General features: G+C 46.1%; 4 protein-coding genes across 12 annotated transcripts in view; 2 read left to right on the top strand and 2 right to left on the bottom strand.

Moving 5' to 3' along the window:
- The first annotated feature begins 3,205 nt into the window (after nt 1-3,205).
- On the top strand, nt 3,206-22,822 carry XKR9 (XK related 9). 4 transcript variants are annotated; one of them, XM_069731440.1, is made up of 5 exons: nt 3,206-3,339; nt 7,767-8,290; nt 16,897-17,420; nt 19,946-20,145; nt 21,974-22,822. In XM_069731440.1, exons 3-5 carry the CDS (start codon nt 17,149-17,151, stop codon nt 22,603-22,605), a joined length of 1,104 nt encoding a protein of 367 aa, XP_069587541.1. In that variant the 5' UTR covers nt 3,206-3,339; nt 7,767-8,290; nt 16,897-17,148; the 3' UTR covers nt 22,606-22,822. The 4 variants fall into 4 exon arrangements, with proteins under 4 accessions (XP_069587541.1, XP_069587543.1, XP_069587542.1 ...); XM_069731442.1 differs by having other exon boundaries at nt 3,235-3,415; XM_069731441.1 differs by lacking the exons at nt 3,206-3,339; nt 7,767-8,290 and adding an exon at nt 12,356-12,489.
- Nucleotides 22,823-47,730: 24,908 nt separating this feature from the next.
- CSPP1 (centrosome and spindle pole associated protein 1) lies at nt 47,731-195,658 on the bottom strand. 5 transcript variants are annotated; one of them, XM_069731434.1, is made up of 32 exons: nt 195,563-195,640; nt 189,743-189,855; nt 165,142-165,253; nt 164,824-164,927; nt 157,398-157,421; nt 156,554-156,634; nt 148,621-148,731; nt 142,535-142,917; nt 128,985-129,074; nt 126,776-126,877; nt 114,700-114,788; nt 112,048-112,144; nt 109,851-109,908; nt 107,274-107,551; nt 106,079-106,197; nt 102,747-102,840; nt 101,749-101,866; nt 99,573-99,720; nt 93,582-93,719; nt 89,306-89,418; nt 81,159-81,308; nt 69,773-69,928; nt 68,684-68,788; nt 68,408-68,474; nt 67,602-67,728; nt 67,156-67,298; nt 64,982-65,125; nt 64,461-64,504; nt 63,431-63,494; nt 52,194-52,303; nt 51,227-51,380; nt 47,731-50,047 (listed from the first exon to the last, which is right to left on the bottom strand). In XM_069731434.1, the coding sequence occupies exons 2-32, from the start codon at nt 189,839-189,841 to the stop codon at nt 49,818-49,820; spliced, it is 3,852 nt and encodes a 1,283-aa protein (XP_069587535.1). In that variant the 5' UTR covers nt 189,842-189,855; nt 195,563-195,640; the 3' UTR covers nt 47,731-49,817. The 5 variants fall into 5 exon arrangements, with proteins under 5 accessions (XP_069587535.1, XP_069587537.1, XP_069587540.1 ...); XM_069731436.1 differs by having other exon boundaries at nt 102,747-102,837; XM_069731437.1 differs by having other exon boundaries at nt 49,677-50,047; nt 52,209-52,303.
- Nucleotides 195,659-196,177: 519 nt separating this feature from the next.
- Nucleotides 196,178-198,078, bottom strand: LOC138643419 (DNA-directed RNA polymerase II subunit RPB1-like). The gene is made up of 2 exons (XM_069732332.1): nt 198,069-198,078; nt 196,178-197,784 (listed from the first exon to the last, which is right to left on the bottom strand). The coding sequence occupies exons 1-2, from the start codon at nt 198,076-198,078 to the stop codon at nt 196,178-196,180; spliced, it is 1,617 nt and encodes a 538-aa protein (XP_069588433.1).
- A 20,524-nt stretch (nt 198,079-218,602) lies between these two features.
- The window catches only part of COPS5 (COP9 signalosome subunit 5), a 50,564-nt gene continuing 28,344 nt past the window's right edge, over nt 218,603-240,822 (top strand). Inside the window, exon 1 of one of the 2 annotated variants that reach the window (XM_069731433.1) lies at nt 218,603-218,772. Coding sequence is in view for 1 of the 2 variants with exons in the window: in XM_069731432.1 (XP_069587533.1) it covers nt 229,973-230,112 (140 nt within the window). In the remaining variant the exon portion in view is untranslated. Of the gene's footprint in view, nt 218,773-229,940; nt 230,113-240,822 lie in introns of those variants that run through there. The other variant, XM_069731432.1, reaches the window with a different exon arrangement.

Here is a 240,822-nt window from a genome sequence, read left to right as displayed (position 1 = left end):
ACCAGTGACCTTATAACCTATGTGCCTACTACCAGTGCCCCTATAACAAGTGACCTTATAACCTGTGTACCTACTACCAGTGCCCGTATGACCAGTGCCCCTATAACCAGTGACCTTATAACCTGTGTACCTATTACCAGTGCCTCTATGACCAGTGACCTTATAACCTATGTGCCTACTACCGGTGCCCCTATAACCAAATACCTATAACCAATGCCCCTATTACTAGTGCCCATTTAACCTGTGCCCCACAAACTTTGCCCTGTCTGTTGATGTGCCCTTTTTGGAAGACCACCTCCTCTTGCACCCCATGCTGTCCTGCTTGGCGATGCCATGATTAGATAAATAGGTCCTGTTTTTCCCCAGACACAGCGCCACTCATGTCAGTGGGATGTGTCTGGTATGACCCTGTAATAATAATCAGGAGGCAGCATCCAGAAAATACACTCACAGTCTGCAGCAGTCATGCTCACCCGCAGGGACGAATGGATGCATGGGTTTGCACCTCAGCGTTACCGCAGACGCATGCACTCACTGGTGGCCGCAGCTGGGTGGGGTCTCAGCCGCATGCGATAGCTGGAGCTTCAGATGTCGCCTTTTTCCTGGAGAATCAGTGTGAAGATACTCAGTGGTGATATTTATCCAGAATGCAGTAGCCAGCACTGGATCTTCTGTGCACTCACTTTTACTCCACTGCTCCATATATATTACATCTCCACTGCACGGAACCAAACTGTTTCCTGGCAGTCATGTGACATGATTATATCATGTGCCATCTGCAGCCAATCAAAGCAGACTTTTACTCTGGTGAAAAGATGCAGACACTGATTGGCTGCAGCTGTCACATGACACAATGTCATGTGACCAGTGGGAGACAAATCTCTGACATAGGATTGACACCGATCTAGGAGCTAAGTATGAAGTGTTATGATCTTCTGTGCCGTAAATCTATTAAGAAGGGTGTGTCCAGTAGGTTAATCATGAATTTGGCGCAAATTACGCTAGAACAACGTTTAAAGGGACACTGTCACCTGAATTTGGAGGGAACAATCTTCAGCCATGGAGGCGGGGTTTTCGGGTGTTTGATTCACCCTTTCCTTACCCGCTGACTGCATGCTGGCTGCAATATTGGATTGAAGTTCATTCTCTGTCCTCCATAGTACACGCCTGCACAAGGCAAGATTGCACCTTGTGCAGGCGTGTACTACGTAGGACAGAGAATGAACTTCAATCCAATATTGCAGCCAGCATGCAGCCAGCGGGTAAGGAAAGGGTGAATCAAACACCCGAAAACCCTGCCTCCATGGCTGAAGATTGTTCCCTCCAAATTCAGGTGACAGTGTCCCTTTAAGCATCTTAGTGCAGTTTCCAGTGTTACATTAGAGCCTGAGACCATTGTTGCTGGTTTCATTAATTGCTGGTTTCATCAATACTGACATTTTAAGCAAAGTGTGGATTTTTACATTTTAAAGGGGTTATTCAGGACTTTGATAATTTTCCCCATGGGGTTAGGAACATCGCTAACTACCTGCCTGTTGTGCCCCGCGCCGATGTCTGCCAGCACAGAGCAGTCACGGACCGCCCCTGCCGGTGATTCTCTGGCTTTTGCTTTTTTATTCAGCCATCATCTGCTTCTAATAGTTGCGGGTGGAGCGGGGCCTGTTAACATGTTAATGTTGAGTGTGCTGAAGACCTCCGTGCTCGTCATGGCGTTTCTAGGAGATACTGCTATGTGTAGTACAAGCGATCGGATGACTGCACATTTACGTCCCCTCAGGGGACTATTGAATACAGTAAAAAAATGTTAAAAAATTAAAAAACACAAAAGTTCAAATCCTCCACCCTTTTGCCCCATGAAAAATAAAGGAATAAAATACACTTATTTAGTATCGCTGAGTTCATAATAGTCCGATTTATCAAAATATAAAATAAGTTAATCCGATCGGTAAACGGCATAACGAGAGAAAAAATAGTAACCCAAGAATTACCTTTTTTTGGCCGCCACAACATTGCAATAAAATACAATAATGGGCGATCAAAAGATTGTAACCACCCCAAAATGGAATCACTAAAAACAGCTCAAGGCGTCACCTAGATCCCGAAAACTGAAAGTGTTACTGGTCTCTAAAAATGGCGACTCTCTGGAAATGACACGAGCAAACATTTTTTTTTACTAATTTCTGAGCTTTTTTCACCACTTCATCAGATTCATCAGTAATCATACTGACCTGGAGAATTATATTATTAGGACTGTTTTACTTTTTAGTGAACATGGCAAATTTAAAAAAAATTATTGTAGAATTGCACTTTTTTTTTCTTCCAATTTTTGGAATTTTTTCCCTCTTTCCACTGCATCACAGGATAAAATGAATGGTGTCTTTCAAAAGTAGCCGATCATGAATGAGTTAATTAGTACAATTCCCAATTCTAGAAAAGAGCTGAATACCAATGTGTCAGATATATAAAAGTCACAAAAAAGTAACAAAATGCAACCTCACAATAAAAATAGTTCCAACATAAATCTATTTGTTCCAGACTTTCATTTAGATCAGTTGTGGTCTGTCCAGCAGGGAGGAGGGACACTGAGGAGCGGGCAGTCAGGTAGGTGGGCTAACATTGATTTTAGAAGGGATTATACAGTCCTGGAATTTGGAAATAAATACACCCTCCCCATCAGGTCTGACCTCTGTTTAATAATGTATGCAGTTTGGATTGGGAGATCTGGTGACACTGGTTCCGATCTCTGTAATCGGGTCTTTTCCCCTCACATCTGCCCGCTCTTTGGTGGGATCTCCACACTTTTATTATTAGTGTTCCCCAGGGGAAGAGAAGGAACAAATAATATGTATGATCCCTTTCTACATGACAAAACTAAAATTCCTCACATTTTCTTTTAAAGCAGCAGTCACTCCTAACTTTTCAGTAAAAAAAAACCTAAACGAGCTCCGCACATACAGAGATATTAAAGGGGGGGTTTCCAAGAATGAAACTTACCCTCTAATAATAGGGGATAATTTTAATTCTTGGCGAAAACCCCTTTAATTTCCATATCAAACACCTCTGACTACAGTCATCACCAGAAACAAAACTTGTGACCCAAGCTCTGAATCCATGGCTGTGGAGCGTGCAGTCACCGGAGCTGCTGCTGTTTCCTGGAGGTGCAGCCTTGACATTGCTGTCACCACAGTAACTGAGCACACCATGACAGGGCCAGCCCCGGCCAGGCCCTCGCCGCACTTCCTTCATTCTTACAGTGTGTGCTCTCTGCTTCCTCCTTCATGTCACTGCTCTCTTCTCACACTATCATCCTACACTTCTTCAAAGTATACCATCTGCGAGGTAAGAGCCTGTCTTCACACTTTTATTTCTACGATCAATGCTGAGAAACCAGTAGGCTTCACGTATGGTACATGAGGTCAGTACCTTCCGGTACAGAGATAATAATAATGTTATTTCTATAGCGCCAACATATTCCGCAGCACTTTACATTTTAGAGGGGACTTGTACAGACAATAAGACATTACACAATAATAATCACATAAATCAACAGATACCAAGGAATGAGGGCCCTGCTCGTAAGCTTACAATCTATGAGGAAATAGGGCAGACACAAGAGGTGGATGGTAACAATTGCTATCATAGTTCTGACCAGCTATATTGTAATAAATCGGGTGTTCATGTAATGCTGCATGAATCCGTTACCAACCAGAATGTTTAAAAGTACAGACACAGAGGGCTATGAATGCATAAAGCATGAGAGAACATGATAGGAACCTGGTTATGAAGAAAATTTTGAATGGGCCACACAGGGATCATTAGGGTAATGCGATGAGGCGGTAGGCCAGTCTGAAGAAATGCGTAATGTATTCTAAAGAATTAGCGCAGCATGTGAAAAGTCTTGGAGATGGGACTGGGAGGTTATGATTATTGAGGTTGCTAACCTCAGGTAATTAGAACGGAGGGCACGGGTAGGGTGGTAGACAGACCAGGGAGGGGATGTAGGGTGGTGCTGAGCCGTGGACTGCTTTGTAGGTGAGGATAATAAGTTTATACTGCAATCTGGAGTGGATGGGTAACCACTGCAATGACTGGCACAAGGTAGAGGCATCGGTGTACCGATTGGTGAGGAATATGATCCTGGCTGCATCATTCAAGACAGATTGGAGAGGGGAGAGTTTGGTAAGAGGGAGACCGATTAGTAGAGAGTTACAATAGTCCATACGAGAATGAATAAGAGAAACCGTAAGAGTTTTTGCAGAGTCGAAAGTAAGAAAAGGGCAAATTCTAGAAATGTTTTCTGGTTCAGATAACAAGAGCGAGCCAGTGATCAGATGTGGGGGATGAATGAAAGCTCGGAATCAAGTATGACCCCCAGACAGTGGGCATGTTGCTGGGGAGTTATGGTGGAACCACACACAGAAATGGCAATGTCAGGCAAAGGTAGGTTAGTGGAGGGAGGAAACACAAGGAGATCAGTTTTTGAGAGGTTCAGTTTCAGATAGAGGGAGGACATGATGTTGGAGACCACAGTAAGGCAATCACTGGTGTTCTGTAATAATGCAGGCGTGATGTCAAGAGTAGAGGTGTATAATAGGGTGTCATCAGCATAGAGATGGTACTGTAAACCAAATCTACTGATTGTTTAATGGTGGAGGTTCTGGGTATATGACCCAGATATTACATGTAACCAGTGTACCGTACTTTAATAAGGGGCCATGACTGCGTTTTGTCCGCTGCGATTCTACCTCGGAAAACTTCCAATTAGAGGATGTAATAGCGAGATGAAAATCCATACTTTCTGTTATTAAAATTAGTGTACAATTGAGTATGTGTCATTCAGGTCTTGTCACTATGCGGGCAATAAAGGGTGGTCCAGTCTTGTTATATGACTGCAGACAGCCAAACCATGACACTGCATGATATGCACACTGTCACAATTCCCCTGTATTTCCAGTGCAGGTGGGAGATTACGTCTTCACATGTATATGGTTTGTATACTTCAGGTCAGGTGCCAACTAGACTTCTATGCTTCTCTCAAGTCAGATGAGACTAGTCTGCACGTGACTGCACATACACAAATCACATGTGGTCACGGGAAGTACATGTGTGTATCACATTGTTATTGTCCAACAGCCTGCACTCACTTTCCTTCTGAGACTGGACAACCCCTTTAACGACTGGAATTTTTTTAGTTTTGCCTCTCCTCATTTTAGCAGCCATAGCTTTTGTTATTTTTTCCATTGACGTGGCTGTTTAAAGCTTTTTTTTACGTGGGACAAATTATATTGTTTTTAGCACTGTTCTTGGGTACATATAAATTACAAAGTAGTTTCAATAATTTTTGTGTGTGTTGTAAATGCAGAAAAAATGCTCATGGGATTCTGGTGCACAGGGGCGGACTGTACACTATGTCTTCTCCTCACTGGCTGTGGTTCCCCGGCCCCTCCACCTGCCTCCGGTCTGTGAATTACCTGCCTCCTCTGAAGTCTCAGCAGTGACCGGTCATTCAAACACCGGAGGCAGCAGAGGGTTCGGGGAATCACAGATTCCCCTGCGTTGTAAATTTACAATGGTGCGTGGTCCACTACTAGGACAACCCCTTCATGATCAATATGTTTGGCCCCGATGAAATAATAAATCCTATATTCGCTTCCCATGCAGGCGCCATTCCCGCAGTGTCGGCAGTCGCTCTCTCTGGGGCTATTGTGTGGTGTATGACACCCTGACGGGGCACCGGCGTCACTGTCTCCGCCTTCGGACAAATCGATCATGAAGAGGAAGCCAGGGCTGCCGCTGATCCCGGACTTCCTCTTCATGTTCGATTTGTCCGAAGGCGGAGACAGTGACGCCGGCGCCCTGTCAGGGTGTCATACACCACACAAGAGCCCAGGGGAGAGCGAGTGCTGACACTGCGGGAACTGCGCCGGCACGGGAGAGGAGTATAGGCTTTATTATTTCATGAGGGGTACGACAACAAGTAGTTGACAACTTCTTTAAGGCCCTGGGGGGGTTTGTTTTTATTGGGATACTGGTGCCTCTAGTGTCTGCACCATCATTTTTTATAGAGTTTGATTATTATAATTAGCATTACAGAATGCTGTGATTACAGAGGTGGGTATTAGGTACACAAAATATAACTGAAAGCCACACGTAGTGATAGTACACTATACATTAAAAGCACAAAGAGGAAATATCAGTTGCAATTTTCATGGCAGTGTCTTCTGACCTTCCCCCAGCACCTCTCCTATGGGGAACATGCCCCAGTACCCTCCCAGCTAAACCCTTCACCAGAAAGGGGTTTGATTTGGAAATTTCTTTCTGAATATAAACCCTAGTGACCCTCCTTATCTGTGGGAAAATCTGTAGGGAGTTTTTTTCTGTCATGCACAGATTGGTGATATTAATGGGTCACGGTGTAACATTTTATAAACATGCCAGGTCCTCTGGATCGAGAAACATTCTTTGCAGCCCATATGTTATACAGTAGATGAGGGTCCAAAGCATAAGAACTTCTTTATTTGCATTTTAGAATAACTGATGATCCCAAGCGGAAGGCCCCCATAACCACCAGCCAATATGTGAATCTAATGTGTATGGAGGCATATTTATTAAAAAGGGTGTTCCGATCTCGTACATCCATCTTGAGAATGGAGTCCTGACGGTGGACAGAATTCCCATGCAAATGAATGGAGAGAGCCATACTTGTCTATGGGGATTTCAACACCACTTCCCTGACTTTGGTGCTCGTCACCCAACTTAAGGAACCTTCACACTGACCAACTTCACAACGATATCGCTAGCGATCCGTGACGTTGCAGCGTCCTGGATAGCGATATCATTGTGTTTGACACGCAGCAGCGATCTGGATCCTGCTGTGACATCGTTGGTCGGAGCAGAAAGTACAGAACTTTATTTCGTCGCTGGATCGCCCGCAGACATCGCTGAATCGGCGTGTGTGACGCCGATTCAGCGATGTCTTCACTGGTAACCAGGGTAAACATCGGGTTACTAAGTGCAGGGCCGCGCTTAGTAACCCGATGTTTAGCCTGGTTACCAGTGTAAATGTAAAAAAAAAAACACTTCATACTTACATTCCGGTGTCTGTCGCGTCCCCCGGCGCTGTGCTTTCCTGCACTGTCAGTGCCGATCAGCCGTAAAGCAGATTACAGCGGTGACGTCACCGCTGTGCTTTACGGCCAGCCGGCGCTCACAGTCAGTGCAGGAAAGCACAGCGCCGGAGGACAGACACCGGAAGGTAAGTATGTAGTGTTTGTTTTTTTTTTACATTAGCACTGGTAACCAGGGTAAACATCGGGTTACTAAGCGCGGCCCTGCGCTTAGTAACCCGATGTTTACCCTGGTTACCAGGGGACTTTGCATAGTTGGTCGCTGGAGAGCTGTCTGTGTGACAGCTCTCCAGCGACCACACAGCGACGCTGCAGCGATCGGGATCGTTGTCTAGATCGCTGCAGCGTCGCTAAATGTGACGGTACCTTTAGAAGAATTTGTAAATGGAAATTTAGGACAAAATACTTATGGTTGAGACTGTTCAGCCTGCAATAGTACAAAGTTATCAAAGTTGTCCAATAGAAGACCTGTCCTTATTCGCTTTACACAACCAGTCAGAACTGAGCTTTTATTTTCTCGGAGCACTTTTAAGAAATACAAAATGTGTCCTAATTGGTTATTAAGGGCATCAAGATCATTTTTGCCAGACTTGATAAATGAGGTTTATTTAGTTCTTACTTTATCTCTTTGTATTTCAGGTTCATCAGTTTATCAATGGAATTAAAAATTAATTAAGCCAGAATCATGAATTATCAGACTTCAGAAAACTGTAGAACTTTTCATAACAAAACAAGAGTATATGTATATATGTCTTAAGGAAAATACGTATTAAATGGAACACAATGACTGTGAGATGATGAACAATCTCAGGCATATCTGCTGTTGTGATGTGAAGAAGTCACTGTGACGCTAAGACGATGTAACACACAATCCCACCAGGGCTTAGGAGGATGAGCTTCACAAAATGGAATTTTATTATGACCATAATCGGGATCGTCTCCTTCCTGTTTGATATTGGAGTAGATTTATGGATTTCATTTAAATACTTTCAACAAGAACTTTATCTTTTTGGACTTTTAACCATATTTTTTGCTTTTTTGTCCACACTAATTGTTCAGGCTTTTAGTTACACGTGGTTTAAAGATGACTTTGTTGAGGGCAGTGATGAGAGTATGAAATGCATCCTTGTTATTCATCTCTTTCTGGCTGGGACCTTGCTCAGGTAAGTGAACTTCTGCACCTCATGAACTGTTTTTTCACAAACAGTCCCTACACGCACATTCATACGTATGTACAGGCATACATACATAAAGGTACATGTACTGCTCAAAAAATTAGGGAACGGCTAACTTGCATATCGGATGTTGATGAACGAAAAATTCAAGTTGGAGATCTTTACTGATATAAAATGTGTAATTCATTGAGAAGAAAATGAAAACCAAATTAATTAGCCAATTAAGGCCTGGATTCCATATCACTCCAAAAATCAAAGGAAAACATTGAAATCACATGTGGGTAAAATTTGCATGAATTTCATCTTGACAATTCATATTGTGGCTGAGTGGTGCCCTTGGGTACCTTCCAAATCTGAAGCAGGACATCATTGGGCTTCTGAGCAACCTATGGCCCCACTTAGCAGTGAGTACTCGGATAAGATGTGATGTCACAGAAGGTCTCAATTGGACTTGAGCTTACAGGCCAGGCATTGTCTGCACCAGTGTAAGGTCTGATAAAGGCTCTGAGAATCGCATCCTGACACCTTACCATGGTCTCTTGGGGGTTCGTGCAACTCTCCTCTGAGGATACGACTTCCCAGACAATTAGTGACCTAAAGCCAAATCAATCATGCTGGATAATGTTGATGGCAGCATTATTTTCACCATGACATGTCCAAACTCTTTATCACATATTGAATGTGAACCAGCTCTTATCTGTGAAGAGAATGAAGCACCAATGGTGGGCCTACCACTTGAAGTTATGTTCCATAACCATGGCTAATTGAGCTTCATAATGCTAGTCTGTGAGCACAGGTCCCACTACAGGACGTCAGGCTGAATGCCATCCTCGTGGAGTATTTTTCAGCCTATCCCGCTGGGAGGTCATTTTGGAGGGGTCTGGCATTGCTCCTTCTGTTCCTCGTTTTACAAAGGTTGATGCATTTCTATGGTCCTGTTTGTTATTTATTTGTTTTGGCATCATTCATTGCCTGCCAGGGTAACCCTGGTCTGTCCAGAAAACCCCTTTATATGGTCTTGTGGGGTGTTCCCAACATGTGGTTAATATGCTGAATGATCCAAGGAAGGGGAACTTGTGAACTGGCAAAAGAGTTATAAGTGGTGAGGACATCTGCATGTGGTTGGGAGTGAAAGATAGCCACCTCCTCTTGCACCCCATGCTGTCCTGCTTGGCGATGCCATGATTAGATAAATAGGTCCTGTTTTTCCCCAGACACAGCGCCACTCATGTCAGTGGGATGTGTCTGGTATGACCCTGTAATAATAATCAGGAGGCAGCATCCAGAAAATACACTCACAGTCTGCAGCAGCCATGCTCACCCGCAGGGACGAATGGATGCATGGGTTTGCACCTCAGCGTTACCGCAGACGCATGCACTCACTGGTGGCCGCAGCTGGGTGGGGTCTCAGCCGCATGCGATAGCTGGAGCTTCAGATGTCGCCTTTTTCCTGGAGAATCAGTGTGAAGATACTCAGTGGTGATATTTATCCAGAATGCAGTAGCCAGCACTGGATCTTCTGTGCACTCACTTTTACTCCACTGCTCCATATATATTACATCTCCACTGCACGGAACCAAACTGTTTCCCGGCAGTCATGTGACATGATTATATCATGTGCCATCTGCAGCCAATCAAAGCAGACTTTTACTCTGGTGAAAAGATGCAGACACTGATTGGCTGCAGCTGTCACATGACACAATGTCATGTGACCAGTGGGAGACAAATCTCTGACATAGGATTGACACCGATCTAGGAGCTAAGTATGAAGTGTTATGATCTTCTGTGCCGTAAATCTATTAAGAAGGGTGTGTCCAGTAGGTTAATCATGAATTTGGCGCAAATTACGCTAGAACAACGTTTAAAGGGACACTGTCACCTGAATTTGGAGGGAACAATCTTCAGCCATGGAGGCGGGGTTTTCGGGTGTTTCATTCACCCTTTCCTTACCCGCTGGCTGCATGCTGGCTGCAATATTGGATTGAAGTTCATTCTCTGTCCTCCATAGTACACGCCTGCACAAGGCAAGATTGCACCTTGTGCAGGCGTGTACTACGTAGGACAGAGAATGAACTTCAATCCAATATTGCAGCCAGCATGCAGCCAGCGGGTAAGGAAAGGGTGAATCAAACACCCGAAAACCCCGCCTCCATGGCTGAAGATTGTTCCCTCCAAATTCAGGTGACAGTGTCCCTTTAAGCATCTTAGTGCAGTTTCCAGTGTTACATTAGAGCAGGAGACCATTGTTGCTGGTTTCATTAATTGCTGGTTTCATCAATACTGACATTTTAAGCAAAGTGTGGATTTTTACATTTTAAAGGGCTTATTCAGGACTTTGATAATTTTCCCCATGGGGTTAGGAACATCGCTAACTACCTGCCTGTTGTGCCCCGCGCCGATGTCTGCCAGCACAGAGCAGTCACGGACCGCCCCTGCCGGTGATTCTCTGGCTTTTGCTTTTTTATTCAGCCATCATCTGCTTCTAATAGTTGCGGGTGGAGCGGGGCCTGTTAACATGTTAATGTTGAGTGTGCTGAAGACCTCCGTGCTCGTCATGGCGTTTCTAGGAGATACTGCTATGTGTAGTACAAGTGATCGGATGACTGCACATTTACGTCCCCTCAGGGGACTATTGAATACAGTAAAAAAATGTTAAAAAATTAAAAAACACAAAAGTTCAAATCCTCCACCCTTTTGCCCCATGAAAAATAAAGGAATAAAATACACTTATTTAGTATCGCTGAGTTCATAATAGTCCGATTTATCAAAATATAAAATAAGTTAATCCGATCGGTAAACGGCATAACGAGAGAAAAAATAGTAACCCAAGAATTACCTTTTTTTGGCCGCCACAACATTGCAATAAAATACAATAATGGGCGATCAAAAGATTGTAACCACCCCAAAATGGAATCACTAAAAACAGCTCAAGGCGTCACCTAGATCCCGAAAACTGAAAGTGTTACTGGTCTCTAAAAATGGCGACTCTCTGGAAATGACACAAGCAAACATTTTTTTTTACTAATTTCTGAGCTTTTTTCACCACTTCATCAGATTCATCAGTAATCATACTGACCTGGAGAATTATATTATTAGGACTGTTTTACTTTTTAGTGAACATGGCAAATTTAAAAAAAATTATTGTAGAATTGCACTTTTTTTTTCTTCCAATTTTTGGAATTTTTTCCCTCTTTCCACTGCATCACAGGATAAAATGAATGGTGTCTTTCAAAAGTAGCCGATCATGAATGAGTTAATTAGTACAATTCCCAATTCTAGAAAAGAGCTGAATACCAATGTGTCAGATATATAAAAGTCACAAAAAAGTAACAAAATGCAACCTCACAATAAAAATAGTTCCAACATAAATCTATTTGTTCCAGACTTTCATTTAGATCAGTTGTGGTCTGTCCAGCAGGGAGGAGGGACACTGAGGAGCGGGCAGTCAGGTAGGTGGGCTAACATTGATTTTAGAAGGGATTATACAGTCCTGGAATTTGGAAATAAATACACCCTCCCCATCAGGTCTGACCTCTGTTTAATAATGTATGCAGTTTGGATTGGGAGATCTGGTGACACTGGTTCCGATCTCTGTAATCGGGTCTTTTCCCCTCACATCTGCCCGCTCTTTGGTGGGATCTCCACACTTTTATTATTAGTGTTCCCCAGGGGAAGAGAAGGAACAAATAATATGTATGATCCCTTTCTACATGACAAAACTAAAATTCCTCACATTTTCTTTTAAAGCAGCAGTCACTCCTAACTTTTCAGTAAAAAAAAACCTAAACGAGCTCCGCACATACAGAGATATTAAAGGGGGGGTTTCCAAGAATGAAACTTACCCTCTAATAATAGGGGATAATTTTAATTCTTGGCGAAAACCCCTTTAATTTCCATATCAAACACCTCTGACTACAGTCATCACCAGAAACAGAACTTGTGACCCAAGCTCTGAATCCATGGCTGTGGAGCGTGCAGTCACCGGAGCTGCTGCTGTTTCCTGGAGGTGCAGCCTTGACATTGCTGTCACCACAGTAACTGAGCACACCATGACAGGGCCAGCCCCGGCCAGGCCCTCGCCGCACTTCCTTCATTCTTACAGTGTGTGCTCTCTGCTTCCTCCTTCATGTCACTGCTCTCTTCTCACACTATCATCCTACACTTCTTCAAAGTATACCATCTGCGAGGTAAGAGCCTGTCTTCACACTTTTATTTCTACGATCAATGCTGAGAAACCAGTAGGCTTCACGTATGGTACATGAGGTCAGTACCTTCCGGTACAGAGATAATAATAATGTTATTTCTATAGCGCCAACATATTCCGCAGCACTTTACATTTTAGAGGGGACTTGTACAGACAATAAGACATTACACAATAATAATCACATAAATCAACAGATACCAAGGAATGAGGGCCCTGCTCGTAAGCTTACAATCTATGAGGAAATAGGGCAGACACAAGAGGTGGATGGTAACAATTGCTATCATAGTTCTGACCAGCTATATTGTAATAAATCGGGTGTTCATGTAATGCTGCATGAATCCGTTACCAACCAGAATGTTTAAAAGTACAGACACAGAGGGCTATGAATGCATAAAGCATGAGAGAACATGATAGGAACCTGGTTATGAAGAAAATTTTGAATGGGCCACACAGGGATCATTAGGGTAATGCGATGAGGCGGTAGGCCAGTCTGAAGAAATGCGTAATGTATTCTAAAGAATTAGCGCAGCATGTGAAAAGTCTTGGAGATGGGACTGGGAGGTTATGATTATTGAGGTTGCTAACCTCAGGTCATTAGAACGGAGGGCACGGGTAGGGTGGTAGACTGAGACCAGGGAGGGGATGTAGGGTGGTGCTGAGCCGTGGACTGCTTTGTAGGTGAGGATAATAAGTTTATACTGGAATCTGGAGTGGATGGGTAACCACTGCAATGACTGGCACAAGGTAGAGGCATCGGTGTACCGATTGGTGAGGAATATGATCCTGGCTGCATCATTCAAGACAGATTGGAGAGGGGAGAGTTTGGTAAGAGGGAGACCGATTAGTAGAGAGTTACAATAGTCCATACGAGAATGAATAAGAGAAACAGTAAGAGTTTTTGCAGAGTCGAAAGTAAGAAAAGGGCAAATTCTAGAAATGTTTTCTGGTTCAGATAACAAGAGCGAGCCAGTGATCAGATGTGGGGGATGAATGAAAGCTCGGAATCAAGTATGACCCCCAGACAGTGGGCATGTTGCTGGGGAGTTATGGTGGAACCACACACAGAAATGGCAATGTCAGGCAAAGGTAGGTTAGTGGAGGGAGGAAACACAAGGAGATCAGTTTTTGAGAGGTTCAGTTTCAGATAGAAGGAGGACATGATGTTGGAGACCACAGTAAGGCAATCACTGGTGTTCTGTAATAATGCAGGCGTGATGTCAAGAGTAGAGGTGTATAATAGGGTGTCATCAGCATAGAGATGGTACTGGAAACCAAATCTACTGATTGTTTAATGGTGGAGGTTCTGGGTATATGACCCAGATATTACATGTAACCAGTGTACCGTACTTTAATAAGGGGCCATGACTGCGTTTTGTCCGCTGCGATTCTACCTGGGAATACTTCCAATTAGAGGATGTAATAGCGAGATGAAAATCCATACTTTCTGTTATTAAAATTAGTGTACAATTGAGTATGTGTCATTCAGGTCTTGTCACTATGCGGGCAATAAAGGGTGGTCCAGTCTTGTTATATGACTGCAGACAGCCAAACCATGACACTGCATGATATGCACACTGTCACAATTCCCCTGTATTTCCAGTGCAGGTGGGAGATTACGTCTTCACATGTATATGGTTTGTATACTTCAGGTCAGGTGCCAACTAGACTTCTATGCTTCTCTCAAGTCAGATGAGACTAGTCTGCACGTGACTGCACATACACAAATCACATGTGGTCACGGGAAGTACATGTGTGTATCACATTGTTATTGTCCAACAGCCTGCACTCACTTTCCTTCTGAGACTGGACAACCCCTTTAACGACTGGAATTTTTTTAGTTTTGCCTCTCCTCATTTTAGCAGCCATAGCTTTTGTTATTTTTTCCATTGACGTGGCTGTTTAAAGCTTTTTTTTACGTGGGACAAATTATATTGTTTTAAGCACTGTTCTTGGGTACATATAAATTACAAAGTAGTTTCAATAATTTTTGTGTGTGTTGTAAATGCAGAAAAAATGCTCATGGGATTCTGGTGCACAGGGGCGGACTGTACACTATGTCTTCTCCTCACTGGCTGTGGTTCCCCGGCCCCTCCACCTGCCTCCTCTGAAGTCTCAGCAGTGACCGGTCATTCAAACACCGGAGGCAGCAGAGGGTTCGGGGAATCACAGATTCCCCTGCGTTGTAAATTTACAATGGTGCGTGGTCCACTACTAGGACAACCCCTTCATGATCAATATGTTTGGCCCCGATGAAATAATAAATCCTATATTCGCTTCCCATGCAGGCGCCATTCCCGCAGTGTCGGCAGTCGCTCTCTCCGGGACTATTGTGTGGTGTATGACACCCTGACGGGGCACCGGCGTCACTGTCTCCGCCTTCGGACAAATCGATCATGAAGAGGAAGCCAGGGCTGCCGCTGATCCCGGACTTCCTCTTCATGTTCGATTTGTCCGAAGGCGGAGACAGTGACGCCGGCGCCCTGTCAGGGTGTCATACACCACACAAGAGCCCAGGGGAGAGCGAGTGCTGACACTGCGGGAACTGCGCCGGCACGGGAGAGGAGTATAGGCTTTATTATTTCATGAGGGGTACGACAACAAGTAGTTGACAACTTCTTTAAGGCCCTGGGGGGGTTTGTTTTTATTGGGATACTGGTGCCTCTAGTGTCTGCACCATCATTTTTTATAGAGTTTGATTATTATAATTAGCATTACAGAATGCTGTGATTACAGAGGTGGGTATTAGGTACACAAAATATAACTGAGAGCCACACGTAGTGATAGTACACTATACATTAAAAGCACAAAGAGGAATTATCAGTTGCAATTTTCATGGCAGTGTCTTCTGACCTTCCCCCAGCACCTCTCCTATGGGGAACATGCCCCAGTACCCTCCCAGCTAAACCCTTCACCAGAAAGGGGTTTGATTTGGAAATTTCTTTCTGAATATAAACCCTAGTGACCCTCCTTATCTGTGGGAAAATCTGTAGGGAGTTTTTTTCTGTCATGCACAGATTGGTGATATTAATGGGTCACGGTGTAACATTTTGTAAACATGCCAGGTCCTCTGGATCGAGAAACATTCTTTGCAGCCCATATGTTATACAGTAGATGAGGGTCCAAAGCATAAGAACTTCTTTATTTGCATTTTAGAATAACTGATGATCCCAAGCGGAAGGCCCCCATAACCACCAGCCAATATGTGAATCTAATGTGTATGGAGGCATATTTATTAAAAAGGGTGTTCCGATCTCGTACATCCATCTTGAGAATGGAGTCCTGACGGTGGACAGAATTCCCATGCAAATGAATGGAGAGAGCCATACTTGTCTATGGGGATTTCAACACCACTTCCCTGACTTTGGTGCTCGTCACCCAACTTAAGGAACCTTCACACTGACCAACTTCACAACGATATCGCTAGCGATCCGTGACGTTGCAGCGTCCTGGATAGCGATATCATTGTGTTTGACACGCAGCAGCGATCTGGATCCTGCTGTGACATCGTTGGTCGGAGCAGAAAGTACAGAACTTTATTTCGTCGCTGGATCGCCCGCAGACATCGCTGAATCGGCGTGTGTGACGCCGATTCAGCGATGTCTTCACTGGTAACCAGGGTAAACATCGGGTTACTAAGTGCAGGGCCGCGCTTAGTAACCCGATGTTTAGCCTGGTTACCAGTGTAAATGTAAAAAAAAAAACACTTCATACTTACATTCCGGTGTCTGTCGCGTCCCCCGGCGCTGTGCTTTCCTGCACTGTCAGTGCCGATCAGCCGTAAAGCAGATTACAGCGGTGACGTCACCGCTGTGCTTTACGGCCAGCCGGCGCTCACAGTCAGTGCAGGAAAGCACAGCGCCGGAGGACAGACACCGGAAGGTAAGTATGTAGTGTTTGTTTTTTTTCTACATTAGCACTGGTAACCAGGGTAAACATCGGGTTACTAAGCGCGGCCCTGCGCTTAGTAACCCGATGTTTACCCTGGTTACCAGGGGACTTTGCATAGTTGGTCGCTGGAGAGCTGTCTGTGTGACAGCTCTCCAGCGACCACACAGCGACGCTGCAGCGATCGGGATCGTTGTCTAGATCGCTGCAGCGTCGCTAAATGTGACGGTACCTTTAGAAGAATTTGTAAATGGAAATTTAGGACAAAATACTTATGGTTGAGACTGTTCAGCCTGCAATAGTACAAAGTTATCAAAGTTGTCCAATAGAAGACCTGTCCTTATTCGCTTTACACAACCAGTCAGAACTGAGCTTTTATTTTCTCGGAGCACTTTTAAGAAATACAAAATGTGTCCTAATTGGTTATTAAGGGCATCAAGATCATTTTTGCCAGACTTGATAAATGAGGTTTATTTAGTTCTTACTTTATCTCTTTGTATTTCAGGTTCATCAGTTTATCAATGGAATTAAAAATTAATTAAGCCAGAATCATGAATTATCAGACTTCAGAAAACTGTAGAACTTTTCATAACAAAACAAGAGTATATGTATATATGTCTTAAGGAAAATACGTATTAAATGGAACACAATGACTGTGAGATGATGAACAATCTCAGGCATATCTGCTGTTGTGATGTGAAGAAGTCACTGTGACGCTAAGACGATGTAACACACAATCCCACCAGGGCTTAGGAGGATGAGCTTCACAAAATGGAATTTTATTATGACCATAATCGGGATCGTCTCCTTCCTGTTTGATATTGGAGTAGATTTATGGATTTCATTTAAATACTTTCAACAAGAACTTTATCTTTTTGGACTTTTAACCATATTTTTTGCTTTTTTGTCCACACTAATTGTTCAGGCTTTTAGTTACACGTGGTTTAAAGATGACTTTGTTGAGGGCAGTGATGAGAGTATGAAATGCATCCTTGTTATTCATCTCTTTCTGGCTGGGACCTTGCTCAGGTAAGTGAACTTCTGCACCTCATGAACTGTTTTTTCACAAACAGTCCCTACACGCACATTCATACGTATGTACAGGCATACATACATAAAGGTACATGTACTGCTCAAAAAATTAGGGAACGGCTAACTTGCATATCGGATGTTGATGAACGAAAAATTCAAGTTGGAGATCTTTACTGATATAAAATGTGTAATTCATTGAGAAGAAAATGAAAACCAAATTAATTAGCCAATTAAGGCCTGGATTCCATATCACTCCAAAAATCAAAGGAAAACATTGAAATCACATGTGGGTAAAATTTGCATGAATTTCATCTTGACAATTCATATTGTGGCTGAGTGGTGCCCTTGGGTACCTTCCAAATCTGAAGCAGGACATCATTGGGCTTCTGAGCAACCTATGGCCCCACTTAGCAGTGAGTACTCGGATAAGATGTGATGTCACAGAAGGTCTCAATTGGACTTGAGCTTACAGGCCAGGCATTGTCTGCACCAGTGTAAGGTCTGATAAAGGCTCTGAGAATCGCATCCTGACACCTTACCATGGTCTCTTGGGGGTTCGTGCAACTCTCCTCTGAGGATACGACTTCCCAGACAATTAGTGACCTAAAGCCAAATCAATCATGCTGGATAATGTTGATGGCAGCATTATTTTCACCATGACATGTCCAAACTCTTTATCACATATTGAATGTGAACCAGCTCTTATCTGTGAAGAGAATGAAGCACCAATGGTGGGCCTACCACTTGAAGTTATGTTCCATAACCATGGCTAATTGAGCTTCATAATGCTAGTCTGTGAGCACAGGTCCCACTACAGGACGTCAGGCTGAATGCCATCCTCGTGGAGTATTTTTCAGCCTATCCCGCTGGGAGGTCATTTTGGAGGGGTCTGGCATTGCTCCTTCTGTTCCTCGTTTTACAAAGGTTGATGCATTTCTATGGTCCTGTTTGTTATTTATTTGTTTTGGCATCATTCATTGCCTGCCAGGGTAACCCTGGTCTGTCCAGAAAACCCCTTTATATGGTCTTGTGGGGTGTTCCCAACATGTGGTTAATATGCTGAATGATCCAAGGAAGGGGAACTTGTGAACTGGCAAAAGAGTTATAAGTGGTGAGGACATCTGCATGTGGTTGGGAGTGAAAGATAGCCAATGTGGTTCAATTCCACATAAGAGCTACTGTAGCATAAATTGCTGAAAAATTAATGTTGGTTAAGATATCAGAACACTTAACTTTCTGTATGTGCGGCTGTTCAGCCATAGACCAGTCAGGGTGTCTACTCTGACCTCTGTCCATTGCTGAAAACCCTTCCATAAATATGTGAGAATCAGCACTGGGCCATGGAGCGATGATAGGTGGCCTGGTCTGACACATTTCTTCGACTTTATGTGGATAACTGAGTACTTGAGCATTGCTTACCTGAGGAAAAATGGCTACGCCACATACTATAGAAAAAGAACAAGTCAACAAAAGCAGATTAATGTTCTGGGCGATGCTGGAAAAGCTTAGGTCTTGGCAGGTGGATGTACATGCGCTGTACATGTATGGTACAAGCTGGAAGTGGATGCTGGGGTCATCTGAAGGCAATTGTCTATGCTGTGAAGATACGAGATGTGCAGCATCTGAAACAACGGATTCTGGAAGCCTGTGCTAGCATTTCTTCTGCGGTGTTGCTATCAGTCTGTCAAGAGTGGGAGAAGAGGGTTGCATTGACAATCCAACACGATGGGCAGCACTTTGAACATTTTATAAGTGGTCATAAACTTGCATATAACTCATGAAAGAATAAAGTTGCGTTAAAACCAAGCACACCATTGTTTTTCTTGTGAAATTCTCAATAAGTTTGATGTGTCACATGACCTTCCCATTGGAATAAATAAAGTTGGATCCAAAATGGCTGACTTCAAAATGGCCGCCATGCTCACCAAAAGTTTTCCCCCAGCCATATAATAATGTGCCACAAACAGGAAGTTGATATCACCATCCATTCACATTTTATTTAGGTGTATCCATATAAATGGCCCACCGTGTAGTATAGTACATAAAGTAAAGGTAGACCACAGTGCAGTACAGGTAGTTGGCAGTCTAGTACACGTTGTGAAGGAATAGAGCAGTACAATACATATAGTACAGGTAGAGAGTAGGACTGTACATTCAGTATAGGTGAAGCATAGTACAGAACATGTAGTAAAGGAATAGATCCTGTACATATAGTACAGGTAGGTGGTGTATAATACATGGTGCACTGTACAGTGGAGAGATCAATTAGCCAGCCATTTGATTAATGCCTTCTTTTGATGCTCACTTCATTGCCTGTGAATCGTGGCTTGACTTTATTTCCAGGGTCATTGTACAAAGTAGAAATGAAAATATTGCATCCTGAGGGCCGATCACATGAACAGATCCCATATTGTCTTCCTCTGTGTTTCTTTGATTATAACCCTGTGTTCATTATCTAGGATTTATAAGATGTTTTATTATTTTCTGCTGCTGCATCATGTATACCCTGTGTTCACCTCTAGATACTGGTATGCAGTAAAACATGGCTATCGAGCGACATATGACCAAGCACGGGATCGTGAGAATGCCAAGAAGAAGGCAGTCTTCGACATGACGGACTTGAGCATGCTGAGGTGCTTTAAAACATATTTGGAAAGTACGCCGCAGTTCATTCTGCAGCTCTACATACTCATGGAGCACGGGCACATTACTGTATTTCAGTGTAAGTTAATGCAGTTTTTTTTACTCTGCGGTGAATTCTCTGGTGTCATAGATTATCTAAAGACTATGGACACTTATCACATAAAGGCTATTGCACTGTATTTTGTATTGTCTTATTAAATGGAAAAATAAAAAAATTCCAGGTCTCAGAAAATGGGCACACAATCAAATTTTTCTTTTTCTTACAGTTTTCCAAGTTTTTACTCACCACTTAAATAAAAAAAAAAATTAGTTTGCTATCATTGTAATCAGATTGACCTGAAAAATCACGTGGCAACAAAAAAAAAAAACAATGGTGGAATTGAGTTTTATTTCACTGCACTTGAATTTTTTCTTGTGATACATTATATGGTAAAGTAAAGGGTGAAATTCTAAACTGCAATTCAAACAACAAGTCCTGAGATGGCTATGTAGATATAAAATAATAAAAGTCACGGCTGTTGGAAGAAATTGAAAGTGAAAAAAACGTACCCGGCCATGTAAAGATATTGCTGGACTGGAAGAGCTACATGTGCATATAAATAGTTTGGGGGGTAAAATCTCGATGACAGATTATTCTCCTCTAAATTGATTTGGCACATCTTTTCAGCTGCTGTGCACCACCATAAGGGTATGTGCACACGCTGCGGAATGGTGTGTGTGGATTTTTCTGCACTTTGGTAAATTGTAGGTAAACCGCATTGCGGATGTACCCCGGTTTTTCCGTGTTTTTTCTGCGGATTCCACCTGCGGTTTTACACCTGCAGATTCCTATTGAGGAGCAGGTGTACACCGCTTCAGAATCCGCACAAAGAATTGACATGCTGCGGAATATAAACCGCTGCGTTTCTGCATGTTTTTTTCCGCAGCATGTGCACTGCGGATTTTGTTTTCCATAGGTTTAGGCTATGTGCACACGCTGCGGATTTTGCTGCGGATCTGCAGCGGATTTGATGCTGCGAATCTGCAGCAGTTTTCCATGCGGTGCACAGCACCTTTTAAACCTAGGGAAAACAAAATCCGCAGTGCACATGCTGCGGAAAAAAACGTGCGGAAACGCAGCAGTTTATATTCCACAGCGGTTTACACCTATTCCATTATAGGAATCCGCAGGTGTAAAACCACCGGTGGAATCCGCACACAAACCGCGGTAATTCTGCCGTAAATCCGCAGTGCGGTTTACCTGCAGATTTACCAAAATCAGTGCGGAAAAATCCGCACACCATTTCGCAGCGTGTGCACATACCCTTACATGGTACTGTAATCTCATGGAAAATTGCTGCAGATCCGCAGCATGTGCACATAGCCTGAAAAGTACACTCCAGTTAGGGACCGGATTACTGATCAGTGGTAATTGTCCCCACTTTTGTGGTATAAATTCTGAATTTGCTAGCAGCACTTGACCACATCCCCTTCCAGCTAAGTTCCTCTAACTTTTAAAAAAAAGTCTCATGAACATGCCAGGGTTGGTATAAAAATGCCAAAAGTTGCCATCTTTTGCGCAAATATGACTTGTGAAAAGAATTGTAAAATTTGAAACCATTTTACAACGGAATAGTTCGATAAATCAGCCCCCCGATATGTCCAACATATACGTTACATATAGATTACAATCATATTAATGGCTGATACATAGTGCAACTTTTTTATTCGGAGAAATCAGCAGATTGCTGCCGTGACCGCATGTTGAAGGGCGTTGTGTCTGATGAGATGACCCTTATACATTTAAGAAAGGTGGGTTTTTTATGAGAGCGCTCAGTTTATTGTTCTCATTGCAAATCATAGGAAAACAAAAGAAAATATTGTTCTCTGTGGTTGTTCACGTTCTCATATTTCTCTCTAATTTTTAGATATCTCCATCGTGGCATCTATTGTCAGTATTTCATGGTCTACTGTGGATTACCAGACGTCTTTACGAAAATCTCTACCAGGACAGAAGGGAATAAGTGTGGGGCTTCCTTTGCTCTCCTACACGTTCTACAAGTTTTTTACTTTGACCTCCTGGATCGTCAGCATCGTTTTCCTTCTAACTTGCAATATTTATATTTTTGCTGGTCTCGTGACATTGTTAGCTGTCGCTGGCTTTTGTTGGGCTTGGAAGCAAGACACAGATTTCTGCAAAACCAAAAGAATGGAAATTCTGTATAGGGCTGTTGTTGGAATCATTCTTGTTTTTACTTTTTTTAATGTAAAAGGATCTAAAACAAGAATCCCCATATCTGTTTATTATTCTGTACGATGCTTCTTCACGTCAGGGATCCTCACCTTGTGCTTCTTCCTCAGACCGGCCTTTGCTCGTACCTTTATATTTGCAGTGCTCAGTATTGCTACAGTTGTGACTTTGGGACTTGGTATTTTATCCCTGATCCTATATTATGCTTGTTTCCATCCCACTTTGCACTGTCTTATTCATCCTAAGGAGGATACAGTGGATGGTATTTGGGAGGACCAGAGCCGATTAACAAATTTCATAATGCCGTAGATGATCTGTTTGTTTGTTTTTTTACTTGTATTCTAAATCAGCACAAGTGAAAAGCTTCTGCACCTCAACCAGTAGTAAAGTGGCCTGCAACTCCATAAAACATTTGAGGAATTTTGCAAGTTCTTCCCCACACAGAATCATTGCACTGTAGATACAGCGGGTGAAATAAGTATTGAACATGTCACCTATTTTGTAAGTAAATATATTTCTAAACGTTTGTATTAGGCTTATGTGGCACTCTTTTAGAGTGCTCAAGGAGGGTTCCAGTCCATATACAAGAAGAAAAATAGAACTTGGTACTCTTTTTCAATGGTGAAATAATATATTTATTGCACAAATAGAAAAAAACCCCAGAAAGATCCACATTAAAAAAAAAAGCGTTGACGTTTCGGCCTAATCGGCCTTCCTCAGAACATGAGGTGGATCAATGATGAATAATAATTGCTGTATGCTGTACAAGCAGTAAAGCCTTCAGTAGAAATGAGACAGCCTGTGCTGGGGTTCTATTTTTCTTCTTAAATTTCTAAAGGTGCTATTGACATGAAATTCTCACCAGATGTCAGTAAGAACCCATCCAATCCACACAGGCAAAGAAATCACACCATAGATGTCCATAAATTAAGTTATGTGTAACAATGAGAAATGACACAGGATAAAATTATTGAACACAAAGAAAGATAGGTGCAAAAAGCCACGGAAAGCCATTACACCAGCTGAAATATACTAGTAATTAGACAGCAATCTTGCCACTTAGTGAAAAATAATAATATGAGCTGGTTCAACTGATGGACTGTAAAAGTGTTTCTCATTACCATGGTACCACACAAGAAATATCTCTTGATGAGTAAAACTAGTAAGCTGTCTAAAAACCTTTGCAACCTTATTGCTGTAAAACATATTGATGGCATTGCTTACAGAATAATTTCTAAAATACTGAAGGTTCCAGTGAGCACTGTTGTGGCCATAATCCGGAAGTAAATTTCACCATAAACTGGCCACAACCAGGTGCTCCCCACTAGATTTCAGACAGAGGAGTGAAAAGAATTATCAGAAGAGAAGTCCAAGAGCCAAGGACCACCTGAGGAGAGCTACAGAAAGACCTGGAATCAGCAGGTACCACTGCTTCAAAGAAAACAATACGTAATGCAATCAACTTCTATGGCTTATATGCACGCTCACCACAAAAGAATTCATTGCTAAACAAAAAGCATGCTCAAGCACGTTTAAAGTTTGCTCAACAACATTTAGACAAGCAGGGGAAAGACCTGGTCAGACAAGATCTAAATTGAACTCTTTGGATGCCATAATACACCCCATGTTTGGAGGCCAAAATAACTGCATATCAGCCCCAAAACACTATAACAACAGTAAAATTTGGAGGTAGAAACACCATGGTGTGGGTCTGGTTTTCAGCATGTGGCATTGGCAAACTTCATATAATTTAGGGATGAATGGACAAATATACAGAGACATTTTTGATAAAAATTTGCTGCCATCTACCAGGATGATGAAGTTGAAACAAGGGTGACAATTTCACCAAGACAATGAACCCAAATACACAACCAAGGAAACTCTCCATTTTCTTTCTCTGAATCCAATTAAGCTGCTAGAATGGCTCAGCCAATCACCTGACCTGAATCCAATAGAAAATATATGGAAAGAACTAAGAGTTCATAGAAGGGGCTCACGGGACCTTCAGGATGTGAAGAGTGTTTGTGTGGAAGAATGGGTGTAAATCACACCTGAGCAGTGCATGCAATTAGTTTCTCCACACAGGCCTCTTGAAGCTGTCATCTACAACAAAGGCTTTTGTACGAATTATAAATTAAAATTTCAGTAAGTGTGATTAATACTTTTCCCTGGTGTCATTTTGTTATTATTATACATAACTTATTTTATGGACATTTATGGTGTGATTTCTTTGCCTGTGTGGATTGGATGGGTTGTTACTGACTCCTGGTATTTCATGTCAATAGCACCTTTAGAAACAGGGATTTTTGTGTACTCACCATAAAATCCTTTTCCCCGAGCCACTCATTGGGGGCAGGGACGCTGCTTCCATTAGGCGATTTGAGCCCTTTGGCTCAGGCGGCAGAAGAGAGGGGGCGGCAGATTCCGTAGTAACTGGACTTGCGCTGCTAGTTTTTTAAATTTTTTAAATAAAACTCCGGGGTCAAGTGCCCGCCCCCCCTCCTCCCTCCCTCCTATCCCGCCCCCCCTCCTCCCTCCCTCCTTCCCGCCCCCCCTCCCTGAAGACGTAATACTCACTTTCTTCCAGCGGTGGCTGCAACTGTGTCTCAGCGCCGGCAGCACGTCCTGTCTTCAGCGGTCACATGGTACCGCTCATTTAAGGTCATGAATATGCGCATATTCATTGCCTTAATTAGCGCTATCATGTGACTGCTGAAGACAGGAAGGAAGACGCTGCAGAAGAGATGCCAGGAAGTTCTGTTCTGTGCCGCGCGGTGAGAGGTGAGTATGACAGGGAAAAAGGATGGGGAGCCATGCACGCAGGGTGGGAGGATAGGGGAGGCATGCACGCAGGGAAGGATAGGGGAGCCAAGCACGCAGGGGAGAAGGATGGGGGAGCCGTGAACGCAGGGGAGGATAGGGGAGCCATGAACGCAGGGGAGAAGGATGGGGGAGCCGTGAACGCAGGGGAGAAGGATGGGGGAGCTGTGAACGCAGGGGAGGATAGGGGAGCCGTGAACGCAGGGGAGAAGGATAGGGGAGCCATGAATGCAGGGGAGAAGGATGGGGGAGCCATGAACGCAGGGGAGAAGGATGGGGGAGCCTTGAACGCAGGGGAGAAGGATGGGGGAGCCGTGAACGCAGGGGAGAAGGATGGGGGAGCCGTGAACGCAGGGGAGAAGGATGGGGGAGCCGTGAACGCAGGGGAGAAGGATGGGGGAGCTGTGAACGCAGGGGAGGATAGGGGAGCTGTGAACGCAGGGGAGAAGGATAGGGGAGCCATGAACGCAGGGGAGAAGGATGGGGGAGCCATGAACGCGGGGGAGCCATGCACCCAGGGGAGAAGGATGGGGGAGCCATGCACGCAGGGGAGAAGGATGGGGGAGCCATGAACGCAGGGGAGAAGGATGGGGGAGCCATGAACGCAGGGGAGAAGGATGGGGGAGTCGTGAATGCAGGGGAGAAGGATGGGGGAGCTGTGAACGCAGGGGAGGATAGGGGAGCCGTGAACGCAAGGGAGAAGGATGGGGGGAGCCATGAACGCAGGGGAGAAGGATGGGGGAGCCATGAACGCAGGGGAGAAGGATGGGGGAGCCATGAACGCAGGGGAGAAGGATGGGGGAGCCATGATGCAGGGGAGAAGGATGGGGGAGCCATGCACGCAGGGGAGAAGGATGGGGGAGCCATGCACGCAGGGTGGGAGGATAGAGGAGCCATGCACGCAGGGGAGAAGGATGGGGGAGCCATGCACACAGGGTGGGAGGATGGAGTATAAATATGAAGTATAAATACTAGGCCCTATAGGGGGGATACAGTGTGAGAGGACAGTGTAAAGAGGGGGCCGGTATAGAAAGGAGAGGTCAGCGTGAAGAGCATGTACCATAAGAGGGACAGTGTGTGGGTCATATTTTGTGCAGACAATATAGTGAGGGGCAATTTTTTATTCCGGAGCATTATAATGACACTTGTATCTTTAAGGGCGTCTTGTGGAGATTTTCTGCAAAAGAGCGGAAAAGATGGAAGTCTGCAGAGACGGCTGTGGCTGAGAAAACTCATCATGGGGTCTGGACAAGATGAAGAAAAGAAGAACGGCTCCAGAGTCAACGCCATCTATAAGGTACCTGGATGTAAATGTCATTTGTGATACTGACTAATTCTCATGTTTTTATTTATGTTAGGAGCTTTAAAGGGGTTGTCCAGGTTTGTAATGAGTCTGCAGTCATTCTTTGTGACTGCAGACTTCTGACTTCTCACAGTGCGAACTGCACGCTGTCAGGATTCTCTCGTGCTGGTGATTTACATACACGCGGTCACGTGCTGACTAGACATGTGTAGCCTCCGTCATTGAAAATGAACTAAGCGAGGCCGGGCACGTCTAGGCGGAATGTGGTCAGAAGTATACAAATCGCATGCTTGTGCTGACATGACCGTCCACCGGCAAGGGAGAATCCTAGTAGTGTGCAGTGCATGCGTTGTGAGAATTCAGAAGCCTGCAATGTCAGGATTCAGCTCTGCAGGTTCCAGTAGTCGTCACATGGACTCATATGGACTCACTCATATGCGATTTTCATACTTCTGGTCCTGTGACAACGAGCTTCTCTCCTGCTTCTCTCAGTTTTTCACTGAACATTGAGAGCACTGGGGAGAGGAGCTCGTGGGTACATGACTAAGTGTGCAAATCGCATATGTCCTTGGTGGAGGGGGGGCACCAAAATGAATTCTTGTCCCTGGTGCCAGAAACCCTAGATTCACCTCTGCCGGTATGCCACTGCGAGCGGCGATTACCGGGTCCGGTGGAGGGATGTGTGTGCACAGGCAGTGAGGCAGGGACTGTGGGGGGGCGCCATTTTTCCGTTCGCCTCAGGCAGCAGAGAGGCTAGGTTCACCCCTGATTTGGGGACACAGGACCATGGGTGTTATGCGGCTGCCATTAGCAGGCAGCCACTAAGTAGACACAAAAAAGATTAGCTTCTCCTCTGCAGTATACACCACACACACTGGCGCCAGCCGAACCAGTTCCTTGACAAAGCAGTAGAAAACAAGAACAATATATAAGAGTATACTAATGTCATACCAAAGAACATACTCGAGCCGATAGGCCAACAGGGTGGGTGCTTTGTCCCCCTATGAGTGGCTCGGAGAAAAGGATTTTACGATGAGTACACAAAAATCCCTGTTTTTCAGAACCATGGGACATCCTAAAGCTGTCCCTGGGTGGGGGAACTGACAGGACAGACCTAACCTCATACACCAGCCGCCTAGAGATGCGTTACCGCCGCCTGCAAGGGTCGCATCTGCTGAGGTCTGAGTGTGAATGTTGTAGTGCTTCGAGAAGGTGTGCAGACTGGACCAAGTCGCAGACTTGCAAACATGTTCCGCCGACGCCTGGTACCGAATGGCCCAGGAGGCCCCCACTGCATGAGTGGAGTGTGCCTTAATCCCCGCTGGGATAGGCGTGTTCTTGACACGTAAAACTCTTGAATAGCCAACCGGATCCACCTGTCTATTGTGGACTTAGAAGCGGTGAGTCCCTTTCTGTGACACTCAGGAAGAACGAATAAGGCGTTCGTCTTACAGAAAGACGCCGTTCAAGAGACATACCTTCTGAGAGCCCTCACCAGATCCAGCGTGTGAAGAGCTCGCTCAAATCGGTGCACTGGAGTTGGGCAAAATTAAGGCAGAACAATGTCCTCGTTAAGATGAAAGGAAGAGACCACCTTGGGAAAGAAAAATGGAGACGTCAGAGAACTACCTTGTCCTAGTGAAAAATTAGAAAAGGAGCTCGACAGGACAGGGCAGCTGTGATACCCGTCTGATTGACGTCACCGCGACAAGAAAAGCCACCTTCCATGAAGGAGGGTGAGAGAGAGATGTCCTGCAGAGGATCAAAATGGGACCCTTGTAGAACATTCATGACCAGGTTAAGGTCCCAGGGGTCCAAAGGCATTCTATAGGGGGGTACTGTTATGATCCGGTGACCTTGGAGCAGCATGAAAACTTTCACTGGAGTCGGTGGTAACTATACTGACCGCAAATCCTGATCTTAACACCGCAACTAGAAGTAGCCGTGGGGTGAACCTAACAAACCCTAGACACCTCGACACAGCTGGAGGACTAGATAACCCCGATAGATAGAAATAGGAATACTACCTTGCCTCAGAGCAGAACCCCAAAGGATAGGCAGCCCCCAACAAATATTGGCTGTGAGTAGGAGAGGAAAGACAAACACAGGCAGAAAACAGGATTTAGCATAAGAGGCCACTCTAGCTAAAATAGGAAAGGATAGGACAGCGTGCTGTGCGGTCAGTATTAAAACCCTTTCAAAAATATCCACAGCAGATTATACAAAAAATTCCTCCATCTAACTAAAGACGTGGAACATATATCTGCAACTCCAGAGACTCCTACACTCAGAGCAGGAATACAAACAAAAAAACAAGCACACAGCTTGTGTGTTAAAGAAAAAGAAACAAACACTTATCTTTGCTGAATTGGCAGCTAAGCAGGAGAAGCCAGACAAAGATCCAACACTTCCCAAGAAACATTGACAACTGGCAAGGACTAATGAGTCCTGCACACCTAAATACCCCAGTCAGAACTGCAATTAGCAGAAACACCTGTCCAGGACTGCAGCCCAGAGACAACTGCATTACCACCTACAACCACTGGAGGGAGCCCAAAAGCAGAATTCACAACAGGGTACCAAATGGGAGACTCCCTGAATGAAAGTCTTCACCTGCAGTTTGGAAACGATCCTGTGCTGGAACAAGACAGATTAGGCTGAAATCTGACCTTTGAGAGAATTGAGTGCTAGGCCCGAGTCCAGACCAGCCTGAAGAAACTCTAGCATAGAGAAACCGAGAGGAGAACGACCGCGGTCCCTGTAACGTGTGAAAAAAGATTTCCAAGTATGGTGATAAATGCACACGGATGCAGGTTTCCGGGTGCTAATCATTGTGGAAACCACTTCTTGAGAGAACTCGGCTTGGGTTAAAACCCAGGATTCAACAGCCATGCCATTAAACACAGGTCCCCTGAGTTCTGGTGGTAAATCGGTCGCTGTGAGAGCAAATCTGGTCAAACCGGAAGTTGTCAGGGAATGTCAGTGAAGAGCTGCACCAACTCCGCATATCACATCTGGCGTGGCCAGTCCGGACCGACTAGGATCACTGGAATTCCTTCCGATTTGATCTTCCTGATGACCTTCGGAAGCAACGGAAGTGGGGATAACACATACAGAAGACGGAACTGACGCTACGGAAGGACCAGTGCATCCGCCCCAATGGCCTGTGGATCCTGGGACCGAGCTATGAATGATGCCATCAGATCAACGTCCGGCGTCCCCCAGTGATGACAAATCTGGTGGAAGATCTTTGGATGAGGAGACCACTCTCCCCCAAAGCGAGACCCTGGCGGCTGAGGAAGTTGCCGCTCAGTTTTCCACCCCTGCTGCGGGTGCCCCCATGATGGTTGATATATGCCACAGCTGTGGCATTGGCCGATTGTATTCAGATGGGGTGATCAGCTAAGAGGTGATGGAACCACCATAGGGTCAATCAAATCGCTCTGATCTCCAGAATGTTGATTGGGAGAAGTGTCTCCTGACGAGACCAAAATCCCTGGACAGTGTGATGTCGAAAGACAGCCCCCCAGCCCATGAGCCCCCCAGCTATTGGATCGGAAGGAAAGATTTTCACTGAGTGAGGGACGACCGCAACTTCCACCACCTGAGCGCCTGCCTGACCCGCGGGGACAAGTGGCACAGCCGGTCGAAAGAACAGGTCCCTGTCCCAGGCTGCCAGAAGCGCATGCTGTAATGGCTGAAGATATAACTGGGCAAAAGGAACAGCTACCATCCTACCCAGGTCCCTCATACAGAATTGGATGGAGAGAGAGCCTGGGTGACAAAGTGCCCAGGCTCCCTGTTGAAGGGCGAAAACCTTGTCTCGAGGGAGACACACCAACCCTCAGGAGGTGTCCAGGGTAATTCCTAAAAAGGAAATCTGAGCTGGGACCGGGGAAGATTTGTCTAAGTTTATCAGCCAGCCCAGGATTGAAAGTGTGTCCAAAGTGATATGGACGCACTCCACACATGCTTGGAAAGACGGACCCTTGACAAGGAGGTAGTCAAGGTAAGGTAAAATGACCACATCCCGAGAGTACAGAATGGACATGACGACCACCATTACCTTCGTCAACACTCTGGGAGCGGTGGCGAGGCCGAAGAGCAAGGCTGTAAACTAACAGTTCCTCGTGGACAGTGATGCGCAGGAACCGTTGGTGAGGGGAAAGATCGGGATATGCAGGTAAGCATCCCGGATGTCGATGGATGCCAGTAACTCCTCCTTTTCCATCGAAGAGATGACAGAACAGAGGGGACTCCATTCTGAATTGCCGGACCTTAACAAACTTGTTTAGGAGTTTCAGGTCCGTCCCGTCTTTCTTCGGAACCACAAATAAGTTTGAGAAGAGCCCCTCGAACTCGTTTTCTCGGACCGGAACAATTACTCAGTTTTGGCACAAAAAAATTGATGGCTCGGAAGAAGAGCCGTGCCTGTGCTTCTTATTTTGTGGGAAAGAGAGGGGAAGAACCGGACTGGAGGGTGGGAAAAAAAATTCCATCTTGTATCCGGAAGACCCATTCGTTGTGAATGATCGAGAGCCAGGCATGGCGAAATAGGAGTAGACTGCCGCCTACCCTGTTGGTGTCGACCGGGTAATGCCACGTGGCATTGAGCTGAAAATCTATGGGACCTGGCTCTCTTGGACCTGGATTGATTGGGACATTTCTTCCAGGACTGGTTGGACTTAAACGCAACCTGGGGGCCCATGTCTCCACGGGATGAGTGCCCCGAGCCGGAAGAGGTAACTGTATTGGACCAGACGGGTAGTGTTGCGAAGGAATCCGAACCGCGTCTGTTGTTGCAGATGAAATGGTCACCTAGTTGTCTGTGGGGGAAGGAATTTACTTTTCCCTCCTGTGGCGTTCGAGATGAGCTGATCCAGCTTCTCTCCAAATAAACGACCACTCTGGTAAGGCAGAGATGTTAAGGATTTTTTAGAGGCAAAGTTTGCCCGCCATTCCATGAGCCACAATGCTCATCTAATGGACATGGTGTTTGCAGCTGCAAGAGCGCCACAGTTAGCTGAGTCCAGAGAAGCGTGCACCAAATAGTCCCTAGCTAAAAAGATCTTGCTTGCCAGAAATGCTGCCTCCGGGGGAAGGTCACTATCCTGAATGGTTCTGGTCAAAGTATCTGTCCAAGAGACCATAGCCTTAGCTACCCACGTTGTGGCGAAAGAGGGAGAGCCGAGCCTGATGCTTCAAAAACTGAACGCTGAACAATGTCTTGAAATTCGGGATGGTTAGAGAAAACCTTATGAGAGCATTTGGTCCTCTTGAAGGGCATTGCATGATCCGGTAAGGAATTAGAGTCCTCGTCAATCTTCAAAGACAGCCTCAATGAGGCTATCTACTGTCGCCTGATACTCCGGGGAATCTAAGTCAAGCGGTATATCGGAATCAGAGTCCTGGTTACTACGAACCCCAGGTGAGGGAGAGCGGGAACCTAAATTCACAGATGCCGAGGTGCGAGGGAGACGAACTATGGAGCTGTTTCCTAGATGCCTGTGGAGTTTTTGATTGAGAATGGCCTCTGGTGGCCAGCGGCTCCTGTGAGGTCGAGGAACCGTCTAAGACAGGCGGACAAATGCCCCGACCCGTGGACAGATCTTGGAGGGACTCAATTGCTTTAGTCAGAGAAGCCATTGACTGTGACAGTTACAAAGCCCACTCGGGGGCTAGGTACACTGGGTTCAGTGGTGGCGGAGGGCTCCTGAGCGCAATTGGGATCACAGGCCTTGCAGAGTGGCGTACTCTGTCCCCGTGGTAACGCAGACTGGCAGGAGGTACAAGAGGAGAAAAGCACTGTATTTTTTGTTAGCTTTTTTGGATGTTTTAGGGAGAGACATGGTGTACCCCAGAATATTGCTGCTGCTGATATGCTCCAATAAGGAGGATAGTGAAACAGAGCCCAGTGACAATTGCAGAGAAGGGCTAATGTATATGGCGCCGTCCAGATCTTACCCTGGTCCTGTGGCCCTGAATGAGCGGTCCTCCTGCAGAGGAATAGGCAGGCTGTAGCAGGGACCCGGCCTGTTAGAAGGGTCCGATGCAACCGGATTTGTAGATGAACCATGGGGAATGCCACCATGTGCGACTAGGCTGCAGGTGCAGAGTGCTGCCGGTGGGAAACAATGGCCGCTGTCAGGAAGTCTCGCCATGTGTGACGCGGTAAAAAAAAAGGCACTGATAGCGCTGCTACCCGATGGATGCAACCGGTGATGAAAGATGGCCACCGAGACCTGCAGGGGAAAATGATTTGCGCCAAGAGGAGGGCGGAACTGGCACCACTACCTCATGGAACGGGCGGAGAACCCCTGCGACTTCAGGAAAAGGGGCCAGAGCTTCTTTAGAGAAGGCTCAAGCTGGGGCCTAAATTTTTCAAGGCGGTCGGCACATGCCCAGTGGAGGCCATGGAGCTAGCGCTTCACCTGCTGGTGCCGGAGCCCGTTGCCAGTGCCGCTGCACTCTCCACACCACGTCCCGGGTCCATTCTTACTGCTGGTGTGCGTCTGAGTCTGGAGACCGCCGCAGCACAAGACCCGGACTGAGAGATGCTCCTGCCTTCAGGTCAGCTGCATTGTGGACGGTTCAGGAAACCCTCAATCCACCTTTGACAGAGAGGTGGAGAGGGACCGTCTGGCCTCCATTCATCGCCGCAGTTCAGTCAGTGGTGATGCAGTGCGGGCCGCACGGACACATAAGAGCCTCTGTACATCCATGGGGTTAAATCCCCTAGGATGGTACAAGGCTGTTGTTCCAACTATGAAAGCCTGGATGCAGAGGGGGGGGTACATGGAGGCGACACTCGATGTTCCTGCCTGTTGGAGGTTTGGGGAGAGCGGAGCCCTTAAGGGATCTATCGCCCCTGTAATCCTTGAAGATGTTGAAGTTAAAAAATAAGAAAAGCTATAGATGTGGTCTGAAGATCAGACCACATATGTCTCCTACTAACATTAAGCTTAAACTGGTTAGGCTGGAGTCTGTGTGTGTGGGGTATACTGCAGAGGGGGAGCTAATCCTTTTTGTGTCTACTTATTGTCAGCCTCCTAGTGGCAGCAGTATAACACCCATGGTCCTGTTTCCCCCAATGAGGCGAAGGAGAAATTTATTTAGTAAATCCGTTACGTGTTCAATACTTATTTCACCCGCTGTATATGTCAGCTACTGTAACCTGAGATTTTATCATGACTGCCCCATAGCCAGAGCCATGGACTTCATTTTTAACATAATAATAATAATCTTTATTTTTATATAGCGCTAACATATTCCGCAGCGCTTTACAGTTTGCACACATTATCATCACTGTCCCCGTTGGGGCTCACAATCAAGAATCCCTATCAGTATGTCTTTGGGATGTGGGAGGAAACCGGAGTGCCCGGAGGAAACCCACGCAAACACGGAGAGAACATACAAACTCTTTGCAGATGTTGTCCTGGGTGGGATTAGAACCCAGGACTCCAGCGCTGCAAGGCTGCAGTGCTAACCACTGCGCCACCGTGCTGCCCCTAACATCTACCACATTAAGAAAAAATTCTTATCTGAGTGTCACAAAAGACATACACTGGTGGCTATGTAGCTGAAGGAAGCAGACATACTCCCGGAGAGCTCCCACTATCCTGCTATTATCCTGCCACCTAAACCCTTTTAAAGAGTGGGCTGAGTGCGACCTGTGGCCCTTCTTGGACTCTGGAAGACGCGGGACTGAGATGTGAGGGATACCGAGACTTGGAAGAGAGCCAAAAGCCGACGGGGCCTGCGGAGGTGGTGAGAACAGAGAGACCAAAGTCGCCGTTTTCGCCTGTCAATCAGGCTGGTCAGGTCGGGAGGGAGATGCAAACTCGGCTTTGGGAAAATGGCCGCCGCGATCTCTAATGCGCACGCGCGGCATCCCGCGGCCATTTTCCTGAAGCCCCGTGCAGCAGAGCACTCGATCTGCGCACGCACGGCCCCAGGAAGATGGCCGCCCCCACCGACGAAAGGGATGACAGCGCAGATCGCGCGCTGCTTGTTCACCACTACGCCACCAACGTAAAGCTGAGGAACAACCAGCGATGTCACCACGCCCTCCCGACCTGACCAGCCTGATTGACAGGCGAAAACGGCGACTTTGGTAAGTTATTTCTCAGCATAGGTGGGGAATCGGGGTACACTACATACACTATAGGAACACACAGCGCAGGCCCTATTTAACAGTATTTATAGCTCAATCTCAAAAAACGGGGTGACAGGTTCCCTTTAAAAGGCACCTACCCCACCAGCGTTTGTGATTTGGAGGGTTTGGCTCCCCTCCCTGCCTGTGCCTCTGCTACGGACTCTTCCCCCATTCCCCTCCTGGGACATAAAACTCTCCTGGGAGCTGGATGCTGTTGCCTCCATTATTACAAGCAGCCCATATACCGCATGTAGCCTCATAAGTCTATACATATAATCTTTGTCGGCTCTGCTATTTTCCTGTGGCTGGAATTTGGCAGTCTATATCTCCAATCACTTTGCTGTCTCTCACTCCTGACAGTCATGCAGCACGCAAAAGTATCGGGAACGGCCGATAAACTTAGAAAATATGCTAGAGAGGAGCCCTCGGATGGTGGGCGAAATCTCAGAAATAACCCATCGCAAAGTCAACGTAAAGGTCGTCCTTCTGATAGTAATGAAGAGGGGGAACTAGAGGAATTAACTCTCAAACAGGCCTCTGAGCAGCTAATGCAAGCTATCTCCTTAACTAGATCCTCTCTTACCGAAAAGATAGAAGACGTGCACACTGAGGTGGGCCGCCTGAGACTGGATATGCAGAATATGGGAGGATGTATCGCGGAGGTGGAAACGAGAGTATCGCAAATTGAAGATACCATCACGCCCGTGGAGGCTAAATTAACAAGAGTGGCTGGTTCCATAAACGCCTGGAAACAAAAAGCGGATGATCTGGAGAACAGACTGCGTCGAAATAATATCCGTATTATTGGTCTACCAGAGCGCTCGGAGGGTCAACGACCCGACGAATTCCTTGAGGACTGGCTTAAGACTACTCTGGAAGGTGAATTCTCATCAACTTTCTCAGTGGAAAGGGCCCATCGGGTCCCCACGAAGCCTCTCCCACCTGGAGCCCCCCCGAGACCTTTCTTGGCCCGCATCCTCAATTGTAAAGATAGAGACGCCATTTTACGTTTGGCACGACAAAAGAGTCCTATCAAGTTCCACAATGCCACGATTTCAATTTTTCCGGATTTCTCCATGGAACTTCAGAAACAACGAGCGCGGTTTCTGGAAATTAAAAAGCAACTCAGAGATCGGAATGTTATATACTCCATGATATATCCCGCTCGCCTGCGAATTGTTCACGAAGGTTCCTCTGTCTTCTTCACTGATCCGGAGGAAGCGGTTGAATGGCTACGGGTCCACAAGACGTCCAATGCAAAGAACTCCTAGAATACTTGGGTGGATAACCATGAATGGAGCTCTGTATGTGGGTACTTAACCTACCAACAATACCGAACGCTTAATTTAATTTAGCGAGGGTATCCCCGTTTTTTTTCCACCGGATAATAGGAGCATGGGACTACGCTCTTATAATGTTTGGTTCTTGTTATGTTTTTTTTCTCTATGTTCATTTTATTTGTTCCGTAGATAGAAATCGCCGCCAATGGACCTCTAAACCCTTGTGTACTATCCCTAAGATTTGCTCGGATGACGCTATGTATCATATTTTGATGAGTGAGTATGGGCTCTGAAATAATATACATGACTTGGAATGTGCGAGGTATTAAATCTCCCCGGAAGAAAATTAAGGTGTTCTCACAAATCAAGCGCTATCATCCACATATTGTAGCGTTGGTGGAGACACACCTAACTAGAGACACGGCCCGATGTGTGCAGAAGCCATGGGTGCAATGGTCCATACATGCATTTCACACCAGTTACTCGAGAGGAGTCTCATTGTTAATTCACAGAGAGGTCAGATGGGAGCTGAGGGAGGCGAGGAGGGATTCTGAGGGCCGGTTTGTCTTTGTACACGCATTTATTAACTCTCGTGAATACGTCTTACTATGTATATATAACCCTCCCCCGGCTAATCTATCAATACTTCGGATGGCAATGAACTTTGCCTTGAGCTTTCCAGACGCAAGCGTCATCTGTATGGGCGACTTTAATCTGGTTATGGACACCCGCCTCGATAGATTGAGATTGGGTGATGATGTGACGGGGAAGACCTTGTCTCAAGTCCCGTCCCAACTAGCTTTATTCATGGAGGGTAGTGGCTGGTTAGACTTGTGGAGGATGTGCCATCCCGGAGTAAAAAGCTATACCTGTCACTCATCTACCAGACGATCTCTTTCACGTCTAGACTATATATTCGGTTCTGAAGGGCTGGCAGCATGGGTAGACAGTATTGAACATGGTAATAGGGGAATATCTGATCATAGTCCGGTCATTCTTACACTTAAATTTAGCCAATCGAATAGAGGTATAGCTTGGAAATTAAATCCATTTTGGTTTAAGTTGATAGACTCCAGTGACAAGACTGTCGACCAGCTGAAATGCTTTATTTCGTCCCACCCAGAACCCCAAGACATTAACCTATTCTGGGATACCCTTAAGGCATATCTAAGGGGATGCCTATCTTCTACGATATCTTATATAAAGAGGGTGACATCGAGGGAGGATGACGAGATGGAGCAACGATTAAAAGAGTCAGAGTCTGCTTATATAGCTGACCCGACTAATGGTAATAGACTAGAGTGGCTAACTTCCCAGAGGCTATATACTCAACACGTAGATACTAAATCTAAACGTAAATTATTTTTTACCCGTCAATCGTATTTTGAACTGGGAAATCAGGCTAGCAAATTTCTGGCCTTTTTGGTACGCCAACATAATATATCCAACACTATATTGCAAATTCGAACATCAGACGGATCACTAGTGTCCTCAACCGAGGAGATACTTCGCTGTTTCCATGATTACTATAAATCATTATATACATCTGAGTGCGACTTTGATACTCGGGAAAACCTAGATTATTTATCCGACATAACATTTCCTGTACTGACCTCAGTTCAACGAGCCTTTATGGATGCGGAGATTACATTGGAGGAAGTTGAACAAGCTTTGATGGATATGGCCTCTGGGAAAGCCCCTGGCCCAGATGGGTTTCCCACTGAATTGTATAGGAAATATCGTGACACACTGGCGCCAATCTTGTTGAGAGTGTTCCAGGGGATGCAGGAGAGGGGTTCTATGCCTGACACATTTTATGAGGCAAACATTATTGTGCTCAGAAAGGAGGGGAAGGACCCATTAGAATGTGGATCTTATAGGCCCATATCATTGGTAAATGTAGATTATAAAGTTTTTACTAAAATCCTAGCTACAAGACTGAACTCGATCATATTAGACCTAATACACCCAGACCAAACGGGTTTTATGCCAGGAAAAAATACCTCCATCAATATCAGGCGGGTCCAGTCAGTAGTCCAATATAGCTCATTGGTACCAGATAACACCTGGGCACTGGCATCGCTAGATGCGGCTAAAGCTTTTGACTCTCTGGAATGGCCCTTTCTGTCAGCATGTTTAAAAAAATATGGTTTTGGTGACGGCTTTTTGAAATGGGTGGGTCTTTTATATATGAAACCCAGGGCCTGCATCATTGTTAATGGCTCTGTCTCTAAATCGTTTTCACTACATAGAGGGACCTGCCAAGGGTGCCCTCTCTCCCCGGCCCTCTTTGCCCTAGCAATAGAGGCTTTGGCGATACGTATAAGGTCCTCCGCTGACATTAAGGGTATAAATATAGCTGACCGGGTGGATACCGTCGGACTCTACGCGGATGATATGGTGATATTTATGGATAGGGCAGAGGAAACGTTACCACGGGTAATAGCTACTATAGATAAATTTAGTAGACACTCAGGCCTATACATAAACTGGGATAAACCCGCGTTGATGCCTCTTTCTCACACCTCGATGCCCGGCCTTGGGACTCATTCTTTCTTCTCTATTGTACATAGCTTTAAATATTTGGGTATACATATTTCTCAGAATAGTAGGTCTGACCTGCAACTTAATATATTCCCATTGCTAGAAATAGTTAAATGTAAATTTGCAGCGTGGAGTAAACTTCCGTTGTCTGTGGCCGGCCGGATCAATTTAATTAAAATGATATTGCTGCCCAAACTTAGCTACTGTCTCCAACACAGTGCTAAGCTAATCCCTAAATCCTTCTTTGCAAGTTTGAACTCTCAAATTACAGTTTTTATTTGGGGGAAATCTAGGCCCAAACTTAAGCTAGCTACGCTGCAGAGACCAAAACAGGGAGCTGGGGCGGCGCTACCAGACTTCTATCTATATTATTTGGCAGGTCAGACTGGAGCCCTTAATAAATGGATGCCCAATAATTGCCTTCCTAACTCTGAAAGTCATTTGCTTCATGCGGCACAAATTGAATGTCCATTGAATTTTTTAGAATTGGAGAAAGTTGGTATCCCTCGTATGATACCATTACTACGCCTAGCGCGGTCGGTCTGGAGGCAAGTTAAAAAAACGGTTGGATTCATAGATATTATTGCGGAGATGCCCCTGTGGAGCAATGGCTATTTCCCAACTTTATTGGACCACCCGTCCGCTGGTGTTTGGATTGGGAATGGTGTCTCATCAATAGGTTATCTGTATGATGGGGGAACTTTTGTGTCATTTGAGCAATTGCAAACCAAGTACGATATACCGAGATCCCTATTTTTTCGATATTTACAGCTCAGGTCAGCCATTCAGTCATATATGAGACAGGCGGGCGCAGGTCGAGTTATATCCTCCCTACCCTTGATAGGAATTCTTAAGTCACAGGGTCCACAGGGTCTCATCTCCTCTCTATACACCTACATGTTATCCGCGGGAGCAACACTTACCATTGAATCTGTTAAAGGGAAGTGGGGGGGACTTCTTGCTGATATACAAGAAGAGGAATGGGATGACATCCTGGAATCCTCAATTAAAGTATCCCCTTCGGTTAACAACAGGATGACTCAGCTTTATATAATACACCAGTCGTATCTAACCCCGAAACGGCTTTTTAAAATGGGTCGGCTTCAAACGTCAGAATGTATGCGTTGCTATTCACCTGATGCAGATTTTATTCACATGATATGGAGTTGTCCCGTCACTTTTCAATTCTGGAAGGGGGTGACATCGCTATTTGACAACTTTGTTGTTAATTCCAGTCCCCCATGAACCACTAGTTTGTTTATTTGGAATATGGGAGGAGGAGACTTGGGATCATTATACTGGCATTTTCTTACGTGAGACACTCTTTATGGCGCGGAAGGTATTGGCACTGCGGTGGATGGGGAGTTCAGAACCATCTATAAGAACTTGGATTGACCTGATTAACTCGATAATTCCATATGAACGCACGCTATATCAAAATAGAGGCTGCCCGGGCAAATTTGAAAAAATTTGGGGTAGATGGAATGCTTCCCATCTTACTCTATAGACTTGTTGGGGACGGGAGATGTCACACAGGGGGACAGGCACGAGGTAATGCGGCGTATTAGAGGTTAGAATAGATACAGTTGTAACTCAAGAGTTATGGTTTTCTTTATGTTCTATTTACCTAAATGACCCATCTGTTACTATTGGAAAACAAGCATAATAATAATAATCACAAGATAACATTGGCTATAAATGAAGATTGCATTTTATTACATGTTTAATCATACGCAGTTTATATGTATTGCATACTATGCTTGATAACCTTGGATGCAAATATGTTTGTAACAATTTATTTTACTGTCAATAAACGAATTAAAAAACAAACAAAAGACATACACTGGATGAGCAGTTTACTAGGCATCGAAATACAGATATTAGGAGTCTGGTATTCTGCTAAGATGAATTTTCGTAAACTGGATACTGCCTGTCATGTATGCTCTAAATAGTAATATGACTCAAAGTAAGGACATTTTTCAAATGGTTGATACTATCTCATTTACCTTCTCCACAAAGATATAAAAACATTGACCTACAATGGGTGGATTGCCTGTTTGTTAGGCAATCCCTGCATGTGTTGCTGTTGTTCAACAGCGGCCAGAAATAAAGCTGCAGGGATTCGAATATAGTATTCGAGCATGCCGAAGTCATTCACCTAGCACCCGAACAGGCTCAGATAACGCCTTACCTGAGCACATTCCCTCATCACTAGTTGTAAGGTGTCATATTCCAGGTACAAATGTCTACCTTAAATGCGACTAAGAGTTCACAGTGTAATGCCCTTGCTAATATATACAAACTGACATCTATAGAGAAGACCTTCACTGAAAATAGTGTGCTCCAGACGATTTTTCATTTAATGGCTTTGAGTGGTGTTAAATGTCCGCTCTACTCTCTTCAATGGTTGTAATGCTCCTGCTGGTGTCTTTCAGCTCTCGTGCCGTCACACTAGAAATTGTTAAGAAACATGCCAATGACGTGCGTTACTCAGTTCATCCGATTCCTGTCCCCAGATTGGAAATGGAAGTGGCTCCATCACAACTGAGGATCTGGTCCGATTGGTGTCGCAGGTCCAGGTCCGGTGCCTCCCATCTTCTTGCGTCACCGCCCTCGTGCTTCTTCATCACTCCCTGGCATCGCGCACCTGCGCAGGCGTACTGATTTGCCCTGTTGAATACAGAGAAAAGTACTGCAGTGCGCAGGCGCCGGGAAAGGTCAGAGAGGTGCACTGCAGTACTTTGGTTTGCCCTCAACAGGGCAGAGAAGTACGCCTGCGCAGGAGCGCAATGCTGGAGAGCGATGAAGCAACAGGAGGGCAGCATCACAAGAAGATGGGAGGCGCCGGACCCAGACCTGCGACACCCATCGGACCGGACCACCCCTCGGGTGAGTATAATTAACTAGGAGTTAGTCACACCGGTAACGGTATTTCCAGGAGTCCATCATGACAGCACCACAGGAGGTTGCTCTTCATATCCTTGATAGGGACAGGAACACAGAAGAGGTTAAATAGCCCCTCCCCACCTCCACCCCTCAGTGATTTTACAAAGTACCACATCAGGATGGATACAACACAATTTTATTGAACTTCCTCTCTATACATGTTCATATCACACCTTAGACAGTAGTTCAAGGGAGGGCAAATAATGGGTGCTGTCATGATGGACTCCTGGAAATACCGTTACCGGTATGACTAACTCCTAGTGTCCAGGTCGCCCCTCATGACAGCACCACAGGAGAAATACCAAATAACTCCTATTAGGGCGGGATTACAGCTTGGAGGACTTTTCTCCCAAAGCTAGTCTGTTGCTTTGAAAGAACGTCCAGCTTGTAGTGCTTGCAAAAGGTATTTGAGCTAGACCAAGTTGCCGCCCGGCAAATTTGGTCCATGGATGCCCCCGCACTCTCTGCCCATGAAGCAGATACTGCTCTCAGTGAGTGGGCTTTTAGGTGATCTGGAGGAGATTCACCGGCTGAAGTATACGCAGCGCAAATGGTAGATTTGATCCATCTGGCCAGAGTCGCTTTTGAGGCTTTTTTGCCTCTATTTTTCCCAGACATCTGGATAAAGAGGTAAGAGTCAATTCTCCAGCTGTCTGTAAGCTTTAGATACTGCAATACTGTTCTCTTAACATCCAGGGAATGAAGAGAACGCTCTTTTTCATTATTGTAATTCTGACAGAACGTAGGTAAAACTATTTCCTGATTTCTGTGAAAGTCCGTCACAACTTTTGGAAGGAATGAGGGATCCAACTTTAAAATGATGCAATCTTCCTGTATCTTTAAGTATGGGTCTGTTATGGATAGGGCTTGAATTTCGCCTATTCGTCTTGCTGACGTTATTGCGACAAGGAAAACAGTCTTGAATGTCACAGACTTTAGGTCTGCCTGATCAAGTGGCTCGTATGGAGCTTTTCGTAGCTCATTTAGTACCAAAGTGAGGTTCCATGAGGGTACCGAGCTTCGTATTGTTGTTCTAAGACGTTGTGTAGCTTTGATATATCTTATTATCCAGGGATGATTCGCTAGTGGATAATCATAAAAGGCAGTTAAAGCTGAGATTTGTACCTTTAGCGTACTAGGTCTCAAGCCCATATCAAAACCTGTTTGAAGAAAATTTAGTATTTGAGGAACATCTTGTTGTTGGAGAACAGATATCGGAGTATTGGTCTGCGCACAAAATTTCTTCCAAATCTTCTGGTATATAGCCGAGGTCACCGGCTTTCTACTTTTTTTCATGGTTGAGATAACTGACTCAGACAGTCCCTTTGATCTCAAGATCTCCCTTTCAAGATCCACGCTGAGAGTTGTAGCATCTTTAGATTTTGATGGACCAAAGGTCCCTGTATTAGAAGATCCCGTCTCAGTGGTAGTAACACTGGGTCTTCCACCGCCATCCACTTCAGCAGAGGAAACCAGCTCCTCTTGGGCCAATATGGCACTATTAGGATTACTGCGGCTAGACTTTCCTGAATTTTCCTCAAAACTCTGGGAATTAGGGCTAGTGGAGGGAACGCGTATGCAAGTTCCATGTCCCAATGTTGAGCCAAGGCATCTATGCCAGTTGGATTGTCTCTTGGATTTAACGAAAAGAATTCTTTCATTTTTGTATTGCCCCTTGAGGCGAATAAATCTATTTGTGGGGTGCCCCACTGTTGAATTAACTGAGTAAAGATTTCTTCGTTTAGAGACCATTCTGACGGCTGTACCTTCTCTCTGCTGAGAAAGTCCGCTATTTGGTTCTGTGAACCTTTTAGATGTACTGCTGTGATGGACTTCACGGTATCTTCCGCCCAGGAGAATATTTTTTCTGCTAGTGTTTGAAGTGGACGGTGCCTTGGTCCTCCCTGATGTAGGAGGAAAGCTACCGTGGTCGAGTTGTCTGAGAAGATTCGGATGTGGTGTCCCTGAATCTCGTGTTGGCACCTCTTTAGTGCTTCCCAGACCGCCCTGAGCTCCCTGTAATTGGAGGAACTGTCGCGTACCGATGGTGGCCAAGTTCCCTGAAGGTATCGACTTTTTATGTGGGCTCCCCAGCCCCTTGAGCTTGCATCGGTGGTTATGTTTATGCATGGGGATATTTTCCATGGTTTTCCTCTTTTGAGGTTTTTTATGTCGATCCACCATGAGAGGGACTGCTTTACCTCGCTGGGTAACCACATCCTGTTGTCTAATGAATCTTTTCTTCCGTTCCATACTGAAAGAACTTCCCTTTGAAGCGTTCTGGAGTGAAACTGGCTCCACTGTACACTGGGAATGCATGAGGTCATCAGACCTAGAATCCTCATAGCTTTCCTGATGGAAATGTATTTCCGTTTTTTTATTGATTGAAGTTCTTTTTTTATTGACCGTTGTTTTTGGTCTGGTAGGAAGGAGTATTCTAGTTCGGAATTTAGTAGTACCCCTAGAAATATCTTCTGCGTCTCTGGTTCGAGACTCGATTTTTTTGCATTTATTACCCACCCCAGACGTTTCAGGAGTGACGTGGTAATTTCTATGGATTCTTCCATCTGTTGGGATGAATCTGCGATCAGCAACAGATCGTCCAGATATGGTGCGATGAGAACTTCCTTTTCTCTTAAGTAGGCCATGACCTCCGTCATGAGCTTCGTAAATATCCTTGGGGCAAAGGAGAGACCAAATGGTAGCCACTGAAACTGGAAATGAAGTATTTTCTTGTGGTTTCTTATTGCGAATCTGAGGAATTTTTGATCTGAGGGATGGATGGGAACATGATAGTAAGCATGTTTGAGATCTAGCGTGCACATTACAGAGTTCTTTTTTATTAGCGGTGTAATTGATTTGAGAGATTCCATCTTGAAGCGTTTGTACGCCACCCATTTGTTTAATGGTTTTAAGTTTATTATTGTCCGGTAATCTCCGTTTGGTTTTTTTATGGAGAACAGACTGGAGTAATGCCCCTGAAAATGTTGATTATGGGGTACCGGTATTATGACGTTTAATTTTAAGAGTTCCTGTATGTCTGTTATCAGCCTTTGATGTACTGCTGATGACTCCGTCTGTGTTAAGCAGAATCTCTTGGGGGGTAGATGAGTAAACTATCTTGTAACCCTGTGCAACTGTCTGTAGAATCCACTGATTCTGAGTTATGTTCTGCCATCCTTCTTGGAAGTATTGTAGTCTCCCTCCTATATTGTTGGCGTCATTGTTTGCTGGGTCCTGTTGATTGGTCTCGAAAGGAACCTCTTCCTCTGCCTCCTTTAGGGCAGCTCCACCTACCGGACTTCCCTTTGCCTCTGTAGTCCTGTCTTGGGTGGGAGCGAGTTTTTCGGAAGAATTGTGGTTTCTTTGGCTTCTCCTCAGGGAAGCCTTTTTTCTTATCGGACGCTTTTTCAAGTAGCTCGTCAAGGACTGGACCAAAGACGTGAGAACCTGAGAATGGAATCGAACACAGCTTGTTCTTGGATTGGGTATCTCCTGTCCACGATCTCAGCCATAAGGCCCTTCTTGCTGCGTTTGACAGCGCATTATTCCGGGCAGCAAAACGTACGGATTCCGCTGAAGCATCTGCCATGAAATCAGTCGCCATCTTTAAAACTGAAACGGATTTAAGGATTTCTTCTCTTGGAGTTCTGTTTTTAATATGACTCTCCAGCTCGTCCACCCAAAGACTCATGGACCTTGCTACAGAGGTAGCCGCTATATTCGTCTTCATAATGGCGGCTGACGATTCCCAGGCTTTCTTAAGAAGATCTTCTGACCTCTTATCCATTGGGTCTTTTAACCCTGACGAGTCCTCAAAGGGAATAGCCGTTTTCCTTGTGATTTTGGCCACGGGAATGTCGATCTTTGGAACCGATTCCCAGACTTTAGTTTCTTCTGGGTCAAAGGGAAGACGGTATTTGAAGTCTCTCGGGACTACTAATTTTTTTCCCACGTCTTCCCACTCTTCCATTATCATTGCAGTTATGTGATTGTTGACCGGAAAAACTCTATTCCTGCGAGTTCTCAGGCCCCCAAACATCTCGTCTTGAACTGATAAAGGCTCAGACGAGTCTTCTATTTTCATAGTGCTTCTTACTGCTTTTAGCAGTATATCCGTATTTTCGGATGAGAACAAGTATTTCTTCCGTTCTTCTGGAAGCACAGTTAATGTATTGTCCTCTTCATCCGAGCCCGGATCGGAATAACCTGAGACCTCTCCTTCCTCGGAACTTACATCCATATCCCATCTAGGCCTTTTAGGCCGCGGAGATTGGGGTGGCACCATTGTAGACACCGTAGCTTGGACTTCGTCTCTAATCATAGATTTGATATTATCTAACAGCGAAGCCTGTTCGTCTTTAAGAAGTTTAGCGATGCATTTTTCGCATAATTTCTTTTTATAGCCCTCTGGGAGTTTGGTGGTGCACAATGGGCATCTAATAGTCCTTTTTTTAGTAGTTGACCTCTCGGGAATGTCCTTATCCTGAAAATGTAAAGGAGATCCCTGTAGGTACAGAACTAACGTTTTGTAATGCATCCCGTACCACGTACTACTCACATGGTCCGTGTGCGGCTCTAAGGATTGGACGTCTGGGCGAGTAGCACCTTCCATGTTACTGGGTCAAGTGTGCTGTCAGATGTCAGTCATTAAGTAGTCAATCTTACCCAGCTTCAAGACATCTGATTCGTCCTCCTTCCGAGCTCAGCTGCTGGCCTCCACGGTGATTTCAGGTTCCCCGCTGTACTGCGCATGCGTCATCTGGAACGCACGCTGACCAGCCTGGGACCTGGATTCCAGCGCATAATCTTCAGACATTGCGCTCTGATCTCCCCCTGCAGCTCCCAGGCGCCCCGGAAACGATCGGCGCCGCCGACACCCGGAATCCGGCCACGCCCCCCGGAAGTCGTCACCTCCGACTGGAGCGCCGGACCGGAAGTCAGGGGAGCGATGCCAGCACCGGCCGCACGTGGAGCCTGAGGGAGCGCCAGACACCGCCGCCGCAGCTGCTGCCTCAGCACCCCCTTTTGTGAGGGGATGAGGCAGCGCATGGGAGCAGACAGCTCGACCTAGTCGCGGAGGGATCTCCATCGGTATCCTGCGACTTGGAGAGTCGCCAGACTCTCGCGGCCAGAGCCCCCTCCAGGAGGATGGGACCGCCCTCAGGAGCTCCTGCTCTACGGAGACCTGACCTCGGATCAGGTAAAAAGAAAAATCCAATCTTCTGGAGATCTCTCTCCTGCGTCTGTCCCTGATAGGGACAGGAAAAACACTGAGGGGTGGAGGTGGGGAGGGGCTATTTAACCTCTTCTGTGTTCCTGTCCCTATCAAGGATATGAAGAGCAACCTCCTGTGGTGCTGTCATAAGGGACGACCTGGAAAACTTGTTTTTCTTATCTTTCAGGTTGGACCGGGGGCTTATCTACCGCATTATAGAATGCTGTAGATAAGCCCTGAAAGGTAGTGGCCATATCTTACTGTATATCAGCCAAAAGAGGTGACAGGTTCCCTTTAAGGGTACCGTCTCACAGTGGCACTTTTGTCGCTACGACGGTACGATTCGTGACGTTCCAGCGATATCCATACGATATCGCTGTGTCTGACACGCAGCAGCGATCAGGGACCCTGCTAAGAATCGTACGTCGTAGCAGATCGTTTGGAACTGTCTTTCGTCGCTGGATCTCCCGCTGTCATCGCTGGATCGGTGTGTGTGGCACCGATCCAGCGATGCGTTCGCTTGTAACCAAGGTAAACATCGGGTTACTAAGCGCAGGGCCACGCTTAGTAACCCGATGTTTATCCTGGTTACCATCGTAAATGTAAAAAAAAAACAAACACTACATACTTACATTCCGGTGTCCGTCAGGTCCCTTGCCGTCTGCTTCCCGCACTGACTGACTGCCGGCCATAAAATGAAAGCAGAGCACAGCGCGCTGTGCTCTGCTTTCACTTTACGGCCGGCAGTCAGTCAGTGCGGGAAGCAGACGGCAAGGGACCGACACCGGAATGTAAGTATGTAGTGTTTGTTTTTTTTTACGCTGGTAACCAGGGTAAACATCGGGTTACTAAGCGCGGCCCTGCGCTTAGTAACCGGATTTTTACCCTGGTTACCCGGGGACCTCGGCATCGTTGGTCGCTGGAGAGCTGTCTGTGTGACAGCTCCCCAGCGACCACACAACGACTTACCAACGATCACGGCCAGGTCGTATCGCTGGTTGTGATCGTTGGTAAATCGTATAGTGTAACGGTACCCTAAGGTTTTGTGCATAATGCCATGATGGCGTCACACATCTGTGCACTTATCTTAAAGTCTGCGATCAGCTGCTTAGGATCGTTGCTATGTTATAGAGTTTTCAGAAACAATAAAGAAGACAAACTGATCTGATTGAAGGTAATAAAATATAAATTTTATTAAGTTAGAAAACATACCTTCTTAGAACAGCCTTAGTTTAATAATAAAATAGTTTCAGTGCAAACAAGAGCAAACAACAAACACGTATGTACAATAACAAAAGTCCTTTATGTAATGCCAATACTAGCTTATGATTCACATGGTGTTGTTTCTAGGATTAGAAACCCGTAAACTATCATCAGAACACCCGATGGGTTTAGACCACTGTCTCACATTAGCGGTCACGTTTTGTTGCTTTGTTTTTTTTTTCTCATTTTACACTGTGTCAAAACCAAGTTATAGCCTTTTTCCCTGTTGAATCTGATTGTGGTTGTGCATGACAGCAGCCTTATGCAGGTACCCGTAAAGCTTTGTTCCTCGCCAAAAATCTCACTCAAATTCAAGTATGTAATATCTGGAATTACAAGCATTAATACTGCGCAGATGTAGGGAATGGTTCAAGTTTTATTAAGCAATTGGTTTGATGGGCTATTCTCATCTCGTACATTTATGACCTATCCCCATCACATGCCATAAATGTAGGGTGGAATTCCCATACAAAGGAATAGGAATTCTGACCACAGCTCCACTCACAGAGTCATGCAATCGAGATAAACACAGGTTTTATTTGTGGGACCTGCATCAATTATCCATTTAAGGCATGGATGTTATAAAGGTATTAGATGGAATACCCCTTTAAGCACTGCCCATGCATCTACTAGGAGCCACCATCTGACCCAAATGATACAGATGCTCACCATGGAGTCAATGCGTGGCCGAGCTGGTCAACTTGTGAAAGGACACAGCCGGAGTTTAAGACTGGACTGGTTCAATAAATTTAGAGGAAGTAATCCAACTAAGGGGAAGCGGTGAGTGCAGAATAAACGATCAGACCAAGTACATGCGCTTGATGTGGCCAAAGACTTTAGTGCCCCTCCCAACTACTTTTTTCCCACCTAGCTTTATCTTTCTCTGGCTCTATAAAATCAAAGCTGTCAATCAAGGAGAAGGAGGAGAGAGATAGAGGGAAACCAAGTTGGTGACAAGGTGCACTAAAATCTTTGCCCCCGCCCAGGGTGCACTGAGTGTCTGCACTTGGTTTGAACAGTTGTCAGGGTTTTAGTATCTCATCTGAGAGCAGCATAATGTAGGAAAAGAGTCCCTGATTCCAGAGATGTATCACTTAGTTTACTGGGTGCAGCAAGAGTTTTTAGATGTAGCAGAGCTCAGAGAGCTGCCCCCGCTCACACCCCTTATTAGCATCTTTTTATGTACTTTGTATATTGACAGTAAGCTGCTAATCAGTGCTGGGGGTGGAGTTGGACAAGGATGCACTGGAGTTGTAGTCCTGTAGTGTTCATCTCCAGCTGATACAACTCTGATTGTATTGGAACAACAGCACACAGCCTAATAAGTGACACATCACTGAAATCAGTGTCTCAGCCCCTACCTCATGCTGTCCTCAGATTAAATATGCAAAATCTGCTGACAGATTACTTTAAAGATATCGGACAGGGGCTGGACCAAGCAGATGTCAGTAATTTAGCATAAACTATCCAAGCTGAAGAGAGGAAGCTGCTGGAGTTACACATGGCTTGTGCTTCATGCTCCTATGTTCTCAGCTTTTAGCAAATCTACAATCATTATCACACAAAGGATGGTTATGTGAACGATGTACAGTACATGTTACGATTAAGTCTTCTTCATTACATCATTGTCTAGAGGAAGGATATCAACGTTTAAAAAGAAATCCTGATGTACCAAAAAATGTCATGCTCTAAGTATAGTACATGTGCTGTATAGCAGCCTGAGGAACTAAACTGGAATCATGTCTGCGTTACAGGTCATCCTGTAAAAGCAGCAAATACGCCAGACTAGTTATCAATCATCTGTATGTATAGGGTCATCTACGCTTTATTATAAGGAAAGTGCATTAGTGATCGACATTCAGTCTGTATGAAAAGGCACAAGGGGCTGTGCGGAGAGGTCAGATCTGGGACAGGTAAACGTGTGCGTTTCCTCTAATCCAACCACAATAAAGGGTGAGAAATCACATGGGAAAAGAAATCATCGACTGCGTACTACCCATGAGCCGTGGACAGCCCCTGCCAGTTGAAGGGTAGGGCATTGTCATTGGTAGATTTATCTTGGCTCATTTGCCCCGCCATGAATCTTTGCAGAGTCTCTGATGTGCCAGGACGCATCCATGGATCTGTTGCGACCGTGTCCACAGACTGGGGTCTGTCATTAGGTTTCGTAGGAAACTGTTTCAGAAAATCCTCTGCGTTTTCAAAGCCATCAGAAGCATCATCTTAAGGTTAGAAAAAAACAATGGATTAGGAACCAAACAGACAAATGTAGACAAAATCTTTTTAGAGCTAGACATTCTTTGTTGCAAATTAAGCAATATAAGCACAATGGCCACTATTAATAGAGGAGTTTTCTGGAGGAAAACTACTTTGAGAGTTACAACAATTTTTCTGCAAATCAAAGCTGGCCCCAAAAATTTTTTTATGCCAAGCCTGCCCAATAAATTCATTTTAATTTACACCAGAAAATTACTCGGGACATTGGCTGGGGAACGTTTATGGCCGTAGCGCAACTCAGTGAAAAAAATGCAAACAATTCATTAAAGAGATGCACGCTTTTAGTTAGTTCAGCACATCGTTCTCCAGTGATTCTTTCATTAAAGGGAATCTCTCAGCAGGTTTCTCCTATTTAATGTGACTGCAGCTTTAAGTAGGGACAGAGACTCTGATTCCAGTAATATGTCACTTAGTTTATTGGGTGCAGCTGTTGGAGTGACAGTTTTCTCAGCTGCAGATCAGTTGTGGAGCTGTCTATAACTCACCCACACCACAGCTTTATGTGTACATTGTATAGTGACAGCATCTAATCAGTGCTGGGGGCGTGGTGGGACTAGGAGGCACAAGGACAGTTGTCCTGTAGTGATAATCTCCTGCAGATAAAACACTGATTGTATTGATAGAGCAAAGTAAGTAAGTCACACATCACTGGAATCAGGATCTCTTCCTCTACATCATGATATTTGAATACATATCAAAAACCTGGTGACAGATACTCTTTAAGGCTACGTTCACATTAGCGTTACGCTAATGTGCGTCGCTGTTGCGTCGGCGACGCAGCGGCGACGCGCCCCTATGTTTAACATAGGGGACGCGTGCGTTGTTTTGGTGCCGTTTTTCGCCACGTGCGTCGTTTCCGACGCTAGCGTCGGACGCAAGAAAACGCTACATGTAGCATTTTCTGTGCGTCCGATTTTCGTCAAAAACGACGCACGCGTCGCAAAACGCGCGCGTTTTTGCGCGCGTTTTTCCGTGCGTCGCCGCTGCGTCGCCGACGCAACGGCGACGCGACGCTAATGTGAACGTAGCCTAAGATTGACATACAAAATGGCAGTATTAATGAATTGAACCAAGAGTCTACAATGAGTAAAGCGTGTGTACCTCTTGTTCTTACTGTATCTTACCTATGCTGACTGTGCTTTTCTGGAGATTACTTAACCTTCTAAGACGCTCATCATTCCTGCTCCTCAGTTCGTCGACATTTAAGCTAGCAGCAGAGTTTAGTGAGTAGCGGTCTGGTTGATTTAGGGGGATGGGAGGCACATGAGGAAAGTCATTCTGCAGATACATATTTGGTCAAAGTTAAAAACAGATATTAGATAACCTGGATCAATAAATCAGTAAATGACTATGGATTTTTACCATGTTATATCTAGCTAACTAACAACTCTTAAATGATTCTAGATTTGTACCAGCACATGGTTTCTCTCCAGGACATATGTTGGGGAGAAATGGCCAAGCAGCACTCTACTGAACTGATGGAAGTTATGGGAACAATCTGCAGTTCTGATGTTCCAAACCGAAATCAGGCACTCTGCTTATGGTGGGGGCTCCAGGGCATATGCCAGAAATGACCCTGACCCTTGGGGGCAGCTTTACTTTGCCATTTAGGGAAGGCTGTCACTTTATTCCTCTAATACATTTAATTCACTATAATTATTTACATGCTATTAAAATATTATTGTATTGTTCTAGTTGGGTTATTTGATCAATTACTATTTTTAAAGGAAAAAAAAAATCTACAGGTTGTAAACTTTTTACATCTGCATTCAAGCCCAATACCCCTCTATATCCCCAATGTCATTATACTCATGTATAGCTTGGACCATACAATTTTCTTGACAGGATAAGAAAATCAATGATGACAAAGATGTCCTTTCTACAATACTCTTCACAGGGAAGGAAAGACATACTACTCCTCATATCTCAGCTTCTTGGACCACCATAAGTTTAGCATAATGGGGGAGGGGGGCTGCTTTTAATTGGAGTCATCCTCTGTTTTCAGGGTTTGAGGTCGGCTTTGTAACGTATTTTCTGTTTGTTTTCAGCCCCATATTGTACAAGTGACGTGTACAAGTAACAGTATCATACATCGTAGTCCAAAACCTTATTCTTGTGTCTTCTGCGCTCCCGGGCTGAGGGTAATGCTTGTGGATCAGGGAATGCATCAAATAATGCAGGATAAGGTTCTCCATTTTCACCTTAAAAAGAAATACACATAATGGTAATAGCAATGTTTATGACATGCGCTGATATCAGGTCACACCATTAATATAGTGCCAAAAGAACATGGCCGAACCTTCAACAGATCTCATTTACCCAAACTGTCTGACTTTTTGCCAATAGCATCCGATCAGCTTACAGGGGAAGAAATAAAAGCCGTGTCCTGATGAGATTTTCTGTTATGGAGCTTTTTATGTCGTAGGTGGCGGAAGGAGAGATCCTCACAATATGTCACTATCATCATTACACTAGCCATAAAAAAGGTAAAGGGATTCACAAACCTCTCTTTACAAATATCTTTTACTCTAGAACTCTGTGTTGTGTCAGAGAACACGAGGAGTAGGAATGAGGTGACGAAGATGACTTGTCCGAAAAGCGGACACCCGCCGGCATCTCCAAGCCCCTTATGTGTACAGGAAGAGACCCGTCAATCAGGCAGAGCCGCGTTTCTATTAATCTGTGAGAATCTGTAATCCCCCTGTAGAGTCACCGGCCCCACGTTTCCTGGACGTGGCACATATGTGGGCAGTGCAGCACTGCGATCAGTAATACTGCACACCATGCCGCTATATATCAGCACAAGCAGCGCTGGGGGCAGAATACACTGTGCGCTCTATGAGAACGGATGCCGCAATCCCCCTCATTCCTCCCAACAAAGTCACTGAATGCATTCCCTGCTTCCCGGATTATACCCTGTAGTGGTCGATGTGATAGCTCATGCTACAATGACTGTGGTATACATCGAGACTATAGTATATATGCTGTGCTAATTTTTTTTATATGAAAATGGCTGAACATTTTTTCACAATGATAATAAAATATCCATTTATACTTGTTACAAATATACCATAAAGTATTTCTGTTTACATGGCAATTCAGGAAAACACCAACACTATTTTTTTTTTTTTTAAATAAGCCTTGCCACAGACACTGATCCACAATGTGCTAGTCCCAAAGTGTTCACTATTACCTGCAAATATACATATAGAGATGTGTACGTGTAGAACTGGAGCTGGCACTGTAGAGAGCCCTGATAAGGGCACAGCCTCTATGTGCCACGTACAGCTGGATGAGTGACTCCATAGTCACTGCGCACAGCCAAGAGAACGTCCCTTAGAATGAGTTAGTCTACAATTGCAGAAATACAGTAGTAGCCTGTTTAATGTATTTATGTTATAAGTAAATGCAATTTGACATGAAGCCTATAGACTTCAGTTTGATTATTATTTTCCTGCAATTCCTAATAACCATCATTTTTGTAATTTAAAGGGGCTGTCCAGCCTTAGAGTACAAGTCTGATGTCACTCTATGTGACTGCAGACTTGTGAATCCTAACAGCGTGATTTCCGACTAGACGTGCGCAGCATCGCTCAATGCAAGTGTATTGAGTGCAGCCAAACACATCAGTCGCAAAGTGACAAATCACATACTTGCAGCCATAAGACCGCACGCCCCCGGAGCCGGAGAATCCTGATGGTGCACTGTGAGGACTCACAAGTCTGCAGTCACAAAGAGACTGCAGACATGTACTCTAAGGCCGGACAACCCCTTTAATAGGATTATTCGGCAGGTTACTTGATTTCTACGTATCCTCAGAGCATTTTGTACTATTAAGCCCAAGACTGAGATTGTCTTTTCCTTCCCAGGGATAATAATTGATTTTCAGATCGCCTAAGTTCACATATGTATATACAGTGCCTACAAGTAGTATTCAACCCCCTGCAGATTTAGCAGGTTTAATAAGATGCAAATAAGTTAGAGCCTTCAAACTTCAAACAAGAGCAGGATTTATTAACAGATGCATAAATCTTACAAACCAAAAAGTTTTGTTGCTCAGTTAAATTTTTATAAATTTTAAACATAAAAGTGTGGGTCAATTATTATTCAACCCCTAGGTTTAATATTTTGTGGAATAACCTTTGTTTGCAATTACAGCTAATAATTGTCTTTTATAAGACCTGATCAGGCCGGCACAGGTCTCTGGAGTTATCTTGGCCCACTCCTCCATGCAGATCTTCTCCAAGTTATCTAGATTCTTTGGGTGTCTCATGTGGACTTTAATCTTGAGCTCCTTCCACAAGTTTTCAATTGGGTTAAGGTCAGGAGACTGACTAGGCCACTGCAACACCTTGATTTTTTGCCTCTTGAACCAGGCCTTGGTTTTCTTGGCTGTGTGCTTTGGGTCGTTGTCTTGTTGGAAGATGAAATGACGACCCATCTTAAGATCCTTGATGGAGGAGCGGAGGTTCTTGGCCAAAATCTCCAGGTAGGCCGTGCTATCCATCTTCCCATGGATGCGGACCAGATGGCCAGGCCCCTTGGCTGAGAAACAGCCCCACAGCATGATGCTGCCACCACCATGCTTGACTGTAGGGATGGTATTCTTGGGGTCGTATGCAGTGCCATCCAGTCTCCAAACGTCACGTGTGTGGGTGGCACCAAAGATCTCGATCTTGGTCTCATCAGACCAGAGAACCTTGAACCAGTCAGTCTCAGAGTCCTCCAAGTGATCATGAGCAAACTGTAGACGAGCCCTGACATGACGCTTTGAAAGTAAAGGTACCTTACGGGCTCGTCTGGAACGGAGACCATTGCGGTGGAGTACATTACTTATGGTATTGACTGAAACCAATGTCCCCACTGCCATGAGATCTTCCCGGAGCTCCTTCCTTGTTGTCCTTGGGTTAGCCTTGACTCTTCGGACAAGCCTGGCCTCGGCACGGGAGGAAACTTTCAAAGGCTGTCCAGGCCGTGGAAGGCTAACAGTAGTTCCATAAGCCTTCCACTTCCGGATGATGCTCCCAACAGTGGAGACAGGTAGGCCCAACTCCTTGGAAAGGGTTTTGTACCCCTTGCCAGCCTTGTGACCCTCCACGATCTTGTCTCTGATGGCCTTGGAATGCTCCTTTGTCTTTCCCATGTTGACCATGTATGAGTGCTGTTCACAAGTTTGGGGAGGGTCTTAAATAGTCAGAAAAGGCTGGAAAAAGAGATAATTAATCCAAACATGTGAAGCTCATTGTTCTTTGTGCCTGAACCACTTCTTAATACTTTAGGGGAACCAAACAGAATTCTGGTGGGTTGAGGGGTTGAATAATAAATGACCCTCTAAAAAGACTTTTCACAATTTAAAAAAAAAAAATAAACAAAGAAATAACATTCTTTTTTGCTGCAGTGCATTTCACACTTCCATGCTGATCTACAGTCCAAATGTCACAATGCCAAGTTAATTCCAAATGTGTAAACTTGCTAAATCTGCAGGGGGTTGAATACTACTTGTAGGCACTGTATATGGGCAGCACGGTGGCTCAGTGCTTAGCACTGCAGCCTTGCAGCGCTGGAGTCCTGGGTTCAAACCCCACCAAGGACAACACCTGTAAAGAGTTTGTATGTTCTCTCCGTGTTTGCGTGGGTTTCCTCCGGGTTCTCCGGTTTCCTCCCACATTCCAAAGACATACTGATAGGGAATTTAGATTGTGAGCCTCGTCAGGGACAGCGATGATAATGTGTGCAAACTGTAAAGCGCTGCGGAATATGTTAGCGCTATATAAAAATAAAGATTATTATTATAGATATAGATATAGAAATATAAAACAGGATTTTTGGTTGCTTACCGTAAAATCTGTTTCTCTGAGCCTCCATTGGGGGACACAGGAACCATGGGTGTATGCTGCTGCCACTAGGAGGCTGACACTATGCACAAAAAAAGTTAGCTCCTCCTCTGCAGTGTACACCCCACCGACTGGCATTATACACTTCAGTTAGTGAGAAAGCAGTAGGAGATAAACAACAAGGTTGAAAACCATAACCAAAAACATGAGAACTGTAAACGTGAGAACAGTCATAGAGCATAGCACAAGAGAAACTGAATAACATGGGAGGGTGCTGTATCCCCAAATGGAGGCTCTGAGAAACAGATTTTACGGTAAGCATCCAAAAATCCTGTTTTCTCTATCGCCTCTCATTGGGGGACACAGGAACCATGGGATGTCCAAAAGCAGTCCCTGGGGTGGGAAAAACAGACTTCCATCAGGTCAGAGGACTCACCACTGCCGCCTGCAAAATCCTTCTGCCTAGGCTGGCGTCCGCCGAAGCGTAGGTATGGACCTTGTAAAATTTGGCGAACGTGTGGATGGAAGACCAGGTTGCCGCTTTGCAAAGCTGTAGGGTGGAAGCCCTGTGGTGTACCGCCAAGGAGGCGCCGACTGCCCGGGTAGAGTGAGCCTTTATCCCAGGAGGGGGCACTCTGTTCTTGACCCGGTAAGCCTCCAAAATTGCCGATCTGATCCAGTGAGCAATAGTCGCCTTGGAAGCCGGCAAAGCCTCTGCGCGTGCCATCAGGAATGACGAAAAGAGAATCCGTCTTCCGGAAAGCGGACGTTCTATCCAGGTAGATCCTCACTGCCCTGACGAGGTCCAGCTTGTTCAACGATCGCTCCAGATGATGAGACGGTGCTGGACATAAGGAAGGTAGAATAATGTCCTCATTGAGGTGGAATGTGGAAACCACCTTAGGAAGAAAGGAAGGCGGAGACCTAACGACCACCTTGTCCTGGTGGATGACCAAGAAAGGAGGTCGACAAGAGAGAGCCGCCAACTCGGAAACGCGGCGGATAGAAGTGATGGCCACAAGAAAGGCCACCTTCCAAGACAGAACTGATAGGGAAACCTCACTGAGAGGCTCAAAGGGGGAAACCCTCAGAACGTCCAGTACCAGATTTAAATCCCATGAATCCACAGGGGCCCTGTACGGAGGAACAGCATGGGCCACTCCTTGAAGGAAGGTCTTAACCTGTGGCCGAGAAGATAAAGTCTTCTGAAAAAGGATGGAGAGCGCAGAAACCTGGCCCTTCAAGGAGCTAAGAGCAAGACCCGAATCCAATCCTGCCTGTAGGAAGGCCAAAACGGAAGGCAGGGAAAAGGACATAGGTGAAACGCAGTTGGACTCGCACCAACGGAAATAAGCCTTCCAGGTACGACAGTAAATCCTGGAAGATGAAGTCTTTCTAGCTTGGTCATGGTGTGAATCACCAGGTCCTAGAGGCCAGATGCTCTTAGAACTGCGGTTTCAACAGCCACGCCATTGAACTGAGCGACCGAGAATTCGGGTGGCAGATCGGACCCTGAGACAGCAGATCGGGCCTGTCTGGAAGGCGCCAAGGGGCGTCCGCGAGAAGATTGACGATGTCCGCAAACCAAGCTCTCCTGGGCCAATCCGGGGCAATCAGATTGACCGGCACCCCTTTCTGCTTTGATTTTTTTCAATAGCTTAGGAAGTAAGGGCAGGGGTGGGAACAGATAGGGCAGCACGAACTGCGACCAAGGAATGGCCAGAGCGTCGACGCCCACCGCGAGGGGGTCGCGAGACCTGGAGACGAACCGAGGAACCTTCCTGTTCATTCGGGATGCTGTGAGGTCCACGTCCGGAGTCCCCCATCGAAGACAAATCTGATGGAAAACCTCCGGATGCAAGGACCATTCCCCTGCCGCGAGACCCTCGCGGCTGAGGAAGTCGGCAGCCCAATTGTCCACACCGGGGATATGCACCGCGGATATCACCGGAACCGTTGCCTCTGCCCAGAGGAGGATCTTGGATACCTCGGCCAAGGAGCTCTGAGTCCCCCCCTGATGGTTGACATATGCCACCGCCGTGGCATTGTCCATCTGGATTCGGATTGGTAGACCCCTGAGAATCCTTTCCCAGTGACGAAGGGACAGAAAGATGGCCCGAATCTCGAGGACATTGATCGGCAGAGTTGACTCCTGCACAGACCAACGACCATTAACAGTCAGGTGGCGAAACACCGCACCCCAGCTGAGCAGGCTGGCGTCCATCGTCACCAATTGCCAGTGAACTGGAAGGAAGGACCTGCCCTGGGAGATGAGAGGGGACGTCAGCCACCAGTTGAGAGACCGTTTGACCCGGGGAGAGAGTCGAATCGGACGATCCAGGGAAAAGACAGACCTGTCCCACTGAGACAAGATGGCTTGCTGAAGAGGCCGCGAGTGAAATTGGGCGAAGGGAACCGCTTCCAATGTTGCTACCATCATCCCCAGAACCTTCATGGCCGATCGGAAGGAAGGAAACCGAGGACCCTGGAGCAAGCGTACGTCCCGACGAAGGATGGATCTCTTGTCTTCGGGAAGGAAGACTTTGGTCTGACGAGTGTCGAAGAGCATGCCCAGAAAAACAATGCGTTGAGAAGGAAAAAGGCAGGACATTTTCCGGTTGACCAGCCACCCGAAGTGGGCTAGGGTGTCGAGGACAATGGACAGACTTCCGTGAGCTTGAGAAAAGGACGGGGCCTTGATGAGGATGTAGTCAAGGTACGGAAACAGAACCAGGCCTCTGACCCTCAAGATGGCTATCAGCACTGCCATAATCTTCGTGAAAACCCTGGGAGTGGTTGCAAGACCGAACGGCAGGGCGACAAACTGAAAATGGTCCTGGAGCACCGCAAAGCGCAGGAATCGGTAATGTCCTGGGAATATCGGGACATGGAGGTAGGCGTCCTGAATATCTATGGAACACAGAAATTCCTGAGCCTCCATGGAAGCAATTACAGAACGAAGAAATTCCATCCTGAAGTGTCTCAGACGAACTCTCCTGTTCAGCAATTTCAGATCCAGAATGGGACGAACCTTGCCGTCTTTTTTCGGTACCACAAAAAGATTTGAATAGAAAACTGTGAACCGTTCTTTTCCTGGGACGGGAACAATCACCCCGGCATTGAGGAGAGAAGCGATGGCTGCGAAGAAACCCGGGACTAGAGCGGGGTCTCTTGGAAGTCGGGATTCGAAGAAACGATCCCGTGGTCGTGAAACAAACTATTTTGTATCCTGCAGATACAACTTCCCTGACCCATGCGTCCTCTACTGAGGAGATCCAGATGTCCCTGAAGAAGAGGATACGGCCGCCCAGCCTGGGAAGTTGGCTGGGGTTTTGCTGAGAGTCATGCCGAGGTGGATATTCCAGTCCTGGACCTGGAGGATCTTCTCTGGGAATAGCGAAGACGCCAGGAAGGATTGGGTCTAAAGGATACCGTCTTCTTCTCTTGACGTGCCTGTGGCCTCTGTTGCTGCTGGGAAAAGGAGTTTAACGTCGCGAAGCGACGAAAGGGCCGAAAAGACTGAAATTGCTGTCTAGGAGGAGGGCGACGAGGTTTGGACTGGGGAAGAAGAGAACTTGTGCCCCAAGTGGCATCCTTAATGATTTGGTCCAGCTTAGAACCAAAGAGACGTGAACCTTGAAAAGGCAGGCTGGTAAGGGACGTTTTAGAAGACAAATCCGCCTGCCAGGCCTTGAGCCAAACGGTCCGGCGGATGGCAACAGCATTGCTGCACGCCTGTGCCGCACAAGATGCGGCATCCAGGGAGGCGGAGACCAGGTATTCACTCACGTGAGAAATCTGGTTGGCAAGCTCCGCCAGCTGTCCGGGTGGAGCTCCGTCCAGGATGCCCCAACAGAGTTGTTTGGCCCATTTGGATATGGATTTTGAAACCCAAGTGGAAGCAAAAGCCGGGCATAGAGTAGCTGCAGCCGCTTCAAAGGCTGACTTAGCGAAGGATTCTATGACCCTATCGTTAGAATCCTTCAGAGATGCTCCGCCGGACAGTGGAAGGACCGTGTTGGTGGACAGCCTGGAAACTGGAGGATCCACCGAAGGAGAAGCAGTCCAATTAGCGGTGAGCTCCGGAGAAAAGGGATATAAAACGGCAAGTCGCTTTCCTCTCTGAAACGTCTGGTCGGATTCTCTCTTTCTCTGGTCATGATCTGCTCGAATTCAGGGTGAGCAGTGAACAACTTGGAAGGTGGTTTAGCCTGTCTAAACGAAACCGCCTGATCTGCGGGTTCCGTAGAGGTATCCTTGATGCCACAGGTCTGATTTACCGCTCCAATTAGATTCTGAACCATATCCCTCATGGTAGCGATTTGGTTAGAATCCAGCTCCGAAATATCCTCAGAGGGCGCATGAGAGAACGCCTCGCCTGACTCAGGGGAGGAGGATCGGGGGGGAAGTCGACCACAGAGAAGGACCGTGTGGCGAGATGGAGCGAGAAGAGGACTCAGACTGGCGTTCCTGTCTGGACCTTTTGCGGCTTATAATAGAGGGCTCCGACGGAGGTTCCTGTGACCCGCTGGCTACTGCGGGGGTCTGCAGGGGTAATCGATCCAGCACGGACACCAGAGTTTGGGACACCCGAGTTAGATCCGCTACCGATTGTGACAGAGAGGAGGCTCAGCTAGGGGTGGGGGTAACACTCAAGCGGAGAAGCCGGGGGATCCTGGGCGGTGGGAACAATCGGGTTGCTGCAGGTCTGACAGAGTGGGGAGGACTGACCTGAGGGAAGTTTGCAGTTACAGGGCGAACATGCAAAGTATTTGACTAAGGCAAAAGAAGCGGAGGAAGAAGTATGAGGACGAGAGCGGCCTCCCTTAGAGGTAGACATTTTGAAGGATCCCTGAAGAAAATGCCAGAGGGTTAGGGGACGGGGCAGAGAAGAGTGTCAGTCTTCAGTGCAGAGCTACTCACGGCAGACGAAAAAAGGGAATCCAGGTGGAGGAAGCTGTCCGGCTTGCGGGTGGACCTCCGGAGAGAAGTTGAGCTCCTGCTGCAATCCGCAGATGGTGACTGCTGAAAGGGCGCAGGAATGTGCGCTCTGGAAGGGGCGGAGCGCAATGTGTGGTGCCAAGCAGCGGCGTAGAGGGAGGGGCGGAGACAGCCGTTCGCCAGGAGCACCAAAATAGCGCCGTGGGCGGAGAGTGCAGGACAGAGATTGTCGGGCGGGAGAAAGCCCGCCCGATGAAGGCGGAAGTGGGCAGAGCGCGGCACGGGAAGTAGGCCCGGGCAGAAGCCGGGGGCCTAAATTAGAGGCTGGCAACCGCCGGAAGAGCTGCAGCAGTGCGCCGCAGTAGAAAAACGGTGTGGCAGCCTGCCAAGGCTGTCACGCTGGAGCAGTGCGCCGCAGGAAGAAGCGGCACGACAGTTGTTAGGGCTGTCTCACTAGAGAAGGCGGTGCAGCCGCCGGGGTAGGAAGCGGCGCGGCAGCCTATAAAGGCCCCGCGCTGGAATAGAAGGCAGAGGGGCCGCAGCTGCCGCATGGGAAGGAAGAAACACGGCTGCCTGCAAAGGCCGCCGCACAATGCAGCAATACTGGGCCGTGCTGCTGCAATCTGGGTGCAAGCGACGACCAGGTATGTTAGGAGCCCCTAGCAAGAACCCCCCTGAAAGATCTGGGATGGAATGGGGAAATACTCACCTCAAACCTCCTACTCCGATACTAACCTGAAGAGGAATGAGACGTCCAGGGAGCTGATGGACGTCCTCGTCTCCGCAACCGACAGGCTCTGGTGGGCAAGTGGGTGGGGGACGGAGCCAGGACCGGACTTCTGAGCACGCTTGTGTGCTAGGATCATGGTCCTGTTGAGGGATCTATGAGGATATGGGGTGGCAGTACACGCCGTACTCATAGTCCGTATTGTGAGACTACAGGTGTGACTGTTCACCCTGTATCCCTCCGGAAAACCTGAAAGAAAACAACGCACATTGAGGTAGATAAGGGTCTAATGAAAGACCCGTGTCCACCTCCTACTGACACTAAGCTAAACTGAAGTGTATAATGCCAGTCGGTGGGGTGTACACTGCAGAGGAGGAGCTAACTTTTTTTGTGCATAGTGTCAGCATCCTAGTGGCAGCAGCATACACCCATGGTTCCTGTGTCCCCCAATGAGAGGCGATAGAGAAATATCTATATATATTAGCAAAGTCAGGTAGGCCAAGGTTAAATCCTAACACTACAGGTCTTGATTAGCTGCACCCGGTTAGCTATGACTACAGCCAGGCCCTGTTCCCCGGTCAGGCAGCTGGGGTAAGCGGAGCATAGTGGGCTGTGAGGGAGCTGCAGAAAGACAAGCCACAACCTCTCTGAGAAGAGTCTGCCCAGACCGTGAGCACCAAACTGCAAGTATCACTGGCTACTATGGATGATAGCTGTTTTGTGTGACCGAACTGGGACTAGCTCAGATGTGTATGAGTAGCCAGGGGCTTTATTGTTTAGTTAGGGCCTACAGAAGACTAGAGATTTTACATTTATGGTTTTGCTTTGGTACTGTACAAATGGAAATAAACACTATTGTGTGTGATATAAAAAAAAAAACAGAATTTTGTGTTCCAAGCGGCTACACAATAAATAAATAAAGATTACTAACAAAGGAGAAACAGGAGTTTTATGGTAGAAAACTTATGACAAATCTTTATTAATACAATCACACGTATATTGACAAACAGTTTTAAAAAAAATATATATATGATGGTAAAGGACACCAATGAGCAACATACGGCACCATATATATATGAATGTTCAACGAAAAGGACCAAAAATATATGAGGTAAATAACCCTACCCAATAGTGTCCAAACATATCCCCACAAGACCTCTAGGGGGAGGACAACACAAGTTCTGTCCCAATGGTTAATGCATGATAATGTCCACAGTTCATAATAGCTCCATCTCACATGCTACCATGTAGGTACAAAGTTATAACATAGGTATTAGACAGAAAGAATAAGGGTTAACCTTACCGGTGCCGTAATGCGCAACTTGTCCTCCCCCTAGAGGTCTTGTGGGGATATGTTTGAACACACTTTTGGATAGGGTTATTTACCTCATATATTTTTGGTTCATATTTATATGGTGCTGTATGTTGCTCATTGGTGTCCTTTACCATCATATATATTTTTTTTTAAAAACTGTTTGTCAATAGACGTGTGATTGTATTAATAAAGATTTGTCATAAGTTTTTCTACCATAAAACTCTTATGTTTCTCCTTTGTTAGTATATTGTAATGGAGTGGTATACAGGTACCTAGGTGATGGCGCTTGGCTTACCGATTAATATGAGTCTGGGCATTTTTGTATTAATAAAGATTATTATTATCATTAATTCCTACAGTATATACATATATACACACATATATATTGTTGCATCAATATCGACATTCATGACGTGGGCAATTGAGTGTCCTGAGCCCCCCTACTCCCCCCAAACATATGACATGCGCATAGACAGAATGACTCCTGGACTGAACCACCAAGAATTATTACCTATGAAAGCGCTCTCAGACTCCAGCAGCGAGGTCTTCAGAAGGTCTTTAGATTGGTCACTAAGCTGTGGTCAGAGAAGAATATTAGTACTAAAATGAGAATAAATGTGTTCAGTACTTTTCCCATTTTCCAAGTAGGATGGGGACAGCAAGGGCTCGTTTTGAAAAGACGATAATTGGGAACGGGTGTTTATTAGGATGTTTATTCACTGGTTATCGGCATGTGTAACCATGTCAGCAATCACCCACTGAACTAGAAAAATACTGGTTGATAAGGCGATTTCATCATATATGTCGGTATTAAAATCATAATTCGCTCAGCACATTGTCCTTTGTGAAGAGGTGATGTGCTGCATATAGTGAGGATATTCTATATGCACAGAACAATTGTACTTAAGGTACCTTCACACTGAGCAACTTTCCAACGAGAACGATAGCGATCCGTGACGTTGCAGCGTCCTGGATAGCGATCTCGTTGTGTTTGAAACGCAGCAGCGATCAGGATCTTGCTGTGACATCGCTGGTCGGAGCTAGAAGTCCGGAACATTATTTGGTCGTCAGGTCGGCGTGATTCGTCATGTTTGACAGCAAAAGCAATGATGCCTGCAATGGTTTTTCATGGAGTGAACAACCAGCGAGAACGATAAGTACGTCACTGGATCGTTCCTGCATCGCTCAGCTGTTGCCGTGTTTGACGTCTCCTAGCGACCTAAACAGCGACGCTGCAGCGATCTGCTCGTTGTCTACATTGCTGCAGCGTCGCTAAATGTGATGGTACCTTAACAGTCATTGTCTGTGCATATAATTCTACTCGGACTGTGTAAACAGGCCATTACACAACTACCGACCAGCTTGTATATAGCCCGATCATTAGTTCTATATGGCCTCGATCGCTTTGCCTAAATGGGCCCTTACAGCTATAAAAGGTTCCATTTATCAGCTGATCCCATGTTATTTAACCTCTTAAGAATAATTATTTACCAGTGTCAGAAGTCATGGATATACAGATCTTTGGTAACACAGTCACTTACCATGCCAGGACGATGGAGGCTGTATGCAGGGACTTGTCCGAAATCTAAAAGGTGGGTTACAAAGGTGTTATATTACTAAAGTGATCAGAATATATTGATTCGATGGTATGCTATTATACAGCAGTATTTCTATTCACCAGATCTGGGAACGTTTCGCGAGAGAGACGTCTGATATTATTAGAGACAATTAACAGATGTGGCTTGTATAGAGTGAGGAAGGAAAGCTTCCAACCGGGGAATATAGCCGTGTATGTGATTAGAAAAATCGTAAGATTATAAAGGATATGCATGTGAAATGACTAACACTAGTGTGGACGCACTTAGGCCTAGATTTCTACACCTTGATGTTGAAACACTTTTCTGATTTGTCATCTGTTCCATTGAAAGATAATTTAGAAATGCGATAAATGATATAAAAATGTTATAGTTAGACCAATATTTATAGCTGAATGCTGAAAACCAGAGTGAAGAACAAGAATATGGAACTGATCATATAAATCCCTGGCCAGATCCCCTCTTACCGTCCGGGATTGCTGCTCTCCTCTTTATCTTGTTCAGGTTCTTCTGTTGCTCCCTCAATAGCGCCTGCTGCTGGATCTCGAGTGTCTGGTCATCCCTCGGAGGGTCAGGAAACATGATGCGAACACCTTCACGAGTGTCAGTGTCTGTTTGGAAAAAAAGAACCTGTTTATTGTAGCCGAAGCCAAGGAAAAGGATATTTCTGCGAGAGCACTAGGAGTAAGGAGAGGAGCTTGTGCTACTTTGTCTCTGGTTAGGACAGAGAAGAAACCTCCTCCCAATGCTTTTACTGCATTTTGCCACCAAGCAAAACTATGTCTTCCTTTCCAATACCCAAGCCAAAGCATGGGCTGAGATTCATCAAAGCTAGGGCAACAGAATTCTGAAGTAACTCACTGTGAGAAGTTGGAAAATGTTTGCGCAATGTGCAGTTTTACAAAAATGTTGCGACTTTTGCCAGTTTCAAGCCAATATAACCCAGCTCCGTCAAAATGGCTGTTGGGCACAACACCACAGATCATCTAACGTATGACGAGCTGCCACGTTCCTTATGCCAGAAATCTTACTCAGTCCTTGACTGGAGTAAGATTTGTAGAGAAGCACAGAGGCGCTCTCCACTTGTCAGACATTCCTGGTTCATTAAGAGACATGTGCCTCTGACTCCAACACTCCTACGTACCAAGATGGGCGCGAACATCACTGGTTTTGACATTTCAGGACCATATAGAAAATATAACTTTATAGATGTTTTATTCAGAATCTTGCAATAGCTTCTGTGAAGTGATGAAAGCCAGTGTGGGAGATGGGCTCAGCTTAATGTGACAGAATCCAAGCCTAAGTATGGTATTCCCATCTCACACACTTATGGCATATCCACAGAATAGGAAGGTGCTGCCAATGAGACTAGTCTCCACCTCGAGAACAGGGTCTCGTCATGTGCTGACAGTGGAGAGGAGGTGGTAATCTGGTGTGAATGAATAGAGCTCACTGCATTAGAGCAAGTCAGGACTCCGGTCTCTACATAAATGCAGGCTCCTTTGGTGGGACCTGCATCTACCATACATGTGCTGAGGCTATAAATGTACATTACCAGAATACCCCATTTGAGACACTTTTTCCGACTCGCTCAACAGTGGAAGTGAGCATGGTCTAGTGGGAAAAGTGGCGAGGTCCAAAGTGTGACACAAATTAATCAAACAACATGAGGTTCTGTGACTTTAATATATTGATCAATACACTGTGCAATATAGAACTCAACCTATCTTAAAGGGAATCTGTCATCAGGATTTCACCTCCCCCAGCACTATTTATATGTGCATATAGGCCTTTCATAGACAAATCCAGCAATACCTTTACATGGCTGGTCCGCTCCTCCATTACTGAGAAATCAGAGTTTGCATCACTATACAAATGAGGCTGAAGGGCCTTTGGCATGTGGAGGTTCTTCCTAAGCCTCTGTCACTCCAGCTCTATTCCCTGTCCAACGCCGCCTCCTCCTGCTTGACTGACAGCTCCTTTGCTTGAAGTAACACAGACAATGACCTGTCAGTTAAGAAGGAGGAGGTGATGCTGGCCGGGAATAGGGTCAGAATGACACAGGCTTGGGACGCGCACTTCAGCATCATTTACATATAGACTCTAGGCAAAAGTATTGCTGGACTTGTCTTTGAAATAGTTACATGCATATATAAAAAGTTTGAGGGGTGAAATTCTGCTGAAAGATTCTCTATAAAATAACTATATGAATAGCTTGTTTCAATAGAGCTGTCTATAAGCTTTTTATGCAAAATACAAGACTATGAGACCAATTAATCAAAACTTCTTAAGCCACAAAAGTGATGTCAACGCCTTGAAAAGTTGCAGTTTTTTGTACAATCCTTTGCTGTGCAAAAAAAAGTACGACTTTTGGTGTTTTCGTGACACTTTGGATCAGCTCTGCTGAAATGGGAGGACTCAGGCCATGCTCACCCAGCCAATTGAATGAATCTGCGGAGGGCTTCTATGCCAGAAATGCTACTCCATTCCCTCTGGCGCAGTGCATGGAGGCGCACACCACTCAGTAGAGGCACTGAATTCACTAAGAACTGTATGGATTTGGTGCCATGTATTGCACTACGTCACTCTTGATGAATGCCTGTGGTTGAAAGTATATCTGTTGTCTTGACTATGAACGTACCCCTATATTTTAGGTTATTGAAGTCTCTGATATTCTGCATGTTCACATTCTCTGGACCCTTTAAAGACGGCCTCCGTACAGTAGCTTGCAGCTTCAGTCTGGCCAGATCAAAGACATCTGTTGAGGTCTTCTCCTTTCTTCTTCTAAAGTACAAAATTAATATAGTGTGAAACCATATCATGGTATTTAACACAGTGAAAGACCAGAGGACTGAATTATAGGTGCAGAATGCTGGAAACATGAGAAGTACGCTTGCACCAAACAGCTGTTCTTTAATCCTACCTCCTTAAAGCACAGTAAGGCCTTATCACAGAAGATATTTCTATGGCCCATTCCCATCACATTAAATCAAATGGGTCATTCCACATATGAATCCATTAGCTGGATACTGATGTATACTTTCTTTATGCAGTGTAAATTAATGTAATCATTTTGGAGTACAGTACCCGCTCATGGAAGGTAATGACTCATTATCTTGCTCCGTGTCTTGTAGACGGCCCTCTAAGCGTCTCTGCTCACTTCGCAGTTGCTTCCTCAGTTCCGTCAGCTCGCTGATCACACTCTTCTTTTCATCTATTGGTAAAAGAAGCAAAAACCATACTAATATTAATGCTGATTCCCAGGGCCCACTCTCCTGCTACATGCAAATCACCAAAAGAGCCTTTGAGAAATTTAGAGAAAAAAAAATTACGATTCCCAGAATGTCCTAAAGGTGTGCCATTGTCAGGGCACAGTGGGAGTTATAGTTTCCCATGGAGGGGAAAGTGATAACAAGAATGATAAAAAATTAATTAAATTTAATTACCTAGAAGGAAAGGGCAGACATTATTCATTATTAGGTCTGAAGCCTGGTATTTGCCTTGTGCTAGGAGTCCCTTTAACTTAAAGGGCCTCTATCACCCCCTCCAGCCGTTATAAAGTAAAAGAGCCACCTTGTGCAGCAGTAATGCTGCATTCTAACAAGGTGGCTCTTTTAGTTTTTGGTGCAGTTATTGCCAAAATAAAGCGTTTTATAATTTATCACATGCAGTCTTGCAGACTGCGACTGTGCGGCCACCCACCTTGGGAATCCCAGCCCCGCAGTGTGTTATGCATTATGCACAGTGCGGGGCTGGGATTCCCAAGGTGGGTGGCTGCATTGGCCGCACAGGCGCAGTCTGCAAGACTGCATGTGAGGTCAGACGGCCAGAGCTCACTGCGCCTGCAATGATTCGTTTACAGATAATTACTTTTTACAATTTGCTATACATACCATAAGCTCTGAGCTGATTTCTTCTAGCGGGGACTGGTGGGGAACCGGTCCTGGAATGTGATTCACCCTGTATTATAAAACAGATAACACCGGACAGATATTAGTTCTCCATGATACAACACAGTCATCATCTGGGAGATGGTATCATATACAGGATTATAAAGGGATGAGCAGGTAAATGTATTCTGGACAATAAGCTCTGAACCACTAATTTAAGAAAACTGAAGCCACTCTGCTTTATGTGACTGATGCAGATTTGCGGTCTAGAAAACATACATGTGATTGGACAGAGGCGACGCTCTCTGCCGTCGGTGGCCTCTGCGTGCGGGATGAGAGTTTGTGCTGTAACGCTGGGATCACTGGGGACAGCTGCCTTGGAGGCTGTAACAGAAAATACAGTTAATTATGCAAGCATCTATCAGGCATAGAAATGCAGTGCTGATCACCAAACCAAATGGCTTTCATAGCACTCTGCATTAGTAATCAGATGGAAAGTGAAGGTATTATCCATTCATTTTTAATGAAGTGGAAGCCTGTAGAAGATACAAAATACTGCACATTCACCAATCCTGTCAAATGTTCATTCAGTAAAAACCTAAATAGTCTGAAAACGCACCTCATTTATCAAAGATTACAGCACCGGTTGGTTGGCTAATTTCGGTACAATTTAGGAGCATGTTGTCACACCCCAAGCGGGACCCGATGGCATCTAAAATGCTTTAATACAACAGTTCTTTTCAGCAGCATCAGAATCCTGAAGCACTGGACATGCTATGCCGTCAGCACACACATTATTCATGTATGTGCCGTATAGACTGCGCAGGGGTACGTGGGTACTATTACTTGTCATTAATGGAAGTTTACAGAATTACTTTCCAAATAAAGTCTGTAGCAGGATTAGAAAGAAGAAGCAGTTTTCTAATACTTTTATATTCACAACCTATCCCTAAGATAGGTCAGCAAATTAAGATTGTTGGAGCTCTGCGAATCTCTCATCTTCTAGGATCCCCGATGCGGCTTTTGATTAGCTGGGTTAGCGTGATGTCATCATTGCAGAATGATGAACAGATCATGTCATGCCAGCCCACCTAATCAAAGCTCCCAGAAGGTAGGAGATTCCCAGAGCTCCCAGCCAGTGACTACTGACCTGAGCTGATAGCAGCTCATCGCTGGGGCATACCAGGTTTCCAACTCTCACCGATCTTATATTGCTAATCTATCTTATGAATAGGTTCACAACATAAAAGTACTGGAAAACCCCTTTAACCAATTTATGTCATATGTCGTGTCCCTGACATCTTTCCCGGTAGATAATGGCCGATTTATTCAGTCATCATGTGCCTTTAACATTAAGTTTCCACTCACCCTCTCTTGTTCTTCATTTACATTGACTGCTCTATCCTGCTCATATAATCGCTTCATCTCTTCTTCATGTTTTGCTTCCTCTTCTTTCCTTTTCCTTTCTGCTTCTTTCCGTCTTTCATCAGCCAGACGAACCAGTTCTTCATTTTTTTGACGTTGCTAAAAATAATAATAAAGTAAAAAGATCCTTCACTTTGTGGCCTCCATTACAAAAACATCTGCTTTGCTGTGGAAATAAATATATGAATTATGCATTATTGCAGAGATTACACGTGGTTAGAATGTTGTGTATAGTCAGACAATACAGCTGAGACAATGCATTACCGTGACATATTACCATGTGGATCTTTTAGTACCCTTAGGGGACTTGAACCTGTGATCATTTAACTGCTTATACTATATACTGTAAGACCACAGTCCTGCAGTATATAGTGTAAATCTCGGCCGCCTTTGAAGCTGCCAAGAATGCTAGAGACAAATGCAGGCTAGTTAACATAGCCGGTATCTGCAAGGGTGGAGCGAGCTCAGCTCCTGAATTATCCCTGATTTCACGTACATGTAAGTGATATTTGCTAAGGGGTTACAGTGAATGTGTCATCAGAAAATGTCCTACTATATAAACCAGGATTTTTGGTTGCTTACCGTAAAATCTGTTTCTCAGAGCCTTCACTGGGGGACACCGAAACCATGGGTGTATGCTGCTGCCACTAGGAGGCTGACACTATGCAAATAAAAAAGTTAGCTCCTCCTCTGCAGTCTACACCCTACCGACAGGAAGTAGGATATTCAGTTAGTGAGAAAGCAGTAGGAGAAGCAACGTGTAAAAGAGAAAGAATAAAAATATAATAATAATAAACTTTATCTATATAGCGCCAACAAATTCCGCAGCGCTCCACAGATTAACAGTTTCAAACACTCAAAGAGTGTTCAAAGTACTCAAACGTAAACAGTATAACATAATAAACAGAGCTGTTCAACTTGGGAGGGTGCTGTGTCCCCCAATGAAGGCTCTGAGAAACAGATTTTACGGTAAGCAACGAAAAATCCTGTTTTCTCTATCGCCTTTCATTGGGGGACACAGGAACCATGGGATGTCCCAAAGCAATCCCTGGGGTGGGAAAAAACAGACTTCCATCAGGTCAGAGGACTCACCACTGCCGCCTACAGGATCCTTCTGCCCAGGCTGGTGTCCGCCGAAGCATAGGTATGCAAGTAGAGGAGCTGCGGAGACACCATCACGTGTTTCTCAACGCAGGCAGTGAATAGCCAGGCCTTTCCCCGGGAAGGAACAACCAAGGGAAGGGCAGCATCCAAGGAAAACATCCAATAAAGGAAAACCACCTATGCCAAGCATGGTATCCATCCACAGACAGCTGTTTCGGGGTTTTTGCCCCTCATCAGTGTGGAGTAGGAAACTGGCTATCAGGAGCAGTGCCTAGTAGAAAGTCTATAAAGGCACGGATGATTGTAAGAAAGTAGAGGAGCTGCGGAGACACCATCACGTGTTTCTCAACGCAGGCAGTGAATAGCCAGGCCTTTCCCCGGGAAGGAACAACCAAGGGAAGGGCAGCATCCAATAAAGGAAAACATCCAATAAAGGAAAACCACCATGTGGATGGATACCATGCTTGGCATAGGTGGTTTTCCTTTATTGGATGTTTTCCTTTATTGGATGCTGCCCTTCCCTTGGTTGTTCCTTCCAGGGAAAAGGCCTGCGTTGAGAAACACGTGATGGTGTCTCCACAGCTCCTCTACTTGCATTTGCATATTTGGGGGCAGTGTTCTGGATCACTGCGTTGAGAAACACGTGATGGTGTCTCCGCGGTGTTGGATGTTTTGGTCTCCACAAGGTCAATCATCCGTGCCTTTATGAAGCATAGGTATGGACCTTGTAAAGTTCAGCGAACGTGTGGATGGAAGACCAGGTTGCCACTTTGCAAAGCCGTAGGGCGAAAACCCTGTGCCCTGTGGCACAGGAAGGGCCGACTGCCCGGGTAGAGTGAGCCTTTATCTCAAGAGGGGGCACTCTGTTCTTGACCCGGTAAGCTTCCAAAATTGCCGTTCTGATCCAACGAGCAATAGTCGCCTTGGAAGCCGGCAGGCCTCTACGCGCACCATAAGGGATGGCGAAAAGAGAATCCATCTTTCGGAAAGCGGCCGTGCTAGCCAGGGAGATCCTCACTGCCCTGACGAGGTCCAGAGGATGAGTCGGAGCTGGACAAAAGGAAGAAAGAAGATGTCCTTGTTGAGATGGAAAGGTCACAACCACCTTGGGAAGGAAGGAAGGCGGAGGCCTGGGACCACCTTGTCCTGGTGGAAAATCAAGAAAGGAGGTCGGCAAGAAATGGCCGCCAACTCGGAAACGCGGCGGATCGAAGTGATGGACACAAGAAAAGCCACCTTCCAAGATAGAACTGACAGGGAAAACTCCCTGAGAGGCTCAAAGGGGGAACCCCTAAGAACGTCCAGCACAAGCTTTAAATCCCATGAATCCACAGAGGCCCTGTACGGAGGGGACAGCGTGGGCTACTCCTTGAAGGAAGGTCTTAACCTGTGGCTGAGATGATAACGTCTTCTGAAAGGGAAGAAGAGCGCAGAAACCTGGCCCATAAGGGAACAAAGAGCGAAGCCCGAATCCATTCCTGCCTGAAGGAAAGCCAAAATGGAAGGCAGGGAAAAGGACATAGGTGAAAAGCGGTTGGACTCGTACCAACGAAAGTGAGCCTTCCAGGTACGATAGTAGATCTTGGAAGACAAAGGCTTCCTAGCCTGGATTATAGTATGATGTCCAAAGCCACGCCGTTAAACTGAGCGACCAATAATTCGGGTGGCAGATCGCACCCTGAGACAGCAGATCGGGTCTGTCTGGAAAGCTCCAGGGGGCGTCCTCGAGAAGATTGACGATCTCCGCAAAGAACTCCTGGGCCATTCCGGGGCGATCAGAATGACCGGCACCCCTTCCGCCTTGATCTTTTTCGACAGCTTGGAAAGCAAGGGAAGGGATGGGAACCGATAGGGGAGCACGAACTGCGACCAAGGAATGGCCAGAGCATCAACACCACTGCAAGAGGATCGCGGGACCTTGGGACGACCCGAGGGACCTTCCTGTTCAATCGGGACGCCGTGGGGTCCACTTCCGGAGTCCCCCATCAAGGAGCAATCCAATAGACCTCATGAAGTAAGGACCATTCCCCTGCCGTGAGGCCCTCGCGGCTGAGGAAGTCGGCGGCCTAAATGTCCACGCCAGGGACATGCACTGCGGATCTCACCAGGACCGTTGCCTCTGCCCAAAGGAGGATCCTGGAAACCTCGGCCGAGGCCAGAGAACTTGAGTCCACCCCTGGTGGTTGACATATGCCACTACTGTGGCATTGTCTGTCTGGATTAGAATTGGCAGGCTCCTGAGAATCCTTACCCAGTGAAGGAAAGACAGAAAGATGATCCGGAACTCGAGAACATTGATCGGCAGAGAGGACTCCTGCGCTGACCAACAACCCTGAAAAAAAAAAAAAAAACAGGTGACAAAGCCCCGCGCCTCAGTCGAGCAGGCTGGCGTCCGTCGTCACCACCTGCCAGAGAACTGGAAGGAAGGATCTGCTCTGGGATATGAGAAGTGACCTCGGACACCAGTCGAGGAACCGTTTGACCCGGGAGAAAACCGGATTGGACGATGCAGGGAGAAGACAGGCCTGTCCCCCTGTGATAGAATAGCCTGCTGAAGAAGTCTTGAATGAAATGGGCAAAGGGAAATCGCTTCTGATGTTGCAACCAACCTCCCCAGGACCTTCCTGGCCCATCGGAAAGGAGGGAAGCCGAGAACCCTGGAGCAAGCGAAGTTCCCGACAAAGGAGGGATATTTTGTCTTCGGGAAGGAAGACTCTGGTCCGACAAGTGTCAAAAAACATGTCTAGAAATACGAGGTGCTGAGAAAGAACAAGACGGGACTTCTTCCTGTTGACGAGCCACCCGCAACGGCTAGAGTGTCGGGGAATATGGATAGACTTTTGGGAGCCTGAAACCGAAATTTCTGAGCTTCCATGGAAGTGATTACTGAACGAGGGAATTTCATCCTGAAGTGTCTCAGACGAAACTTCTTGTTCAGCAATTTGAGATCCAGACTGGGACGAACCTTGTGGTCCTTTTTCGGTACAAAGAGATTCTAAGAGAAGCCTGTGAACCGTTCCTCTTCTGGGACGGGAACGATTACCCCGGATTTAAGGAGGGAAACAATGGCTGTAAAGAAACCCGGGACTAGAGCGGGGTCTCTTGGAGGTTGGGATTAGAAGAAAACGATCCCGGGGCCGTGAAATGAATCTATTTTGTATCCAGAGGATACAAGTTCCCTGACCCATGCGTCCTCTACTGATGAGACCCAGAGGTCCCTGAGGAAGAGGAGATGGCTGCCCAGCCTGGGAAACGGGCTGGGGTCTAGTCGTGAGTCATGCCTAGGTGGAACTTCCAGTCCTAGACCTGGAGAATCCACCTTAGGAGTAGCGGGAACACCAGGAAGGAGTGAGTCCGAAGAATACCTTCTTCTCTTAACATGCCTGTGGCCTCTGCAGTTGCGAAGAGGAATCTGATGCCGCAAAACGACGAAAAAGGCCGAAAGGACCGAAGTTGCCACCTAAGGGGAAGTAGGTGAGGTCTGGAAAAGGGAACTGGTGCCGCCAGTGGCGTCCTTAATAATTTGGTCCAGCTTGGAACCGAAAAGACGTGATCCTTGAAAAGGCAGGCTCGTAAGGGACTTCTTTGATGACTCTTGAGCCAAACAGTGCGACGGCTGGCAACAACATTACTGGGCGCCTGAGCGGCAGAAGACGCGTCCAGGGAACAAATTATTCCCCGGCGTGAGTAATCTGGGTGGCAAGTTCCGCCAGCCGGTCTGGTGGAGCTCCGACTTGAATGCCCCAACGGAGTTGTTTAGCCCCTTCGGATACAGACTTCGAAAACCCAAGTGGAAGCGAAAGCCGGGCATAGGGATGATGCGGCAGCTTCAAAAGCCGACTGCACGAAGGATTCCATGATCTTATCGATGGAATCTTTCAGAACCGCCCCACCGGACAGCGTGAGGATTGTGTTGGTGGCAAGTCTAGCAGCCGGCGGATCCACAGAGGGAGAGGTCGTTCTCTATCACCTCTCATTCCGGTTGGCGATGAGATCCGGAGGAAAGAGATATGAAACTCCAAGACGCTTGCCTCTTTGAAAATGTTTGGTCGAATTCTCTCTCTCTCTCGCCAGAAGCTCCTCGAATTCAGGATGAGGAGCGAATACCTTGAGAGGAAGTTTAAACCGTCTAAACGAAACCGCCTGATCTGCGGGTTCCGTAGAGGAATCTTTGATGCCACAAGTCTGATTGGTCGCTCCAATGAGGCTTTGAACCATATCCCTCATGTTAGCGATTTGGTTCGAATCCGGCCCCAAATTATCCTCCGAAGGTGCATCAGAGAAAGCCTCGTCTGACTCCGGGGAAAAGGACCAGGGGGAAGTCGACCACAGAGAAGGACCGTGGGGCGAGATGGACTGAGAAGAGAACTCAGACCGGCGTTCCTGTCTGGATCTTTCGCGGCCTGTATTGGAAGTCTCGGACGGAGCTTCTTGCGACCCGCTGGCTACTAAGGAAGTCTGCAGGGGCAACTGATCGAGCACAGACACAAGGGTCTGGGACACCCGTGTGAGCTCCGCTACTGATAGAGACAGAGCGGAGGCCCAGCCTGGGGTGGGGACTTCGCTCTGAGGCGGAGCAGCAGGGGGGTCCTGGGCGGTGAGCATAATGTGGGTTGCTGCAGGCCTGCCTGAGGGAAGCTTGCGGTTATAAGACGAACACGCAAAGTGTTTCACTAATGCACAGGGAGTAGGGATAAAGTAGGAAGCCGGGAGTGACCTCCCTTAAAATTAGACCGAACGGGCCCCTGAGGAAAATGTCAGAAGGTTAGGGGACAGGGGGGCAGGGGAGAGTGTCAGTCTGCAGTGCAGGGCTACTCACGGCAGACGCTGCAGTTTCCAGATGGAAGGGTGCACGGCTTGGAAGATGCTCCTCAGGAACGATAGCCCCTAGGATAACAGGAAGTCACATCTGGGGCACTCTTTTGTCTGAAACTTGCTGCCTACGAGGACGCCGGAAATTCACGGTCATAAGCTGCGAAGAAAACGTTCCTGGCGCCAAACTGCAGCTGCACGGGGAGTGGTGGGTGGGGCTAACCACCAGGCCAGGAGCACCAAGATGGCGCCGGTGGGCGGAGCTCACCGATGATTGTCGGGCGGGAGAAAAGCCCGCCCGAGGGAAAGAAAGTGGGAGGAGTCCCGGCGCCGGAAGTAGGCCCCGGTAGAAGCCGGGAAGGGCAGCGGTAGTGGGAGAAGCGCGGACGCCGGGGAAAAAGTGGCACGGCCGCCCGCAAGGCCGCTGTGCCAAAAAGGCACAGTGCGGCCGGAGGAAAGAGCGGCAGCTGTGCCGTGTCAGAAAGGGATAGTGCGGCTGCAGGAGGAAAGCGGCGTGGCTACCTGTAAGGCCACCGCGCCGGAGAACAGCGCGGCCGCCGAAGGAAGCAGCGCGGCCGCCACGCGAACGGAGCGACAACCCCCACACCACGTGTCCCAGGGAGCCGATACACAATGGAAGGGGAAAACGCCGACCAGGCCAAGACAGCCTGGAAAAAAAATCCCAAGGGACCTCCAAACGACCACCCCGGAACTGAGGAGGGACCTAGAGGCACTTTGAGGGTAGGAATACTCACCTAAAACATCCCACGCCGTCCTTACTAACCTCAATCCGGGGAAAATATCAGACGTCCAGGGAGATGATAGACGTCCTCGTCTCCTCCAACCGATGATTGGGTGGGGGACGGATGCAGGATCGGACCGTGGGCAGCACGGTGGCGCAGTGGTTAGCACAGCAGCCTTGCAGCGCTGGAGTCCTGGGTTCTAATCCCACCTTGGACAACATCTGCAAAGAGTTTGTATGTTCTCTCCGTGTTTGCGTGGGTTTCCTCCGGGTACTCCGGTTTCCTCCCACATTCCAAAGACATACTGATAGGGAATATAGATTGTGAGCCCCATCGGGGACAGCGATGATAATGTGTGCAAACTATAAAGCGCTGCGTAATATGTTAGCGCTATATAAAAATAAAGATTATTTATTTATTTATTTATTTACCTCTAAGCACGCTTGTGTGCTAGCATCTTGGTCCTGCTGTGGGATCTATGAGGATACGGGGTGGCAGTACACGCCGTACTCATAGTCCGTATTGTGGGATTACAGGTGTGACTGTTCACCCTGTATCCCTCCGGAAAACCTGAAAGAAAACAACGCACATTGAGGTAGATAAGGGTCTAATGAAAGACCCGTGTCCACCTCCTACTGACACTAAGCTAAACTGAAGTGTATAATGCCAGTCGGTGGGGTGTACACTGCAGAGGAGGAGCTAACTTTTTTATTTGCATAGTGTCAGCCTCCTAGTGGCAGCAGCATACACCCATGGTTCCTGTGTTCCATAGCGATAGAGAAATAAGGTTATCATGTTACATTTATTTTTAAATATTTTTCTAATGTTTTGTTCTATGTTTCACATCAAAATCTGTATTAAACAAAACACTGGACGCTGGGGGCCAGTGTAAGGCTGTGTTGCGTTTTTTTTCGCTATAAAAACGCATAAAAAACGCATAAATTATGCATCCCATCATTTAGAACGCATTCTGCAATTTTTGTGCACATGATGAGTTTTTTTCCGCGAAAAAACGCATCGCGGTAAAAAACACAGCATGTTCATCAATTTTGGGGATATTTTGCGTTTTCCCCGCTTATTAATGCATTGGGAAGCTCCGGAAAGAAACGCGTCAAAAACATGCAAAAAAAACTGCGTCAAACCGCGCAAAAAACGCGAAGAAAAAGCATGCGGATTTCTTGCAGAAAATGTCCAGTTTTGCTCAGGAAATTTCTGCAAGAAATCCTGAACGTGTGCACATAGCCTAACTCATACTTCCTGTCCTTCCAATCAACAAATAGATTAGCAGCAATAGATTGAGACGGGCGGTAGAGCGCGCGAGAGACGGGCGGTAGAGCGCGCGAGAGACGGGCGGTAGAGCGCGCGAGAGACGGGCGGTAGAGCGCGCGAGAGACGGGCGGTAGAGCGCGCGAGAGACGGGCGGTAGAGCGCGCGAGAGACGGGAGGTAGAGCGCGCGAGAGACGGGAGGTAGAGCGCGCGAGAGACGGGAGGTAGAGCGCGCGAGAGACGGGAGGTAGAGCGCGCGAGAGACGGGAGGTAGAGAGCGCGAGAGACGGGAGGTAGAGCGCGAGAGAGACGGGGAAGGTAGAGCGCGCGAGAGACGGGGAAGGTAGAGCGCGCGAGAGACGGGGGAGGTAGAGCGCGCGAGAGACGGGGGAGGTAGAGCGCGCGAGAGACGGGGGAGGTAGAGCGCGCGAGAGACGGGGGAGGTAGAGCGCGCGAGAGACGGGGGAGGAAGAGCGCGCGAGAGACGGGGGAGGTAGAGCGCGCGAGAGACGGGAGGTAGAGCGCGTGAGAGACGGGAGGTAGAGCCAGCGAGAGACGGGAGGTAGAGCCAGCGAGAGATGGGAGGTAGAGCCAGCGAGAGACGGGAGGTAGAGCCAGCGAGAGACGGGAGGTAGAGCGCGAGAGAGACGAAAGGTAGAGCGCGCGAGAGACGGGAGGTAGAGCGCGCGAGAGACGGGAGGTAGAGCGTGCGAGAAACGGGAGGTAGAGCGCCCGAGACGGGCGGTAGAGGGCACGAGAGATGGGCGGTAGAGCGCGAGAGAGACGGGCGGTAGAGCGCCCGAGAGACGGGAGGTAGAGCGCCCAAGAGACGGGAGGTAGAGAGCGCGAGAGATGGAAGGTAGAACGTGCGAGAGACGGGAGGTAGAACGAGCGAGAGACGGGAGGTAGAACGAGCGAGAGACGGGAGGTAGAGCGAGCGAGAGACGGGAGGTAGAGCGCGCGAGACGGGAGGTAGAGCAGAATATGTATAGTAGTATATAGCACAGGACACGCAGTATATAGCACAGCCCACATAGTATACAACACAGCCCACATAGTATATAGCACAGCCCACGTAGTATATAGCACAGCCCATGCAGTATATAACACAGGCCACGTAGTATATCGCACAGAGACATAGTACATAACACGGCCCATGTAGTATATAACACATGCCACGTAGTATATAGCACAGAGACGTAGTATATAGCACCACCCATGTAGTATATTGCACAGCCACGTAGTATATTGCACAGCCACGTAGTATATAGCACAGCCCACGTAGTATATAACACAGCCCACGTAGTATATAACAGCCCACGCAGTATGTAACACAGCCCACGCAGTATATAACACAGCCCAAGCAATATATAACACAGCCCACGTAGTATATTGCACAGCCACGAAGGATATAGCACAGCCACGTAGGATATAGCACAGCCCACGTAGTATATAGCACAGCAAGGTAGTATATAACACAGCCCACGTAGTATAAAACACAGCCCACGTAGTATAAAACACAGCCCACGCAGTATATAACACAGCCCACATAGTTTATAGCAATGTGGGCACCATATCCCTGTTAAAAAAAGATTTAAAATAAAAAAGAGTTATATACTCACCTTCTGGCGGCCCCCGGATCCAGCCCTGGCCTTTAGCGATGCTCGTTGCGACGCTCCGTTCCCAGTAATGCATTGCGGCAATAACACATGATGATGTAGCGGTCTCGCAAGACCGCTACGTCATTTCCACTCATTATCTCAACGCATTCTTGGGGCTGGAGCGTCGCGAGGAGCGGGAAAGGCGCCAGAAGGTGAGAATATAATGATTATTTTTTATTATTATTTTTAACATTAGATCTTTTTACTCTTGATGCTGCATAGGCAGCATCAATAGTAAAAGTTGGTCACACAGGCTTAATAGCATTGTTAAGGGACTGCGTTACACCGCGTTATGCCGCGGTGTAACGCAGTCTGTTTAACGGACTGCTAAACCGCTATGGGGGCACTGACTGGAGGGCAGTATGGAGGGGGCACTGACTGAAGGGGAGTAGGGAAGGGGAATTTGCGGCCGGACTATGCCTGTCGCTGATTGGTCGTGGCCAGACGGCCGCGACCAATCAGCGACGCGGGATTTCCATGACAGACAAACGGAAGTGACCCTTAGGCTTCTTTCACACTAGCATCGGGCTCGGCCCGTCGCAGTGCGTCGGGCCAAGGTTACCAACGCTAGCGTTGTAAGCGCCGCACAACGGGTGCAGCGGATGCAGATTTTCATCGCATCCGCTGCCCCATTGTGAGGTGCGGGGAGGCGGGGGAGGAGTTCCGGCCGCGCATGCACGGTCGGAAAAAGCGGTCCGTTGGCAGCAAAAAACGTTACATGTAGAGTTTTTTGCTCCCGACGGTCCGCCAAAGCACGACGCATCCGTCGCACGACGGATGCGACGTGTGGCAATTCGTCGCAATGCGTCGTCAATACAAGTCTATGGGGAAAAAACGCATCCTGCAAGCACTTTTGCAGGATGCATTTTTTCTGCAAAACGACGCATTGTGACGGATTGCAGTTAACGCTAGTGTGAAAGTAGCCTTAGACGATTATATAGATAAATTTAACAGTGCAGCAGCAGCACACTGTGTATGTTAAGATGTATGCAAACACTGGATATTTGAAAGGCATCACTGCTATATAGACTATACTTATAAAATTGAGGTGCTTAGTGTACAACTCTTGTGTGCCCCCAAGATAGGTCAAGACAGACACATTAAATTAAACTAATTCAGTCTTAGGCTGTTGTCAATTAGCATTGAACACTAGCTTTATATTTGCAGGCTTTTGGCCTGGGAATGGGATGTCTGATAGAATTGGCTGGAGTCACAGCAGAGATAGGTCACCTTTTTGTGGCTGGTGGGCAACAAGAATTGGCCAAATTGTGTGCCAAGTACTTTCATTTATAGCAGTAATGCAGTTCAAATGTCACATATTTAATGTTTGTATAGATCTAGAGTATACCATGTGCTGCTGTATTCTTCTAGTATGAATGTAGTACAGATAGATAGAGACAGATGATAGATAGATAGAGATAGATAGATAGATAGATCTATAGATAGATGGATAGATAGATGATAGATAGAGATAGATAGATAGATAGATAGATAGATAGATAGATAGATAGATAGATAGATAGATAGATAGATAGATAGATAGATAGATAGATAGTGCTGTGGGAGGAGTCTCCTTAAATCTCCTTAAGGTAAACACGCTGGAGAAATTTGAGAAACATGGAAATTCCGTTAGTAGTATATTGCAGCCAGTCGGATTACAGCTCTCAGATTAGGCAATAAAACCAGTTATTAGTTACTAACATCAACAATTTGAACTAACGCTTAATATCAGTTTCTATTACCTCTTCTTCCTTCATTTTCTTCTTGCTTTGTTCTTCTTCAAATTCTCGTTGAATCTTGGCCCTCTGTTCAACTAGAAGCTTTTCTTCTCTTTCTTCTTCAAGACGAATTCGTTCTCGCTCTTCCTCTTCTTTTCGTCTCTTTTCTTCAATCTGTTTTGGAGACAAGTCGTATTCACTATCATTATTTTTTATTTTTATAGCGCCATTTATTTCATGACGCTTTAAATGTGAAAATAGGGATTTTTATGTGCTCACCTTAAAATCCTTTTCTCCGAGCCACTCATGGGGGGACACAGACCGTGGGTGTATGTTGCTGTCACTAGGAGGCTGACACTAAGTGATACAAAGAAAGTCAGCTCCTCCCCTGCAGTATACACACTCCTGCTGGCTCTCAGCTCCTCCCCTGCAGTATACACCCTCCTGCTGGCTCTCAGCTAACCAGTTCAGGGCAAAAGCAGTAGGAGATCAATAGCAACATATGAGCATATAGCATGTCACATTGTATATATGAGAGTATAGCATGTCAAATTATAAAACAAGCACAAGCTAATAATAGGGTGGCAGCTGTGTCCCCCAATGATTGGCTCGGAGAAAAGGATTTTACGTTGAGTACACAAAAATCCCTATTTCTGCTACGCCTCACTGGGGGACACAGACCGTGGGACGTCCCAAAGCAGTCCCTGGGTGGGGGGCAACAATACATCAGGCCCTGTGTAACTGCTACTTACAAGTGCGACATCGCGGCCTGCAGAGTCCGCCTGCCCAGACTCACATCTGTGGAAATCTGGGAATTATAGTGCTTTAGGAATGCATGCAGACTGGACGAACCCGCAAGCTTGCAGTCGTGCCGACGCCTGGTGCCTAGAATCCGAGAAACCTCGATAGACAGGGAGATAGGCTGACATCTAACACGGTGGATTCCTGGATGGTGTAACAAATCCACCAAGCTAACATGGCCGATGAAACGGTTAAACCTTTCCTGTAACCATCAGGAAGCAGTCCTCTTACAGTGAGGTAGCCCAAATAAGGTGTCCAACCTTCGGAAGGATGCCGTCCTCAAGACGTACCTACTTAGAGCACTCACCACGTCCAGAATATGGCGAACCCATTCCGTTATGTGGACTGGTGCCGAAAGAGATGAGGGAAGAATGATGCCCTCATAACTTTGGGAATACAATACCACCTTGGTAACAAGAGATGGGGATTGCCTGTAGACAACCTTGCCTTGATGGTAATAAGGGAAAAAAATCTGAAAGAACAGAGCGGCTAGCTTCGAAGACTCGTCAGGATGAGGAGATCGCAGAGAAAAAAGGGGACCTTCCCTGATAGCAAAGTCTGTCCGGATCAAAAGGAGTCTACTGTAAGACTCCCAGGATTATTAAGGTCCCAAAGATCTAACGGTATGCGATAGGGAAGAACCACAGGTGAAGACTCCCTGCGAGGAAGTCCATATTTGCAGTTTTGTTGCAATATGACGAAAAGGTACTAGTTCCGCAAACGAGAAAACCTGACATTGTCAGTGCGGATCTCCTAGGGGGCCCTTCCTGCTTCCGAAAAGATCTCAGAGGTAGTGGAAGAGGGGTTAAGGAAACTGGTACCATGGAAGAACCAGAGCATGCACTGCGATGGCTTTTGGACCTGGAGGCCGGACCATGAACTTAGGAGTACATTGGCGTTCAGTCTGGATGCTATCCGACCAACATCTGGAGTGCTCCAGAGAAGACAGGTCTGATGGAAGACTTCCGGGTGAAGTTCCCACTCACATGAGGCGGGACCCTGACGGCGTCCGCTGCCCAGAGTTCTACACCTGAGATGTGTAGTGCCGAGATCACCAAATGATAGATCGTGGCCCAACAGAGAATGTGAGGTACCTCGGCCATGACGTTTGACCGTGGGTACCTGCTAGATGATTGACGTATGGCACAAACGTGGCATTGTCCGATTGAATCAGACGGGGTGACCCGCCAGAAGGCAGTGGACCTGCTGTAGAACTAGCTGTACCGTTCAGATCCCCAGAACAATGATCAGGAGGAGAGGACTGGCATTGGTAGTTACTAATAACCGGGAGAAAGGATCTTCCCTTGATAAGGAAGGAGCTCAGAGATTTCCCTCTGAAAGCCTGATTGACCTGCAGAAAACGAGAGGAGTGAAGGAAACCACTTCCATTATCGTCACCAATTTTCATCAGAACACTCCTAGCAAATCGAATGGAATGAGGGGGATTAGTGAACAAGTGCGCGAGCTCCCTGTTGAAGGGCCACGGCCTTGTCTCAAGGGAGAATCACCAAACTTCTGGAAGATTCCAGGATCATCCTCAAAAAGGATATCTGCTGGGCTGGAAATGAGGAAAAACGTGTCTAAGTTTAGCTGCCAGCCCAGGAAAGAGAGGGTATCGCAAGAGATATAGACGACCAGATAGGGCAGGACGACCACGCCTCTAGGGTGCAAGAGGAACATGACAGCCCCATAACACTTGTGAACACTCTGGGTGCGGTAGCAAGGCCGAAGGACAAGGTCGTGATTTGAAAATGCTGTTTGCGAAAGGGAAAGCGAAGTAATTTTTGAAGAGGGGAAAACACAGGAACGTGAAGGTAAGCATCCCGAATGTCGGTGGATGCCAGAAACTCCACCTTTTTCCGTTGAAGTAATGGCTGAGCAGGGGAACTTCATCCGAAGAAGGGGGACCTTGTCAAGCTTGGTAGAAGTTTGAGGTTCAGGGTCGGTCTTACTTTTCGGTCCCCATTTTGGAACCAAGATCCCTTAGATCTAGACCGTCCTGGACAACTGATCCACTGCTGGTTGGGTCTATAGGAAATAAAAATAGTTAAGGTCTCTGACCAAGAGACCATTGCTCTAGCAACACATGCGGCGGCTAAGGGAGGGTAGAGCGCTGAACTGGAGGCCGCAAGACGGAACTAACTAGATTTGCTATCTGACAGTCGGTTGAATTTTTAATTGATGATTCATCGGGTAGGGATACTGGTAGGTATACCACAGGAGATTCTACCTGGTTAACATGCCAAGTGGCAGAATGCGCGGCTGCATGCAGAAGGAGGAAAAACCGTCTCTTACTATCGCCGCTCTCTTGACTGTGCGGAGTTAAAATGATGAACCCTCGATCCACCATCCTCTTAACAGTGGAAAGAGATTGTCCGCCTTCTTGCATCATCTGATAAATAGTGGAGATGCAGAGGGGGTGTTCGGATGCCAAAAAAGGGAGCCTCTCTACATCCACAATGTTAAGGTCCCTGGGTGGACAGGGCTGGTTGTCCGGCGTTAGGCCTGGCTGTAGAAGAGGATACATGGAGGCGAAACTCCATGTGCTCGTCTATTGCTGGTGTGGGGAGATCGTGTCCTTTAAAAGGACCCGTCACCCTTAAGAATCAGACCAGGCATGGCATCTCATGTCTTAGGTGAGAATACGTGGAGGGAACACCCCTCGTGTTTGCATATTGGCTGAAAAAGGATACCGCGCTTGCAGAGGTTTCTGTCCAGTGGATCGCTTATCCGGACGCTCCCTGTCCGGGTGAATGGCAGATGCTCTGCAAGTGACTTTAGTTTCCTCATGAGGGACACTGCGTAATCTAGAGTAGAACCGAAGTCCTTGTCAATCTACAGAGATTGGTTGATGATATCAATAGGGAAATCCATCCTTTTCTGAAGTTCTGGTGAGTCCAGAACCAAGGCAATATCCGATCCATATTCAGAGACTTGTTCTCAGCAAATCATTGGTGAGAGATCAGGAAATGAAACTTCCATTTTCTAGGTGCGTGTACGTTTCTAGGTGCCTGTACGTTTCTAGAAAACTAGTGGCCCCTGCTAGCCTGAAGGAAAGAGACCATCTATATTGGTCCTGCGAGCACTCTGAGCCACAGAGGGTTCGCGGAGGTATTCAATCTCTTGTCAGAGAATCCATGGGTTGCGACAGTGACGAAACCCACTCAGGGAACTAGGTACTCTGAGATAAGCTGGGATTGGCGGCGGAGGGCTCCTGAGCTCATTTAGGGTGACCGGCTTTGGACTGGTGATATGCCCTTAAGACCAGGGAATGCTGGTCATGTGCCTTTAAGACTGGTCATGTTAAGTACAGGGGGAAGATGCAGGGGAAGAGAGCTGTACTTCCTTACCCGGATGCAGAGTCGTTGTGCCCCTTTAATACAAAACCATAGCCCCTGTGTGTGTGTGTCGGCAGGGTGGACCAAGATGGCCACCGGGAGTTGCAGAGGTGGTAAAGTCTCGCAGAGAGCGAGAGGCGCCAATTTTGGGGGCGGAGCCACAGACGTGATGTGGGAGGAGCCACGTGACTTCCATGAATAGGCCCTAAATTTATGCAGCCGGCGTGAGCAATACCAGTGTTGCTGAGGGAAGTGATCGCTCCAGTGCCAGGGAAGAAGCGCCAGAAAAGGTGGGCGGAGCCGTCTTAGCGCGCCATAGTGCGGGCGCGGCTTCCGGGATGCAGCCTACACATTGGCCAAAGCCGGGGGCTAAATTTTTGCAGCCGGCCGGAGCGTTACCTCAGGGAGGTGGGCCACAGGGAAGCTGAGGCTGCCTGTCAGCATGTTAAATATCCCACTGCAGAGGCCACCGCTGATCCACTCAGCATCAGTGCACGTCCCAGCATGGAGCCGCCGCGATGACTGGGTTTCAGCGCTGAGGAAAGCGCGCGCACTCTACTGTTCTGCTGCAGGTCGGATATTGCAGCGTGGACGGTGCAGGGAGAGAGGGATAAACCTCAATCCATCATCCCTTTGTTAGGGAGGTGGAGAGGAACCGTCCGCCTCCTTGTGCCATCCGCTTTCACAGTGGTGGGACAGTGGGGGCTGCTCGGACGCCATAGAGAGGGGCCTCTGTACATCCACGGAGTTCAGCCCCCGGGTGGACAGGGCCAGTTGTCCGGCTGTAGGCCTGGCTCCAGGAGAGGATACATGGAGGTGACACTCCATGTGGTCGCCTGCTGCTGGTGTGGGGAGATCGGGACTGTGAAGGAACCGTCGCCCCTGAAGTGAGCTCAGGCATGGCTTCCCACGTCGCAGGAGAGGGTACGGGGAGGTATACTCGCCTGTTGATGATTCGGGGGAGATTGGAACCTTGAAAGGATCCGTCGCCCCCTTCACTCCGTTAATTAAAAAATAAAAATTTTACAGAAAAGTTAAAAATAAAATAAAAACGTTGGGGTCTGAACCAGACCCAAGTGCCTCCTACAGACACTAAGCAAGAACTGGTTAGCTGAGAGCCAGCAGGAGGGTGTATACTGCAGGGGAGGAGCTGAGAGCCAGCAGGAGGGTGTACTGCAGGGGAGGAGCTGAGAGCCAGCAGGAGGGTGTATACTGCAGGGGAGGAGATCACTTTCTTTGTATCACTTAGTGTCAGCCTCCTAGTGGCAGCAGCATACACCACGGGCTGTGTCCCCCAATGAGGCGAAGGAGAAAGTGGTATACATAATAAAAACGAATACAATAATCCTTAACAATAGAAGTCACAAATGGTACAGGAGGAGAGAGGACCCTGCCAGTGAGGGCTCACAATCTACAATGCGTGTATTATTAGTATTCGTTACCATGTTTTTACAATGTACCTTTTGAAAAACTAGATCTGTAAGGAGGGCATAACTGGGAGAAACCCTACATCAATCTCATGTAGAATCTGTGACAGCCCAGACTTTACATGGCCATAATAACGCCCCCTTGGTGCCCAAATTACTGTCAGAGTTCCCATGGTCTATAGCAGTTTTACTGAACTGTACTTACCATATATACTCGTGTATAAGCCGAGATTTTCAGCACATTTTTGTGTGCTGAAAATGCCCCCCTCGGCTTATACACAAGTCACAGTCCCAGAAAGTCGGTGGGGAAGGGGGAGAAGCAGCAGGAGCCAGCGGCTGTGATGTCATACTCTCCCTCCTCGTGCGGTCCTGCACGTCCCTGCATCTCAGTTGCCCGGCGCCGGCAGCTCTCCTCTCCTCTGCTCAGCGGTCACGTAGTACCATTCATTAAGGTAATGGGCAAGGAGCGCATATTCATTACCTTAATGAGCTTTACCACATGACAGCTGAGCAGAGGAGAGGAGAGCTGCCGGCACCGTACAAGGGAGATGCAGGGACGTGCAGGACCGCGTGAGGAGGGTGAGTATGACGGGGGAGGACGTGGAGCCATGCATAGAAGGGAGAGGATGCTGGGCCATACATAGAAGGGGGAGGACGCTGAGCCATGCATAAAAGCGGGGGGACGTGGAGCCATGCATAGAAAGGGGAGGACGTGGAGCCATGCATAGAAGGGGAAGGACGTGAAGCCATGCATAGAAGGGGGAGGACGTGAAGCCATGCATAGAAAGTGGAGGACGTGGAGCCATGCATAGAAGGGGGAGGACGAGGGAGGAGGTGGAGCCATGCATAGAAAGGGGTGGACGTGGAGCCATGCATAGAAGGGGGAGGACATGGAGCCATGCATAGAAAGGGGAGGACGAGGGAGGACGTGGAGCCATGCATAGAAAGGGGAGGACGAGGGAGGACGTGGAGCCATACATAGAAGGGGGAGGACGTGAAGCCATGCATAGAAGGGGGAGGATGCTGAGCCATGCATAGAAGGGGGAGGACATGGAGCCATGCATAGAAGGGGGAGGATGCTGAGCCATGCATAGAAGGGGGAGGATGCTGATCCATGCACAGAAGGGGGAGGACGTGAAGCCATGTATAGATGGCGGACGACATGGAGCCATGCATAGAAGGGGGAGGACGAGGGAGGAGGTGGAGCCATGCATAGAAAGGGGTGGACGTGGAGCCATGCATAGAAGGGGGAGGACATGGAGCCATGCATAGAAAGGGGAGGACGAGGGAGGACGTGGAGCCATGCATAGAAAGGGGAGGATGAGGGAGGACGTGGAGCCATACATAGAAGGGGGAGGACGTGAAGCCATGCATAGAAGGGGGAGGATGCTGAGCCATGCATAGAAGGGGGAGGACATGGAGCCATGCATAGAAGGGGGAGGATGCTGAGCCATGCATAGAAGGGGGAGGATGCTGATCCATGCACAGAAGGGGGAGGACGTGAAGCCATGTATAGATGGCGGACGACATGGAGCCATGCATAGAAGGGGGAGGACGGGGAGAACGCTGAGCCATGCATAGAAGGGGGAGGACGTGAAGCCATGCATAGAAGGGGGAGGATGTGGAGCCATGCATAGAAACGGAGGACGTGGAGCCATGCATAGAAGGTGGAGGACATGGAGTCATGCATAGAAGGGGGAGGACGGGGGAGGACGTGGAGCCATGCATAGAAGGGGGAGGATGCTGAGCCATGCGTAGAAGGCGGAGGACATGGAGCCATGCATAGAAGGGGGAGGACACTGAGCCATGCATAGAAGGAGGACAGGGGAGGACATGGAACCATGCATATAAGGTGGAGGACAGAGAAGGGCATGGAGCCATGCATAGAAGGGGAGGAAGAGGAAGGACGTGGAGCCATGCATAGAAAGGGGAGGACGCCGAGCAATGCAAACTAGGAGAGCAGGGAGAGGCAAAGAGCAGGACAGGGATGAGGGGTCAATGCATACCCGGGCTTATACTCGAGTCAATAAGCTTATCCATGTTTACGTTGTAAAATTAGGTGCCTCAGCTTGTACTCGGGTCAGCTTATACTTGAGTATATACTGTAGATTATTATTGAATCGTAAGTCTTGCTGAGAAACACTGCAGGCACTTCAAATACTATAGGCGTATTATGGACTGCCTGAGACATCAGTAAATCTATGGCCACGTTTCCAACATTTTTCTGTTAAACAGGATCACCAAAAGCGCTCAGGAAGGACAGTTTTCTGTTTTTCTTCAGTATTTTTGTATTCAGTACAAATAGGGTGTGGCCCCTCTTCAACTGAGCTTCAAATATAGTCCATCCAAAGCTGGGTGTCCGTTTGGGACCCTGTGACTCTCTGCCACTGTTAACACTAGGTAGGTTTTAACATTAGAGAGTGTAGTTCCTGTCCCAATTGGGTACACCTTGCCGCGTTGGGACAGCTTTATTGCTTTTTTTTTAATCAAAAACAGTGTTTACTAAATACCCTATGTTATTTAATGTACTTGCATTTTTACTTATTTATTTTCATTAGGGTATATGCACATTGTGTTTTCTTTGGGTTTGTTTAAAACTAGTTACCTGTTGGCGTAAGAAGTTCTTGTAGGTTTCTTGTTGCTGTACCTGCTGTTCGGTGACTGGCTCAGAAAATATGTTGCCCCTTGCAAACTGGGAATTATTTGCAAACGAAAACCCTGATAATAAATGAAAAAAATAAGTGAAAATCACAAAGACATCAGAAAAAATGAGAAAAAACTATTACTATATCTACATAGAATCTGCATGGAACTTAATAATAATAATAATAATTTTATTTATATTTTTATTTATATATTTTACTAGCTGAAGAACCCGGCGTTGCCTGGGCATAGTAAATATCTGTGGTTAGTTATAGCACCTCACTTCTCTTATTTTGCCATCACGCCTCTCATTTTCCCAATCACATCTTTCATTTTCCCCCTCACATCTCTCATTTTCTCCCTCACACCTCTCATTCCCCCCTATCACTTGTCATTTCAACCTCACATCTGTCATTATCTGATCACTCCACTATTTTTCCACTCACACCTCTCATTTTCACCTCATCACCTCAGTATATACATGTTTGTCATCTCCCTTATATATAGTATACATCTGTATGTCATCTCCTGTATATAGTATATACCTGCTGTGTGTCATCTCCCCTGTATATAGTATATACCTGCTGTGTGTCATCTCCCCTGTATATAGTATATACCTGTATGTCATCTTCTATATATAGTATATACCTGTATGTCATCTCCTTCTATATATAGTATATACCTGTATGTCATCTCCTCCTGTATAAAGTATATATCTGTGTCATCTCCTCCTGTATATATATACCTGTATGTAATCTTCTATATATAGCATATACCTGTATGTCATCTCCTCCTGTATATAGTACATACTTGTAGGTCATCTGCTCCTGTATATAGTATATACCTGTGTGTCATCTCCTCCTGTATATAGTTTATACCTGTATGTCATCTCCTCCTGTATATAGTATGTACCTGTATGTCATCTCCTCCTCTATATAGTATATACCTGTGTGTCATCTCTCCTGTATATAGTATATATCTGTGTGTCATCTCCTCCTGTATATAGTATATACCTGTGTGTCATCTCCTCCTGTATATAGTTTATACCTGTATGTCATCTCCTCCTGTATATAGTATGTACCTGTATGTCATCTCCTCCTCTATATAGTATATACCTGTGTGTCATCTCTCCTGTATATAGTATATATCTGTGTGTCATCTCCTCCTGTATATAGTATATACCGGTGTGTCATCTCCTCCTGTATTAGACCTCGTTCACACGTTATTTGCTCAGTATTTTTACCTCAGTATTTGTAAGCTAAATTGGCAGCCTGATAAATCCCCAGCCAACAGGAAGCCCTCCCCCTGGCAGTATATATTAGCTTACACATACACATAATAGACAGGTCATGTGACTGACAGCTGCCGTATTTCCTATATGGTACATTTGTTTTGTGTGGCAACATGCGTGTAGCAACTTTTTGTGTGTCGAGTTGCATGTGACAGGTTAGTGTAGCAAGTTGTGTGCAGCAAGTTTTGCGCATGGCGAGTTTTGCACGTGGTGAGTTTTATGTCTGGTGCCTTTTGAGTATGTGCAAGTTTTGTGTGAGGCAACTTTTGCATGTGTTGCAAATTTTGTGCATGTGGCAATTTTTCCGCATGTGCAAGTTTTGCGTGTGGCGAGTTTTCCATGAGGTGAGTTTTGCACTTGTGGCGAGTTTTGCGTGAGCCTATTTTTTGCATGTGGCGAGTTTTGCGCGTGGTGAGTTTTGAGCGGCGACTTTTGTGTTTCGACTTTTATGTGGAGAGGTTGGTGTATGTGTGGTGAAATGTGTGCTGAGGGTGGTATATGTGTTCAAGCTCGTGGTAGTGTGTGGCGTATTTTGTGTGTGTGTTCATATCCCCGTGTGTGGTGAGTATCCCATGTCGGGGTCCCACCTTAGCAACTGTACGGTATATACTCTTTGGCGCCATCGCTCTCATTCTTTAAGTCCCCCTTGTTCACATGTGGCAGCTGTCAATTTGCCTCCAACACTTTTCCTTTCACTTTTCCCCATTATGTAGTTAGGGGCAAAATTGTTTGGTGAATTGGAAAGCGCGGGGTTAAAATTTCACCTCACAACGTAGCCTATGACGCTCTCAGGGTCCAGACGTGTGACTGTGCAAAATTTTGTTTCTGTAGCTGCGACGCCTCCAACACTTTTCCTTTCACTTTTTTCCCCATTATGTAGATAGGGGCAAAATTGTTTGGTGAATTGGAAAGCGCGGGGTTAAAATTTCACCTCACAACGTAGCCTATGACGCTCTCAGGGTCCAGACGTGTGACTGTGCAAAATTTTGTTTCTGTACCTGCGACGCCTCCAACACTTTTCCTTTCACTTTTTTCCCCATTATGTAGATAGGGGCAAAATTGTTTGGTGAATTGGAAAGCGCGGGGTTAAAATTTCACCTCACAACGTAGCCTATGACGCTCTCAGGGTCCAGACGTGTGACTGTGCAAAATTTTGTTGCTGTAGCTGCGACGCTTCCAACACTTTTCCTTTCACTTTTTTCCCCATTATGTAGATAGGGGCAAAATTGTTTGGTGAATTGGAATGCGCGGGGTTAAAATTTCACCTCACAATATAGCCTATGACGCTCTCGGGGTCCAGACGTGTGACTGTGCAAAATTTTGTGGCTGTAGCTGCGACGGTGCAGATGCCAATCCCGGACATACACACATACACACACACACATTCAGCTTTATATAGTAGATTTATAACTTCACATAATTATGGAGCGAGTCACTGTCTGGGTGAATGGACTAGGACATTTACATACAAAAGGTATAAAGTAATATTTATCATGTTCATTTGTTACATTTTGGTTGTAAATATTTTATACATTTTAGCTGAAAGTGAGGTATGTATCATTTTATAATGCATGCCTAAATCATTAATACACCAGTGCTACATAGGAAGCTCTATTGTGAGCAGTCCCAAATACCAGTCCTGGCAGTCTCGTAAATTACAATGCCTCTAGATAAATTAAATGGCTTCCTATTAAAAAATGGAAGATTTTCAGAATGCTGCAAAACTTGTTGTGTCATTCCATTATAAAATGCATATTTTGTAGCCAGACAAGAGTCTTTCAATTCTTGTTTGAGGGATTTTCATCCATTCTTTCTTGGAATATTCATCCAGTTCTATCAGATTCCTGGGTCGGCTTGCATGCACTGATATTTTGAGGTCTATCCACAGATTTTCAATGATGTTCAAATTAGGGGACTGTGAGGGCCATTGTAAAACCTTCAGCTTGCGCCTTTTGAGGTAGTCTATTGTGGATTTTGACGTGATCTTAGAATCATTATCCATTTCTAGAAGCCATCCTCTTTTCACCTTCAGCTTTTTTAAGATGGTGTTATGTTTGCATCAAGAATTTGTTGAAACTTGATTGAATCCATTCTTCCCTCTACCTGTGAAATGTTCCCTATGCTATTGCCTGCAACACAACCCCAAAGCATGGCTGATCCACCCAAAAGCTGGGAAATTTACATCACCTGGCCTTTCCTAATGATGATAGTTAACAAGTCACAACTCTAAGGCTAGGTTCACATTGCGTTAGTGCAATCCGTTTAGCGCATACGCTAACGGAATGCGCTAACGCAATGTCCAAAAAGGGATTGCGTTTAGCGATCCCGCTAGCGCAGAGGCCCGATCTGCGCCAGCGAGAACGGACACAAAAACGCTGCAAGCAGCGTTCGTGGTCCGTCAGAAACTAACGGGACATTGCTAGCGCATGCCAAAAATGGCATACGTTAGCGGTGCGTTAGTTACATTGCTAGTTGGTGGCACTATGTAACGGATTCCGTTAGCATACTGCCACTAACGCAATGTGAACCTAGCCTAACAGGCTAATTAAGATCTGAAACATTGGTCAAACTTATCTGAGAACACAAATCTCCAAGGGTGCCCAAACTTTTGCATAGGACCATTTTTTGGGGGGAATTTTTAAAATGTAAAAGATGTATATATATATATATATATATATATATATATATATATATATATATATATATATATATATATATTTGCCTACAATACAAAGGAAGTGTGTCATCTTTAGGCCTTTTAAAGATTATTTCATCTTCAACGTGCTTCACAGTTCACAATATGAGTAATTTTGACCAGGGGTGCTCAAACTTTTACATGCCACTGTATGCGTTACTTTGTACTGTATTTATAATCTGTACAAGTTCTCACTTAATTGTAATGTGCTTCAGAATATGTTGACTTTATATAAATAGAATGATTACGTACCTGGTATTTTACCTGTAGAAGTAGCATGATCAGCTAGACTGGTGTCGACTGCAACAACTGCCCTCCTGTCTTCGAAGGCTCTAACCTCAGGATTTTGATAAGCATCCTCATTTAGCTTATGCATTTGCTTAAGATCAGCTAAAATAATAATGAAGGGTATTATTATTTATATGAGAACTTTAAATTATACAATAACTTAACCCCTTAGCGACCGCCGATACGCCTTTTAACGGCGGCCGCTAAGGGTACTTAAACCACAGCGCCGTTAATTAACGGCGCTGTGGAAAAAGTCCATAGCGCCCCCCAGAGGCCGATTTTCTCCAGGGTCTCGGCTGCCGAGGGTAGCCGAGACCCCAGAGAACATGATTCGGGGGGGTTTTTAACCCACCCCGCATTTGCGATCGCCGGTAATTAACCGTTTACCAGTGATCGCAAAAAAAAAAAAAAAAAAAGCAATCTCTTTTTAATTTCTCTGTCCTCCGATGTGATCGCACATCGGAGGACAGAGGAAAGGGGTCCCAGGAGGCCCCCCAATACTCACCTAGCTCCCCCGATGCTCCTCGTGTCTCCCGGTGGGCGCCGCCATCTTCAAAATGGCGGGCGCATGCGCAGTGCGCCCGCCGGCCGGCACCGGGAGAATCTTTGGGGTCTCGGCTGCCGGGGGTAGCCGAGACCCCAAAGAGCACGATCGGGGTCGGTATTACCGACCCCTGTTTTGCGATCGCCGGTAATTAACTGTTTACCGGCGACCGCAAAAAAAAAAAAAGTAAAGTGTAATTCTCTGTCCTCTGATGTGATCGCACATCAGAGGACAGAGAAATAGGGGGATTCGGGGACCCTAGCATACTCACCTAGGTCCCTGGATCCTCTTGCTGCTCCTCCTGGCCGCCGGCAGCAGAACATGGCGGACGCATGCCCAGTGCGCCCGCCATCTGTCTCCATCTGCCGGCCGGCAGGAGAACAGCAGTTGGGGCTAAAATTAGGGGTAGGGTTAGGGGTAGGGTTAGGGGTAGGGTTAGGTTAGGGTTAGGTTAGGGGTAGGGTTAGGGGTAGGGTTAGGGGTAGGGTTAGGTTAGGGTTAGGTTAGGGTTAGGGGTAGGGTTAGGGGTAGGGTTAGGTTAGGGTTAGGTTAGGGTTAGGTTAGGGGTAGGGTTAGGTTAGGGGTAGGGTTAGGTTAGGGGTAGGGGTAGGGTTGGGGCTAAATTTAGGGTTAGGGTTGGGGCTAAATTTAGGGTTAGGGTTGGGGCTAAACTTAGGGTTAGGCTTCTTTCACACTTACATCGGTACGGGGCCGTCGCAATGCGTCGGCCCGACATACCGACGCACGTTGTGAAAATTGTGCACAACGTGGGCAGCAGCTGTAGTTTTTCAACACATCCGCTGCCCAATCTATGTCCTGGGGAGGAGGGGGCGGAGTTACGGCCACGCATGCGCAATCAGAAATGGCGGATGCGACGTACAAAAAAACGTTTCATTTAACTTTTTTTGTGCCGACGCTCCGCCAAAACACAACTGATCCAGTGCACGACGGACGCGACGTGTGGCCATCCGTCACGATCCGTCGGCAATACAAGTCTATGGGCAAAAAACGCATCCTGCGGGCACATTTGCAGGATCCGTTTCTTGTCCAAAACGACGGATTGCGACGGAATGCCAAACGACGCAAGTGTGAAAGTAGCCCTAGGGCTAGGGTTAGTGTTGGGGCTAAAGTTAGGGCTAGGGATGGGGCTAAAGTTAGGGTTAGAGCTGGGATTAGGGTTAGGGTTTGGATTAGGGTTCGTATTAGGGTTAGGGTTGGCATTAGGGTTACGCTTGGGATTAGGGTTAGGTTTGGGATTAGGGTTAAGGTTAGGGTTGTGATTAGGGGTGTATTGGGATTAGGGTTAGGTTTGAGGTTAGGGTTGAGATTAGGATTAGGGGTGTGTTGGATTTAGGGTTTTGATTAGGGTTATGGTTAGGGTTGACATTAGGGTTGTTTTGGGGTAAGGGTTGTGATTATGGTTAGGGTTAGTGATTAGGATTATGGATGAGGTTGGGATTAGGGTTAGGGGTGTGTTGGGGTTAGGGTTGGAGCTAGAATTGGGGGGTTTCCACTGTTTAGGTACATCAGGGGGTCTCCAAACACGACAGCCAATTTTGCGCTCAAAAAGTCAAATGGTGCTCCCTCCCTTCTGAGCTCTGCCGTGCGCCCAAACAGTGGGTTACCCCCACATATGGGGCATCAGCGTACTCGGGATAAATTGGACAACAACTTCTGGGGTCCAATTTCTCGTTACCCTTGTGAAAATAAAAACTTGGGGGCTACAAAATCTTTTTTGTGAAAAAAAAAAATATTTTTTATTTTCACGACTCTGCATTCTAAACTTCTGTGAAGCACTTGGGCATTCAAAGTTCTCACCACACATCTAGATAAGTTCCTTGGGGGGTCTAGTTTCCAAAATGGGGTCACTTGTGGAGGGTTTCTACTGGTTAGGTACATCAGGGGCTCTGCAATCGCAACATAATGCCCACAGACCATTCTATCAAAGTCTGCATTCCAAAAAGGCGCTCCTTCCCTTCCGAGCTCTGCCGTGCGCCCAAACAGTGGTTTACCGCCACATATGGCGCATCAGCGTACTCGGGATAAATTGGACAACAACTATTGCAGTCCAATTTCTCCTGTTACCCTTGTGAAAATAAAAACTTGGGGGCTACAATATCTTTTTTGTGGAAAAAAAAAATATTTTTTATTTTCACGGCTCTGCATTATAAACTTCTGTGAAGCACTTGGGCATTCAAGGTTCTCACCACACATCTAGATAAGTTCCATGGGGGGTCTAGTTTCCAAAATGGGGTCACTTGTGGGGGATTTCTACTGTTTAGGCACATCAGGGGCTCTCCAAACGCGACATGGCGTCCGATCTCAATTCCAGCCAATTCTACATTGAAAAAGTAAAACGGCACTCTTTCTCTTCCAAGCTCTGCGGTGCGCCCAAACAGTGGTTTACCCCCACATATTGGGTATCAGCGTACTCAGGAGAAATTGCACAACAACTTTTGTGGTCTAATTTCTCCTGTTACCCTTGTGAAAATAAGAATTTGTGGGCAAAAAGATCATTTTTGTGTAAACAAAAGCGATTTTTTATTTTCACGGCTCTACGTTATAAACTTCTGTGAAGCACTTGGGGGTTCAAAGTGCTCACCACACATCTAGATAAGTTCCTTAAGGGGTCTAGTTTCCAAAATGGTGTCACTTGTGGGGAGTTTCCACTGTTTAGGTACATCAGGGGCTCTCTAAATGTGACATGGTGTCCGATCTCAATTCCAGCCAATTCTGCATTGAAAAAGTCAAACGGCGCTCCTTCACTTCTAAGTTCTGCGGTGCGCCCTAACAGTGGTTTACCCCCACATATGGGGTATTGGCGTATTCAGGAGAAATTGCATAACAAAATTTATGGTTACATTTCTGTTTTTACACTTGTGAAAATAAAAAAAATGGTTCTGAATTAAGATGTTTGCAAAAAAAAGTTAAATGTTCATTTTTTCCTTCCACATTGTTTCAGTTCCTGTGAAGCACGTAAAGGGTTAATAAACTTCTTGAATGTGGTTTTGAGAACCTTGAGGGGTGTAGTTTTTAGAATGGTGTCACACTTCATTATTTTCTATCATATAGACCCCTCAAAATGACTTCAAATGTGATGTGGTCCCTAAAAAAAAACGGTGTTGTAAAAATGAGAAATTGCTGGTCAACTTTTAACCCTTATAACTCCCTAACAAAAAAAAATTTTGTTTCCAAAATTGTGCTGATGTAAAGTAGACATGTGGGAAATGTTATTTATTAACTATTTTTTATGACATATCTCTCTGATTTAAGGGCATAAAAATACAAAGTTTGAAAACTGCAAAATTTTAAAAATTTTCGCCATATTTCCGTTTTTTTCATAAATAATCGCAAGTAATATCGAAGAAATGTTACCACTAACATGAAGTACAATATGTCACAAAAAAACAATCTCAGAATCAGCGGGATCCGTTGAAGCGTTCCAGAGTTATAACCTCATAAAGTGACAGTGGTCAGAATTGCAAAAATTGGCCCGGTCATTAAGTACCAAATTGGCTCTGTCACTAAGGGATTAAAGTGTTATTCTCAGAAACGCAAGACAGATCTAGGAGTGCCCAACAGTGATCCCAAGAATGAGGCTCTTAAACCCAGGAGCCCCATCTACGAGACATAAAACATAATAAAAAAAAATGTATATGGTTAAAATCGCCCCTCTCTTCTCAATCCAAAAATAAATAAAAAGGCATATTTGGTATTGAGAAATCTGTAAAAGCGTAATCTATCAAATCATAAATTTAATTAACCCAAACAGTAAATGCCATAGATAAATACATAAAAAAGCTGGAATTTCTGTTTTTTTCAATCAATGAAATAAAAACAAAAAAAAACAAGCTCTCGTGTAATTCCATCAGTATAAAAGAAAAAATTCTGCGTCTCTCACAAACTTTTTTTCTTTACAAAGTGCTCACATTATTAACCCTTTCACAACCTTGCGATTTTCATTTTTGCGTTTTTGTTTTTTGCTCCCATTCTTCCCAGAGCCATAACATTTTTATTTTTTTTCTGTCAATATTGCTGTATGAGGGCTTGTTTTTTTTGGAGGTGAAGTTGTTTAAAGGTGATTTTTAACACAAGATGAATAATAAAATAACAACCCCCCCACCCCAAAAAAAATATTGGTATGTTATGTGGCACAGTAAATTAAAAACTACCAGTTGCTCTGCAAAAAAATTATAACTTTCATTGAGCTATGATGATAGAAACAGAAAATTGTTATGGCTCTAAGAAAAAGAGAAGGTAAAAACAAACCGTAAAATAAAAATAATAAAAAAACATGGCTTCCACAGGAATGGGTTTACCATGTTGGTCGTATAATGTAATATTTTAATAGTTGAGATCGTTGAGGACAAAGCAATAACAAATGTGTATACTTACCGTATTAGATCTCTTTCTTACAAAATGCAAAAAGAGCGATTTAAACCTTATATTATTATGTTTTTCCTTTTTTTTTTTTTTTTTTACTATGGGACTTGAATCTGCGATTGCTTGGACCATTCTCCTCAGTACTTCCATACTGCAGTGGACTGTCCATTAACCCATCCCCTTTTAAAGTGCCCCTATCATTTCAGGTAACTTTTCAAAATAAGTCATCATCTGTGTGTACACGAGGAATAACTATTTCTGGCCATTATATGACTTGTATCCTGCATGTTTTTCTAATTTTCAGTTCTCTCTGAACTAATGGGTGGAATTTAACAGCTGTTTGACGCTGCTGCACGTCTTTGCATTACCCAAGAATGTCAGGCATCGTGAGTTGAGGAGGCTTGAAGGAGGGAAAGAAGTGGCTCATATGCGGAGAAAGAAGCAGATTTAGCTAATAAGTTTCATATATTCACTTGTACTATTGATTAATGCCAAGTTTGTTGAAACGTTAGTGACCATTTCACCCTCGTCTGTAGTCATGCGTGCACCGCACTAACTCCAGATAGACTCGATAGTTAATAGTCTGGCCAGCTCCTTCCAGAGGTTCCAGTTTTAGTAGGAAATTCACGTTAGTGCTCCATCCTAATATCAGCTGGTGAGAACGGTTTGCTGAACTATAGAAAGACTGCTTGTTCCTGCACTTGCTGAAATTCTCACAGGCATATTCATAGAGGTCATATTTTGTTTATATACTTATTGAAGTTTAGCGTGCCTTGAAAATTCTCTATAATTTTGATAGTGTGTCATTCTATTTTATTAACAGATCCAAAAACACCTCCAGCGATTAGAAGCCCTCACAATTTCACGAAGACATTAGGGCACTGGGAATCTATAGGTGGTCAAATGCCAAATCATCCAGCCAGTGTTGATCAGACACCATCTTCTGTTCGCAGCCATGACAAATACACGAGTACAAAGCCAAATTGTACCAAGTGGACCCCTGCCAGAAGCCGGAGAAGGGCACTTACTAATCAGATTTCCCTTCTGATCCTTCAGTGGGGCTCCTCCACCTCCTTTACCCCATGGGTTGTAGCTCTTCATATCGGCTTCCAGTTTAGCCTCATAATGTTCTCTTTCTTCTTTTTCCTTTCTGCGTCTGTCATTTCTTTCCCTTATCTGTACATAAAAAAATGCTTCAAATTAATCTTATAACAGTGTTAGGATTTGCATAGTAACGCATTGAAAATAAATTTGAACAATTAAAGGGAACCTGTCACCCCGTATTTTAAAGATGAGATAAAAATGGCATTAACTAGGGCCAGAGCTGTGCTTTACATTACTGTCTTCTTTGTGCTTTTATTCCGCACCTATCCTGCCGAAATACCTTTTGAAAGTCGCCGTTTGGTGCTGTCACTCAGTCAGGTCTGGTCAGATGGGCGTTGAGAAGTTGCGGTTCCTCCCCCACCTCTTGCGTTTCCCTGCGAATTTTATTCCCGCCGTCAGCGTTGTGCTTAGCGCCTGCGCAGTAACGTTACCGGCATCCAGCTATACAGTAAATGCGCATATGACCACTTCCGGGGCACACAGGTAAAAGTGCCGACCAGCGCCTGCGCAGTGATGTAACGTATGCTATGCCCACAGTTGGGCACAGCATAATGAGCAGGCGCAAGAGGCTAATTTACTGCGCAACTGCGAAGAAAGTGCGCGATCTGTGCGATTCACAGAGCGCATTTAAGTCATACACGCCGAGGAGCAGGGGGGAGGAACCGCAACTTCTCAACGCCCATCTGACCAGACCTGACTGAGTGACAGCACCAAACGGCGACTTTCAAAAGGTATTTCGGCAGGATAGGTGCAGAATAAAAGCACAAAGAAGACAGTAATGAAAAGCACAGCTCTGGCCCTAGTTAATGCCATTTTTATCTCATCTTTAAAATACGGTGTGACAGGTTCCCTTTAAACGTTTCTTCCCACTTTGGGCATTTAAGGCATATCTACAGGTTACATACATCTGCATCAAGTACGACCCCCATTGTGCACCACTGATAGACAATAGGTGGTCGCACATGTGCAGCCCTTTCCTTTTACTTGTATTGAAGTTCCAAAATCTGCAGAGCGCTCGGAAATTTTCATAACTCCCCTTCAAATTATTTGAGAGATCAACACATGGGCTCCCTGCATTGTCCAAATGGGACAACCCCGTTATACCATAACATTGATAACAGGTTCAAGTTCACTATGGAGACTAAATTATAAGGTGACAAGTAAGGCCGGGCCATTAATAGAATACATCAGATTAATTTGCCATTACAAGTTGGCACGATTTTTATTTTTAACAAAATAGAAAACTTGTTTTTTGGTCCACAACCAATTCTGTCACCAGTGGATTAGGCTTGCCTCTAGTGCCCAGTACTTGCACTCCAGGAGGAGGGGTTAACTCTTAACATCCCAGCCAGCTTTCTCCAGTCCACTGATTTCTGTACAGCAGTTAGCAGCTCACCTCCCTCCTCTCACCCTCATCTTCTGAAGAGATGCAGTTATAAGTCACCAGACCAGCAGCTTTCACAGCAGGTCTCCTTATCTCCTCTCTGCTCTCCCTGTCCAGACCTGTGTGCTTGCTCAAATGATCTGTTATCTTTTGTGTGTAAATACAGGAAGAACAGTGAAGACTCAGGACAAGCCACCGAGAGCTAAATGTGTTATAGCAGAACTTATGCTGGGCTTAATAATTCTACAGTATTACTAATCCCCAGAGCTGTCGCTCAAGGAGGAAAGCCTGCCCTACTAGAAACTAGTGAGTAAGGCTACGTTCAGACTAGCGTTGTGCGCCGCTGCGTCGGCGACGCGACGCACAACGCACCGAAAAACGCGGCAAAACGCACGCAAAAACGCTGCATTTTGCGACGCGTGCATCGATTTTTGCCGAAAATCGGACGCAAGAAAAATGCAACTTGTTGCGTTTTCTTGGTCCGACGCTTGCGGCAAAAAAGACGCACGCGTCGCAAAACGCAACAAGCAAAAACGCATGCGTCCCCCATGTTAAACATAGGGGCGCATGACGCGTGCGTCGCCGCTGCGTCGCCCGACGCGGCGCCGACGCAGACTAGCACAACGCTAGTCTGAACGTAGCCTAAGGAGACTGCATTGCTCTGAACTCCTCAAGAGCAATTTGAGAATATTCCTTTAAGGCGATAAATAACAAACCTGCCGTTCCAGTTCCTCCTGATACGAAATAACAGCCTCTCGGGTCTGTCGTGGCCTTTCTTCTGGAAATGCTCCTAAACTGGCCCCCCTTCCAGCTCCCAGCCTCTGTTTATTATCCCTTGGAGACAAAATTATTTTTAATTCCCAACTATATTTTTATTGGTTTTACAATTTTAGAACATAAAAATTAAAAAAAGTGAAAAAATAAAGTGAAAGAATATATAAGTAAAAGTTAGGTCAGACAGAAAGACACTTTTTATTGGGTAATTTGACAGCAGTGCTACATTTGCCTTATACAGGTGTGCCAGGCAGACAGATCAACATCTATTTCTCTCAAAAACTTACAAGGTCTAATGATACAGAGCTTAATATACTTGGAGCATCATTATCACTTCATGTCCTCATAATCCTCATATGCCTGGGAGAACTAATCCACTGTGTTGTGAAGGAGATCTGCAAACAAATTCTCCAGAAACTTATGGAAGATGGGGCTCCTCGCCTCTGGAAGAGTGCCATCAATCAGCCACTGTTAGCCTTTGCAAATACTGTTGGAGGAGCAGTCTGGCTTCAGATTTCCCCATATTTGTAAGGGGTATATTTATAAGATAGGTGACCAAATCCAAAAATTCAGTATCAAACTGAACCTCAGCTAAACCAAAAAGAATGCTAACTACTGAGCCAATGCTCTATGAAAGCCCTGAAAATTATGCATAATAATAATGTTCGTTTTTATATAGCGCTGGTACCCACAATCTAAATTCCCTATCAGTATGTCTTTGTCTTTGGAATGTTGGAGGAAACCGGAGAATCCGGAGGAAACCCACGCAAACACGGAGAGAACATACAAACTTCTTGCAGATGTTGTCCTTGATGGGATTTGAACCCAGGACTCCAGCGCTACAAGGCTGCAGTGCTAACCACTCAATCACAACCTATTATACTTCTGTGTAAATGTGTGTATCAGATTACAAAAAAGCATTTTGATCATAGATACTTACTGATGGTGATCCCCTGGATAAAGCTGGGTGACATGTGTGGCAGGCATGGTAATACCTGCAGGGGCCTGCATGGCCATCATACCCGGAGCATCTGCTTGATGAAAAATAAATTAATGAATTTATTTACAGAGTATCTGAAATCTAACAAATTAGATGGTAAAAAAAAAATGCAAAATACAATACAATATATATATATATATATATATATATATATACACTCAATAAAGGAGTGGTTCTGCAGGTGGGGACAACAAACCACATCTCAGTACCAATGCTTTGTGGCTGATATTTTGGTCACTTTTGAATGTTGGTTGTGCTATCACACTAGTGGTAGCATGAGACGGACTCTACAACCCACAAAAGTGGCTAAGGTAGTGCAGCTCATCCAGGATGGCACATCAATGCGAGCTGTGGCAAGAAGGTTTGCTGTGTCTGTAAACATAGTGTCCAGAGGCTGGATGCGCTACCAGGAGACAGGCCAGTACACCAGGAGATGTGGAGGGGGCCGTAGGAGGGCAACAACCCAGCAGCAGGACCGCTACCTCAGCCTTTGTGCAAGGAGAAACAGGAGGAGCACTGCCAGAGTCCTGCAAAATGACCTCCAGCTGTCCACAAAGGTGCATGTGTCTGCACTAACGGTTAGAAACCGACTCCATAAGGATGGTCTGGGTGCCCGACGTCCACAGATGGGGGTTGTGTTCACAGCCCAACACCGTGCAGGACGCTTGGCATTTGCCACAGAACACCAGGATTGGCAAATTTGCCTCTGGCACCCTGTGCTCTTCACAGATGAAAGCAGGTTCACACTGAGCACATGTGACAGGCGTGACAGAGTCTGGAGACGCCGTGGAGAGTGATTTGCTGCCTGCAACATCCTTCAGCATGACCAGTTTGGAGTAATGGTGTGGGGTGGCATTTCTTTGGAGGGCCGCACAGCCCTCCATTTCCTCGCCAGGGGTAGCCTGACTGCCATTAGGTACTGAGATGAGATCCTCAGACCTCTTGTGAGACCATATGCTTGTGCGGTTGGCCCTGGGTTCCTCCTAATGCAGGGCAATGCCAGACCTCATGTGGCTGGAGTGTGTCAGCAGTTCCTGCAAGATGAAGGCATTGAAGCTATGGACTGGCCCGCCCATTCCTCAGACCTTAATCCGACTTGAACACATCTGCGACATCATGTCTCACACCATCCACCAACATCACGTTGCACCACACACTGTCCAGGAGATAGTGAATGCTTTAGTCCAGGTCTGGGAGGAGATCCCTCAGGAGACCATCCGCTGCCTCATTAGGAGCATGCCCAGGCATTGAAGGGAGGTCATACAAGCACGGGGAGGCCACACACACTACTGAGCATCATTTCCTTGTCTTGAGGCATTTCCACTGAAGTTGGATCAGCCTGTAACTTCATTTTCCACTTTGATTTAGAGCAGTGGTCCCCAACCTTTCTGACCTTGAGAGCCACATTCAGCTTAGAGAGAAGGTCGTGAGCCACATTCAGCACTGAGAGAGGGCCTCGAACCACATCCAGCTCCCACCCCCTTCAAAGTAGTGTCAACCAAAGCCCCCATTACAGGTATAATGATAACCAAAGCTTTTCTACAGAAATCACTCCAGAGCAGTACACCGAGATCCAGGGGTTCACACAATACCCCCATTTAGTATTCTCCCAACACACTGTCACATCCAGCTTTGAGCACCTCTTCTAACAGGTAGTACAAACCTCCAGCGTACCATACCTAAAACATCTCTAAACCGCTAAGACCAGTACATGTGCATCCAGATCTGAAATTCTGTGCAGGGCTACTCACAGAATTCACCATTTTGAGATGTGGTCTTCATACCTGTTTGCTAGACCTGGACCTAATGCATCAAGCTGGCAAACAGTCGCGAGCCACAATTCATGGGGCCGCGAGCCACATGTGGCTCCCGAGCTACAGGTTGGGGAGCCCTGATTTAGAGCATCATTCCAACTCCAGACCTCCGTGGGATATTAGTTGTGATTTACGTTGATTATTTTTAGGTTTTATTGTTCTCAACACATTCCACTATGTAGTGAATAAAGATTTACAACTGGAATATTTCATTCAGTGATATCTTTTTAACATATTTATTAATGACCTTGTAGGGGGCATTCAGAGTAGAATTTCAATATTTGCAGATGACACTAAACTCTGCAGGGTAATCAATACAGAGGAGGACAATTTTATATTACAGGATGATTTATGTAAGCTAGAAGCTTGGGCTGATAAATGGCAAATGAGCTTTAATGGGGATAAATGTAAGGTCATGCACTTGGGTAGAAGTAATAAGATGTATAATTATGTGCTTAATTCTAAAACTCTGGGCAAAACCGTCAATTAAAAAGACCTGGGTGTATGGGTGGATGACAAACTCATATTCAGTGGCCAGTGTCAGGCAGCTGCTACAAAGGCAAATAAAATAATGGGATGCATTAAAAGAGGCATAGATGCTCATGAGGAGAATATAATTTTACCTCTATACAAGTCACTAGTTCGACCACACTTACAATACTGTGCACAGTTCTGGTCTCCGGTGTATAAGAAAGACATAGCTGAACTAGAGTGGGTGCAGAGAAGAGCGACCAAGGTTATTAGAGGACTGGGGGGTCTGCAATACCAAGATAGGTTATTACACTTGGGGCTATTTAGTTTGGAAAAACGAAGACTAAGGGGTGATCTTATTTTAATGTATAAATATATGAGGGGACAGTACAAAGACCTATCTGATGATCTTTTTAATCATAGACCTGAAACCGGGACAAGGGGGCATCCTCTGGGTTTGGAGGAAAAAAGGTTTAAGCATAATAACAGACGCGGATTCTTTACTGTAAGAGCAGTGAGACTATGGAACTCTCTGCCGTATGATGTTGTAATGAGTGATTCATTACTTAAATTTAAGAGGGGATTGGATACCTTTCTGGAAAAGCATAATGTTACAGGGTATATACACTAGATTCCTTGATAGGGCGTTGATCCAGGGAACTAGTCTGATTGCCGTATGTGGAGTCGGGAAGGAATTTTTTTCCCCAATGTGGAGCTTACTCTTTGCCACATGGGTTTTTTTTGCCTTCCTCTGGATCAACATGTTAGGGCATGTTAGGTTAGGCTATGGGTTGAACTAGATGGACTTATAGTCTTCCTTCAACCTTAATAACTATGTAACTATGTAATCTAGGATGTGGGATTTTAGTGTTCCCTTTATTTTTTTTGAGCAGTATATATTGACTGATGACAGTAAATCTTGCTTTGAATGTATTATATATCACCAAAAATAAGTTTCCCCTATCACATGAAATGATTTTTCCTTACAATAAGGAAGGTTTGGGTCCAGCGGGTTGCGAGCACCATAGTAGTAATAAGCATCATCGTAAGGAGTTCGATAGTTATCTACTAGGACTGGAGGTTGAGGTGGAGGCACGGCTGCAATCCTATAAAAGACAGAATACAAAAAGTATGAAACCAAAGGGGTCCTCACTTAACTTTGAAGGGAGGCTGACAGCTGATCCATACCGCCGACAGTGGGAAGCATACCTCAGAGTTATTGCAGACATGTATGTCACACTTTCGAATGCAGCAATGTATTGGGAGAAAGGTCCGTCATGGTGACAGAGAGGGAAGAAGCATGACTCTGGGGATAGCCATCTGAGATGCAAAGTCCCCAGTCAACTGTTAAAAATATATTTTACCTGAAACACTGTAGTGACTTAGAGGAAGACATGCATTGCTGCAATAACAGGGCGGACTCTCATGTATGCTGCCTGCGCTTCAGGCAGTATGAATCAGCTGTCAGGTTGACGGTAAGCAGAATATCATGGAGGACTTACCATCATAAGATTCTAATAATGCACCTCATGTCAGGATTCAACTCTGGAGATATTGCACCATGGACTGACTATAAAACAGAAGCTGAGCTGTCTTCTATTACATAACCCCTCAACCCCTCAATCCGGCTTCTATTTATTGTCATTTATGGAAAAGTCAACTAGAAATGGTGCCGTTTTTGTTTCCCATTCTGCCTTAGGCCTCCTTCACATATCCGTGCCTAAGGTACGTGTGGCATACGTATTTTTTTCACAGATCCCACACATACCCATTATAACTTATGGTACTGCACACATGTTCGAGTGTTTGCATGGACCGTATGTTCGTGCAAACCACGTGAAGACAAGTCCATTTTTTACCAGCAGCACGAATGACAAGGGCCGGTACAAGTCTATGGGTCGGTATAACAAAGTACAGCACATTAATGGAATTCGTATGTCATCCATGTGCTGTTCGTGTTTAACATTGCAAAGTATAGGAGAAGATTGGAATTAATTTTCCTTCCGTAAGCCATACTGGAAAACAAAAGGGTGGCACACATCTTGGATTGTAACATCCCTGCTACCTTGCTACTGCAGGAGTTGCTGTAGGCCAAACAAGTGTTCAGGCAGCTTATTTATCTACGTCTTCAGCTATACAATAAAAACACAATAAAGATCCATAATTCGACACATAGATCTACCTGGGGGCAACTATTTCTCCGAGGGTGTTGGATATTCCTCGATGGTATTCTTCGTTGGCTGCATTAAAAGCTGTAGGAAAGGCATTACCAGGGACAGAGGACTCAGGGAGAGGAGTCTGAAAAGCCACTCTTGGTCTTTCCGGTGGGGACATTTCTTCTTCCATAGCTGTTCTGCTTGTTTTCTGGGGGTCCACAACTATTCCAGGACGATAGGGGACATTTCGATCGGACATTTCCTGGTGGCGATTTATTGCCCCAAACTGACGTAAGCGGTCAGGCTTTTCAAAGAAACACAAACAAATGTTAGCAAAGGTTTTCAGGTTAGTTTTATATTTTAGAAAAAGGATTTTTAGCATTAATAACAAGAACACATCTTCCTGCTGTGGATTGTGCCACGGTTCCAAGCAGATTTCTAGTGATTTTTTTGTTGTGTATTTGAAGGGAGGAAATCCAAGGTGAAAATTTGCGGAATATACAGACATGCTGTGGCTTAAAAATAAATGCCAGGTTGATTTCTTTTGCAAAGATATTGATGCTTCTGTAATACGCTGCAGATTTTCCAGCAGTAAATTACAGCATATTTGCAAGGTGTGAACATACCCCAAGAGGTATAAATAATGCGCTTTAGACAAACTCAGTGGGATTTATAGGATTGAATGTAAAACTGAATTAAAAAAAACCTGTTTGAAAGGCTAACCCTCGCTGCTGATATTGGAGTTGGCTTACAGGCAACCTACAAACATTAGTTGTAAAAAGCTAGTAAAATGTGTACAGCATCACTGAGTACAAGAGAAATACAAACAAAAGGCATTTGCACATTCATTTTGCTTCAGTGCACCCAAAAAAAAATGGCAGAAGAATTTACTTATCAAAAATAAAATTAGCGGGGCAGTTCTGAAAAAGGCCTAGTTTGAAGCAGACTTGGGATATCCTCCTTAGGTATCAAGACATGATCTCCTCTCGGCATGGTGAAACCTCCGTGACTCCTGAAGCATCTGAGCCAAGAGCTGGCAAAATCTTACACGCCCAAAAAGATACCAATGCTCCTCACAAGGACAGCGAATAGGTATAATAACAAGTTGCTTATAATCCCAAGTCTCTTCTTCCAGTGGAAGCGTTTCAAACTAATTCCAAATCCATGCAAATGTTCACAACGTGCTCCGGTCTACATCATCCAAACTAGTACAACATGCAAGCAAAAGAATACACAGGAAAGTTATTAACATTTGTAAAACATCCCTGCACTAGAGAAATAGAAACAAACAAAAGAAAGAATGTTTTAAAAAATCTGCTCAATTTACCTCCACTTCATTTAGCTAGAAAAAGCATGTAAAAATAATTAGCAAAATAATACACTTAGGATAAAACATAATATAAGAGATATAATAACGCCCCTAGTGTAAATTACTACCCACAGACAATTGATAAAGGTCCCAGTAGTGGCACTGGGAATCCTGGCGTCTCTTTCCGTGAGCCCCTCCACAATGAGGAAGCGTGGCCAATAATGCCACTAATATTCTAGAGGAGTACACCATAGCGCTCTTCTGTGGGGTCTGTTCAGTAGACAGCAGCAGTATGTTTTTTAGAGCTCCATATTGTGCTGTTACTCTGTTGCTCCTCTTATAAATATATCCATAAATTGACAAATGGGTGTGACTATCAGGACATGTTAGTACAAATTGAAGGGTAGTAATAAAGCTGGTACTCACACCATACACATTAGATAGCTGAATGACGGCTTGGCTGTCTCTCCCGACTCCTCCATGCACTGGACCGCTCAACTCATCTGATGGCGGCTTATCTCAGCGCCAAACACAAGTGTCGACAGTTAAAATTGCAGCAGCTGCATCCAGCTCTCTCCTGACATAATCTGTAGGGGGAGCGTCAGGAGGCCTCCATACATGCACACTTATCTAGTGTGTAATAGGGCCTTAAAGGGGTTGTCCACTTCTCGGACAAAACCTTCTCAATCACCATATTCCACATTGTAAAATAACAGTCCGCACTCACCTCCGCGGTGACCGTGCCGTTACAGCAAGATCGGCGCCCGGTCTCCCATGACGTTGCTATGTCACGTGAGCCCTGCAAACAGTGGCAGCTACTGGGCTGCTTCACCCTCACTTCCATCAGATGAAGAGGACATCTGGAGGAGGTCAGAGTACAGCACCTCTCAGTTCTTCCAAAGGAAGTGAGAGTGTAGTGGCCCATAGAGGCCACTGATTGACTGCAGGGCTCGCGTGACATAGCAGTGTAGCACAATACCAGGGGACCTGGCGCCTTCGTCACCGGAATGGCGATGGCACCGGAGGGGAGTACAGGCCGTTATTATATTACGTGGAGGAATATGGTGATTGAGAGGGGGTAGTCTGAGAAGTGGACAACCCCATAACCGTGTCTATTTATTCATAATTTTCTAGGAGGAATAAAAGAGGAACAGCACAAACAGAGCTCCAAAAAAAGACAGAATTGCTGTTGTATTAGGGAGGCAGGTATTTACTACAAGATTCACAGCAGGTGAACTGACAGATCCTCTTAAAATGGAGAGAGAGAGAACACTAGGAAAGGGCAATTTCTCACTTGCTTCTCAGGATCTACGGCTCCAGAGGCGGCAACTTTCAGTTCCAGTTCCTTCTCCCTGGAAAAACAGATGTCACCATAAACATAAACGGATTATAATTACCATATATACTCGAGTATAAGCCGAGATTTTCAGCTCACTTTTTTGGGCTGAAAGTCCCCCTGTCGGCTTATACTCGAGTCATACCCGGGGGTCGGCAGGGGAGGGGAAGCGGGGGCTGTCTAATTATACTCACCTGCTCCTGGCGCGGTCCCTGCATGTCCCTGGCTTCCCCGGTGCTGCAGCTTCTTCCTGTAGTGAGCGGTCACATGGTACCGCTAATCACAGTAATGAATATGCGGTTCCACCTCCCATAGGGGTGGAGCCGCATATTCATTACTGTAATGAGCGGTAACAGTGACCGCTCACTACAGGAAGAAAACGCAGCGCCGGGGAACAGACATGCAGCGACGGCGCCAGGAACAGGTGAGTATGACGGGGGCAGTGCGTGATATTCACCTGCTCCTCGTTCCACTGTCGGCGCCGCTGTGTCTTCCGCAGTGATGCTCAGGTCAGAGGGCGCGGTGACGCGATTAGTGTGCCCGCCGCCCTCATCCTGAACGTCGATGCAGAGGATGGGGAAGACACAGCGGTGGTCAGCGATGGAACAGGGAGCAGGTAACTATTGCAAGTGCCGGGGGCCGGAGAGGAGAGTATGTAATTTTTTTTTTTTTTTTAATCGCAGCAACAGCATATGGGGCAAATATCTGTATGGAGCATCATATGTGGCCATATGCAGCATTATATGGGGGCAAATATCTGTATGGGGCATCTTATGTGGCCATGTGCAGGATTATATGGGGGCAAATATCGGTATGGGGCATCCTATGTGGCCATGTGCAGCATGATATGGGGCAAATATCTGTATGGGGCATCTTATGTGGCCATGTGCAGCATTATATGGGGGCAAATATCTGTATGGGGCATCTTATGTGGCCATGTGCAGGATTATATGGGGGCAAATATCGGTATGGGGCATCCTATGTGGCCATGTGCAGCATGATATGGGGCAAATATCTGTATGGGGCATCTTATGTGGCCATGTGCAGCATGATATGGGGCAAATATCTGTATGGGGCATCTGTATGGGGCCATGTGCAGCATGATATGGGGGCAAATATCTGTATGGGGCATCTTATGTGGCCATGTGCAGCATTATATGGGGCAGTTATCTGTATGGAGCATCTTATGGGGCCATGTGCAGCATTATATGGGGGCAAATATCTGTATGGGGCATCTTATGTGGCCATGTGCAGCATTATATTGGGCAGTTATCTGTATGGAGCATCTTATGGGGCCATAATCCACATTTGTGGAGCATTATACGGGGCAAATGCCTGTATGGAGCATCTTAAGGGGCCATAATCAGCATGTGTGCAGCATTATATGGGGTATATTTTAATATGGAGCATCTTATGGAGCCCATCATAAACTTTATGGAGCATTATATGGGGCTCCTGATTCAATATGGATATTCAAAAACACTTAAACAACTGATGTCTCAATTAATTTTACTTTTATTGGTATCTATTTTTATTTTTGAAATTTACCAGTAGCTGCTGCATTTTCCACCCTAGGCTTATACCCGAGTCATTAAGTTTTCCCAGTTTTATGTGGCAAAATTAGGGGGGGTCGGCTTATACTCGGGTCGGCTTATACTCGAGTATATACGGTACTTCAAACATCAAACATGATAAAGAATTGTAATCGATGACAGGATGGCTCTCTTATTAATATCAGAAGAACAGCTTTATTAGTAAAAAGGTTGACCACAACAATTTATTACAAATACAGTAGAACTCCAGTGATAACCTTCACTTTGTGGCGGACCCCGGCCATGTGTTCAGGCCCACCGCTGCACCTTTACAGGTGAAAATGGAGGCATGACATGTGGCTCATTAAAAGCAATGTCAGTGCGGTGCCCCTTAATGGTTATTGAGGCTCAGCTGGGGAGTCAATGTGAAGAATTGAAAAGGAAAATGGCCACATCTAATTGTCAGTATATTCATACATTTCCAGGTGATAATAGAAATATTGCACAATGTGGAGTTATAATGAAGGTTACTGCGGCACTGGTAATGCCCACGTGCCCGTTACATCATGGCAGCTGCCATTTCCCTTCCTACATTAGAGTATAGTCATTAAATGCACATGTACCGCTTTTTGTTTCTCTGCTGTTCGGCCATTTGCTGCATTAGCTCCTCTCTGTAACGCTCTTTCCTTCTCTTCTGAGCCTCATCTTTCTCTGCACCGCCTATGAAACAAATACAAATGTCATACCGTCCTGACGATCCAATCTGTTTTACACTTTAGACCAATATCTTTCCAAATTATAGATAGTGTCTCGATTTACGGTTACTGCTTATCTTCACATGCTCTCTACAACATGGCCATACATACAACACAGAATCGAAGATGTTCTAACAACCAGTTCATCTCTAATTTGGTATTTGGAGCACTGATTAAAGGGAATCTGTCTCCAGGTTTTTTCTATGTAATCTGACAGCAGCATGAACTCTGATTCCAGTGATGTGTCACTTACTGGGCTTCTCGCTGTCATTTTGATACAATCACTGTTTTTTTCTGCTGCAGATCTTTTTTTTTTTTTTTTTTAATCAGATCACTTATATTTAGAAAATTGCACGATAACATTTTTACAAACAAAAAGAGATCAGTAGAACAAGGAGAGTTTCAGTATTACATGGTATCAATATATATTACTGCTCTGCTGCATATCTAACAGTTCTCTGAATGCTGAGCTCTGTGTAACCCCGCACACACCACTGACTGGCAAGTTTCTGTGTACACTGTGCATAGGCAGAAAGCTGCTAATCATTGGTTGGGGCAAGGTTATACAGAGCAGTTCACTAGGAGGCACAAGGCAGCCAGTCCAGAAGTGATAATCTCCTGATTTTAATGAAACAACAAAGCACAGCCTAATAAGTGACACATCACTGGAATCAGGCTCTCAGCCCAAACATCATGCTGCTGTCAGATTAAACAGAAAAAAAAACAGTGGACAGATCCCCTTTGAGATTTAGGAGTAAAATTGGTTTTTAGCTTTATACACCTTCCAAGTTGATGACCGCACATATCTATATCTCTGCATGCATTCTTTTCTGTTCAAAATAGTACTGTCCCATTAAAGCATTCCTTCTGCGAAAAATATCTCGGAAATATTGACCTGTACCAAAGAAGACTCCGCAAATCTCACATTGGGTAAATACTGCACCTCCCTATGACAGACATTGTCCTCAAAAATCAGATAAGGTATGGAAGCCTTGGTTCGATTCCCCTTGGACTCATTAATCCCCAGGTGATGAGGATTATTCTCTCATGATTAAAGTGTGTGATATTTGGTGCCTGACATGGGGGTCTTAGGATTTTGGTTAATATATTAGACCCATGGTATGTTAAGGGCAAAGTTAAACTTACCACAGTATTAATTAGCTATGAGAAATGTTCATTGTTCTTTTATTCCATGATGTAACCTTATTACCGTATATACTCGAGTATAAGCCGAGATTTTCAGCCCAAATTTTTGGGCTGAAAGTGCCCCCCTCGGCTTATACTCGAGTCACGGTAGCGGTGGGGTCGGCAGGTGAGGGGCTGAGGGCGCTGAGGTATACTTACCTAGTCCCAGCGATCCTCGCGCTGTCCCTGCCGTCCCACGGGCTTCGGCGCTGCAGTTTCTTCCTCTCTTCAGCGGTCACGTGGGACCGCTCATTACAGAAATGAATAAGCGGCTCCACCTCCCATAGGGGCGGAGCCGCTTATTCATTTCTCTAATCAGCGCTGCCGGTGACCGCTGATAGAGAAAGAAGCTGCGGCACCGAAGACAGGAGGGGACAGCGCGAGGATCGCCAGGACTAGGTGAGTATAGCATATTCACCTGTCCTCGTTCCAGCCGCCGGGCGCCGATCCATCTTCCCGGCCGGCGCCTCCATCTTCCCGGCGTCTCTGCTCTCTGACTGTTCAGGCAGAGGGCGCGATGACGCATATAGTGTGCGCGGCGCCCTCTGCCTGATCAGTCAGAGCAGAGACGCCGGGAAGATGGAGGCGCCGGAACGAGACGCCGGGAGCTGCAATCAAGGGAGGTGAGTATGTGTTTTTTTTTCTTTATTGCGGCAGCGGCGGCACAAATTTATGTGGAACATCTATGGGGCACAGTGAACGGTGCAGAGCACCGTATATGGCACAGCACAGCTATGGGGTACAGTGAACGGTGCAGAGCACCGTATATGGCACAGCACAGCTATGGGGCACAGTGAACGGTGCAGAGCACCGTATATGGCACAGCTATGGGGCACAGTGAACGGTGCAGAGCACCGTATATGGCACAGCACAGCTATGGGGCACAGTGAACGGTGCAGAGCACCGTATATGGCACAGCTAGGGGGCACAATGAACGGTGCAGAGCACTATATGGTTCACACCTATGGGGAAATATGAACGGTGCAGAGCACTATATGGCACAGCTATGGGGAAATAATGATCTATTTTTATTTTTGAAATTCACCGGTAAATGCTGCATTTCCACCCTAGGCTTATACTCGAGTCAATAAGTTTTCCCAGTTTTTTGTGGCAAAATTAGGGGGGTCGGCTTATACTCGGGTCGGCTTATACTCGAGTATATACGGTATGTTGTTAAAGCTTCATTAAAATGAGTTGGAAAAAAACATTGCCCTATAGAGCACACAGGTTTCCATACCCCCGTACTAACCAGTGTGCATTCATTATGAATCAAATATACAAAACATAATATATGTGAAATTGGAATTTTGCTTTCTGTATGTAAATGTGTCTTACCAAGTAGAAGGCCTGTAGAGAAAATTTCATCCTTGATGTGGGCAGACTTTGAGCGCTCTATCTGCTGAACTGGGGGTTCAATTTTTGTCCTAGTTAGTAAATTAAAAAAAATCACCTAAACAAAACATAATTTTCTGTGGGAAATAAACCATAAAATGCCCTAAAGGGAAACTGTCCGCAGAATGACGTTGGGGCAGAGAACCAGATTCCAGGAATGTATCATTTCCTCAGCATCTTGCTGTCATTTCAATACAATCAGTGTGTTATCAGCAGGAGATTATCGATAGAGGAGTAGGTGTCAGGCTAATCTGTGTAACCCAGCCCGCACCACTGATTGATAGCTTGCTAACAATGCAAAGTGTACACAGGAATCTTCCAATCTTGGGTGTGGGTGGGGTTATACACAATTCACATTCTGACCACTGCTACATCAACAACACGGATTCTATCAAAACTGCATTAAGCAGCCCAGTAAGTGATACATCGCTGGAATCAGGCTCTCTGGCCCTACATTATATGGCTCTCAAATTTCAAAGGAATAATTTGCTGACAGATTCCCTTTAAGCTTCTCCTAAACCTCCCAAAGTCCACAAGAAACTAAAACAAATTTAATTGAAAGGTAAAAAAACAAGGTTTCAATAGTATTGTCTATTGGCTTCAATCAGGTTATTTTTTTAATCAAAACTGAACTTAAAAAGCCAAAACACACAGTTTGTGAAATTATAGATAATAAATTATTAATTATTCTTTACTTCAGATCTTACTTATAACTCCATATGGAGCATCGCCCCCAGTACTGCAGACCTGGGCAATGTGCAACCCGCGGACCCACAACCGACCCTTTGGTTGTTCTAGTCCGTGGACCAAGAAAGCAAAAGGGCTGAAACAGTGGCCCATGGGCTGCACAGTGCCTTCCCCTGCCCACCCACCGCGGTCACCACTATCCGCATCCTCGGGATGCAGACACCAGTGAATAGATTGGTGGAGGAGGAGACCCCAGCCCCTTCTTCCACCAATCAGCATGTGAGCCAGCTGACGTGAGTACGTCATTCTATCGCATCAGCTGTGCACTGCGGACAGTCAGAGCATCGGAGACAGGAGCAGACGCAGAGTGCCGGGGAAACAGGAGCAAGGTGAGTGTGTAGTGTTTTGATTTTTTCATGTGTATGGGATGTTTGTATGCACACAGTAGGTATGTGTGGCTCATACTGTATATAGGGAGGCTATGTGGGGCTCACGCTGTATATAGGGAGTCTATAACACTTCGCACGTAGTATATAACACTGCCCACGTAGTATATGACACTGCCCACGTAGTATATAACACTGCGCAGGTAGTATATAACACTGCCCACGTAGTATATAACACTGCCCACGTAGTATATAACACTGCCCACGTAGTATATAACACTGCCCACGTAGTATATAACACTGCCCACGTAGTATATAACACTGCCCACGTAGTATATAACACTGCCCACGTAGTGTATAACACTGCCCACGTAGTGTATAACACTGCCCACGTAGTACATAACACTGCCCACGTAGTACATAACACTGGCCACGTAGTATACAACACTGCCCACGTAGTATATTACACTGCCCACATAGTATATAACAGTGCCCACGTAGTATATAACACTGCCCACGTAGTATATAACACTGCCCACGTAGTATATAACATAGCCCATGTAGTATATAACACTGCCACATAGTATATAACATAGCCCATGTAATATATAGCATCCACGCAGTATATAACACAGCCCACGTAGTATATAACACTGCCACGTAGTATATTGCCCAGCCACGTAGTATATAACACAGCCCACGTAGTATATAACACTGCGCACGTAGTATATAACACAGCCCACATAATATATAGCATCCACGCAGTATATAACACAGCCCAAGTAGTATTTAACATTGCCCACGTAGTATATAAAATTGCCCATGTAGTATAACACTGCCCACGCAGTATATATCACAGGCCACACAGTATATAACACAGCCCACGTAGTATATAGCAGCCTCGCAGTATGTAAACACAGTCCACGTAGTATATAGCACTGTGGGCACCATATCCCTGTTAAAAAAAAAAAAAAGAATGAAAATAAAAAATAGTTATATACTCACCCTCTGGCATCCAGCAAAGCTGTCCCTATGCGCACGATGCGGCCGCCAGCTTCCATTCCCAGTGACGCATTGCGAAATTACCCAGATGACTTAGCGGTCTCATGAGACCGCTATGTCATCATCTTGCGAGACCGCAATGCAAGGCCCGGAGCATCGCGACAGTGAGGCGCCGGACGGTGAGTATATAATGATTTTTTACTTTTTAAATTATTTTTAACATTAGATCTTTTTACTATTGATGCTGCATAGGCAGCATCAATAGTAAAAAGTTGGTAACACAGGGTTAATAGCAGCGTTAACGGACTGCATTACACCACGGCATAACGCGGTGTAACACAGCCATTAACCCTGTGTGAGCGCTGTCTGGAGGGGAGTATGGAGGGGGCAATGACGGAGTAGGAAGGGGCAAATTCGCGGCCGGACTGTGCCCTTCGCTGATTGATCGCGGCCTGGCGGCTGCGACCAGTCAGCGACGCGGGATTTCCGTGACAGACAGACGGAAGTGCCCCTTAGACGATTATATAGTAGATAGGGAGGCTGTGTGTGGCTCACGCTGTATATAGGGAGGCTATGTGGGGCTTATGCTGTATATAAGGAGACTATGTGTGGCTCACGCTTTATATAGTGAGGCTGTGTGTGGCTCATGCTGTATATAGGAAGGCTATGTGTGGCTCATGCTATATACAGGGAGGCTATGTGGGGATTATGCTGATATAGGGGGCAATGTGGGGCTCATCTATATATATAATTGTCTAAGGGTTTTTCCGTCTGTCTGTCTGTCTGTCCTGGAAATCCCGCGTCTCTGATTGGTCGAGGCCGCCAGGCCTCGACCAATCAGCGACGGGCACAGTATCGGCGTAGAAATCCCGCGTCTCTGATTGGTCGAGGCAGCCAGGCCTCGACCAATCAGCGACGGGCACAGTATCGGCGTAGAAATCCCGTGTCTCTGATTGGTCGAGGCAGCCAGGCCTCGACCAATCAGCGACGGGCACAGTATCGGCGTAGAAATCCCGCGTCTCTGATTGGTCGAGGCAGCCAGGCCTCGACCAATCAGCGACGGGCACAGTATCGGCGTAGAAATCCCGTGTCTCTGATTGGTCGAGGCAGCCAGGCCTCGACCAATCAGCGACGGGCACAGTATCGGCGTAGAAATCCCGCGTCTCTGATTGGTCGAGGCAGCCAGGCCTCGACCAATCAGCGACGGGCACAGCATGACGATGATGTCATAAAGGTTGCCTCGACCAATCAGCGACGGGCACAGTCTGCCGCGAATTCGCCTCGACCAATCAGCGACAGGCTCAGTATCGACGTAGATATCATGATGTCTGTTGTGAATTCTGTGGCTGAATTCACTCCTGTGGTCACAAGTGGTACTGCAGCTTCTGAGCTTCCTCCCTCAGGTGTTCTGCTGAGCTCGTTAACTGCTTCATTACTTAACTCCGCCTGATGCTGCTATCCTTGCTCCTTGTCAATGTTTCAGTGTTGGATCTGAGCTTCTCCTGATTGTTCCTGTGACCTGCTGCTCTGTATAGCTAAGTGCTTTTTGCTTTTTTGTTGTTTTTTTTCTGTCCAGCTTGTCTTTTGTTTTGCTGGAAGCTCTGAGACGCAAAGGGTGTACCGCCGTGCCGTTAGTTCGGCATGGTGGTTTTTTTTTACCCCCTTTGCGTGGTTTTGCTTTAGGGTTTTTTGTAGACTGCAAAGTTCGCTTTACTGTCCTCGCTCTGTCCTAGAATATCGGGCCCCACTTTGCTGAATCTATTTCATCCCTACGTTTTGTCTTTTCATCTTACTCACAGTCATTATATGTGGGGGGCTGCCTTTTCCTTTGGGGAATTTCTCTGGGGCAAGTCAGGCCTATTTTTCTATCTTCAGGCTAGCTAGTTTCTTAGGCTGTGCCGAGTTGCCTAGGTAGTTGTTAGGCGCAATCCACAGCCGCTTTTAGTTGTGTTTAGGATAGGATCAGGTGTGCAGTCTACAGAGTTTCCACGTCTCAGAGCTCGTTCTTGTATTTTTGGGTATTTGTCAGATCACTGTGTGCGCTCTGATCGCTAAGCACACTGTGTTTCTGGATTGCCTTCATAACACCTGTCATTAGCAAACATAACAGTACAAGGAGCCAAACTAATGATTCTCAATAGAGGGAAAGAAAAAGTTCTGACATCATTTTTTTTTTTTTCTGCTCTGTGTTCACTTTTTTTTTTCCTCTAGACATTTGGGTGATTCTGGACACAGGTGTGGACATGGATATTCAGGGTCTGTGCTCTTCAATGGATAATCTCGTTATAAATGTACAAAAAATTCAAGATACTACTGATCAGAAATCTATGTTAGAACCAAGAATTCCTATTCCTGATTTGTTTTTTGGAGATAGAACTAAGTTTCTAAGTTTCAAAAATAATTGTAAGCTATTTCTGGCCTTGAAACCTCATTCTTCTGGTAATCCTATTCAACAGGTTTTGATTATTATTTCTTTTTTGCGCGGCGACCCTCAAGACTGGGCATTTTCTCTTGCGCCAGGAGACCCTGCATTGAGTAGTGTCGATGCGTTTTTCCTGGCGCTCGGATTGCTGTACGATGAGCCTAATTCAGTGGATCAGGCTGAGAAAAATTTGCTGGCTTTGTGCCAGGGTCAGGATGATATAGAAGTATATTGTCAGAAATTTAGGAAATGGTCAGTACTCACTCAGTGGAATGAATCTGCGCTGGCAGCTTTGTTCAGAAAGGGTCTCTCTGAGGCTCTTAAGGATGTCATGGTGGGATTTCCTATGCCTGCTGGTTTGAATGAGTCTTTGTCTTTGGCCATTCAGATCGGTCGACGCTTGCGCGAGCGTAAATCTGTGCACCATTTGGCGGTACTGCCTGAGGTTAAACCTGAGCCTATGCAGTGCGATAGGACTATGACTAGAGTTGAACAGCAGGAATACAGACGTCTGAATGGTCTGTGTTTCTACTGTGGTGATTCCACTCATGCTATTTCTGATTGTCCTAAGCGCACTAAGCGGTCCGCTAGGTCTGCCGTCATTGGTACTGTACAGTCCAAATTCCTTCTGTCCATTACCTTGATATGCTCTTTGTCGTCGTTTTCTGTCATGGCGTTTGTGGATTCGGGCGCTGCCCTGAATCTGATGGATTTGGATTATGCTAAACGTTGTGGGTTTTTCTTGGAGCCTTTGCGGTGTCCTATTCCATTGAGAGGAATTGATGCTACACCTTTGGCCAAGAATAAACCTCAATACTGGGCCCAGCTGACCATGTGCATGGCTCCTGCACATCAGGAAGTTATTCGCTTTCTGGTGTTGCATAATCTGCATGATGTGGTCGTGTTGGGGTTGCCATGGCTACAAACCCATAATCCAGTATTGGATTGGAATTCCATGTCGGTATCCAGCTGGGGTTGTCAGGGGGTACATGGTGATGTTCCATTTTTGTCGATTTCGTCATCCACCCCTTCTGAGGTCCCAGAGTTCTTGTCTGATTATCAGGATGTATTTGAAGAGCCCAAGTCCGATGCTCTACCTCCGCATAGGGATTGTGATTGTGCTATCAATTTGATTCCTGGTAGTAAATTCCCTAAAGGTCGATTATTTAATTTATCCGTGCCCGAACACGCCGCTATGCGCAGTTATGTGAAGGAATCCCTGGAGAAGGGACATATTCGCCCATCGTCATCACCACTGGGAGCAGGGTTCTTCTTTGTAGCCAAGAAGGATGGTTCGCTGAGACCGTGTATTGATTACCGCCTTCTTAATAAGATCACTGTTAAATTTCAGTATCCCTTGCCATTGTTATCTGACTTGTTTGCTCGGATTAAGGGGGCTAGTTGGTTCACTAAGATAGATCTTCGTGGTGCGTATAATCTGGTGAGAATCAGGCAAGGAGATGAATGGAAAACTGCATTCAATACGCCCGAGGGTCGTTTTGAGTATCTAGTGATGCCGTTCGGACTTGCCAATGCTCCATCTGTGTTTCAGTCTTTTATGCATGACATCTTCCGTGAGTATCTGGATAAATTCCTGATTGTTTACTTGGATGACATTTTGATCTTCTCAGATGATTGGGAGTCTCATGTGAAGCAGGTCAGAATGGTTTTTCAGGTCCTGCGTGCTAACTCTTTGTTTGTGAAGGGATCAAAGTGTCTCTTCGGTGTGCAGAAAGTTTCATTTTTGGGGTTCATCTTTACCCCTTCTACTATCGAGATGGATCCAGTTAAGGTCCAAGCCATCCAGGATTGGATTCAGCCGACATCTCTGAAAAGTCTGCAAAAGTTCCTGGGCTTTGCTAATTTTTATCGTCGCTTCATCTGTAATTTTTCTAGCATTGCCAAACCATTGACCGATTTGACCAAGAAGGGTGCTGATTTGGTTAATTGGTCTTCTGCTGCTGTGGAAGCTTTTCAGGAGTTGAAGCGTCGTTTTTGTTCTGCCCCTGTGTTGTGTCAGCCAGATGTTTCTCTTCCGTTCCAGGTCGAGGTTGATGCTTCTGAGATTGGAGCAGGGGCGGTTTTGTCACAGAGAGGTTCTGATTGCTCAGTGATGAAACCATGTGCTTTCTTTTCCAGGAAGTTTTCGCCCGCTGAGCGTAATTATGATGTGGGCAATCGAGAGTTGCTGGCCATGAAGTGGGCATTCGAGGAGTGGCGTCATTGGCTTGAAGGAGCTAAGCATCGCATGGTGGTATTGACTGATCATAAGAACTTGACTTATCTCGAGTCTGCCAAGCGCTTGAATCCTAGACAGGCCCGTTGGTCGTTATTTTTTGCCCGCTTCGACTTCGTGATTTCGTACCTTCCGGGCTCTAAAAATGTGAAGGCGGATGCTCTGTCTAGGAGTTTTGTGGCCGACTCTCCGGGTTTATCTGAGCCAGCGGGTATCCTCAAGGAAGGAGTCATTGTGTCTGCCATCTCCCCTGATTTGCGGCGGGGGCTGCAAAAATTTCAGGCGAATAAACCTGATCGTTGTCCAGCAGAGAAACTGTTCGTCCCTGATAGGTGGACTAAAACTTATCTCTGAACTTCATTGTTCGGTGTTGGCTGGTCATCCTGGAATCTTTGGTACCAGAGAGTTAGTGGCTAGATCCTTCTGGTGGCCATCTCTGTCACGGGATGTACGTACTTTTGTGCAGTCCTGTGGGATTTGTGCTAGGGCTAAGCCCTGCTGTTCTCGTGCCAGTGGGTTGCTTTTGCCCTTGCCGGTCCCAAAGAGGCCTTGGACACATATTTCGATGGATTTCATTTCTGACCTTCCCGTTTCTCAAAAGATGTCAGTCATTTGGGTGGTCTGTGATCGCTTTTCTAAAATGGTCCATCTGGTGCCCTTGGCTAAATTGCCTTCCTCCTCTGATTTGGTACCTTTGTTCTTTCAGCATGTGGTTCGGTTGCATGGCATTCCTGAGAATATTGTTTCTGACAGAGGTTCCCAGTTTGTTTCAAGGTTTTGGCGAGCCTTTTGTGGTAGGATGGGCATTGACCTATCCTTTTCCTCGGCTTTCCATCCTCAGACTAATGGCCAGACCGAACGAACCAATCAGACCTTGGAAACATATCTGAGATGTTTTGTTTCTGCAGACCAGGATGATTGGGTGTCCTTTTTGCCGTTGGCTGAGTTCGCCCTTAATAATCGGGCCAGCTCGGCTACCTTGGTTTCTCCATTTTTTTGCAATTCTGGGTTCCATCCTCGTTTCTCTTCAGGACAGGTTGAGTCTTCGGACTGTCCTGGTGTGGATTCTGTGGTGGATAGGTTGCAGCAGATCTGGACTCAGGTAGTGGACAATTTGATTTTGTCCCAGGAGAAAGCTCAACTTTTCGCTAATCGCAGACGCCGTGTGGGTCCCCGACTTCGTGTTGGGGATCTGGTTTGGTTATCTTCTCGTCATATTCCTATGAAGGTTTCCTCTCCTAAATTTAAACCTCGTTTTATTGGTCCGTATAGGATTTCTGAGGTTCTCAATCCTGTGTCTTTTCGTTTGACCCTCCCAGACTCCTTTTCCATACATAATGTATTCCATAGGTCGTTGTTGCGGAGATACGTGGCACCTATGGTTCCATCTGTTGAGCCTCCTGCCCCGGTTTTGGTGGAGGGGGAATTGGAGTATATTGTGGAGAAGATTTTGGATTCTCGTGTTTCTAGACGGAAACTCCAGTATCTGGTTAAATGGAAGGGTTATGCTCAGGAAGATAATTCCTGGGTTTTTGCCTCTGATGTTCATGCTTCCGATCTTGTTCGTGCCTTTCATGCGGCTCATCCTGGTCGGCCTGGGGGCTCTGGTGAGGGTTCGGTGACCCCTCCTCAAGGGGGGGGTACTGTTGTGAATTCTGTGGCTGAATTCACTCCTGTGGTCACAAGTGGTACTGCAGCTTCTGAGCTTCCTCCCTCAGGTGTTCTGGTGAGCTCGTTAACTGCTTCATTACTTAACTCCGCCTGATGCTGCTATCCTTGCTCCTTGTCAATGTTTCAGTGTTGGATCTGAGCTTCTCCTGATTGTTCCTGTGACCTGCTGCTCTGTATAGCTAAGTGCTTTTTGCTTTTTTGTTGTTTTTTTTCTGTCCAGCTTGTCTTTTGTTTTGCTGGAAGCTCTGAGACGCAAAGGGTGTACCGCCGTGCCGTTAGTTCGGCACGGTGGGTTTTTTTTACCCCCTTTGCGTGGTTTTGCTTTAGGGTTTTTTGTAGACTGCAAAGTTCGCTTTACTGTCCTCGCTCTGTCCTAGAATATCGGGCCCCACTTTGCTGAATCTATTTCATCCCTACGTTTTGTCTTTTCATCTTACTCACAGTCATTATATGTGGGGGGCTGCCTTTTCCTTTGGGGAATTTCTCTGGGGCAAGTCAGGCCTATTTTTCTATCTTCAGGCTAGCTAGTTTCTTAGGCTGTGCCGAGTTGCCTAGGTAGTTGTTAGGTGCAATCCACAGCCGCTTTTAGTTGTGTTTAGGATAGGATCAGGTGTGCAGTCTACAGAGTTTCCACGTCTCAGAGCTCGTTCTTGTATTTTTGGGTATTTGTCAGATCACTGTGTGCGCTCTGATCGCTAAGCACACTGTGTTTCTGGATTGCCTTCATAACACCTGTCATTAGCAAACATAACAGATGTCATAAAGGTTGCCTCGACCAATCAGCGACGGGCACAGTCTGCCGCGAATTCGCCTCGACCAATCAGCGACGGGCACAGTATCGACGTAGATGTCATAATGGTTGCCATGGCGACGATGATGTCATAAAGGTTGCCTCGACCAATCAGCGACGGACACAGTCTGCCGCGAATTCTGGAATCATCATTGTCCATATACTACGGGGACATGCATATTCTAGAATACCCGATGCGTTAGAATCGGGCCACAATCTAGTAGAGTATATAGGAGCCTATGTGGGGCTTATGCTGTATATAAGGATGCTATGTGGGGCTCATGCTGTATATAGGGGGCAATGTGGGTGGGGCTCATGCTGTATATAGGGAGGCTATGTGGGGCTCATGCTGTGTATAGGGAGGCTATGTGGGGCTCATGCTGTATATAGGGAGGCTATGTGGGGCTCATGCTGGATATAGGGGGGCTATGTGGGGCTCATGCTGGATATAGGGGGCAATGTGGGGCTCAATGTATATAAGAGCCTATGTGGGGGGCTCACACTCTATAGGGAGGCTATGTGGGGCTCATGCTGTATATAGGGAGGCTATAAGTGGCTCATGCTATATATAGGGAGGCTAAGTGGGGATTATGCTGATATACGGGGCAATGTGGGGCTCATAATGTATATAGGAGCCTATGTGGGGCTCACACTGTATATAGGGAGGCTATGTGGGGCTTATGCTGTATATAAGGATGCTATGTGGGGCTCATGCTGTACTGTATATAGGAAGGCTATGTGGGGCTCATGCTGGATATGGGGGGCAATGTGGGTGGGGCTCATGCTGTATATAGGGAGGCTATGTGGGGATCATGCTGTATAGGAAGGCTGTGTGGGGCTCATGCTGTATATGGGACGCTATGTGGCACTCACGCTGTATATAGGGAGGCTAAGTGGGGCTCATGCTGTATAGGAAGGCTATGTGTGGGGCTCATGCTGTATATAGAGAGGTTATGTGGGGCTCATGCTGTATAGGAAGGCTATGTGGGGCTCATGCTGTATATAGGGAGGCTATGTGGGGTTCATGTTGTATATACGGAGGCTATGTGGGGCTCATGCTGTATATGGGACGCTATGTGGGGTTCATGTTGTACATACGGAGGCTATGTGTGGCTCATGTTGTACATACGGAGGCTATGTGTGGCTCATGTTGTATATAGGAAGGCTATGTGGGGCTCATGCTGGATATAGGGGGCAATGTGGGCTGGGCTCATGCTGCATATAGGGAGGCTATGTGGGCTCCTGCTGTATAGGAAGGCTATGTGGGGCTCATGCTATATATAGGGAGGCTATGTGGGGCTCATGCTGTATATAGGGAGGCTATGTGGGGCTCATGCTGTATATAGGGAGGCTATGTGGGTCTCATGCTGTATAGGAAGGCTATGTGGGGCTCATGCTGGATATAGAGGGCTATGTGGGGCTCATGCTGTATATGGGAGGCTATGTGGGGCTCATGCTGTATATACGGAGGCTATGTGGGGCTCATCGTGCATATTGGAGGCTATGTGATGTTCATAATGTATATGGGAAGTTATGTGTGGCTCATGCTTTATATAGGGAGGCTACGTGGGGCTCATGCTGTATAGGAAGGTTATGTGGGGCTCATGCTGTATATAGGAAGGTTATGTGGGGCTCATGCTCTATATAGGGAGGCTATGTGGGGCCCATGCTGTGTATAGGGAGGCTATGTGGAGCTCATGTTGTATAGGAAGGCTGTGTGGGGCTCATGCTGTATATAGGGAGGCTATGTGGGGCTTATGCTGTGTATAGGGAGGCCATGTGGGGCTCATGCTTTATATGGGAGGCTATGTGGAGCTCATGTTGTATAGGAAGGCTGTGTGGGGCTCATGCTGTATATAGGGATGCTATGTGGGGCTCATGCTGTGTATAGGGAGGCTATGTGGAGCTCATGTTGTATAGGAAGGCTATGTGGAGCTCATGTTGTATAGGAAGGCGGTGTGGGGCTCATGCTGTATATAGAGAGGCTGTGTGGGGCTCATGCTGTGTATAGGGAGGCTATGTGGGGCTCATGCTGTATATGGGAGGCTATGTGGGGTTCATGCTGTATATACGGAGACTATGTGGGGCTCATGGTGCATATGGGAGGCTACTGTGGGCTTTTATGGTATATGGGGAAAGTTATACTTAATTCTGCTCAATATTAAGTGATACAATTAATTTTAACAGAAAATAATTATAACAAATATTGAGCAGAATTAATTTCAGCCTATTTGTTCGGCCCTCCACAACAGTCACGGTCTCTCATGTGGCCCCTTGGGAAAATTAATTGCTCACCCCTGCTCTTTTTTTTTTTTTTTTTAAACAACGCTCCCTTATTTAAGTCCTCTAAAATTAGCATTAAATATAAAAGCCAGTATCTCTGGAATTGTATTGTGAGGGAGGAAGGAAGTAAAGAAGGAAGGGAGAAAGGAAGAAAGACAGAGAAAGAAAGAAAAAAAGAAAGGAAAATAAATATTATTTATTTATATAGCACCATTAATTCCATGGTGCTGTACATGAGAAGGGGTTGCATACAGAGTTATAGATATCGTTTACAGTAAACAAGTTTACAGTGACAGACTGGTACAAAGGGGAGAGGACCCTGTCCTTGCGGACTTACATTCTATGGGATAGTGGGGAAGAGACAGAAGGTAGGGGCGAGCATAAGGAAAAAAATAAGAGCAAAAACTAGCCAATTTTGATCTTATGACAGGTCCTCTTTAAATCTAAGCAGAGACAAAATAAATATTCCGTAAGTAAATGTAAAATGATTCCTCTCTACTTTGTGGTGAGATCTGCTCATTTAGATAGGGGACTGAATTTACCTGTTCCTCATAAGTGATGTAGCAGGCCTTCGATTTGATTGCTCCTGAAAATTATCTTCATCGTCCACTGGATATTCTCGATCTCTCCTGTCTTTATGTGGCCTATAGTTCGTCCCAAAAAAATGATTTAACTTTATTGTGTAGCATCTACTTCCCGTTCATTTCATGTGCAGTGGACACATATAACAAGTGGAGATAACAGAGTGGATGATTTAAATAAGGAAACTTAGAGCTCAGTCTAATTTGTACCAGAGTTCTATAAGGAGAAGGATTTTGAGTTACTCACCTGTAAAATGCTTTTCACGCTGAGTTTTAAAGGATACAGAAGAGCTTGGCTGTAGCTGCTGCCACTAGGAGGTGGACACTAAAGGTACCTTCACACTGAACAACTTTCCAACGAGAACGACAGTGATCTGTGACGTCCTGGATAGCGATCTCGTTGTGTTTGACACGCAGCAGCGATCAGGATCCCGCTGTGATATCGCTGGTTGGAGCTAGAAGTCCGGAACATTATTTGGTCGTCAGGTCGGCGTGATTCGTCATGTTTGACAGCAAAAGCAACGATGCCAGCAATGTTTTTCAATGGAGCGAACAACCAGCGAGAACGATAAGTACGTCACTGGATCGCTCCTGCATCGCTCAGCTGTTGCCGTATTTGACGTCTCCTAGCGACCTAAACAGCGACGCTGCAGCGATCGGCTCGTTGTCTATATCGCTGCAGCGTCGCTAAATGTGACGGTACCTTAAGCCAAATAGTCTTGGCTCCTTCTGCATAGACTATACCCCTCCTGCAGAAGCCAAGCTAATCAGTGTGCATTGGAGTATATAGAAGAAGCCAACAGAAGGTAAACCATGATCCTAAAAGAAGCCTCTGTATAGGTAAGGACTTAGAATCAGAGCAACACATTCGTTAACGCCAAAGAATGCCCACAAAATTAGAGAGTTGAAGCTTTATCTTCCAATTAACTCAGCAAGAAAAGATTTTTACAGGTGAGAAGCAAAAAATGTTCTTTTCTTGCTTGTGTCATTGAGGGACACAGAAGCCATGGCACATCTTATAGTAGTTCCAGTGGAAGGAAAAGGGCATAGAACTGGTCATCTGCTGTGACTAACAAAAACATCATAGGATGCAAAGGTGTGCACCCTACAGGACCCAGTATGGACAGAACCAGAGGCAAACGGTGTGAGGACAGCAGAGTCGGGGTGGCTGGGGATCTGCACAGGACCAACACAATGATCTGTCAGTCAACCGACAGAAAATATTAGATCCAAAAAACAATAGTAACCACAAGTGGCTTCCAGGAATACTAATGAGAGTTGGATACCACTTGAGACAGGTAAGATTATACACTATAATGGAAAGAATCATTTTCCAAGAAAGGCTTTAAAACTAGACTGAGAATAAGGAGATGAACGTTGGTCAAAAGGTGCGATCAATAAATAAGGCAACCAACTAGGCAGATTCCTGTGTATAGGCAGAAAGTTACCAATCAGTGGTGTAGGAGGGGTAATACAGGAGTCCGTGTTCAGTGACCTGCTAGATCTGCAGCACAGAAAACGGTTTTTAATCAAAACTGCAGCAACTAGGATTAGGTTATACAATGCTGGAATCAGGGTCTCTGCCCCTATCACAGATAAAATAGTAACAAATTGGTGAGAGATTCCCTATAAAGATAATAAAACTGATCAGTATTTTTTGTGCTTGGTGTGGCTCCTAGTAGCAGTGGCTATTCTCTTCTGTGTCACATATGACGTGAACAAGAACATATTTTCTTTAAATGTGATAAAACAAACAAGGTCCAGGTTAGTTGTTCTCATTCTGAAAGCAAAAGCCTAGATGGCAGGGCAGGACACTGCCTCCTACGATTATTTTGCAAAGTCCTGCAGGGTAATAATTTTCCGTATTTAAATGGTGGCATATAGTCCTCATCACTCTCTGGTTGGTATGGGCCAGTCCCCTGGGTCCCTGATGACAAGCTAAATAAAGGAGCCATGGTGAAGCAGTGCGCACTGGGCCACTACATGTTCCAAGCAGCAGCCACATTAGACTAACTGAGCGGCCAGCTGAACTTTACTGCGGAAAATCAACAGCTTCCTGGTGGTGCTGGGTGCCAACCTCACACCAATTTAATACATACAACAGCATTGACAAATAGTAAAAAAATGTCTTCTTGACTAACTAAAACAGAAGTTAATGAGGTTTTCCGACCTGAGATCACTCCTTTCGATCTGAAAGTAAGAGGCTCGGTCTGGACGGTATTCACGGTTCTCCCTAACATCACCATGCTGATGTAATATTCTGTAAAAAGAGTTCGGTTATTTAGGATCCTAAACCAATTAAGGCACATTTAGTGGGGGCGTGGCCTAGCGACGAATGTGAGCGGACGTGCGAAGGGTCTCTCTCCCTGCACCGCTCCTTAAACCTACCCTTTCAGGCGCCGCCGAACGCCGAAAACCGGGCAGAGGGACCCAGGCAAGTCCCCGGCGAGGGGAAGAAGGCTCCGGAGTTGATAAGCGGTGAGGAGCGGAGATGCCGCGCCGCAAACAGTCGGCGCCTGCAGCCGGCGCGAAAATTCAAGATGGCGCCGTGGCCGAGGAGGAGGCGGCCAGGGCCAGCGCTACATACCGCCGGAGGCTGGAGGTAATAGCCCGGCTGGAGCGATTTGCCCGCACGGAGGAGGGGGGAGCCCTGCTGCTGGGTCCAGAGGGACTTGAGGTGGAGGAAGCCCTGATGAGGCAAGAAAGTGGAGGGGACGCTGGGACCGGTGAAGTGGAGGTGCAATGTTCCCCAGGGAGGGTGCAGGGAGCGCACAGTGCAGAAAGTGTGACACCTGCTGCTAGCCCTGTGCAGACCAATGACTCTGATGTGGTACAGCAGCCAAGGATGGGGGAACCAACACTGCAGGACATTTTCTCTGTCGTTATTCACTGCAAATCTGCCTTGGCCGCGCTGAATCTGAGGGTGGATGATCTGACAGTTGAAATAAAGTCCCTTAACTCTGCTATGCGCAAAGTGGAGAAAAGAGTGGAGGTGGTGGAGGAGCGTGTGGGCAGTGTGGAGGATCAGACAAACGAACTGTTAAAAAGAGAAAAGAAATATATTCAACGAATTGCAGAGCTGGAATTTAAGACAGACGATTTGGAAAACCGATCTCGGAGAAACAATTTAAGAATAATTGGGGTGCCGGAGAAGGTGGAGGGAAATAATTCCACAGAATATATTGAGGCATGGCTCAAGAACTCGGTGGGAGGAGCAGACCTTACCAAACATTTCTCGGTGGAAAGGGCTCATCGGGTCCCCACTCGCCCTCTGCCGCCCGGCTCGGCCCCTCGTGCCATATTGGCAAAAATTCTGGACTACCGGGATCGGGAGACTTTACTGAGAAAGGCCAGGCTGAGTGATGGCCTGAGCATAAATGGGAATCGGATCTCCATTTATCCGGACTATTCGGCATCGGTGCAGAAACTTAGAATGAAGTTTGGGGAGGTCAAGCGACGGCTCCGTGAACTGGACCTAAAATATTCAATGCTCTACCCAGCTAAGCTTAGGGTGGTGGCGCTGGACCGTGTTCAATTTTTTCAAAATCCGGAGGAGGTGATGCAATGGCTGGACACCAACGCCAAGAAGATTGGCACTGAGCGGAACCGTTAAGACTGTTTCGGAAGGATTGTGACTCTGCTGGTTCTGCCTCTCTTCGTTGGAGGGGTCCTTTCTGAATGTTACTGTTGCAGATGGTTCAACTGCACCTAACGTTTACAGTATTATGTTCGGCGGCGTAATGAATATTTTATATTGGTCGCGGTGTGGGGGGAAGAGATGGACGGCAAAAGACTTAGTTCTAGGGTATACTAAGTGCCCTCGGTTCTCATATAGAGAAAGAAAGTTCGGAGTATCTGAGTTATCTTGAGTTTTAGATGGGGAAGGTTGGGTTAGTTGTTGGGATGGGGGGTGGGAAGGGGGGGGAGGAGGGCATTGGGGGAGACCTGGGAGAGACGATTCTTATTTTATACCTTTTTCTAAGGAAATGGGAGGGAAGGTTAATATTATAAGTTGGAATGTTAGGGGGCTAGCGGACGCTACTAAACGTGCGGCAATATTTCAGTACTTAGTGAAGCAGAGGCCCTCGGTGATATGCCTGCAAGAAACTCACTTAGTGGAGGAAAAAGTAGATATGTTACAGAAAAAATGGGTGCGCAGGGCATATCACTCGACTTTCTCTAATTATGCAAGGGGGGTGTCTGTTTTGATCCATACTAGTACTCCATTTGAGGAAGTTGAGGTTAAAATTGATAAAGATGGTCAGTATGTCCTTTTGGTGTGTAAAATTCTTAACCGTCTGATTTGCATTGTTTCAATATATATACCCCCGCCGTATTCTGGTAAGAAAATTCAAGAGATTTTGGAGCATATGAGAGGGTGGGTCGGGGTTCCTCTTTTGGTGGTTGGAGATGTGAACAATATTGCCGACGACCATTGGGATAAGAGTAATCACGCTCTGCTACGTAGGGACGGTAATGGCACTCCTTTTGGGAATTACCTTAGAGAAATAGGCTGGATTGACTTATGGCGGGTTCGAAACGCTAATACTTATTCTTATTCTTGTTACTCGACCACGTATGGTTCTATGTCTCGTATCGATGTCGCCTTGGGTAATGATGGGATGAACGAATTGTTGAGTGAGGTGGAATATAATCCCAGGATTCTATCAGATCATAGTCCAGTTCGGGTCTCATTAAAATTATCTGAACAGGTTGGTTCACGGAAGATGGGATGGAAGGTTCACCCCTCCTGGTTACAACTCTTGGACATGGAAAGGGTGGGGGCTGAAATAGAGGAGTTTTTTAGGATTAATGACGGGAGTGCGGAATGTCACGTAGTATGGGACACCATGAAGGCGTATTTAAGGGGGATTCTGTTTCGTGACATTTCACGACACAAGACTAGGACTAGAGTACAGGATCAAGCTATTCTGGAAGAACTGAAGGCAGCTGAGGCAGCATTGGGGGCCCATTGTACTAAGGAGTCTCAGAGTCGGATGAGGAAGGCCCAAGAGGAGGTCAATAAATTATATTTGAGAAGGGCGGAGAGATTGCGGGCCTTTCAAAAAGCGTCTTTCTATTCAGAGGGGGAAAAGGTGGGGCATTTACTTTCGGTAGTGGCGTCTGCACAGAGGGACTCCTCTCATGTCTACTCCATTAGGAGGGAAGATGGAATATTGGTTACTCAGGGGGAGCAGATTTTGGAAGTGTTTAGGAAATTCTACAATAAGCTATATACTTCAAGTGTGGACAGGGGGGCTGAGGACATGACGGGCTACTTGGAGGGGATTGACCTGCCTAGGTTGAGCAAAGAAGACTGTGAGTTGTTGGAGGAGCCGATTGGGGAGGAAGAATTGGGGGCCGCTTTGGCGGGGGTTGCTGGGGGCAGGGCTCCGGGGGCGGATGGTATTCCAGCTGAGATGTACAAGGTATTGAAAGAAACTTTGTTGGCCAAACTGTCGGAGGTGTATAATAGGTCATTGGAAAGAGGGGAGTTACCTGTTTCAATGAGAGAGGCTATCGTGGTCGTTATCCCTAAGGCCGACAAGGACCCACAATTACCAGAATCCTATAGACCAATCTCACTTTTGACGGCTGACATTAAGATTCTGGCAAAAGCTCTGGCAAACAGGTTATCTAGGGTGATTGACAGACTGGTTCACCCGGATCAGGCAGGCTTTATGCCCAATAAATCAACGGCACTTAATCTGAGAAGGTTATTTTTAAATTTGCAAATCCCTTCTGACAATGTTGGCAAACGGGTTGTGGTATCCTTGGACGCTCATAAGGCTTTTGATTGCGTGGAGTGGAGTTATTTGTGGTCAGTACTGGAACGAATGGGGTTTGGACCTAAATTTATCTCATGGGTGCGGCTGTTGTACTCTTCTCCGGTGGCCAAAATTAGAGTGAATGACGCTCTCTCTGAGACTTTCTCTTTATCTAGAGGTACTAGACAGGGCTGCCCTCTGTCCCCGCTGCTCTTCGCCTTGGCGGTGGAACCCCTTGCCGCAAAGATCAGAGGGTCCCGGGAGGTGAAGGGTTTTATGTACGGGGAGGCGGAAGAAAAAGTAGCGTTATACGCTGATGATATCCTGCTCTTCTTGGAGGATTCCGAGGGGACCTTGGTAAAGACGGAGGCCATTATTGAGGAATTTGGGAGTTATTCGGGCTTAAGGATAAATTGGGACAAATCGAATATGATGTTGATAGATGGGGATAGTGGGGACGGTGATGGGGGGGACTCTGTCACAAGGTTGAGGCTAGTTGAGAAATTTAAGTACTTGGGGATTCAGATCGCACTCCCTCTGACTAGCTTTGAGGAACTGAATTTGGCACCTCTTCTGCGTAAGATACGTACCAAGGTCCAGGCGTGGAAAAAGCTACACTTATCGGTAATTGGTAGGATAAACCTGATAAAGATGATTGTGATGCCGCAGTTACTCTATGTGTTGCACAATTCCCCTATATGGATATCGCAGAATAGGTTTCGGAGGATTAGATCTTTGTTTGGTGAGCTGATCTGGGGTGGGAAGAGCCCCAGATTTAAACAGGAAACCCTACAGAGACCAAAGACGGAGGGAGGGGTGGCATTGCCCAATCCGTGGTTGTATTTTTTGGCCTCACAGTGTCAGCATTTCAAGGGATGGGGAGAGGTGTCAGGTGGGATGCGGGCACCTTGCAGCCTGAGATCATTGATTGGGACAAAGGTGTTGAGTGAGGGCCTAGAGGGGGGACATTTCCGTGAGAAAGGTTCTAAATTTTGCACTGTAAGGCTCATTCACAAGGTGTGGGATAAAGTTAAAGGAATTAGGGGTGTACGGGCACTCACTAGATTCTCACCCATTTGGAACAACTGTGTCCTACAGGAGTTTAGACAGATGGAGGGATTTCATATTTGGAGGGAGGCAGGCATCTCTCGGATGGGCCAGATTTTACATCAGGGTAGAATTAGAGACTTTGAGATATTGCAGGAAGAATTTTTACTCCCGGAGTCTGAGATGTACCAATACCGTCGTCTTTCTCATGCGTACCGGGCACAGTGTAAGAGAGGGACTGTTGAAATCCAGGTGGATCTTATGCTGGATTTTATCCTTGAAGGGGGAGGCACGAAGGGGGTGATTTCGGGAATATATGAATTCCTTCTATTTTCTTTTCTGGCGGAGCACCCTATTAGAGCAAGGGCGAAATGGGAGGCTGACCTGGGGGCGATTGATGACGATCGGTGGGAATCAGTATTGGATTATGTGCCCAAGATATCAATGAGTGAGCCTGGTAGGCTGTCACAATTATTTGTCATTCATAGGGCTTACAGAACCCCAGACATGTTATTCAAAGCCGGATTAAGGCCTAATTCAGAATGCCCTAGATGCTCGCAGTCCGAAGCGGGCATCCTTCATATGTTGTGGCAGTGCCCCAGGCTGTCCTCCTTTTGGGTGGTGGTGTTGAATAAAGTGGGTTTGGCATATAGTTGTGATGTGCCTCGGGATCCTCTGGTATGTGTTTTGGGCTATGTGGAGGAGGTAATAACTGATAAGCTGTATAAAACGGTTATAGCTAGACTGTTATTTATTGCGCGAAAGTTGATCGCCAAATTCTGGATTAGGGAAGAGCCACCAACAAGGAGAGACTTTATGAAGCAAGTGGACCATATCATTGCTTTGGAGAAGAGTATCTACGTTAGGAGGAACAAGATGGACCTCTTTGACAGGTTGTGGAGCCCGTGGCTCGAATCAATGTGACCTGAAGACCTTTTGCCCCTATGGAAATATTTTTTTGACAAGTCATCTTCCTCTTCTTGTACTTTTGTATGTGATAATTTAGTGGGGGATGACTCTTGACAGGTCTCTAGTGGGTGGGGGGAAGGGGGGTGGGAGTTTGGTTTGGGACTAAATAAGTTTTCTAACAAAAAAAAAAGGTATTGAGTATTTGTATGTTGCTGAAAACAAACTATTCCTTTTATTGTTTATGCACAATTTTGATGGTTTAATAAAAATATCTGATCCAAAAAAAAAAAAAGGCACATTTAGTAACATTTATAAGGACAAAGAACAGCAATGTAAAATAACAATTTACTGTCTTGTTGAAAAGTCTAACTTTTACCTACAGCCATGAAGTGGATTTATTTTTCATGAATATTTAAGATGTTTTCCAGTTTCAGCAGATAAAGCTTCTCCATTAAGAGGCACAGACCTTCCATATACAGGTGCATCTCCCAAAATTAGAATATCATCAAAAAGTTAATTTATTTCAGTTCTTCAATACAAAAAAGTGAAACTCATATTATATAGAGTCATTACAAACAGAGTGATCTATTTCAAGTGTTTATTTCTGTTAATGTTGATGATTATGGCTTACAGCCAATGAAAACCCAAAAGTCATTGTCTCAGTAACATAGTAACATAGTAACATAGTTAGTAAGGCCGAAAAAAGACATTTGTCCATCCAGTTCAGCCTATATTCCATCATAATAAATCCCCAGATCTACGTCCTTCTACAGAACCTAATTGTATGATACAATATTGTTCTGCTCCAGGAAGACATCCAGGCCTCTCTTGAACCCCTCGACTGAGTTCGCCATCACCACCTCCTCAGGCAAGCAATTCCAGATTCTCACTGCCCTAACAGTAAAGAATCCTCTTCTATGTTGGTGGAAAACCTTCTCTCCTCCAGACGCAAAGAATGCCCCCTTGTGCCCGTCACCTTCCTTGGTATAAACAGATCCTCAGCGAGATATTTGTATTGTCCCCTTATATACTTATACATGGTTATTAGATCGCCCCTCAGTCGTCTTTTTTCTAGACTAAATAATCCTAATTTCGCTAATCTATCTGGGTATTGTAGTTCTCCCATCCCCTTTATTAATTTTGTTGCCCTCCTTTGTACTCTCTCTAGTTCCATTATATCCTTCCTGAGCACCGGTGCCCAAAACTGGACACAGTACTCCATGTGCGGTCTAACTAGGGATTTGTACAGAGGCAGTATAATGCTCTCATCATGTGTATCCAGACCTCTTTTAATGCACCCCATGATCCTGTTTGCCTTGGCAGCTGCTGCCTGGCACTGGCTGCTCCAGGTAAGTTTATCATTAACTAGGATCCCCAAGTCCTTCTCCCTGTCAGATTTACCCAGTGGTTTCCCATTCAGTGTGTAATGGTGACATTGATTCCTTCTTCCCATGTGTATAACCTTACATTTATCATTGTTAAACCTCATCTGCCACCTTTCAGCCCAAGTTTCCAACTTATCCAGATCCATCTGTAGCAGAATACTATCTTCTCTTGTATTAACTACTTTACATAGTTTTGTATCATCTGCAAATATCGATATTTTACTGTTTAAACCTTCTACCAGATCATTAATGAATATGTTGAAGAGAACAGGTCCCAATACTGACCCCTGCGGTACCCCACTGGTCACAGCGACCCAGTTAGAGACTATACCATTTATAACCACCCTCTGCTTTCTATCACTAAGCCAGTTACTAACCCATTTACACACAATTTCCCCCAGACCAAGCATTCTCATTTTGTGTACCAACCTCTTGTGCGGCACGGTATCAAACGCTTTGGAAAAATCGAGATATACCACGTCCAATGACTCACCGTGGTCCAGCCTATAGCTTACCTCTTCATAAAAACTGATTAGATTGGTTTGACAGGAGCGATTTCTCATAAACCCATGCTGATATGGAGTTAAACAGTTATTCTCATTGAGATAATCCAGAATAACATCCCTCAGAAACCCTTCAAATATTTTACAAACAATAGAGGTTAGACTTACTGGCCTATAATTTCCAGGGTCACTTTTAGAGCCCTTTTTGAATATTGGCACCACATTTGCTATGCGCCAATCCTGCGGAACAGACCCTGTCGCTATAGAGTCCCTAAAAATAAGAAATAATGGTTTATCTATTACATTACTTAGTTCTCTTAGTACTCGTGGGTGTATGCCATCCGGACCCGGAGATTTATCTATTTTAATCTTATTTAGCCGGTTACGCACCTCTTCTTGGGTTAGATTGGTGACCCTTAATATAGGGTTTTCATTGTTTCTTGGGCTTTCACCTAGCATTTCATTTTCCACCGTGAATACCGTGGAGAAGAAGGTGTTTAATATGTTAGCTTTTTCCTCGTCATCTACAACCATTCTTTCCTCACTATTTTTTAAGGGGCCTACATTTTCAGTTTTTATTCTTTTACTATTGATATAGTTGAAGAACAGTTTGGGATTAGTTTTACTCTCCTTAGCAATGTGCTTATCTGTTTCCTTTTTGGCAGCTTTAATTAGTTTTTTAGATAAAGTATTTTTCTCCCTATAGTTTTTTAGAGCTTCAATGGTGCCATCCTGCTTTAGTAGTGCAAATGCTTTCTTTTTACTGTTAATTGCCTGTCTTACTTCTTTGTTTAGCCACATTGGGTTTTTCCTATTTCTAGTCCTTTTATTCCCACAAGGTATAAACCGCTTACACTGCCTATTTAGGATGTTCTTAAACATTTCCCATTTATTATCTGTATTCTTATTTCTGAGGATATTGTCCCAGTCTACCAGATTAAGGGCATCTCTAAGCTGGTCAAACTTTGCCTTCCTAAAGTTCAGTGTTTTTGTGACTCCCTGACAAGTCCCCCTAGTGAAAGACAGGTGAAACTGTACAATATTGTGGTCGCTATTTCCTAGATGCCCGACCACCTGCAGATTTGTTATTCTGTCAGGTCTATTAGATAGTATTAGGTCTAAAAGTGCTGCTCCTCTGGTTGGATTCTGCACCAATTGTGAAAGATAATTTTTCTTGGTTATTAGCAGAAACCTGTTGCCTTTATGGGTTTCACAGGTTTCTGTTTCCCAGTTAATATCCGGGTAGTTAAAGTCCCCCATAACCAGGACCTCATTATGGGTTGCAGCTTCATCTATCTGCTTTAGAAGTAGACTTTCCATGGTTTATGTTATATTTGGGGGTTTGTAACAGACCCCAATGAGAATTTTGTTACCATTTTTCCCTCCATGAATTTCGACCCATATGGACTCGACATCCTCATTTCCTTCGCTAATATCCTCCCTTAAAGTGGACTTTAGACAAGACTTTACATAGAGACAAACCCCTCCCCCTCTCCGATTTTTACGATCTTTTCTAAACAGACTGTAACCCTGTAAGTTAACTGCCCAGTCATAGCTTTCATCTAACCATGTCTCGGTTATTCCCACTATGTCAAAGTTACCTGTAGATATTTCTGCTTCTAGTTCTTCCATCTTGTTTGTCAGGCTTCTGGCGTTTGCGAGCATGCAGTTTAGAGGATTTTGTTTTGTTCCAATCTCCTCGCTGTGGATTGTTTTAGAAATGTTCTTACCTCCCTTCTGAGTATGTTTTCCTGGATCTTCTTTGTTCAAGTCTAATGTTTTTCTTCCCGTCCCCTCTTCTTCTAGTTTAACGCCCTCCTGATGAGTGTAGCGAGTCTTCTGGCGAATGTGTGTTTCCCAGGTTTGTTGAGGTGTAGTCCGTCTCTGGCGAGGAGTCCATCGTACAAGTAATTCACACCGTGGTCCAGGAATCCGAATCCTTGTTGTCTGCACCATCGTCTTAGCCAGTTGTTTGCATCAAGGATCCTGTTCCATCTCCTGGTGCCATGCCCGTCTACTGGAAGGATAGAAGAAAAAACTACCTGTGCATCCAGTTCCTTTACTTTCTTCCCCAACTCTTCAAAGTCTTTGCAGATTGTCGGTAGGTCCTTCCTTGCCGTGTCATTGGTGCCAACATGTATCAGAAGAAATTGGTGGACGTCCTTGGAGCTGAAGAGCTTTGGTATCCTATCGGTCACATCCTTGATCATCGCACCTGGAAGGCAGCATACTTCTCTTGCAGTTATGTCCGGTCTGCAGATGGCTGCTTCTGTGCCTCTCAGTAGTGAGTCTCCCACCACCACCACTCTTCGTTGCTTCTTGGCTGTACTTTTTGCTGTCACTTGTTGCTGTGTGCCCTTTTCTTTTTTGCTTGCTGGTATTGCTTCATCCTTAGGTGTGCCATCTTCATCCTCTACAAAGATTTGATATCGGTTCTTCAGTTGTGTTGGTGGTGATGGTTGGTGATTTCTCCATGGTCTTCTTGCTTCTTTTGGTCACATGCTTCCACTCATCTGCTTTTGGAGGTTCTCTGACACTTTTTTCACCTTCTGTGACCAGTAGAGATGCTTCTGTTCTGTCTAGAAAGTCTTCATTCTCTTTGATGAGTTTCAAAGTTGCTATTCTTTCTTCCAGATCCCGCACCTTTTCTTCTAAAAGGGCCACTAGTCTACACTTCTGACAGGTGAAATTTAATTCTTCTTCTGGTCGATCTGTGAACATGTAGCACATGCTGCAGCTCACCATGTAGGTTGTCACATCTGCCATGTTGCTCCTAGATCCTGCTGACTTGCTGTGTGTTTTCCTTCTTGTGTAATCTATTCAGCCAAGCTCTCTTGCATTAATGTCCTACAGGTAAAAATTCGCGCGCCGTAAGGCGCGCGGTTTGGTGATTCTTTCCAAGCAGCTGGTCCCGGCTGTACCCAACGATCTTCTAGCTTAGGGAGACTCTTCGCTTTTCCCAGAAGGCACCTGGAATATGCAAATTAGCCTCCTCAGCTTGAATCCTCAGTAAATTAGAATACTTTATAACACTAGCTTGAAAAATGATTTTAAAATCCGTAATGTTGGCCTACTGAAATACTTGGTCGGGGCTCCTTTTGCATCATTTACTGCATCAATGCGGCGTGGCATGGAGGCGATCAGCCTGTGGCACTGCTGAGATGTTATGGAAGCCCAGGTTGCTTTGATAGCAGCCTTCAGCTCGTCTGCATTGTTGGGTCTGGTGTATCATCTTCCTCTTGACAATACCCCATAGATTCTCTATGGGGTTAAGGTCAGGTGAGTTTGCTGCCAATCAAGCACAGTGATACCGTTGTTTATAAACCAGGTATTGGTACTTTTGGCAGTGTAGACAGGTGCCAAGTCCTGCTGGAGAATTACATTTCCATCTCCATAAATCTTGTCGGCAGAGGGAAGAATGAAGTGCTCTAAAATTTCCTGGTAGACGGCTGCGCTGACTTTGGTCTTGATAAAACACAGTGGACCTACACCAGCAGATGACATGGCTCCCCAAACCTTCACTGATTGTGGAAACTTCACACTAGACCTCCAGCAGCTTGGATTGTGGCCTCTCCTCTCTTCCTCCAGACTCTGGGACACGGATTTCCAAATTTAACGCAAAATTTACCTTAACCTGAAAACAACACCTTGGGCCACTGAGCAACAGTCCAGTTCTTTTTCTCCTTGGCCCAGGTAAGACGCTTCTGGTGTTGTCTATTGGTCATGAGTGGCTTGACACAAGGAATACGACACTTGTAGCCCATGTCCTGGATACGTCTGTGTGTGGTGGCTCTTGAAGCAATGACTCCAGCAACAGTCCACTCCTTGTGAATCTCCCCAAAAATTTTGAATGGCCTTTTCTTAACAATGCTTTCAAGGCTGCGGTTATCCCGGTTGTTCGGGCACCTTATTCTACCACACATTTTCCTTCCACTTAACTTTCCATTAATATGCTTGGATACAGCACTCTGTGAACAGCCAGCTTCTTCAGCAATGTTTTTTTGTGGCTTACCCTCCCTGTGGAGTGTGTCAAGGACTGCCTTCTGGACATCTGTCAAGTCAGCAGTCTTCCCCATGATTGTGGAGCCTACTGAAACAGACTAAGGGACCTTTTTAAACACTTAGGATGCCTTTGCATGAGTTTTTTGCTAATTATTCTAATTACTGAGATAATGACTTTTGGGTTTTCATTGGCTGTAAGCCATAATCATCAACATTAACAGAAATAAATACTTGAGATAGATCGCTTGGTCTGTAATGACTCTATATAATATATGAGCTTCACTTTTTGTATTGAAGAACTGAAATAAATTAACTTTTTGATGATATTCTAGTTTTGTGAGAAGCAGCACTTCTCTGCCAGGATAGCAAAACTAAGCCTGGCCATAGTTGGCGAAATACATTGACAGAGATGCTACCAATTTATTTGCGTTAGAATTGAAAACTATTTTTCTCTATATGCCATTTGTTTACATAAATGATAGTGAATTTGTCACTCTGTGCCCTTCTTGCTAGGCTCCACAAACCTTAAAAAAATATAAGCATCAAGAGCGTTGTAAAAACTATTAACCCCTTTCTGACCTCGGACGGGATAGTACGTCCGAGGTCAGATCCCCTGCTTTGATGCAGGGCTCCGCGGTGAGCCCGCATCAAAGCCGGGACATGTCAGCTGTTTTGAACAGCTGACATGTGCCCGTAATAGGCGCGGGCAGAATCGCGATCTGTCCGCACCTATTAACTAGTTAAATGTCGCTGTCAAACGCAGACAGCGGCATTTAACTACCGCTTCCGGCCGGGCGGCCGGAAATGACGTCATCGCCGACCCCCGTCACATGATCGGGGTCGGCAATGCGTCAGGATGGTAACCATAGAGGTCCTAGAGACCGCTATGGTTACTGATCACCGGTGGCTGTGAGCGCCACCCTGTGGTCGGCGCTCACAGCACACCTCCATTTCTGCTACTTAGCAGCGATCAGCAGATCGCTGCTATGTAGCAGAGGCGATCGAGTTGTGCCTGCTTCTAGCCTCCCATGGAGGCTATTGAAGCATGGCAAAAGTAAAAAAAAAAAAAAAAAAGTATAAAAAATGTGAAAAAAATAAAAAAAAATATAAAAGTTTAAATCACCCCTTTCGCCCCAATCAAAATAAATCAATAAAAAAAAAAATCAAATCTACCTATATTTGGTATTGCCGCGCTCAGAATCGCCTAATCTATCAATTAAAAAAAAGCATTAACCTGATCGCTAAACGGTGTAGCGAGAAAAAAAATTCGAAACGCCAGAATTACGTTTCTTAGGTCGCCGCGACATTGCATTAAAATGCAATAACGGGCGATCAAAAGAACGTATCTGCACCAAAATGCTATCATTAAAAACGTCATCTCGGCACGCAAAAAATAAGCCCTCAACCGACCCCAGATCACGAAATATTGAGACGCTACGAGTATCGGAAAATGGCGCAATTTATTATTTTTTTTTTTAGCAAAGTTTGGAATTTTTTTTCACCACTTAGATAAAAAATAACCTAGTCATGTTAGGTGTCTATGAACTCGTGCTGACCTGGAGAATCATAATGTCAGGTCAGTTTTAGCATTTAGTGAACCTAGCAAAAAAGCCAAACAAAAAACAAGTGTGGGATTGCACTTTTTTTGCAATTTCACCGCACTTGGAATTTTTTTCCCGTTTTCTATGCTAAAACCAATGATGTCATTTAAAAGTACAACTCGTCCCGCAAAAAATAAACCCTCACATGGCCAAATTGACGGAAAAATAAAAAAGTTATGGCTCTGGGAAGGAGGGGAGTGAAAAACGAACACGGAAAAACGAAAAATCCCAAGGTCATGAAGGGGTTAAAATTGCAAACTTGCTCACAAAACACACATGCACCAAAATTTGTGACTTTCTTCTCACCAGAAAAAGAAAACTTGTCACTTGATAAATCTTCCCATTGTATATTTGGAATTTGCTTACATGTCATTAAACCATGAACGAGCTTTATTTGTTGAAACTGTAATATTCCACTAAAGGATACTGACACCTTCACTTACATGTATTTTGGGCAATAAAGCATTATACGCAACAGTGTTCAATTCAGCATTAGATCCAGTACCTTTCAGGATGTGGGTTATATCTCATGGGCCTTCGGTCTTCTACTTCCCTGTCATATTTCAATCTATTAGTATTACTGTCGTCAACCTCATTACTGATATTAAGTCTGAGGGGTCTTCTTTCCGGCTCCCAATCTGTAGAAAGGTATCGGGGACGATCCATCACGTCATTATCCACATCTGGTCTCCGGATAAAACGATTCTCGGTTTCAGTTTTATTATCTCTTCTAGCTGCCCTCTCAGCTTCAGATCGCCTTTTATTAAGGAGCTGCTCATAAACCTCCATGGAAGTATATGCATCCTTCTTGGGAAAAGCTTGGTCTCGATTAGATATTGGCACTGATGGGTACTGTTCAGGTTCCACTCTGTTCTGGGTTTTATAATTCTGTCACATACAAGAGAAAACATGTAAATGTGGTATTTTTACAGCATGAAAGACAAAAATCTATCACTGCTCCTAAAATGCTAAACTGACTTGGGAGAGGACCTTATGTTAAAAAAATGGACCAGAGTTTCCACAGATTTGCTTTTATAGCAATTGTATGATATTTTTGCAGTTACGCAGCTGAGTCATTGTCCTGGAGCAAGATAAAACATGATCCCACCAGACGGGAGGGCATGTTGTTGCAAAATGCTGTAGTAGCCATGCCAGATACATGTGCCTTAAACTTGGAATAAATAACCAACAGTGTCACGAGCAAAGCACCCTGCATCATTCATCACCCCATCCATGTCTTAGGGAGGGAAACACATACAGTGGGGGAAATAAGTATTTGATGCACTGCCGAATTTGCAAGTTTTCCCACCTACAAAGAATGGAGAGATCTATAATTTTTTTTATATATAAATAAAAAAAACACAGAAAATCACATTGTATGATTCTTACATAGCTAATTTGCATTTTATTGCATGAAATAAGTATTTGATACAATAGAACAACAGAACTTAATATCTGGTACAGAAACCTTTGTTTGCAATTACAGAGGTCAGACATTTCCTAGTTCTTGACCAAGTTTGCACACACTGCAGCAGGGATTTTGTCCCACTCCTCCATGCTGATCTTCTCCAGATCTTTCAGGTTTTGGGGCTGTCACTGGGTAACATTGAGTTTCAGCTCCCTCCAAAGATTTTCTATTGGGTTCAGGTCTGGAGACTGGCTAGGCCACCCCAGGACCTTGAGATGCTTCTTACAGAGCCATTCCTTAGTTGCTCTGGCTCTGTGTTTCGGGTCATTGTCATGACGGAAGACGCAGCCACGACCCATCTTCAGTGCTTTTACTGAGGGAAGGAGGTTGTTGACTAAAATATCGCGCTACATGACCCCAACCATCATCCGTTTAATACAGTGCAGGGGTTCTGTCACCTTTGCAAAAAAAAGTATCCCAAAGTATGATGTTTTCCCCACCATGCGTCACAGTTGGGCTAGTGTTCTTCGGGTTCTACTCAACCTTCATTTTCCTCCAAACATGGAGAGTAGAGTTGATAACAAATAGTTCTATTTTGGTCTCATGTGACCACATGACCTTCTCCCATGCCTCCTCTGGATCATAAAGATTGTCATTGGCAAACTTGAAACGAGCCTGGACATGTGCTGGTGTGAGCAGGGGGACCGTGTGTGTTCTGCAGGATATTAATCCATGACGGCGTAGTGTGTTACTAACACACTATGTTTGAGACTGTGGTCCCAGCTACCTTCAGGTTATTGACCACGTCCCTCCAGTGTAGTTCTGTTCTGATTCCTGACCTTTCTCAGAATCATCCTAATCCCACAAGGTGAAATCTTGCACAGTGCCCCAGACTGAGGAAGATTAACAGTCATCTTGTGTTTCTTTCATTTTCTAATAATTGTGCAAACAGTTGTTGCCTTCTCACCAAGCTGCTTTCCCATTGTCCTGCAGCCAATCCCAGCCTTGTGCAGTTCTACAATTTTGTCCCTGGTGTCCTTAGACAGCTCTTTGGTCTTGGCCATGGTGAAGAGGTTGGAGTGTGATTGCGTGTGCAGACAGGTGTCTTTTTTTTTTTTAAACAATTAATTTTTATTGAAAATTTTCGAATTACATATATAAGATAATCAAGAAAAATCAGAATAAAGCTTTACATACAATCCATACGAAAATGCATGTGATTAACTAACACGCAATCATGCAACCTAACAAAAGTAAGGGAATGGGAAAGTGGGGGGGAAGCCCGAATGAGAAGCTGTATAACGTCCGAAGAGTATGGTGAGTTATTCTGAATCCGACTGAACGTTGTTGGTTAGGTATAATACCGGTGTGGAAAAGGGGTATGGTTGGTATATTCCGCCCAGGGGAGCCATATTTTCTCAAATTTGCCAACTTTGTCCATTAGTATAGCTGATAATTTCTTGTTGATCATGTGCCAAGTGAGGCGTGTTTTGACCGCGGAAAAGTCTAAGTTTGGTTTTTTCCATGCCAAAGCAATGGTTTCTTTTGCTGCCAAAAATATAAATGAGATAAGAGATCGGGTATGATAGGGATGCGTTTGTTGAGTAGCGCCTCCCATGGACTTTTTTTTAGGTTAATGTTAGCTATGGAAAAAACCAAATGGTATATCCTAATCCAGAGCCTTCTGACAATCGGGCAAAGCCACCATATATAGAACATGTCTCCTGTTGAGTTGCATCCTCTGAAGCAATTTGGGGAGTGGTTAGCCACTGCTTTAGCTACTCTAGCGGGGGTCAGATACCATCGGGTCAACCGGACAGGTGTCTTTTATACAGGTAATGAGTTCAAACAGGTGCAATTAATACAGGTAATGAGTGCAGAGTAGGAGAGCTTCTTAAAGAAAAACTAACAGGTCTGGAAGAGCCAGAATTCTTGCTGGCTGACAGAAGATCAAATACCGTATATTCTCGAGTATAAGCCGAGATTTTCAGCCCAAATTTTTGGGCTGAAAGTGCCCCTCTCGGCTTATACCCGAGTCACGGTCGGCGGCAGGGTCGGCGGGTGAGGGGAAGAGAGGATTGTCGCATACTCACCTAGTCCCGGCGGTCCTGACGCTCCCCCTGCCTGTCACACTGTCTTCGGGTGCTGCAGCTCTTCCCCTGTTCAGCGGTCACGTGATACCGCTCATTAAAGTTATGAATATGGACTCCACTCCCATAGGGGTGGAGCCGCATATTCATTCCTCTAATGAGCGGTGCCAGTGACCGCTGACAGAGGAAGAGCTGCAGCACCCGAAGACAGTGTGACAGGCAGGGGGAGCGTCAGGAGCGCCGGGACTAGGTGAGTATTTTATATTCACCTGTCTACGTTCCACCCGCCGGGCGCCGCTCCGTCTTCCCGTCCCCTTGCTCTGACTGTTCAGGTCAGAAGGCGCGATGACGTACTAGTGTGCGCGCGCCGCCCTCTGCCTGAACAGTCAGTGCTGTTTTTTTTTTTTTTTTTTATTGCAGCAGCGTTATATATGGGGCAGCTTTATAAGGAGCATCCATGGGGCAATAATGAACGGTGCAGAGCATTCTATATGGCACAGCTTTAAATGGAGCATCTATGGGGCAATAATGAACGGTGCAGGGCATATATGGCACAGCTTTAAATGGAGCATCTATGGGGCAATAATGAACGGTGCAGAGCATATATGGCAGAGCTTTAAATGGAGCATCTATGGGGCAATAAAGAACGGTGCAGAGCATATATGGCACATCTATGGGGCCATAATGAACGGTGCAGAGCATTGTATATGGGGCACAGCTTTATATGGAGCATCTATGGGGCCATAATGAACGGTGCAGAGCATTCTATATGGCACAGCTTTATAAGGAGCATCTATAGGTCAATAATCAACGGTATGGAGCATTATATATGGCACAGCTTTATATGGAACCTCCTTTGGGGCAATAATGAACGGTATGGAGCATCTATTTTTATTTTTGAAATTCACCGGTAGCTGCTGCATTTTCCACCCTAGGCTTATACTCGAGTCAATAAGTTTTCCCATTTTTTTGTGGCAAAATTAGGGGGGTCGGCTTATACTCGAGTATATACGGCACTTATTTAATTGAATAAAATGCAATTTCATTACAGAATATACTCGTGTATAAGCCGAGATTTTCAGCACATTTTTGTGTGCTGAAAACACCCCCCCCCCCCCCTCGGCTTATACACGAGTCACTGTCCCAGGGGGTCAGCGGGGGAGAGGGTGCGGCAGCAGCCGGTGGCTGTCACATTATACTCACCCACTCCAGGCGCGATCGCTGCAAGTCCTCCCTGCATCCCTCTGTTGTCCCGGCGAGGCAGCTTCTTCCTGTGTTCAGCGGTCACGTGGGAACGCTCATTAAGTAATGAATATGGATGTGACTCCACTCCCATAGGCGTGAAGCGCATATTCATTACTTAACCCTGCTGTTCTGTTGGTCAAAAATGACCGACTTTGAACTTCAATATTCTTTAAAATATTCAAGATGCGGCTCTGAAACCCGTGGCCGACCGACCCATCCTCATTTAAGTCAATCAACCACAAGTTTCAGAACCGCATCTTGAACACCCCAAAAAATACCAAAGTTCAAAATAGGTCTCCCCAGACCGAACAGAACAGCAGGGTTAAATGAGCGATACCACGTGACCGCTGAACAAAGGAAGAAGCTGCCTCGCCAGGACAACAGAGAGATGCAGGGATGCGCAGCGACAGCGCGAGCAGGATGAGGAGGATGGAGGACGGAGGGAGCCTAGCGGCGCCATGCACACATCAGGGGGAGGACGGAGGAGCCATGCACACAACAGGGGGAGGACGGAGGAGCCATGCACACAACAGGGGGAGGACGGAGGAGCCACGCACACAACAGGGGGAGGACGGAGGAGCCACGCACACAACAGGGGGAGGACGGAGGTGTGCACACAACAGGGGGAGGACAGAGGAGGCATGCACACAACAGGGGGAGGACGGAGGAGCCATGCATACAACAGGGGGAGGACGGAGGAGCCATGCACACAACAGAGGGAGGACGGAGGAGGCATGCACACAACAGAAGGAGGACGGAGGAGGCATGCACACAACAGAGGGTGGACGGAGGAGCCATGCACACAATGGAGGAGGCGTGAACACAACAGAGGGAGGACGGAGGAGGCATGCACACAACAGGGGGAGGACGGAGGAGCCATGCACACAACAGGGGGAGGACGGAGGAGCCATGCACACAACAGGGGGAGGACGGAGGAGCCATGCACACAACAGAGGGAGGATGGAGGAGGCGTACAATCAACAGGGGGAGGACGGAGGAGCCATGCACACAACAGGGGGAGGGCGGAGGAGTCATGCACACAACAGAGGGAGGATGGAGGAGGCGTGCACACAACAGGGGGAGGACGGAGGAGCCATACACACAACAGGGGGAGGACGGAGGAGTCATGCACACAACAGGGGGAGGACAAAGGAGCCATGCACACAATGGGGGGAGGACGGAGGAGCCATGCATACAACAGGGGGAGGACGGAGGAGCCATGCACACAACAGAGGACGGAGGAGGCGTGCACACAACAGAGGGAGGACGGAGGAGGCATGCACACAACAGGGGGAAGATGGAGAAGCCATGCATACAACAGGGGGAGGATGGAGAAGCCATGCACACAACAGGGGGAGGACAGAGGAGTCATGCACACAACAGGGGGAGCCACACATACCAGGACAGGGATGATTGAACACTGCATGCCCGGCTTATACTCGAGTCAATAAGCCTACCCAGTTTTCCGTGCCAAAATTAGGTGCCTCAGCTTATACTCAGGTCGGCTTATACTCGAGTATATACGGTATGTAAAAATCATACAATGTGATTTTCTGGATTTTATTTTTAGGTTCTGTCTCTCACAGTTGAAAGGTACCTACGATAATTATAGACCTGTCCAGTCTTTGTAGGTGGGAAAACTTGCAAAAATCGGCAGTGTATCAAATACTTGCTTCCCACACTGTACATAGAAACCATCTGATCAACTTTTTTGTGAGGCAGAAAGACAAGACAGTTTTAACAAAAGTAAATGACTGATACATCAGCTTCGAGCTTCCCACATAAATCAGCACTGGGTTTTGTAGACTAATTGAACTACAGTGATTTCTTTTTTTAATTTTGGATTACCAGAACATTTTTTTCTCCCTCCAGACCAGCCTTGTGTATTCTCTCCTGTTCATCATCCTTCATTCTGAGGAACTGATTGTACTCCCGGTTTCTCTCGAGGCGCAGTCGTTCCTGAAAATATATAAGCATAATAAAAATGACACTGTCATACATTAATGTACACAAGATCCTAAACTGGGAAAAGCTTATGACTAAAAGAATAAACAGAGAGATGTACAATATGTATGCAAAGTTCAACCTGGAAACATGATTTTCCAGGTCAGTAAGTTTACGGAGACACCAGACATGTATCGTTTTTTTTCTAATTATTTTGTTAGTTTAAAAACATTCAGAGCTTTGTAAAAAAAAAATAATAATTTTGCTTTGTGTCAACATTTTTCCGAGACCCCACACTTTTTTTTTATATTACCATAAATGGATATATGTCATGCCTTGTTTTTTTGTGTGGGAAGATGGTGTATTTATTCTTTCAATGTTGAGGGGCATGCTATGTTTAGATCGCTTCTTTATTTCATTTTTTGCATTATTACAATAACCAAAAAAAAACACAATTCTGGTGTTTTTGTTTTTTCTTCTCTACAGTGTTTACTAATTTTACCAGATTAGTGGCGAAGGATTTTGAACATCTGACTACTCGCCGTGAGGGCGACAACCTCACAGCACAGCAGCGTCTAGCTCTTAAAGATTTGAGAAGCTATAAGGATATTGTGATTAAGCCGGCCGACAAGGGGGGAAATATAGTGATATGGCCACAGTGGATGTATGAAAGGGAGGCTTATAGGCAGCTGAAAGACAAGAAAACATACTGTCGTCTTGATCGTAACCCTACAGTAGCTTTCTTGGCAGAACTTGAACTGATTCTACAACAGGCTGTTGATAAGGGTATTATCCCCCCAAAAATAATGGAGGGACTGTTGATTAAAACTCCCAAAGTCCCGACCATTTATTTCACACCTAAAATCCACAAGGATTCGCTGACTCCGCCAGGCCGGCCCATTGTGTCGGGCCTGGGTGGACTCTGTGAACCTGTGTGTAGGTTTATAGATCATTATCTTAAGCCTCTTGTGGAATCACTTCCTTCGTACGCACGTGATACGATGGATGTTCTGTCGAGAATTGACGGTATGTCCTTGGATGGTGATATGATACTCTTAACGGCAGATATCGAATCGCTGTACACGTGCATCCGACACGATGATGGTCTCCGGGCCTGCCAATTTTTTCTTGCTAACAGCAATTGGGATGGCCCACTGTGTGAATTTGTCCTGCAGCTGCTTCGGTACATCCTGACTCACAATTTTTTCGTGTTTCGTGACATCTTTTATTTACAGCAGTGCGGCACTGCCATGGGGGCTGCCTGTGCGCCCTCTTTTGCCAATCTCTCCCTTGGTTTTTGGGAGAGAGAGGTTTTTGGCGGAGAGGGTGCCCAGGCGGCGGACCATGTGCAGTGCTGGCTGCGTTATATTGATGACGTTTTTATTGTGTGGCAGGGTACTGAACAGCAGCTGCGGGACTTTATGGATGGCTTGAACTCGAACATGTATAATATCAAACTGACTTATAAATTTAGCAGGACCGAGGTGGACTTCCTTGATATTAAAATCTTTACTGACGAACATCTGCAGTTACAGACTGATGTGTATCGGAAGCCCACCTCAGTCAATGCACTGTTGCATGCGAGTTCGAGCCACCCTCCAGCTACCATTAGGGCCATCCCGGTAGGCCAATTTCTCAGAATGAGACGTGTGTGCTCATCTGAGGAAAGATTTGAGGCTCAGTCGGCGGACCTTCATGATAGATTTCGGATGCGCGGGTATAGCAATCGCTGTATAAAACAAGGCTATCTGAGGGCAAAAAAAAGCAACCGCCCTGGTTTGTTACATGGCCAGCCCAAAATAAAAAAGGGTGAAGAACATATTAGATTCATATCAACATACAATGGCCAGTGAACACAGATGAGGGAATGTCTTAGGCGACATTGGAATGTACTTCAGACTGACCCCATCCTCTCCAGACATCTATCCACAAATCCACTTATGACAGCTAGAAGAAGCCAAAATTTGGGAGACATGTTGGTCAACAGTCATTATGTCCCAGTAGTCAACAATCCCTTTAATTCACATGGACCACCCCATGGTTGTTTTCCATGTGGGAGATGTATGGCATGCAAGAACATGCTGAGAACCACTACCTTCACCTCATCTGACGGGAAACGTATTTTTGATATCAGACATTATATCACCTGTGCGACAACACAGGTGATATATTACGCTACATGTGGGTGTGATAAGATTTATATTGGTCTGACGTCTCGTCAGTTGAGAATCCGTACCCGAGAGCATGTACGTGACATACTAGCATCTGCCTCGGTTATGGATGAGTCCTTGCTAAAAACTATACCGAGACATTTTCGTACATACCATCAGAGTGACCCTAAATCCTTCATGGTCAGGGGCATCCAGCATATTCAACTCGGGATCCGCGGTGGAAACATTAAGCAATTACTTGCCCAGAAAGAATGTAGGTGGATCACTGTTTTGGGCACAATGTTTCCACGCAGCCTTAATGAATTACATGGTTTTGCCTCTTTCCTGTAACCACTATTTTGTGGTGTGAGTACCTTGTATTTATTCTTTTGCCTGATGTGCCCCTGCCTGACCTTCCGCCGCTGTTTTGTCTTTTAATTTTGGTTTTGGTGTTTCTTTTTAATGATTTTAACATATGCTTTTTATTTATTATTTCAGCTATCCGTGCAATATACTGATCTGAATATGTACGGTGCGACTTGCTCAAGATATACCCCTATGTTCCGTCGAGGTCACGTATTTTACATCATGGAGTGGCATCTATGAAGTCATTTAAGTCGTCATACTTTGAGGAGAAGTGTGACCCTAGTATGGACTCAGCACTTTGTAGTCATATCATGTTGATTAATTAATGTGGGCCTATATGTGGTCGTGATTTTTTTCTATTATATATACCTTTAAATAGTCTATACTATGTGCATGTCCGCACACTGCCTCCTGTTTTGGCTTGGTGCATGGTGGAGGTGGGGCGCCAGCCTCCCGGATGTTACCAGCCCTCACAGTATTGGCTTTTTGTAGGTGCCTTCTTTCTGTGCTTGTTTTGTGTTATATAGGCACAGATACAGCTTGCATATGCATGTTGTATTTATTTATTTAAATGTTTGTCATTTGTTTATTAATATCTTTAGCCTGATATTGTCACCATGTATTGTTCTCTGTCCGTATGGAGACGGGCTGTCTCTCTTCCCCCTGTGAGTTCTCTCTGCTTGCTCTGTCCGTGGGTGTGTTTCGGTGCCGACTCGCCCTTCGGATGGCGCAGCGGGGATTGTCACGGGGCTTTTTGATCGCCCGCCTCCTCCGGACAGTGTACATAGTGTATTTGTGTCTCCTAGGTTACTGTTGTAGATGCGTTATGACAGCGCTGGCGGCGCACGCGCAATACAACGTATTTACCTATTAGCTGCCGCTTTCTGATGACACTCCCCTGCCCGTTCAGTGGCAGAGCGGATGTTCCTGCCGGCGGTCCCACGTGACCTCTGTGTCTCCTAGGCTACCGCTTAGATGCATCATAATAGTGTTGGTAGCGCATGCGCAATATATTTCCTATTAGCCGCCGCTTCTTTATGACACTGTCTTGCCCGCTCAGTGGTAGAGCGGCTGTTCCTGTTGGCGGTCTTACATGACGTCATGGCACTATTTTGGCTGTTTGCTGACTGGCCTATCAGCTCCCTACCTAGTTTTAGCACTTTGTCCCTATTGGTACTCTAGTACCCCGTGACTTCTCTCGTCGGATATATAGGGAGGTTATATCCTCCATCAAAACCACGCCCCCTGAAGAAGGTGAACCCGCACCAAAACGTGCGTTGGGGATCTAGGACCGGACAGATTATCCTTTCCTGATATGGGTAAATACTTTTGTCTTATTTGTCTGCAGCTGTGGCCCTCTTGTTGGGTTTAAACCATCTCACAGGTTATCTATGTTTGATGGGTTATATGGTAAGGGTATGCCTTAGAGCAGTGGAGGTCACATGACATGTTATGCTCTATACATAGGCTCCCCTTCCCCTAAATTTTCCCTGTGAACCTATACAACATATAACTAGCTATATTATGCATATATTGCATCTATATTGAACTTCTGCCCAGCGTATTGCAGTCATTTTTATATTATACCACACTGGGTGTGCCCATTATGGAAGTATAATCTTACCGCTCCTTTTCATTTGGTATCTGTCCACACACCCATTTGTACTATGCCATTACTGGATATATTGATTGCTCTGTTGTCTTGTACATACGCTTTATGGTAGTTTTGTGTATGTTTTTAATCTTGTATTTAATAAAGATTTTTCACGTTTGTTTACAAGTGGCATGTCCGTTTGACTCATTTTCTCTCCTGTTGTCCTATATATTTTGAGTCGTTTTCTTTTGCCCCTATAGATATGCTACTTAGCTTTTATATGCCAGTCTATGTATGGTATCTTGATAGATGAATATGTTGTTGGGACTATTTGTATCATTAGTGTTTACTGATCAGCCTAATCTAATTTTGAAAGGTCTAATTTTCAGGAAGCATTGATACCAAATATCTCCCTTTTTTATCCTTAGCTTTGGAAAAAGGGGGTGGGGAGGGCAATTCAAAGGTTTATATTTTTGAAAAACGTTTTTCCCTTCTTTTTACTTTGTTATTCTCCTTAGGGAACTTGAACCTGTGATCGTCTGATCGCTTGTACTACATACGGCAGGGATGTGAAACTCAAATACAAAGAAGGTCAAAATTAAAAACTTGTACAAAATTACATGCCAACTTTAATATTTAGTTAAAAAAATTTGTACAATTGAGGAAGTTTTTCCTTATCAAATATAACGATGAACCATTAACAAAGTACATGACTGGAGCACTGGGTATTTCATTGCAGGCAGGGGTATACATAGAAATTATAAGGCTCCACAGCAGAAGTTCTAATTGGGCCCCTCCCCCCCAAAAAAAAACCACAAGCCAAACCTTAATATTCAGCGGGGGTCACAGGAGAGCATAACCCACAGCTTTGCAGACCTTACAAAATAATTTTCCTCCTATTTAACCCCTTAATGACCATCAATACGTCTTTTAACTGACCTGAGATATAAGAGAATAGCCTCCCCATACAGGTGACAATCCAGCATCTGTCGGTTGTACACTATAGCTGACAACTTGCTGTACCAGCTACGATCAGTATTTGCACCATCTAAATCTGTTTAACCCCTTAGATGCTGCTGTCAATAGTGACTACATCATTATAAATGGTTAACAGAGTGTGGGGGCTTCTTCTTTGTCACAATTGGTGCCCTCAGATCATGATTCTGTTGTCCTGATGTTTGCGATGGCAATTCACGACCAAATAGCGGCCTTAGAGTCTCACGGCTGTAGTAATCTGTTCAGAAGTTAGCAACATTTAGGTGGTAAAAATACACATTTTCATTTCTGTCATACCACTTTGCATTAATTCCTGTAAAGCACCTGAAGGGTTAATAAACTACCTGACAGCAGTTTTCAATATGTCAGGGGGTGCTCTTTTTAAAATGGTATCACGTTTGTGGGTTTCCCAATATATAGGACCCCTAAAGTCACTTCAAACATGGATAAGTCCCTAAAAAAATAAATTTTGTAAATTTCTTTGAAAAAATGAAAAATTGCTGCTACATTTTTAAACCTCCTAAAATGCTAACAAAATGAAATAACATTTTACAAATGGTGCTGATGTAAAGCAGACATGTGGGAAATGTTATTTATTAATGGTTTTCTGTGGTATGACTATCTGGATTAAAGGGATAATCATTAAAATTTAGAAAATTGCTAATTTTTTAACATTTTTCTCAAATTTTTGATATTTTTTATAAATAAGCACAAAAAATGTTGAACAAAATTTACCATTATCATAAAGTATAATGTGTCACGAAAAAACAATCTCAAAATCACTGGGATTTGTTGAAGCGTTGCAGAGTTATTACCACATAAAGTGACACTGGTCAGATTTAAAAAATTTGGCTCGGTCACTAAGGGGTTAAGTCAATACAGTAACAATTGTCCTCAAAGTGCCAATTGCCAATAAAATGCCCCACCCCCCCACACAATATGATATCACCACAGTGATGATTATTCTCCTGTACACCCCACCCTCAACTTCCCCGGAATGCTGGCCACAACACAGTATGATGCCCCAACTGTGATTCTTACACAGCCCACCACACAGTATAATGGGCTCCACATAGTCCTCCATAAAGTTTATTTGGCTACCCATATTCATTCATACAGTATAATGGCCCCAGATAGTCCTTTATACAGTACTAGACTGTGGCCCGATTCTAACGCATCGGGTATTCTAGAATATGCATGTCCCTGTAATATATGGACAATGATGATTCCAGAATTCGCGGCAGACTGTGTCCGTCGCTGATTGATCGAGGCAACCTTTATGACATCATCGTCGCCATGGCAACCATTATGACATCATCGTCGCTGTGCCGTTGCTGATTGGTCGAGGCCTGGCGGCCTCGACCAATCAGAGACCCGGGATTTCCAGGACAGACAGACAGACAGACGGAAAAACCCTTAGACAATTATATATATATATATAGATAATGGGCCCCACAGTCCTCCATACAGTATAATGGCCCCACATAGTCCTCCATACAGTATAATAGCCCCACATAGTCCTCCATACCGTATAATGGCCCCACATAGTCCTCCATACAGTATTATGGACCCCACATTGCCTTCCATACAGAATGCTGACAGTTGAAAGTGTGATGCTGGGCAGGAGATGGGGGACCGTGCCGGCATCATGGGCCAAATATAATCACCCTGTGGGCGGCCAGATTTTAACATGTGTGATATAGAGCAATACTAATGTATTGCTGTACATTGTAAAAATGACAGTCTGCTATGATGCCCAGCGACAGGCCAGACTTCACAGAAGAGCTCACATGACAGGCACAGGGTCCTGTAGCCGGCTCTCAAAGCTACCTACAGCTTCCTGTGAACATGTCACTGCTGATGGGCACCCCAGATTATGTCTGTCAGATAGTAGTGCTAAAAGGGAATCTTGTCAGTAGAATGAACCCTCCTAAACTGTCTTTATGGAAATGTAGGTCATAGGAAGCTGAATAAAATGATACCTTGATATCTGCGATCCTTTGTTTTATTCCAGAGAAATCCACTTTTTCCTTATATGTAAATGAGCTGTTTCAGGCTCTGGCACGTTATTGATCTGTATGAGAATCTACCTCCAGAGATTATTTTAAATAAATGGGGGAGGGTGAGACATGTAACCAACACAGAAAAGTCCAATTGAACTTTGTCACCTTACAAACACATTTGCTGCAGCTCTCTGAGCTCTGCTGAGTTGTAACAATATTGCAGCCCTGTCTGCCTGTGAGAAAGAAGCTGAGAAGAACCTGCAGATGTGTCAGATATCATCACACACAGCTCCGCAGTGAGAACAGGAGAGCAGAGAGCGGCCATCACACATCACACTGACAACGACTCCCCCCTGTGTCCGCCCTGTAGTCCTGGAACAGCTCATCTACATATGAGAAAAACATGGATTTCTATAGAATAAGATGTCAGACCGCAAATATCAAGGTATCATTTTTTTCAGCTTCCTATGACCAACATGCCTGTATAGATGGCTAAAAAATGATGACCCTACTCCCAGATTCTCTCTAAAAGCTGCTGTAAGTGATTGACAGCAGCATATAAGAGGTGAAAAGCAGAGATAGGCATGTGTGCTGATCACTGATGTTAGAGGTAAATGGCATCTACCCACTGTGGCGTAGGCTTCTAAGCAATGACACGTCATGGAGAATGAAGGGGATAATATATTATCAGTGACAAGTGTTCCTTGGTGACAATGCACACGACTTACCTGGGCTGACAGCCGCTCACCTATGGGCAGAGACAATCCATGGGTGACTGGGTCCACTTCACCCGTAGTTCTCAGGTGCTTCTAAATCAGAAGAGAATGCTATAATAAATTACTAACCAATATTACTTTAAGCTACATGTAAATTAGTGGTACCAAAACCTACACATTAATTTCATTACACAAGTATAACTTCCTTTATGATCACACTTATACCATTAAGGATCGGGCCAATAGGTCTGCAGTCCAGAACAATTATTTTTCCCGTTAGCATTACAGCAATCAGAATATTTTTGGCTTGAGGCTATATTTTATATTTTTTATATACAAAAAAATGCTAAAGTAGCACAAATCTCAATAGTTATTAATTGCCAACAAAAAGTGGATAAATAAAATCAATATATTTACATCCATACAAAAGCAGGCAAGGACTAATCGGCTATTAAATCATGCAGCAAATTTCAATGTATTACATGATTATATAATGACTGGAGAAAGCGCAGCCAGTAGAAGACAGAAAAGCTTCAGCAAAAATGGGCTGTGAGCAACGGAGCATTGATTGGCGGGTGATAATAAGCCACACAATGAAAAAACTAGTGTCAGGTCTCATACGGGGCAGGTTTAATTTCTCTCTTTTTTTTTTTTTAAATAATAATAGTACAAATATTATAGCATCAAAACTGCCTTGTGTGAGCCGGCTAATAAAAGCAAAGGCTGGTTATAAAACTATATAAATCAACTCTGGTTGCAGATCAGGTTAATAAAAGAAGTTATTAGGATTAAATGTTCATTAATGTATTGTGGCACATGCGCAGACACCAGGGTGAAGCAGACACCAGCCTCCTACCTTTCGTTTGGCCTGAGCATTTCCCTAGAAGTCATGAAAATACAGCAAACTATTACATGGAAATTAAACTTTACTGTGAAGACAGGTCACAATAAGGATTCTTTGCTTTGGCCACAGTGATATTGGGGAGGAAGAGCAGAATGGCGCAGCAAGACTTTTCTAGATTTAGTCTAGGGTTATGACATAAGATTTGGTAAGGGCGTAAGGCCACTTATACATAGCAATAATGTATCTAAGTATTTTCTATCAGTGTTTGTAAGCCCAAACCCAGAGCAAGGGAGGAAAAAAAACAACCAAAAGATCGAAAGACTTGCACTTTTCTGTATTTCAGCTCAAAACTTTAGCCAAGGCCTATCGCTGTAGATTAGTGATTTTATTTCACATACATGCTAAATCAATTAACGGGAACCCGTCAGCAGGATTGTGCACAGTAGTGTACAGACAGTGTCAGGTCGGCGCCGTTATACTGATTACAATGATACCTTGGTTGATGAAATCTGTCTTGTGGTTGTTGTGTAATCTGTATTTTCAGTTTGAGTAAATGATATGCCCGTACTCCAGGGATGTCTGTTGGGGTCTTCATGTGGTGCTCTGCTTGGGTATTCATAATACAGACTGCTGACAGGTCACTGATCCCTCACTGACCTGCTCCCTATTTTACATCCGATAGATCCTACTGCACAGGTGACGCCATCTTGATGGAGACAATTTTTTTTTCCTCTAATTTTCACTCCCCTGCCCCAGTCCTCAAATGTTCAAATGTATTCACGTCTGAGAAATGTGAATATATTTGAGTATAGGAAGAAGGGAGCCAGCATCTCCCAGTTTTTGCAGGCCGCAAAAAACCATATGTTGTGCAGGCCTGACAAAGTAATGCTGGGCTGTCATTTTCCCCCACTTGTGTAGATCTTGCCATATTCTGGCATCTGATGGTGTCAGTTATTCCAAAAATGAACTCTTGACCAGATATACCTGTTCGTTGGAAGCTATTCCCGGTGACGAATTGAGAAAATACCAAGGAAGTGTAAAAGCTGCCATCAAAGTAAAATGGCGATGCTCTGGGGAATCAAAGGTTTAACACACATTCTGTATTTTTTCATACGTGTTTCCTTATTCCTAGTTACCATATATGTCCTTTGTGGTTTTCTGCCTTTAGTCTGAATCTACAATGTGCACGTTTCAATAACAACAAGGAAAACCATTACATGAACTGGTGTGTGCAAACGTTTGAACAGGGCAGAAGTGCTAATCTAAAACAGACCAATCCATGTAGATGTCAACAATGGCCATGAGTGTATGTATATAAATACAGGAGAGAGTAGTACTTAATACTGTGGCAATCCGGTAGGAAGAAAATCTCACCTATCCAAGGAAATAGGTGCCAATTACCATTTTAGTGCCGATCATCAAGATCAAGCACTTTTATCTCTGGTAAAATTGAACAACAGTGCAAATGGATTCTCAGTCACCTGTGTGAGCACACAAGGTTAAAGACATCCCGTTCTGCCAATCTTTTGGGGTCTCAATGGTTGAAAGGCCACAGATCTAGAAGTCATCACCAACCAAGGAGACAATTTCTACCTTATCAAAATGCTTCTTTAACCCCTTCATGACCCAGCCTATTTTGACCTTAAAGACCTTGCCGTTATTTGCAATTCTGACCAGTGTCTCTTTATGAGGTAATAACTCGGGAACGCTTCAACGGATCCTAGCAGTTCTGTGATTGTTTTTTCGTGACATATTGGGCTTCATGTTAGTGGTAAATTTAGGTCAATAAATTCTGTGTTTATTTGTGATAAAAACGGAAATTTGGCGAAAATTTTGAAAATTTTGCAATTTTCACATTTTGAATTTTTATTCTGTTAAACCAGAGTTATGTGACACAAAATAGTTAATAAATAACATTTCCCACACGTCTACTTTACATCAGCACAATTTTGGAAACAAATTTTTTTTTTGCTAGGAAGTTATAAGGGTTAAAATTTGACCAGCGATTTCTCATTTTTACAACGAAATTTACAAAACCATTTTTTTAGGGACCACCTCACATTTGAAGTCAGTTTGAGGGGTCTATATGGCTGAAAATACCCAAAAGTGACACCATTCTAAAAACTGCACCCCTCAAGGTGCACAAAACCACATTCCAGAAGTTTATTAACCCTTCAGGTGCTTCACAGCAGCAGAAGCAACATGAAAGGAAAAAATGAACATTTAACTTTTTAGTCACAAAAATGATCTTTCAGCAACAATTTTTTTATTTTCCGAATGGTAAAAAGAGAAACTGAACCACGAAAGTTGTTGTCCAATTTGTCCTGAGTACGCTGATACCTCATATGTGGGGGTAAACCACTGTTTGGGCGCACGGCAGGGCTTGGAAGGGAAGGAGCGCCATTTGACTTTTTGAATGAAAAATTGGCTCCACTCTTTAGCGGACACCATGTCACGTTTGAAGAGCCCCCGTGTGCCTAAAAATTGGAGCTCCCCCACAAGTGACCCCATTTTGGAAACTAGACGCCCCAAGGAACTTATCTAGATGCATAGTGAGCACTTTAAACCCCCAGGTGCTTCACAAATTGATCCGTAAAAATGAAAAAGTATTTTTTTTCACAAAAAAATAATTTTAGCCTCAATTTTTTCATTTTCACATGGACAACAGGATAAAATGTATTCTAAAATTTGTTTGGCAATTTCTCCTGAGTACACCGATACCTCACATGTGGGGGTAAACCACTGTTTGGGCACATGGTAAGGCTCGGAAGGGAAGGAGCGCCATTTGACTTTTTGAATGAAAAATTATCTCCATCGTTAGCGGACACCATGTCGCGTTTGGAGAGACCCTGTGTGCTTAAACATTGGAGCTCCCCCACAAGTGACCCCATTTTGGAAACTGGACCCCCCAAGGAACTTATATAGATGCCTAGTGAGCACTTTAAACCCTCAGGTGCTTCACAAATTGATCCGTAAAAATGAAAAAGTACTTTTTTTTCACAAAAAATTTCTTTTCGCCTCAATTTTTTCATTTTCACATGGGCAATAGGATAAAATGGATCCTAAAATTTGTTGAGCAATTTCTCCCGAGTACGCCGATACCTCATATGTGGGGGTAAACCACTGTTTGGGCACAAGGCAGGGCTCGGAAGGGAAGGCGCGCCTTTTGACTTTTTGAATGGAAAATTAGCTCCAATTGTTAGCGAACACCATGTCGCATTTGAAGCGCCCCTGTGTGCCTATGCAATGGAGCTCCCCCACAAGTGACCCCATTTTGGAAACTAGACCCCCCAAGGAACTTATCTAGATGCATACTGAGCACTTTAAACCCGCAGGTGCTTCACAGAAGTTTATAATGCAGAGCCATGAAAATAAAAAATAAATTTTTCTTTTCTCAAAAATGATTTTTTAGCCTGGAATTTCCTATTTTGCCAATGGTAATAGGAGAAATTGAACCACAAATGTTGTTGTCCAGTTTGTCCTGAGTACGCAGATACCCCATATGTGGGGGTAAACCACTGTTTGGGCGCACGGCAGGGCTCAGAAGGGAAGGCACGCCATTTGGCTATTTAAATGGAAAATTATCTCCAATCATTAGCGGACACCACGTTGCGTTTGGAGAGCCCCTGTGTGCCTAAACATTGGAGATCCCCCACAAATGACCCCATTTTGGAAACTAGACCCCCAAAGGAACTAATCTAGATGTGTGGTGAGCACTTTGAACCCTCAAGTGCTTCACAGAAGTTTATAACGCAGAGCCATGAAAATAAAATAAAAAATTTCTTTTCTCAAAAATGATTTTTTAGCCCGCAATTTTTTATTTTCCCAAGGGTAACAGGAGAAATTTGACCCCAAAAGTTGTTGTCCAGTTTCACCTGAGTACGCTGATACCCCATATGTGGGGGTAAACCACTGTTTGGGCACATGCCAGGGCTCGGAAGTGAAGTAGTGACGTTTTGAAATGCAGACTTTGATGGAATGCTCTGCGGGCGTCACGTTGCGTTTGCAGAGCCCCTGATGTGACTAAACAGTAGAAACCCCCCACAAGTGACCCCATTTTGGAAACTAGACCCCGAAAGGAACTTATCTAGATGTGAGGTGAGCACTTTGAACCCCCAAGTGCTTCACAGAAGTTCATAACACAGAGCAGTGAAAATAATAAATACGTTTTCTTTCCTCAAAAATAATTTTTTAGCCCAGAATTTTTTAATTTTCCCAAGGGTAACAGGAGAAATTTGACCCCAATATTTGTTGTCCAGTTTCTCCTGAGTACGGTGATACCCCATATGTGGGGGTAAACTACTATTTGGGCACTTGCCGGGGCTCGGAAGTGAAGTAGTGACGTTTTGAAATACAGACTTTGATGGAATGCTCTACGGGCGTCACGTTGCGTATGCAGAGCCCCTGATGTGACTAAACAGTAGAAACCCCCCACAAGTCACCCCATTTCGGAAACTAGACCCCGAAATGAAATTATCTAGATATGTGGTGAGCACTTTCAACCCCCAAGTGCTTCACAGAAGTTTATAACGCAGAGCCGTGAAAATAATAAATACGTTTTCTTTCCTCAAAAATAATTTTTTAGCCCAGAATTTTTTATTTTCCCAAGGGTTACAGGGGAAATTGGACCAAAAAAGTTGTTGTCCAGTTTCTCCTGAGTAAGCTGATACCCCTTGTGTGGGGGTAAACCACTGTTTGGGCACACGTCGGGGCTCAGAAGGGAAGTAGTGACTTTTGAAATGCAGACTTTGATGGAATGGTCTGCGGGCGTCACGTTGCGTTTGCAGAGCCCCTCGTGTGCCTAAACAGTAGAAACCCCCCACAAGTGACCCCATTTTGGAAACTAGACCCCCAAAGGAACTTATCTAGATATGTGGTGAGCACTTTGAACCCCCAAGTGCTTTACAGACGTTTACAACGCAGAGCCGTGAAAATAAAAAATCATTTTTCTTTCCTCAAAAATGATGTTTTAGCAAGCAATTTTTTATTTTCTCAAGGGTAACAGGAGAAATTGGACCCCAGTAATTGTTGCGCAGTTTGTCCTGAGTATGCTGGTACCCCATATGTGGGGGTAAACCACTGTTTGGGCACACGTCGGGGCTCGGAAGTGAGGGAGCACCATTTGACTTTTTGAATACAAGATTGGCTGGAATCAATGGTGGCGCCATGTTGCGTTTGGAGACCCCCTGATGTGCCTAAACAGTGGAAACCCCTCAATTCTAACTCCAACACACCCCTAAACCTTATCCCAACTGTAGCCATAACTCTAATCACAACCCTAACCCCAACACACCCCTAACCACAACCCTAATTCCAACCCAACCCTAACCCTAAGGCTATGTGCCAACGTTGCGGATTCGTATGAGATTTTTCAGCACCATTTTTGAAAAATCCGCGGGTAAAAGGCACTGCGTTTTACCTGCGGATTTTCCGCGGATTGCCAGTGTTTTTGTGCGGATTTCACCTGCGGATTCCTATTGAGGAACAAGTGTAAAACGCTGCGGAATCCGCACAAAGAATTGACATGCTGCGGAAAATACAACACAGCGTTTCCGCGCGGTATTTTCCGCACCATGGGCACAGCGGATTAGGTTTTCCATATGTTTACATGGTACTGTAAACCTGATGGAACACTGCTGTGAATCCGCAGCCAAATCCGCACCGTGTGCACATAGCCTAATTCTAAAGGTATGTGCACACGCTGCGGAAAACGCTGCGGATCCGCAGCAGTTTCCCATGAGTTTACAGTTCAATGTAAACCTATGGGAAACAAAAATCGCTGTACACATGCTGCGGAAAAACTGCACGGAAACGCAGCGGTTTACATTCCGCAGCATGTCGCTTCTTTCTGCGGATTCCGCAGTGGTTTTACAACTGCTCCAATAGAAAATCGCAGTTGTAAAACCGCAGTGAAATGCGCAGAAAAACCGCGGTAAATCCACAGGGGTTTAGCACTGCGGATTTATCAAATCCTCTGCGGAAAAATCCGCAGAGGACCAGAATACGTGTGCACATCCCGAACCCTAACCCTACCCCTAACCCTACCCCTACCCCTAACCCCAACCTTAGTGGAAAAAAAAAAATTATTTATTTTTTTTATTGTCCCTACCTATGGGGGTGACAAAGGGGGGGGGGGTCATTTACTATTTTTTTTATTTTGATCACTGAGATAGGTTATATCTCAGTGATCAAAATTCACTCTGGAACGAATCTGCCGACCGGCAGATTCGGCGGGCGCACTGCACATGCGCCCGCCATTTTGGAAGATGGCGGCGCCCGGGAAAGAAGACGGACACCGGCAGGCTCGGTAAGTATAAGGGGGGGGGAGATCAGGGCACGGGGGGGGCGTCGGAGCACGGGGGGGAGGCGTCGGAGCACAGGGGGGGGGGGGGGGCGTCGGAGCATGGATGAGGATCGGTGTGCGTGCGGGTGGATTGGAGCACGGGGTGGGGGATCGCTGTGCAGGGGGGTGGATCGGAGCACGGGGGGGGAATCGCTGTGCGGGGGGGTGATCGGAGCACGGGGGGGTTTCATTGGAGCACAGGGGGAGCGGACAGGAGGACGGGGGAGCGGAGCACTGGACGGAGGGGAGCGCTGCACAGATCGGGGGGCTGGGGGGGGCGATCGGTGGGGTGGGTGCACATTAGTATTTCCAGCCATGGCCGATGATATTGCAGCATCGGCCATGGCTGGATTGTAATATTTCACCATTTTTTTAGGTGAAATATTACAAATCGCTCTGATTGGCAGTTTCACTTTCAACAGCCAATCAGAGCGATCGTAGCCACGGTGGGGTGAAGCCACCCCCCCTGGGCTAAACTACCACTCCCCCTGTCCCTGCAGATCGGGTGAAATGGGAGTTAACCCTTTCACCCGATCTGCAGGGACGCGATCTTTCTGTGACACAGCATATGCGTCACAGGTCGGATTGGCACCGATTTTCATGACGCATACGCTGTGTCACAGGTCGGGAAGGGGTTAAAGGGAATCTGTCAGCAGTTTTTTGCTATGTAATCTGAAGACAGCATGCTGTAGGGGTTAAAAACAGATTTCAGGGATTCCTCTTTTTTCAAGCTCTATGGTTTTGTTAGCTTGCAATGACAGTTTTATCTCCAGGAGCTTATCATTACTGGACACAGCTTGTGCCTGGCAGTCTGACTCCGCCCCTCCTGTGATAGGCTCCTCACTGTCTATGGACATTGTATATACAGAGCCTGGTGGGGGTGGGGGCAGCTTCCTTAGCTCTGCTGTATTGCTAAATTTAAAAACTCTGTCTCAGAATGGCTGCACCCAGTAATCTAAGTGATACATCGCTGGATTTAGGGTCTCTGTCTACATCAGGCTGCTCTCAGATGTGGTAGCAAATACCTGCTGACAGATTCCCTTTAACAATTTCTTCCAGTGTACAACTAGTGTCATAAAGAAGAATGTAATTTACCTGATTGAGGTATCGTCGATAATCTTGTCGTAATTCTTCTTTTAGTTTGTGCTTTTTTCTTTCATAATCCTCTCCCAGGGGTAAACTCAATCCATAGCCTGTATCTGAAAGTTTTGGAATAACTTTAGTGTCAAGCTACAAGCAAGAAAACAAACACCTAAAATTGCTGCCAAATAGCAATATTGCATTAATTAGATAATGCTGCAATTAAAAGTGGAAATATGAGCTTGGCATCACTGTCCCAAAGAGCTGTAACCTGAATACACCAAGCTTCCAGCAATGATCAGACGGGAGAGTGCACAGACTTTCTCATCATACCTGGTATTTGCTTCTGTGCCGCTTCTTTTTGAGACTGCCTGTTGGGTGGAATGTTTTCCTTGGCATAAGTCCTTGGCTGATCAGCTACTTGAGAATTCTCAAATCTTTTGCTCTGAAAAATACACATATAGCACATATATTCTTGTTGGATGTCAAGAATCAAAGTAGCTACATAAATCGATGTGCAAAAGGGAAAGCAGTACATAATCGGTTATTCCAGTCTCCAAGATCCCATCCCAATATGTAGGAGGTGTAATAATATTAGCAATTAACTCCAATCAGAAATGCAGTATAGTTCTTCTGATTTGCTAGGTCTCCTTTCCTCATATGCACGAATTGCAGGACCTTAGGTATCCATGGTTACAACCATAAGCAACTGGCTATCTCTATATCAGTGGTCGTAACCATGGATAGCTAAAGTCCTGCAATGCCTGCACATGAGGAAAGAAACATAGACAGAACAAATCAGAAAAACTATACTACATCTCTAATTGGAGGTATTTGCTAATATTATTATTATTATTATTATTAAGCCTACTAAATATTTGGATAGGATCTTGGAGATGGGAATACTCCTTTAATGGAATATTTGTCTAAACTACCGTAGATATCCTACCAGATATGCTGACGTAAGTGCTGCAGCCAAACAACAGAGACCACGGAAGCAGTTTAGAGCGGAGACTGAATCCGGGGAGGGAAAATTATACTGAAAAGGGGGACAACCCCTATAAATTTTTGTATAGTACCTGGTGCAAAATATTAAACTTTCTATGTTGATAAATTGACAGAGCAAGCTATGTGTGCAATAAGCAAGCTTGGAATACTGGGAGATTTTAGCCCTGGAACCGAAAATATTGTAAATGCGACACTGAAATATAATGCAGGCTTGAAATTGTGATCCGTACAACTAGGGTAACTGCTTTATTATGGGGTATGCACATTAACAAAGACCCTTCCACCAGTCCAGTGTTAAAACTCCCTATCCCTCATACACACATATTGTAGTCTGAGGAAAATATATATACAGCTCTGGCAAAAATTAAGAGACCACTACAAAATTTTCAGTTTGTCTGATTTATCGCTTTATAGGTACCGTATATACTCGAGTATAAGCAGACCCGAGTATATGCCGAGACCCCTAATTTTGCAACAAAAAACTGGGAAAACTTATTGACTCGAGTATAAGCCTAGGGTGAAAAAATGCAGCAGCTACCGGTAAATGTCAAAAATAAAAGTAAAATTAATTGAGACATCAGTAGGTTAAGTGTTTTTGAATATCCATATTGAATCAGGAGCCCCATATAATGCTCCATACAGTTCATGATGGGCCCCATATAATGCTCCATACAAAATACGCCCCATATAATGCTCCATAAAAATTATGATAGGCCCCATAAGATGCTCGATATTAAAATATGCCCCATATAATGGTGCAGACATTTTTATTATGGCCCCATATGATGCTCCATAGACTATTATGCCCCATATAATGCTGCACAAATGCTGATTATGGCCCCATAAGATGCACTATACAGATATTTGGCCCATATAATGCTGCACAAATGCTGATTATGGCCCAATAAGATGCTCCATATAAAAATGTGCCACATATAATGCTCCATACAGTTCATTATGGCCCCATAAGAAGCTCCATATAACAATGTGCAGCATGTAATGCTCCATACAGTTCATTATAGCCCCATAAGATGCTCCATATAACAATGTGCCACATGTAATGCTCCATACAGTTTTTTTATGGCCCCATAAGATGCTCCATATGACAATGTGCCACATACAGTGCTCCATGCAGTTCATTATGGCCCCATAGATGCTCCATATAACAATGTGTCACATATAATGCTCCATACAGTTCATTATGGCCCCATAAGAGGCTCCATATAACAATGTATCACATATAAAGCTCCATACAGTTCATTATGGCCCCATAGATGACCATATAACAATGTGCCACATATAATGCTCCATATAGTTCATTATGGCGGGATGCTCCATATAACAATGTGCCACATATAATGCTCCATACAGTTCTTTATGGCCCCATGAGATGCTCCATATAACAATGTGCCACATATAATGCTCCATATAGTTCATTATGGCCTCATAAGATGCTCCATATAACAATGTGCCACATGTAATGCTCCATACAGTTTATTATAGCCCCATAGATGCTCCATATAACAATGTGCCACATATAATGCTCCATACAGTTCATTATGGCCCATAAGATGCTTTTCTATATAACAACGTGCCACATATAATGCTCCATACAGTTCATTATGGCCCCATAGATGCTCCATATAACAACGTGCCACATATAATGCTCCATACAGTTCATTATGGCCCCATAAGATGCTCCATATAACAACGTGCCACATATAATGCTCCATACAGTTCAATATGGCCCCACAGATGCTCCATATAACAATGTGCCACATATAATGCTCCATAAAGTTCATTATGGCCCCACAGATGCTCCATATAACAATGTGCCACATGTAATGCTCCATACAGTTCATTATGGCCCCATAGATGATCCATATAAGCAATGTGCCAGATACAATGCTCCATACAGTTCATTACGGCCCCATAAGATGCTCCATAGACTATTATGCCCCATATAATGCTGCACAAATGCTGATTATGGCCCCATAAGATGCACCATACAGATATTTGGCCCATATAATGCTGCACAAATGCTGATTATGGCCCAATAAGATGCTCCATATAAAAATGTGCCACATATAATGCTCCATACAGTTCATTATGGCCCCATAAGAAGCTCCATATAACAATGTGCAGCATGTAATGCTCCATACAGTTCATTATAGCCCCATAAGATGCTCCATATAACAATGTGCCACATGTAATGCTCCATACAGTTTTTTTATGGCCCCATAAGATGCTCCATATGACAATGTGCCACATACAGTGCTCCATGCAGTTCATTATGGCCCCATAGATGCTCCATATAACAATGTGTCACATATAATGCTCCATACAGTTCATTATGGCCCCATAAGAGGCTCCATATAACAATGTGTCACATATAAAGCTCCATACAGTTCATTATGGCCCCATAGATGACCATATAACAATGTGCCACATATAATGCTCCACATAGTTCATTATGGCGGGATGCTCCATATAACAATGTGCCACATATAATGCTCCATACAGTTCATTATGGCCCATAAGATGCTTTTCTATATAACAACGTGCCACATATAATGCTCCATACAGTTCATTATGGCCCCATAGATGCTCCATATAACAACGTGCCACATATAATGCTCCATACAGTTCATTATGGCCCCATAAGATGCTCCATATAACAACGTGCCACATATAATGCTCCATACAGTTCAATATGGCCCCACAGATGCTCCATATAACAATGTGTCACATATAATGCTCCATACAGTTCATTATGGCCCCATAGATGATCCATATAGCAATGTGCCAGATACAATGCTCCATACAGTTCATTACGGCCCCATAAGATGCTCCATACAACAATGTGCCACATGTAATGCTCCATACAGTTCATTATGGCCCCATAAGATGCTCCATATAACAATGTGCCACATGTAATGCTCCATACAGTTCATTATGGCCCCATAGATGCTCCATATAGCAATGTGCCACATACAATGCTCCATACAGTTCATTATGGCCCCATAAGATGCTCCATACAACAATGTACCACATGTAATGCTCCATACAATTCATTATGGCCCCATAAGATGCTCCATATAACAATGTGCAACATGTAATGCTGCTGCTGCAATTTAAAAAAAAAAATTACATACTCACCTCTCGCTGCCCGCTGTTCCTCAGCGTCCCGTCTCTCCGCACTGACTGTTCAGGCAGAGGGCGGCGCGCACAATAATACGTCATCGCGCCCTCTGACCTGAACAGTCACTGCAGAGGATGTGGAAGACGGAGCGGCGGTGGAACTGGGAAAGGTGAATATGAAATACTCACCTGCTCCAGACGCGGTCCCTGGCAGCTTCTCCCGGACAGATGGTCTCCAGGAGCCGACAGCTTCTTCCTCTGTTCAGCAGTCACATGGTACCGCTCATTACAGTAATGAATATGCGGCTCCACCCTATGGGAGTGGAGTCCATATTCATTACTTTAATGAGCGGTATCACGTTACCGCTGAACAGGAGAAGAAGCTGCCGGCGCCGGAGACTATGGGACATGCAGGGACCGCGCCAGGAGCAGGTGAATATGTGACAGTCGTTGCTCCCCCTCACCCGCCGACCCCCCATCCCCCGCCGACCAGGACTCGAGTATAAGCCGAGAGGGGCACTTTCAGCCCAAAAAAATGGGTTGAAAATCTCGGCTTATACTCAAGTGTATACGGTATATTTTTGAGTAAAATGTAAATTGTTATTTTATTCTATAAACTACTGACAACATGTCTCCGAAGTTCCAAGCAATACATTTTGTATTTACTTTCTGAAAATGAGAAATGGTCAAAATAACAAAAAAATGCATTGCTTGCAGACCTCAAATAATGCAAAAAAAAACCCCCAAAAAACAGGTTCATAATCATTTAGAAGCAACATTTCTAATGTTTTAACTCAGGAAGAGTTCAGAAATCAATATTTTGTGGAATAACCATGATTTTTAATCACAGCTTTCATGCGTCTTGACATGCTTGCCACCAGTGTTTCACATTGCTTTTGGGTGACCCTCTGCCACTCCTGGTACAAAAATGTGAGCAGTTCTTCTTTGTTTGATGGCTTGTGACTATCCATCTTCCGCATGATTACATTCCAGAGGTTTTCAATGGGGTTCAGGTCTGGAGATTGGGCTGGCCATGACAGGGATTTGATGTGGTGGTCCTTCATCCACACCTTGATTGACCTAGCTGTGTGGCATGACGCATTGTCCTGCTGGAAAAAACAGTCCTCAGAGTTGGGGAACATTGCCTGAGCAAAAGGAATCAACAGTTCTTCCAGGATAACCTTGTCATACGTCCTTCACAAAGATTAACTTGCCCAATTCCAGCCTTGCTGAAGCATCCCCAGGTCTTCACAGATCCTCCTCCAAATTTCACAGTGGGTGCAAGACACTGTGGCATGTACACCTCTCCAGGTCTCTTTCCGGCTAAACATTAGATGACCATGTGTTGGACAAAGCTGAAAATTAGACTCATCAGAGAAGATTACCTTACTCCAGTCCTCTATGGTCTAATCCTTATGGTCTTTGGCAAACTTCAGCCTTGCTCTCCTTTGCTTCTCATTGATGAAAGGCTTTTTTCTAGCTTTACATGACTTGAGCCCTGCCTCTAGGAGCCTGTTACGGACTGTTCTTGCCGTGCACTTCACCCCAGCTGCCATTCCTTTTGTAGGCCACTTGATATCATCCTGCGGTTCCTGAGTGTAATTCGAATAAGATGGTGGTCATACCAGTCAGTGGAGAGTTGTTTTCGCCCTCTGCCGGTCTGTAGCTTTGTTGTCCCCAATGTCTGCTGCTTGACCTTGTTGTAATGGACTGCCATCTTAGAAATTTTAAGGATGGAGGCAACATGACGCTCACTGTGTTCCTCTGCTAGTAAAGCCAGAATTGAGCCCTTCTTTTCCTCACTCAAGACTTTTCTTTTCAACTCCTTTGGCATGGTTAAAAGTTATTTTTTCATTCCTATTACTTTTGGGATATTACTAGCACTTGTTTTGCCATCCAGCTTGTCCTATTGCAAGAGGATTGTGAACGCCACAGCAGTGTTTTTTATACTTTCCGTCCTTAAATAAGATTTGGCTCAGGTGATCACCTAATCAGAAGCACATTAAGTAGAATGAGGTGTACTCTGGTTGGAATTCAACTGACACTGGAATGGAATGGCAGTCAGACATGTAGAGAAGCTGATTTTTTATAAAACTGTACAGTGGTCTCTAAATTTTTGCCAGAACTGTATATGTATGTACGTCCGAGGTCAGATCCCCTGCTTTGATGTGGGCACAGGCGGTGAGCCCACATCAAAGTCACAACATGTCAGCTGTTTTGAACAGCTGACATGTGCGCGCAATAGCGGCGAGTGGAATCGTGATCCACCCACAGCTATTAACTAGTTAAATGCCACTGTCAAACGCTGACAGTGGCATTTAACTACCGCTTCCAGCCGCGCTCATCGCTGACCCCTGTCACATGATCGGGGGTCAGCAATGAGTCAGGATAGTAACCATAGAGGTCCTTGAGCAATATCTGAATTATCCTACTCCTGAACTGATTAGAAGCACTTCATCATATTAAACAGTGCAGGTTTCTGCAAGCAGTGCAAGGTTTAATTTGCTCAGTTGAGGGTCTCTGAAGCTTTCCTGCTTTGATGATCTCAAATGTTCAGTGTTGGCGACTCCCCTCTGCTATATATACTTGCCTCTGGCAATCAGAGTTGCCAGCAATAGCTTTATACTGCCTGGTGTGGAGATGGAGGTGTTTATTGAGGAGGCATTTGGAGTGTTGTTCTAAAGACTGTTGCTTGGTGACTTATTTGTGTGCATGTCCTCATCTCTCCAATTTGGTAGTTCCTTCCTTTTACTTCTGGGTGTTCCACTATGCTGTTTATGAGTGCATATTTGTATGATTGGTATATTTATTTTTTATTATTATTATTATTATTATACATTTTTATAGCGCCATTTATTCCATGGCGCTTTACATGTGAATACGAGGCAAATATAGACAAATACATTAAAGGGAACCTGTCACCCCGAAAATCGCGGGTGAGGTAATCCCACCGGCATCAGGGGCTTATCTGCAGCATTCTGTAATGCTGTAGATAAGCCCCCGATGTTACCTGAAAAAGGAGAAAAAGACGTTATATTATACTCACCCAGGGGCGGTCCCGCTGCTGGTCAGGTCGGATGGGCGTCTCTGGTCCGCTGCGGCGCCTCCCATCTTCATTACAAGACGTCCTCTTCTGATCTTCAGCCACGGCTCCGGCGCAGGCGTACTTTGCTCTGCCCTGTTGAGGGCAGTGCGCAGGCGCCGGAAAGGTCAGAGGCCCGGCGCCTGCGCACTGCAGTACTTTGTCTGCCCTCAACAGGGCAGAGCAAAGTACGCCTGCACCAGAGCCGTGGCTGAAGATCAGAAGAGGACGTCTTGTAATGAAGATGGGAGGCGCCGCAGCGGACCGGAGACACCCATCCGACCTGACCAGCAGCGGGACCGCCCCTGGGTGAGTATAATATAAAGTCTTTTTCTCCTCTTTCAGGTAACATCGGGGGCTTATCTACAGCATTACAGAATGCTGTAGATAAGCCCCTGATGCCGGTGGGCTTACCTCACCCGCGAATTTCGGGGTGACAGGTTGAGTGATGGGAACGGAAGCTTTATTGTAACCGATCAAAGAGGGAGCAGGAGGAGAGGTGGGAGGACAGTTCAAGATGGACGTGTTGCTCCAGCAATTTGGAGGCATAAGGGAGAAGAGATATCGTGCGATAACTAGACACAGAGGATGGGTCGAGGGAGGGCTTTTTGAGGATGGGTGTGATCTTGGCATGCTTGAAGGATGAGGGGAAGACACCTGTTGTGAGTGAGAGGTTGAAGGGGTGCGTTAGGGTTGGGATGAAGACCATGGAAAGGTTAGGGATGAGGTGGGATGGGAGCGGGTCAAGCGTGCAGGTGGTGAGGTGTGATCTTGACAGGAGGGTGGAGAGCTGATCTTCTGTCATGGTGGAGAAGCTGGTTTTGGAGGAGCAGGGTTGACCAGCTAAGAGGGGCAGTGGGCGCTGTGGGCCAAAGCTTTCTCTGATCGTATCGATCTTCTGTTTAAAGAAAGAGGCGAAGTCTTCGGCAGAAATGAGGGGGGAGGGGGGAGGTGCTGGGGGACGGGGTAGAGAATTGAAAGTGTTGAAAAGCTGTTTAGGGTTGTGAGACAGGGAGGATATGAGAGATGAGAAGTTAGTTTGTTTTGCGGCAGTGAGCGCAGACTTGAAGCTGGCGAGGGACTGCTTGTATGTAGTGAAGTGGTCGGCAGAGCGGGATTGCTTCCATCTCCGCTCAGCAATCCTGGAAGCCTGTCTCAATTCTTTGGTCAGGCTGGTCAGCCAGGGCTGCCTGTTAATTGTACGAGTTTTACTATCCTTGTACATCTTCCCTTATTAGTCTGGTTTGTGTGTTCTTATATACAACTACTCCCCACTTTCCCGGGTGGGGGAGGAGGACAGATAAGGGTGGATTAGGGAGCTCAGCAAGGTAATTGTCCCCGGTATCTTCACCATTAGAAGTAATCCGGAGAGCATGGATAGCTAGGCTGCCCCTAGCTTTAGGGATAGGGAAGGAGCCCCTATCCCCAGGATATCAAACTACAGTCACTTGACAGCTTAATAATAAATGAAGACTGTACTGAACCATGTAAGCTGCACTGAAATGTAGCGCCCCATAAACTTTGGAGCTTGAGGCTACCAATCCACCTTAAAATCCTCAAAACTATAGCACTGGGTGTAACTCCATCCTTTGCTGGAAAAGCATGGAAAATGTATAAAAAAAAAAGCTTCCCACACTAAAAACAGATTTTCAACGGTGATCACTAAAGGAAATATGTCAACAGGTTTTGCTATGTAATCGAAGAGCAGCATGATGTAGGGGAAGAGAGCCTGATTCCAGAGATGTATCACTTACTCAGCTGCTTGGTGCCCTGTTTTCTCTGCTGTAAATGTAGCAATGTACAGATAAATCTATAATATAATGCTTGGAGCGTCACTCTGTCCGAAGCCTTTATAGACTGCGCAAGCGCCGGCGCAGTCTGGCCCCCACAGAGTGACGCTCCCAGGAGATCGCGGTATGCGTAAACACTGAACGAACACCGCGATCTCCACCGGAGAGTCAGGGACCGCCAGGAGGGTAAGTATATTCACCTGTCCCCCGTTCCAGCGCTGCGTGCGGCTCCGTCTCCCGGGTCCTCTGCTGTGACGTTCACAGTTCAGAGGGTGCGATGACGCGCTTAATGCGCGCCGGCGCCGCACTCTGACTGAACAGTCACAGCCAGAGGAGCCGGAAGATGGCGGCGCGCAGCGGTGGAACGGGACAGACAGGTGAGTATAGCAAGTGCTGGGGGGCCTGAGCTAGCGGCGATACTGGCACCTGACCCCCACAGCGCGCCGGTGTCCCCGCCTGCTCAGGCCCCCCAGCACTCGGCGCCCAGCGACGATAGGTGAGTATGATTTTTTTTTTTTACATATGGCAGCAGCATACGGGGCATATACAATGGAGCATCTTATGGGGCCATCAACCATAATGGAGCATCTTAGGGGGGCATATAATACAATGGAGCACCTTATGGGGGCATATAATACAATGGAGCATCTTATGGGGGGCATATAATACAGTGGAGCATCTTATGGGGCCATCAACCATAATGGAGCAGTGTACGGGGGCATACAAACTGGAGCGTCTTCTGGGGGCCATAAACCTTTATGGAGCAGTGTACGGGGGGGGGGGGGCATGCACACTGGAGCGTCTTATGGGGGCCATAAACATTTATGGAGCAGTGTACGGGGGCATACACTATGGAGCATCTTATGGGGGCCATAAACCATAATGGAGCAGTGTACGGGGGCATATACTATGGAGCATCTTATGGGGGCCATCAACCATAATGGAGCAGCGTATGGGGCATATGGATGGGAGAAGCAAATTAAAGAATGGTGGCACAGGATGGGAGCAGCACATGACAGAACGGGGGCTCAGGATGGGAGCAGCACATGACAGAATAGGGCAGCACATGACAGAACGGGGGTGCAGGATGGAAGCAGCACATGACAGAACGGGCGCAGGATGGGAGCAGCACATGACAGAACAGGGTCACAGGATGGGAGCAGCACATGACAGAACAGGGGCACAGGATGGGAGCAGCACATGACAGAACGGGGGCTCAGGATGGGAGCAGCACATGACAGAACAGGGGCGCAGGATGGGGGGGGCACAGGATGGGAGCAGCACATGACAGGATGGGAGCAGCAAATGACAGAATGGAGGCGCAGGATGGGTGCAGAACATGTCAGAATGGAGGCGCAGGATGGGTGCAGCACATGTCAGAATGGGGGCGCAGGATGGGAGCAGCACATGTCACAATGGGGGCGCAGGATGGGAGCAGCACATGACAGAATGGGGGCGCAGGATGGGTGCAACACATGACAGAATGGGGGTGCAAGATGGGTGCAACACATGGCAGGATGGGGGCACAGGATGGGTGCAGCACATGACAGGATGGGGACGCAGGATGGAGCAGCACATGTCAGAATGGGGGTGCAGGATGGGAGTAGCACATGTCAGAATGGGGGTGCAGGATGGGTGCAGCACATGACAGGATGGGGACGCAGGATGGAGCAGCTCATGACAGGATGGGGACGCAAGATGGAGCAGCACATACCAGGATGGAGACCATATACCAATATAGATGCTCGCCACCCGGGCGTAGAACGGGTTCAATAGCTAATATGACATATAACCATGGTAATCAGAAAAATCTAAAACATCATAAATATATATATAAAAATATAAATATATATATATATATATATATATATATATATATATATATATATATATATATATATATACCATGTAATCTACAAAAGGACTTGTAGAGCCTATCACCAACTACTGCATAGACAACGATATAAAGGATGATCAAAAGGCCATAGTTAGATAATAAAACCACAATTTTTATTGAAAATCATCATTAAAAACATATAACCACTTACTAAGAAACTCTGCCCCCCCTTATCCCTTCACCCCCTTAGAACAGAGATGCCGCCAAAACCCATATGCCCCAGGTATCATATCCCTTCTTTATTCACACATTAATTCCCCAACCCAGAGGAGGTCCCTGGGTTATACCGTTCGCTGGGAGTCTGACATAGGTTCAACGCTGACGGACTCGGAGTGGACCCAAATTTGGTCTTCCTCCACCGAGGGTTTGCTCAATACCCTCATGTTGGAGACTAACTACAAAGTGTTAACCAGATGGTACCTGACCCCTGCCAGAGTAGCAAAGGCTGTGGCTAACTATTCCCCAAACTGCTTTCGGAGATGTAACTCCATAGGAGATATGCTTCATATCTGGTGGCTATGTCCAATAGTTCGAAGGTTCTGGACCAGAGTTTATTTCTTGATTCTTTCAATTACGAATATTAACCTTAAGAAAAACCCCTGGGAAGCTCTATTAAATAAGCGTATTCCTAATATTCCTAGATATTCCCGGGCCCTTATCACATTTATATTTTTAGCAGCTAAACAAACTATAGCTTCGGCTTGGAAAAAACCAGGCTTGGACTTATCGGGAGTTAAATCTCGCCTATCCTGGTATATGGTAAATGAAAAATTAACTGCTATACTAACTGACAGAGTCGACAGATTTGAACTTATTTGGCTCCCCTGGGCAGAATATGCAAGCCACACCCCTTTTGCGGCTCCGGTATCCCGACTGTCTAACCTTAGTCCTCAGGCGCCTGACTAAACTACCCAAACGGATACAGATTTACTATAATCCCTTCTCGGGTCCCCCTCTCCCTCCACCCTCCCCCCCCCCCCCCCCTGAACTCTTGTCCCACATTTTATGTTTGTTTTTGTCTTTGTTGTTACACTCGTCCTTCGCTATGACTTGTGTTATGTTTATTGCTGGTAACTGGAACATAAGCGAAGGACTGTTATACTTTTCATGATGCAATGTACTATTGGATAACGTTAAAGTTCCTTCCTTTCCTGTACCATTTATTTTTGCAAACTTCAATAAAAATTTATTGTTCAAAAAAAAAAAAAAAAAAAACATATAACCAAGGTGTACAAAGAAGAGAGACAGAGCAATCCATAAATCACAATCACCCATAAACACGCACAGCCACGGGTAATATTTGGCTAAGATATAAAATCTCAAACGCCTCAAAATCAGGTATATATTTGTTGTAATCAGATATATTTATATCTATTTGTATATTTCTCTATAGATTTTGGGAAACAGCTATTAATCAGTCAGTCACCTATACAATCATTCCCATATCGGAGCACTACATATAAAACTATAATTAGCCAGGACCATATGTCCTAAGGTAAGTGCTCACTATATGGTACACTCCATAGTATATGACCCAAGCGTAGGCATACCCGCCACACACAGTACTATGCTCGACCAAGAAGCCACATAATATTAGGAAGACGTATCCATAATTACCTTAATAAAAGTGTGGAGAGTGTGCCTCTAGTACCCGTAGCCACGCGTGCGCCCCGACGCGCGTTCCGGACTCCTTTTTCAAGGGGCCTAGCATACACACACAGTCACCCATATTTATATTCCCCGGCTTGTTACGAAAACAGCCGCGCACCCGGAAGTCACACGCGCTGCCCCGGAAGTGACGCGTGCTGTTGCCTAGTCTCCAGCAACGCCAACCAGCGTCGGCGTCACAACGGGGCGGGGCCAAGACGGACCTCCACCACGTCATTAGTCGCCGAAAGCAAGGAGGACCGCCACGCCACGGGTACTAGAGGCACACTCTCCACACTCCCTTAAAATCCTCAAACACAGACAAAATATTTTAACCCCTTCAGATGGATTTACATCGTTGGACTTTACAGATCTGCGGAAGGTAAGGATATTGTTGGTTTATTATGTTTTTTTTGTTACAGAACGAGGGTCTTCAGTGATTGGATTGGGCGTTCAATAAAATATTACAACAACCTTTGTTTTTATTTCATTAAAATAATTTTTAATAATGTGTTTGTGTATTTTTTAACCCTTTACTAGTATTGGATTAATAATGGATAGGTGTCAGAATTGACGCCTCTCCATTATTAATTTGGCTTAATGTCACCTTACAATAGCAAGGTGGCATTAACCCTTCATTACCCCATATCCCACCGCTACACGGGAATGGGAAGAGAGTGGCCAAGTGCCAGAATAGGCCATCTTACAGATGTGCCTTTTCTGGGGTGGCTGGGGGCAGATGTTTTTAGCCGGGGGGGAGGGGGGAGGGGCAATAACCATGGACCCTCTCCAGGCTATTAATATCTGCCCTCAGTCACTGGCTTTACTACTCTGGCGGAGAAAATTGTGAGGGAGCCCACGCCAATTTTTTCCGCCATTTAACCCCTTAATTTACTAGCTAGAACGGCCAAATTTTGCATATACGCACTACTAACATTAGTAGTGCGGAATATGCAAAAAAAAATGGTGATATGAGATGGTTTACTGTATGTAAACCAGGTCTCATATCATGTCGGGTTTAGGAAGGAGAAAGCAAAAGCCGGTAATTGAATTACCGGCTTTCTGCTATATCGCGCTGGATGAAATATTAATATATATACATATGTGTCTACTGACATATATAGATATATATATATATATATATACAGTGGGGCAAAAAAGTATTTAGTCAGTCAGCAATAGTGCAAGTTCCACCACTTAAAAAGATGAGAGGCGTCTGTAATTTACATCATAGGTAGACCTCAACTATGGGAGACAAACTGAGAAAAAAAAATCCAGAAAATCACATTGTCTGTTTTTTTAACATTTTATTTGCATATTATGGTGGAAAATAAGTATTTGGTCAGAAACAAAATTTCATCTCAATACTTTGTAATATATCCTTTGTTGGCAATGACAGAGGTCAAACGTTTTCTGTAAGTCTTCACAAGGTTGCCACACACTGTTGTTGGTATGTTGGCCCATTCCTCCATGCAGATCTCCTCTAGAGCAGTGATGTTTTTGGCTTTTCGCTTGGCTACACGGACTTTCAACTCCCTCCAAAGGTTTTCTATAGGGTTGAGATCTGGAGACTGGCTAGGCCACTCCAGGACCTTGAAATGCTTCTTACGAAGCCACTCCTTCGTTGCCCTGGCGGTGTGCTTTGGATCATTGTCATGTTGAAAGACCCAGCCACGTTTCATCTTCAATGCCCTTGCTGATGGAAGGAGGTTTGCTCTCAAAATCTCACGATAGATGGCCCCATTCATTCTTTCATGTACCCGGATCAGTCGTCCTGGCCCCTTTGCAGAGAAACAGCCCCAAAGCATGATGTTTCCACCACCAAGCTTTACAGTAGGTATGGTGTTTGATGGATGCAACTCAGTATTCTTTTTCCTCCAAACACGACAAGTTGTGTTTCTACCAAACAGTTCCAGTTTGGTTTCATCAGACCATAGGACATTCTCCCAAAACTCCTCTGGATCATCCAAATGCTCTCTAGCAAACTTCAGACGGGCCCGGACATGTACTGGCTTAAGCAGTGGGACACGTCTGGCACTGCAGGATCTGAGTCCATGGTGGCGTAGTGTGTTACTTATGGTAGGCCTTGTTACATTGGTCCCAGCTCTCTGCAGTTCATTCACTAGGTCCCCCCGCGTGGTTCTGGGATTTTTGCTCACCGTTCTTGTGATCATTCTGACCCCACAGGGTGGGATTTTGCGTGGAGCCCCAGATCGAGGGAGATTATCAGTGGTCTTGTATGTCTTCCATTTTCTAATTATTGCTCCCACTGTTGATTTCTTCACTCCAAGCTGGTTGGCTATTGCAGATTCAGTCTTCCCAGCCTGGTGCAGGGCTACAATTTTGTTTCTGGTGTCCTTTGACAGCTCTTTGGTCTTCACCATAGTGGAGTTTGGAGTCAGACTGTTTGAGGGTGTGCACAGGTGTCTTTTTATACTGATAACAAGTTTAAACAGGTGCCATTACTACAGGTAATGAGTGGAGGAAAGAGGAGACTCTTAAAGAAGAAGTTACAGGTCTGTGAGAGCCAGAAATCTTGATTGTTTGTTTCTGACCAAATACTTATTTTCCACCATAATATGCAAATATAATGTTAAAAAAACAGACAATGTGATTTTCTGGATTTTTTTTTCTCAGTTTGTCTCCCATAGTTGAGGTCTACCTATGATGTAAATTACAGACGCCTCTCATCTTTTTAAGTGGTGGAACTTGCACTATTGCTGACTGACTAAATACTTTTTTGCCCCACTGTATATATATATAGACAGTATATATGTTTTGTTTTTTTACACATGGATCCCTTGTATAGCCGTATGTCAGTTTTGCAAGCCTGCGATAAAAACACGCAGCACGGATGACATACGGATTACATACGGAGGATGCCATGCGCAAAAAACGCTGAAACACCCTGCCTACGGAGGAGCTACGGACCACTATTTTCGGGACTTTTCAGCGTATTACGGCCGTAATATACGGACCGTATTTTCATACGCTGAGTGTGAAGCCGGCCTCAGTGCGGGAAGCTGAAGGCGTGGGACGTGACCAGACACCGGAATGTAAGTATGCAGTGTTTGTTTTTTTTACATTTACAATGGTAACCAGGGTAAACATCGGGTTACTAAGCGCGGCCCTGCGCTTAGTAACCCGATATTTACCCTGGTTACCAGTGAAGACATCGCTGGATCGGCATCACACACGCCGATTCAGCGATGTCAGCGGGTGATCCAGCGACGAAATAAAGTCCTGGACTTTCCCCAGCGACCAACGATCTCCCAGCAGGGGCCTGATCGTTAGTCACTGTCACGCATAACGATTTCATTAACGATATCGTTGCTACGTCACAAAAAGCAACGATATAGTTAACGATATCGTTATGTGTGACGGTACCTTAAGGCTTTCTGCTCCTACATTATGCTTCTCTCAGATTAAATAGCAAAAACCTGCTGATTCCCTTCAAAGGAAAACTGTCAGTACAATACGCCCTTCTAAGACATGTACATTTGCATGGAGGTCATAGAAAATTGAACAAAATTATACCTTGATATATGAGATGACGTATTTCACAGAAATCCACATTTTTCTTAATATGTAAGTGTGGCACCCCTAGGGGTATTTGCCACAAAAATAGTTACTGACAGTAAGTACAAATACTAAAATAGCAAGACTGCACTACCACCTCCGGCCAGAAGGGGGAGCTCCAGAGACTCCCCTTGATCCATTCTGGTCTGAGAGAAGAAATGGCAGTTGGGCTAAGGAGCTGAAAGTGAGAGGTCATACAGTTGAATCTCTAACAGCCCTGTGACTGTTACCAGGCCTAAATCACCGGCCTGAGGAGAAGAGGGATAGAGAAAAAGGACATTGTGAGAACCGGGTAGCATTAATCACTACCCAGAACAGGCGCAAAGACGGATACCGGATCCGTGGCTGTATTCATTACATATAATACAGCAACCGGAAAAACGTGAGGTGATATCAGCTTCACTAGGGTCGGACGCAGCAACAGACACAGAGTTCAGCGGTACTCCTGGAGGGTGTAAGCCGATAAAAGGACTCGGGTTGCCCGTCGAACCAGGACCCGGAGGGGACAGATTGGGCCGGCAGCCAGTTCACATACAGCAGCAGGGCCACACAGATATTGCGTACAATAAGAGGCGAAGACCCCGGCAGGGTCAAAGTAACTCAGAGTTCCCATACAGACTCCGGTGACAGGACTGGTTGTAAATCCTTTTTTGTTAAAGTAAACTGGTTAAACGTTTCAGTGCCTCAGCCTTTCATTTGGACAATAGCCATCTATCCAGGATTGGGATCATCACCGCTGGGAGAACCTGCTGCTGATCAAGTAAGTGCCTGTTCCCTCACGATACCCTTTACACTGTGCATTGCCTGAGGCCACAGCACCGGGTCAAGCCACCCGTGACACCCCCCTCAAGAGACAGACCCCATTGGTCCGGTGCTGGGTACCCCGGTCTCCTGGGCGTCACAATTGGCGTCACGAACAGGATCTAGCCAGCCCGTATACCGGGTATTTTGTGCCGTGATTGGAGCCCAAAACTGTGAAAACTTGGATGAAAAATCTTGAAAATTGACTTTATTAAAGAAAAATCCATTCCCCATTGAAAACTATTGAAAGTGACTTTTCCCCATTGGTTATAATGGAGTAAAGATGGCCGCCATCCCCTGAGGTAATCACTTCATAACCGTTAGGCACGAGACTGTTAATTGAGCTACGCCATTACCTGATCCCCAGTCTAACTGAAAAACTTCAGAATCCGCCATTACAGAGCGCGGCGGGCGGGAGAAGCAGGGGGCGTGTCATTGTGGGCGGCACCAAGCTGAGCGCTCTGACATCAGAGCAAGGGGAAAATCGATCCTGCTGCACAGCGGAACGAATCTACACTATCCCGACGGAAGCGGAGGACCGGAAGGGTCCGGATTAACTAAGGGGGCACAGTATGTCGCAGCACGGAGACGCCGCAGCACCCGGCGACGCTAATACAGCTGAAAGACAGAGTGTCGATAGAGAGTCCGGCAGCGCAGCGGTGCAAGGAGTGGCGCCCATCATGCCGGTGCTGATGCCATATACCCCGGGTGGCCCATGGCTTCCAATGTATGAAGGTGAGCCTAATACCCTTGACGATTTCAGAGAAAAGATGCTGGCCCATTTTGACATGTTCCCTGTGGGTGAAGTTCAGCGTGTTAGTCTCCTGATGATGCAGTTAAGTGGCCATGCTAAGCGAGAAGTCACAGCATGGGCAGCTGATCTAAAAGGCACTGTTGAACGCATATTTGCTGGATTAAAAGCTACATTTGAAACCACTGCCAGCAGCAAAGCTAAAGTACGATTCTTTAATTGCAAACAAAAAGCTAATGAGGGCGTGAGAGACTTTGCCTTAAACCTGCAGGAAGCCCTTAAATCACTTACACTGGCTGAACCCATTTTTAACACCGGAGCGGATAAACTGCTAAGAGATCAATTTATTGAGGGACTCTACACCCCTTCTCACCGGGGGCATGTGAGCATGCTTGTTTTTAAGAACCCTGAATTGACATTTGCCCAATTAAAGGAGAGCGCTATACGTCTCCAGCTGGCAGAGGCACCTCGGGATCAGGATCCTGCGCAACCCATGGCAGAGGCACCTCAACAACAGGGAGTGCCAGTGACATCAGCTATGTCTGGGGCCATTGCTAAGCCCCTGGGGCCCAGTACTAATGAGGCTCTTCAACAAAAGCTTGACTCTTTAACTGATGTTGTTGCTTCAATGGCTAAAACCATGCAGGAGATGAGAGGACCCAAGATGGAGTTGTCAAACCGTAGAGAAGGTGTTCCATGGATGAGACCCCGGAGATACCCGACATGGAGAGGACGACCCCGCGACCGCTACCAACCGGATGGACAGCCCATTTGCCGCCGTTGCCAGCAGCCAGGCCACTTTGCACGAGATTGTGATTTAAACGGGAATCCCCTGGGAATGCGGGCCGCTTCGCAGGAATGAACTTTCAAGGCCCAACAACCTGGCACGACAGGTACATCAGAGGACGACCCATTATCCCTATCATGCTGGACGGAATGCCCCTCAACGCTTTGCTGGACACAGGTTCCCAGATTTCATCTATACCGTATATCCTTTATAAGAGGTACTGGGCTGATGCAGATATTGATAAAGGGCCCTCTGATGTTGAACTAGATATATGGGCCAGTAATGGTAAGTTGGTACCGAAACTAGGATTCAGGGAGATGACCATAAAGATTGGTAAAGTAGAATTGAAGAAACAGGGTATAATTGTTGTTGATGTTGACCGGCGGAACTGTGAACCCACTGTATTGATAGGAATGAATGTGTTAGAGAACTGCTTTTCCGAAGTCATTTCTGTCTTACAGCAAATTGCTGAAACTGCCCAATCCTGCCAGCAGAGAGTTCTCCGGAGGGAAATAAAAGTATTGATGTTAAGGCAACAGGTAGAAGTTGCAGGTGGAGAAATCGGCAGTGTGAGGGTAAGTGATCCAACGTCTATTGTAATCCCACCAAAAACAGAAATGCTGGTATGGTGTAGAGCAGCCATTGGTACTAAGGGACGAGATTATCAAGCCTTAATAGAACCAGTGTACACCGACAGCAGGCCCACTATACTCACAGCACGAGGGGTAGTCGAGGTACACCGGGGACGAGTGCCGGTACGACTTTTGAACTGTGGAGAGGAAGAGGTCACGTTGCCAAGGTATGCTACAATGGCAAAGCTATATACTGTTGACAACAATGCCATCACAACCATTGAGCCCTTAGAACCAACCTGTCAGGTGGAACGCAATGGCTCAGATGGAGAAATGGAGGATTGGTGCCAACAGCTACACGTGGGCATAAATTCAACACCTACCCATCAAAAACAAGGGGTGTATAGGCTAGTGACGGAATATGAACAAGTCTTCAGTAAACAACCATTGGACTTTGGACGGATAGAAGGGTTAGAACACACAATCCCCACAGGTGACCATCCCCCAATAAAAGAAAGATATAGACCCATACCGCCCGCTCACTATCAATGTGCAAAGATATGCTGAGGGAAATGAAACAGGCCGGGGTAATAAGAGACCGCTGTAGCCCCTGGGCGGCCCCTCTAGTGATTGTCAAAAAAAAAAGATGGAACTATGAGAATGTGCGTAGACTACCGGCAGATTAATAACATCACCCATAAAGATGCCTACCCTTTGCCTAGGATAGAAGAGTCCTTGACTGCTTTGAAATCTGCTAATTTTTCCACCTTAGACTTAACAAGCGGGTATTGGCAAGTCCCTGTGGCTGAGAGAGATAAGGAAAAGACGGCATTCACCACACCAATGGGTCTAAGTGAATTTAATCGCATGCCGTTCGGACTCTGCAATGCATCCGGTACCTTCCAGCGGCTGATGGAATGCTGCCTCGGACACAAGAACTTCGAGACCGTCCTCCTGTACCTAGATGATGTGATCGTCTACTCAAAGACTTACGAACAACACTTAAAAGACTTGGCAGAAGTGTTCGAAGCCTTATCCAGGTATGGCATGAAAATCAAGCCATCCAAATGTCACCTTCTCAAGCCAAAGGTACAGTACCTGGGACACATCGTGAGTTCGGAGGGAGTAGCACCGGATCCCGAGAAAATAACCGCCATAAGGGATTGGCCGAGACCTACCAGCGCAAAAGAAGTGAGGCAATTCCTGGGATTGGTGGGTTACTATCGCAGATTTATAAAAGGATTTACCAAGTTGGCAGCACCCTTGCAAGACGCCTTGGTAGGGCAGACGAAGAAACCTTCAAACCGAAACCCTCCTTTCCAGTGGAACGACGAAAGGGAAGACTCCTTTGTACAACTAAAGAAGGCACTAACCGGAGAAGAGGTTCTGGCATACCCAGATTACCATCAACCTTTCATCCTCTACACCGATGCCAGTAATGTGGGACTAGGAGCGGTGCTGTCACAAAAGCAAGAAGGTCGGGAGAAAGTCATCGCCTTTGCAAGTAGAAAGCTCCGGCCTACTGAAAGAAATCCAGAAAATTACAGCTCCTTCAAATTGGAACTACTGGCAGTAGTTTGGGCTGTGACTGAACGTTTCAAACACTATCTGGCCGCTGCAGAATTTATTGTCTATACTGACAACAATCCGTTGACCCACCTGGACACAGCCAAATTAGGTGCGTTAGAACAGCGATGGATAGCCCGGTTATCTAATTACAACTTCATAATCAAGTATCGAGCAGGTCGCAAGAATGGAAATGCCGATGCCCTATCCCGGATGCCACACTTGAGAGATGTAGAAGAAGAAATGGGGGAGCTTGAAGAAATTGAACTACCAGCCTTCCATCGTCCCAAGGCAAAACATCATCAGTCAAGTACCTATCAGAAACAACAAGAGGTGAATTTTAATCCGTTAGCACACCATAGATGGGCTGACACCCAAGACAGCAATCCGGCTGTGAAGTTGGTGAAGAAACTGTTAACTGAGCAAAGTGCATATCCCGATGAGGATGCCCCAGAAGAGACGCATCAACTCTGGAAAGAGAGAGGCAAAATGTTCCTGTATCAAGGGAAGCTCTGTAGAAGGTACACCAATCCGAAAACACATGAATTGGTTTGGCAGATTATTGTGCCTAAACAAGATGTCAAGATGGTCCTCGAAGCTTACCATAATGGTGCTGGTCACTTCGGTTGGAAAAAGTTAGAAGTACTTCTAAGAGAAAGATTTTATTGGGTCGGGATGAGAAAATCAATCGAACAGTGGTGCAGAAATTGTGGCCCGTGCAACCTCAGAAGAAACGATCAAAAGAACCAAAGAGCACCACTGCAGCCCATAATCACCAAACAACCACTTGAACTTGTAGCCATAGACCACGTGAAGTTAATACCAAGCCGGTCCGGCTATGTCTATGCCTTGACCATCGTGGACCATTATTCACGCTTCTTGGTAGTAGCACCCGTAAAAGATCTGACAGCAAAAACAGCAGCCAAAGCGTTCCAAACGTACTTTTGTAGACCCCATGGATATCCGGAACAGGTTCTCACCGACCAAGGTACAGCCTTTGAATCAGAGATCTTCAGAGAATTCTGTAATATGTATGGTTGCAAAAAGATCAGGACGACGGCCTATCATCCACAAACAAACGGCTTATGCGAGAAGATGAACCATATTGTAATAGACCTACTAAAGACTTTACCTGAGACAGAAAGGAATCAATGGCCAGAGAAATTGCCTGACTTGGTGGATCTGTATAATCATGTCCCGGTGAGCTCCACCAACTGCACCCCAGCTTATCTTATGCGTGCAAGACCCGGCCAATTACCAATCGATCTAGAAATGGGAATTCTGAAACCAGACGCAAAAGTTCAAGACTCCAATTGGGATGTCATACGGCAAAAGCAGTATCGCCAAGTGCAAGAGAGTGTGGAAAGAAGCCTTCAGCAAACTAGAGAAAGACAAGAGCGAACTTTCAACCAGAATGCTCTAGCGACCCCATTAAGACCGGGTGACCAAGTGCTCAAGAGAAATCGTCGAACCAATAAACTGGACAATCAGTGGGAAGCCGTACCCTACACAGTTTTACCAACAAGAGTGGATAATCCTAAAATGTGTCTCATTAGCAAAAACGGAGGCTTAACATCTGTACTAGTGTCAAGAGACAATCTTAAATTATGTCCGGAAGCATTGAAAGAGCCAGACGTTGTCCAGCCAGAACCAGAAGTTATTCAACTCATACAGGTTCAACCAGTAAAGGAAAAAGAAGAGGAAGTGTATCACACCTGTATAGGAGACTTTCCCAAAACCCTACTAACATACCATGGTGCAGTAGTGGTTCCCATGGTGGCCTTTTATCCAACACCGAACCCAATACCAGAAGTCCCAAGACAGGAAGAGGCTGACCCCGTACTACAGGAGGTTCCAGGCCAGGAAGAACAAATTCCTGAAAAGAGTAATCCCATTCACGGTGGACTTGCCAACTCCATAGTTATGGAATTATCTTTAGCAGAGCGGGCAGATACTACATCCGCAGTAGACAGTAGTACACCACATGGAGAGATACCGCTATTACGTAGATCACAGCGTAGTACCCAGGGTCAATTACCGGCCAGGTATGCAGATTACCAACTATAAAGCTCATAATGTGAATTTTATATATGTTATGCCGTATATAGTTAAACAGAAAATGTAGTATAGTCATTGCTATCAGTCTGCAACGTTTAAGCCCAGTGCCTACAGAGACTTGTCTGTATGAACTTATTGCATATTCTTGAACTTTTTATCAGCCCGGAGGCACTAAATCAAAGCTCCGGAAAGACTGCTTTTTGAACTTTGCTTTTTGCTCTTTTTGAACTTTCTTTAGACTTTATATTGATAACTCCGTTGGAAAAATGGAACTAAATTCCTGGACACTAAGTACAGTGCCGTTCCTAATACCTTCAAGGATAGAACTGTATTAATGGACGCTATTTGAAGTGACTTTTTACAGAACTCTATTTTTGTTTCCTTGAGTGGTTTTTGTAACTTTTCATTTTTAAGACTCTGTACATATTAATTGTTATTTCAAAATGTTATTGTCCCACAGTCCCGGAGTACTGTTCTTAACTAAGGGGGAATGTGGCACCCCTAGGGGTATTTGCCACAAAAATAGTTACTGACAGTAAGTACAAATACTAAAATAGCAAGACTGCACTACCACCTTCGGCCAGAAGTGGGAGCTCCAGAGACTCCCCTTGATCCATTCTGGTCTGAGAGAAGAAATGGCAGTTGGGCCAAGGAGCTGATAGTGAGAGGTCATACAGTTGAATCTCTAACAGCCCTGTGACTGTTACCAGGCCTAAATCACCGGCCTGAGGAGAAGAGGGATAGAGAAAAAGGACATTGTGAGAACCGGGTAGCATTAATCACTACCCAGAACAGGCGCAAAGACGGATACCGGATCCGTGGCTGTATTCATTACATATAATACAGCAACCGGAAAAACGTGAGGTGATATCAGCTTCACTAGGGTCGGACGCAGCAACAGACACAGAGTTCAGCGGTACTCCTGGAGGGTGTAAGCCGATAAAAGGACTCGGGTTGCCCGTCGAACCAGGACCCGGAGGGGACAGATTGGGCCGGCAGCCAGTTCACATACAGCAGCAGGGCCACACAGATATTGCGTACAATAAGAGGCGAAGACCCCGGCAGGGTCAAAGTAACTCAGAGTTCCCATACAGACTCCGGTGACAGGACTGGTTGTAAATCCTTTTTTGTTAAAGTAAACTGGTTAAACGTTTCAGTGCCTCAGCCTTTCATTTGGACAATAGCCATCTATCCAGGATTGGGATCATCACCGCTGGGAGAACCTGCTGCTGATCAAGTAAGTGCCTGTTCCCTCACGATACCCTTTACACTGTGCATTGCCTGAGGCCACAGCACCGGGTCAAGCCACCCGTGACACCCCCCTCAAGAGACAGACCCCATTGGTCCGGTGCTGGGTACCCCGGTCTCTTGGGCGTCACATAAGAGACCTGTTAAGATCTATATATCTCCTTGAAAATCTGTCTCCAGAGCATATTTTTAATGAAAGGTGGCATACCAGTGCGAGACAAGTAATGACTGATAGTCTGCTTCCATAATCACACACAGCTCTGCAGTAAGATCCGAACTAACACAGTACAGCAGAAGTTACTGTCACAGTACACACATTTACAGCAGCACTTGTCCTCTCGCAGTGCTGGCAGCTCCGCTGTACTGCCTCTACACCGGCTGCCTGTGAGATGGAAGATGAAGAAAGGTGACATGACTGCAGATGAAAATGTTTTTGCAATGAGACAATGTTCACTTGTTCTGTACTGTGTTAGTTCTGATCTCACTGCAGAGATGATTATGATAGCAAACTGTCAGTCATTCCATGTCTCACACTGGTAACACCTTCTTTTAATTACAATAAGCTCTGGAGGCAGATTCTCAAAAAATTTATGTCCAACCCAAGGATCTTAAGAGCTCATTTACTTATAAGAAACACAGGGACTTCGCTGTTAATAAGACATCAGATGGCAGATATCAAAGTATAATTCTATTCAGCTTCATGCTAATATAGACGGCTTATAGTAGGGTTAAGAACACTGACAAATACCCCTTAAAGCTAGACTCGGCAGTGATTGCCGCTCTGCCTTCAGTATAGAAAGGGTTGTAACAATAAGATAACCTCTTTGATCATAGCATCTTGAATATTCAGAAATCCTGAGGTTATTATGTCTGTAAATAAAAGAATACTTTTTTATTACATCAGCTTGTATCTGAGGGGATTTTTTTTAATTATTCGTTTTCTGGGAATATTTTCATGTTCTACTGATCGAGCAAAATAAAAAAAAAAAATCATAAAGCAGATTTACCCTGATTTCCATGTATGGCGGATCTATTTCCAGTTCAGCCTTGTCTTGCGCTAGTTTGGCCCTTTGCTCTTCAAGAAAATGGTCAAGTTCTTCCCCCATTTTCAAAGGGATTCCTACAAAAAATAAAACATATCTTGAGGTAGAAACATAAGGCTGAATGTTAGATTTCTCAATAACACAGTATAAAGTCTCCACGGTGCACCCTTCAGGGTTCAGACACAGGCGACCGGGAAAGGATGCAATATCAAAATAGGCGTAAAAAGGAGGAGTGATGCAAACCCTTTATGGGATATATTGTGCATGTGTCATAAATGCTGAAGATGAAAATTCTCAATTAATTGCCACATTTTCAATCTCTGAGTAACAATACACAAGGGGTAGCTGATTGTTCCCACATTGTATTTTTTACGCTTTTTTTTTAATGTTTTACATGCAGAAAGAAAACTCAATCAGACCAATATCGGACCTCAATGTTCGGACTGGCAGGTGGTGTCCCAACGGATTGTTCCCACATTGTATTTTTTACGCTTTTTTTTACGTTTTACATGCAGAAAGAAAACTCCGACGGACGTATAAATCAGACCAAGATCGGACCGCAATGTTCGGACTGGCAGGTGGTGTCCCAACTTGAGCATGACAGCTTCATATATTTCTATGCAACTGTTATGCTCATGTTGAGATACCCGCCGGCCAGTCCGAACATTGAGGTCCAATCTCGGTTCCATTTATACGTTTGGCTGACTGCCTGCACCCTTACAGTAACAGAAAAATTAATTTGATTTAAAAAATCTCATTGATGGTGATCGGTGTGCACATATATTTCTGGCCAGTCTCTTTAGCCTTAAGTTGTTAATGAGCTCCTAAAATGAAAGTACAAAATAAGTGGAAGGAAATGTGATCAGGGTGTGTCCTAAGCAGTTTTGGGCACATTTGAGGTGTAGCTTCCCAAGGCTGGAGCTATACGGCGACTCTGGCCACGGCACCTGTCGCACGACCAACGTCTGCAAAGTGTCGCTGCTACATTGCAGCGCAATAGAAATAAAAGGGGTCACATTGCGACCCAGAGCGTACTGTGGGTGCAGCAAGAAAGTTGTGAAAAGTCAAATTTTGCATGACTTGCTTGTTGACAAACCCTCGGGTTCACAATGTGACCCAATGACTTGTACTGTGCTGACATATAGCGGCAAAACTTAGCAAACTTGTGTCATGGCCAAGGCTGCCATGAAGCCCTGGACTAAATGTCGCAGTGCATTTCTGTAAATGTAATGCATATGCTTTGCTTTGTTACTGGCAATGCTGGTTCTGCAAAACTGTGCAGGCAATAATTACCGTATCGGTCAGCCTTTTGCAATTTATTTCCTGGCCACTTACGCTGAGGAATACTAGGACCTCACCCTTACTTGGAAATTTCTAATGCTTTACTGATAACTATAAAGCAAAATAAAAGGATGGGGAAAGGAAGTGCAATGCTAGCAAAGAAAAAATCTGCTGCTGTTTAGCCTTTTCAATTTTTGCCAAAAACATTTCTGTGCTAACTGGACCTCTGGACTGATGATATAACCCTCAGAGTTCACAAAGTAAATGTAAATGAGTGGTGTGACCCATGGAAACCTCCAGTGAGGATGATCAAGCATCTGCCTAACAATACCATGTGCCATGGAGGAGCAAACACCTATAAGCCGGGAGTGTTGATCATCCAGCAGAGGTTGCTAGGACAAGGGGAAGCCGTGCATGCAGCTGGCTCCTGGCCCTGAACACTCCAAGGCAACAGAGCACAACAAAAAGCAGGACTGCATGCATAACAAGTGGGAAACCTCACAAAACATCAATGGACTGGACAGAAAGGAGGATTTCCCATAAAACCGTCACTTCTCTCCAATAATCAGAAGATAGGCATTGATTTCATATAAGCATGGACTTCAATACTAGACTTCTCGTCACAGAAGTCACATATGGGTAAAAGAAAACCCTAAATAAATTATATCATAGCAGATAATAAGTGTGCAAGATAAATTAAACGTATTTTAGTGAATTGCAAACTCAATAGAGAACAATTATGTACATGGAGGTGAGCGCAGTATTGTATCAGGGATGATCTTCCATCCACCATAGGAAGAAAAGTCCAAGGACCGCACACAGTCCAGATGATGGAACGAAGCCGAGCTCACATCAGCATGCTGGACATCAGTTTTTATGATTTTTTTTTCTGTCCATAATATAGAGCCAATGTTAATCTTTGAGATCATGGATCTGGAGAGATGAGATGAAGATGTCACAGAAATTAAGTGTTTTACTATATGACTGCAAGCAGAGAATATGCAAAAAATATACTGAACAGTAACCTTTTATGTCACATGCCATAAATACTGACTTTATGGTTGGTACACACTGTGACGTATCCGTAGTATACAGTGTGTATAATTATTAGGCAAGTGGGTATTTGGACCACATCATCATTTTTATGCAGATTTTCCATCTCCAAGATGTATAAACTTGAATTCTTATTAGAGGAAGCAGATCAGGTGATGTGTATGTGTGCAATGAGGGTGAGGCCTGAGGATACAACATCCTTTACCAAGGCGCGCAGAATTATTAGGCAGCTTGTTTTTGTCAGGCAAAATGGGCAAAAAGAGATATTTATCTGACTCTGAAAAGTCAAAAATTGTTACAAGTCTTTCAGAGGGATGTAGCACTCTTGATATTGGGGCCTAATCACAGAACACATTTTGCTGCAAATAGTTAACAGGGTAACAAAAAAACATGTGGAGAAACAAAGATGCAAATTAACTGCCAAAGATAGGAGAAGACTCAAACATGAAGAGACCAGGAATCCATTATCCTCTAGTGCTGTCATATTCCAGAACGGCAACCTCCCTGGGGGGTCCTGAAGTGCAATGTGTCAGTCACGGTGGGACGTCGGCCCGGGGTCAGACACCGTTGAGTATACAGAGCAGCGGCTGTGTATTGGGGCCGGCTGTCAGTCTGCAGGGGGTGCAGAATTTAAATGTTTGGCCATGCCAAGGGGGCCCCGAGCGCCTGGACTTGGTCTGACCAGTCATCCTATACTGATAGACTCCCATTAATGAGAGCAGAGTTGCAATACCCAACCACTACCCAATGTGAGGAGATATGCGGTGCACTGGGTCCATACACTGCTTACATCCGGCAGGACCTGCAAACAGCTGTTCGGTAGGGGGGAATCCTGTCAGATCCTCGCTAATCAGATATTGGTGACGTGTCGTAGAATAAGCCATCAGAATCTAAGTTTTGGACAACACCTCTAAGTAGTTATGCAATTATGAGTAGATGTTACAGTAATTGTCATTGTACACCAGGTTTCAGAAAATCCCCAGAAGGTTAGAACAATATTCACAAGAAAATAACAGGAGATATTAAGAATGTGAATAAGTCTGGTGTATAGATCTCTATAGAAAAAAAATGAAAATCTAGAAATAACTTAACACAATGAATGCAAAACACCGCGATAATCCAATGCACAGAAAAGAAAACTCATTTAGCTGATTCAAAGCTTTCACTCTAATTCTGGCATAAAAGTTTTGAAAACGTTGCGACTTTTTGTGTTTTTGCGCCAGTTTCTCCCAACTCGATGAAAAGTGTCGGGTTTCTAGCACGGCAGGGTCGCAGCGGGCTCGTCTAATTCCTGATGAGCTGTGGCGTTCCCTACACCAGAAATCTCACTCCAGTACCTGATTCATCAGATGCTCCAGGTTCATGAACAGACCAGCACCTCTCCAGGACTCCAGCAGGACCCCTAATCAAGCCCTTGGTGAATCGGCCCCATTGTGTGGCTCATTACTGGTGTATTGTATTACAAGATTCATATCTCTCAAGTTCTAGAGCTCAATAAGAAGAGACAGTGTCACTACAGACAGATTTACTGATCAGGAATACGGAGGGATATTGAATTCTACAATACGACTACAACATCGGTCAACCGTGAATTAGTTTCAGAGGTCGACATTTTACATTGAAACACAACTGATACAAGTCCACCTTTTGTGCTCAAGAAAATGAATGTGTGATATATGTAAGACCACTGGGGTGCCACACTCCCATGAGATTGAGGGTCCCGTGCAGCAGTGTACCACTAAAGCCAACAGACCATATGATTGCTCTGTGGCCTATTGGGGGAGCACGGTGACATATAGCCCACCCCAGCCGTGATCTGTCTACTTCTACCAATTTTATCCCCATGTGAACTGCAGAAATAGGGAGGAAGCGAATGGAGCAGGCTCAAGTGCCGGCTGTTTTACACAGCTAGTATCTACTGTGATTGAAGCTAGCTGCTCTGATCATAGCATAACCCATTGGATGCTGTGATGAAGAGCGGCCATTGCATCAACGTGGCTACAGAGACTGTCAGCACAGAAGGACTGTTCAAACCAAGTCCAGGCACTCGGTGCATCATGGTGGCCAATCACTTCAATACGCCTTCCCACCTGCTTGTTTTCCATTCATCGTCACCGTTCTCTGGCCCTATGAAGCCATAGCTATTAAAGAAGAGGGGGACGGAGATAGAGGAAAAACATGCAGGTTGAAAGTGTGTATAAATGGCTGGCCACACCATGAAGCACCGAGCGCCTGTGCTTTGTTAGAACAGTCGTTCTGTGCTGACAGAGACCCTTTAAACTGGGGGCCTTTATCACCCCGATCCAGTCCCTGCCTTGTGATTTATGGACACCAATTGGGTGTTAAACGGCAGCCAGGAGCCATTATTTAGATCTTCACTATGTACATACCGGGTCTTTTGTCTCCTCTTTGCTCACTACAACTTTTCAACTTCTGCTTCCACAATTTCAGAATTTAAAGGTGCTGTCTGCAGGGAATCTATGTAACTGCGTGCGACACACAAACTGTCTGGTTTCCCCCGTATTGTTTGTGCGGGGGGGGCTGTCACCTGCCCATCACACTCACCCAGCTTCTCTCCATAGAAGAGAATGGAACTGAGAGTGTGCGTCATACGCTGTAACGGCTCTGCGGGCACACAGGCTTCATGTCAGCCCAGACAAGCCCTAAAGCCTGGAATCAGGGACACCTTCCCGTACAGTCTGATAGCACCTCCCGGTACCGGCTGCTGACTAGAGGGGCACACACAGGACGAGGGGCGCACGCACACAGGACGAGGGGCGCACGCACACAGGACGAGGGGCGCACGCACACAGGACGAGGGGCGCACGCACACAGGACGAGGGGCGCACGCACACAGGACGAGGGGCGCACGCACACGACAGGTGGCACACACACACAGGACGAGGGGCGCACACACACAGGACGAGGGGCACACAGCCAGAATACCGTGGGCAGAACACCAGTGGGCGTCCCTCGTCTATACCTCACAGCATCCTGCCCTTGAGATCACGAAAACTGATGAGAAAATATTATTTCTAAAGGAAACTTTTCTGGAAGCACAGAGGCTTGTGGGGGCCAAGAAGCACCAGAAGGGTCAGGGGTCAGTATACGGACTTGTTGGAAGTTGTGTTAGTTTATTTTAACCCTTTTAAAAGGGTATTTACTTGAAACTAGAAAATCCCTTTAAATTACTAAGTGCCAGAAATAGCCAGGGATTGTAACCCTGGCCTCAGTGACCTCACTGCACGGGGGCGCACGGGGCTGCAGCCGGTGATACGGGGACCGGCCACGTTATCACGGCTTAGGAAAGGCAGCACTGCTCTGCCGGTCACCACGGCTCCGGGGACACGTCCTCCATATCACACAGCACCACTACACATCCCGGCCCACAGCCGTCCCCACTCACACACAGCACGGACACCGGAACACGCATGCACACAGCAGTATTACCGAGCTCTCCGGCCGCAGCTGCTCCTCTCCGCCGCTAATGTGTATGTACAGCCGTTAGCTGTGTCTCTGTGGTGACAGGCTCCGCCCCCTGCGCTCAGCTGAGTGTAGGGAAAAGGTGTGTACGAGCGCCCCTAGTGGAGAGGAGGAGCTCAGCCTGCTTCTGCCTGAGCTGAGAACTCAGAGCTAGGGGTTGTGATTGGCTGTAGTGCTCGGGGTGTGATCGGCTGTGCTCCCGGTATGATCGGCTGTGCTCCCAGTGTGTTCGGCTGTGCTCCGGGATGTGATCGGCTGTGCTCCCGGTGTGATCCGCTGTGCTCCCGGTGTGATCGGTTGTGCTCCCGGTGTGATCGGCTGTGCTCCGGGGTGAGATCGGCTGTGCTCCGGGGCGTGATCGGCTGTGCTCCCGGTGTGATCGGCTGTGCTCCGGGGTGTGATCAGCTGTGCTCCGGGGTGTGATCGGCTGTGCTTCGGGGTGTGATCGGCTGTGCTCGGGGTGTGATCGGGTGTGATCAGCTGTGCTCGGGGTGTGATCGGCTGTGCTCGGGGTGTGATCGGCTGTGCTCCTGGTGTGATCGGCTGTGTTCCCAGTGTGATCGGCTGTGCTCCGGGATGAGATCAGCTGTGCTCCCAGTGTGACCGGCTGTGCTCGGGGTGTGATCGGCTGTGCTCCGGGGTGTGATCGGCTGTGCTCCCGGTGTGATCGGCTGTGCTCCCAGTGTGATCGGCTGTGCTCCGGGGTGAGATCGACTGTGCTCCCAGTGTGATCGGCTGTGCTCCGGGGTGTGATCGGCTGTGCTCCAGGGTGTGATCAGCTGTGCTCGGGGTGTGATCGGCTGTGCTCGGAGTGTGATCGACTCTGCTCCGGAGTGTGATCAACTCTGCTCCGGAGTGTGATCGGCTGTGCTCGGGGTGTGATCGACTCTGCTCCGGAGTGTGATCGGCTGTGCTCCAAGGTGTGATTGGCTGTGCTCCGGAGTGTGATCGGCTGTGCTCCGAGGTGTGATCGCCTGTGCTCCCGGTGTGATCGACTGTGCTCCCAGTGTGATCGGCTGTGCTCCGGGGTGTGATCAGCTGTGCTCCGGGGTGTGATCGGCTGTGATCCCGGTGTGATCGGCTATGCTTCGGGGTGTGATCGGCTGTGCTCGGGGTGTGATCAGCTGTGCTCGGGGTGTGATCGGCTGTGCTCGGGGTGTGATCGGCTGTGCTCGGAGTGTGATCGACTCTGCTCCGGAGTGTGATCAACTCTGCTCCGGAGTGTGATCGGCTGTGCTCGGGGTGTGATCGGCTGTGCTCGGGGTGTGATCGACTCTGCTCCGGAGTGTGATCGGCTGTGCTCCAAGGTGTGATTGGCTGTGCTCCGGAGTGTGATCGGCTGTGCTCCGAGGTGTGATCGACTGTGCTCCCAGTGTGATCGGCTGTGCTCCGGGGTGTGATCAGCTGTGCTCCGGGGTGTGATCGGCTGTGATCCCGGTGTGATCGGCTATGCTTCGGGGTGTGATCGGGTGTGCTCGGGGTGTGATCGGGTGTGATCAGCTGTGCTCGGGGTGTGATCGGCTGTGCTCGGGGTGTGATCGGCTGTGCTCCCAGTGTGATCGGCTGTGCTCCGGGGTGTGATCGGCTGTGCTCCTGGTGTGATCGGCTGTGTTCCCAGTGTGATCGGCTGTGCTCCAGGATGAGATCAGCTGTGCTCCCAGTGTGACCGGCTGTGCTCGGGGTGTGATCGGCTGTGCTCGGGGTGTGATCGGCTGTGCTCCCGGTGTGATCGGCTGTGCTCCCAGTGTGATCGGCTGTGCTCCGGGGTGAGATCGACTGTGCTCCCAGTGTGATCGGCTGTGCTCCGGGGTGTGATCGGCTGTGCTCCGGGGTGTGATCGGCTGTGCTCCGGGGTGTGATCGGCTGTGCTCCGGGGTGTGATCGGCTGTGCTCCAGGGTGTGATCAGCTGTGCTCGGGGTGTGATCGGCTGTGCTCGGGGTGTGATCGGCTGTGCTCGGAGTGTGATCGACTCTGCTCCGGAGTGTGATCGGCTGTGCTCGGGGTGTGATCGGCTGTGCTCGTGGTGTGATCGGCTGTGCTCGGAATGTGATCGACTCTGCTCCGGAGTGTGATCGGCTGTGCTCCGAGGTGTGATTGGCTGTGCTCCGGAGTGTGATCGGCTGTGCTCCGGAGTGTGATCGGCTGTGCTCCGGAGTGTGATCGGCTGTGCTGCAGGGTGTGATCGGCTCTGCTCCGGAGTGTGATCAGCTGTGCTTCGGGGTGTGATCGACTGTGCTCCGGAGTGTGATCGGCTGTGCTCCGGAGTGTGATCGGCTGTGCTCCGGGGTGTGATCAGCTCTGCTCCGGAGTGTGATCGGCTGTGCTTCGGGGTGTGATCGACTGTGCTTCGGGGTGTGATCGGTATAACACGTGGATAATGCCCACAGTGATGTCAGTACAGGAATTAGGGCCAGCTCTGGGTTTTCGTGGGCCCCAGGTGAAAGAGTCTCAGTGGGTCCATTTAACACATACCAGGATTCATGATGCATAGATACAGTAGAGAGATATAGGTATAGAACAATGCCAAATATTTCACTTACTTACATTACATGAGTGATAACTAGGGTTGAGCGACTTTTACTTTTTCAGGATCGAGTCGGGTTTCGCGAAACCCGACTTTGCCAAAAGTCGGGTCTGGTGAAATCGGCCGATCATTACGAAAAGTCAGGGGGGGAAACACGAAACCAATGCAAGTCAATGGGGAATAAAAGTCGGCAGTGAGTGGAGGACAGAAAAACACCTACAGAGCCCATTTTAATGTCAAAATCATCAATTCTTGTTACTTAAGCTTGTCAATCTTAATTCACCTTATAATAATAGTTAGGTATTGAAAATTGGTAGTCATTTGGCTAAAGTTGTGGGGGGGGGGGGGGGGGGGGGGGCTGGCTCAATTTTTTCTTGGGCCCAGGAAATGTGGAATACGTCACGGCGGTGGAGCAGGGAGAGGTAAGTATTTCAACTTTGCAAGTGCTGTGATCCTGAGCAAGCAGGGGGGGCACACTCGTTCGCATTGCCACTGGCACAGGGCCCCTCAAAGTACGGCGTTGTGATTGACGGCGGGGGCGCCTCCCACCGTCAGAGACACTTTTGCGTACTATGAGGGGCCCTGTGCCAGTCACGTCGCCAACGAGTATGCCCCCCCCACCTGTTGAAGGAACCTGCACTTTCATCTGCACCTTCCTCTTTGTCCCCATGTAAGGTGGTATAGTATGCGGGAAGGGGAACCTGAGTTTCAGCAGGGTCAGATTCAGGCTGTGTAGAGTGCAAGGGGAATGTAGTGGTCTGTGTCAATGTACCAGCAGACTCATCTAGCAGTGGCTGGGCAATGGGCAGGAATGAGGAGGAAACACAGATATAGGCCCAAAATAAAAAAGTAGGCTAAAAGCTGTTAAAAATTGGTAACAGGAGTAAACAGGCGGCATTGGTTTGTTCAGTGGAGGAGAGCAACAATCAGCGGCAGACACCGTTAGTAGGCCCAACCAAACAAGTAGGCCAAATGCAGTTTCATATTCTAAATATAGGCCGAAAGCCTGAAGATTGAAGCTCAGCTTTGTGTAGTAGAGGAAAACAAGAGGCAGCAGCAGACAATGTTACTAGGCCCAAACCAAGAACTAGGCCAAATACAGTTTCATATTGTTGTTACAGGCCGAAAGCCTGAAGCTTCAAGCTCAGCTTTGTTTAGTAGAGGAAAACAAGAGGCGGCAGCAGACAATGTTACTAGGCCCAACCCAACAAGTAGGCCAAATGCAGTTTAATATAAAAAATATTTAAACGAAAGCCTGAAGATTGAAGCGCAAGAAAAATAAACCAGGAGAACACCAAGGAGCGGCAGACACCGTTAGTAGGCCCCAACCCAACAGGTAGGGCAAATGCAGTTTAATATTTGAAACGGGACAACAGTTGAAGTTCAGCTTTGTTCAGTGAAGGAAAAAAAAGATGCAGCGGAGACACCGTTATTACGCCCAAATAATAAAAACAGTGGTAGTAGGCGCAAAGTATTAAATGGAGTCCAGAGCCCTGTATATTTTAACTATCATTTCAAATAATTCGTATTGGCAGTGCCATTTCAGGTTTTACCCGCACAGACTACACAGTGGTGGAGCTAGGAGAGGTAGTATTGCAAGTGGTAGAGCACAGTTCAATCTGGGGGGGGACACTCTCTCGTGGGCGGCGGTACTGGCACAGGGCCCCTCATATTACGACGGTGTAATATGAGTTGTGGTTCAGTGTCTCCCCCCCAAAAATGAGGAAGTCTGGTGGAAGAGGCCGTGGGCGGGGGTTGCCAGCTGGTACTGATGGTGCTGGTGGTGTTGCATCTTGTGGTAGTGGCAAAAGCACAGTAGCACCTAAGGCTGGAGGTGTTCAGCCTGCGTCATCGTCTGGCTACACAAGGCCTCGAAGGCTCCCTTACCTGGGAGTAGGAAAACAGCTTTTAAAGCCGGAGAAGCAGGAAAAAGTGTTGTCTTTCCTTGCTGACTCACCCTCTAGCTCTTTCGCCTCCTCTTTCCAAAGTTCTAAATGTAAGAGCAGCCAGTCGTCAGTGGATGCTCCTGGTCAGGAAAAAGACGTTTCCTTGTGTCCTTCTCCCAAACCAAAAGTGAAGGATGCAGCAGGCGACACTACAGGTTACTCCATGAAGCTCTTTACACATACCGTGCCTGGGTTCGAAAGGGAAATTGTACACTGCCAATTACAAGAAGAATAGGACATGGAGTGCACTGATGCACAGCCACAGCTAGATTGTGATGCTGTTCCATTGACTGTGATCACTACATTGCCCTCGCAGTTTACTGAGCCAGAATGTGACCCTGATGAGACTATGGTGCCCTGTCCCGAACGCTATAGCACCTTACACGGTGACACTGAGGGAGGTGCACATGACATTGAGGAGGAGGTGATAGATGACCCAGTTGTTGACCCAGATTGGCAGCCATTGGGGGAAGAGGGTGCCGCTGCCACTAGCTCAGAAGCGGAGGAGGATGATCCGCATCAGCCATCTACATTGCAACAGCTGTCATCTGGCAGGCCCGTATCAGGCCAAAAATGTTTGCGAAAAACAAAAACGGTGTTAGGAGAGCGTGGTCATTCGGTGAAAGTAGCACAGCGCACAATGCCTGAAAAGGTTTTCGATAGTAGGAAGAGTGTAGCGTAGCAATTTTTTCACCAAGATCAGAATGATCAGTCAAAAGTTATCTGTAAGAAATGCTCCAAGACCTTTAGCAGAGAGAAGAATCTTCAAAATTTAAATACAACGTGCATGCTTAGACATTTAACCACCATGCACTTGCAAGCCTGGACTAACTACGAAACGTCCCGTACCGTTGGTTCACCTGCTCGGAGTGAAGGTAGTCAGCAATGCTACATTGCTTCCCTCACTGTAAGCCCACCGGTTAGGACACCACCAGCAGCAAATGTGGAGGTATCGTCGTAAGGCCAAAGCAGTCAGGGAATCACAAGGTTATTGGTAGGAAAGACTATGTTGGGCAACAACAAGAATACCATAACAAACTCTCAATCCGCCATGTCCACCACCACCACCACCGCTAGTTCCGCCATATGCAGCTCTCCAGTCCAGCTCACCCTACAAGAGACTCTCGTTAGGAAAAGAAAGTACTCATCCTCTCATCCGCGTACACAGGATTTGAATGCCCACATTGCTATACTAATCTCATTACAGATGATGCCCTACCGTTTGGTTGAAAGCGAAGCTTTCAAAGACCTGATGGCCCACACAGTACCACACTATGACCTACCCAGTCGACATTTCTTTGCGAGAAAAGCCATCCCAGCCCTCCACCAGCATGTCAAAGACCGCATTGTCCATGCCTTGAGGCAATCAGTCAGTGGAAAGGTACACCTCACAACAGATGCATGGACCAGTAGGCATGGCCAGGGACGTTACGTGTCCATCACGGCGCACTGGGTTAATGTGTAGGATGCAGGGTCCACAGGGGGCAGCCATAGTGCGACAGTTCAGCCTATCCCACAGTCTCAGGAAAAAGTTGGCATACGGCGTTCGCAACTCCTCCTCCAGAAGCGAAAGCTCGTGCACAGAGCGCAGCCGCCCTACCACTCCATCCGCAGCTGCCAGTGTTGCACACGGGGTGTCCCATTATCGAACAGCTAGTGGTAAGCGTCAGCAGGCTGTGTTGCAAATGAAGTGTTTGGGCGACAACAGACACACCGCAGAAGTACTGGTGGAGTACTTGCAGCAACAAACTCAGTCATGGCTGGGCAGTGTACATCTTGAGGCAGGCAAGGTATTCAGTGATAACGGAAGGAATTTTATGGCTGCCATAGCCCTTTCAGAACTGAAACAAATACCTTGCCTGGCTCACACCTATAGCCTGGTGGTGCAGGGCTTCCTCAAAAATTATCCAAAGTTACCAGCCCTGCTCCTGAAGGTGCGAAGACTTTGCTCGCACATCCGCCGGGTGCCAATACACTCCAGCCGTATGCTGAACCATCAGCGATCGCTGAATCTTCCCCAGCACCGCCTAATAATCGACGTTGCAACTCCACACTGCACATGATTCAGAGGCTGTGCGAACAGAGGCGTGCTGTTATAAATTTGTGGGAGGATACACATACACGGGCAGGCACTTGGATGGCAGACATGGAGTTGTCTGGTGTGCAGTGGTCGACGCCATCATAAGCATTAACATCCCACTTATGCGTCTGCTGATGCAAAGTTTGACGCACATTAAGGAGCAGGCGTCTGCAGCCGAGGAGGAGGGAAGCCTTGATGACAGTCAGCCATTGTCTGCTCAGGGAACTGTACAGGACGAATTGGTGGACGAAGAGGATGAGGAGGAGGATGATGGGGATGAATATGTATGGGAGGAGGATGATTCTCAGGTGGCAATAGAAACTGGTGGCATTGCAAGGTCTGGTACAGGTTTATTGCGGGACACTTGTGATGTTGATTTGCAAGAAAGTGGGCCTCAACCCAGCAGAAACAGTTAATTCACACCTGGAACATTGGCCCACATGGCTGAGTATGCCTTGCGTATCCTAAAAAGGGACCCCCGCATTTTTAAAATGATGGCCGATGACGACAACCGGTTGGCCTGCCTCCTGGATACAAGATATAAAGGAAAACTGCAAAATATCATGCCACATGAGAACCTAGGTCAAATATTGGCTACTAAACAAGCAACTCTTGTAGACCGTTTGGTTCAGGCATTCCCAGCACACAGCGCCGGTGATGGTTCTCTGTTGTGAATTCTGTTGTCGGGCTCCCTCCTGTGGTCATGAATGGTACTTCGGCTGGTTCTGTCCATGGACTTCCTCTGGTGGGTGTTTCTGAGTTTCCTTCCACAGGTGATGAGGTTAATTCGTTAGCTGGCTGCTCTATTTAACTCCACTTAGATCTTTGCTCCATGCCACCTGTCAATGTTCCAGTATTGGTCTAGTTCACTCCTGGATCGTTCTTGTGACCTGTCTTCCCAGCAGAAGCTAAGTTCCAGCTTGTATTTCTTTGGTTTGCTATTTTTCTGTCCAGCTTGCTATTTTTATTGTTGTCTTGCTTGCTGGAAGCTCTGGGACGCAGAGGGAGCGCCTCCGCACCGTGAGTCGTTGCGGAGGGTCTTTTTTGCGCCCTCTGCGTGGTCTTTTTGTAGGTTTTTGTGCTGACCGCAAAGTAACCTTTCCTATCCTCGGTCTGTTCAGTAAGTCGGGCCTCACTTTGCTAAATCGATTTCATCTCTGTGTTTGTATTTTCATCTTTACTCACAGTCATTATATGTGGGGGGCTGCCTTTTCCTTTGGGGAATTTCTCTGAGGCAAGGTAGGCTTTATTTTTCTATCTTCAGGGCTAGCTAGTTCCTTAGGCTGTGCCGAGTTGCATAGGGAGCGTTAGGCGCAATCCTCGGCTATTTCTAGTGTGTTTGATAGGATTAGGGATTGCGGTCAGCAGAGTTCCCACGTCCCAGAGCTCGTCCTTTATTATCAGTAACTATCAGGTCATTCAGTGTGCTCTTAACCACCAGGTCCATTATTGTCCTGACCACCAGGTCATAACAGTACAGGTGGCCAAAAGTACTAATGCATCTCAATAGAGGGATAAGAGAAGTTCTGAGACCATTTTTTTTTTCTTTGCAGTGTGTTTTGTCTCTCTTTTCCCCTTTTACCTCTGGGTGGTTGAGGACACAGGTGTAAACATGGACATTCAAGGTCTGTCCTCTTGGATGGATAATCTCACTACAAGGGTACAAAACATTCATGATTTTGTGGTTCAGAATCCGATGTCAGAGCCTAGGATTCCAATTCCTGATTTGTTTTTTGGTGATAGATCTAAGTTCTTGAATTTCAAAAATAATTGTAAATTGTTTCTTGCCTTGAAACCTCGCTCCTCAGGTGACCCTGTTCAACAAGTAAAGATCATTATTTCTTTGTTACGTGGTGACCCTCAAGACTGGGCATTTTCCCTTGCGCCAGGAGATCCGGCATTGCGTGATGTTGATGCGTTTTTCCTGGCGCTTGGATTGCTTTATGACGAACCTAATTCAGTGGATCAGGCAGAGAAAATCTTGCTGGCTCTGTGTCAGGGTCAGGATGAAGCAGAGATGTATTGTCAGAAGTTTAGAAAGTGGTCTGTGCTCACTCAGTGGAATGAATGTGCCCTGGCAGCAATCTTCAGAAAGGGTCTCTCTGAAGCCCTTAAGGATGTCATGGTGGGATTCCCCATGCCTGCTGGTCTGAATGAGTCTGTCCTTGGCCATTCAGATCGATCGACGCTTGCGTGAGCGTAAAGCTGTGCACCATTTGGCGGTACTATCTGAGCATGGGCCTGAGCCTATGCAATGTGATAGGACTTTGACCAGAGCTGAACGGCAAGAACACAGACGTTGGAATGGGCTATGTTTTTACTGTGGTGATTCCACTCATGCTATCTCCGATTGTCCTAAGCGCACTAAGCGGTTCGCTAGGTCTGCCACCATTGGTACGGTACAGTCTAAATTTCTATTGTCCGTTACTCTGATTTGCTCTTTGTCATCCTATTCTGTTATGGCATTTGTGGATTCAGACGCTGCCCTGAATTTGATGGACTTGGAGTATGCTAGGCACTGTGGTTTTTTCTTGGAGCCCTTGCAGTATCCTATTCCATTGAGAGGAATTGATGCTACGCCTTTGGCCAAGAATAAGCCTCAGTACTGGACCCAATTGACCATGTGCATGGCTCCTGCACATCAGGAGGATATCCGCTTTCTGGTGTTGCATAATCTGCATGATGTGGTCGTTTTGGGGTTGCCATGGCTACAGGTTCATAATCCAGTATTGGACTGGAAATCTATGTCTGTGTCCAGCTGGGGTTGCCAGGGGGTACATGGTGATGTTCCATTTTTGTCTATTTTGTCTTCCACTCCTTCTGAAGTTCCAGAGTTTTTGTCGGATTATCGGGATGTATTTGATGAGCCCAAAGCCAGTGCCCTACCTCCTCATAGGGATTGTGATTGTGCAATTAATTTGATTCCTGGTAGTAAGTTTCCTAAGGGCCGATTGTTCAATTTTTCTGTGCCAGAACACGCCGCTATGCGGAGTTATATAAAGGAATCCTTGGAGAAAGGCCATATTCGCCCGTCGTCATCACCGTTAGGAGCAGGGTTCTTTTTTGTGGCCAAGAAGGATGGTTCTTTGAGACCTTGTATTGATTACCGCCTTCTTAATAAAATTACAGTCAAATTTCAGTATCCTTTGCCGTTGCTGTCTGATTTGTTTGCTCGTATTAAAGGGGCTAGTTGGTTCACCAAGATAGATCTTCGAGGGGCGTATAATCTTGTGCGTATTAAACAAGGCGATGAATGGAAAACAGCATTTAATACGCCCGAGGGCCATTTTGAGTACCTGGTTATGCCATTCGGGCTTTCCAATGCTCCATCAGTATTTCAGTCCTTTATGCATGACATCTTCCGAGAGTACCTGGATAAATTCCTGATTGTGTATTTAGATGATATTTTGGTCTTTTCGGATGATTGGGAGTCTCATGTGAAGCAGGTCAGAATGGTGTTCCAGGTCCTTCGTGCGAATTCCTTGTTTGGGAAGGGGTCAAAGTGTCTCTTTGGAGTTCAGAAGGTTTCATTTTTGGGGTTCATTTTTTTCCCCTTCTACTATCGAGATGGACCCTGTTAAAGTCCAGGCCATTTACGATTGGACTCAGCCGACATCTGTGAAGAGCCTGCAAAAGTTCCTGGGCTTTGCTAATTTTTATCGGCGCTTCATCGCTAATTTTTCTACTGTTGCTAAACCGTTGACTGATTTGACCAAGAAGGGTGCTGATGTGGTCAATTGGTCTTCTGCAGCTGTAGAGGCTTTTCAGGAGTTGAAGCGTCGTTTTTCTTCTGCCCCTGTGTTGTGCCAGCCAGATGTTTCGCTCCCGTTTCAGGTTGAGGTTGATGCTTCTGAGATTGGAGCAGGGGCTGTTTTGTCGCAAAGAAGTTCTGATGGCTCGGTGATGAAGCCATGTGCTTTCTTTTCTAGAAAGTTTTCGCCTGCTGAGCGTAATTATGATGTTGGTAATCGTGAGTTGTTGGCCATGAAGTGGGCATTCGAGGAGTGGCGTCATTGGCTTGAAGGAGCCAAGCATCGCGTGGTGGTCTTGACAGATCACAAGAATTTGACTTATCTTGAGTCTGCCAAACGGTTGAATCCGAGACAGGCTAGATGGTCGTTATTTTTTTCCCGTTTTGATTTTGTGGTTTCGTACCTTCCGGGCTCTAAGAATGTGAAGGCTGATGCCCTGTCAAGGAGTTTTGTGCCTGACTCTCCGGGTGTTCCTGAGCCGGCGGGTATTCTCAAAGAGGGGGTAATTTTGTCTGCCATCTGCCCTGATTTGCGGCGGGTGCTGCAAAAATTTCAGGCTGATAGACCTGACCGTTGCCCAGCGGAGAAACTGTTTGTCCCTGATAGATGGACTAGTAGAGTTATCTCTGAGATTCATTGTTCAGTGTTGGCTGGGCATCCTGGAATCTTTGGTACCAGAGATTTGGTGGCTAGATCCTTTTGGTGGCCGTCTTTGTCACGGGATGTGCGTTCTTTTGTGCAGTCCTGTGGGACTTGTGCTCGGGCTAAGCCCTGCTGTTCTCGTGCCAGTGGGTTGCTTTTGCCCTTGCCGGTCCCGAAGAGGCCCTGGACGCATATTTCTATGGATTTTATTTCGGATCTCCCCGTCTCTCAAAAGATGTCGGTCATTTGGGTGGTTTCGCTTTTCTAAGATGGTCCATTTGGTACCTTTGTCTAAATTGCCTTCCTCCTCTGATTTGGTGCCATTATTTTTCCAGCATGTGGTTCGTTTACATGGTATCCCGGAGAACATCGTTTCTGACAGAGGTTCCCAGTCTGTTTCGAGGTTTTGGCGATCCTTTTGTGCAAGGATGGGCATTGATTTGTCTTTTTCCTCGGCTTTCCATCCTCAGACAAATGGCCAAACCGAACGAACTAATCAAACTTTGGAAACATATCTGAGATGCTTTGTTTCTGCTGATCAGGATGATTGGGTGTCCTTTTTGCCATTGGCTGAGTTCGCCCTTAATAATCGGGCCAGCTCGGCTACTTTGGTTTCGCCGTTTTTCTGCAATTCTGGTTTCCATCCTCGTTTCTCTTCAGGGCAGGTTGAGTCTTCGGACTGTCCTGGTGTAGATACTGTGGTGGATAGGTTGCAGCAGATTTGGACTCATGTGGTGGACAATTTGACATTGACATTGTCCCAGGAGAAGGCTCAACGTTTCGCTAACCGCCGGCGCTGTGTGGGTCCCCGAGTTCGTGTTGGGGATTTGGTTTGGTTGTCGTCTCGTTATGTTCCTATGAAGGTTTCCTCTCCTAAGTTTAAGCCTCGTTTCATTGGTCCGTATAAGATTTCTGAGGTTATCAATCCTGTGTCATTTCGTTTGGCCCTTCCTGCTTCTTTTGCCATCCATAATGTGTTCCATAGGTCGTTATTGCGGAGATACGTGGCGCCTGTGGTTCCATCCGTTGATCCTCCTGCCCCGGTGTTGGTTGAGGGGGAGTTGGAGTATGTGGTGGAGAAGATTTTGGATTCTCGTGTTTCGAGACGGAAACTCCAGTACCTGGTCAAGTGGAAGGGTTATGGTCAGGAAGATAATTCCTGGGTTTTTGCCTCTGATGTTCATGCTGCCGATCTGGTTCGTGCCTTTCATTTGGCTCATCCTGGTGAGGGTTCGGTGACCCCTCCTCAGGGGGGGGGGGGTACTGTTGTGAATTCTGTTGTCGGGCTCCCTCCTGTGGTCATGAATGGTACTTCGGCTGGTTCTGTCCATGGACTTCCTCTGGTGGGTGTTTCTGAGTTTCCTTCCACAGGTGACGAGGTTAATTCGTTAGCTGGCTGCTCTATTTAACTCCACTTAGATCTTTGCTCCATGCCACCTGTCAATGTTCCAGTATTGGTCTAGTTCACTCCTGGATCGTTCTTGTGACCTGTCTTCCCAGCAGAAGCCAAGTTCCAGCTTGTATTTCTTTGGTTTGCTATTTTTCTGTCCAGCTTGCTATTTTTATTGTTGTCTTGCTTGCTGGAAGCTCTGGGACACAGAGGGAGCGCCTCCGCACCGTGCGGAGGGTCTTTTTTGCGCCCTCTGCGTGGTCTTTTTGTAGGTTTTTGTGCTGACCGCAAAGTAACCTTTCCTATCCTCGGTCTGTTCAGTAAGTCGGGCCTCACTTTGCTAAATCTGTTTCATCTCTGTGTTTTTATTTTCATCTTTACTCACAGTCATTATATGTGGGGGGCTGCCTTTTCCTTTGGGGAATTTCTCTGAGGCAAGGTAGGCTTTATTTTTCTATCTTCAGGGCTAGCTAGTTCCTTAGGCTGTGCCGAGTTGCATAGGGAGCGTTAGGCGCAATCCACGGCTATTTCTAGTGTGTTTGATAGGATTAGGGATTGCGGTTAGCAGAGTTCCCACGTCCCAGAGCTCGTCCTTTATTATCAGTAACTATCAGGTCATTCCGTGTGCTCTTAACCACCAGGTCCATTATTGTCCTGACCACCAGGTCATAACAGTTCTCACACAAGCTGCAGGGGGCAACATGGTAGAGGTGCAGAAATCCGAAGTGGCGTTGGACAGAGGGGTTTTACGACAAGGTTGTGGAATGATTTCGCAATGACCACTGACACGACAGGGACAGCTGCATCGATTCAAAGTGACAGGAGACAGCATTTGTGCAGTATGGTTACAAACTACTTTTCCGCCCTTATCGATGTTCTCTCTCTCAGGTCATTCCCCTTTGATTACTGGGCATCTAAACTAGACACCTGGCTTGAATTGCCAGAATATGGATTACAGAACCTCGATTGCCCTGCTGTCAGTGTGCTTTCAGAAAGAGTGTTCAGTGCTGCTGGTTCAATACTGACCGAAAAAAGGACACGTCTGGCTACCAAAAATGTTGATGATCTAACCTTCATTTAAATTAACCAATCATGGATTTCACATTCTTTTGCCCCACCTTCCCCTGCTGACGCGTAGCTTGCCTGAAAAATGACTTGCTTTTGGGGGGAGACACAGAACCCCAACTCTGGCCCTGTGGTATAACACAACACTATGAACGTGGAAGAAAGTGTCTGCCTGATATACGACGCACTAGCAGTACAGCTGAATATACACTGTGTGAGAATTTGAATCTCCATTTTTGGGGGGGAGACACTGAACCCTAAGTCTGGCCCTGTGGGATAACATAACACTATGAACGTGGAAGAAAGTGTCTGCCTGATATACGACGCACTAGCAGTACAGCTGAATATACACTGTGTGAGAATTTGAATCTCCATTTTTTGGGGGGGAGACACAGAAGCACAACTCTCGCCCAGTGGTATAACAGTAAACTATGAACGTGGCAGAAACTGGCTGCCTGATATATACGACACACTAGCAGTACAGCAGAATATACACTGTGCGCGAATTTTAATCTCCCTTTTTTTTTGGGGGGGGGGGACACAGAACCACAACTCTGGCCCAGTGGTATAACAGTAAACTATGAACGTGGCGGAAAGTGGCTGCCTGATATATACGACACACTAGCAGTACAGCAGAATATACACTGTGTGCGAATTTTAATCTCTCTTTTTTTTGGGGGGGGGAGACACAGAACCACAACTCTGGCCCAGTGGTATAACAGTAAACTATGAACGTGCCAGAAAGTGGCTGCCTGATATATACGACACACTAGCAGTACAGCAGAATATACACTGTGTGCGAATTTTAATCTCCCTTTTTTTTTTGGGGGGGGGGGTGACACAGAACCACAACTCTGGCCCAGTGGTATAACAGTAAACTATGAACGTGGCGGAAAGTGGCTGCCTGATATATACGACACACTAGCAGTACAGCAGAATATACACTGTGTGCGAATTTTAATCTCCCTTTTTTTTGGGGGGGAGACACAGAAGCACAACTCTGCCCCGGTGGTATAACAGTAAACTATGAACGTGGCAGAAAGTGGCTGCCTGATATACACGACACACTAGCAGTACAGCAGAATATACACTGTGTGCGAATTTTAATCTCCCTTTTTTTTGGGGGGGGGAGACACAGAACCACAACTCTGGCCCAGTGGTATAACAGTAAACTATGAACGTGGCAGAAAGTGGCTGCCTGATATATACGACACACTAGCAGTACAGCAGAATATACACTGTGTGCGAATTTTAATCTCCCTTTTTTTTGGGGGGGGAGACACAGAACCACAACTCTGGCCCAGTGGTATAACAGTAGACTATGAACGTGGCAGAAAGTGGCTGCCTGATATATACGACACACTAGCAGTACAGCAGAACATACACTGTGTGCGAATTTTAATCTCCCTTTTTTGGAGGGGGGGAGACACAGAACCACAACTCTGGCCCAGTGGTATAACAGTAAACGATGAACGTGGCAGAAAGTGGCTGCCTGATATATACGACACACTAGCAGTACAGCAGAATATACACTGTGTGCGAATTTTAATCTCTCTTTTTTTGGGGGGGGGAGACACAGAAGCACAACTCTGGCCCAGTGGTATAACAGTAAACTATGAACGTGCCAGAAAGTGGCTGCCTGATGTATACGACACACTAGCAGTACAGCAGAATATACACTGTGTGCGAATTTTAATCTCCCTTTTTTTTGGGGGGGAGACACAGAAGCACAACTCTGCCCCGGTGGTATAACAGTAAACTATGAACGTGGCAGAAAGTGGCTGCCTGATATATATGACACACTAGCAGTACAGAATATACACTGTGTGCGAATTTTAATCTCCCTTTTTTTGGGGGGGAGACACAGAACCACAACTCTGGCCCAGTGGTATAACAGTAAACTATGAACGTGGCAGAAAGTGGCTGCCTGATATACACGACACACTAGCAGTACAGCAGAATATACACTGTGTGCGAATTTTAATCTCCCTTTTTTTTTGGGGGGGGGAGACACAGAACCACAACTCTGGCCCAGTGGTATAACAGTAAACTATGAACGTGGCAGAAAGTGGCTGCCTGATATATACGACACACTAGCAGTACAGCAGAACATACACTGTGTGCGAATTTTAATCTCCCTTTTTTGGAGGGGGGGAGACACAGAACCACAACTCTGGCCCAGTGGTATAACAGTAAACTATGAACGTGGCAGAAAGTGGCTGCCTGATATATACGACACACTAGAAGTACAGCAGAATATACACTGTGTGCGAATTTTAATCTCCCTTTTTTTTGGGGGGAGGGGGGGCAGACACAGAACCACAACTCTGGCCCAGTGGTATAACAGTAAACGATGAACGTGGCAGAAAGTGGCTGCCTGATATATACGACACACTAGCAGTACAGCAGAATATACACTGTGTGCGAATTTTAATCTCCCTTTTTTTTTTGGGGGGGGGGGGGGGGGGAGACACAGAACCACAACTCTGGCCCAGTGGTATAACAGTAAACTATGAACGTGGCAGAAAGTGGCTGCCTGATATATACGACACACTAGCAGTACAGCAGAATATACACTGTGTGCGAATTTTAATCTCCCTTTTTTTTTTTGGGGGGGGGGGGGAGACACAGAACCACAACTCTGGCCCAGTGGTATAACACAACACTATGAACGTGCCAGAAAGTGGCTGGAATTATTTAAAAAAAAAAAAACAAGCTCCCTACAATGAGCTCAGGACAAGTATGGCAGCAATAAAAAGGACTGCTTAACACAAAAATGTGGACAAATAAACAAGATAGGTAACTGCAGAAAGGAGCAACAGGAATTTTTCTTTTAATAAAGCAGTTGGTTTGCACAGCACCGTGCACACAGCTATGCAGCTGCTGCACTAAAATACGACCTCAACTGTCCCTGCACAAAAAGGTGGTGTGGAACAGTGAAAATCGCTCCAGCACAAGCGGTTTGGGGGTTTATATTTCCTCCCTAACTCTGTCCCTGCTTCTGACTAACTGCAGCAACACCTCACCCTATGCTCAGATCAGCAGAAGTAAGATGGCGGTCGGCGTGCACGCCCCTTTATACCCCCTGTGACGCCACAGACAGCAAGCCAATCACTGCCATGCCCTTCTCAAAGATGGTGGGGACCGAGACCTATGTCATCACGCTGCCCACATTCTGCGTCCTCCTTCATTGGATGAAAAACGGCGGTAACAGTGTCATATGAAACGCGACTTTGGAGCTCTGATCGTGTACCGCATGGCTGATCCCACTGTAGGATCGGTTCGGGTTTCATGAAACCTGACTTTGCCTAAAAGTCGCCGATTTATGAAAATGACCAATCCGTTTCGCTCAACCCTAGTGATAACTATTGTAAATTCTACAATAGCTCAGAAACCAGACAGTATAGTCCTCCATACAGTATAATGGGTAGCACATCGTCCCCCATACTGATTAATGAGCCCCATATATTGCTCCATAAAGAATAATGGGCGCCATATACTGATCCATACAGTATTATGGGCACCACCTAGTCCTTCATATAGCATATGGGCAGCACATAGTCCTCCATTCTTTATTATGGGCACCACATAGTACTCCATACAGTATAATGGGCACCACATAGTTCTCCATCTATATATATAAGGCATCGTGATTACTCGCTAATCCCGCCCCCTGCTCAGTAGCTCCGCCCCCACCACATCACCACAGTAGCTCCGGCCCCCCACATCACACATAATCCCGCCCCCCACCACATTACCACACACAATCCGCACCACATACAATCCCACCCCCCACCACATCACCACACATAATCCCACCCCACCAGCACATCACCACACATAATCCCGCTCCCCCACCACATTACAACAGACAATCCCCCTAACCCATCACATTACCACACATAATCCCGCCCCACACCACATTACCATACATAATTCCGCCCCCACAACATTACCAGACATAATCCCGCCCCCCACCACATCACCACACATAATCCCGCCTCCCCACCACATCACAACATATAATCCCACCACATTACCACACAAAATCCCGCCCCCCACCACATCACCACACATAATCCCGCCCCCACCACATCACCACACATAATCCCGCCCCCCCACATCACCACACATAATCCCACTTCCCCACCCCATTACCATACATAATCCCGCCACCCATTACCTCACCACACATAATCCAGCCCCCCACCCCATTACCACACATAATCCCGCCCCCCCACCACATAACCACACATAATCCCGCCCCCCACCACATCACCACACATAATCCCGCCCCCCCACCACATCACCACACATAATCCCGCCCCCCCACCACATCACCACACATAATCTCGCCCCCCCACCACAACACCACAGATAATCCCGCCCCCCACCACATTATCACAGATAATCCCCCCCACCACATTACGATACATAATCCCACCACATTACCACACATAATCCCACCCCCCACCACATTAGCACACATAATCCCGCCCACATCACATTACCACAGATAATCCCGCCCCACCACCACATTACTACACATAATCCCCCCCACCACAATACCACAGGTAATCCCGCCCCCACCACATTACCACAGATAATCCCACCCCTCCACCACATTACCACACATAATCCCACCCCACCACATTACCACACATAATCCCCCCCACCACATCACCACACATAATCCCGCCCCCCACCTCATCACCACACATAATCCCGCCCCCCACCTCATCACCACACATAATCCCGCCCCCCACCACAACACCACAGGTAATTCCGCCCCCACCACAATACCACAGATAATCCCGCCCCCCCACCAAATTACCACACATAATCCTCCCCACCACCACATTACCACACGAGGCTCCGTCCCCACACATTACCACACGAGGCTCCGTCCCCACACATTACCACACGAGGCGCCGTCCCCACACATTACCACATGAGGCTCCGTCCCCACTCATTACCACACGATGCTCCATCCCCACACATTACCACACGAGTCTCCGTCCCCACACATTACCACACGATGCTCTGTCCCCACACATTACCACATGAGGCTCCATTCCCCCACATTACCACATGAGGCTCCGTCCCCGCACATTACCACACGAGGCTCCGTCCCCACACTTTACCACACGACGCTCCGTCCAACCACATTACCACACGAGGCTCCGTCCCCACACTTTACCACACGACACTCCGTCCAACCACATTACCACACGAAGCTCCGTCCCCGCACATTACCACACGAGGCTCCGTTCCCCCACATTACCACACGAGGCTCCGTCCCCACACATTACCACACGAGGCTCCTTCCTGACACATTACCACACGAGGCTGCGTCCCCACACATTACCACACGAGGCTCTGTCACCACACATTACCATACGAGGCTCCATCCTCATACATTAACACACGAGACTCCGTCCCTCCACATTACCACACAAGGCTTCGTCCCCACACATTACCACACGAGGCTCCGTTCCCCCACATTACCACACGAGGCTCCGTCCTCACACATTACCACACGAGGCTCCGTTCCCCCACATTACCACACGAGGCTCCGCTTGTTTTTTATTTTACACTGTGAATAAAATGTATTATTAGTATTATTCAGATTTTTAATGATTATTATTGTTATTAACTTAATTTTAAGTTAATTTACCACCTGCGTAAGCGCTATTGAATGTTGTCATTATTTACTTTAGTTTAATCACCAGCAGCGTTAATTAGATAGCAATGAGCGTGCCGAGGGTTAGCTGGCTGGAAACAGCTAGTACAGTATAATGGGCACGACATATTCCTCCATACTTTATTATGGGCACCACATAGTCCTCCATACTTTATTATGGGCACCACATAGTACTCCATACAGTATAATGGGCACCACATAGTACTCCATACAGTATAATGGGCACAACATAGTCCTCCATTCTTTATTATGGGCACCACATAGTCCTCCATACTTTATTATGGGCACCACATAGTCCTCCATACTTTATTATGGGCACCACATAGTACTCCATATAGTATAATGGGCACCATATAGTCCTCCATACTTTATTATGGGCACCACATAGTCCTCCATACTTTATTATGGGCACCACATAGTACTCCATACAGTAAAATGGGCACCACATAGTACTCCATACAGTATAATGGGCACAACATAGTCCTCCATTCTTTATTATGGGCACCACATAGTCCTCCATACTTTATTATGGGCACCACATAGTCCTCCATACTTTATTATGGGCACCACATAGTACTCCATACAGTATAATGGGCACCATATAGTCCTCCATACTTTATTATGGGCACCACATAGTCCTCCATACTTTATTATGGGCACCACATAGTCCTCCATACTTTATTATGGGCACCACATAGTCCTCCATACAGTATTATGGGCACCATATAGTCCTCCATTCTTTATTATGGGCACCACATAGTCCTCTGTAGTTTATTATGGGGCACCACATAGTACTCCATACTTTAATATGGGCACCACATAGTCCTCTATAGTTTATTATGGGCACAACATAGCCCTACATACTTTATTATGGTCAGAACATTATCCTCCATTCAGTATTATCGGCACCACATAGTCCTCCATACAGTATTATGGGCACAACATAGCCCTACATACTTTAGAATGGGCAGAACATAGTCTTCCATACAGTAGTATGTGCACCACATAGTCTTTCATACAGTATTATGGGCACCACATAGTACTCTATACAGTATAATGGCACAACATAGTCCTCCATACTTTATTATGGGCACCACATAGTCCTCCATACAGTATTATGGGCACCATATAGTCCTCCATACTTTATTATGGGCACCACATAGTCCTCCATTCTTTATTATGGGCACCACATAGTCCTCTATAGTTTATTATGGGCACCACATAGTACTCTATACAGTATAATGGCACAACATAGTCCTCCATACTTTATTATGGGCACCACATAGTCCTCCATACAGTATTATGGGCACCACATAGCCCTCCATACAGTATTATGGTCACCACATAGTCCTCCATACAGTATAATGGGCGCCACTTAGTCCTCCATACAGTATTATGGGCACCACATAGTCCTCCATACAGTATTATGGGCACAACATAGCCCTACATACTTTATTATGGGCAGAACATAGTCCTCCATACAGTATTATGGGCACCACATAGTCCTCCATACTGTATTATGGGCACCACATAGTCCTCCATACAGTATTATGGGTGCCACTTAGTCCTCCATACAGTATTATGGGCACCACATAGTCCTCCATACAGTATTATGGGCACCACATAGCCCTACATACTTTATTATGGGCAGAACATTATCCTCCATTCAGTATTTTCGGCACCACATAGTCCTCCATACAGTATTATGGGCACCACATAGTCCTCCATACAGTATTATGGGCACAACATAGCCCTACATACTTTAGAATGGGCAGAACATAGTCCTCCATACAGTATTATGTGCACCACATAGTCCTCCATACAGTATTATGGGCACCACATAGTCCTCCATACAGTATTATGGGCACAACATAGCCCTACATACTTTATAATGGGCAGAACATAGTCTTCCATACAGTATTATGAGCGCCACTTAATCCTCCATACAGTACTATGGGCGCCACATAGTCCTCCATACAGTATTATGGGCACAACATAGTGCTACATACTTTATTATGGGCAGGACATAGTCCTCCATACAGTATTATGGGCAGAACATAGTCCTCCATACAGTATTATGGGCACCACATAGTCCTCCATACAGTATTATGGGCGCCACATAGTCCTCCATACAGTATTATGGGCGCCACTTAGTCCTACATACAGTATTATGGGCACCACATAGTCCTCCATACAGTATTATGGGCGCCATTTAGTCCTCCATACAGTATTATGGGCACCACATAGTCCTCTATACAGTATTGTGGGCACCACATAGTCCTCCATACAGTATTATAGGCACAACATAGCCCTACATACTTTATTATGGGCAGAACATAGTCCTCCATATAGTATTATGGGCGTCACTTAATCTTCCATACAGTATTATGGGCGCCGCATAGTCTTCCATACAGTATTATGGGCACCACATAGTCCTCCATACAGTATTATGGGCACAACATAGCCCTACATACTTTATTATGGGCAGAACATAGTCCTCTATACAGTATTATAGGTGCCACTTAATCCTCCATACAGTATTATGGGCGCCACATAAGGGCACCACATAGTCCTCCATACAGTATTATGGGCACAACATAGCCCTACATACTTTATTATGGGCAGAACATAGTCCTCCATACAGTATTATGGGCACCACATAGTCCTCCATACTGTATTATGGGCACCACATAGTCCTCCATACAGCATTATGGGCGCCACTTAGTCCTCCATACAGTATTATGGGCACCATATAGCCCTCCATACAGTATTATGGGCACCACATAGCCCTACATACTTTATTATGGGCAGAACATAGTCCTCCATACAGTATTATGGGGGCCACTTAATCCTCCATACAGTATTATGGGCGCCACATAAGGGCACCACATAGTCCTCCATACAGTATTATGGGCACAACATAGTCCTCCATACACCAAAACATAAGACTAAAAGGAGTGAACCGAAAACCACTAAAAATAATGAAGGAAATAAATTTTGTTAGAAAATCACATTTAAAATCAGACTAAACACAGAATGCATAAATGTAGAAAACAATGGAGGAGACATGAAGGTAGGCAAAGGAGAGATCAGAGTAAGACCTGGGGAAGCAGGATAAAAAGATCACAGTGGAAGTGCAGGCAGGCAGCACCTAGTGGCAGACACTGTGAATAATTGTAGGATATAACCTATATACCGATAGAGTAGGCTGCCATCATAAAAAACACCTGCTCACCCATGGTGAGTCTGGATCGCTAAAGCCCTCCTTGCGGCCCCTGATGAGGGTTTCGCGTGGTTGCTTTCTCAAAGGGGAGTGGAAGCTTGAGGGATGCACTAGGTGGCGCTGTTCACCTATACACCAGTGTGTGTGAATGCAGTGTAACATATACAATACATAGTGAGTACTCAGGATTGTCACTAGGTGGCGCTGTTCACCTATACACCAGTGTGTGTGAATGCAGTGTAACATATACAATACATAGTGAGTACTCAGGATTGTCACTAGGTGGCGCTGTTCACCAATACACCAGCAGTGTAACATTACAATACATAGTGAGTACTCAGTATGGTCACTAGGTGGCGCTGTTCTCCTATACACCAGTTCCTGCAGTGTACGATATACAATACACAGCGAGTAATCAGGATTGTCACTAGGTGGCGCTGTTCTCACAATTGCTTCTATTAGTGGCGTCACGGCTCATACCACTATATAACAAGGGGTAGTAATACTGGTAAACGCTGTTTTAAATCTGTCAGCAAGTCTATTACATTGTCTAGCTACATCATGCTTCTGTTCTTCACAGTGTAGTGTGGTATCCATAGCCATACCGAATGGAATAAAGCATTCGGGTTATGCTAGAATCCCCCTACATATTTGGTGTCCTGCTCCGGTAACAGACATGCGCACTAGCGGGTGCTTTCGCCTCCGGTAAGATGGCGGCCGGCGGTAGTGTGGCCCAGAAGACTTGGGAGCTGTCCAATAACATGCAGGAGGTGCAGAGCATTGATGAGATCTACAAGTACGACAAGAAGCAGCAGCAGGAGATCCTGGCCGCCAAGCCGTGGACTAAGGAGTGAGTGCGGGCACCGATGAGGGCGGAGGATGGCGGCTGCTGTCTGAGAGCCTGGGTAGGGGGTCGGGATATTGTATGGTGGCAGGGGTTTCTATAGTGGCAGGGGTTGCTTCAGTGATGGGTGGCAGGGGTTTCTATAGTGGCATGCGTTGCTACGGTGACGGGTGGCAGGGGTTGCTACGGTGACGGGTGGCAAGGGTTGCTACGGTGATGGGTGGCAGGGGTTTCTATAGTGGCAGGGGTTGGTACGGTGCCAGGTGTTTCTGTAGTGGTGGGTTGCTATGGTGACGGGTGGGCAGTGACCACGGACTCCACGAGATGCCCCCTGCCTGCACTGCTGTCTGTGTGGAGGGGGCATCACTTCCTGTGTCTGGTCAGTGCCCCCGTCCGGCTGCCCCCTGTCACATCCACCTTTCTGGTCAGATCCACTTTGGCCGTGGCTGGCTTTGACGTGGACGCCCCTATCCCCGCACAGGGAGGTCTGTGGCCCTAGGGGTACTGTTGTGAATTCTGTTGTCGGGCTCCCTCCTGTGGTCATGAATGGTACTTCGGCTGGTTCTGTCCATGGACTTCCTCTGGTGGGTGTTTCTGAGTTTCCTTCCACAGGTGACGAGGTTAATTCGTTAGCTGGCTGCTCTATTTAACTCCACTTAGATCTTTGCTCCATGCCACCTGTCAATGTTCCAGTATTGGTCTAGTTCACTCCTGGATCGTTCTTGTGACCTGTCTTCCCAGCAGAAGCCAAGTTCCAGCTTGTATTTCTTTGGTTTGCTATTTTTCTGTCCAGCTTGCTATTTTTATTGTTGTCTTGCTTGCTGGAAGCTCTGGGACACAGAGGGAGCGCCTCCGCACCGTGCGGAGGGTCTTTTTTGCGCCCTCTGCGTGGTCTTTTTGTAGGTTTTTGTGCTGACCGCAAAGTAACCTTTCCTATCCTCGGTCTGTTCAGTAAGTCGGGCCTCACTTTGCTAAATCTGTTTCATCTCTGTGTTTTTATTTTCATCTTTACTCACAGTCATTATATGTGGGGGGCTGCCTTTTCCTTTGGGGAATTTCTCTGAGGCAAGGTAGGCTTTATTTTTCTATCTTCAGGGCTAGCTAGTTCCTTAGGCTGTGCCGAGTTGCATAGGGAGCGTTAGGCGCAATCCACGGCTATTTCTAGTGTGTTTGATAGGATTAGGGATTGCGGTTAGCAGAGTTCCCACGTCCCAGAGCTCGTCCTTTATTATCAGTAACTATCAGGTCATTCCGTGTGCTCTTAACCACCAGGTCCATTATTGTCCTGACCACCAGGTCATAACAGTTCTCACACAAGCTGCAGGGGGCAACATGGTAGAGGTGCAGAAATCCGAAGTGGCGTTGGACAGAGGGGTTTTACGACAAGGTTGTGGAATGATTTCGCAATGACCACTGACACGACAGGGACAGCTGCATCGATTCAAAGTGACAGGAGACAGCATTTGTGCAGTATGGTTACAAACTACTTTTCCGCCCTTATCGATGTTCTCTCTCTCAGGTCATTCCCCTTTGATTACTGGGCATCTAAACTAGACACCTGGCTTGAATTGCCAGAATATGGATTACAGAACCTCGATTGCCCTGCTGTCAGTGTGCTTTCAGAAAGAGTGTTCAGTGCTGCTGGTTCAATACTGACCGAAAAAAGGACACGTCTGGCTACCAAAAATGTTGATGATCTAACCTTCATTTAAATTAACCAATCATGGATTTCACATTCTTTTGCCCCACCTTCCCCTGCTGACGCGTAGCTTGCCTGAAAAATGACTTGCTTTTGGGGGGAGACACAGAACCCCAACTCTGGCCCTGTGGTATAACACAACACTATGAACGTGGAAGAAAGTGTCTGCCTGATATACGACGCACTAGCAGTACAGCTGAATATACACTGTGTGAGAATTTGAATCTCCATTTTTGGGGGGGAGACACTGAACCCTAAGTCTGGCCCTGTGGGATAACATAACACTATGAACGTGGAAGAAAGTGTCTGCCTGATATACGACGCACTAGCAGTACAGCTGAATATACACTGTGTGAGAATTTGAATCTCCATTTTTTGGGGGGGAGACACAGAAGCACAACTCTCGCCCAGTGGTATAACAGTAAACTATGAACGTGGCAGAAACTGGCTGCCTGATATATACGACACACTAGCAGTACAGCAGAATATACACTGTGCGCGAATTTTAATCTCCCTTTTTTTTTGGGGGGGGGGGACACAGAACCACAACTCTGGCCCAGTGGTATAACAGTAAACTATGAACGTGGCGGAAAGTGGCTGCCTGATATATACGACACACTAGCAGTACAGCAGAATATACACTGTGTGCGAATTTTAATCTCTCTTTTTTTTGGGGGGGGGAGACACAGAACCACAACTCTGGCCCAGTGGTATAACAGTAAACTATGAACGTGCCAGAAAGTGGCTGCCTGATATATACGACACACTAGCAGTACAGCAGAATATACACTGTGTGCGAATTTTAATCTCCCTTTTTTTTTGGGGGGGGGGGGGGTGACACAGAACCACAACTCTGGCCCAGTGGTATAACAGTAAACTATGAACGTGGCGGAAAGTGGCTGCCTGATATATACGACACACTAGCAGTACAGCAGAATATACACTGTGTGCGAATTTTAATCTCCCTTTTTTTTGGGGGGGAGACACAGAAGCACAACTCTGCCCCGGTGGTATAACAGTAAACTATGAACGTGGCAGAAAGTGGCTGCCTGATATATATGACACACTAGCAGTACAGCAGAATATACACTGTGTGTGAATTTTAATCTCCCTTTTTTTGGGGGGGAGACACAGAACCACAACTCTGGCCCAGTGGTATAACAGTAAACTATGAACGTGGCAGAAAGTGGCTGCCTGATATACACGACACACTAGCAGTACAGCAGAATATACACTGTGTGCGAATTTTAATCTCCCTTTTTTTTGGGGGGGGGAGACACAGAACCACAACTCTGGCCCAGTGGTATAACAGTAAACTATGAACGTGGCAGAAAGTGGCTGCCTGATATATACGACACACTAGCAGTACAGCAGAACATACACTGTGTGCGAATTTTAATCTCCCTTTTTTGGAGGGGGGGAGACACAGAACCACAACTCTGGCCCAGTGGTATAACAGTAAACGATGAACGTGGCAGAAAGTGGCTGCCTGATATATACGACACACTAGCAGTACAGCAGAATATACACTGTGTGCGAATTTTAATCTCTCTTTTTTTGGGGGGGGGAGACACAGAAGCACAACTCTGGCCCAGTGGTATAACAGTAAACTATGAACGTGCCAGAAAGTGGCTGCCTGATGTATACGACACACTAGCAGTACAGCAGAATATACACTGTGTGCGAATTTTAATCTCCCTTTTTTTTGGGGGGGAGACACAGAAGCACAACTCTGCCCCGGTGGTATAACAGTAAACTATGAACGTGGCAGAAAGTGGCTGCCTGATATATATGACACACTAGCAGTACAGAATATACACTGTGTGCGAATTTTAATCTCCCTTTTTTTGGGGGGGAGACACAGAACCACAACTCTGGCCCAGTGGTATAACAGTAAACTATGAACGTGGCAGAAAGTGGCTGCCTGATATACACGACACACTAGCAGTACAGCAGAATATACACTGTGTGCGAATTTTAATCTCCCTTTTTTTTGGAGGGGGGGGAGACACAGAACCACAACTCTGGCCCAGTGGTATAACAGTAAACTATGAACGTGGCAGAAAGTGGCTGCCTGATATATACAACACACTAGCAGTACAGCAGAACATACACTGTGTGCGAATTTTAATCTCCCTTTTTTGGAGGGGGGGAGACACAGAACCACAACTCTGGCCCAGTGGTATAACAGTAAACTATGAACGTGGCAGAAAGTGGCTGCCTGATATATACGACACACTAGAAGTACAGCAGAATATACACTGTGTGCGAATTTTAATCTCCCTTTTTTTTGGGGGGAGGGGGGGGAGACACAGAACCACAACTCTGGCCCAGTGGTATAACAGTAAACGATGAACGTGGCAGAAAGTGGCTGCCTGATATATACGACACACTAGCAGTACAGCAGAATATACACTGTGTGCGAATTTTAATCTCCCTTTTTTTTTTGGGGGGGGGGGGGGGAGACACAGAACCACAACTCTGGCCCAGTGGTATAACACAACACTATGAACGTGCCAGAAAGTGGCTGGAATTATTTAAAAAAAAAAAAACAAGCTCCCTACAATGAGCTCAGGACAAGTATGGCAGCAATAAAAAGGACTGCTTAACACAAAAATGTGGACAAATAAACAAGATAGGTAACTGCAGAAAGGAGCAACAGGAATTTTTCTTTTAATAAAGCAGTTGGTTTGCACAGCACCGTGCACACAGCTATGCAGCTGCTGCACTAAAATACGACCTCAACTGTCCCTGCACAAAAAGGTGGTGTGGAACAGTGAAAATCGCTCCAGCACAAGCGGTTTGGGGGTTTATATTTCCTCCCTAACTCTGTCCCTGCTTCTGACTAACTGCAGCAACACCTCACCCTATGCTCAGATCAGCAGAAGTAAGATGGCGGTCGGCGTGCACGCCCCTTTATACCCCCTGTGACGCCACAGACAGCAAGCCAATCACTGCCATGCCCTTCTCAAAGATGGTGGGGACCGAGACCTATGTCATCACGCTGCCCACATTCTGCGTCCTCCTTCATTGGATGAAAAACGGCGGTAACAGTGTCATATGAAACGCGACTTTGGAGCTCTGATCGTGTACCGCATGGCTGATCCCACTGTAGGATCGGTTCGGGTTTCATGAAACCTGACTTTGCCTAAAAGTCGCCGATTTATGAAAATGACCAATCCGTTTCGCTCAACCCTAGTGATAACTATTGTAAATTCTACAATAGCTCAGAAACCAGACAGTATAGTCCTCCATACAGTATAATGGGTAGCACATCGTCCCCCATACTGATTAATGAGCCCCATATATTGCTCCATAAAGAATAATGGGCGCCATATACTGATCCATACAGTATTATGGGCACCACCTAGTCCTTCATATAGCATATGGGCAGCACATAGTCCTCCATTCTTTATTATGGGCACCACATAGTACTCCATACAGTATAATGGGCACCACATAGTTCTCCATCTATATATATAAGGCATCGTGATTACTCGCTAATCCCGCCCCCTGCTCAGTAGCTCCGCCCCCACCACATCACCACAGTAGCTCCGGCCCCCCACATCACACATAATCCCGCCCCCCACCACATTACCACACACAATCCGCACCACATACAATCCCACCCCCCACCACATCACCACACATAATCCCACCCCACCAGCACATCACCACACATAATCCCGCTCCCCCACCACATTACAACAGACAATCCCCCTAACCCATCACATTACCACACATAATCCCGCCCCACACCACATTACCATACATAATTCCGCCCCCACAACATTACCAGACATAATCCCGCCCCCCACCACATCACCACACATAATCCCGCCTCCCCACCACATCACAACATATAATCCCACCACATTACCACACAAAATCCCGCCCCCCACCACATCACCACACATAATCCCGCCCCCACCACATCACCACACATAATCCCGCCCCCCCACATCACCACACATAATCCCACTTCCCCACCCCATTACCATACATAATCCCGCCACCCATTACCTCACCACACATAATCCAGCCCCCCACCCCATTACCACACATAATCCCGCCCCCCCACCACATAACCACACATAATCCCGCCCCCCACCACATCACCACACATAATCCCGCCCCCCCACCACATCACCACACATAATCCCGCCCCCCACCACATCACCACACATAATCCCGCCCCCCCACCACATCACCACACATAATCTCGCCCCCCCACCACAACACCACAGATAATCCCGCCCCCCACCACATTATCACAGATAATCCCCCCCACCACATTACGATACATAATCCCACCACATTACCACACATAATCCCACCCCCCACCACATTAGCACACATAATCCCGCCCACATCACATTACCACAGATAATCCCGCCCCACCACCACATTACTACACATAATCCCCCCCACCACAATACCACAGGTAATCCCGCCCCCACCACATTACCACAGATAATCCCACCCCTCCACCACATTACCACACATAATCCCACCCCACCACATTACCACACATAATCCCCCCCACCACATCACCACACATAATCCCGCCCCCCACCTCATCACCACACATAATCCCGCCCCCCACCTCATCACCACACATAATCCCGCCCCCCACCACAACACCACAGGTAATTCCGCCCCCACCACAATACCACAGATAATCCCGCCCCCCCACCAAATTACCACACATAATCCTCCCCACCACCACATTACCACACGAGGCTCCGTCCCCACACATTACCACACGAGGCTCCGTCCCCACACATTACCACACGAGGCGCCGTCCCCACACATTACCACATGAGGCTCCGTCCCCACTCATTACCACACGATGCTCCATCCCCACACATTACCACACGAGTCTCCGTCCCCACACATTACCACACGATGCTCTGTCCCCACACATTACCACATGAGGCTCCATTCCCCCACATTACCACATGAGGCTCCGTCCCCGCACATTACCACACGAGGCTCCGTCCCCACACTTTACCACACGACGCTCCGTCCAACCACATTACCACACGAGGCTCCGTCCCCACACTTTACCACACGACACTCCGTCCAACCACATTACCACACGAAGCTCCGTCCCCGCACATTACCACACGAGGCTCCGTTCCCCCACATTACCACACGAGGCTCCGTCCCCACACATTACCACACGAGGCTCCTTCCTGACACATTACCACACGAGGCTGCGTCCCCACACATTACCACACGAGGCTCTGTCACCACACATTACCATACGAGGCTCCATCCTCATACATTAACACACGAGACTCCGTCCCTCCACATTACCACACAAGGCTTCGTCCCCACACATTACCACACGAGGCTCCGTTCCCCCACATTACCACACGAGGCTCCGTCCTCACACATTACCACACGAGGCTCCGTTCCCCCACATTACCACACGAGGCTCCGCTTGTTTTTTATTTTACACTGTGAATAAAATGTATTATTAGTATTATTCAGATTTTTAATGATTATTATTGTTATTAACTTAATTTTAAGTTAATTTACCACCTGCGTAAGCGCTATTGAATGTTGTCATTATTTACTTTAGTTTAATCACCAGCAGCGTTAATTAGATAGCAATGAGCGTGCCGAGGGTTAGCTGGCTGGAAACAGCTAGTACAGTATAATGGGCACGACATATTCCTCCATACTTTATTATGGGCACCACATAGTCCTCCATACTTTATTATGGGCACCACATAGTACTCCATACAGTATAATGGGCACCACATAGTACTCCATACAGTATAATGGGCACAACATAGTCCTCCATTCTTTATTATGGGCACCACATAGTCCTCCATACTTTATTATGGGCACCACATAGTCCTCCATACTTTATTATGGGCACCACATAGTACTCCATATAGTATAATGGGCACCATATAGTCCTCCATACTTTATTATGGGCACCACATAGTCCTCCATACTTTATTATGGGCACCACATAGTACTCCATACAGTAAAATGGGCACCACATAGTACTCCATACAGTATAATGGGCACAACATAGTCCTCCATTCTTTATTATGGGCACCACATAGTCCTCCATACTTTATTATGGGCACCACATAGTCCTCCATACTTTATTATGGGCACCACATAGTACTCCATACAGTATAATGGGCACCATATAGTCCTCCATACTTTATTATGGGCACCACATAGTCCTCCATACTTTATTATGGGCACCACATAGTCCTCCATACTTTATTATGGGCACCACATAGTCCTCCATACAGTATTATGGGCACCATATAGTCCTCCATTCTTTATTATGGGCACCACATAGTCCTCTGTAGTTTATTATGGGGCACCACATAGTACTCCATACTTTAATATGGGCACCACATAGTCCTCTATAGTTTATTATGGGCACAACATAGCCCTACATACTTTATTATGGTCAGAACATTATCCTCCATTCAGTATTATCGGCACCACATAGTCCTCCATACAGTATTATGGGCACAACATAGCCCTACATACTTTAGAATGGGCAGAACATAGTCTTCCATACAGTAGTATGTGCACCACATAGTCTTTCATACAGTATTATGGGCACCACATAGTACTCTATACAGTATAATGGCACAACATAGTCCTCCATACTTTATTATGGGCACCACATAGTCCTCCATACAGTATTATGGGCACCATATAGTCCTCCATACTTTATTATGGGCACCACATAGTCCTCCATTCTTTATTATGGGCACCACATAGTCCTCTATAGTTTATTATGGGCACCACATAGTACTCTATACAGTATAATGGCACAACATAGTCCTCCATACTTTATTATGGGCACCACATAGTCCTCCATACAGTATTATGGGCACCACATAGCCCTCCATACAGTATTATGGTCACCACATAGTCCTCCATACAGTATAATGGGCGCCACTTAGTCCTCCATACAGTATTATGGGCACCACATAGTCCTCCATACAGTATTATGGGCACAACATAGCCCTACATACTTTATTATGGGCAGAACATAGTCCTCCATACAGTATTATGGGCACCACATAGTCCTCCATACTGTATTATGGGCACCACATAGTCCTCCATACAGTATTATGGGTGCCACTTAGTCCTCCATACAGTATTATGGGCACCACATAGTCCTCCATACAGTATTATGGGCACCACATAGCCCTACATACTTTATTATGGGCAGAACATTATCCTCCATTCAGTATTTTCGGCACCACATAGTCCTCCATACAGTATTATGGGCACCACATAGTCCTCCATACAGTATTATGGGCACAACATAGCCCTACATACTTTAGAATGGGCAGAACATAGTCCTCCATACAGTATTATGTGCACCACATAGTCCTCCATACAGTATTATGGGCACCACATAGTCCTCCATACAGTATTATGGGCACAACATAGCCCTACATACTTTATAATGGGCAGAACATAGTCTTCCATACAGTATTATGAGCGCCACTTAATCCTCCATACAGTACTATGGGCGCCACATAGTCCTCCATACAGTATTATGGGCACAACATAGTGCTACATACTTTATTATGGGCAGGACATAGTCCTCCATACAGTATTATGGGCAGAACATAGTCCTCCATACAGTATTATGGGCACCACATAGTCCTCCATACAGTATTATGGGCGCCACATAGTCCTCCATACAGTATTATGGGCGCCACTTAGTCCTACATACAGTATTATGGGCACCACATAGTCCTCCATACAGTATTATGGGCGCCATTTAGTCCTCCATACAGTATTATGGGCACCACATAGTCCTCTATACAGTATTGTGGGCACCACATAGTCCTCCATACAGTATTATAGGCACAACATAGCCCTACATACTTTATTATGGGCAGAACATAGTCCTCCATATAGTATTATGGGCGTCACTTAATCTTCCATACAGTATTATGGGCGCCGCATAGTCTTCCATACAGTATTATGGGCACCACATAGTCCTCCATACAGTATTATGGGCACAACATAGCCCTACATACTTTATTATGGGCAGAACATAGTCCTCTATACAGTATTATAGGTGCCACTTAATCCTCCATACAGTATTATGGGCGCCACATAAGGGCACCACATAGTCCTCCATACAGTATTATGGGCACAACATAGCCCTACATACTTTATTATGGGCAGAACATAGTCCTCCATACAGTATTATGGGCACCACATAGTCCTCCATACTGTATTATGGGCACCACATAGTCCTCCATACAGCATTATGGGCGCCACTTAGTCCTCCATACAGTATTATGGGCACCATATAGCCCTCCATACAGTATTATGGGCACCACATAGCCCTACATACTTTATAATGGGCAGAACATAGTCCTCCATACAGTATTATGGGGGCCACTTAATCCTCCATACAGTATTATGGGCGCCACATAAGGGCACCACATAGTCCTCCATACAGTATTATGGGCACAACATAGTCCTCCATACACCAAAACATAAGACTAAAAGGAGTGAACCGAAAACCACTAAAAATAATGAAGGAAATAAATTTTGTTAGAAAATCACATTTAAAATCAGACTAAACACAGAATGCATAAATGTAGAAAACAATGGAGGAGACATGAAGGTAGGCAAAGGAGAGATCAGAGTAAGACCTGGGGAAGCAGGATAAAAAGATCACAGTGGAAGTGCAGGCAGGCAGCACCTAGTGGCAGACACTGTGAATAATTGTAGGATATAACCTATATACCGATAGAGTAGGCTGCCATCATAAAAAACACCTGCTCACCCATGGTGAGTCTGGATCGCTAAAGCCCTCCTTGCGGCCCCTGATGAGGGTTTCGCGTGGTTGCTTTCTCAAAGGGGAGTGGAAGCTTGAGGGATGCACTAGGTGGCGCTGTTCACCTATACACCAGTGTGTGTGAATGCAGTGTAACATATACAATACATAGTGAGTACTCAGGATTGTCACTAGGTGGCGCTGTTCACCTATACACCAGTGTGTGTGAATGCAGTGTAACATATACAATACATAGTGAGTACTCAGGATTGTCACTAGGTGGCGCTGTTCACCAATACACCAGCAGTGTAACATTACAATACATAGTGAGTACTCAGTATGGTCACTAGGTGGCGCTGTTCTCCTATACACCAGTTCCTGCAGTGTACGATATACAATACACAGCGAGTAATCAGGATTGTCACTAGGTGGCGCTGTTCTCACAATTGCTTCTATTAGTGGCGTCACGGCTCATACCACTATATAACAAGGGGTAGTAATACTGGTAAACGCTGTTTTAAATCTGTCAGCAAGTCTATTACATTGTCTAGCTACATCATGCTTCTGTTCTTCACAGTGTAGTGTGGTATCCATAGCCATACCGAATGGAATAAAGCATTCGGGTTATGCTAGAATCCCCCTACATATTTGGTGTCCTGCTCCGGTAACAGACATGCGCACTAGCGGGTGCTTTCGCCTCCGGTAAGATGGCGGCCGGCGGTAGTGTGGCCCAGAAGACTTGGGAGCTGTCCAATAACATGCAGGAGGTGCAGAGCATTGATGAGATCTACAAGTACGACAAGAAGCAGCAGCAGGAGATCCTGGCCGCCAAGCCGTGGACTAAGGAGTGAGTGCGGGCACCGATGAGGGCGGAGGATGGCGGCTGCTGTCTGAGAGCCTGGGTAGGGGGTCGGGATATTGTATGGTGGCAGGGGTTTCTATAGTGGCAGGGGTTGCTTCAGTGATGGGTGGCAGGGGTTTCTATAGTGGCATGCGTTGCTACGGTGACGGGTGGCAGGGGTTGCTACGGTGACGGGTGGCAAGGGTTGCTACGGTGATGGGTGGCAGGGGTTTCTATAGTGGCAGGGGTTGGTACGGTGCCAGGTGTTTCTGTAGTGGTGGGTTGCTATGGTGACGGGTGGGCAGTGACCACGGACTCCACGAGATGCCCCCTGCCTGCACTGCTGTCTGTGTGGAGGGGGCATCACTTCCTGTGTCTGGTCAGTGCCCCCGTCCGGCTGCCCCCTGTCACATCCACCTTTCTGGTCAGATCCACTTTGGCCGTGGCTGGCTTTGACGTGGACGCCCCTATCCCCGCACAGGGAGGTCTGTGGCCCTAGGGCGTTTAACCCTTGGAGTTGCAGCCATTTTTGGGTTTTCGTTTCTTCCTCCCCTTCTTCCAGTAGACCTTTGTTGGCTTTGAGTTGTAGTCTGACGCCGTCCATATAATGCAGCGCAAAGCAGCAAACAAAATTCCCAAGTGAGGTGAAAAAAAAAAAGTCCACGTTTGGTTGTTTTAACGGCGTTCATTGTGCTGGAAATAGGATTCTTCAGGTCTGTGTGAGCCCAGCAATAGTGGTGGATAATAATAATTATTATTTTAGTGTCTTAGAAAAGCCTAAACTTTTATTAGTGTTAAATTTGTCTTTTTTTGAAGCTCCAGCGTTGCCTTTTTCATTGCAGTATGATCAGTGCACCTCATATTATACCCGCCATCCTCCGCTCTCCCCGTCACCACTCCGATCCCACGCCGCCATCTTGTCACCTCAACTTATAAGTGACCGTGATAGTCACAAGCGCTCAGTGTCAGTCTATGACCTACATTGGGGAATGATTTCCGCCTCTCCCAGCAAACACTGGGCATCCTGGTCACAGCCTGCGGGAGACCAACATGAGCTGCACTGATGAGATAAAGATGGCGGCTGCTCAGTATGAGATTGAGGACAAATCACTTGCATTAGTGGCACCACTCAAGCGCTGAAATACAGGAAACGCTGCAGTGCTGCTCCAGTGTTTATTTTTTAAACAGGGATAATTGAAATTATTTTTATTGCAGTACGTAGTCAAAAATCATGTTTCCTATGTATTCCAGCCTGTGGCTAGGCTTCACAGGAGTGCCAGGGTGGCAACCCATTTCAGAGGGATGTGGCGATGGATCTCAGCAGTGACGGCCCCCTCCACATGTCCTCCATACTTCCTAAGTGCTGCCATCACAATTGACAGCGGTGTCTTAGAGGTTAAACTGTTGCAGTCAGAGCTAATGCCGATAATTGCACTGATTCTCGGCTGCTGTAACACGGACGACCTGAGCCGCTCCTTATAGTGATGGAGCACCAAAGCTTTAAAGGGGTTTTACCACCTAAGATATTTATCACATTTTTCAGCCCACCAAGGCCAGCCTCGCAGTGTGGCCACGGTCAGTATCTGTAAGCCTAAACCTGGAGTGGGTGATAAATACAGAAGTGGTGCATATGTTTCTGTTATACTTTTCCTCTGACTGTCCCACTCCTGTTTTTGGCTACAAATACTGAGGTAAAATACTGACCGTGTGAATGTGGCCTTAGCTGCTCATCTGCTGCAGACAGTGACCGCCGCTACTCTAGTAGTCTCTGCTGGAATCAGTAATTCTGACACCACATCCAGTAGTCACCTGACCTGGAGCCAATCAGACAGGTATCTGAAGGGATGGATGTTTCAGCAGAGACCATGTGTAGGAGCGCTGGGACAGCGAAGGTTCTCTCCTTGTGCCAAGTATTGCAAAGTGGTGGAAACCCCCTTCGGCTATGTGCACACGTTGCGGATTAGGCTTAGGAATTTCTGGTGCGGATTCTGCCTCTCCTGGCCGAAAACGCACCTGCAGATTTTTCGCGGTTTCTGTGCAGTTCCGCAGCGTTCTTTGTGCATTTTTGCTGCGGTTTTCTTGCGGATTTGCTGCAGTTTTTACCCCTGCGGTTTTCTGTAATGGAATGGGTACAAAAACGCTGCAGATTCACAAAAAAGTGACATGCTACTTCTTTTAAACCGTAGCATTTCTCCTTCGCCTCATTGGGGGACACAGGACTGTGGGTGTATGCTTCTGCCGCCAGGAGGCTGACACTAAGTAGACATAAAAAAAGTTAGCTCCTCCTCCGTCGTATACACCCTGACACTGGCTACCAGAGAATCCAGTTCTTGCTTAGTGTCTGAAGGAGGCACACCTCTGGGTCCCGGATCCTCGGACCCTTATTTCTTTCAACTTCATATGGATTGAGAGGGGCGACGGATCCTTTTGAGGGTCCGATCTCCCCAAACCAGCAACGGGCAAGCACGTGCGAGTATCTCCACGTATCCTTTCCCGCGACGTGGGATTGCACTCCGGACTTGGCCCTGACCACCCTAAGGTATTTAAGACCATAGGCTGTACAGGTGCTCTCTGATGTCCGTGTGATCCCCCTGATTTCTACACCTAGGTTCTGCTGTGGTGTTAGAGGGGCGGTGGACGGTCCCTCTCCTTTTCCCAAAGGTGGAAAATGGAGCTAGGGTTAACACAGAGTCATATTCTCTGCCCTCCCCCGCTAGCCCTCTTTTCTCAGAGGGTTCAGCTTGCAAAAATAGGGGATGGATAGGAAAGGGGCTCCTGATGCAAGCGATTTTTACCTCCTAGGCAGCTCCGGGCGTCCCTGCGCCGATCGGCGCCAGGTAATGAGCGGCTCCGCAGTCTCCCTTCAGCGCTGCGGCTCGTCCGGCGCTAGTCGGCGCCACGGCCTTTCAGGGGCTTCAGGCTCCGGCCTGGCGTCCCGGGTGCTCTTCCGGGTCATTCTGGCCTGGCTTCCATCCAGAACAGACCGCGCTGTGAGGCTCCGCCCCCTCCGGCGCGTTTACTTCCGGTCCGCCCTCTCCTCTCCATGCTGGGGAAAATCGAGGTCCCGGCTTCGGCCTACTACAGGCCGCTCCAACGCTGCAATCATGGCGTTTCCGCCCCCTGAAGACAGCTGGGGATCAAGGCGGCACATTTTGTGTTCGGTTCCACACTGCAACACAGGACTGGGGTAAGTGCTTCCCCCTCCAGCCTGACAGCTGAAGCACTGTTGTTTTCCCAGTCTAAAGCCCTGGGTATAGCTTTTACAGAATCACTATGTCTAGATAGGTCAAGTCTCACACGGTCCTATATACCGTTTGTGTAGCTTGCCGTGCTGCCCTCCCGTATGCCCAGAGCAATCGTCTCTGTGAGGTCTGCGACTCTGAACGCGCTCAGGAGCCCCCCCTCCCCCCCCCCCCCGCGAGTTCCCCAGCAATCTCTCCAGCTTCTGCCCGTCATGCAAAGGCTGGGACTTTTCCACCGGAATGGGTCACGTCCTTTTCGCTCTAACTGAAGCAATCAAGTCCGTTCAGACCCCGGCGGTCAGGGCCTGCAGCCCATCTGTCTCAGAGAAGGCCTCAGGGTCTCAAAAGCCTTCGGCCTGCAGGGCCGCGCTCAAACTAGACAGACGCATGGAAAGCGAGTTCGCACAGCGTCGCTCGGGCCGTCTGGGGCTTCGGCACCCTGGAGGTCCGTATCTCGCTCGCCTTCCTCAGTAGAGGCGGAGAAGTTGAGACAGACTATGAGTCAGAAGTTTCCCTTAACTTTGAGGCTCCGGGGTTTCAGGAGTCTGTCGATAGCCTGATTGAGACTGTCAATTCAGTCCCTGGGGTTAGTAGACGAACTCGCCTTACCCTCTGATCACAAGGTCTCATTTAAGCGGGCCAAACGGTCCCATAGGGTTTTTTCCTCTCTCCCCGAGTTTGAGGACCTGATTCGGAATCGGGAGCTCCCGGACAAGCTTTTTATCGGAGCAAAAAAAAAAAAAAACCTTGAAGGCTAGGTATCCCTTTGCTACTGAGTTATGTAGTAAATGGGCAGAAGATCCCTCAGTAGATCCCCCGGTGTCTCGTTTAGCCTCTAGCACTTTGCTATCTCTCTCTAATGGCTTGTCCATTAAGGATCCTACGGATCGTCTTATAGAGAGCTTAACTAGTTCCATTTTTTGAGGCTTCAAGTTCAGCATTTTTTCCCTCTTTTGCAGCAACTTGGGTTACTAAGGCTATATTGTCTTGGTCAGTCTTTAACCCCTTCATGACCCAGCCTATTTTGACCTTAAAGACCTTGCCGTTTTTTGCAATTCTGACCAGTGTCCCTTTATGAGGTAATAACTCAGGAACGCTTCAACGGATCCTAGCGGTTCTGATATTTTTTTCGTGACATATTGGGCTTCATGTTAGTGGTAAATTTAGGTCAATAAATTATGCGTTTGTGATAAAAACGGAAATTTGGCGAAAATTTCGCAATTTTCACATTTTGAATTTTTATTCTGTTAAACCAGAGAGATATGTGACACAAAATAGTTAATAAATAACATTTCCCACATGTTTACTTTACATCAGCACAATTTTGGAACCAAATTTTTTTTTGTTAGGAAGTTATAAGGGTTAAAATTTGACCAGCGATTTGTCATTTTTACAACGAAATTTACAAAACCATTTTTTTTAGGGACCACCTCACATTTGAAGTCAGTTTGAGGGGTCTATATGGCTGAAAATACCCAAAAGTGACACCATTCTAAAAACTGCACCCCTCAAGGTACTCAAAACCACATTCAAGAAGTTTATTAACCCTTCAGGTGCTTCACAGCAGCAGAAGCAACATGGAAGGAAAAAATGAACATTTAACTTTTTAGTCACAAAAATTATCTTTTAGCAACAATTTTTTTATTTTCCCAATGGTAAAAGGAGAAATTGGACCCCAGTAATTGTTGCGCAGTTTGTCCTGAGTATGCTGGTACCTCATATGTGGGGGTAAACCACTGTTTGGGCGCACGGCAGGGCTTGGAAGGGAAGGAGCGCCATTTGACTTTTTTAATCAAAAATTGGCTCCACTCTTTAGCGGACACCATGTCACGTTTGGAGAGCCCCCGTGTGCCTAAGAATTGGAGCTCCCCCACAAGTGACCCCATTTTGGAAACAAGACGCCCCAAGGAACTTATCTAGATGCATAGTGAGCACTTTGAACCCCCAGGTGCTTCACAAATTGATCCGTAAAAATGAAAAAGTACTTTTTTTTCACAAAAAAATTCTTTTAGCCTCAATTTTTTCATTTTCACATGGGCAACAGGATAAAATGGATCCTAAAATGTGTTGGGCAATTTCTCCTGAGTACACCAATACTTCACATGTGGGGGTAAACCACTGTTTGGGCACATGGTAAGGCTCGGAAAGGAAGGAGCGCCATTTGACTTTTTGAATGAAAAATTATTTCCATCGTTAGCGGACACCATGTCGCGTTTGGATAGCTCCTGTGTGCCTAAACATTGGCGCTCCCCCACAAGTGACCCCATTTTGGAAACTAGACCCCCCAAGGAACTTATCTAGATGCATATTGAGCACTTTAAACCCCCAGGTGCTTCACAGAAGTTTATAACGCAGAGCTATGAAAATAAAAAATAATTTTTCTTTCCTCAAAAATGATTTTTTAGCCTGGAATTTCCTATTTTGCCAAGGATAATAGGAGAAATTGGACCCCAAATATTGTTGTCCAGTTTGTCCTGAGTACGCTGATACCCCATATGTGGGGGTAAACCACTGTTTGGGCGCACGGCAGGGCTCGGAAGGGATGGCACGCCATTTGGCTTTTTAAATGGAAAATTAGCTCCAATCATTAGCGGACACCATGTCGCATTTGAAGCGCCCCTGTGTGCCTATGCAATGGAGCTCCCCCACAAGTGACCCCATTTTGGAAACTAGACCCCCAAAGGAACTAATCTAGATGTGTGGTGAGGACTTTGAACCCCCAAGTGCTTCACAGAAGTTTATAACGCAGAGCCATGAAAATAAAAAAAAAAAATTATTTTCTCAAAAATGATCTTTTAGCCTGCAATTTTTTATTTTCCTAAGGGTAACAGGAGAAATTTGACCCCAAAAGTTGTTGTCCAGTTTCTCCTGAGTACGGTGATACCCCATATGTGGGAGTAAACTACTGTTTGGGCACATGCCGGGGCTTGGAATTGAAGTAGTGACGTTTTGAAATGCAGACTTTGATGGAATGCTCTGCGGGCGTCACGTTGCGTTTGCAGAGCCCCTGATGTGCCTAAACAGTAGAAACCCCCCACAAGTGACCCCATTTTGGAAACTAGACCCCGAAAGGAACTTATCTAGATGTGTGGTGAGCACTTTGAACCCCCAATTGCTTCACAGACGTTTACAACGCAGAGCCGTGAAAATAAAAAATCATTTTTCTTTCCTCAAAAATTATGTTTTAGCAAGCATTTTTTTTGATTCACAAGGGTAACAGGAGAAATTGGACCCCAGTAATTGTTGCGCAGTTTGTCCTGAGTATGCTGGTACCCCATATGTGGGGGTAAACCACTGTTTGGGCACACGTCAGGGCTCGGAAGTGAGGGAGCACCATTTGACTTTTTGAATACGAGATTGGCTGGAAACAATGGTGGCGCCATGTTGCGTTTGGAGACCCCTGATGTGCCTAAACAGTGGTAACCCCTCAATTCTAACTCCAACACTAACCCCCCCACACCCCTAACCCTAATCCCAACTGTAGCCATAACCCTAATCACAACTCTAACCACAACCCTAATTCCAACCCTAACCCTAAGGCTATGTGCCCACGTTGCGGATTCGTGTGAGATATTTCCGCACCATTTTTGAAAAATCCGCGGGTAAAAGGCACTGCGTTTTACCTGCGGATTTTCCGCGGATTTCCAGTGTTTTTTGTGCGGATTCCTATTGAGGAACAGGTGTAAAACGCTGCGGAATCCGCACAAAGAATTGACATGCTGCGGAAAATACAACGCAGAGTTTCCGCGCGGTATTTTCCGCACCATGGGCACAGCGGATTTGGTTTTTCATATGTTTACATGGTACTGTAAACCTGATGGAACACTGCTGCGAATCCGCAGCGGCCAATCCGCAGCCAAATCCGCACCGTGTGCACATAGCCTAATTCTAAAGGTATGTGCACACGCTGCGGAAAACGCTGCGGATCCGCAGCAGTTTCCCATGAGTTTACAGTTCAATGTAAACCTACGGGAAACAAAAATCGCTGTACACATGCTGCAGAAAAACTGCACGGAAACGCAGGGGTTTACATTCCGCAGCATGTCACTTCTTTGTGCGGATTCCGCAGCGGTTTTACAACTGCTCCAATAGAAAATCGCAGTTGTAAAACCGCAGTGAAATGCGCAGAAAAAAACTCGGTAAATCCGCAGTGGTTTAGCACTGTGGATTTATCAAATCCGCTGCGAAAAAATCCACAGAGGACCAGAATACGTGTGCACATACCGAAACCCTAGCCCTACCCCTAGCCCTACCCCTAGCCCTACCCCTAGCCCTACCCCTAGCCCTAGCCCTAGCCCTAGCCCTAGCCCTACCCCTAGCCCTAGCCCTACCCCTAGCCCTAGCCCTACCCCTAGCCCTACCCCTAGCCCTACCCCTAGCCCTACCCCTAACCCTACCCCTAACCCTACCCCTATTCTAACATTAGTGGAAAAAAAAATTTCTTTATTTTTTTATTGTCCCTACCTATGGGGGTGACAAAGGGGGGGGGGGTCATTTATTATTTTTTTTATTTTGATCACTGAGATATCATCTATCTCAGTGATCAAAATGCACTTTGGAACGAATCTGCCGGCCGGCAGATTCGGCGGGCGCACTGCGCATGCGCCCGCCATTTTGGAAGATGGCGGCGCCCAGGGAGAAGACGGACGGGACCCCGGCAGGATCGTTAAGTATGATGGGGTGGGGGGGGGGGATCGGAGCACGGGGGGGGGGGAATCGGAGCGCGGGAGGGGTGGAACGGAGCACGGGGGGCGTGGAACGGAGCACGGGGGGGCTGGAATGGAGCACGGGGGGGTGGAACGGAGCACCGGGGGGTGTGGATCGGAGTGCAGGGGGGGTGATTGGAGCACGGGGGGGTGATTGGAGCACGGGGGGAGCGGACAAGAGCACGGGGGGGAGCGGAGCACTGGACGGAGGGGAGCCGGAGCAGTGTACCGGCCAGATCGGGGGGCTGGGGGGGCGATCGGTGGGGTGGGGGCACATTAGTATTTCCAGCCATGGCCGATGATATTTCAGCATCGGCCATGGCTGGATTGTAATATTTCACCAGTTATAATAGGTGAAATATTACAAATCGCTCTGATTGGCTGTTGAAAGTGAAACTGCCAATCAGAGCGATCGTAGCCACGAGGGGGTGAAGCCACCCCCCCTGGGCTAAACTACCACTCCCCCTGTCCCTGCAGATCGGGTGAAATGGGAGTTAACCCTTTCACCCGGCCTGCAGGGACGCGATCTTTCCATGACGCCACATAGGCGTCATGGGTCGGATTGGCACCGACTTTCATGACGCCTACGTGGCGTCATGGGTCGGGAAGGGGTTAACAAAGGCTCTTCAAGAAAGGGATTTGTCAACAGACCTGTCAGAAATGTTTTTCTCAGATGCTCTTGCGGGTAGCTATCTGATCAATGCATCCTTTGATGCTGCAGATTGTACCTTCTTCTGCTGCGGCTAATGCAATTGCCATTAGAAGGGCGCTCTGGTTAAGTACATGGGCCGATCCTACTTCTAAAAAGTCTCTTTCAACCCTACCCTACCAGGGGGGTGGCTTATTCAAAAAAAAAAAATGCTGGATCAGCTTATCTCATAGTAACATAGTAACATAGTTAGTAAGGCCGAAAAAAGACATTTGTCCATCCAGTTCAGCCTATATTCCATCATAAAATACTCCAACTCCACAGGAGGGAAGAGCTAGCTTTCTCCTCAGCAGAGGATTAGACAGCCTTTGCGTCGCCAATTCCAGGCCCGCTTCAGATCCTTTCGTAATACTAGATGGGCTCCAGCATCGGGCTCTGCGGAGCAGGGCCGACCCAATCAGGATCGAGACAATCGAGTCTCCTATACGGCCCATCAGGGGGGAAAGATGCTTTCCCAGTCAACTATATCCAGAGAATCTAGGACTCAAAAGTGTTTGGAGACCTCCTCGGAGTGCTTCCAACAGAGTAGGCGGAAGTCTACTTTTGTTTCTCCAGGTCTGGCTTTAAGTTATCCACGACCAGTGGGTGGGAGAGCTCGTATCTTCAGGTTACAAGATAGAGCTAGTCTGTCAGCCTTCTCCCTGGTTCTTTCCAGGTCCGGGTCCCACTGACAAGACCAGTACAATTTCATAGGGTCCCTTCGTCTCTGCGGGGTTATTTCTCCTGTTCCAAGAGAAGAAAGGTTTCAAGGATTTTATTCCAATCTTTTCGTAGTACCCAAAAAGGACGGAATAGTAAGACCTATTCTGGATCTGAAACGCTTAAACAGGTTTGTCCGCGTCCGCAGTTATTGCCTCAATGGAAAAGGGAGAGTTCTTGGTCTCAATAGACATTCAGGATGTCTGCCTACATATTCCCATTTTTTTCTTCTCATCAAAGATTTCTCCGGTTCGCCCTAAACAAACTACACTTTTAGTTCACGGCTTTACCCTTCGGGCTGGCCTCCGCTCCCAGGGTGTTCACGAAGGTCATGTTATCTGTGGATTACGCCACAGCCGTGGCCTACATAAATCTTCAGGGGGGCACCCGCAGCAAGGCAGCCATGCAGGAGGTAAAAGAAATTCTATTCTGGGCTGAGAGGAATCACTCGGTGATTCCCGCAGTCCACATCCCTAGCGAAGAGAACTGGGCGGCAGATTTCCTCAGCCGTCCGGGTCTGGCGTCAAGGGTATGGTCTCTCCATCAAATATGCCATCTATGGGGGATTCTGGATGTGGATCTAATGGCGTCCAAGTGGAATGCCAAGGTACCCAGACTTGTCTCCCGGTACCGAGATCCACAGGCGATCGCCGTGGATGCGCCAGTACTGACTTGGAACCAGTTTCATCTCTCTTATCTGTCCCTCCTCTGGTGCTGCTCCCGAGGGTAATCAAGAAGATCAAGTCAGAAGGAGCGCCGGCTATTCTGATCGCTCCGGGTTGGCCATGGCGAACCTGGTATGCGGACCTAGTACAGCTTTTCGCCGGAGTTCCGTGGCGGCTCCCCAATTGTCCAGATCTTCTATCTCAAGGGCCGTTTTTACCACCAGAACTCAGGGGTCCTACGTTTGACGGCCTGGCCGTTGAATCTTGGGTTTTTGACTCAGGCAGGGTTCTCCCAAGAGGTATCAGATACCATGATTAATGCATGTAAAACCGTTTCGGCCAGAGTTTCTTTACACTTGGAAAGTCTTTCTTTCTTGGTGTAGAGGGCGCGGGCTGCCTCCTGTGCGTTTTTCCATCCCTAATATTCTAGCCTTTCTCCAAGCAGGACTGGATTCAGGGCTTGCTCCAAGTACTCTTAAAAGGCAAATTTCAGCCTTTTCGGTCTTTCTTTATTTTTTTAGCGTAGGATTGCTACTACCTGTCAGGTCAGGACCTTTTTTTCAGGGAGTCGTTCATAAGGTCCCTACTTATAAGTCTCCTTTGGAAGCTTGGGACCTTAATTTAGTCTTAAGGGCCTTGCAGGAGGCTCCCTTAGAGCCTCTTGAGGATATTTCCTTGACTTTCCTTTCTTGGAA

Source organism: Ranitomeya imitator, chromosome 6 (genome assembly GCF_032444005.1).
Source record: "Ranitomeya imitator isolate aRanImi1 chromosome 6, aRanImi1.pri, whole genome shotgun sequence".
Classification (NCBI taxonomy): domain Eukaryota; kingdom Metazoa; phylum Chordata; class Amphibia; order Anura; family Dendrobatidae; genus Ranitomeya; species Ranitomeya imitator.
This window is presented reverse-complemented; position numbering and strand designations above follow the sequence as displayed.

Coding starts and splice junctions, on each gene's coding strand:
- XKR9 (XM_069731440.1), top strand. CDS start 17,149: ATGAGCTTCACAAAATGGAATTTTATTATGACCATAATCGGGATCGTC. Junction 17,421..19,945: donor CTGGCTGGGACCTTGCTCAG/GTAAGTGAACTT, acceptor GTTCACCTCTAG/ATACTGGTATGCAGTAAAAC. Junction 20,146..21,973: donor GCACATTACTGTATTTCAGT/GTAAGTTAATGC, acceptor TCTAATTTTTAG/ATATCTCCATCGTGGCATCT.
- CSPP1 (XM_069731434.1), bottom strand. CDS start 189,841: ATGGGGGAAGAACTTGACCATTTTCTTGAAGAGCAAAGGGCCAAACTA. Junction 99,721..101,748: donor AGGAGGAACTGGAACGGCAG/GTTTGTTATTTA, acceptor TTTTATGTACAG/ATAAGGGAAAGAAATGACAG. Junction 93,720..99,572: donor TCAGAAGGGAAATCTGATTA/GTAAGTGCCCTT, acceptor TTATTATTTTAG/CTGATCTTAAGCAAATGCAT.